The sequence below is a fragment of the Cetorhinus maximus genome, chromosome 14 (genome assembly GCF_964194155.1).
Source record: "Cetorhinus maximus chromosome 14, sCetMax3.hap1.1, whole genome shotgun sequence".
Classification (NCBI taxonomy): Eukaryota; Metazoa; Chordata; class Chondrichthyes; order Lamniformes; family Cetorhinidae; genus Cetorhinus; species Cetorhinus maximus.
In genome coordinates, this window is record NC_135892.1 from 64361351 (window position 1) to 64649708 (window position 288358).

The 288358-nt window shown below is 44.3% G+C and overlaps 1 protein-coding gene and 1 non-coding gene across 7 annotated transcripts; one reads left to right on the forward strand and one right to left on the reverse strand.

The window, feature by feature from the left end:
* The first annotated feature begins 29482 nt into the window (after positions 1 to 29482).
* LOC144689692 (follicle-stimulating hormone receptor-like) lies at positions 29483 to 233465 on the forward strand. 6 transcript variants are annotated; one of them, XM_078556999.1, is made up of 10 exons: positions 29483 to 29743; positions 129307 to 129378; positions 151984 to 152058; positions 174576 to 174650; positions 197194 to 197265; positions 205895 to 205972; positions 206967 to 207035; positions 208386 to 208460; positions 221229 to 221423; positions 230984 to 233465. In XM_078556999.1, the coding sequence occupies exons 1-10, from the start codon at positions 29583 to 29585 to the stop codon at positions 232332 to 232334; spliced, it is 2223 nt and encodes a 740-aa protein (XP_078413125.1). In that variant the 5' UTR covers positions 29483 to 29582; the 3' UTR covers positions 232335 to 233465. The 6 variants fall into 6 exon arrangements, with proteins under 6 accessions (XP_078413125.1, XP_078413130.1, XP_078413126.1 ...); XM_078557004.1 differs by lacking the exon at positions 221229 to 221423; XM_078557000.1 differs by lacking the exon at positions 206967 to 207035.
* On the reverse strand, positions 162257 to 162506 carry LOC144690229 (small nucleolar RNA SNORA53). Its single transcript, XR_013578824.1, has one exon. It is a non-coding gene; the product is annotated as a small nucleolar RNA SNORA53 (small nucleolar RNA).
* Positions 233466 to 288358: the final 54893 nt, after the last annotated feature.

Consider the following 288358-nt stretch of genomic DNA (forward strand, 5'->3'; position numbering starts at 1 on the left):
GGCCATTGACAGGTCAGCGGGCAGACAGCTGATTTCGCTGTCCGCCCGCCTTCCTAAAAATTTAAAGGGACTGAGATGACGTCAGGGATTCCTCCCGACTTCATCCCGCGTCATTTTCCCCTCGGCGAGCGGGCCCCACCCCCAAATCGCCAAGGGGAAAATCCTGGCCCATGTGTGGAGGTTCATACACTTATTCTTTCAAATTCTGCTCCAGATCTATTAATGAGACCAGAGTGCATGAGACCTTGAGGGGCATCTTATGCAAGAACAGCAGAAATTCAAATGCATACATTGTTATTAGATTGTCAAGAATTAGATGGATGCACCCAATATCTTCATAGCAATCTAGCAGATATCACATGGAAAACATTTCCTTAATGACCAAGAAATGAACAGATAAACAAAGCTGCCAATAAATAAATTGATAAAATTTTCTCCAATCATGTAGCATTTAAAAAAGTAGAGATCTGGGGGATTGAGGGAGATTTATATATAAAAAAGGAAAAGAATACAAGGAAAGTGCGAATAAAAGGCATTCAATTCAAGCCACCTATGTCCCATGAAAGAATAAAGGAAAAAAAGATAAAAGCTGCGAAAAGACAATACCAGAGAAAGCTTGTGAGGCAAGACAAATGATTTTTAGAAATATATTGATAGAAAGATGGTGATTACGAGTGGGCCCTTTAATGACAGATGTGGTATGACAAGTGATAATTGTCATTGAAAATCAGGAAATGGCAGATTCACTAAATAGTTATAAAAACAAAAAATGCTGGAAAAACTCAGCAGGCCTGGCAGCATCCGCGGAGAGAGAAACAGAGTTAACGTTTTGCGTCCATATCATTCTTCTTCAGAGCTCTGAGTTTTTCCAGCATTTTCTGTTTGTATTTCAGATTTCTAGCATCCGTATTATTTTGCTTTTATTTTAGTTACTAAATAGTTACTTTGCATCAATCCTCACAGAAAAGGATGAAGATAAAGTAGAAGGGATGCAACGAAAACTAAAAATAAACAAGAGGAGGAACTAACTAGATTTAACTAAAACACGGTGATCGAGAAACTGATGTTATTAAAGATGGACAAATCTCTAGGACCCAATGGTTGCCACCCCAGGGTATTAAAAGAGGGAGGTGACGAAACTGTTGATGTGTTAGACATGATCTTCCAAAACTCATTTCAGGAATTGGCCCCTTTGATTTGAAAATTGCCAATGTCATTCCACTATTGAAGAAGGATAAGAGACATAAACTAAGAAATTATAGGTCTATTAGTCGAAAGACAGTTGTGTGTAAAACTTACAATATCTGTGAAAGGGACAGAGTAATTGAGTGTTTGGATAAATATGAGCTAATCAGAGAGAGACAGCATGGACTTGTAAAGGGTAGGTCATGTGTAATGCACCTAGTAACTTTCTTTGAGGCAATAACTAAGGTGGTAGATAAGGGAGTGTCAATGTACGTTATTTATATGGATTTCCAGAAGGAGTTTAATAAGGTTCCACATAAATGACTTAACAAAAATGAAAGCATAGAATTGGAGGCAACCTAGCTTGGATGGAGAATTGGTTTGAATGTGAGAGACAAAGATTTTAATTGACAGTTGTTAAAATGTGGCGAGTGGTGTCTCTCAAGGATCAGCACAGGGACCTAAGCTTTTCACTACATTTAAAAATAACTGGGAGGAAGGAATGTTGCACTAGATATCTAAGTTTGCTGAATAAACTAAGTTAAACGGCACAGTAAACAGTATAGATCTTAGCAGAAAGTTGCAAAGGGCCATTGATAGATTTAGTGAGCAGATAAAACAGTGGCAGATGGAATTGAATGTGGGAGAGTGTGAGGTGATCTACATTGGAGTTAGGAAAGATAAATTAGGATATTTTCTGAATGCTGAGAAGCTAGGGAACTGTGGATGAGCAGAGAGATTTAGGGGTCTAAATACAAAAATAAACCTGGTGAAGAGGTAAAAAGAAATAATTGAACAGGCTAATGGAATTTTGGACTTTACCTTAAGAGGGCTGAAATACAAATGGGTGGAAATTACATTACAGCTGTTCAGAGCTCAGGGTAGACTATATCTGGGGTAATGGACTCAGTTTTAGGCACCTCAATTCAAGGAGGATTTATTGCTCTTAGAGAAGATAGAGTGCAGGTTCACCAGAATGACACCAGGGAGAAAATGGTTTCATTATGAGATTGCTGTAACCTGTATTCCCATGAGTATAGAAGATTTAGGGGTGGTCTATTTGAGGTGTTTAAAATAATTGAAGGATTTGAAAGGGTGGATAGGGAAGAACTATTTCTCCTGATAGGACAGTCCAGAAGAAAGGGACATTACCTTGAAATTAGTACTAGGCTATTCAGGAGTGAGGTCAGAAAGGACTTCTTCACACAAAGAGTAGTCGAAATAAGGAACTCGCTCCTTCAAAAATAGCAGTTGAGGCTAAGAAAATCCTCAGGTCAGTGTCCTAGGCCCAACCATCTTTGGCTGTTTCATTAATGACCTTTCCTCCATCATAAAGTCAGCAGTGGGGATGTTGGTTGATAATTACACAATATTCAGCATCTTTCACAACTCCTCAAATATTGAAGAAGAGCTTGAAGAAGAGTCATACGGACTCGAAATGTTAACTCTGTTTTTCTCTCCACAGATGCTGTTAGACCTGCTGAATTTTTCCAGCATTTTCTGTTTCCGTTTCAGATTTCCAGCATCCGCAGTGTTTTGATTTTATCCACAAATATTGAAGCAGTCTGTGTCCAAAAGCATCAATACCTGGACAATATTCAAGCATAGGCTGGTAACTGCCAAGTAACATTCCCAACTTACAGGTGCTAGTTATTGACCATCTCCAACAAGAGAGAATCTAACCATCTCCCTTTGATGTCCAATGGCATTACCATCAATGAATCCCTCACCATCAACATCCTGGGGGTTACAATTTAACAGAAACTAAACTGGACTAGCCATATAAATGCTATGGCTACAAGAGCAGGTCAGAGGTTGGGAATTCTACAGTGAGAAACTCACCTCCTGACCCCCCCTAAAGCTTATCCACCACCTAGAAGGCACAAGTCATGAATGTGATGGAATACTCTGCACTTGCCTGGATGAATGTGTATTGTTCAATTGTTCAGCATTTGATTATGTGAGTCTGTTGACTGTTGACTGCTCACTGTGTATGATTAGTTAAGCCTGGGTGAGGCCACTTAGAAAAAGAAACAAAACTGAGACAAATTGCTGTAAACATGAGAGCAGACATTTTAAAACTTTGAATAAAACTCCTGCACACATAGAACCTGGTGTATCATCTCGGAATATCCCCAAAGCATAAAATACAACAACTGGTATTGAGAATGATGGAGAATATTTTAAAATTACTGAAAGTACCTTTCCTTTTTCCCTGGGAGATCCACCCATGCCGTGAGATTGATGGATTTTGGGGTTCAAGACCTACCTGGTCACAACAGGTATGGACGGTCCACAGGTAGGAGCGATCTAAAAGGTAAGGCAGAATGCCAGCAGATATTTGAGCAGCTCATAGAAGACATGTCTACACTTGATACAGTGGGAAGTGCTCAAAAAATACTTCAGGCCAAAGAAAAGTGTGATTATTATTTGGTATACATTCCACTAGAGATGCCAAAGAACCTATCATGGTCAGATACCCTCAAACATGTGCCCAAATTATGGATAATTGATGCATAACTCCATGTCCAACTTGAGGGAAAAAGTGTAACTCATGCTTAAAATGAAATCACTTCACAAAGATGTGCAGGTCGAAGAAGAAGACTTCATCGGTTTGACAGGTGGAGGAGTCTCTTCCTGAGAGTGAAGTATGGCATGTGTATACCATCATGAATGGTAAAGCACCATGTCATTTTAAAGTTTGCTCAGTTGAGATTGTGGGCATCTCAGTGTCACTTCTCATAAATGTTAGTGTGAAAGTATCTATATAGAGTGACAAACTCTACCATAGATATATTTCTCAGACAACTATTATTATGATTCTGGAAACGATTATACTTTCAATGCACTACAAAAACATCATCCTAGACAGATTCATGTTCTACACAGCCAAAGGCCACACCCCCAAAAGAGGGTAAGCCTTTTTGATACACTTGGCTTCAAACTTGAAGACCCCACCAGAGCACACATTAATGTGATTGATGACACAGACTATGCATACCAGTACCCTTCCTTATTTACTGGATTTTGGGACATTAAAGGGTACTTTTGTGCTCCTGACATCAACATGTCAATTTGCCAGTTTCACAAAGGTTGAGACGGTTGCCATTTGCAATCCGTGCTAAAGTGTCACGGGCTGAAAAGATGAGAAGCAGATAGTATCATTGAGCAAATAGACTCATCACCATGGATATCGAACCTAGTCATTGCACGATGCAAAAATGGTGAACTTAGACTATACATGGACCTTAATGCGGTCAACAAAGCAATCATTTCAGACAAGTATCCACGTCTTATGATCCAAAAACTATTGGCAGCGTTTCATGACTCCACAGTCTACACGATGCTCAACATGTGGCAAAGCTATCTCCAGATACCATTAGCAGAGCAAAGCCAATATCTTACAGTTTTTTTAACTCATGAAGGTATGTTTCAGTACCGCAGAATTCCCTCTGGATTAAGCTCAGCACCTGGCGTATTACAGCAAATCATTTCTTCAGTCTCATCTGAACTTGATGTAGTTGTTATCCATTGAAGGGACAAAGCAGAACACAATCAACAGTTATCAGCGGTGCTCACTCAACTCGCACAACACAATTTGATGTTCAACAAGGACAAAGCACATTCGAGGCATCTGAGATTGACTTTCTAGCATATAGAGTGACAGCAGCTGGAGTAAAGCTTACACATGACAATTTCAAAGCCAGTCACACACTTCTGACCCAGTCTAAAGTGTGAGCTGGTATCGTTCCTCGGTAATACCAACCTTCATCAGAAATTTGTTCCAAAGCATACAGAAATCGCGCAGCCTCTTCAGAAGCTGCACAATAGAAATGGACTTTTGCACAGCAAACATGTTTAAAACGTTAAAGGCAAGGTTAGCATCTCAGCCACTCATCACGCATTTCAACCCACATGCAGAAAGGTATGTCACAACAGGTGCATCAGGAAATGCAGTTGAAACTGTAGTTTCACAGTTCATTGAAGGAAGCGAATGACCAATCACTTCTGTGTCATGTGCATTGTCAGAAACTGAATGGAAATGCTTTATTGGAGAGCAGGAAGCACTAGTCTGTATCTATGTTTGTGAACACTGGCACATATATCTCTACAGTAGAGAGTTCACTCTCTACTCTGATCACTAAGCACTGACTACATTGTTAGCCATTTCAGGCTCTGGCCATCAACCTTTATGCATCTACAGATAATCAGATCGTCTTCATCAGTACAACTTCAAGGTCAAATATCTCACAGGCTCATGCTACCGAGTTGATCACGCAGAGCCACAACCTTCAAATTCATCGCAATGCTGTGATCAGAAACCTTTAAATCTCAAAGATTATTTCTGTACTTAGAGAAAACTGCCAAGCTGAATCCTAAGAAATGACCTTATGTACATGTTTGTTATTTGGTTGGGTTAATTTAAAATAGGTCTTTTAGTTTTATGAAGGTGTGGTGTTCAATTGCTTTGTGTTTGATTATGTGAGTCTATCGACTGTTGACTGGTCACTGTGTATGATTTGTTAAGCCTGAGCGTGGTCACTTAGGGCTGAATTTTACACTGATTGGGCGGGCCCACGCCCCACCCAATCGGGCGTGAAATTGTGTGAGATGCCATCAGGCAAGTGCCCGATGTCATCCTATGCTCACGTGATATTTCGCTCGGCAGGCGCGCACAAAAGTCGGAAGTGCGCCCGCCGACAATTAAGAGAGCAATTAAGCCCAATAAAAGCGCAATTGTCTGTCATTTTACCTAGCCCATCCAATCTTACATTTGGCGGGTGAATCGGCCAGGCGGCCTTTGCATTTTTCACTAAACCTCATTCACCAGCGGGACGAGATTTCCATGATGAAGTAAAATGTAAATAAATTTCTGTGGACAGCATTTTCATAAGCTAAATTTTCAGGTGACTGATTATGATGCATGGACACCTTATTTCAGTTTTGAAACCTTTATTTTTGCTGTTTCAGGTCTTCAGCTCCCTGAGGCAGCCCTCTGCCTTCAGGGAGCTTTCTGTCACGCTGGACAGCACCCATGTTGACGTTATCACCCGCCCTCTTCCCGCCCCCACCCTGGCAGCACTGAGCTTTTCAGTGTGCGTTTCATGCTGGCTGGCCATCAATTGGCCAGTCAATGTGAAATCACAGTCAGGGGCCAATTGCGGTTGGCGGCCCGTTTCCCGACTTACCCCGCGCCCGCCAATCCCGCCCACCCGCCCAGCTAAAAATTTAGGCCTTAGAAAAAGAAACAAAACTGAGGCAAACTGCTGTAAGCATGAGAACAGGCATTTTTAAGCATTGAATAAAACTCCATCACACAAATAGAAGCTGGTGTATCATCTCTGCATATCTCTAAGCATTAAACATAACAGAGGGCATTGCCACCAACACTCATGAAACTTGACATCATCCAGGACAAAGCAGCTTGCTTGACTATAGTAAAAAGATAAAATCAAAATACTGCAGATGCTGGAAATCTGAAACAAAAACAAAAATTGCTGGAAAAACTCAGCAGGCCTGACAGCATCTGTGGAGAGGAAGATAGAGTTAATGTTTTGAGTCCGTATGACTCTTCATCCAGCAAAATACTGCGGATGCTGGAAATCTGAAACAAAAATAAAAATTGCTGGAAAAACTGAAATTGCTGAAGATGAAGAGTCATACGGACTCGAAACGTTAACTCTGTCTTCCTCTCCACAGATGCTGTCAGGCCTGCTGAGTTTTTCCAGCAATTTTCATTTTTGTTTTAGCTTGCTTGACTGGTACCCCATCCACCATCTTCAACCTTCATTCCTTCTAACACTGTGCACAGTGGCAGAAGTGTGTACCATATACAAGATACACAGCAGCAGTTCGCCAAGCCTCCTTTAACAGCAGCTTCCAAACCTATAACCTCTACCCCTAGAAGGACACGGACAACAGATATATGAGAACACCACCACCTGCAAGTTCCCTTCCAAGCCGCATAGCATCCTGATTTGGGACTACATCATCATTCCTTCACTGTCGCCAAGTCAAAAACTTGGAACTTTCTTCCCAACAGCACTATGGGTGCAACTTTAACTGATGGACTGCAGTCTTTCAAGATGGCAGTTCACCATGACCTTCTCAAGAGCAATTAGGGATGGGCAACAAATGTTGGCTTTGCCACCAATGTTCACGTTCCATGAAAGAATTTTTTAAAATTAGAATTTCAAAACTGTGATTGATAGATTTTTCTTAGGCAAGGGCATAGATGCAGTTAAGGTGCAGATCAGCCATGGTTTAATTGAATGGCAGAATAAACACAAGGAGCTGAATGGTGCACTCCTGCTCCTATGTTCCTTGAACCAGACAAAAACCTTTGCCACAATAGGAAATAATGTAAGATTAACAGAGGAAGGCAGTTCCTCTATTTGGTTTGATGGAACTAATCATCTGATGTGACTCTAATCTGAATCATTCCAAATCTGTATTCTTAAAAATTAATCCAAATCAGCTTGCTTCAGGCTAGTTCAGATTGGTATTGACAATTGTTGCTGCACTGTGCTGGGAGCATTGTGATAAGCGGGAGTGTCTGTCAGAAAGAGAAACATTGCAATAACTTGTTGCCATGAATCTTGTACTTTCATTGACTTTATGTTGGCAGAGCTAACAAAATGCCTCAAACGAAGACAGAAAGCGCTAAAGGTACACAACAGGTCAGTCAGCATCTGTAATAAGAGAATATTTCATCATGGCTCAGACCTTGACTTTAACTCAATCTGCTGAGCGAGAATAGGGCAGTTCAACAGTTAACATTTTTTAAAAAGTCAACTTGCCGCTCAATTTCCTCCAGAAACTGACTGATCAGCTTCTTAACTCCAGAGCTGAGTAAGATCAGAAGCACACTCACTAGAAATAGGCCTTCTAAAGAACATCAAGTAGTTGTCCAAATACATCATTTCAAACCATTCACCATTTTAACTACAATACGTAGATCTAACCAGCAGCAAATCTAATTTTTTATTCATTCATGGGATGTGGGCACTGCTGGCTAGGTCAAATGTATTGCCCATCCCTAATTACCCTTGAGAAGGCAGTGGTGGGCTGCCTTCTTGAACCATTGAGTTCCCTGTTGTGTAGGTACACCCACAGTTCTGTTAGGAAGGGAGTTCCAGGATTTTGACCCAGTGCCAGTGAAGGAATGGTGATATATTTCCAAGTCAGGATGGCGAGTGACTTGGAGGGGAACTTCCAGGTGGTGGTGTTCCCATCTATCTGCTGCCCTTGTCCTTCTAGGTGGTAGCAGTCGTGGGTCTGGAAAGTGCTGTATCAGGAAACTCGGTGAATTCCTGCAGTGCATCTTGTAGATAGTACACACTGCTGCTACTATGCGTTGGTGGTGGAGGGAATGACTGTTTGTGGAAGGGGTGCCAAACAAGTGGGCTGCTTTGTCCTGGATGATTTCAAGCTTCATGAGTGTTGTTAAAGCTGCACTCATCCAGGCAAGTGGAGAGTATTCTATCACACTCCTGACTTGTGCCTTGTAGATGGTGGACAGGCTTTGAGGAGTCAAGCGATGAGTTACTCACCGCAGGATTCCTAGCTTCTGACCTGTTCTTGTAGCCACAGTATTTATATGGTTAGTCCAGTTCAGCTTCTGGCCATTGGTAACCCCCAGGATGTTGATAGTGGGGGATTCAGTGATGGTAATGCCATTGAATGTCAAGGGGCGATGGTTAGATTCTCTCTTGTTGGAGGTGGCATTGCCTGGCACTTGTGAGGCACGGATGTTACTTACCACTTGTCAGCCCAAGCCCGGCTATTGACCATGTCTTGCTGCCTCTTCAGTATCTGAGCAGTCACGAATGGTGCTGAACATTGTGCAATCATCAACCAACATCCCCACTTCTGACCTTATGATGGAAGGAAGATCATTTAATGAAGCAGCTGAAGAAGATCGGGCCTAGGGCACTATCCTAAGGAACTCCTGCAGTTATGTCCTGCAGCTGAGATGACTGACCTCCAACAACCATCTTCTTTTGTGCTAGGTGTGACTCCAGCCAGAGGAGTGCTTTCCCCCTGATTCCCATTGAATCCAGTTTTGCTAGGGCTCCTTGATGCCACACTGGGTCAAATGTTGCCTTAATATCAAGGGCATTCACCTACTGAGGAAGACCTAGTGACACAAGCTTCACAACCTGATTGACATGACTGAAAGCTGCATTTAAAGGGGCACTCACCTGTTGGTGCTTGGATCATTTTGGTGTTGGGGGCCATAGTGAGCAATGTATTTCCAAGCATGTTCTGAGATTCCAGGTTGCTTTTTCTGATTATTTTCTGCTTACTTATCCTCATTAAACACTCAGTGCTTATGATGGATGCTACTTTTACTTTATTCCTTTGGATGGATGAACAGTTGAAGGAAAAGACGCAGCAGCAAGTGGAAGACAAACAGCAGCTGGGCCCGTTTGAAAACAGCTGGTGAGGTAAGAGCTGTTTGTAGAAGGCCTCACCCAGCCCACAGGGTCCATATGTGAAGAATTACTTCCTGGATATTTCTGAGGAGCAACACAAGAAGAGACCGTTTTACAAGGCAGACTGTCGCTAACCTTTGCAAATTATTGTAGCTGCAACTGCTGGACCAGAGGGCCACACTTTGCCTATGACTGTCAAGTCACTACTGTCCTTAACTTCTTCGCCAAAGGTTACTTCCAGATTGATGCTGGAGAAATCACCCAGTATGCAGTGTACAGCTGCATCAAACAGTGCACCACTGCCCTCCTTACCACAGTAACCCAATACATTACACTTGTAACATACACCAACAGACAGAATGAGAGAGCTCTGGAATTAGTAGAAGGGGTCAACTTCCCTCATGCCCAGAACACAATAGATAGCACTCATGCAATTATCAAGGCACTGGAAGATAAACCAACAGCTTATGTCAACAGGAAGGGTTCCCATTTTGTCAAATATATTCAATTAGTGTGCAATCACTGCAGAAGAATAACGCAAACCTGTATCCATATCACTGGCTGCTGTCATACTGCCCTCATCCTGTGGCACTTATCAACCTCTCACACTTCTTCACCCTTTCAGCCATGTCCAAGGATAGCTGTTTGGGGACAACTGTTCTTGAGGATGTCCTTCCATATCCCCAAAAATTCATATATAAACTTGCCTATGAGGTTTTTGGAATGTCACCAGGGATTCTTCAAGGATAAAAGCAAAATAATGTTGGTTATCTGAAATAAAAACAAAAAATGTTGGAAATACTCAGCTTTCCAAATGGTCATGGATGTGAAATGTTAACTCTGTTTTTCTCTTTCCTGTCCTGGCTAATATTTCCAGCATTTTTCTCTTTAAGGACATCTGGATAGATCGCTCGACATCAAGCGCCAACAGCTGGAGCATGTGCAGCTCTGCCCATTGCTACTTTAAAATTGCATCAGGGTTCTGTTGATATCATAAGTCCTGATTTGCATGACATAATGAGATACCCAGCAGTTTTCTGCAAGTTCTGCTGTTCATTAATGCCACCACTAAAGGACTGAATTTTTAGCCCTGGAGAGGGCAGGAATGGAGGCAGGCATGCAGAGAATTTTGCACCATCGACCAGTGTGCCAGTTCTCTGGCTTTATCCCGCCCCTGAGCTATTTTCCAGGAAGTGGGATGGGGAAGGTAGGAAGGCAATTGAACTGTTTACAGGTCCATTAAAGTCTTTTGTCAGAGGCTAACTGCAATTTTCCAGTTGAACTTCAGGTCCCTTCAGGTGTTGGGAGACAGTTCAGGCCTGGATGCCCTCCCCCAACAATCATGGCTCGGCTGCAAAGACCTTTACTTATTTTAAATTTGTAAAGGTTGGAGAGAGGATACATTGATTTTGGGTTGCCCTCTCCCTCACTTACCTGCAATGGCATCCTGCTGCTACTTCCAAGCTGGAGAGCCTCCCATTGGCCCTCTAGCTTTCAGAGCCTGTTCATCATCCTTAATTGGACAGTAAGCCCACCCCCTGGCCATTAATTGGCCAATTCAGTGTCAAAGGTTATGGGGGGCAGACAGGAATATGGACAGAACAACCAGAACAGTCACCATCTTATTGAATGGCAGAGTAGATTTGAGGGGCCAAAAGGCCTATTCCTGCTCCTATTTCTTACGTTCTTATCTGGGGAAGCTCACAGGTGAATGACTGTTCCTCACACAGTGTGGACTTACAGCCCCCATTTCACCCAGACAGCAGAGTTCTGAAGCCCACAGAGAAAATCCTGCTCAAAGTGTCAACTACCAGAGCAGCAGCGGAAAAGAACCAGTAAATTCTGTGCACCAATTTCCACTGCCCTATTCCAACTGCTCGTCAAGAGAAAAATCTGTCTGATTTTGTCTAAATATCTATCATGGCAAAATTGCCCATTCAAACAATTTAGTCAGTATACTTAAGATTTCCACAGTATAACTGCAAACTAGAGACTCTCTTGAACTTTGTTTTATACATGTTTCAATAAATGGCAGAACTATAGAGATTAGTTTGCATTGAGTTACCAACTGTTCTTCAATGTCTGGATTTAAGCCCAGACAAAAATTATGAAAGTGTTGTTCTGAAAGATATTAAAGCTCCTGAGAGAAACTAATTCAGGTAGTTAGAACTTAGATTCCAACATAAAATCCCCCCAGGTTGACATTAATTAAACAATTTGATTCAAAGAGCCTGAAAGGAGAGCTGAGGTTGGAAATAATGAAACCATAGTGTTCCAATAGGATTATTTCCTTCTCAGGCTAATGATAAGATGGACTTTCAAATTAATGGATAATAGTGCATCAGTGTATTTTTAATTTTCCCTTAAAAGAGTTGAAAATGGACTACATTTTTATTTTAAGTAAAGCTGTTTTTGTTGAGGCTATCACAAAAACACATTACAGTGCAACTAATAATGTTCACATATGACATATAAAGATTTTAGTATATAATTAATGGATATCATACATAACAAGTATAATCTATTTCATAGTATAAGGACAGGTGTAAACAGCCGAACATTTAAGTAAAAAAAAGGTTTGCCTGAGGTAAGAGTCAAATGAATTCATCCTTATATCAGGGACATAATTCATTCCTATTCAAACACTAGGCCAGTGGCACATAGACAGCCAGTGGAGAAGAATTTTTTTACACAAGCATGCACAGTTGCATATAGAGGCGATCTTATCAATTCAGTAATTTCTCACAAAAACTAAATCTCAACCTAATTAGTGGTAGATCTTTGAAAAGCCATGATTAAATTTATTATTTACTATGGAACATTTTTGTCTAAGTGTAAACTTGTCAAGGCACATTTGAGGTTAAAAATTGGCGTTGCTCGCAGAAATGTTGCAGTTTATTTATATATATATTTATATATATATGTTTTTATAAATCACTGAGAAGGTGGTCATGGGCCTAATTGAACTGCTAAAGTCTGTGTGGTGAAAGCACAATAATAGTTCCATTTATCTGTAAGTAAATGCTTGAGTGCGGGGCCAAGACATTCGATTCAAGCTCAAGCCTCTTACATAATTTTAAGTATGTGTTTAATTATCAAATCCTTTGGATTTAACGAGGTTATGTAAATTCTGCTTGGTCCATATCAATATTTCAAAGATATTTTTATTAGCATATTCTTTTTCAACCTCTGAAGAGAGATTGCTTCTGTAGTTCGTGAATAAAGGAAAAAAGAACCTATACACACAAAAATTAATTATCGTATAGTTTAGCATGGAAGTTGCAAATTACTTAAGCTTTTCTATTACAATGAAGACTAGGTAAGCTTAACAATTACTGTAAAAATGTTACTGCTGCTCTTCACTTGTTCTGGTAATATTTAATAGATTTGTTTACGTGTTAAAGGGCAGAATCGTCCCAGATTAGCACAAAGTGTGGTAGCGGGCAGGGAAAAAGCCGTTTTACCAGCCGGCCACAATGGCGGGCTTTCGTGCTGTATCATCCCATTCCCGCCTCATTAATTATGCAGCCACAGGAAACATGCCGTCTCGCTGGTGGGCAACCTCCAATTTGTCCAACACGACGTTACCTCACTGCTTCCTCAGAGCACCATATTTAAACTGCAGCCACATGCACACATCTCAATGCTGACAGCCCAGGACTGCTCCAGTGAAGACATGGCCCCAAAAGCCAAGAAGAGTGCTGCCCCCGGATTCAGTGATACATCCATCGCGATGTCCTCTATCCTTGCTCTGGCCTCAGAAGGCCCATCAGTCTCATCACTTCAGCTTGGGAGGCAGTGGCAGAGGTGGTCAGTACCAATGCTGCAGACAAGAAGTTGGCCATCCAGTGCAGAAAAAGGATGAATGATCTCATCCATGCTGCCAAAGCAAGGCAACCATCTCATCACTAAACTCACACACTCAAGCCCATCACAGATTCACTGGCATGTCACTCACTGCCAAATCAAGGCACCACTCACTCTCTCAAACACACCTTCACATCTCCATCTGGCCTCATCTCCTCTGGAGACTGCATCTTCAGCCCTCACCAACTTGAGGCCACTTGCACAGATCAACATGTGCTCCCACACACATCCTGGGATACCCCACTTCCCCAGTACAGCTCTCACCCTGCAGCATCTTCCCTCACCTGAGGCCACTTCTCCCCCTTCCCCACGCAAGCCCCAGCCCTGCAGCCGTTGGAAAAGCCACCCCTGCCTTACGGCTGTTCTGGTAGGCAAAGACCTGCCCATAGGTCCTCCTAAAACTGATGTGGTGCTGCCTCCGAAGCCTGGCGCTGATGACCATAAGTGCTGCCCGAAGTAAGGTAGGCAAACAAACCTTGAGGTCCCGTGCAGAGTGCAGCTTGCCAGGTGCACGTTGTTTATGTACAGTTGCGAAACATGTCAGCATAATTGCATGCCGAGGTGCCCAGATGATTCAGTGTGGGGGGATGATTCCAGTGAGCAGGGCTTATAATGAGATGCTAATGCATTTAAATTAGGTTCCCGATGCGTGGCGGTGGGAAACGCGGCCTGCAATTGATGGGTGCAGCGGACAATCCCAAACTGGTTTCACAATGGCATGAGACAGATTTTTGGCCATCTCACCATATTGTACCCCACCCACCGCCGCCCATCATGATGCTCGACATCAAAAGGACCAGAAAATTTCAGCCAAACTCTAAATCATATTTTGTCTAGTCTTATATGCTGCCTTCTGAATATAGGGAGAATCCCATAAAAGCAGGAGGTAGAATGAGTTAGAACCTAAAAAAGCTCTTTCTTCATTAACTAAACATGCTGCATGTGTTATCTATGGGCTAAATATTTCTGGCCCATTGGTGACGTTGCTTCTGCATTTTACTTGCAGTGGGAAACATTGAGAATGGGCTTCACACTATGGCACGAGGACATCAATTAAAGTAATTTAGATGCCATTCAACTTGAATTTTATGGTGCATTTGAAATTTTATGAATGGCACACGGGAACCACAAGGCTTCAGAGTACCAACTGGTTAAAGGAAGCGAGAGTTCAGAGTCCCTTTGTTAGCCAGCCATACTGAGAGGCAACGTGCAGTGGAAGGGAGGGTGGGGAATGGAGGTCATGGTGGACAGTGGCAGAATGGGGGTAAAGGTGTCAGTTCTGACAGATGTCGGTGGGGGGGACTATGAAGGTGTCAATGCTAACAAGGGGAAAGGGCATAATGCAAGGTACACAGAACGCCAATCGCACTTCCTCCCAATGGACTAGCAAGGGAAAGGTTTTTGGTGAGGGGACTGCAAAGAACACACAGGGGAGAGGGAGATCCCAGCTGGCACGTGATCGATCCATTCAGTCATCATGGCCCTCTCTCAGGAGGAGGAGCGGCTCAAAGGGATGGAGGACCAGGCACTGGCAAGGACACAGCAGGGGTGCAGGAGCAGTAAGAGAGCCTGCCTCCAGGTGGGCACACTGGAGATAGGCACAGAGGAGCATGCCATTATCCTCCCACACGAGGAAGAGACTATCTCCTGACGAGAGTCTACCGTACGTGTCCCAACCATCTCAAGATTTCCAAATGGCAGTGTCAGACGGAAGCTCTCCAGGGAGGCTGTTACTGATTTATGCACTGTGTTTCAGAACAAGCTGAGACCTTTGGGTTTTGTGGACATCAAATGCCAATGGTCCTGAAAATCACCATGGCTTTTAACTTCCAAGTCTCTGTCTCTTTCCAGGGATCTCCCAGGCTCTGTCCCATTGATCAAGGAGGTGATCAATACTTTGTTCAAAAGGACTGGTGACAAATGTGTGATTCTGGACCAATCCTGATAGTCAGGCAGAGTGACCCATTGGGCTCAGGGCCATTGCTGAATCCCCTTAGGTGCAAGGTGTATGCATGCATGCATATTGCTATCAAGTCTCCCACAGATCAGCCAAGAAACATTCATCAACAGGAAGGGCTTCCATTGCATCAATATACATCTGATCTGTGATCACCAGAAGCAGATCCTTCAGCTGTGTGCACAGTTTCCAGGAAGCAGCCATGATGTGTTCATAGTTTTTGATAGTCCCAGGTGCCGGTCCTCGTGAGCCTTTGGAGATGGATTCTTGGGGATAAAGGCTACCCATTGAAGTCATTAAATAAAAACAGAAAACACTGGAAAACCTCAGCAGGTCTGGCAGCATCTGTGGAGAGAGAAACAGAGTTAACATTTTGAGTTTTGCACTCGAACCGTTAACTCTGTTTCTCTCTCCACAGATGCTGTCAGACCTGCTGAGTTTTTCCAGCATTTTCTGTTTTTATTTCAGATTTCCAGCATCCGCAGTATTTTGCTTTTACCATTGAAGTCATTGCTACTCATCCCTGTGAGGAATCCTCGCACTGCAGCAAAGGAGAGATGCAATATCTGCCCCGAATTACCATCTGGCAGGCCATTGGTTGCTAAAGATGAGATTCAGATGCCCAGACCAATCCAGTGGAGCCCTTCATTTTGCCCCACAGAGTCTTGTGGATTGTGGTGGTCTGCTATGCTCTGCACAACTGAGCACTTCAGAAGTGGGTGCTCTTGAATAATGAGTACATCATGGGTCCCACTCCTCATCCGATGAGGAGGATGTGGAGGAGGGGGCTGATCAGGCAGGTCAGGATGAGGAACCCCTTGCACCTATGGCAAGGAGAAATCAGGGATATGCAAGGGAGGCTCGGAGCAATCTCATAGATAACCTTTTCTTGTGACCTGGATGTCCCTTCACAATCTGTGCAATAAAAAATTATCTTTATGCAGACCTGTTGTTGCCCTCTTCATCTCTCACTCCATCGCTTAGCACCCAGGCTCACCATACACACTATCAAAGTTGAGGAGCTGACAAAACATGGCCTAACTGAACACGAGCAGCCCATAGAGGCAGCAAGGCTGTAGATAACATCTTACAAAGGCAACAAGAAATGAAGGGATGACTAACAACAATAAGTCTAACCTATATTGATTACCTGTGAATCCCAAGTGGGTCTAGGTTCCCTTCTTAACCCACCTACATGTGCTCCTATATAGTGCCACCCCTGTGCTTGCAGCTGAGGTTGAGGCAAGCTGCTGATCAGGATGCCCTGTGGTTTGTGATGACCTCTGTCCTCTGGCTGCCTGAGACCTTGAAAGCTCTGACACGTTGTGGGACTCCCAGACAATTGTGAAACCCTCCTCTAGCATCGTATCCACTGGAGGTGATAAGGTCACTGGCAGAGGGGCTGAGGAGCTGCAGTCCACACTCAGGGCATCTTGAAAGGAACCTCCAGGTGTGGAAGGCAGCCACCCCTTCTCCCTTTCAAGGCAGACTTGCACCTCCCTGTTAACCTGAGAAAGACAGGCACGCAGATCTGTGTACATCTCCAGAATGCACTGACTGTTCTGCTGGATCTGGCTCTTCATGTGGGTTGCCAACCTTTCGATGATGGAGGAAGTTTTAGGCACGTCTGATATATGGCAGAAATCAAGCCTGGATGGACTCCTCTGTCATCTGCGCAGGGTTGCAAATAGACTCAGGCAGTTCTGTTAGATATTCCCTTATCTTTCACTGCAGCTCCAGTAGGTGCCATGTTGCCATAGACTCCAGAGACCCACCATCAGCCTGGGGCCCAGAACGGCCTGGCCTCCCGCTGTAAGTGACCTCGGCTATCATAGCTACTTGGATGCATCGCCAGGTTGTGATCTCAAATCTAATTATGGACACGTACCCGCTGATGTGAGAGTCCCTGCATTAGTGGAGAGTGCTGGGCAATGATGTGACACTGCACCCTCTGAGAATGCCTCCTTCTCCTCAGGGGTGGATGGATTGTCCCTGCCCTCTCCAGCTGTGGGTCCTTCAGGAATTCTGAGATCTGCATGAGAGAACACAGGTATTGAGGGGTTAAGTGCTCTCCTCATCCCAACTTTGCCTGATGTGGGGTTCCACAAGTCCAAGGATGGACACATGAGTGTTGTGCCTCATGTGTCTACCAGATATACCTTTCTGTCCCTGCAGTCATTCACTCACTCCTTTCAACTCTCCAGAGGTGTCCAGCCATCTTGGTTCTCTGTTTATTATTGTGTTCCCATTTCTCTTGAAAGCAGAAGGATAAACATTGATAACCTTCCCACGAGGACTAGCACAACATTTAGCTGGTAGCTGCCCTTTGCCCTGTGATAGGGGCCCCCTCATAGTGTTGTTCTCTAGGGTTGTGGTGGGTGTCAGCAAAGACAGGAAGGTGCCTCTCTCTGACTTGTAGACATGTATCTGACAGGACATGCAGCTGCCACAGTCCCTTGCCACCACCTAGTGCTCACTCCCTCCCCACCTAGTGCATCTTCTCATACTCTGACACACAAGCCTCAAAGAGGAAAGCGATCTGGAGAACTCACCCTGGCAGCTCAAAGGAGGTCATTGGCCCACTGGTGGCACTGCACTGCACCCAGATTCAGGGGGTCACCCCATGGCTGCTGACCTCCTTTGCATTCAATACCCTGGCTTGCTTGGTCAAGTGGGCCAGATTCTTCTTTTGTCCCTTGGAAAGAGGATCTCCCGCCTTGCCCTTGCAGCCTGGAGGAGAACCTGCAAGGAGGCATCACTGAGCCATGGGTCTACCTGGTGCCTTCCGTCTGTCATGATTGCAGCTCTCAGTCAGCTCCTTGGGTCCTCGGTTTTCATGGAGGGGTTCATGGGTCTTCTGTTCTGGTGGCGGAGTGGGGGGGGTCTTCTGCAATGTTGCTGAGGCAAACAATTCTAAGAAAGCAGCCGTGTACGCAAAGCTAGCAGCCCTTATCGATTTCACCCACACCTGCCTTTGAGTCAGCTGACCCTGCCATTGGCACCTCATTGTCTGCCCCTGCTCTTTGATTGGACGGATGCCACGCGTCCAGTTAGTTAATTGTTTGGCTGCCACATGATCACGTTCAGCTAGCCGCATGACACTCGAGAGCGAACTGTGACATCCGAACTTAAATGTAGCCCTTAGTGTTTCAGAACTCTTATTCCTGTGAAACATATAGCCAACTCGCTGATTTAACACAAGTATCCAGTCTTCAGCTCCAAAAATGATGTAAAACCCTGAAATTAGATATTTTCAGAGTAAGGGAGTGTAGAATAAATTGTAAAAAAATATGCACATCAAGAATAGCAGAAAATGAGATTAATGTAAATATCCTCCCCAGATGCAGATGTTTTTTCTATACTTATTGATGGTGAAATGTAATCTTGGCAATGCTTGTCCTGCTATGTATTTCCAATTATTTACTTCCACCACTGAGGGTGAGTGGAGGTAAAGTTTTCACTCCTGCGTGTTAGTCTGTTAGTCTGTAAACAATGGCCCAAATCTTTTGGTCCCCGGATCATTGAAAGATGCACACTAGGAGCCTGTGAAAGTCCTGACATGGGGACATATGGGGGAATTGCTCAGGAAATTTTAAACTTCCAATGAGCAATTCCATGCTGCCCAGGACCCTGTGTGAATGTCTCTGACCCTGAGTGGAGATTTGGGACAAATACACAGAAATTATCTTGATAGTTACTCAAGAAATGTTAGAAGGTTAAAGCCTGGTTTAGCGCCTGAGTAACTTCATAACCGACACCCCCTCAATCACCAGCCTCCAGCCCCGACCACCTGACTTCGCCCAACTCCTCAAATTTCCCTTCAATCACCAGACTACCTCCCTGACCATACCTAACCACCTCCAACCAACTGACTACTCCCCCCAACCATTCCCAAACCACCGAACTACCCCCTACATCTGACCTCACTACTCCGAACCACACAACGACATCCTCGACCACCCAACTACTCAACTAACCGCCTCACCCACTTATCGACCTCACCTGCCCACCTACCCATATCACAGCTACCCACTCATCCACCTACCCACCCACCCACTTAACCACCTCACCCACCCACCATGTCACCCAGCTACCCATTCATCCACCTCGCCCACATATTCACATAGCCACCTACCTACTCTACCACCTACCCATTCACTCACTCACATACTCACCTATCCACCTCACCCACCTACCCACTCAGCCACCTCACCCACCTACCCAACTAATCACCTGCCCACTCACCCATCTAACCACCTCACCCACCTATCCATTCACTCACTCACCCACACACCCATTCATCCACTAACCCATTCACTCATTCATTCACTACTCTGTGCTTATTCAATAAAAGACTAGACCTTTCAATACTTCCTGGAAAATGGCAGCTAGTGCCATTAAAAGGTGGCATGTCCTCTCTTCCCCAACACTACTGCAATGTGTTGAAGTTTCCTGGGAGACACTGTGGTCCATTTCTCTGGCAGCTGGGATCGGAAGATCCCAGAAGAAATGGGTAGTAGCTTCAGGTTGGGAAAGTCTTCATGGGCTGCTGGCCGGAAGTTTCAGACCAATATATCTCAGAAGATAATGGATGGATTTCAATGAAATTTGGTAAACAGATAGAGTATGGACCAAGAAAAAACTGGTTAGTTTTTGGCAAAGATGTAGATCTGGATACGGATAGTGGAATTTTAAAAATGATTCATTAATTTGGGAGATGTGTTGAACTGGCTTTTTAAAAAAATGTTGTGTCTGGCTTTATTTAGAATGTTGAAGATCATCTCAGTTGCTGTGATGGAATTTGTCACAGTTGTCAGAATGTGAGCAGAGTTTTCAGAGCAGGTTGTTGGATATGGACTTGCCTGAAGCTTGCTTAGTGAGATGGAAGCTCTTAATAAAAATATTTTTTTTCCCAGCTTTATAGTTATAGAGCATCAGCCAGGTGGGGACAAGCCTCAAGAAAGCGCTGCATAATTGTAATAACGTTGAATGACACAGCATGGCAGAGGTATGTGCCCTCTTCATTTGGTTTGGTTATGTTTCAGGTTTCCAGTATTTGCTGTCCTTTGCTGTTTATTTGTGATATTGATCAGAGATTAGCAACACACTTTTTTTCTTCACCGTCCAAAACCCCAGATACTCCTTCCAGGCAAAACAGCAAATTACATTGACTAAATTTAGCACATTGAATTCACTGCTCATGGTGTGTTCTTCTATATACTGGGGAGACTAAACAAAGACTGTGCGACCACTTTGAAGAACACCTCTATTCAGTGCACAAGTATGACCTCAAGCTCAGATGAAAGGTCATTGCCCTGAAATGTTAACTCTGTTTCTGTCTCTACACAGATGCTGCCTGACCTGCTGAGTATTTCCAACATTTTCTGTTTTTATTTCACCTTTTTGCTTGACTTTGACCCTGTTACATTGAAAACTAAGACAGGATGTAATCACAACATACTGAAGACAGGGTTATGTTGCTGTGGAAACTGCAAGCAATACTGAAGATGATTAAAGGTAGTCTGCAGACAAGAATCAGAGCAACCTCTGATCAAAATAATGGGTTGAACTGGATGTCCTCTTTTCTGGGTCCTTCATAAGGGAAAGTAAGAAAAAAAAAACAACCTCAGTCAGAATGTTTGAGAAAATAAGACAAAATTAGTATCAAGTATGCTTTCTGGCTGATCAACCCACATCAGTGGAGAGGTCCATTAGCTCTTTTACTGGATGGCTGAACCAGTTGTGTACCAGGTACACACAAGATTGCAATGAAGTGAACATAGAGGCTATACCAAGGGAATAAACCAAGCTGGGAGAGAGTGAAGGTTTTTCTGGAGACAATGGCATCAAAGGTCAACATGGAGCTTTTTGATGAGGTAACAGAGAGGGCTGATGAGGGTAATGCTATTAAGGTGGTGTACATGGACTTCCAAAAGGCATTTAATACAGTGCCATACAACAGGTTTGTGAGAAAAGTTATAGCTCATGGAATAAAAGGGACAGTAGCAACTTGAATACAAAATTGGCTGAGTAATAGGAAACAGTGAGTAATGGTTAATGGATATTTTTCAGGCTGGGGGAATGGAGTTCCCCAGGGGTTGGTACCGGGAAACTTGCTTTTCCTGATATATATTAACAATCTAGATCTTGGTGTGCAGGGGACAATTTCAAAGTTTGCAGATGATACAAAACTTGGAAGCATTGCAAACTGTGAGAAGGACAGTGTAGAATTCCAAAAGGACATAGACAAGTCGATAGAGTTGGCAGATAGGTGGCAGATGAAGTTCAATGCAGAGAAGTGTGATATGATTCATTTGGGTAGGAAGAACATGGAGAGACAATATAAAATAAGGGGTACAACTCTAACGGGTGTGAAGGAGCAGAGGGACCTAGGTGTATATGTGCATAAGTCATTAAAGGTGGCAGGACAGGTGGAGAGAGAGTTAATAAAACATACACTATCCTGGGCTTTATTAATAAGGGCATAAAATACAAGAGCAAGGAGGTTATGCTGAACTTGTATAGAACACTAGTTAGACCTTAGCTGGAGTATCCTGTACAGTTCTGGGCGCCACACTTTAGGGACGATGTGAACACATTGGAGAGAGTGCAGAAGAGGTTCACAAAAATGGTTCCAGGGATGAGAAACTTGAGATATGAAGATAGATTGGAAAAGTTTCGACTGTTCTTGGAGAGGAGAAGGCTAAGAGGAGGTTTGATTGAGGTGTTCAAAATCTTGAGGGGGCTGGACAGAGTAGATAGGGAGAAACTGTCCCCGCTTGTAAAAGGATCAAAAACAAGAGGGCACTGATTTAAAGTGATTTGCAAAAGAAGCAAATGTGATGTGAGAAAAAACTTTTTCACACAGCGAGTGGTTCAAGTCTGGAATGCACTGCCTGGAAGTGTGGAGGAGGCAGTTTCAATCGAGGCAGTCAAGAGGGCATTAGATGATTATTTAAATAAAAACAATGTGCAGTGTTACGGGGAAAAGGCAGGAGAATGGCACTGTGTCAAAATGCTCATTCGGAGAACCAGTGCAGGCATGATGGGCTGAATGGCCTCTTTCTGCACCATAACAATTCTGTGATTCCATGAGGGAGTGGCTAAGCAGACTGCCAGCTGTAGACATATTCTGGCAATGGAAGGGCCAAAAGCACTATTTAGGTAGTGCACTTGTACGTGATTTGAAACAGAGTTTCTTCCAGGAATGGATACAGAAAGAAGGGGCTAGGGAGGTGAGTATAGTGAAGGAAACTCAGAAGTGGCCCAAAGATGATAGAGACCATAAAAGTACAAGTGGCAGTAGTGAGTTGTGTGAATGGGATGGGAAGGAGGTACATAAGATCAGGCCCCAGTGAAGTTCAGCAAAAGAAAAGGGTAGACATTTTGGATTGCCGCTTAGAAGGAGGCAGTGATGGTGCCTTGATGAGGTTTTGGAAAATATTATGAGAAGCTTGAAAGGTCGCTATAGGCTTTTCAAGTTGACTTTAAGCTTGGAACAGAACTGGAGCACAAGAGTAGTAAGGAAGAAGAGTATTAATGGGTTGGGGAGACTGCAGTCAGTTTTCTTGGGTGCATCACAACCAAGCCAGTGGCTGCTAATGTGTATGAATAGTATATCATCAGGCTATATAAAATGTCAGGCTATACTTGGATCCAATGGAACATATATTTTACTTCACTTTGTAGATGTTTGACAGATGTGTTTAGAATGTTTATATATGCCTTTAGAGAAAGAGGGAAGAAAATATTGATTAAATAAGTAGCTAAATAAACATAATAATTCAAACTTAGACTTGAGGCAATTAAATATTATTTGTAATACATTTCCCCAGGTCATTAAAACTGTTTGTATAAATGAAAGTTCAGTGCAGGGTGACTGATTAATTTTAGTGCTGACTATCGATAAATAGGATGCTATGATTGTATACAACATTTGTTTAAACCTAAGCAAATTCTCATGATACTCCACCTATTTAGCAAAACTATTGAGAGTTGATCATTGGCCCAGAAACAGGAAGAAATCTGTTTCAGGAAGAAAAAATTAGCGAAACTCATGTGGCTAGGGTTCTTCTCGCTAGAAAAGAGAAGACTGAGGGTTGACCTGAAACAGATCTTTAGCATTATGAAAGGCGTTGATAGGGAAAATGTTTCCACTTGGGGGAAGTCCAAAAATAAGGGTCATAAATATATCATAGTCTTCAATAAATCCAATAGGGAATTCTGGAGATTTGTTTTTACCCAGAGAGTGGTGAGAATGTGGAATTCACTAAAATAAGTAGGCAAACAGCATAGATGTATTTATGGGAAAGCTTGATAAATGCTTGAGAAAGGGATGGAAGGTCATGCTGATTGGGTGGATGAAAAGGGACGGGAGGAAACGTGTGTGGAGCATATAGGTCATTGAGCTAAATGGCTTGTTTCTGTGATGAAAATTCTATGTGAGTCTAATGTGTTTTATATTCTTTAATTAGTGAGATGGAGCCATTTGCCTGAAAATTGAAAAATGTTTTGAGCACCATGTTTTCTGCAATTTCTGGGGAACAATGTTACACTGCAGGCATGGTGTCTTCCACAGAAGTAGAAGCCAAAGTTATGAACAAAGTGCCACTAAAAATCAATGTTTGCTGAGGAAAAAGTACACCCAGTATTAGTATAACTATGTGCTACAGAAACCTACTTTTAAGAATCCAGCTTCAGCAGATCAGACCAGTGCTGATTGGAGCCTCACAAATATAAAGCTATTTTCTCTTACTAATAAAGATGAACAAATTATATAATGAAATAGTTTGAAAGCTAAATTCATCAGTCCTGCAGCCCAGGCAGAAAGAATTGCTTGGGTCCACAATTGGATTCTTCTTTTTCAAGATTGACCACTAGTAATGTGAGGTTGGTGAATTTACCTGATGGTTCTTACATTCAGTCTGTGATACCTTGATCTGTCTTGAGAATGTACCATCTCTAGCCAAAAGGGCAGACGGTTGGCTTACCCCCATGTCTCTGCCAATCTTTTCTAATGATTGAAATAATTTCAACATAACTCATTGTTTTTGGGAATAGCACATGTTGAGTGAAAACAGCTTTCAGCCCTGTGAACACTGATATTTTGTAAAGAATGAGAAACTGAAAGAATGGAAGGTCAACCTTCCATGTCTTGAGTGTCTGGGAAATGTTTGGTCATTGTTTATTATTAAAAACGTGATTAAAGAGTCAAGTGGACCATATAACCATGGTAACAGAATCATTGGGAGAGATTGGTGAACATGAGCGTATCTCCTTGGCTCTGTTATCTGCCGTCTGCATTGTCTGTCTTTAATGTATTGTAATTTTGTGTTAGTATGCATGGAATGTAGGGATCAATGGTAGAATTGGTATAAGACTTTTGAGCAAATCACTGTTTGATGTAATCAGGCTGGAATCGTAATGCTTGGTACCTGAGTTGTAGTGAATTGTGAACTCAATATTAAAGAAGCATTTAACCAAATAGAATTGTATTGTATGTTTTGACTGAGTACTCCGGTTGGTTTATGTAACATTGGCTTATTAAAGATAAAGATCTGATTCTGCAGGTGTTACAATTGATGCTTGTATTTGAAGCAAAGAAAAAAAATAGAATAGGAAAGCAGTTCAACAAGGTGCACGAGATCAGTGCAGGTACTTTCCTTTCACTGGGTTTTCTTCCCTCGTGAGTGTCTCTTCTTAGTTCATCCTTCTCATGATTTCTCTAACATCAGAAATGTGATAAGGAAACCAAAACTACATTTCAACATGCTATAGAGTAGTACTAGGAATAAAACGAACTGCACGATTGTTCCTTGCTTAACAGAATAACTATAAGTCTGCAACAATATCCATAATCCCTTACAAAAAAGTTATTATATTAGATTCAAGACAGAGTATGATTGACTTTTTTTGTCATCAGTATGGAGGCTCTCAGATTGGATCTTCCTCCTGCTAGGTTCTTAAGTGATATAAATGAGGGTGAAATCTGCATCCTGAAGTGATAATGGCTGGTGGTTTCCTTGACTGTGCAACTCTGTAGTAACTCTCAGGGTGTAACTTAGTCATAACCCACTTTGTTTACAACAGAATCATCTTGGGATATATGATGGTTCCCTGCTGATTTTGTGAGGAAAGATTTTTAAAAAATCAAAATTCTCCTTAAGCTACTTATTTTCTTTTATAAAATGCAGTATAGATTGAACTAAATATAATTCACCAGATTTATCTTTCTATTTAGTGCTACATTAGAAATATTTATTTTAAGTAATACCATTAATATGGGAATATATTAATATTCTTTTGACCAGCCCACAGTTTTAATTAGTTTATAGTTAATTGTCCAAGCAAACACTGTTCAGTTTTCTGTAATGCTTGAAAATATGGAAATTATTTTTACAAGTAGTGGAAAAATCTGCCACTACAAAAAATGTCAATACAATTACTTCGTAGCAACTGTGCATACACTGCATCATGACAGTTTGCCTAGAGAAAATTTCTGATTTGTATAAACCATTTGTTGTAATTTCACATTTACTATCATTTTAAATCTGACAATGGGGCTGCACTGTGCTGTCGTGGTAGGTTTATTAATATATTTAGCAAGAAAAAAAGAACTTGCATTTATCTAGCACCTTTTGCAACCTTGGGGATTCCCAAATTACATACTTGAGAGGTTGTAATGTAGGAAAAACAGCAGCCTGAAATGAAACAATGGTCAGATATTGTGTATTAGTGGTGCTGGTTGAGGATAATATTGGCCAAAATGCCAAGGAGAACCCACTTGCTCTTTTTCAAAATAACACCATAGGGTCTTGTACATTGAGAGTATAGATGCTGCCTTTGTTTTACATCACATGTGAAAGATGTCACATAATCAGTGCAGTATTCCTTCAGTACTACACTGGAGTGCCAGCCTAAATTTTGTGCTCAGGTCTCTAGAGTGGAATTTCCAGTCATAACCCACTACAATGGCACGGAATGCTTCATGTGGGAGATAGCATTGAATGAAAGGTGTTTGAGTACTCATACTACCTAAATATCTCCCACTGCTAAGTGCAAAGAGGTATATGGCTTTCTTGACACTGTGCTTCTGCTATACTGGCCTTAGTTTGAATTCAGGCAGATTAAGACCTGTATCCCTTTACATTTCAAGAGGGGCATTCAGCACAATGAACCTCTATACCAGTTGTTCTTTTAATAACTGAAACCAATGCTATCCCTTCATCACCAGCCCTCAGTGCCTCACCTCGTGATTGCTCATCCTCTACACTATCTACCACAGTAAGTGTATATCTAGTTATGCTTGCTTCACAAGAGTGTGCTGATGGTTGGTATGGCTCTTCAGGTATGATTAGATTCTTCTGGAGCTGTGAAAACAGCAGATTACCACAATTATATAATTATGACATTTGCTATTATCTGCACAATTAAGCAATTTCCATGACCAATGTCCATAGACATGTTACTGTAGTGTACCTTATAAATCATAGAATATCTGATTAACATGGTGCTTTCCAAGGGTTCTTTTTGGTATTCCATTCTCCATAATTTCAATCCCATTATAACTCACCGTGCCAAATAAATCCATAATTGTTTTCTCATATGATGTGAATATCTAGACTTATATAATCTACAATGGAAACACAATGAGATATACGCTGCTTGTAGCCTGTTTTGTGTGAATAACTAATGGAACTCAGACCATGGGAATCTGAACCGAGAGACCTGAGGCTTGTCCTGAACGAGGCCCTCTGGCCTCATTGCAATAACTTGGGTGAGCTGCCAGTGTTTGTGCGCTTCCAGAGGCAGCTCATCCAGTTCAAGGGTATCAATCTCTGAGCTTCTGAATCAGAATCAGTTGCTCCATCTAGTTGGGTCATCAGAAATTTGTATTAAATATCTGACTCCAAATCATTGACGTAAAATGGACATGGGAGCCATTCCAATACCATCTCCTCAGGCACACCACTCCAACATAATCAATAACCAACAAACTCAACACCCAACAAACACTCCAACAAATTTTGAAGCGATCTGAACAATTTATACAACAGGAGCAAAGGGTGCTAATTGGCTGGCAGGTCGATCCTGATAAGCCAAGGTGTTACCATAGAGAAAGCAATGGGCAACTGTAGGCTCCCCAGCTCCTGGGTAATTTTAAAAAGATGCAAGTTTTGAACATATTCCTTTTGTTTGCAGAGAACTGATCCCTGCGTATGAATGTAAATTGCTTCTAGCAAGCATAAATGAGCCACATTATGAGCAGGTCTGATTATCTTAAATTGGTTGTTTGTGTAGCTATTAACACACTCAGGATTGTTCAGAAAGTGCTGCGCAATCACAGAATCACATCCAAAGGCAGATGTCTTGTTTTAGGTTTTGAAAACATGGGCTGGTTCAGTACAGTCTGTTTGTTCAAGCCTTGCAGCTTTTTTGAATTACCCTGGACCTTGGGAAGCCTATAGTTACCCATTGTTTTCTCCATGGCAATGTCTTGGCCAATCAGAGTCAACTTGACAACCAATCAGCACTCTTTTCTCCTGGAGTATAAATTATTGTGATCATTTGAAGTTTGGCATTCTTGTGTTTGACCTACTGAACGCAAGACAAAAAGCTTTGGCAACATGTCTCTATTTTTCAGCAATATTCAAGTAATGGATTCTGCTTCAGCTCCCTCTTCCTGAGGATGACATGATGCTCATGTAGTCCATGGTGAATTCTGTGAGGAAACACTTATTCAGAATAATTACTAGTTTATTCTCCTCAGCTTCAAGCTCATTTTGATTTTTTTATGGTTTCTACCTTCTAATTATATTCTTACATATTCATTCACGGGATGTGGGCACTGCTGGCAAGGTCAGCCATTTATTATCCACCCCTAATTGCCCTTGAGAAGGTGGTGGTAAATGTTGAGTCACTGGCTAAGCCAATGAGGGCAATGAAGAGTCAACCACATTGCTGTGCTCTGGAGTCACATAGAGGCCAGACTGGTTAAGGGTGGCATATTTCCTTCCCTAAAGGACATTAGTGAGCCAAATGTGTTTTTATGACTTCCAGTAGATTCGTCATTACCAACATTTTCTTTTTAAAGATTTCAGGTGTAATTAACTGACTTTAAATTCCCCAGGTGCTCTCTTGGAATTTGAACTCTGTTCTCCAGATAGTGAAGGCCTCAGGATTACTATTCCAGTAACATACCAACTATACTTCCCTACCCTTTTTACTGTTGAAGCTCTGAGATAATTTCTTACTTGCAACTGCAGTTGTGCACCTTTCCTGGTCTCTTATTGATACCCCGCTTGTAGGGTCATTCTGCAGTTACTACATTTACCCCAGGAAACCTCTTCCCCCTCTTTCCCTGGATGATATCATGACGTTACATCCAGGTTATTGGGACGACAATCGGTGACTTAAAATGCTGTACGTTTTGATTTAATAAACAGACTTAAAATAATTTATAAAATGCAACAATTTATGTTTCAAAAATGATAGACCAAGCCATGTGCATTAAGGTTTATCATTCAGTTGAAATGATTTTTTTTTGCCTTCCCAAAAGGAAAAGCCAGTAAAACTTGGAAATGGAGGGTACCAGTAAAACTTGTCTGAACTGGTCTTGTATACCTTAAAATGGGGCCAGTGTTACTGATTTTTGTACTTGAATTTGGCAATTTCGAACTGGTTTTCCCTTCTGGACAAGTTGCAAGTATTGCATTTTATCATGATGTTCCCTCGGAAGGTCTTGAGTGTACTTGCTTTGGCACATGATCATCGTACGTTCGGCAAGAGGAAAGAAATATGTAAAGAATCTGGCAAGTTGTAAGATGTGCGCTGGGAAGTTTTGTTAACCATGCTCTTAGCCTCTTAAAGTGTCCCAGGGGTTCTGAGGTCAATCGAAAACTAAGTGTCAAGGTAATGCTCCAGAATGTGATTGGGTGCACAGTGTGAATGATATTGTTTCCCCTCTTGGTGTTCCCCCTCCTCAAGCTCCGCCTCCGGGATGCCAGTAACCCTGAGGCTCCAGACACGCCTGATAGTGCTACAGGACGGCCAGTTGAACGCGCTACAATTAACTTTATTTTTTAAAAGCCGGGACTTTCTTGGAGCACTCAGAACTATGTAAAGCAAATAAAAAAATGTATTGGCTTTTACTCTTTTTGCTTTGCCTGGCTCGTTATCCTATTTCCTGTGCTAACTGTCCCAAACTTTGCAGCTGTAAATCGGATGATCATATCATTTGTGAAGGCAGGACAGTCGAGCGTATTCCAAAGGGTTTTTCCAGAGGCTACAGCAAGCTGTGAGTACTTAATTCTTTGTTTTATTGAGGCGGGACAGCTTTTGGAATACGTGAAGGTACATGAAACAGAATTGAAACTAAACTGGAATCCTAACACCGACCCTTGACACTGGCTGTAATTTCCACACTAACTGGGATTCTCTTGACTCTGAGCCTGACCAAAGAATCAGTTACTGTGAAAGGGTTCGGGGGCGAGCAGGGCTGCGGTTTACTTTCGTTCATCCAGAATTTGCTATGTACTTTGACAGCTTATTTATTACTTGTAATTTCCCTGCAGCATTCACTTGCCGAAATAATAAACTCAAGGTTGTTCGATAATTCTCCAAATGTTTCAGGTCAAGGCGTCTAGCTTTGTAACCATTTGCAGGTTTTCAATTGTGGTGTGATTTAAAACGCTGAACCTTAAGAACTCTTGCTGAAAAGAACGAACTTGCATTTATTTACCACATTTCAGGATTTCAAGACAAAGGACTTAAGCCAAGGAAGTACTTCTGAAGTGCAGCCACTATTGCAATATAGAACAACTGGGCAGGCAACTTGCACACAGCAACCACCCAAAAACAACAAGGACATAAATGATTCATCATCTGTTTTAATGATGTTTGTTAGGTGATCAATATTGGTCAGCAGGAGAACCCATTTACTCTTGTGGTCTTTTATTTTCATCTGTAATGCCAAAAGGAATCTGGGTCTGACCTCTCATCCAAAGTACCATACATAGAAAACACCTCCAACAGTGTGACATTCCCTTAATTTGTTGATAGGAAAACACATTTTGCCTTACTCTATTGTAATCACAGAATCCATCTTCGATCTGTTGGTCATGGATCTTGGGATATTGATTTTCTGAGTGTTGATTTTTTTCCCCCCAAATTTTGGGGAGAACCGATAAGTAATGCAACTTGCAGCAAAAATGAAAAAAAAAGGCACCTAGGACCACTGAAATGTAGGCCAGAATTTTCCAGCTGGGGACCATGGGGGGGTTCCCCCGTGGCGGGGTCAGCGAATATTGAAATCTCCGTTCACATCAGCGGGACCAGAAGATCCCGCTGGAGTGAGGGGCTGGAAAATACTGGCCGCAATCATTTATTTTTTCTGTCAGTGCTGCACTGAAGTCTTGGGGGGTGGTGGGGGGCGGGGGGGGGGGGAGGGGTGGTGGGGGGGGGCGGGGGGGTGGTGGTTGGGGGGCGGTGGGGGTGGGGGGGCGGGGGGGTGGTTGGGGGGAGGAGGGTGGTGGAGTGGTGGGGGGAGGGGGTGGTGGTTGGGGGGAGGGGGAGTGGGGGGTTGGTGGGGGGTGGGGGTGGGGAGAGGGGGTGGTGGTGGGGGGTGGGGGTGGTGGGTGGGGGTGGTGGTTGGGGGGAGGGGGAGAGGGGGGTGGTGATAGGTGGAGGGTGGGTGGGCGGGTGGTGAGAGCCCTTTTGAGTTGCTGCTTCATTACCATCAGAGTTGGTGCCATCTAATCTTTAGTGGTATGTCTGAAACAAAAACAGAAAATGCTGGAAAAGCTCAGCAGGTCTGGCAGCATCTGTGGAGAGAGGAACAGAGTTAACATTTCGAGTCCGCATGACTTGGTGGATGGAGTTGATGCAAGGAAAAAGCTTGTCTTTTTTCCATTGTAATTTTTTTCCTGGTTCGAAAATATTATTGGCTTTATTTTCTAAAACAATAAAAACATGGCCTGTGTGTAGGAGCAGAATGAATTTGGGCAGGAAGAATACAATAGGCAGTGAATGTACGCTGGACTGGAATTCTGGGAAGACAAAGGGATTCGAAACAACCATGTGGATACTGCAGACATGAGATGGAAGAGCTGGGGCAACTTGTAGAGAAGAGAAAATAAAGATGAGAGCTCATGGCCAGCCTCATTAGAATGACTCACTAAATGAAATGGGCTGTTTAGCTTTTGTAATTGAACTTATGAAACATATGGTTGAGTACATAGATTTTTTGTGCATATGTTTTTCATTAAGGCAGTTTTTTATAAGACTAATTTTCTTCACTTGTGCCATAGTTAAGTTTGGCAGATTATTACTTATAAACAAGTTGTCTAAAATTTTCATACTCCATCATGTATAATTCTGCTTTAATTTAGAAATGAGATGTAAATTTCCCTTTCTGTTTAGTGACCTTTGAAGCATTCTGTTTCAAATGCCACCTGTAAACTACCATTGTCTTGGATTTATAAACTGTCTAATAAACATATTATTTGCCTTGGTGGAAAAATATTCATATACATAAATCTCATTCACACTAGAGCTTAATATTTTGTTCTGCTGTGATGTACACCAAGAGTTATAGGTTTGCAGTCTTTAAACTTTTGTGCATCATCAAAATTCCTAATCTCCATTGTGGAAATTTTATTTTGTAGGATGTACTGTGTTTGCTTACATCCCAGGCAATGCCCTCTTCTTTCTCTCAGAACACTGTGTAACCAGGCTGGCTGAAGTTCTTATCTCAGTGTGATACCAAACTATACAAGAGTTGATTCAGTTACCAATGTAAATAAGACGATGCAGTGCTTTGTTCCATTTCTACTGACAAGCAATACACTTCTTGTTAATTTTAGAATGTAAAAAGTCACTTGCAATGTTTTTATGCTTATCTCCCGCAGTCAGGGCAATTCTTCCCTGGAATATCTGAAGAACAAATGTTAAGAATGTCTCTTTTGTTAACAGGTGTTCTGAGTGATAAGTGCACCAGACGCCAAAACCATAGTGCTTATTTTTAGAATAAAGGAAGTATTTATAAATCATTGTGCTTCTCCCAATGGGCGGGGTAAACTGCATGTATGCAATTATATGCTAAATGGCCAGAATAATCGTTTCTCTGGTAATTTTACCACTTTCATTGCTATGTCTATTTTAGCAGTAATCTATCTTTTACTTCGCGTTTTCCACATTGAACTATAAACAACCATAAGGAGTGACTAAAACATTAAGTGGGCCAGCTGTTGGAGGCAGACCTAACTAAATGATGTTAACCAGCTATTTTCCACATGAAATTATCATTGTATTCCATGGGTGCTGTGAAGCATACTTGTAGGTTTAATTTTGTTGGCACATACATACTCCATTAGCCACATTATCAAATAGCAGTAAATGTGAATGGAGATTTTTTTTTTTGCTGGCGATAGTTTTACAGCATCAGAAAGTGAATAAAGGGGAAGAAGAATGACCATTTGACAAGTCTAGATCCAATTACTTGGTATCGACAGAGTGCAACAGTGCTTGCATGCTTTTAACATCAGTAGAGGTATATTATTGGCTACATGCCACCTTCAAGCCATTCTTTCAGATTGTCACTGTATTTACCCATAATTCTGAAGGTGGCATCATCCATGAATTTCTATACCAGATGCTCCATGCAGATGCCAGAGGCCGATTGTATTGGCTTCTGGCAGTCTTTGACTTCATTTGCATATTGGATCCACTGATGCATTGTTCATAATGAGTTCTAGATTCATCCATTTTCCTAAATCTGGGAAGCAACAGGCTAGCACATTACAATGATAGCGCAATGGCATGTTTTGTTTTAATGAGCTTTGGATGTAACAGATCTCACACGTGTTGAGGTACATCCATCTAACCACAAGACAATAATGCAGATTTTTGCTGTATATGGTGAACAAATGGCAATAACCCATAGGCTTTCTATGGTGTTTTGGATGGCAATTGCTGTCAGCAGGACATCCAAACAGTGTGGTGCCCACAACAGAGCAACTGGGACCTGAATGAACACAACAAACAACCGTGTACCTCCTTAACTAATCAGATTGAGAATCACTAACAAGCAGCACAGTGTCTGAACCAGGAAATGTAAGTTAGAATTGTGAATTCAATGTCAAATCAAGTATAGAAAGCAAAATAAGAGGGAAAAAAATACCAGATTAAGAGAGAAGCTAGCGAAAGAAAAAGTGAAAGAAACTTTATTTTTAAAGAATTGCCAGCGAAGCTTGTAAAAGTAAATTTTCAGTGTCAGCGAACTCTTGATGGTGATATAGATTTGCCAATCTGTTCAAAAGATACTTTAGACTTAGCCCTTACTTGATATGGCCTTATTTAAAATGCTGTGTTCAATTTTATGCCCTCACACGGAGTGTGATTTTGAGGCTTTGGAAAATGTTCAGAGGCAGGTTGCAAGATCGATTCCCAGTTTAAAGCACTTTAACTACACAGATAGGCTTTAAAAGCTGTGTTTATATACTTGATTTGCTTGATCAATGCCTATAAAATAATGATTGTGACAAGGTTGACAAATTGTTTCAGTCAGATCAGTTAGAGACAACCAGAGGTCACGCTTATAAATTGCACAAAGCCAGAGCTGGGTTAGACGTTAAGGAAAAGCAAAATAATGCAGATGCTGGAAACCTGAAATAAAAACTTAAAATGGTAGAAGTACTCAGCACTTCAGGCAGTTTATGTGGAGAGAGAATCAAAGGCCGGGATTTTCTGAGCCCGTTGCGGTCGGGACCTGCTGTGGGCGAGGCGGTGCCCCAGCCAAAAATCCATTGACTTGCAGCGGGACCGGAAGATCCCGGTGGTGGGCGGGTGCAGAAAGTCCTGTCCAAAGTTAACGTTTCAGATCAATGACCTAATGTCATTGTTGACCTGAAACATTGGCCAGAACTTTATGCCCTGCTGTGAGCGGGCTGATAGGTGGGGGCAGTGGAGGCTGTAATATCAGCTGTACCTATCGCCTACCTACTTCCACTGTATTTTACCAGCAGCAGGGTTGGTAGGCTTGCCCACCCTTGGGTCAATTGAGGCTAAAAGTGGCCAATTAATGTCCACTTAAGGGCCTTATCCCACCACCTCTGGTATTTTACCAGCGGTAGGTAGGCTGACACCAATTGGCAAGGCTGCCAGGGTATATCCTGGGGTCTGCTTGTGTGCTCACAGGTGGGGTTCATGCCCCATGGATGCCATACCCCCACCCCCAATGGCAAGGGTCACCTCCATTTGAAGAGCCCCCGGTCTCTCGATCACCCCTGTATCACCCTCCTCGCCAGGGCCTGCCTGACACACCCGAGCAAGTGCTTCCAGCACTGCTGCTCCTCCAAGACCGACTGCAGTCTCAGAAGTGGCCACTGCTCCCTGTGGTGCTGCTGGGGCTAAGAGCTGCCAGCCCTCTTGGCCAACAGCCTTTGGAGGTGTGACATCCTGCCTCAGGTGTGGGGGAGGGGGCTCATCCCACGACTTCAGGCAACTAATTGCCTGAACCATGCAAAATAGCCTTGCGGCTCCTAGGGCTGGCAGAGGTGAACTTATCCCAACTTCCCAGCTGATGGTCAAAGCCACTGCACCGTATTAAACTGGGGCCATTAACTCAGTTTCTGGGACAGTTCAGCAGAGCAGAGTGAGGGTGTGTCAGGGAGCAAGGAAACAAAAGTAAAGAGAGAAAAAATCTAAAATTATCTCAGCATGAGCAGGGGTAAGTATAATAGTAAATGAATTAATAATAGGAGTATTAGCACAGAGCAGGCCTGGAGCCATGAATTAAAATTAATAGTTTAAACAAGTTATTAATCAGATTCTAAAAGAGGGACTAGAGACATTTTAGATCATGAATGTGCAGCTGAGACCTGTTGCTTCATGTGTCATCCTTCCTACCTGCCTTCTCTTATGTCTTTAATACTGACATGTACCACAACTTCTGGCTTGTCTTGAGGGACAACACATGTGGAAAGATTTCCAACTGCTTGAGCTCAATATTTCCAAGCTTGTGGGGCAGCTGGAGTTACTGCGGAGAATCAGGGAGATTGAGGATTTCCTGGATTGAATTGTTTTGGAGGTGGTGACCTCGCAGGCAGTAAGTGTTCCGGATAGTGAGTGGGTGGCCATCTGGAAGACTGTGAAGAGGCAGGAAATGCAGGAATCTTCAGAATGCGTGCCACTCACAAACCCTTACTCAGCTTTGGAGACTGCTAGGAGTGGTGACACCTTGAAGGTGTTCGTTCCAGACCATGGTGCCAATAGACAAGGGACTGCTTAGGAGGGAACAGCAAAGAGTTAGGGGGGCATTCATGCAGTTCTGTAACTGTCATCGTGTCCTATGCCATGTGTTACCTCCTTGTTACGAGGGTAAAGGACACTACGGAGAGGGTGTAGATTATTCTGCAGGGAGAAGGGAGTGAGCCAGAAGTTGTGGTGTATGTTATCACTAAGGACATAAGAGAAGGCAGTTATTGAGGTCCCATGGTCAGATTTTCAGGAACCAGGGAAGAAGTTAAAAAGTAGGACTGCAAAGGTAGTAATCTCTGATTACTCCCAGTCTTGTGTGCTAGCTAAAGTAGAAATAGGAAGATAGAGAGGATCAAAGCGTGGCTTGAGGCATGGTGCAGGAGGGAGAGCTTCAGGTTCTTGGAGAATTGGAACCATTTCCAGGGCAGGAGGCACCATTCAAAAGGGTTTGGTTGCAACTCAACAGGACTGGGGCCAATATCCCCACTGGGAGGTTCACTAGTGTGGTTGGGAAGGGTTTAAATTGGTTGGGGAATGTGCACCAGGAAGTAAAAAAGGGGATTGTGGTGCATAAAGAAGTGAGAGGGTTGGATAGTACTAGAGAAAGAAGTAATAATATATTATAACATATTGGATAGGAGCAGACTAAGGTCTTTGAGGAATAAAAATACAGGATTACAATGTGCGTATGTAAATGCAGCATGTGGTGAATAAGGTTGCTGGGCTACAAGCGCATATACCAGATAGGAATATGATGTAGTGGCAATAACGGAAACGTGGCTTTAAAATGGTGAGGAGAGGGTAATTAATATTCAAAGATAGAGTCTTTGGAAAAGATACGGAAGGCAAAGAGGATGGTGGAGTGACAGTACAGAATATGGAAGACGTTGTAGTGTTGACAAGAGAGGATGTCCTTGAAGGGGCATGGTTAGAGTTGAGAAGCAACAAAGGTACAATCAGGCTATTTGGGGTATTCTATGGCGAGAGAAAGATAGAGGAGCAAATCTGCAGTTAAATCATAGAGATGTGCAAGGACCATAGAGTAGTGATACTGGGGGACTTTAATTGCCTAAACATAATTGGGATAAAGTTAGAGTAAAGGAGAAAGAGGGGGGCAGGAATTTCTGAAATATTCTCAGGAGAACTTCCCAGACCAGTTTCTCAGTCCAACTAGGAAGGATCTGGTGCTGGGGAATGAGGTGGACCAAGTGTTTGTGTGGGGGAGCACTTTGGTAAGGGTGATCATCATATCATAAAGTTTAGATATAATGATGGAGAAGAGCAAGGAACAGTCATAATTGGAAGAAGGCTAACTTCAATGGGATGAGAGAATATCTAGTCAGGTTAAAATGGAACCAAAGACTGACAGTAAAAACTGTAGTGGAATGATATGGTATCTTTAAGTCGGAGATATTTCATGTTATACACATTGCAACAAGAGCGAAAGGTAAGGGAACCAAAGCCAGGGCTCCTTGGATGACAAAAAACATGGAGAAGATAATGAAACAACAAAAGAAGGTATATGATGCATTTCAAGGGAATTCTCCAAGCAAGAACCTGGCCAAATACAGTAAGTTGAAAGGGGAAGTGAAGATGAAAATCAGACTGGCAAATAGAGAATATGAGAATAGAATGGCAGTTAAAATAAAAGGGAAGCCAAAAATCTCTGGCGTGTAAATAGTAAGTGGGTAGTAAAAGGTGGGATGGGTCCTAATAGGGAGAAAAAGGGTGAGCCATAATTAGAGATGCAGGGCATGTCTAGAATACTTAAACAGTCCTTTGTAACAGTGCTTACTACAAAGAGGAATCTGACAAAATATTGGTCAAAGCAGAGATGGGATAGGGTGAAAATTAATAGGCAGGATGTACTGAAAGGCTGGTTTAGAATGGATAGAGTGCCTTGTCTGGATGGCTTGTATCTCAGTTTGTCAAAGGAAGTGGGTGTGGAGATAGCGAAGGACTTGCAATAATATTCTATACTTCTCTAAATAGAGAGGAATTACCAGAGAATTGGAGAGTGGCAAATGTGATACTCTTATTTAAGAAAGGGTATAAGGATATTCCTGGTAACTAAAGGCCAATCAGTTTAATATCAGTGGTGGGTAAGGTTTTAGAAACAAAAATCAACAAGCACTTGGAGAGGTTTGAGTTAATTAAGGAGAGCCGCATTGTTTTGAAAAAGGCAGATTATGTTTGACTAACCTAATACAATTGTTCGATTAAGTAACAGAGAAGCTTGATGAAGGGAATGGGGTGGATGCTGTCTACATGAATTTTAAAAGAGCATTTGACAAAGTGTCACATAAAAGGCTGGTTAACAAAACAGAGCTCAAGGAATATGAGGGTCAGTGTCAGCACGCATAAAAAATTGGCTTAAGGACAGAATGTAGCAAGGTGTGTTAAATGTTTGTTTTAATGGATGGTGGACAGTGGTTTTCCCAAAGGGCCAGCAGTGGATCACTGCTTTTTTGATATACATACTGCAATAAGACATATAGGGCAGAATCTTCCGTTCTCAACGGGTGTCTTGCTCACTGCCTGAAAAACAGCGAGACATCTGTGCTGACTCTGTGGAGGACAGTCCGCCATATTTTCTGCCCATCAGGCACTTAAGTGGACAGCAACGGGCTCCCTTCCAGATTGAGGACCCTGGAAGATGACTTCCCTCCTGGCCAATTAGAGGTCAATGCTCTTGCACTTGGCAGTGTCAGAGAGGCCCATGGCTGGTGCCGGAACAACACCCACCACCGCTCCCTCCTCTCTAACAACCCCAGAGTCCCAGAATTGTGGAGTGACCCAGGAGAAAGGTAAGTGATGTCGAAGGGGAGATCTCGAGGGGTCGGGGTCACAGGGAAAATGCGGGGGTGTGGAGTTTGGCAGCAAGGGCAGGGGCGTGGCTGTTAGCGGCCACACCCCGTCCTATGTCCATGCCTTTGATCACGCATAGATTAGTGCAGATCAAGGGATACCCCATTCCACCACCCACACTCCCCTAGTTGACATGTAGCCTGCACAGTTTTACCAGTTGTGCACATTGGCAGGCCCGCCTGGAGCTAGGAAGATTCCAGTTGAGACGGGAAGAGGCCCTTATGAAGTTGTTAACTGGCCACTTAAGAGACTCAAGTGGAGTTACAAAGACAAAGATGTACAAAGAAAAGTACAGCACAGGAACAGGCCCTTTGGCCCTCCAAGCCTGCGCCGATCATATTGCCCGTCAACTAAAACATTTTGCACTTCCGGGGTCCGTATCCCTCTATTCCCATCCTATTCATGTATTTGTCAAGCTGCCTCTTAAACACCACTATCGTACCTGCTTCCACCACCTCCTCTGGCAGCGAATTCCAGACACTCACTACCCTCTGTATAAAAAACTTGCCTCGCACATCTCTATAGTTTTCTCCTCTCACCTTAAATCTATGTCCCCTAGTAATTGACTCTTCCACCCTGGGAAAAAGCTTCTGACTATCTACTCTGTCCATGCCACTCATAATTTTGTAAACTTCTATCAAGTCGCCCCTCAATCTCCGTCGCTCTACTGAGAACAATCCGAGTTTCTTCAACCTCTCCTCATAGCTAATAACCTCCGGACCAGGCAGCATCCTGGTAAACCTCCTCTGCACCTGCTTCAACGCCTCCATATCCTTCTGGTAATGTGTTGACCAGAATTGCACGCAATATTCCAAGTGTGGCCTAACCAAGGTTCTATACAGCTGCAGCATGACTTCCCAGCTTTTATACTCAATACCCCTGCCAATGAAGGCAAGCATGCCATAAGCCTTCCTGACTAACTTATCCACCTGCGTAGCCACTTTCAGTGACCTGTTGACCTATACACCCAGATCCCTCTGCCCGTCGATGCACTTAAGGGTTCTGCCATTTACTGTAAAATTTCTGCCTGTATTAGACCTTCCAAAATACATTACCTCGCATTTGTCCGGATTAAACTCCATCTGCCATTTCTCCACCCAAGTCTCCAACCGATCTATATCCCGTTGTATCCTTTGACAATCCTCTTCACTATCTGCAACTCCTCCAACCTTAGTGTTGTCTGCAAACTTACTAATTAGCCCAGTTACATTTTCCTCCAAATCATTTATGTATACTACAAACAGCAAAGGATCCTGCAGTTGGGGCAGGAAGGTTGACCATGGGCCTTCCCAGAATAGCAGTGGAAATGGGAAGGCGCCAGGTATTGATCCCGACACCAACTCATCAAATTCTCAGGCCTGTCCACCTTCCTTGCCCCCTGTGGTGGCAGAAGATTCTGGCCACAGTTTAGCAGAATTGGCAGACAAGTGACAGATGGAATTTAACACAGAGAAGTGTGTGACGATGTATTTTGGCAGAAGAGATAGGGAGAGGCAACGTACACTTAATGGCACAGTTCTAAAGAGTCTGCAGGGACAGAGAGATCTGAGGGTTTGGTTCATGTGCATAGATCTTTGAAGGTGGCAGGACATCTTGAGAGTGGAGTTTGCAAAGCTCATGAGATCTGTTGCGTTTTTATAATGATAAAAAGGTACCAATCACCCATAAGGGATTGGGTAAATACGTTGTGTGTTCATTTATTTAAACAGGCACATGAGAACATTTATACAAAGGTAGAAAACTTGAAGACAACAGAAGCCGAGCTGTGTTCTGCTCAGGCAAAAGTGAAACTGCGATTGGATCACATGACACACTTCCCTTCTTGTGATGGCATGCTGCTATCCCTTAAAGGCATATTACAACAGGATCTTGAGCCCATAAACAAAGGTATTGAGTATAAAACCAGGGAAGTTATGATGAGTCTTTGTAAAGCTTTGGTTAGGCTGCAACTGGAGAATTGCATCTAGTTCTGGTCACCACACGTTAGTAAGGATGAGAGTGTCCTTGAGGAGGTGCAGAGGACATTTACCAGAATAGTTCCAGGGATGAGGGATCTTAGTCACAAGGTTAGGTTAGAAAAGTTGGTGTTTTTCTCCTTTGGAGCAAAAAGATTGAGGGGAGATTTGTTAGAGATGTACAAGATTATGACAGGTTTAGAAAAAATAGACAAGGAGAAACTGTTCCCATTGGCTGAAAGTACAAGGACTAGGGACACAGATTTAAGATTTTGGGGAAGAAATGTCAGTAGGCATGGTGGGGGGAGGGGGGTGTATTTGGATATGAGGAAGAACTTGTTTACTAAGTGAGTAGTGATGACCTGGAACTCATCGCCTTTGAGGGTGGTGGGAGTGGAGATAATTAATGATTTCAAAAGGAAATTGGTGGGCACTTGTGGTGCTACAGGGATGGTAGGGGAATGGGTCTGACTGGATTGCTCTACACTGAGCCGGCATGGACTCAATGGGCTGACTAACCTCTGTCACAAAACTATCATATTTTTCATAATATTATTGTAAACTTATGGGTGTGAGTGTGGATGGGTTCTGTCTGTGTGACTAATTTAATTAGATTAGAGCTGCTTAGACTACAGATTGAAATTATCAAAAGAGGTAGATACAAACAGACTTTTGAAATGGAGATGGATAAGCTAGGATGAGTGTTCCACAGATAAGGAATGAAGGGAACTTGCATTTTTAGGTAAGTGTTGTTTGATTTTCAAAGGGATGGTGTAATGTTTACAATTAACAACAGAAGTGAGGCAAAGCAATATGTTTATTTTTCTCTAAAGGTGAAGGCCATATTGACAACATGAAAGATTTTTATGTTATGGTAAAAGTAAATTTCCAAAGACATGCAGAACAATGGGATTTTTATACATTAAAGAGAGAGAAACACATATACAGAAGGATGGAAAGCTATGTGGGGGTGTGGCCATGTAAAATCTGGACAGGTACAGCATGTGAACCAGACTTGGGAATAGCCTCTAGCCACTCTGAAGAAGTGCTGCTCCAGTAACTAAAGTTATGTTAACAGTCTTCGGCATTCAACTGTCAAGTGGGTGATGTGGTAACCTGGCTGGATGCCTATTTAAATTTAAAATCTATTTTGGACTGTTGCCTTAAAGGGGGTGTGTAGTTGGGAGTCTGGCTCACTAGGAATTTTGGGAATTCTTATGTTTTACTATGGGGTCGCTTTGCTCGTGGACTGGTTGCATGCTTATCTGTTGGCAGGCGTGTCAATTACTATATGCTGCAGATGCAGAGACCAATATGAAATGAAGCACATATTATTTATTTACGCAAACAATGGAGCATGATGTGTGCTTCCTCAACCAAACCCTACTGTAGACTAACAGTAACATTGTAGCCTGCGCTACACAGCTATTGGGTCTTACAGTCATGTTGCCAATCTGCTCACAGTCTCTTAAAGGTGTATTACACCTCAGATTATCACAGAAATTGTTATAATATTACGTAACTGTAGTCTTATGTCTGTGTTTAGAATTGTCTTTTGTTAATAAATGTTTTAATTTAATTTTTAAAATCGCTAAAATTGTTAGTGGACTCATTACTTCTGAATTCAGTGCACAAATCTTCTCATAATAAAAACAAATTACAAAACCATTGTAATAGCGTGGCCAAGTTTCCCTTGTGGATTTGGTCCACATATCACCTGCCACATCATGCTGCTTCCTTATGTGCTGGAATGACAAACAACTGTGACTCCACAACCTGTTCGGTATTTCCAGCATTTTCAGTTTTAAGATGTTAGGACATTCTTCTTTTCCCAGAGAACAGTAAACTGGTGAAACAAATTGCTGGCTTGCATAATGAATATTGACTTTTTTCTGTACCTTCAAGAGAGAGCTGTATTAGTTCCTGGTTGGGGCAGCATACAAGAGATAGAGATGAAACAATGTAAGCCGTGGGTCAATGTGGTCTCCTGAACTACTTTAAATGCCTGGAAAAATAAGGGAGAAATTTTCTAGATTTTTCTTCCCTTAATTGACCTTTGGTTTTTCATCCCAGGTGATCACATGGCACCTAGATAATAGGAAGTGTCTTAATTTGCGATGCTTAAAGCATCACAATTATATGGAACAGGCTAAATGGACCTGCTGGTCTTTTCCTGTCTGACATTTATTTCCATATGTTTGTATGTTGTCTCATGAATAATTTAGAATCCAGTGAGGTATTATTTCCCTGTTTCTTATGTAGCAGAGGAACCAGAGTGTTCATACAAGGGGCGGAAGTTATGCTTCAGCTATTCAAAATCCTGTTTAGACCACACCTGGAGTACAGTGAGCAGTTCTGGGCACCACACTTTGGGAAGGATATATTGGCCTTGGAGGGGGTGCAGCATGGCAGGATACCTGGATTCCAAGCATTAAATTATGAGAGGAAATTATGCAAACTAGGTTTGTACTCTTTTGAGTTTAGAAGGTTTCAGGATGGTTTGATTAAAAGTGTAGGTAGAGAAAAACTATTTTCTCTGGCTGGGGATTCTAGAACTCAGGGGCATAATCTAAAAATTAGAGCCAAACCTTTCAAGAGTAAAAGGAGGAAACACTTCTTCACATAGAGAGTACTAGAAGTTTGGAACTCTCTGCCGCAGATGGAAATTGATGCTAGCTCAATTGTTAATCCTAAATCTGAGATTGATAGATTTTTGTTAACCAGAGGTATTAAGTGGAAAGAGGCAAAAGCGAGAGTTAGATCGCAGAACAGCCATGATTTTACTAAATGACGGAACATGCTTGAGGGACCAAATTGGCTACTCTTGTTCCTATATTCATATCAGAACTTTCTTGTCTGGATAATGCTCTGAAAATTTTATCCAGGAATATTTTACTTACAGCTAGAATACAAAATTAGCCTAGAAGTTGAAAGTATAAAAACTAACATATTGTAGCTATCTGCTTTAAAGCCATTTGGGATAAAGAATATGTTCCATTGTTAATCAACTTAATCAATCGTCCAACAAAATCTTTACAATAATTAATACATTCAATATGATTTCAATAAAATTCACTTAGTGACCTCCCATTGTGTGTGCTTGTTAGGTTTGATGGTGCATTAATTATTTTGTTTCTCAATATTCTTAATGGGCTGCATCTTCCGGTTGGCGACCGGGGGGGGCGGGGCCTGCTCACCGACAAGTAAAATGACGCAGGGTGACGACGGGAGTGGGTCCCAATGTCACCCCGCTTCATTTAGATTTTCAGTTTGGCGGGCGCACAGCCAAGGCCATTTTTAAAAAAGCAATTAAACTGATTAATGGACCTGCCCGTCCAACCTTAATGTTGCCCATACGTGCCCGCTCCCACAAAAAACCCCCCCAACTCGGGGGGGAAAATGCTGCCCAATGAAAATTGTATCAAAAACGCACAAGCACACACTATTTTGTGCAATTTTATTGATGCATTGTTCCACCTTGTTTGTCCAGTTTATCTCGAAGTCCATGGCGAGCCTTTTATGGCACCTCCCACCTGGTGGGATATTAACGATCCCACCGAACTGAATGGAGATTTAAATGGCTCACTGCATCTGCCTGGCGGGGAGAGACACTGCAGCAGGCCCATAAAATCCAGGCCCATGTATAGTTAGCTGTTCTGTACCTTTTGTCTTTACTAGTTGTCACATAGCTAAGAGAGAGAGCAAACACATCCATTTCCATTTTGAAAGATTGTAATGTTGGAATGATACATGGCACAGTGCCACAGAGTGTTGCACCTGGGATATCAAGGCCCTTTGCTATCTTGTACGAGAACAAAATGATTTCAATTCTTGCTTCAAAGGATTTGTTTTTGGAATGGTCACTGCCACAGGCATGACCGCTTCCCGATAGATGTTTTCCTGTCTAAGCTGTTCAAAGCTCGCTTGTATCATGGTTTCATGAGCTCACATCTATCTGGCTGAGATAATATCCAAATATTTGATAATCTCACACAGTACAGCCTGTGGAAGAACAGTCACTTTATACAGGGTTTCCCTGATGCGTGGCTGCTCCCATCTCCCTGCCCACCTCGCTCCCCTCCCCGCCCATTATTTTCGCTAAATGAACAAGCATCATTAGCTTTCAGCCACAATAACTTGTGTTGCACTAACAAAGTGGACTGAAGTTCTGCAAATAGCCCATGGCAACAATCTGTGAAAACCAGAATGTCTTTCATGTCCAAACTAAATCTTGTACATCAACTAGCTGACTGTGTAAGATAGAGTGCAAGTCATGCATTTCTGCATTGAAGTCATTCTCTCCAATGTATATGTATGAAATGCTCATTAGTTTGCAGTCCGTGCCCAAGGAGTTTAAAGTTCAGGAGTATTTGGTGGCACTTCCATGCCTCTGCATTGTTTGAGTGGGCAAATAAGCTAAAGGCCAGACTCCAAGCAATGTCAATGTGGCTGTGTCTGAACTGTCTCAGCTGTGGAAGAATTTTCTCTCTATACAGGGTTTCACTAATGCATGGTCGCTTCCCTCCCCCACTATTTTTCTGTTGTAACAGTGGGACGCATTTAGCGTCCATCACTTTCAGACTACAGAAGGTGTACTTGCACCTACTTCCTCCAGTCCATTCGAAACAAAAATAAGCCATTGGCTGGAATTTTCCGCTCCTGTTGGTGTGGGTGGTATGGTGGCATGAGCAGACAATATGATATGAAGGCCAAAAAATTAGTTTTACGCCATCGTGAAACCAGTTTGCAATTGTCTGCTCCGCCATCAATGGCGGGCTGCCTTTCCTGCCATCTAACGTCAGGAACCTAATTTCAATACATTTGCATCTCATCATCTTGCCTGCCCGCCGGAATCATCCCCCACGTCGAATTTACCTCCCGTGTTGACATGGATGCAGAACGATGTACAGCTTTTAAAAGGCGTGCACCTGGCGAGCTGAACTTCATGGGGAACTTGGAGCTGAGTGCACACTAACGTAGTGCAGCGCTCGTGAGGGTCGCCCGTTCAACTTCAAGGAAGAGGCGCCGCGCATTCAAGGCGAGGCCACAGGAAGTCATTTTTTTCCCGGCTGGCTGACAGCGTAGTGCTGGGGCAAGGGCTGCACTGCGGTTGAGGCGAGGTAGGGGGGTGTAAGGCACCATGGTCTGATGGCCGTGCACAAGCACATGCCGGTGGGGTGGGGTGGGGTGGGGGAGGGAAGCGACCGTGCATTGGTGAAACCCTGTATAGAGAGAAAATTCTTCCACAGCTGAGACAGTTCAGACACAGCCACATTGACATTGCTTGGAGTCTGGCCTTTAGCTCATTTGCCCACTCAAACAATGCAGAGGCATGGAAGTGCCACCAAATACTCCTGAACTCTGCACCCTTTAGGCACAGACTGCAAACTAATGAGCGTTTTAGGGGGCTGCAGAACAACTGGATGAATGGGCAAGTTGTACAATCTCCTTGCTAAATATGGGCATGAGCAGCTACTGGTGGAGGTGCTCACAGCCCCTTGCAATGTCTTCATTAAGTTTTGGACCAGTCTTCCCCATGATTCAAGCTAACACTGCAGCCTTGCAGTGTGGGTTAGGAGAATGCCTGCACTTGAGCTGAGAGCACAACATGCAGACCAATGGCCGAAGCTGCCGCCAATTGGTCAAGTGGAGTGGGGCGGAGATAGCTTGGGTTTCAGGCTGCCATGCAGCACACTAATCACTGGCCATCCATCCAAGTGGTGGTCAGCACTCTCCGGCATATGTTAAGCGGCCTGGAGACAGAGACGGAGCCACACATGGAACTATGAGGGGTCCCTAGGAGACCAATGCTAACCCATTCGTGTCTCTATTTCACCCTGCAGGAAGAATATATCTAGAGTACGGAGCCTGGTGAACTAGCTATATGCCTTGTGGATTACAGGGAGAGGAAACGAAGAAGAGAGCGACGGAGGTGCCTGGGTGGGCAGAGGGAGGAGCAGCACCCTCAAGAAGAAGGGGCACCTGGGGCTCCCATGCACACCACTGAAGAGCCACAGCGAGCTGTTGCTGGTCACCACCTAGCTAGACCAAGGGTATACAGACGGCGCTCGTCATTCCTGCAGATGACCAAGAACCAAGGTCACCGAAGACTGCGCATGTCCAGGGAACTGGTCGGTTACAAATGTCACCTGCTATAGGATTTGGCACCATGGGGACTTGGAGGGCATTCAATGCCAGTGGCTTGAAAGTGACCGCGGCGCTCAGTTTCCATGCCGGTGGCTCCTTCCAGGTCTCCACAGGTGACCTCCATGGGGTCTTGCAAGCCTCCACACACAAGTGTATCCAGGAGGTCATGGACGCCATATTCACAAGAGCACACAACTTTGTGCATTTTGCCCGGGATCAGGAAAGCCAGGAAGCCAGATTGCTGGGATTTGCGCAGATCTCAGGTTTCCAACTGGTACAGGGTGCCATCTACTGCACTCGCATGGCATTTAGATCTCCATGGCAACAAGCAGTCAACTACATCAACCACAAGGGCCTCTACTCGCTGAAAGTTCAGCTGATCTGTGAACATCACAAATGCATTCTGCAGGTCTGCGCATGATTCCCCGGGAGTGTCCATGACTCCGACAGATCCCTGACGTGTTCCAGGGTCCACAGAGGCTGCAGGGTTGGCTCCTCGGGGACAAGGGCTACCCACAGAGGATGTGGCTGATGACATCCATGCAGCGGCCTCAGACTATAGCAGAGCAGCGGTATAATGAGGCTCATGCAGCAACACTCACTTTGGTGGAGCAAACAATTGGGATGTTGAAAATGAGGCTCTGGTGCCTGGACCGGTCTGGTGGAGCCCTGCAAAACAGTCCACAGAAAGCGGCAGACATCGTTGTCACCTACTGCACCCTTCACAACCAGGCGCAACAATGGGGAGGAGGAGCTGCCTGAGGAGGAGATCCAGGAGCTGCACATCTCCTGTGATGAGGAAGGCGTCAGCGGGGATGAGGGTGACAGCGATGATGCCATCGCGTTGTCCAGGCAGGGCAAGCGTGCTTGGGAGGCCCTCATAATCACTAGATTTGTGGAGGATGCAGTGAGGAGACACCATAGATCCTCACATTGCATCTGTGAATGTTTGACTCCTGTCTGGCTGATGACAGTGCACATACCCTCTGTGATAAAACCCCTGTCATGGAGATGCAGCGGATGCCCACAGTCCCTACATTCAGGAGGATGATGACAACATGCAGTGGGGACACTCCATAGATCCTCTCATTGCTTGTGAATGTCTGATTCCTGTCTGGCTGGTGGCAGTTCGCTTGCACTCTGTGAGCAGGGTCATGTCATATGGAGATGCAGTGGGGAAACTTTAACTTCTTCTGATCTTATGGCATCCTTAGTGAGATGAATCCTTCAGGACCACACTGTCACCGGACACACGTGCTGATGAGATCGAGGACCAGCCATGTCTCAAAGGTGCTAAGAGCACTCAGAGAAAATTATGGAACCCTGTCCTGCTGGCCCAGGATATTCTGGCAGTGATGATAAGCCCCATCGAGGATGCAGGCATGACTGATGTGTCCAGTGACAGTGAAGGCTGGGAAGGTTGCACAAAGCACGGGGAAGAGGCCCTAACTGAGACGCCTGCCTTTATCTTATGCAGGAACCAAGCTTTCACTTCAGACTGACACGGATACTGCTCATCATAACAAGGAGCCATAGTCAGGGTAACATTGTTGGAACTTTATTTACAACAATCAACGTTATGGACAAGTGATTAACGTCTGTGTCCACATGATGAAACTACATTTTCTTAACCTTTCTAACCCCGCCACTGTGTCTTGCTGCTCCCCCGACATCCACAGCGGAGGTGGAGGCAGCCTGCTAACTTCCATGCCCTGTCCGTGATGCCCTTGATGGGCATCCTCTGGAAGGCCGAGACCTGGAGGGCCCCAGCCTGCTTTCAGAGTGCTGCTGTGTGGCAGTGGCACTCTCCTCGGCCTGAGGAGCTGGAGCTGCTGGGGTCACAGGAAGAGGGGATTCAAATGGGCTGGACACTGGCTTCAGAGTGTGCACCTGCTGATCCTCCTCTTTCCAAGGGTACCGGAGAACCCCTGGCTGACCCCTTGAGGGGAAGATTGAGATGGAGCTGCCCCGTTCCCCCCTCGTGTTGACACTGTTGGAGGCCAACTAGGGCATCAGTGATGGAGTTCAGCCCGTGCAGCAGTGCAGGAGCGACGTCCTGGACCAAGGTTTCCATGGCGGCCACCATCCTACCAGTGTTGACCTCGCTGCGTTGGCATGCCAGCGCTATCACCTCAGACTGAAAGCAGACTTCTCCATCATGCCTTGTAAACTGAGGAGTGCAGCAGACATCCCTTCCTAATGTTCCCGAGCTTGCCTTTGCAGCTCCAGCAATTGGGCTCAGAGGCTCCTCATCTGACTTGGGTGCGGTGGATTTCTGGTCCCCAGCAGTCCTCCGAGTGCCAGAAACCTGGGAAGTCCCTGCACCACCTGGTATGGATCAGACAATGAGATGTACTCACCAGATTGTGACCCCAAGGCTACGCTAGAGCCAGGTCCCACCGAGGTGTGTATCTCTGCACTGGTGGAGAGTGTGGGTGAGCGCTGCGATGGGTCCTCAATGAGGGTGTACTCAGATTATTCTTCCGAGGTGTCATCGGGGCTTGAGTCGAGGCCCGGGATCGTGGACCCCCTTGGCTGCTTCTGTGATGTGCCTGCCAAAGAAGGAGAGATAATTAGTGCATTGCAGGGGATTGTGGAACAGGGGAACTGAGTCACAGCATGTTGGTAGAGCACCGCTGAACTCACTGTCAGCACAGGAATGGTCCAGATCATCTTTGGCCAGCTGAATTACTCTATTTTCAAAGTCTGTTAGGACCTTGATGTCAGGCATTCCTCTACCAGTTTGCAACCTCTCCCTTTTGTTGTGTGCCAGCTTGTCCTGCATGAATACAGATGGAGAAAGTGTAAGCAGGACATCTGCCAGGCCGGATGAGAAGGATGCAAGGCATGTGTGGGTGGTGAGTGGTGCCATGGATAGGATGAGGACACAATATGCAGGGCAGATGAAGGTGCATGTGAGAGAGTTAATTGTGATGTCCCTTGAACTGTCAGTGAGATCCCTGTGAATGTGTGATGAGTTTGTGAGTGTGAGAGTTGAGATGATGGGAAGAGCGACTTACCCTGGCAGAACGGAGGAGATCATTCATCCTCTTTCAGCACATTGGCGCTGACCACTGGGTCGCTTGCTGGAATTGTTACCTCACTTGCTGGTATTCGCGGTATTTGAGGGGGTAGAGGACTTCACGGTGGGCCTCCACCGTGTCCAGTAGGCGCACAAGGAGGCGTTGCTAAATTTGGGGGCAGCACTTTTCCTCCCTTTGCCTGCCATAAGTTTCTACCAGATTCTGATGCCATAGAGAAGCTAGCTCTCTGCAGGGGACCTATGGTGCCCGGATTGCTGAGGCCCTGGGGTGATGGCAGGGTGGGTGAATCAGAGGCTGCCCCACCAGCGACCTGGCGTGTTTCCCGGGAAGGCGTTATTAATGAGGCAGGACACGCTGGGAATGGGACGAAATGGCACGAAAAGCCGCCATTGCGGCCGGCGGGCAAAACGTCCTTTTTCCCGCCCACTTCCACACTTTGTTCAAATCTGGGACGATTTCGCCCGTACCGTTGTTTTCCTGATATTGATATCACCCAAGTAGTAGCTTTGAGGGGTCAAGAGTCATTTGAAAGATAGCACCTCTGACATCTCAATATTCTCTTAGGCCAGAATTTTTGGGTCGGCGGGTGGGGCATAAAATGACGTGCGGTGACAGTAGGCATGTGTCCCGACATCACCGTGCATCACTCAGACCTTGAGTTTGGTGGGTGCGCACCGGAGTCAGCTGTGCGCCTGTCAAGCTGTCAAAGGCCTATTAAGGCCATTTAAATACCAATTAAACTAATTAATGGAGCTGCCTGTCCAACCTTAACGTTGGCGGGCAGGCGAAGAGCTCAGGCGGCCTTCGCATTTATCATGAAGCCTCATCCACGGGCAGAATGAGGTTTCATGAAGGTTTTTAAAGTTTAATAAAAGCTTTTAATAAAATTCATTGACATGTCCCAGCTCATGCGATGCTGCCGCATGAGGGAACATGTCTTAATTTGTTTTTCTTTATTACACTTTTCCAAAATCAAACTAATCTCCCTGAGGCAGCTCCGCGCTTAGGGAGATTTCTGCACTCGTGGGCCTTGACTCAGCGTACTACTCCCGCCCTCACAGGGAACGCACAGCGCTTCCTGGCGGACGTTATGCTGGATCGGCCTTAATTGGCCCGTCCACGTAAAATGGCGATGTGCAGCTGATCGCGGGCGGCGATTAGCTACGCGCCCGTCCGTGCCCGCTCCCTTCCAAACCCCCCCGACGGGGAGAAAATTCTTCCCTTAGTGCCCTACTGAATATTATGGAGCTGATTATACAGTTCTCTTAATCATCCAAATCACAGCAACAGAAAATGAATGGGAAGCCAGGAGAAACAGCATAAACACTGTTTACACCACTTTTCCAGTATTTCCTCAGCTCTTCGAAGGAGGATGATTAAGAGAACCTGTACAGAAATTAATGATCTATATACTTAAATCCTGGGGTGGGGCTTGGATGTAGATCCTCTGGTTCAGAATCAAGCACTAAAATGATATTTTTAAAGATGCATCCACAATGCTTATAAGGAGTTGGCTTTCCTTTGAACATCATGCCTTATAAGTTCTTGAAAATTTTTGCTGTAAAATTTTGCGGTATGCTTCCTATTTTCTGGCAAATTGCCTGACGTTAGGGTACAAAAATCACTAGCTGTAACCACTTTGAAGATGTTGATAAAAATTGCAAGATGTTCTGAAGGCTTCTAGTACAGACTGAATGCAGCACCTGTTTTTCGGGTAGAGTACAGTGATTATATTTTTAGTGTGTATAACAGCGAAGCGGATGCTGCCATATCGACAGAAAGTTAAATATTATGGCAACTTGGAGCTTGTGAAATCAGGTTATCCTTTCTTAAGAAGAACATGTGGAATATTTCAGCCCCAGGAGCATAAATTTCTAACTAGTGTTTAGTAGCATGTTGCGTTGCAATTTCATTTGCTCTAAACGTAAATTTACGAAAGGATTGGTGGTACATTGTTGGCTTCCAATTGAATGACACTTTGTTGACTGTAACTGAAAGAGGGTAGCAAACATAATTATCAGGTATTAAGCATTTGATTGCTTGTGGTTGTAGTGAGATATTTGTTTCAACATTGAAGTACTCAATCCTTGACATTTATTAGTACAAATTAAATAGCAAAGTGAAGTAGAACAAATATTATTGAGTACTTGAAAGCAATTAAAGTCAGAGGACATATATTCACAAAAGGTGACGGGATTGTTTGATGAAAGTATATCTACAAACATACTATTTAAAAATGAGAGAGATTTGAAAGCCAGGAAAGTGCCAGAAGATAACCGCAGGACAGATTGGGCTTTCATTCTTCATGTGTAATAATAGCACGGTTCTCAGTGCTTTGGGTTAAATGTTACATAGTTGTGAGAGATAATTAGGTTTCCCAGTATGATATTCTAAAAGATAGTTGTTTCCATTGACATATCTTTTCACATTATTGTATCTGTGTTCACCAAAGTGTGCTTCTTTCATTCATGGTGATGGGTGGGACATGAGCAGGTCCAGATTAACTTTACGTAGAAAGGAAAACACTTAATACATCCATTGACAAAAAACCCTATATTAGCATTTCTCAACAGACATGTTCCCAGAGGTTACTGGACACACTACTGGCATTGGCACCACTTGCTGCCAAATATGTAGCACCGCTGTCCTGTGGGGAGAGAGACCTGGAGGACCAGGCAGGAAAATCCTTTCACATCCATTTCATACAGGAACACTTCCATCTGCTAGCTATCGAACAGAGGCATTAACATGCGCTCAAAGCAACCAGATTCCTTTGTTATATCAAATTTCCATTGCCAGTCAAAAAATTTGCACTAACATGAGACTTTGCCAGCCAAATACTTGGTCTTCCTACATTTAGCCACTTAGTTTTAAGTAGCTGTCTTGTCCTTAAATGGCAGCCCATTTCCACCCCTGACTGCATGTAGCAAACGTTCAGTGGTAGCAGGACCTTACATCTAATGAGTCACTAAAGAAGAGTCAACATTGCAATGCTTCTATCCACCAATTCTCAGCTTGGTTGGATGGTTTTCAAAAGTACATTTTCTTTCTATTCTGTCACATTTCAATCAACAAATTCTTATTTGGAGCTTTTACTTCACTCCTGTTGTAATGTTTGAGTGGCAACCATCCCTCCCAACACCAACTCTATGTGCCATTGCTGATTTTAGCATTTCTTTCTCTGTGTTTATCTTGCTGAGCTGCCTCCAATTTTAGTTATGACCAAAAGGGAAACAACTATGAACTGAACCACTAGTCAGACATGGCTTGTCAACTTCTTTACCCAGACAGTGTTAAAATGTGGGACTTTCCACTACTAGTTAAGTCAAATTGCATGGATGCTTTTAAGGGGAAGCTGGATAAGTAAATGAATAAGAAAGCAATAGAATTATATGTAGATAGGGTTTGATGAAATGGTGGGAGGAGGCATGCGTGGAGCATAAACACTGACAAAGAACAGTTGGACTGAGTGGCCTTTCCTGTACTGTAATATATGTAATTCTGTGTCATCTGTAAGTGCAAAAGCTAGCCTGTAGTTGTACAGTGATTGCAGAAATAAGGACCTGGACTGAAGCTAGGAGGGATGATTTCCATTTGAACATTGCAACACTGAAAGTACAGAATGGTGCCCTGGGCTGGATTTTCAGTGCAGCGTTGGGAACCTGACACCTGGATGAATTCCGGGTTGCAAGCCCTATTGCGACGCTGTTTTTAAATTTAAATGGGTTAATTGACCAGGAGCTGAGCAAGGCATCCAATTAAAGATGCCGAGCGCCTTCATCAGGCAGGACTGACCTGCCTGGCATCAGTGGCAAAGGCATGCGGAAGCTATATTCGGGGCTTCCGCTGCTTTGCCGATTTTAAGCAGGCAGCTCTTTGGAAGACCATGGAGGTCCAACACCTAGTTGGAAAGCAGCAATAGACCACAAGGTTAGCACCAGCACTAAATCGCCCCACAGATTGGAAATAAAAACACGCCCCAGAGATTTATTTTGGCCACATGGTGAACTCTTTGGACTCGTTAGGAAAAAAATTTGAAAATTCCAAACCTGAAAGGTTAGGCTCCTTAACAAGCTCCTCAGTGAGCTGTTAATTGGAGGCGACTGTGTTTCCCTCTCCCCTTCCCCACCACATGGCCCACTGAAAATACAAAACTGTCCCGAGGCATTAAGCATGAGCCACCTACCTCAGTCGCAAATTTCCAGCCTTCATTTCTAATGACATTTGGCTGGGATTTTGAATGCTAAATCCTGCTGGGATGTGGGGTAGGTTCCTGCCTGATTTGAAGTGCTTAATTTTCACCAGATCACAAAACATCTTCAAACACCATGTTATTTCTGTTGGAGAGATAAATGCATTTGTACTTTTACAAGTATCTTTCATATATTTTGGGAAAAAGACAAAACTGTTGAGTGTGACTGTATTTGTAGTTCTGATAAATTAGTGTTTCAGAATTGCTGCAGGTCCAAATATACTCCTCCACCCCTTTTTCAAACAGAAGTCTGAACAGACGTTTTGTAGGTAAGAAGAGGTCATGTGTGACTTCAAGTTGCTTGCACTGCACATACAGCGAGACATGAAACACCTGGATGGACCTTGTATGGTCCTCAGATGGTATGTGGGACTATTATGCTCATAAACTTACTTCAACTTAGTATTATCCCTGTATCAAAGTTGCTGGCAGACATTATGCTACTTCATAATACAAGCCTATCTAGCAGCTACAGTGGAAGCAAATGAGTCCTGGGCAATTTAGCCCAGATTCTCAGTATAAACCGAGGTCGGTAATAAGAGGCTATTGGAACACTTTGGTGACACTTTATCTGGAATGTGATCAACCTTTTTAGACCTTAATCCTCACAAAGAACACTTTAGGGGACTTTTACCAGGCAAGGGAGTGGCCTTGCATGCATGTGGGGAGTTAAGTGGCCTGAAATTGATGCTGGGTCTGAATCACAACAGCAGCCCGCTCTCTCTGCATTTCTGTGAGATGACGTTGAAGACACACAAGGAACCTCCTTGGTCTGTTGGGTAAGTTATTAAGGGCAATTAAAAAAGCCAATGAAGACTTGTTTAAACGCTCATTTCTGGGGTTCCCAGCCAGGGGAACAGTTTCCTGACCTGTCAGCAACTTGCATGGGCCACCGAGGTGCTTGCACAGCCGGAAGAGTTTCCTCAGTGAATCTGACAGGCTGGAAATGTTTTGATCAGTGAAGTTGAAGAGTTGCAGCCATGGCCAGATAAGAAGCTGTGGTTCAAAGCACTTCTACTCTCAGAGAGTGCTATCACTGCTTGATAGGTGATTGCTGACTGCTTGGAAGTCACTTCATCTGCCAAGCACTTGACTCACCTTCAGCTGCACTTCCCTACTTGTCAGCCTTCACCATGAGATGGGAGCAGCTTGCACAGCTCTACCTCCTACCTCTGCTGAGGCCTAAGGGCAGAAGCCAAACCTCCACCAACAGCTCCAACGACAGCAAGACCAACACCAGCAGGAACATCAGTTGATGTCTCCTCAGTCTCATGCCCCTTCACAAGGCAGAGGGGAAGGACACTGAGTCCCAGTTGGAAGGAGGTAAGAACTCCAAAACAGGGTCTAGAGCAGAGGCTCAGTTCTCTGGACATGTTTGAGCACCAGTTCCTCAGGAGTCTCAAGTTCTCGCAGCAAGCATTGCTGACATCTGCAGCTTCCTGGAACAAGACCTTCTTCCTCATGGAGCAGGTAAACACGAGTTGCCAGTGGCAAGAAAGGTGCCTGTAGGGAAACCACCAACCCCCTCGCTGCCTCCCCCCACCACCCTGCCATCAGTCTTATACTCTCACCTCAGCACATTGTATGCTCTTTTCTCCTGCAAGAAGAGAAAATCAACAGTGTGAGTACTCATAATAGTTTGTGTGGAGAGGAGGGAGTGACAAATGTTTGTGGAGGGAAGCTGTGAGGCGTGAGTGCAAGAAGGCAATAGGTTGAGCGTGAGTGAGAGTGTTGTCTGTGCAATTGGATATGTAGGGTGCCTGCATAGGGAGGAATGAGTGGAGCTTCAAGGTATGTTGACCTGAGGAGTGCTGTGCAGGAGGATGCTGAGCAAGCCAGAGTATGTGGCTTCACATCTGAAAGTGTTATGCCACTTACCTTTCCCACCCTCCTGAGGTCCTGGATTATCTTGTTGCACATTCTCCAGGATGGAGGGATCACACCCCTGCTGCTGACTTCCTCGGTCACTTCCATCAACACCTGGTTAGAGAGATCATTCGCTTCTGCCTGTCCTTGCGAAAACTCATCCCACGGTAGCCCCTCAATTCCCACAGCAGGATATCTAGGTAAGTGTGAGATTCATGAGGAGCAGCATTCCCAGGCTCCCCCTCCATCCCTGAGGTTGCTGCAGCCTGAAAAATCCAAGTGTTGGTAAGCCATGTCCTGGCCCATTTAATTAGAAACCTTTCCTTGGACAGATCCAGTGCATCATTTCACCTGCCCTCCTTAATTGATTGGGAAACCCTGAGGTGGGATGTAAATACCCTGACTGAGTTAAAGACCCACAACTAAGCCAGCATGTTGGGAAATTGGGTGCCCATCCCAAAAATGGTCCCACCGTTCTGGCAGGGACTAATTCCAGAAGATTCCATTCTTTGATTCTGAAGAGGGGAAGGCAACATGGCTGACCCCCACTTAAGTACCTTTTGAAATTAAGATAAACTTTTTGCCTTGGATTTAGATTCGTAGGGACTTAAGACCGGACTCTGATTTAGGTCTTTAAATTATTAAGCACATTGACAGAAGTAGGTACGATTGCTTGATGTGATGGCATCAGGTAGAAGTGGAGCCCACCCATTTAAACGGAGAAAGCAGACAGTGAGATCATAGGCTTGGAGTTTTATTTTTCTCAGAGGGCAATTGAGCTTCTAAGAACATGAGTCATATTTTTGGCAAACAAGAATATTGTAGCAGGATAAATATAAGATTTTGGGTAATAAACAATGGTGAGAGGCTTCCGGGGGCTTCCTGAGCACTTATGTAGAAAATAATTATTGGCAGACATTTCCTATGCTTGGTTACGGTCCTCTGTGTTTGTTTTCCTCTCTCCTGACAGGAGAGGGGAAGCAAGGGTGGAGAGGCAGGGATAAATCTACATTATGTTAAATGAGCACATACAGCCCTCAAGACCTTGGGCGATATTTAATGGGGACTGTAAGAGAAGGAAACCTGGCGAAAGTGAGAGTGACAGAGGAAGGTGGAGTTAGATGGGCTCCAGTTGCAAGGTCAGCATGTTAGTGTCCATCGACATGGCTGCTAAAACTGCTACCTTGCTGGAGCTCAGGTGCTGCTAGAAACTTTTACCTCGTAGGAGATCAGATTGTTGTGGGAAGAGTTCTGGGTATGGCCCATCGGAAGGACAAGCATTCCCACTGGTCAACTGCCGCTGCTCTAAGAATGAAAGTCTTATCAACAGAGGTGCTCATATCTTTGCCTGCCTTCTTTACACAGTCCACTTTGTGGATTTGCAGTGGGTCTCATACACCCAATCTTTTTGTAACCTCGGGCAGTGGAGGAGAGGTTTTAGAGGAGGGCCTTAGTCGCACAGCAACATATTCAGCCAGCACCAGCTGAAGGGGAGTGAGCTCATGAGGAATCCTACCTGGGCTGTCTTCGCCAAAGAGCATTGGCCCAGCAGCGTGTGTTCAGAATGTGTGCTAACTACCTCATGATGTCTGAGAGATAGTTAAAAGATGGCTAAGGCTTTCTCAGGAGGCAGTTACTGAGCTGTATACAATCCTACAACAAGTCCTGCAGCCCCGTGGCTTTGGAGAGAACTCCATGGTAACTGCAGCCCTAAACTTCTACGCCAGCGGCTCATATCAGGGTTCCACAGGGGACATGTGTGGCATTTCCTAGGCTCCAACACATGGGTGGATACAGGAGGTGACCTATGCCCTGTTCAGAAGGGCCAATAAATTCATCAGATTCTCAACAGATGCTGTTAACCAGGCTGCTGGAGCAGTTGGCTTCAGGGCCGTTGCACAGTTCACACGGGTACAGGGTGTAATTGACGGTACACACGTGGCCATTAGAGCTCCCTGGGAACAGGCAGTTTCATTTGTAAATCAGAAGGGGTTTCAGTCGATGAACATTCAAGTTGTCTATGACTATCGGAGAAGAATAATGGAGGCCTTGTGCTTGTTTCCCTGGGAGCATACATCTTAAGGAACTCCCAGTTGCCACAGCTGTTTGAGACCCCTACCCAAGTGCAGTGTTAGATTGTGGGTGACAGGGGTTATCCCCTTAGAATGTGGCTCATAAACCAGTGAGGTGAGAGTGACTGCCCTTAACATCAAGGCAGCATTTGACAGAGTGTGGCATCAAGGCACCCCAGAAAAATTGGATTCATTGGGAATCAGGGGGAAATATCTATGCTGTTTGGAGTCATACCTAGCACAAAGGAAGGTGGTTGTGGTTGTTGGAGGTCAATCATCTCAGCTCCAGGACATCACTGCAGGAATTCTTCAGGGTAGTGTCCTCGGCCCAACCATCTTCAGCTGTTTCATCAATGACCTTCCTTCCACCATAAGGTCAGAAGTGGGGATGTTCGCTGATGATTGCACAATGTTCAGCACCATTCGCAACTCCTCAGATACTGAAGCAGTCCATGTCCAAATGCACCAAGACCTGGTCAATATCCAGGCTTGAGCTAACAAGTAACATTTGCACCACACAAGTGCCAAGCAAATCTAACCATCATCCCTTTACATTCAATGGCACTACTATCGCTGAACCCCCCACTATCAAGATCCTGGGGGTTACCTTTGGCCAGAAACTGAACTGGACTAGCCATATAAATACTGTAGCTACAAAAGCAGATCAGAGGCTAGGAATCCTGCGGTGAGTAACTTACCTCCTGACTCCCCAAAGCCTGTCCACCATCTACAAGGCACAAGTCAGGAGTGCAATGGAATACTCCCCACTTGCCTGGATGAGCGCAGCTCCAATAACACTCAAGAAGCTTCACAGCATCCAGGACAAAGCATTCCGTTTGATTGGCACCACATCCACAAACATTCACTCCCTCCACCACTGATGCACAGTAGCAGCAGTGTGTACCATCTACAAGATGCACTGCAATAATTCACCAAGGGTCCTTATGCAGCATCGTCCAAACCCACGACCACCCCATGTAGATGTACAAGGGCAGCAGGCACATGGGAACACCACCACCTGGAAGTTCCCCTCCAAGCCAATCATCATCCTGACTTGGAAATCTATCACAGTTCCTTCACTGTCACTGGGTCCAAATCCTGGAACTCTCTCTCTAACTGCACTGTGGGTGTACCTACACCACATAGACTGCTGTGGTTCAAGAAGGCAGCTCACAACCACCTTCTCAAGGGTAATTAGGGATGGGAAATAAATGTTGGCCTCACCAAAGATTCCCACACCCCATAAATGAATGAAAAAAAAGTGTCATCCCCACAGCCCTGCCGGTGAGTGTTACAATGCTGCATACAGCTCAACAATGGTAATCACAGAGCAGACCATAGGATTGCTCAAAATGTGCTTCTGATGCCTTGGCCGGTCTGGCAGAGCTTTACAATAAGCGCCAAGAGGGTGTACAGGATTGTCGCCATCTGCTGTGCCTAGCGCAACAAGACATTGCAAAAGGGAAACAAATTGCCATTCGAGGACGTGGAGGAGCTGCTAACCTCCTCAGATAAGGGTAACATGGTGAAATATGAGCTGAAAGCTATCATGGACAACCTCATCTTCAATTGTTTTGACCATGTGTGATGCACCTACCTGACCACTCCCACATCTGTAAACCTTTTCCTGCTGCGATTGTGCGCCCACCTCTGCCACCCTCCATTCGAAGCTACCTCACTACACACATCCTCTACCCCCTAGAAGACTAAAGTGAGTAGATTGTTCTCACACAGTATGAAAAGAGATGACACCTCCTGAGGTTATCAGCTTTGCACTGACACTCAAGTAAATGAAACTATCATGAGTCATCTGTCTGCTCCTTACCCGTTTTGTCAAGGCCATGATTGCGCGAGCAGCACAACTTCTTGTGCTCGTCAGTGACCTTGGCCAAACTCTTTAGTATGTCATTTGTGGGGAGGTCAGCAGGTGCTGCATGTTCAGCCATGTTGCATTACCTTGAGAATACAAATCACGCCATGCGCATTACCATCCAATAAAGACTGACCTCTAACACACAGCCACAATGTTCCCTACAGGGTTGAGATGTCTGTCAGCCCCCTTCAATCAGCAATTACTGTTAAATATGAAGTATGACAGTGCAATATGGCCTCTGAAGAGGGAAGTCCAACAAATGCACATAAGCACACAATGGTCAAGTGAACAAAATATATTGTGATAGCTACATACATGTACATACCATAGCAGTGTCTCAGCAGCTGTGCTACCATTGTGCCCTCAATACTTATTAATTTTTCTTTTATGACCATTACATCTTGTTGCCATTTTAACACTCCACCCTGTTCTCTTGCCCACATGTCTGTCCTTGGCTTGCTGCATTGTTCCAGTGAAGCCCAACGCAAACTGGAGGAACAGCACCTCATCTTCCGACTAGGCACTTTACAGCCTTCTGGGCTGAATATTGAATTCAACAACTTTAGATCTTAAACTCCCTCCCCCATCCCCACCCCGTTTCTTCCCCCTCCCTTTTGTTTTTTTCAATAATTTATATAGATTATATTAAATTTATTTTTAAATCTACAACTAATACCTTGTCAATCTTTCCACCCCACCCCCACTAGAGCTGTACCTTGAGTGTCCTGCCATCCATTCTTAATTAGCACATTCTCTTAGATAATATCACCACCTTCAACACCTCTTTGATCCTTTTGTCTGTGACATCCTTTGATTCTCTGCTCCTATCACTGCTTGCTTATCCCTACAACCACCCCACCCTCAACTTCTCTCCCCCCACCCCACCCCCCACCTTAAACCAGCTTATATTTCACCCCTCTCCTAACTACACTCAGTTCTGTTGAGGGGTCATTGGACTCGAAACGTCAACTCTTCTCTTCTCCACCGATGCTGCCAGACTTGCTGAGTTTTTCCAGGTAATTCTGTTTTTGTTTTTGTTTTGGATTTCCAGCATCCGCAGTAGTTTTTTGTTTTTACATCTTGTTGCGACCCTGACTTCAGCAGCTGATGAGGAAGCAGGCTGCTGAGAGCAATTCCCCGAAGTGTGACTGCACGTGGAACATGTGCTCTCATGCATATTTAAAATTTGCATTGTGAATGTGCGCATGGTGGCTCCCAACACAAGCAGAAGTGGCATCTGCCATTGGGAACCATGCTTGTCTTATTAAATTTCACCCCTTATCTTATCTTGGATAGATAACTTTAACTTATATTGTAATGCTAGCTGGGAATTAGCTGAAAGCATAACAATTATGGGAGGTAGTACACTTGCCAGCCTACCAAGGTTATGTTACCCTCAATTTGCGGTGCTTTTTCTATTGTGCAAATTGCCTGCAGGTGTCCTGGCTGGAGGTAGCAAAATCCTGCAGTTGGCTACATAGTGACCTGGACTGACTGAAGGCATCCGTCCTTGGTTATATGCAGGTATGTGTGCCAAGATCTGCAAATATGGCTTGGTGTCTGCTGATATCCCGAGAATGCTTCCTTTCATCTTTTACTATTTCAATCTTGAAATGGGTTACTTAAAAACAATTTCACTGTCTAGAATAAATTAGAGTTGCCTCTCAAATACATTGCAAAACACATTTCCTTGGTAAAAATAATCCAGAAATATGGAAAATATTAAAATTTAAAAATTCAGTATTATAAACAGCACTGCAGACATTGCAAAAATAAAAAAAAAGCCCCATGGCACTTTAACAACTCATCTGTACATAGTTTCCTTTCTCTCAGTTCAAATAGGAAAACGAGGATAAAGGAGCAGACCCCTGTTTAAAAAAAGTAACAATTTTTCACATCAAATGTGGTGCTTTAATGATGATTAGACATGAAATGGGCGCAAGCATGCTAGTTCCATCAAATCGCAGCATAAAAGCCCACAGACAGTCTGGAGAAGTGTAAGTGTAAATAAACATTGTGCACTGTTCATTTGCTGATGACCACAAAATCTGGGCCAATTTGAAATGTTTCTAGAAGTTTCAATAAGCATAGATTCAAAGGTCATACTAAAGCAAATATTTCAAATTAATTTGCAGAATTCCCTTTATCACAATAAATATAAGCAATGTATCTAGTCCTTTTTGATTCTTTATCCAGTTCCCTTACATTTCCACAATCACACAGTTCCCAAGAAAGATGACCCAATGACCCATTCACCCTTGTACCGAAACGACTAAACAGCTTCACTGATACAAAAAATGCAAATCACAGTACCAAATGAAAAGTTATTCCTGATAAAGTTAAAAACAAATGAATATGAATTATTTATGATGTTTATTAGGTGATATGGTAAAGTATAACTAGAAAGAATTGTAAAAATAGAGATTTACCGAGAATTCAACATTATGATTGTTAGGAAAATATTTAAGCAATCCTGCTTCTTAATGATATTTAATTCAAGTGTTGAAATCCTCTATAAAAGGGACAACGTTCCAGAAGGTGTACTGGCTTCTCAGTATAAAATTTCTATCTATGAAGAACGGGCCCCTCACAATTTCAATTCCACAACTGGATTCAGATCAACTGTTGACCTGAATCACAATTATAAGAGACCAGTGTGGTGAGTTATGAAGGCTTGTGTGCAACTTTCAAGTCATTTTGTACCTTCCTGAAATGTTGTCTTTCAGAAAACAGACACTACATGGACAACTTGTATTGCCAAAGTTGTCTAATAACAACAAATGTACTGTGGATATGGCAAACTTCCACTGATGGGCCACGGAGCTGAAAATTCCCATAGCTGGAGAAAAAAAAATAAAGACCCTGACATTATGTTAACTTTCATGGGAACAGAATAACTGGCCTTGGTGCTTGTTGCAAAAGCTCTAACAATGACACCGGTGAAGGATTGAGTTTTGGTATGTCTCCAACAGAGGACAATGAGTTGGGGGAATATCGGGAGCAATCTGGGAATTGGAGCAGAGCTTCTGGGAAACATAAGCTGTGCTAATGCAATTCAGTGGGTTTTGCCTCTCATCCCCACATGTTATATAGCACATGATTAGATTCAGACATTGCTTCTTGCTTAAATTATGACCGATATTTCCTTCAGTAATGGGATTTTTATCAGCTGTCGAGCTCCATGATCTTTCAATCCCAATAATTCAGGATATATGGCAAATAATGTAGCAGTGACATCGAGATTAATCTATAGGTCTTTAATCACTCTCCTGTGAGAACACTATTTGTGCTTGATAAGACCTCTGAAGTATGAATGTATTAAATGCACAATGACCTTACACTCTCGCAACGGACATAAACAGAATATGTCACAATTGTTAGTGATGCTCATTTTTACCAGCCTCAATAATGTTTAGCTGCATTACAAGCCCGGCAGACGACATACACCACTAACAAACATAAGCTTAATAAAGGATAGGGATTATCAGGCTCAAAAACATAAAGTGCATGTTAGCATTCCTTCATTGTCTACTAACCTGCTATAGCCCATAACAAAGGTACCCAACAGCAAAAGAATGCAAATGGTGCAACAGGGCACAGAGTAGGTGAACAGGAGGAAAGAGGTCCTCTACCTACAGGCGGCCAGGAGGCTCTCTAGACAAATGCTGAGAAGGTAGTGGAAGCAGATAGCCATTGCTGTCAATGCAAGCAACAGAACCATGAAGACCTGGATGTAGTGTAGCAAGAAGTTTAATGATCTCACATGAGTGCTCAAGGTCAGTGAATTCTTCCTCAAATGCCCTATACTTATAATGGAACCACTAGCCTTGCACACTGTTCGATTCACCATATCTCCTCCTCTCACCTACCAGCGATATCTATCAGCCACATCCATGCTTCACCTCCCTGTCACACATTTAGCACTGCTGCAAGCCCCACACTCACATCACACACATACTGCCAGCTATTCAACCATGACAGCCACATCAGCCACACTCGCTGACACACCGTCCTTTGTCTTGCAAGTCAAGGTGGTGCACAACTGCTTAAAGCTTACTGATAAAATTGGTACTATGAAAGATTTTTATTATTAGAAAGGTGAAATCCAAAGACATATTGAAACAATGGGAATTACATTAAAAAAGAAGAAACATGCATAAAGAAGATGAAGTTATGTTATAAGGAGAAGGCATTCAAAGATCTAAAAAGTGTGAAAATCCTCCAGCCTTTATGTACCAAGCTGCTGCTTATAGGAACCGAAGCTAAGAGAATTGACTGTAAATATCCCTGTCCAGGGTATCGTGTGCTTTGCCTGGGTCTGTTAAAATCTATTTTGTTTTTACTGTTGCCTTAATGGGGGTGTAATTCGGAGTCAGATTAATTAGTGGAGCTAGGAGTTATCATTGTAGTAATTTTTAGACCTATGTACATGCTTAAAATTATTTTGTTTATTAATAAATGTTTAGTTTTGTAAAAAAAACCTCTAAGACTTGGTGGACTTATTACTACTGAATTCAAGGCACGCATCTCAAAATAAAGGTCATCTTGCTGCCGTGCATGGTCAGACTGCTGCCCTCATGTCTGTGAATACCAGTGCTTAAAGGGGCTTTTAGGGTCTCACAGAAGTTGAGTAATCTGTCCTCCAACAGTTTGCTGAGGCACTTCCCTGGAAAAGTGGCAGTGACTTTGTGGAGCATTAACCTGTTGTTGTCACTCAGGGATGATAACATTTGCCCTCCCACCACTGCCACTGCAGCAGTGCCCTTGCTACTGATTGTCAGTCGACCAGGCCAAACTGCTGGCACACATGCAGAGATGGTGTAGTTCAAAGTTGGACCATCTGGTACTAACACTGCATGAGGTCATACAGCAAGCAGCCGCCAATCCGTGCCGCACTGAAAGTTAGAAACCTTCTATCATTCATGCTGCAGCCACTGTGGGGTTGCACTGAGTTGAAGCACCAGGGCAGGTAGAGGCAAACAGCAATAAAGGAATGCACAACAGTAATTGGTTGACTTTTGTATGCAATATTGAATGGTTTGTTTGATAGATTTGGTTAGGAATGTTCATTTTACGGCGACTTTCAGCATTGAGACCAGAAGATGTTATGATAGCTCATACTTGACTGAACGTAAGGTGTGGGACTTCTGTTGAATGGGGAATTTGGGTTGTGTTCAATGATACCGCAGTCAGATTCAATCACAGAAAGCCTAGCCAGCAAGAGAATGTGTTGGCTGCTTCCTCCCTTGCTCCTCCTCCTCGTCCTCAGCTTGTCACCATATACTTTGTGGCAAGGGTTGTATCCTTACGATAGTGAGGTTGTATAGAATGAAGCAAATCACAACGAATTGTAACATGCACTCTGCCGAGTACTACAGGGCACCTCCAGGACGGTCCAGACAGAGGAAGCATAATTTAAGCACCCCAGCGGTTTGCTCAGTGACATTTCATGTTATATGCATGCTGCCCATATGCGGGGAGTTGGGCACTGGAGTCATGTGCCAGGAGGTTGCCGGATATGCCTTGTTGCCCAGCAGCCACCCGCTGATCTCTTGTGGTGGTTCAAATGCTGATGGTACAGTGGACTGGTGCAGAATGAAGGCATAGTGACTGCTACCAGGATACCAGGCAATGACAAGCATGATGTCTTGACTACAGTCACAAACAAACTACACATTCGGGGAGTGGATCCCTTTATGCTTGAGCTACATGCCTGAATTTAGATATGGTGCGTACAAAGCAATGTGTTGGCAGTCTATGCAATATGGGGAAGACAGCTATCCTGATGAAGCCACATCGATGCTCCACCTGCTTCTCTCTGGACGGAGAGAATACATTGTATTCCCTCCTCTTTGCATACAGATCGTCAGTCACCTCCCTTATACAACAATGAACAATGAACTGTTAAAGATATCCCCTGCTGCGGCCTAGAAGGAGCTCAACATGAAGAAGTTCATGGCCAATGTCCCCTTCACAGCCAATAGCAAACCTGTTCTCACCTTGCTTTGAGCTGCAGGTCTGCCTGCAAGAGCTGGCAGATTTCAGTGAGCGTTTCTGGCTTAGATTGGGCTAAGAGAATTGCTCCCTGAAAATCCTGATTGGATATGGTCTGCTGCTGAGAGCCCTTCTCCCCCTCTCTTCCTGCCTCGTTGAGCAGCTTGTCCTCCTGTGTATCACCTCTGCTGCTCTTCCTGTCATGCTGCAGGCCAAGGGGGATAGAAACTACCATACTCATGTCTGGGAGCAAGTGGTCGGAGCAGGAGCTTCGAAATTAGAACCAAGGCCTCCGTTATGTGCCGCACTACTTCAGCAGCTTTAAATAACAGTACAACCACCAACTCTTGTAATAACTTAGTAACCAGCTCATAGGAATCAATCAGCAACTCACCTGAAAGTAGCTGATGATCCTTTTAAATAGTGCGGGGTGTTAGGGAGGGGATGGGGCTCATCCCTGTTGCTGAACACAACCTTGCACAGCTAAGCTTAAGAGAAGGTGTTACTGGAGTGTTGAGGCCAAAAATGGCACTGCTTTGGTCAAATCAGAGATACTTTGAATGACATCATAATCTGCCTAATCTGCATACTTCCACTGCATGCACCAGTACTAAAGATCTCACCAGATGTGTGTGTTGCAGGCAACATTTTGTACCAAAAATGGGATCCAGAGCACCAAGATACAGGTGCTACACATCTGAATTTTGCAAGCAAAATTTCCTAAACCTTCATTTTAAATGTAATACATTTTAGCCACCTGAGAACACTTGTCCAACTTTGGAGTAGTAATTCAAAACCACCTTTATTAATGTTCTGTAGTTTTCTTGAGGGAAACACCAAAGGTATAAGCTTTTTGCTCTTTTGCTGATCCCTCATGATTAATATATGGACCAGATTCTTACGCTGATCGGGCGGGCACACGCCCTATCTGAACGCATGTGAAATTGCGTGAAATGACGTCGGGCGTGTGCCCCGACGTCATCGCGCACGGGAGCAATATTGAGGTCAGCTGGCACACGTGGGAGTCTGAGCTGCGCCCGCTGACAAGCAAAGGGCCAATTAAAGCCATTAAAAACCCTATTGTCCATGATTTTATGTTGCCTGTGTGATTTCATGCTCGTAGCATGGGCAAGACGGAGAGGCAGGCAACCAGTTTTTAATGAAACCTCATCCAAGGGCGGGATGAAATATCCGGGGTAAAATATAATTTAAAAAGATGCCCGGTGACTGATTCTTTTTTAGTTCTGCTGTCAGGTGATTGAATGTGCTGCATAGACACAGTTTGCTGCATTTTTTTCTTCTCATTTAATTTGTACTGGTCTGCAGCTCTCTGAGGCAGCTGTCTCCCTTCAGGGAGCTCGTTAGAAGCGCCCACGTGCACCCTCACTTTTGTCGGTGCCCGCTTTCTACCCGCCCCCTGCCCTCGGCAGTACTGAGGCTTTCTCAGTATGCATTTCACGTAGGCTGGCCGTTAATTGGGGGGCCCATCGCAGGCGGAAACGCATTTTGCCTCCGCTTCCGGGCCCTCCGACTTGGCATGCGCGCCAAGCGTGAAATTCAGACCATGATGGTGCTTATCCAACAAACGTGTTTCTGTGTCACTTGTCTGCATGAGGACATGTCAGTCATTTGGTGAGAGATAGTCAGTCACTATTCACAGGTTTATAAAATTTTTCTGGTGAAGTGTGTTTCTAACTAGAGCTGGTGTAGCAACGTTAGGTACACCCAAACAATTCTTCACATGATCAAGGGAGGAGCTATTAGCAGATTCTTGAGCTTTTTTATGAATTTGAAACAATTATTTTTACATGCTATACATAAACAAATATAGGCTTGTGACCTTTCACAGCCAGTAGGTGTGTATTTATTTGAAACAACAACTGTCAAGATATATTGTGACATGGTAAATAATTAATTGTTGCAGATGGCTTTGCTGTAATGCTTACCTCCAAGGTATCTGTTGCTATGCTCTGCACACAAGTTGGACCTGTGAGGCAGGGCTGGTGATCTTAATATGTAAGCACCACATTTACTCCATAAACAATGGTATGTACATCTGAATGTTAGCCTGATCCCTGCATAGCCTGCCCTGAAGCATTTGATGTCAGAAGCCCAGCAGCTAACTTTAAGTTCAAGTTATGCTGGGCTCCTCAGAAGCAATGAGAGCATTTAAACAGTCTCCACCGAGCTTGCTCTGAGCCCTTGAAAGACTTAGTTGCTAAGCACCTTAGCTTTGTTTTGTCATGAATAAAGAGCTGCACAAGATCTTTAGTATCCTAAGAGGTCAGAAGCTGATATTTCAAGAAATCAATGGTCAGCACATATATGAAATATTTGGATAGTATATTTTTGGTAATTGACTTTTGGAAATATTACTTAATTTTTATCGGGATCAGTTTTTATTGTTATGGTCTAGACATGATTATGTACCAGTCATTGATTTGGGGAGAAAGTACTTTCGTTTCCTGTCAATGCTTTATGAATGCAATTACACTGAATGTTTCAAATGTCACATTATAATGTAGATTTCCTTTAAAAAGAAAAAGTGAGTGGGGAAAATGGAGTTAATCAAATATAAACATTAGAACCTAGTTATTAATTAATGAGCAAAGGAAGCACTGTGACCTAGAGTTTTGGCATGTTTTCCATTCAGTTATTAGTGTAGCCTGGCAAAATTGATTGAAACAGTGCAAAATATTGTGGAATTTAAAACTTAGGGCAGGATTTTTAGTTCGGCGGGTGCCCGCGATCAGCGAGCCCGGGAGCGGGACGGACCCCCAACTGCAATTGGCCCTCGACCGCGATTTCATTCTGGTTGGCCAATTAATGGCCAGCCAGCGTAAAACGCGCGCTGAAAGGCTCAGTGCTGCTGGGGTGGAGGTGAGGGCGGGAAGAGGGCAAGTGCTGAAGTCAGCGCAGGCGCAGGGGAGCACAGAATGAAAGCTCCCTGGAGGCAGAGAGATGCCCCCAGGAGCTAAAGAATTTAAATGCAAGACTTTTGATAAGGTCATGGCAAACTGGTCAAGAAAGTAAGAGCCCATGGGATCCAAGGCAAAGGTGCACATTGGCTCCAAAATTGGCTGAGAGGCAGGAAGCAGAGGGTGATGGTAGAGGGATGTTTCTGTGACTGGAAGCCTATTTCCAGTGGGGTTCTGCAAGGCTCAATGCTGGGGCCCTTGCTTTTTGTGGTGTACATAAATGATTTGGACTTAAATGTAGAGGGTATGATCAAGAAGTTTGCGGCTGACACGAAAATTGGTAGGACAGTAAATAGTGAGGAGGATAGCTGTAAACTGCAGGAGGATATCAATGGACAGGTCAGATGGGCAGAGCAGTGGCAAATGGAATTCAACCTGGAAAAGTGTGAGGTAATGCACTTGGGGAGGGTTAACAAGGCAAGGCATTGCACTGTGAATAGTAGGACCCCGGAAAGTATTGAAGATCAGAGGGACCTTGGTGTGCATATCCATAGAACCCTGAAGGTAGCAGGGCAAGTAGATAAGGTATTTACGAAGGCATATGGATACTTGCCTTTATTAGCCGAGGCATAGAATACAAGAGCAGGGAGGTTTTGCTGGAACTGTATAAAACGCTGGTTGGGCCACAACTGGAGTACTGCGTGCAGTTCTGGTCACCACATTATAGGAAGGATGTGATTGCACTGGAGAGGGTGCAGAGGAGATTTACCAGCATGCAGCCTGGGCTGGAGGGTCTGAGCTAGGAGGAAAGATTGGATAAGCTGGGGTTGCTTTCCTTAGAACAGCAAAGGTTGAGAGGGGACCTGATAAAGGTGCATAAGATTATGAGGGGCATAGATAGGGTGGATAGGAAGGCACTTTTTCCATTAGTAGAGGGATCAATAACCAGGGGGCACAGATTTAAGGTAAGAGGTAGAAGGATAAGAGGGGAGTTGAGGAGAAATCTTTTCACCCAGAGGGTGGTGGGAGTCTGGAACTCACTGCCTGAAAGGGTGATTGAGTCAGAAACTCGTAACATTTAAGAAGTATTTAGATATTCACTTGCGTTGCCATAGCCTCCAGGGCTATGAGCCAAGTGCTGGAAAATGGGATTAGTGTAGTCAGATCTTTGCTGACTGGCATGGACACGATGGGCCGAATGGCGGCCTCCTGTGCTGTAAAAGTCTATGAATTGCTGTCAGTATCACAGAGTAAAGATGGTGAATGCTGACAGTTACATCATTATTACAACTGCAAAATACAGGCCATTTTTTGCATAGCCAGGTGGATCATGTGTAAGTATCCTGGCCAGATGTATATTAATGAACAGCAGCTGTCAACACAGACCAGGCCTCCCACTGCAGGTATCAGGCAGCTGGTCTGCACACTCTGCCAGTCAGCCTTGCCCAGAGGGTAAACTATCCCCCTAATATCTGCCAATATTTGTGTATTTATGCACTGCAGACACGTAAGTCAAATTGAAGTAGTGATGTGTCAAGACATGTAATAAAGAGAGAAGCGCACAGACACACTAATAGAAGTACAGAGAGAGAGAGAGTAAGGTAATCGACAAATAGGCAAAGACAGAAAACAGTGAGAAAGTCATATTTCTTGAGTAGATTGCGATCTAGATTTTACTTTTGAGTTCTTTGCAGAAGTGGGATTGGAACAGGTGGGAACTCAGAGTAGTGACGCTGATGCATCAACCAGCTTCATGTACAGAACTGGTTGCTTTTAGCGTTATTCAACTAGAAAATTACAACAGAAATAAGTGAGTTCTCGCATCCAGTCCAGCCAGTCTCTGTCTGGCAATCTGGCTGTAAGGAATATTCTAAATGATCAATCTCCTTGGGCAATTATAACACAAGATGCTACTTGCAAACCACCTGTTTAGAAGCTATAGTGTTAGATTTCAGTGCTCAATTGCTATCATGGACTTGCCACCCGATATAGATGTCAAACGTATGCACACTGGTACTTGAAGTTGATTGTTATTGGTGGAAGCTTAATGCCACAAAACACATTACTTTTAGGAGGAGAGTAAAGAAAAAAACAAAGATCTAATTTTATATAAATTAGCTTCATACATGCCAGCGAATTTCTGTTGCTGTTGTATTCTTCAGCCTGTTGTCTTAACATAGATATTAGCCCATTTAAAGTAAATGGGTTAAAGCCTCTTAAAATTGGTAGGGAGGAATTCATTATGAATGTAGGCATGTTTAACGTTTATATGATAACATCAACAGTGACCACCACGGTTTCAAACATTTTTAGTACTAATGTTATCTGTTATGCAGAGGTGTACATTTTATTCCTTGTCAATAATTATTGCTGAAAAATGAACCTGAATGTTAAACATCTTTGCAAAAAACAGACAGAAAAAATTTCATGCACTTTTGTTATATTTACATTTATTGTATCATTTTTAATGCATATTGTTTAAAGGTTTTTTTATTTTATTAAGACTATTTGAAAACAAAACAAAATAAAAACAGAATTACCTGGAAAAACTCAGCAAGTCTGGCAGCATCGGCGGAGAAGAAATCAGTCAACGTTTCGAGCCCTCATGGCCCTTCAGCAGAACTGAAGCATAGTTTCAACAAGGGAGAAATATAAATTGGTTTAAGGTGGGTGGGGGGGAAGAGACACATTGAGGGTGTGGTGTGAGCAGATAATCAAAAGATGTCAGAGACAAAAGGGTCAAAGAGGTGTTGAAGGTGGTGGTCTTTGTCTGAGAAAAGTGCTAATTAAGAACCACCACCTTCAACACCTCTTTGACCCTTTTGTCTCTGACATCTTTTGATTATCTGCTCACACCACACCCTCAATGTGTCTCTTCCCCCCCACCCACCTTAAACCAATTTATATTTCTCCCTTGTTGAAACTATGCTTCAGTTCTGCTGAAGGGCCATGAGGGCTCGAAACGTTGACTGATTTCTTCTCCGCCGATGCTGCCAGACTTGCTGAGTTTTTCCAGGTAATTCTGTTTTTATTTTGTTTTGGATTTCCAGCATCCGCAGTAGCTTTTAGCTTTTTGTTTTTATCTATTTGAAAACAATGTATTTCTTATTCGTCAGCTAATGGTACTTATGCAAAAGGGTACTGTACATCATCAGTACCTAAAACCTTTCCTGTTCCACAAGTAGAATACAGCAGTTAATGGATTACTATCTTTCTTGGTAAAGTGCCGTCATCTCTCACCAACTGTTGCAAGGTGGCTGAGTTGTGCTATTAATGAGAGAGCTGATCTGCAGACACTTCTTGGGTGGAATCTTTAAGTTTATTTACAATATACTCAGCAGGTAATATACGTGTGCTTTGAACTCCAACTCTATCTGTACACAGATTGCTGAGGTAACCTGCGTTACTCCCCTATTGGTTACTGAAGATCATGTGATCTCTCTTAACAAGTATTATTTTTAAAGGTACATTACACTAAGTAAAACCATAATTAATACATTCCTCCCCCTTTAACTCGGCTGCACATATATTTACAAGGGCATATTTTTCAAGACAACATAATATTTACAATGGCTAAGGAGTTTACAAGTTCAGTCTTTCAGGTGGTTTCCTGGTACGTGTGGAACGTCGCAGCTCCACAACTTCAGATTCTTTGTCAGGGATTCCCTTTTCCAGAGTTGCCTGAATATCAGGTGCTTCAGTGGGCACTGGCAGTTTTGTATCCTCAACTCTTACAGGAACATCAGACATGTCAGTCCTGGGTTGAGTATCCTCAACAATAGGAAACGCAGACCTGGTCATGATCACTGGTGGAACCATATCTTGATGATTTGTCTCTCTCTCCCTTAAATGGTCAGCATGTTTATGAATGATCTGGCCTTCCACCTCCATGTGGTAAGATAGAGGTCCAGTCACCGCACTTACTTTACCCGGTAACCACTTTGGTCCTTCCTCCAAATTTTTCACGTATACTATCTCTCCCACGGTAAATCTCCTCTCGTGACTATGCCAGTCATGTCTGGTTTTCTGGCTTTCCTGGCTCCTTTCCACTTTCCCCTCTAAATTCGGCATTACTAAACTCAATCTCGTCCTGAGACGGCGCTTCAACAATAACTCTGCAGGTGTGACACATGTGTGAGGGGTAATCCTGTAATGAAAAAGAAAGCATGCTAGCTTGGTTGCCAAGGAATCGCCAGTTAGCCTTTTCATGCCCACCTTGAATGTTTGAGCCGCCCTTTCAGCCAGTCCGTTTGAGGAAGGGTGGAAGTGATACCATTGAGACTGATAAACCATTGAAACTCAGGATTCGTAAATGCCGTGCCGTTATCGGAAACAACTACTTCTGGTAGTCCGTGAATGGCAAAACTCTGATGTGGTTTCTCAATTGTAGCGGCTAACATTGGTGACTTCACCTCATATTGAATGAGCATCGACAATGAGCAGAAACATTGTTCCCAGGAAAGGCTAACCGTTGTCAATGTGTAACCGCACCCAGGGTTACCTGGCCACTCCCATGGGTGTAACAGAGCTGTCACTGGCAACTTTTGCAGTTGCTGACATTGCACACAGTGGGCAGAATTTTCTGGTTGACATGCGAGTGGCGGAGCTCGCACGTCAGCGCTTAAAATGTCGGGCGAGCGTCCCGATGTCAGCACACGGCATTGCGATATTGGTGGGCGGGCACGCTATGCAGCACGACGCGCATCCACCATTAATTAAAGGCCTTGTTAAGACTCTTAAGTTGCCAATCAATGAGGATTTTGAGGGGCCCGTGCGAACTTCGGCTCGGTGCACGGGCCCAACGGGCAGGCGGGTAAGTGATTTTTTAATCAAAACTCATGCACTGGCGGGATATGTGGGCTCAGTGGGGTTGTTCATGGTTTTCATGAAGTATTTAATGCAGAAAGTGTTTTAAACTTGCCTGTGTGACTGTTAGCAGTTCAGATCGATTTCCAACAGCTTTCGCTGTACTTTCAAGCTTCAGCTCACCAGTCTGCAGACAGTAATCTTTATCGGGCCTGGAACTTTCCGGAGGCCTCCATTTAGCCTGGATATGGGTTCTGACATCTCCATTTGAGGCAGCTCCTCTGAGAAGGAAGGGAGGGATAGAATAAGGAAGAGGCCAGGAGTGGACAATCAGCCTCCAGAGGTGCCACCTTTGGGAGGCCAGGCACAGGTACAAGGGGCGCAGGGCCAAGAGGTTGTCCAAGGTGGAAGGGGCCACAGAAGATGCCACTATCCTGCTGCCTGAGTATACAGGCGGTGAAGCAGCTACCTCAATATGACGGTGGTGCAGTGCCAAAGGAGGCTCCGTCTCTCAAGGGAGACAGTCAACTATATCTATCAGATGATTGGCCCTGAGATCTCTCCTAACTGTGTGGATGGACACCCCATGCCAGCGACTCTGAAGGTCACAATTGCCCTCAACTTCTATGCCTCTGGCTCCTTCCAGGGCTTGGCGGGTGATCTTTGCGGTGTCTCCCAATCAGCTGTCCAGACTTGTGTCAAGCAGGTTACAGACGCTCTGTTCAGATGGGCATTGACCTTTATCCACTTCCGCTGTGACCAGGCAAGTCAGGCACAGCGAACCAGAGGCTTCGCGGCCATTGCTGGCTTACCCCGTGTCCAGGGTGCTATAGACTGTACACATGTGGCCATCAAGGCGCCAGCAGGTGAGCCCAGTGCCTTCGTCAACAGGAAGGGCTTCCACTCCATGAACGTGCAGATAGTGTGTGATCACAGGATGCAGATTCTACAAGTCTGTGCAAGGTACCCAGGCAACTCCCATGACGCCTACATCCTCAGACACTCCCAGGTGCCAGGGCTCTTCAGTGCTCCGGCTCGGCTGGATGGTTGGCTGCTGGGTGACAAGGGCTATCCCCTGTGAAGGTGGCTCATGATGCCTCTCCGCCATCCAAGAACAGAAGCTGAGCAGTGGTACAGTAGGAGCCACAGCACCACAAGGGCTGTGGTGGAGAGAGCCATCGGTCTTCTCAAGATGCACTTCCTTTGCCTGGACCGCTCAGGGGGCGCACTCCAGTACCCCCCAGATCGAGTACCCCTCTCTGATAGTGGTTGCATGCTGCGCTCTGCATAATCTTACGCTGGAAAGGGAGGACGCAGTTGATGATGAAGACCTTGACGCAGTGGATGAGGCTGCACATGATGAATCCAGCGGTGGCTCAGAGGATGAGGAAGCACAGGACGATGATGAGGAGCAGCACGCCAACCCACTACTACACCAAGGAGGCAGGGACGCCCAGGACAATTTAATCCAGCGAACCTTCAGCTAGCTCCACACACATTGATCAGCAGGACCAGCATTGCCTGGCGCTTCCACACGTGGCACTTAGGTGCTACATCTTCCACCTCATCAGCTTAGTACAGAAACATCAATGTCCACTCAAACGCCCATGAGATGTCTGGGAAACATACAAATGCAGCACAAAGGAAACACCCTCAGCCATTGTCAGAAAACTGGACTTTATTCAGTCCAACGTCAAACACAAACGTCTCTCTTACAAACATGACTATTTGTTCCCTAATCTAGGTCCAACACAAAATCACCAGTGACGTACCCGTGGAGTGCCTAACGTGCCTTATGCTTTCGTTTGCGGGTGCTACGTCTAGGTGCCGCCCCATCGCTTGGAGTGGCTTATGACTCTGCTGTACTGTTGGCGTTGATGACCTTGGCAGGCATCCTCTGACCCGTGGAACCTGTGAGGGCCCCGCCTGGGAGGGTGTGGCCATTTCCAGAACTGGCACCCCCTCAACAGATGCACTGGTCACTGGCTGAGGGGCGGAGGAGTTGCTGCCCTCATCCGGAGTGCCCTGAGAGGAGCTCGCAGCGACGACAGGCAGCTGCTGCGCTGACGTGAGGTCACATTGGACCTCCCTGCTCACCGCAGATGCATGGGCACCGAGTGCCGACATTTGGTGCCCAGAACATCTCCCACATTGGAAATGACCACCCGTGGCCATTACCGCTGTGAGGGCTTGCAGGTCAGAGCGTAACCCAATCAGAAGACTCTCAATCCGATCAAAGCCCCTCTCCATGAGAGTCACCAATCTCTCAGTGGAAGAAGTCTGAAGCTCTGTCCTGAGGTTCATGCCATCACTGACACTCTGCCTGGACTCCTCCACCACAAAGGCCCTTCGCTTGCAGCACTGTATTCCTGTGCGCCGCATATTGTCATGGGTGCTTACTGCCTCGCCCACCTCCTGCCACGCCTGCCTGGTGACGTGAGGGGCCCTCCTCCTCCCATCCTCTGGATACAAAATATACCGACGGTAGGACACCTCTTCAAGGAGGACAGCAAGGCAGGCATCTGAGAAGTGAGGGGCACAGTGGCCTATCCTGCAGTTTGCCCCCCTCCTCCTCCTCCTCCTGTGCCCTGAAAGCAGCATGTCGCTCTGTCAGTGGCCATGGTGCACTGCCTCAATGAGGCTGCCTGGCCACTCTTTATACAGACTGCTGGTTCCCCATTGGAACAGCGGTCTGAACACGCCCGCCTCTGCAGCGATTTTCCCGTTGTACACGGGAGTCGCTAACCCGCTGGGCGGGCCTTAATTGGCCTGCCTGTGCAAAATGGCGGCACGGTCCGTTTCAGTGGCGGCAATTGGCTGCCTGCCCACCGGCGAGTTGGTCGGGCCCACCCGCCCAAGGGCAAAATTCTGCCCAGTACTTTACTAAACTCTCTACTTCACCATCCATCCCAGGCCACCTTAGATAGCTGCGTGCTATGGTCTTCATTCAGGAAATTCCTGGATGGGTACTGTGTAGTTCAATTAAAAGTGGCTCCCTTCCCTTTAGAGGATCTATCACTCGTGCTGCCCACAATAAGATGCCATCCTGGCTGGTTATTTCATGTCTCCTGTTGAAGCACGGTTTCATTTTGTCAGATATGGGCTCCTGAGACCAACCATGTAGCACTTGTTCTCGTACTTGAGATAGGACTGGGTCCCGACTTCCCCAGTCTCTGATCTGTCAAGCACATATTGGTGAGGAGTCTAAGAAATTTAACAGTAAAACAAGTTCCTGTGGAACTGGGACATGCTCATCATTTTCTTGTAAAGGCAAATTACTAAGGGCATTGGTGTTTGCAATTTGATTGCTAGGCCTATGTACAAAAGTGTACTTGTATGCTGCCAGAATTAAAGTCCATACTTGTTTTCTTGCTGAAGCTCTGGGTGTTATAGCCTTGTCATCACTAAACAATCCTAGCTATGGTTTGTGGGTTAAAATGGTAAAATTTCTTGACACCAAAGATGATGGACAGACCTTCTCTTTCTATCTGCAAGTATCCCTTTTCCACTGTGGTGAACGTTCTTGATACATAACCTATTGACCGTTCCGTGCCATCATCCATTCAATGAGAGAGCACTGCTCCCGCTCCATAGGGAGATGTGTCAAATGTCAGCACCAATTCTTTCATCTGGTCATAATGCACTAATAGATTGGATGGATGCAACAATTGTTTCACCTTTATGAAAGCTTCTTACTGGGGCGTCTCCCAAGACCAACGTTGGTTCTTTTTGAGTAGAGAATGCAAGGGGCCAGCACTGTAGACAAATTGGGTAAGAACCACCCATAATAGTTGATCATTCTTAGGAATGATTTGAGCTCTGAGGTGTTCTTTGGCGCAAGTGCCTCTCTTATGGTTCTCACTTTCTCCTAAATCAGAATGAGGCCCTGTGAATCTACCCAGTGACCCAAATAGATTACTTCCCTCGCTTGGAACGTGCACTTTTCTTTTTTTAAACACAGTCCAGCTTGCAAGAAATATTTTAAGACTTCTTCTAAGTTTGCCAAATGCTCTTTTTCAGTCAATCCTGTCACCAATATATTGTCTAAATGGACTACAACCTGAGGCAGTCCCTGCAGTAAGTTTTCCATTGTTCACGGAAAGACGGCACAAGCGGAGGAGACACCGAAAGGCAACCATGCATATTGGTACAACCCTTTGTGGGTATTAATTGTTTATAAATTCCCTGGAGGCATTATCCAACACTAGTTGTTGGTAAGCATGACTCATGTCAAACTTTGTGTACATTGTCCCTCCTGCCAGCTTGGCATACAGGTTTTCGATTTTTGGAATGGGGTGCCTGTCTAGCTTAGCTACTTTATTAATCATCAGTTTGTAGTCTCCACGAATTTGGACGCTTTGGTTGGGTTTAAGGACGGGGACTATGGATGCTGCCTGTTCTGAGAACTGAATGGGTTGTTTAATGCCCAGTTTCCCTAGTCTGCTCAGTTCAATGTTGACTTTTTCTCGCAGGGCATATGGCACCAATCTCACCTTCATCAAGTGAGGGGTTGCTTCCAGATCCACATGAATCTTGGTCGGCAGGCCCTGGATTTTCCCCAGTTTGCCCTTGAAGTCGGTGGTGTACCTTCTCAGTAGCTCTGGTAGCCCACTTGCTCTCAACTGGAAAATTTCAGCCCATTCTAACTTAATTTCCTTTAGCCAATTTCACCCCAGGAGGCTTGGCCCTTCACCTGCTACCACTATCAAGGGTAGCTTTGCCAATTGGCTTCCATAATGGACAGTTACTCTGCTTATGCCTTTTACTGGAATGTCTTCACCAATATATGTTTTGAGCTTGGTGGCTGTTTCTTCTAAACTTAATTGATGGTTACCATTATTCAAATATCTGAAGGTATGTTCCTCAATTACTGTAGTGGAAGCTCCCGTGTCCACTTCCATTCTAACAGGTTTGTCATTTACTTTCACTGTGACAAATATTGGTTCTGTCTTTCTAACTTTCAGATTAAACAATGAGTAAATGTCTGAATTTGTTTTTTCAGGCTCTTCTACATTGTAGATTTCATTGGGCTTCTTTTGTTTACAAGCCTGCTTGAATCTTTCCTTGCACTGCCTCATCATATGCCCATTTCTGTGACAATAGTAGCATTCGATTTTTTTAAACTGCCAATCATTATAAGACTGCTTGTTTCCACCTCCATTAAAATTATTCTTCAATTTCACTGCTAAGTTATTTTTCTTTATTCTTCAGCTAGCGGGGGCTGTTTCCCGCTTCTTGGCAGAGTCTCGCTTTTTCGCGCCTCTTTCGGTTGAGATTTCCCACCCAATGTGGAGGACGGCACCATTTTGTGCACACTGTGTTGCTTTTGAATCTCTTACTGCCCTTTCCATGGCCAGCGCTATCTCTAGCACCTTGAAATCCAGATTCACTTTGGACAATAATCTTTTCTGAATAGTGTCCTCTTTCACACCACATGTTAAACGATCTCTGAGCATGTCGTTCAGAGGTGCACCAAACTCAATGTTGCATTAGCTGTTTCAAATTTGCCACGTAGCACGCAAGTGTCTTGCCTGGGGCCCTATTTCGCAAATTAAACCTAAATCTCTACATTGTGACTGAGGGCTTTGGTTGAAAGTGACCCTTCACGGGGTCCACCAATTCATCAAAATTCTTTGAACTCTGGGGCACTGGGTGCTATTAAATCAAACTGTAGGTTTTGCTCCCATAAATACTCAAGAGGATTGTTCACCTCTTCTCCCGTAATCTCGTTCACTTGAAAAAAGAACGTGAGGTGTTCTATGTACTGAGACCAATCGTCTGTGGATCGTTCAAAGGGTCAATTCTCCCAAATTGTGGCATTTTGAGAGGGGATAACTTATTTAATTCTAATGGAGCTTGCTACTTACAATCACTGGGGGAGGTACCTTGCCAATTTCTTTCTAACTTGATTTCTTCTGTTCAATCATGTTTGATCCTCTTCTCCACTTTGTTGTAAATGGCTGAATTTTGCCATTAATGATAGAGTTGATCAGCAGACACAGGGTGGAAACCTTGGGCAGAATTTTCCAACAGCAGGATTTTACGTTCCCGCTGTTGTCAATGGCATTTATAACGGCCCACCTCATTTTACGGCCCCGCCCCTACCGACACGGGGCCGTAAAATTCTGCCCCTTAAGTTTATTTACAATATACTCAGCAGCAACTACACGTGTGCTTTCAACTCCAACTCTATCTCTTTACTGACTGCTGAGGTAACCCGCGCTACTCCCCTGTTGGGTACCACAGATCATATGATCTTCCTTAACAGATATTAGTTTTAAAGGTACATTGCACACTAAATAGAACCATAATTAGTACACCGACCTCAAGAGAGCTTTAAGGTTTTCTCAGAGGGAATGCACACTGCTGTCACCTTTCCTTTTAGAATTTTTGTAGAATGAGTGACTCTAATGCAGTACTGTATTTAGCTTTGATTGCTGCAGACAATGGCACTAATGCGTTGTGCAAATTGCTATGAGAAATAGGAATCTGCCAAGATCATTAATATTGTTCATAAGATCTGTGGACATTTCTAACATGCCATTAAAGCCAGGACACAGCTGAGACAGTCCCAAGAAAGAAGAAAATGTGTTAAAATACTACATGATATAGAATCTAACTGATACTCAGAGTTTGCATTATATCATTAACCAAGAGATAAATTTTCAATTGCTTTGTAAGCTATCTGAACCCTGAATTGTATTTCAGACACATTCCGAATCATTGGTTGCACTGCCTGGCAGCATTGCATCTTTTTATTAAGTATTAATTGTTGAAGGAAATTTGCTCTCTGCCAGTGTGTACATTGGCTTCTGTGCTATGAGTGCAGTGTAGTGATGCAAATGTAAAAGGGTGCACATTTGCATCAGACTGAATTTCAGAAATGTATTGGTCTTACAAGAAAGTTGAAGTTAAGTGTTCAGATATATCTAGCATTTTCGTTAATTATCTATCAGAAATGTAGTTATTGTTGTGTACTGTGCAGCATTGTCACGTTCAGAGAATGCCCGGCGGGGGTGTGGGGGGTGGGTGGTTGTCAGTCTTCAAGAATGCATTATGATGAAATAATAGGCAGCAGCCCAGTATGAAATGGATGTATGAATGTAATTCATATTGCACATTAAAATAATGCTTGAGTATGCTGCATGAAGGCCAACATGTTGACAGGAGTGCGTACAAAACTGTAGCATGTTGAAGAGATCAGATCATGTTACAGAGAATGAAAATAAACTTTTGCCAACACATTTACACTTTTTGAATGAGTTTTTCTCCCCAAGTAGCCAACATCATGACAAGCTGTTGTAATTAAATCCATGGTTTTGTAAACTCATTCTCAGGAAGTAGCCCTTGCTGGCAAGGCTGGCATTTATTGCCCATCCCTTGTTAGCCTGAGAAGGTGCTGGTCTTCTTCCTGAACTGATAGCAGCTCTGTGATACAACTGAATGGTTTGCCAGGCAATTTCCATTAGGGCTGCCAACCCTCCAGGATTGTCCTGGAGATTTCCAGGAACTAAAGATTAATAACCTCCTGGAAACTGCTGTGAGCAAGCCAGAAGAAACATCATAGGGATGTTAAAAAATTGTACACCTTTTTCATTTCTTTTAATAATTTTCTTTATTAATAGTAGAAAATACTGGAAAGGGGAGGGGGGTGGTGGTGGGGGAAATGGCCATTTGACAAGGAAGGTGGGAGGTCATGTGATGAGACATCCAACCAGAGTTGGCACCCCCTACTTCAGAGGACAGTTAAAAATCAATCACTTTTTGTGAAACTGGGGTTACGTGTAGGTCAGACCCTGAAAGAACAGCAAGCTTCCTCCCTAAAGAATATTATAAACTGGTTGAGTTTTTAATGATAAATCATTTGAATTACAGTGATATTTAGATTAATGCTACCTCATGTGAAGGGAAAAAACATATGCTGTGTTTACTCCAATTGGGGCTTCTAGTATAATTCTTATGAATGAACATTCCAAAATGATTTCTGTAAGTCTTCTGGATTTTCATGATATTTTCTTCCAGATGTGAAACATAGGTATCTTATGTAAATAAGTACACTCTTGAGGCTGAACCTTCGGCTCGGCGAGCAGGGGCGGCCGCGAAAGAGCGCACTCCCGACTCAGGGATCCACCCCCCCTGCCTGGACAGGGAGCGCACTGCACTTCCGGGCACGCATCACGCTAGGCGGACCTTAATTGGTCCGCCCACATAAAATGGCGGCGCGGACCCGATCTGGGGCGCCAATCGGGTCCGCCCCCGCCCCCGCACAACACCCCCGACGGGGGGAAAGTTCTACCCCTGGGGAAGCTTTCTCCTATCTGTTATATGTAGCGAAATCATAAATTTATGCTTTATGAACATAGCACAGAGAGAATTTTGTCCATCTATATTCTCGTGCCTTTCATAGCAAGGAACAATAGCCTAGAAATTCAAAAGCACCAAAAAATAGGCACAGCGCCAAACACATGCCTAAATGATGGCCAGGAAAAATATTCTCAAGCTCTTATTATGCCAGGTTGGTGTAGGTCAAAATAATGTGTGTTGGGCTACACCTAGAGCAAACTTTAAGCTTTTTGCATAAGCAATTAAGTAGACTATCATCTACTTGAAGCCCCCTTTGCAACACTGGGATACCGTGAATGCAGCTGGCACCAGGTTGCCTACATTCAGAGAAATCAGTTTTATATGCAATCTAACCAAGTGCCACCAAAAATTATAAACTTGTAAAATTTACTTGATGAATGTAGAACCAGAAGGAGCAGTGGGCCTAGTCCCCTCAATCACCACCTCAACACTCTTCTTCATCACTGGTTTCCTCCTCCTGCCGATTGCTGCATCAATACCCATTTCAATGTTGTGATCATCTTGTATCCCAATCATCCTTCTCTTACTCATCACCCTCTCTTTAAACATCCTAATATAGATTGGGATTGTAATTGTGTAAAAGGCTGAGAGGGGAAAGAGTTTCTCACATGTGTTCTGGAAACCTTTCTAGATCGCTGTGTATCTGGCCCAATGAAGGTGGATCTGGATCTGGTTCTTGGGAATGAGGTGGGTCAAGTAGATCAAATGTCAGTTGAACTTTTAGCAGACAGTGATCATAGTATCATAAGGTTTAGGTTAGCTATGGAAATGGACAAGGAACAATCCAGAGTAAAAATAATTAATCGGAGGAGGGCCAAGGGTGTGGGGAGAACAGATCTGGCCCAGATAAATTGGCAGACAAAAAAGTAACAGAACAATGGTCTGCCTTTAAAGAGGAGCTAGTCTGGTTCCAGTTGAAATACATTCACATGAGGCAGAAAGGTAGGACAAACAAAGCCAGAGCTCCCTCGATGACGAAAGAAATAGAGTAAGATGAAGCAAAAAAAGGGTGTGCACAACAGATGCCAGGTGGATAATGTAAGTGAAAAGCAGGCTGAGTATAGAAAGTTCAGAGGGGAAGTGAAAAAAGTAATAAGAGAATCAAAAAGGGAGTATGAGAAGAGACTGGCGGCCAACATGAAAGGTAATCCGAAAGTCTTCTATAGGCATATAAGTAGTAGAGTTAATAAAAAGAGGGGCGGGGATAATTAGGAACCAAAAAGGGAATTTACACATGAAGGCAAAAGGTATGGTTGAGGTACTAAATAAGGAGTTTGCCTCTGTTTTTACCAAGGAAAGATGAGGTAATTGAGAGGGATATTGAATTGGCCAAAAAATGATAGAGGCGGTTTTAAGAAGACTGTACTTAAAGTTGATAAGTCCCCAGACTGGATGAGGTGAATCCAAGGATACTGAGGGAAGTAAGGGTGGAAAGCACATAAGCACTGGCAATTATCTCCCAATCCTTTTTAGATACAGGGGTGGTGCCAGAAGACTGGAGAATTGCAAATGTTACACCTTCAAAAAAGGATGTAAGGATAAGCCCAGCAACTACAGGCTAGTCGGTTTAACCTTGGTGGTGGGAAAGCTTTAAGAAATGATGATCTAGGCCAAAATTAACAGGCACTTGGACAAATATGGGTTAATTAAGGAAAGCCAGCATGGATTTGTTAAAGGCAAGTCATGTTTAACAACTCGATTGAGTTTTTGGATTAAGTAGCAGAGAGGGTTGCTGAGGCTAATGCTGTTGGTGTGGTGTACATAGACTTTCAAAAGGAATTTGATAAATGTCACATAATAGACTTGCCAGCACAGTTGAAGCCCATGGAATAAAAGAGACAGTGGTAGCATGGATCCGAAGTTGACCGATTGACAGGAAACAGAGAACAGCAGTAAGCCATTGCATTTAGACTGGAGGAAGGTTTACAGTGAGGTTACTCAGAGATTAGTGCTAGGACCACTGCTTTTCTTGATCTATATTATTGGTCTAGCCTTGGGTGTAAAGGGCACAATTTCAGAAATTGCAGCAAATTGCGAAGAGGGTCATGATAGACTCCAAGAGGACATAGATAGACTGGTGGAATGGGGCAGACATGCGGCAAATTAAATGTAATGCAGAGAAGCATGTAGTAACACATTTTGGTAGGAAGAATGAGGAGAGGTAATATAAAATAAAGGATACAATTCTAGAAGGGGTGCAAGAGCAGAGGGACCTAGTGTGTATATACAAAATTGTTGAAGGTGGCAGGTCAGATTGAGAAAGAGGTTAGAAGGGCTATGGGATCCTGGGCTTTATGAGTAGAGGTATGCAACACAAAACCAAGAAGGTTATTGTGACACTTATTAAAACATTGATTCAGCCTCAACTGGAATATTGCATCTAATCCTTGGCGCCACACTTTTGGGAGGATGTGAAGGTATTAGAGAGAGTGCAGAAAAGATTTATAAGAATGGTTCCAGGGATGAGAGACTTCGGTTATGTAGGTCGATTGGTGAAATAGAGACAGTTCTCCTTAGCAATGAGAAGGCTGAGAGGAGATTTGATAGAGGTGTTCAAAATTGCAAGGAATCGGGACAGAGTAGATAGGGAGCAACTTTTCTCATTGGTGGAAGGGCCGAGAACCAGATTTAAGGTAGTAAACAAAGAACCAAAGGTTTTATGAGGATGTAGTAATTATGATTTTATTTAGTGTGTAATGTACCTTAAAGAATATTACTTGTTAAGGAAGATCACATCATCTGTAATAACCAATAGGAGAGTAGCGCAGGCTACCTCAGCAGTCAGTGTAGAAATAGAGTTGGAGTTGAAAGCACATGTGTAGTTGCTGCTGAGTGTATTGTAAATAAGCTTAATGTTTCCACTTAAGAAGTGTCTGCAGTTCAACTCTATTACTAATAGTACAACTCAGCCACCCTACAACAGAGGAAAAGCATTTTAAGCAGCGAGCATTAGAGTCTAGAATGCACAGCCTGAGTGTGTGATGAAGGCAGATTCAATCATGGCTTTCAAAAGGAAATTGGATAATTATCTGAAGAGAAGGAAAATTGCAGGGCTACATGAAAAGGGCAGGGGAATGAGACTAGCTGAGTTGCTCTTGCAGAGAGCTGGCACAGACACAACAGGCCCCAAATGGTCTTCATCTGTGCTGTAACCATTCTATAGTTCTATAAATCTTTCCTGGTTAAAACCCTTTTCCTGTTGCCGCCCTCCTGATCACCACCCCCCCCGCCCCCCGCCACCTTTAGTGACTTACCAGAGGGCCATTGGCAACACAGTAGCCGGCATTTGAAATCCCTTTGTCGGCGAGCTGCTCAGAAATTTGCAGGCCAATAAATTAACCACACAACTTATCTAGGAAAAAGGATAGAGCAATCTGGTAACTATGTGCTGGGCTGTTAAATACAAAACAATTGAATAGCAATAGATGCAAGAGTGGAATGCACAAAATTATTTCATGTGCTGAATTTTATGTGGGCGGTTGTGTGGGAGGTCCCTGCCCCCTGGTGTAAAAGTCAAGGGTGAGCCCGCCTGTGCTTGGCTGCTTCACCCCACAGCCATTTAACAGCCATTGGGCATTTAATTAGTTTGAGGTGGGCCTCCCTCCCCCATCAAATGTCTGGCAGCACTCTTTTCTCAGCAGTGTCATTGGGAGCAGTGGCCACTGCTAGAACTGCAGGCATCCCCTGAAGAAAAGGAGCCAGGAGCCCAGTTGATGATCGGTCCGGAGTTGCGCAAGGCTGGAAGGGCCCGGTGAAAGGGTTGGGGGTCCTGGGTGGACAAGGTTGAGTGGGGCGGGTGGGGGGATGGAAAACACAGGGAGGAAAATACCTTGGCTGGCCCTCTGATGGGCACAGGTGCCCAAAAAGGAAGCAAGGTCCCTGGCCCAGCCACAAGGCTCACTAGCGTTTACTGGGCACCTGGACACTTCTGTGTCAGTTTTCCCCGCCATGACTCAAACCCCAGCAGCAGGAGGAGGAGGCCCTTAAGTCGCCATTAATTAGCCACAAAGCCTCAATTGGTCCATGAGTGAATGTGTCACCTGATGCCTTCTCCGCTGCTGGTAAAATACTCGCTGGGTAGGCGGGGGGTGGGTATGTGACAGGCAGAGTGCTGCTGCCATGGCACCCAATTTTACACTCCCCCCACCTGCTATCCTGTCTTTGGGGATGGGGGCAGTCTAAAATTCTGGCCTATATTTAGGATTAAGAAATATTTAAAACCAGCTACAGCAGATGTAAATTGAACATTTTCGCTTTTCTTTGTATTTGATGTCAGAAAGTTTGCAAAAAATAGAAAAAGAATAGAAAATGATGAATAGGACTGTTTATTATTTTGTGTTAGTGAACTATGCTTTGGTCATTACTAGGAGAAGGAGAAAGTACAAATAGCCATATGTTTCCTGATGCTGGTGGCATTCTGCATATTGGAGAGGCTGGGGAATCTGTGTGCACCTGCAAATAATCGCAGTTTTCTTCCTCTGAAGCAACTAATGAGTGACTTAATTGCCTGACACTATAAAAAGCCTTTCTGCCAACTGTGCACTGAGGAAATTTTAAGGAAGAGAGAACTTGTATTTATACAGCACCTTATCAGATCTTTTAAAAACATCCCAAAATGTGTCAGGCACAGTGAATTTTAATGCAATCACTCTTGTTATTTAGCAAAGGCAGCAGCTATTTTGCACAGAGAAAAATCCCACACGCAGTAAAGAGATGAGTGACAATTTTGATAGCATTGGTTGAGGAAGGAATCTTGGCAAGGATACCAGGAGAACTCCATGCTCTTTTATAAATACTGCCAGAAGATCTTTACCAGATTAAGATCGTATAAGTGAATGCTGTTGTTATGGAGAAAGACTTTGGATCTAGTGGCCCTGAAACTTCTGGGACTGGATACATCTTTAGTCTCCCCAGGGACAGGCCAGGAACATGAGCTGCGCCCAGCTAACCTGGGGTTCTGCACACTTTGAGCCACATCTTCATATTTCGGGCAGTGGGCCATGGGAATTGATTGCCTGATCATGCTACACAAAAGGAAGTTCATCCTTTTATGCGAGTTGAGGCCTGATGTGAGGTCTTCTGTTGGCCCTTATCCTTTGCTTAAGTAATCATTCAATCCTGAAGACAACACCAGTGGACTTTTTAATTAAAAAAATTATCTATGGTTCATTTAGGCTTTGGGAGGATTCCCCTCAACCTGAGGAGGTTGGACTGACTTGGGCTGGGCAGTCACCACTGATGCATCCTCCCAGTTGTTGGCAGCCTGCTGCGGCTATGCAAATGACCTTGCCCCTGGTGTTTGGAATCGGGGATGCTGGTGTTAGCAGGGTTGAGCAATGGTTCTGCTCTGCTGAAGTTAAAGGAGCAGGACCCCAGGAATTTCCTGGCTACAATTTCACCTCTCGGAATCGATCTTCCCATTGTTGGCCTGCCACCATGTGAAGCTGCTGAACTCTCCTCCTTAAGCACTCAATATTCATGCAGGGCAATTTAAGAATGGTAAAACTGCTCTTTAATTTGGTATTGTCATTGGGAGGGAGCGAAAACGTTGCATGAGGGAGGGGGGTATCAGTTTTTCAGCAGCAGAGATTGTAAAGTACCTGAAGGAGCAGCAGCTTTGGGAAGGAGAGGTCAGCAGAAGGAAGGTGTTTTTGTCTGAAATCAGAGCTAGTGAGAAGGGTTAGCTGCAATAGCACTGAGGGCAGGAAGCCTCTTAAGAGAGTTGGTCAGGCTATGGATGGGTTTGCAGAAGCTGCCAGTGCTACATTTCTCATACCAATAACTGCCACACATTTTAGGACCAGGTTCAGTGATGCCTCAAGATGGCTACACCCTGCACTCACATTACTTACCTCAGTTATGCAAAAAGGAACCATTGAAAACACTCAAGCTTCACAATTGCTGAAGTCTTCAGCCAGCAGTTGGCATATTTCTCCAATAGCCTCCAGGTTGAAGCATAGTCTTCTAAGACACTGATATTCAGAAAATAAGACTTTCTTGATCAGTAAACCCCAGAGAGAGGGAATCTGTTATGGGATGACTCATCCTAAGAGCTCCATTTTAGGCCATCCGGCTCCTCATCCTCCTCATAACAAAGGAATTGTGGAATTCCCATTGGAAAATCCAAAGTTATCCCATTTTCAATGTTGACCAAAAAACATCAGAAGTCATAACAGATCTTCCAAAGTTCCAAACAGTTTGATATGCAGGCAAAGTAACACCAACCTTTTGTAGCAGGAAATAAAATGGCCTCTTCCAAGCAGCATCCACATCAGGGATACGAACATTACTTCTGCCCCTACTGCCATTTATATAGTGATGGTAATGTGGATTCGGTTTGAATCCAGGAGACTTCCAATTAGTACAAGCTAACATATATTTGGAAGTGCCAAACTATATACAATAATTGTATACCGGTGCTACCAATGTTAATTCAAAAATTTTTAATTTTCTTAACTCTACCACTATGTCTAGGTGCATCCCTGACATCCACAGCATAGGTGGAGGCAGCCTGCTGACTACTATGCCCCCTTATCTGTGATGATTTCAGTGGGCGTCTCCTGAAGGTCCAAGGCCTGGTGGGCTCCAGCCTGCTTTGGTTCTTCTGCGCCCTTCTCGCTCAGAGCAGCTGGGGCTCACAGGCAGAGGGGAATTGGGAACTCCCGGACAGCCTTGAAGTGTCCTTGGTGAATGTCCCCAGGGTGTCTGCCTGATGCTCCTCCACCCTTTGGGTGCCCAAGGACCCCTCCCTGACTCCTTGAGGGGAAGGGGCACCTGCAAGGAGGTTGAGGTGCCCCGTCCTCCTCTCACGTAGCCACTGTGAAAGCTCACCCATGGCTACAGTGATGGAGTGCAGGTTTGAGCACATCTCTAGCAGAAACTAAGTGTCCTACTCAGCAAGGTTCTCCATGGAGTCCACCATCCTCCCCATGGAGACTTCCATGCACTTGTGTGTTGGAGCCACGACATCAGAGAGCACATGTGCGCATATCTCCGCCTCTTGTGCCACTCTGTTTGAGGGCGCCTGACACCTCTGCCTGATGTTCCCCTGCGCCTCTTTGATACTCCAGCATCTTTTCCATGGCCATTTCCAGAGGATCATCATCCGACTTTGACTTAGCAGAGGCCTCTTCTCCAGCAGTCCCCCGGGTGCCAGAGATTTTTGCTGTCACTGCCTCCTCTGCCTGTGGACATGTGTCCGTGCGGTGACCACCAGAGTGTGAGTCCAAGCCTAAATTAGATATATGACTGACCGAGGTGTGTATCTCTGGGTTGGTAGAGGGTGCAGGTGAACGCTGTGATGGTTCCACAGATGTGAAGTTGTCCTCATTCTCCTCCGAGGTGTCTTGGGGGCTGGGGCTTACTTCTGTTTTGGGGGCTGGCCTCCCCTCTTCCTGCTGGCACCGAGAATGGAGAGAAGAGAGAATGAGTGACTGCCTAGGCTGGCTTAAACATGGCATTCATCAGTCACCTTGATTTTCCGAGGTTCTCGGGGTTATGCATGCTTCCTCACTAGATGTTTGGGGGAGGCCAACCTCGCCGTCAGCCGAGGTGGTCATGATCCTCTCCTGCCAGCATAGCAGCCAGCTGCTCAACTTGAGTGATGGGCCTGAAGGCATACCCCCTCCTGTCTTCTCTCTCTCCCTCCTGTTGTGAGTTGTCTTCTCCATAAAGACATATAAATTGTTTGTGAGTGCATATGATGAAAGAGCAGGTCGCAGACTGCTAATTCTGTGGCTAATAACTGACCTCATGACTCCCCAAAACCTAACCACCATGTGCATGGCACAAGTCAGGAGTTTGATGGAATACTCCCCACTTGCCTGGATGAGCACAGCTCCAACAACACTCGGGAAGCTGGACAACATCCAGGACAAAACAGCCCGGTTGATTGACATCCCATTCAGCACCCTCAACACTCACTCTCTCCACCACCAAGGTAGAGTGGCAGCGGTATGAATCATGTACAAGATGCACTGCAGCAAGTCATCAAGGCTCCATCAACAATCCTCTCCAACCCCACAAGCTCTACCAGCTAGAAGGGCGATGGTAGCAGAAGCGTGGCAACAGCAGAATCTGCACGTTGGCCTGTACTCCACCCCATGGCTGTGCTTTCACTGTGGCTGGTTGAAAAGCTTGCAGTTGCCTCACTAATAGTACAGCACATGGACTGTAGCGGTTCAATAAGGCAACAGCCCACCACCTTTCCAAGGGCATTTAGGGGTGGGCAACAGAAATGCTGGCCTTGCCAGTGATGCTCATGCCCCATGACAGAAACATAAAATGGGTGGTGATGTGAGTTGAAAGAGTAGAATGTTCACTTACCCTAGTGGCGCAGATGAGATAATAAGTCCGTTTCCTGCACTATAGGGTGGTCCTCCCCTGGACCCCACGGGCGCTGACCACCCTGGTGACCTCTCCCCAGGCCGGCATGGTCAGTCAAGTGGGTGTCCTGTGGCCATCCATGGGGAAGAGGATGTCCCACCTTTCCTGCATAGCCTTGAAGAGATGTTCCAGGGATTCATTGCTGAAGTGGGGAGCTGCAGCTTGGTGCCTTCTCCTGCTCATCCTTCTTCCAGGGTCCTGGTACCATTAATTAAGGCCTGTCCAGGTATCTTTTAAATCTGGAACCCAGACATAATGGCGGGGTGACCGACTTTCTGTCCACCCCTACCTGAGACCCGGCACGTGAATAATTAATGAGGTGGGGAGCACACGATTGCGTGTAAGAGCCTGCCCCATTCTGTAGTGCAATCCACTCTGACTTCCTGATCCCGCCACAGAACTGAGGGCGGGAGGGGACGATTCCGCCCTTAGTGTGGGTTTAGAATAGTAGCTACAAAATTTGCATCCAGAAGTTGTAAAATGAAAAGAAAAGAGAGAAGAAAATATAATTCCAACGCAGCTGGAATATGAGGAGCCTGGGCTTACCTCCTGTTATGCAGAATTGTGGTAGCTGTGCGGCAAAAAGTAATGGAAAATGCAATAGAAAGCTAGCAAAGTAAGTTAATTCAATTTTAAAATGTTGTCCATAAATGTTTATTTGTGTTGATTTTATAATCAGTCTCTATTATCTGCATATTTGCAATAAGATTTAAATGCAATTTTAATTCATCTTACATGACTCCATTATGCAAATAGAAGTGTGTACTAACATTAGTCAACAAAATGGACTGACAGATTCAGATTAATGCTGTAGTAATAAACTACTACTGTTTAATCTCTTGGCTCTGTGCTAAACAAACACCCATGATTAAAAACACTTTGATTTTGCTATAGCTGAAATGTGTGGAACTTTAAATTCTAAAGGCATAAATATTTTTCAATTTTAGTATTTGTGCGTTCACTTTTATTATATTGTACACCAAAATGTGTTTGCAATTATTAGTTCACTGACATTCATGGACATGAACGTGGACATGACCCGATACAGTGACCTACTTAGCAGTCTCTCTTGGTTTTATCCCAGAGGTATTGGCATGAGTCAGAAGAAAGAAAGTAGGGGTTGGGTTATAAATCAGGGCAAGAATAGTATTATTTAGATCACTCTGTTTTTTCAGTAGCTGAAATTAATTATAATTTTGTCTAAAGTTAAAATCTTCCTGTATGAAAAGCTGCAGTTATGAGGCTCCCAAAGAACAACTGGAATGAGTATGTTTGCTCTGAATGCATTAAAAAGTACAGCACATCCTGTGTGTAAACCACAAAGGGGAAAAATTCGATAGACCCTCGAAACAGGCATGGGAATCTTGATGCGTAATTAATCTGCATCCATTAATTACAATGTATGCAGAATACCAACTTCACACTGCCTGATCATTTCAATGATTTCAGTGTTCAGCCAGCACTAAACATGCCACTGATTTGCTTGATGCATCAGCAGGGGGCTGATGTTGTGCGTGGCTAGCACCAGTGAAAGCAAGCCTGCAATTCTTAAAGGAGATGCAAATTGTGACTGGAGCAGGTGCAGGTAGTCACGCAGAAAGTGGATTTGGCCTATGAAACATTGATGGTTAATGGATATTTTTCAGGCTGAAGGAAGATTTGTAGTAGAACCCCCTCCCCGGCATTATTATTGGGACCCTTGTTTTATTTTAATGATCTCGATCTTGATGTGAAAGGGACAATTTCAATGTCTGCAGATCATACAAAACTTGGAAGCATTGTAAACTGAGAGGAGGACAGTGTAGAACTTCAAAAGGACATGGACAAGTTGATGGAGTGGGCAGATAGGCGGCAGATGAAGTTCAATGCAGAGAAGTGTGGTGATTCATTTTGGTAGGAAGAGCATGGGGAGACAATATAAAATATGGGGTATGTATATAAAGGATGTGTAGGAACAAAGAGATCTGGGTGTATGTGTGCATAAGTCATAAAAGGTGGCAAGATAGGTGGAGAGAGCAGTTAATAAAACATTCAGTATCCTAGGCTTTATTAATAGGGGCATTGAGTACAAGGGCAGGGAGGTTATGCTGAACTTGTATAGGACGCTAGTTGGACCTCAATTTGGGCCCTATTAGACCTCAGCTGGAATATTGTGTACAGTTCTGGGCACCACGCTTTTTAGAAAGGATATGAACGAATTGGTGAGAATGCAGAAGAAGTTTACAAAAATGGTACCAGGGATGAGAAAGTTGAGTTATGAAGATAGATTGGAGAAGTTTGGACTGTTCTTGGAAAGGAGAAGGCTAAGAGGAGGTTTGATTGAAGTGTTCAAAACCATGAGGAGGCTGAACAGAATAGATAGGGAGCAACTGTTACTGCTCATAAAATGATTTAGAACAAGAGGGCACAGATTTAAAGTGATTTGTAAAAGAAGCAAATGCAATGTGAGAATAACCTTTTTCACACAATGAGTGGTTTGGGTCTGGAATACACTGCCTGGAAGCCAGTGGAGACAGGTTCAACTGAGGCATTCTATTTTTATTTGATCATGGGATGTGGGCGTCATTGACTAGGCCAGCATTTATTGCCCATCCCTAATTGTTTAGAGTACATTTTTTAAAAAGTCAACCACGTTGTTGTGCAGCCAGTCCCTAAAGGATATTACTGAACCAGCTGGGTTTTTGCAAGAATTGACAATGGTGGTCCAGATTTTTATTGAATTCAAATTCCACCATCTATCATGGCAGGATTCAAACCCGGGTCCCCAGAGCATTACCCTGGGTCTCTGGATTACTAGTCCAGTGACAATACCACTACGCCACCGCCTCCCCTAAAGAGGGCATTAGATGATTATTTAAATAGAAACAATGTGCAGGGTTACAGGGAAAAGGCAGGAGAATGGCACTGGGTCATAATGCTCATTTGGAGAGCCTGTGCAGAAATGATGGGCTGAATGGCCTCCTTCTGCAGCGTAACAATTTTGTGATTCTGTGATGTTTTTTCCTTTCAGATTTCCAAGTAGTGCAACCTGGCCAGGCAGTGAAGGGAACAGCAAGCAGACAATGATAATGAAAACATATCACCACTACTTGATTTCACGCTTGCAGCCATCAGTTCAGATACCAACATTGTACATATTTTAGAAGATAGCATAGGGGAGGGATCTGCAGGCAGTGAGACACGGGACCCGAGTGGATTTCAGTCAGGACAGAAGATAAGTATAACACAGTTGCCAGCTCACAGGAGGGAGGGGTCTCACAGGAGTTCTGCTGCAGAGGAGCTAGATGATAGGAAAACCTGCAAAAAAACACTGATGGGTATGCAAAACAAAATACCCTGTGCATTGGGAAGTCTGCCAAAAGGTTAATGGGCAATGTCAAGGAGCATGGAGGAGTCCAATGCCAATAAGTAAGTGGGGTTGCAGTTACTGGCATCAGAGTTGAATAAGTTGTTCACATAAAGCCTGGGCCGAAAGGGGCTAAACAGGTTGTCTCCCCACTTCCCCTTCTTCTTCCTACTCCATCTCCTCATGTTCCTCCTTCTGGCCCTCAGATGCTCACTGTATAGCTGGTAACAAGCATTGCCCCCTCACAATGGTGAGATTGTGCAGCATTCAGCAGACCACCACGAATCTTGACACCCACTCTGCTGAGTATTGCAGGCCTCCTACAGAGTGGTCCAGGCGGTGGAAGTATTCCTTCAGCATGCCAGTTGTTTGCTCTGTCACATTTCTTGTACTTTGAATGCTACTGCACAGGTGTGCATGCTTTGTGCACCGGAGTCATCATCACCCTTGTCACCCGGTAACCAATTTTGTCATTTGTTTTGGTAGCTCAAATACAGTTGGCATAGCAGGTTCCTGCAGAAAAAAGATTTTTTGCCAGGATACCAGGAATTTACCTACATAATTTGCTGTCTATGGTCAGACACCAGATGAGCATAAACAGAGTGGAATTCCTTTCAGTTCCAGACACTTTTTTCCTATTGCTGAACACGTTTTCAGCTGTGCAAGGTTAACGGAGGGTGTTATATAAAGCATTGAGCTTCAAAATAGCACTGGTGGTGTCAAATCACCATTGTGGGGTGGTGGGGAGCGGGGTGGTGGGAAGCTGGGTGGGGTTGATGTCATGATCTTGCTCTGTATACTTCTGATAGACATCCTGTGTGTGCACTAACACCCTCACCAGTATAATATGGGCAAATATGAAATTATTCAATTTGGCAGGAAGGATAAAAAGGAAGTTTAATGTCTAAATGGTGAGAGATTCAGAGGGATCTGGGTGTCCTAGTACATGAATCAGAAAAGGTTATTATGCAGGTACAGCAGGTAATTAGGAAAGCTAATAGAATGTTATCATTTATTGTGAGGGGACTTGATTACAAAAGTAGGGAGGTTATGCTTCAGTTGTACAGAGCACTAGTGAGGCTACATCTGGAGTACTGTGTACAGTACTGGTCCCCTTATTTAAATTAAGATGTAAATGTGTTGGAAGCAGTTCAGAGAAGGTTTACTAAACTAATACCAGGAACGGGCGGGTTGTCTTATGGGGAAAGGCTGGACAGGTTAGGCTTGTACCCACTGGAATTTAGAAGAGTAAGAGGCAACTTAATTGAAACTTTTAAGATCCTGAGGGGTCTTGACAGGGTGGATGTGGAGAGGATGTTTCCTCTTGTGGGAGAATCTAGAACTTGGGGTCACTATTTAAAAATAAGGGGTTGCTTATTTCAGTCAGTGATGAGGAGAATGTTTTTCTCTCGGAGGGTTGTGAGTCTTTGGAACTCTCTTCCTCAAAAGGCGGTGGAAGCAGAGTCTATGGATATTTTTAAGACAGAGCTAGATAGATTCTTGATTAACAAGGGGGTGAAAGGTTATTGGGGTAGGCAGGAATGTGGGGTTGAGGTTACATTCAGGTTAGCCATGATCTTATTGAAATGCAGAGCAGGCTCAAGGTGGGGGAGTGGCCTACTCCTGCTCCTGATCCGTATATTCATATGTTCATATGTCATACTGTTTGGCCCACAAGTAGTCCTGTGTTGTAGCTTCACCAGGTTGACACCTCATTTTTAGGTATGCCTGGTGCTGCTCCTGGCATGCCCTTCTACACTCTCCATTGAACCATGGTTGATCCCCTGGCTTGGTGGTTTTGGCAAAGTGGGAGATATACCGTACCATGATGTTACAGATTGTTGTTGAATTCAATTCTGCTATTGCTGATGGCCCACAGCACCTCATGGTTGCCCAGATTTAAGTTGCTCGGCTTGTTTGAAATCTATCCCAATTAGCACAGTGGTGGCGTCACACAACCCGATGATGGGCATTCTCAATGTGATGACTAGACTCCATGTCCACAAGGACTGTGGTGGTGGTCACTCCTATCAATGCTGTCATGGGCAGATACATCTGTGGCAGGCAGGTTAGTTAGGGTGAGGTCAAGTATGCTTTTCCCTCATGTTGGTTCCCTCACCACCTGCCCCAGACCCAGTCTAGCAGCTATTTCGTTTTAGAAGTCTCCCACCCAGAGCACAATCTGTGCCTTTGCCACCCTCAGTGCTCCCTCCAAGTGGTGTTCAACATGGAGGAGCACTGATTCATCAGCTGAGGCGAGGGGAGGTGGTGGGGGAGGGGGCGGTTGGGAGGGGCAGGGTTACAGTACGTGGTAACCAGCAGGAAGTTTCCTTGCACATGTTTGACCTGATGCCACGAGACTTCATGGGGTTTGGAGTCGATGTTGAGGACTCTCAGGGCAACTCCATCCCGAATGTATACCACTGTGCCGGGCCGGTCCTGCCGGTGGGACAGGACATACCCAGGGATGATGCTGGTGTCTGGGTCATTGTCTGTAAGGTAAGATTCCGTGACTATGACTATGTCAGGTTGTTGCTTAACTCATCTGTGGGACAGCTCTCCCAATTTGGCACAAGGCTCCCAGATGTTAGTAAGGAGAATTTTGCAGGGTTGACAGGGCTGAGTTTGCCATTGTCGTTTCTGATAGGTCAATGCCGGGTGGTCAGTCTGGTTTCATCCCATTGAGGCTTTTTAGCACTTTGTTACAACTGAGTGGCTTGCTAGGTCATTTCAGAAGGCATTTAAGAGTCAACCACATTGCTGTGGGCCTGGAGTCACATGAAGGCCAGACCAGGTAAGGACAGCAGATTTCCTTCCCTGAAGGACATTAGTGAACCAGATGGATTTTTACGACAATCGACAGTGGTTTCATGGTCACCATTAGACGTTTAATTCCAGATTTTTATTGAATTCAAATTTCACCACCTACCATGGTGGATTCTAACCTTGGTCCCTAGAGAATTACCCTGGATCTCTGGATCACTAGTCTAGTGACAATACAACTATGCCATCGCCTCCTGCTGAACCATTGGAGGCTGGTGAGGACAGGGATAATAGGTGAAGAGGACTTTTTCTGGACAGAATGCACGCAGCCTTGTGTTGCATGATTTGGAGTTTGTGCGCTGGTGGAGCTCAGGAAGCCACTGGTAAGAGCATTGAATAGGGGAAAATCTACAAATGAACATTACATGCAATGTCACACATTGAGAAATTGTGGGTTTTCTGCCCTAGACGTCCCATCTGATAAATAATGGAAAATTATGGGCAGCATACAGTGATTTCCGAATGTGCATGGCTGGTGGGCAATTCTCCTGGCACAGGTACAGATTCAAATCCAGAAGGTAAAATCCTGATTTGTACGTAAACTTCTTTTTCACCAAATTTTGCATGAGGAATCCAAAAGTAAAGAGGATTTGCAGTTACAGGAGTTTGGAGAAATTTCTGCCTTTAATCTTTGAATTTTTTTTTTATTGCCATACAGTTGTAGCTGTGTGAGTTGAGTAGAGATTATATAATGTAGGTGATCATGCACAAAATATTACAGTAATAAGAACTCCTGCCATCATGTGACTGATACTGTTGTTAACAGTGCTATGTTTTTATTCTTAGGAAGATAAGGCAATATATTGTTTATACTGCTGACAATGAGAAAATGTGCTTTTGCGATAATGCAAGTGTAAACTTCTACGTGCACCAGTGTTAATATTACTTTTTATACATTTTACCATAGTACACATGACCTTTCCCAGGTTCATTTGTGTGTACATGGTACAACTCTTCTTTCATGGTGATTCACAAAAACATTAATTATAACTATTGTCAGTCTGTGCATATCCCATAGCATTTCCCTTCAGTTTGATATCAAAATTATAGATGTTGAAAAAGCAGTGTCTTCAGAACTGAAGTTGATAGCCTGCAGCTCCAAACCAGGATGGGAATGCTAGAGCTTTATTCCATTGAAGCAATGAAGGAGGGGAGCAATTTTTAAAATTGTTTTATCTGCTCTAATTAAATGTTTTTTGGCATAACAAACAACGTGTCTGAGAGAATTTGGTAATGAAAGGAAGGAGCTTTGACCTCTGTCAGGAACTGGGGACTGATTTAAAAACACAGACTAAAGGTAGCTGAGCCTGAGTTCATGGGCATTGAAGGTGTCAGCCAAGAGCTGCTCTCACCTATGCAGGGATCTTTCAGGCCCCAGTAGGTGTTATTGTTGGAATCAGTCAGTCAACTGCACTTCGTTTTTATAAGCCATGTGACAGCCACTTTGCTCAGAGTGGCAGTTTAGGTTATCTATTTTGCCAACGACTGTGAAGAACAAAAAACACATTAATATTTTATTGTCATCATTGGTCTTCTCAAAGTGCTTGGAGCAATAAACTACACACAGTTTGAATAATTCCCCAGATTTAATTCCATTCCAAATCTGGAAGGAGTTCTATGACCATCAGTATAATCTGCAATGCACACATCATCAGCCATGTGTTAAATTATCTACAAGATTAGATCACAGCATATTAATCTTGAATCAGTCATCACTTACTTAGAGAGTTGAAAGTTACTGTGCAAATCTGTCACGTGATAATGGACAGTAGGCAGGCAGTAGTGAAAAAATGCTATTCGCCACTCATTACACTGCGAGCTAGCCACAGACTTTGCATGGGCTTTTGAGTGGAGACTTGTGGAGCAGAATTTTATACCTCGGGAGGCAGCTTGAGAGATGGAAGGTGGGTGATGTGGGCAGTAAAATTTTGGGGAGCCTCAACGGGACAGCTGTTCCATTGCTGGGGTATTTTCCCAATGGCGGGACTGGATGTGGATTGGCTATTCACTCCAAGGAGGTGGGAAGCCGCTTGGCATAATTAAAGGCCCAATGAAGGGCCATTTTATGGACCATTGGGCATTTTGCCGACAGTAGAGTGCCCGCTGTGTGAGGAGGCCATTAGCTTAATTGAGGTTGTCTTCCTGCAGCAGTCTGGTGTTGCGGGGGGGCCTTCGGATCTGCAGAAGTGGTCACATTGCAGCTTAGGAGCATGGAGGCAGAAAGGTAATGGGTGATTGCCAGGCAGTGCAAGAGAGCCACGCAGGTTGTGCAGGGATCACCTGAGGCCCCGCTCGCTAATCAGTTTTCCATTTTGGATGCTGCTGAGAGCGATGGTTCCTCGGAGGAGTACAGTCAGAGCTAAGTTCGTGGCACCACAGGCGGCTCAGCTGCACAGGAGGGGAGGAAGAAGAAGGGAAGAGCAGTAGTGATAGGGTGTTCATTAATTAGGGGAACAGACAGGCACTTCTGTAGTCGCAGACGTGATTCCAGGATGGCATGTTACCTCCCTGGTGCAAGGGTCATGGATATCACCGAGTGGCTTCAGAGCATTCTGGAGGGTGAGGGTGCACAGCCAGAGGTCGTGGTTCACATCGGCACCAACAATATAGGTAAAAAAAGGAATGAGATTCTGTAGGATGAGTTTAGGGAGCTAGGAACGAGATTAACGAGCAGGACCTCAAAGATGGTAATCTCCGGATTACTAGTGAGCATGGAAATAGGAAAATACACCAAATGAGTGTGTGGCTGGAGAGATGGTGCAGGAGGGAGGGCTTCAATTTTCTGGAGCAATGGGACTGATTCTGGGGAGGGTGGGATCTGCACAAACTGGACGGTCTATACTTGAACAGGGACGAATATCCTTGCGGCGAGATTTGCTAGTGTTGTTGGGAAGGGTTTAAACTAAATTGGCAGGGGGTGGAACGTGAGGGCAGATTCAGATAGGACAAATTCAGAGCAGGGAATGGGAGGCAGAAAATTAGTGAGTGACTCTGAAAGACAAGAAGCAAAGGTTAAAAAGTGTACAGCATATGCATTTGGCAATGTTAAAAAGTATGAACATAAATGCAAGGAGTATAGCAAATAAAGCTGATGAGCTGAGGGCACACATAGACACATGGCAGCATGATATCATTGCTATAACAGACACTTGGCTGAAAGATGGGCAAAAATGGCAGCTCAAAATCCCTGGATATAGAGTTTCTAGGCAGGATAGAGAGGGGGCTAAAGAAGGTGGGGGTATAGCATTATTGGTTAAAGAATCAACTACAGCTATGAGGAGGAATGATATGCTAAATGAATCATCAGATGAGGCCATACAGGCTAAGCCCAGAAATTAAAAAAGGGGCAGCCACACTGCTGGGAGTGTGAGAAGGAGATAGAAGAGCAAATATATCGGCAAATTTCTGAGCTCAAAAACAACAGGGCAATAATAGTTGGGGACTTCAACTACCCAAATATCAACTGGGATACGAACAGCGTGAAAGGCACAGAGGGCGCAAAATTCTTGAACTGCATCCAAGGGAACTTTTTTTAGCCAGCACGTAACAAACCCAACAAGAATGAGTGCAATTCTAGATTTAGTCTTAGGAAATGAAGCTGGGCAAATGGATGAAGTAGCACTGGGGGGCCATTTTGGAGATAGTGACCACAATACAGTTAGATTTAGCATCATTGTGGAAAAGAATAAAGATAGAACAGGACTGAGTTCTAAACTGGGGGAAGACAAATTTTACGAAGCTGAGAGGTGATCTGGCGAAAGTGGACTGGTTACAGCTACTTGAAGGGAAATCAGTGACAGACCAGTGGGAGGCAATCAAAAGCAAGATTCAACGGGCACAGTGCAGACATGTCCCCACAAAGAAAAAGGTTGGTACTGCCAACTCTAGAGCCCCCTGGTTATCCAGAAACATACAGGGTAAGATAAAGCAGAAAAAGCAAGCTTATGACAGTCACAAAAAACTTAATGCCGTTGAAAGCCAGAGGAGTATAGAAAGTACAGGGGTGAAGTCAAAAAGGAAACTAGGAAAGCAAAGAGCGGCTATGAAAAAATAGTGGCAGGTAAAATCAAGTAAAACTCAAAAATGTTTTATCAGTGCAATAAGAGCAAGAGGATAACTAAGGAAAGAGTAGGGCCTGTCAGAGATGTACAGGGTAGTTTATGCGTCGATGCAGAAGATGTGGGCAATGATCTTAATGAGTACTTTATCTCTGTCTTCACTAAGGAGAGGGATGATGCAGACATTCTAGTTAGAGGAGGAGTGTGAAATATTAGATACAATAAGCATAGTGAGAGAGGAAGTACTGGAGGGACTGACATCCTTGAAGATGGATAAACACCAGGGCTGGATGGACTGCATCCCAGGCTGTTCAAGGAAGCCAGTGAAGAAATAGCAGATGCTCTGAGGATCATTTTTCAAACCCCACTCGATACCGGCAAGATATCAGAGGATTGGAGGTCAGTGAACATTGTACCTTAATTTAAAAAGTGTGTGAGGGATAGGACAAGTAATTATAGGTCAGTCAGTCCGATTTCAGTGGTGGGCAAATTATTGAAATCAATTCTTAGAAACAGGATTAACTGTCACTTAGAAGGGAATGGATTAATCAGGGATAGTCAGCATGGTTTTGTCAGGGGAAGATCATGTCTTACCAATTTAATCGAATTTTTTGAGGAAATAACAAGGAAGATTGATAAGGGTAGCATAGCAGATGTTGTCTACATGGATTTAGTAAGGCATTTGACAAGGTCCCACATAGCAGACTGGTCAGAAAAAGTAAAAGCCCATGGGATGCAGGGGAATGTGGTGAGTTGGATCCAATATTGGCTCAGCAACAGGAAACAAAGGGTAATGGTCAATGGTACAAAAGCAGGGATGTAATGATGGAACTGTATAAAACGCTGGTTAGGCCACAGCTGGAATTTTGTGTACAGTTCTTGTCACCACATTACAGGAAGGACATATTTGCTTTGGAGAGAATACAGAGGAAATTTACAAGAATGTTGCCAGGGCTTGAAACTTGCAGCTATGAGGAAAGATTGGATAGGCTGGGGTTGTTTTCCTTAGAACAGAGGAGGCTGAGGGGTGAATTAATTGATGTGTACAAAATTATGAGGGGCCTAGAAAGGGTAGACAGGAAAGATCTGTTTCCCCTAGTGGAGAGATCAATTCCCAGGGGGCACAGATGACTGGTGGAAGGATTAGAGGAGACATGAGGAAAAACTTCTTTCCCAGATGGTGGTGGGTGTCTGGAATTTGCTGCTCGGTTTGGTAATGGAGGCAGAAACCCTCAACTCATTTAAAAGGGATCTGGATCTGCACCTGAAGTGCTATGAACCAGTTGCTGGAAGGTGGGATCAGAATGGGCGGCTAAATTTGTATTTTTGCTTGTTCAGCCAGCACAGGCATGATGGGCTAAATGTCCACTTTCTGTGTAAATTTTCTTATGGGGCAGAATTTTTCGTTTGACATGCGGGGGGGGCGGTCCCTGCACGTCTGTGCGTAAAATGACATGCGGTAACGTCGGGCGAGCGTCCCGACATCACCGCGTGCCATGGCAATATTTCGCTGGTTGGGCGCGTGATGAAGTCCGATGCGCGCCCGCCATTAATTAACGGGTCACTTAAGGCCCTTTAGTCTTCATTTGACGCCGATTTTTCGGCGCCCGTACGATCTTCGGGTCGGCGCACGGGCGCAACGGGCAGACAGGAGGAGACATTTCTATTAACCTCATCCACGGGCGGGATAAGGGGGCTCAGTGGGGTCGTGAATCTGCTCTGTGAAGTATTTATTGGAGAAAGTTTTTTAAATTTGCCTGTGTGATCTGCAGTACTTCAGAACGCATCCCAGCTGCTTTTTCTGGACTCTTAACCTTCAGGTCAGCACTCTGCAGTGAGGAATCCTTTTCGGGCCTGCAGGTTTCATGAAGCCATCCCTTAGCCTGGGTATGGGGTCTGATCTGTCCACTGGAGGCAGCTCCTCTGAGGAGGAAGGGAGGGCTAGAAGGAGGAGGAGGCCAGGAATGCCCATTCAGCCTCCAGGGGAGCCACCGTTGGGAGGACAGGCGCAGACACAAGTTGCGCAGGACCAAGAGGTAGTCCAAGGTGGAAGGGGCCGCGGAAGATGCCACTATCCTGCTGCTAGAGTATACAGGCGGCGAAGCAGTTACCTCAATATGCCTGAGGTGCAGTGCTGAAGGAGGCTCCGACTGTCAAAGGAGACAGTGAACTATATCTGTCAGATGATTGGGCCAGAGATCTCCACTAACTGTGTGGATGGACACCCCATGCCAGTGGCTCTGAAGGTCACAGCTGCCCTCAACTTCTCTGCCTCTGGCTGCTTCCAGTGGATGATCTTTGTGGTGTCTCCCAATCAACTGTCCACACTTTTGTCAAGTAGGTCACAGACGCTCTGTTCAGATGTGCATTGACCTTCCTGCACTTCCACTGGGACCAGGCAAGCCAGACACAGCGAACCAGAGGCTTTGCAGCCATTGCTGGCTTCCCCCACGTCCAGGGTGCAATAGACTGTTCACATGTGCCATCAAGGCGCCAGCAGGTGACCCCGGTGCCTTCATCAACAGGAAGGGCTTCCACTCCATGAACGTGCAGATAGTGTGTGATCACAGGATGCTGATTCTACAAGTCTGTGCAAGGTACCCAGGCAGCTCCCACGATGCCTACATCCTCAGACACTCCCAGGTGCCTGAGCTCTTCAGTGCCATCTCCGCCATCCAAGAACAGAAGCTGAGCAGCGCTACAATAGGAGCCATGGCACCACAAGGTCTTCTCAAGATGCTCTTACGATGCCTGGACCGCTCAGGGGGCGCACTCTAATACCCCCCCAGATCGTGTGTCTGTGATAGTGGTTGCATGCTGCGCTCTCCACAATCTTGCGTTGGAAAGGGGGGACGCAGTGGACAATGAAGACGTCAATGCAGTGGCTGCGGCTGCACACGATGAGTCCAGCAGTGAGTCCGAGGATGAGCATGCACAGGGAAATGCCAAGGGGGTAGACACTGACCCAGGACTACTCCAAGAGGCAGGGACACCTGGGGGGCTTTAATCCAATGAACCTTCAGTTAGCACAACACAGATGGATCACCAGGGCAAGCCTGGGCTGGTGCCTCGATCCTCAACACCTAAGTGCAAAATCTGCCAGGTCATCAGTACTAAATAAGGGCCTTGTACATAAAGATGAATGTCCAAAAAACGCTCATGACACTTTTCTTAAACATACACATGCAGAAGAAATGAGCCACCCTCAGCCATGGTCGCACATCTGGTATTTAATGTGTGAATCAGAAGTTCTCACAAATATTAAACACTAGTGTAAACAATCCAAAATAAATCATAAGGGCCTAATCTCAGGCCAACCCAAAAGCACCAATGCAAATCCCGTGGTGTGCCTAATGTGTTTTAAGCTTTCATTTCCGGGTGCTACGTCTTGGTGCTGCCCCATCTCTCGGAGTGGCATCTGAGACAGCCTGCTGACTCTGCTGTCCTGTTAGCCTCGATGACCTTGGCAGACGTCCTCTGGCCCGTCAAGCCTGTGCTGACCCCACCTGGGTGTTTGCCTACCGGGGTGGGGGGTTCTATGCAGAGCTTGATGCACCCGCACACAATTGTGCTTATTAGAATGAGGGCGCAGTTGGTATGTTTTCTCCCCCTTTACCTAGAGATTTGTACATTGTGCCCTTGCAGACATGGTTCATTTTGATCTCTAGATAAAGCAGAAGATGAGTGTGATATGGGCCAGACCTGTACCATGTGGAGCATGCCTCACACTTGATGATCTGGTTCTTAGCTGCAATGGAAAGAGAACATTGCTTCCAAATGCCGAGTTTCTATTTCACCATGGTCCTTCCAGTTTTTGGTGCACATCCAGGCCCCTACAAACCAAAACCTCAGCACCTTCAGGACCAAGGGTCAGTCAGTCCAGTTCCCAAAGAACCTGGCCTCACTCAGAGGGGCAAAACTGTTAGGCTTCTTGTAGGGGGGAGGAAGGGTAAGCCCTCCTCTGGAAGTGTTTGGGCCATAGATCCTGCTGGCAGCTGCCTTTTTAGGGCACAGAGCCTCTGGCCCTGATGGCCCTGCCTCAGGGAGTCTCCCTACCTGGAGCTGGCAAAATGCCACCTGTTCTATAAAATTGCCCCTACTTGGGGCATTTGGTATGCAAACTGGTTGCCTGCCTCCGTTCAGTGGGAAGTTGATCCATTTCCCAAGCCATCCCTGGGAAACTTCCCCGGCAGAGGGAATGCCATCCTGACACAGCTACCTCACTATTTTCCCAGCAACCCCCCCTCGACCACCCCCTGCCCCCAAGGACACCACCATGGGGCCAGGAAAATTCACCCCTTATAGTTTCATAAACAAAGGACATATAGGGCTAGATTTTGCTGTCAAAATAACTGAGAATATTGGCAGTCACTATTATTTATGCATCAGTGGAACGGCAGCTATAGGCGAGGAGCTGATGTATGGTTAAACACAAATAACCAGAAATTGCAGCCTGAGTTATAACAGTCTGTTGTTAGCTTCACAGAAACAGGATTTTACTGTTCCGCCTCACCATTTCCATGCATGAAGTTGCTGTGCCTGCGTGGTATGTACAAACTAAACCCACCCGAGACAAGTAATTACAAGCACAAGTAGACTTTAAACAACATGATACGTTTTAATGACTGCCAGTCTACCTTTCAGGCACCTAAAGTGTCCTATTTTAAGTCTCATTCTTCAGGCTGTGAATTGTTTTGTGATATTTCAATAATGTAATTTTTTTTTCTTTTTCTTTCTTCCCCCCTTTTCTCTTTCTCTTAAACCAATCTTTATTTCCCTTTCTGTGCCTGATGTGACGTTGAATTTTATGCATTTAATTCATCCTCCTTGGTCCTTCTACTGTTTATTTCCCAATCCTTGAAGCTCATTAAGATAATACTCTGTTGGTTGCGTTGTTTCCTAAGGTCCCAAATGCCCCGTTCCCCTCACTGCATCGTTATCAGCTTGCATTTTCAGCAACTTTGTGGGAAAAATTTATTAAGCTGAAGGATGCAGAAGCAAGTCTATTAGCTACCCTGCTGGGGCAAAATATGGTCCGTTACTGGCTGCAGGCATGGAGCTGCTCTATGCCTTTATTTGTATATTGTATCAATTCATAATCCTGCCTTCCAATCAAATCCTCATAACACAAACCTTACAAAATAAATGTATCTTCTAAATTGTACAAGAGATGTCCTTTTCCAAGTTGTCAAAGAGTTGTGGTTTTGTAAACAAAGGAGTATATTAGTTGCTGCAACTGTGGAACACTTGGGGCAGATTAGCCTCGTACTTGCCCATTGGCTTCCTGTCGGCCAAGCGTGCAGCATAGCATAAAAACAAAAATCTGCGGATGCTGGAAATCCAAAACAAAAACAGAATTACCTGGAAAAACTCAGCAGGTCTGGCAACATCGGCAGAGAAGAAGAAAGTTGACGTTTCAAGTCCTCATGACCCTTCAACAGAACAGCATCCTCTACAAGGAATCTGGGACTTGCGTGAACAAGGTAAGCAACTGAGTATCTCCTTAACCAATCAAATGAAAGAATTCTTAATGAGCAGCACAGAGTCTGGACCAGTAAGTGTCAGTTGAAATATTGAACTCAAAATCAGGTAAAGAAAACAACATGGCCAGAATCTTCGGGTCGGTGAGTGGGGGCGGGCCCCACTCGCCGATGCGTAAAGTGACGTGCAGTGACATCGAGCATGCGTCCCGACGTCACCGGGCGTCATTCACATCTTCAGTTCGGTGGGCGCACAGCGGAGTCAGCTGCGCGCCTGCTGAACTGTCAAAGGCCTATTAAGGCCATTTAAAAACTAATTAAAATTATTAACTGAGCTGCCTGTCCAACCTTAAGGTTGGCGGGCAGGCACAGAGCCCAGGCGATCTTCGCATTTATCATGAAACCTCATCCACGGGCGGGACCTGACTCCCCCTCCTCCCCCTGCCCGCAGAGGGAGCGCTGAGCGCTTCCGGGTGCGCGTCACGCTGGGCGGGCCTTAATTGGCCCACCCACGCAAAATGGTGGTGCGCAGCCTATCACGGGTGGTGATCAGCTGCGTGCCCACCTGCGCTCGCTCCCGCTCAGCTCCCCCTAACGGGGAGAAAATTCTCCCCCATAAATAAAAAAAAAGCCAACATTAAGACAAAGAAATAAAAGACAGAGAAAGAAAGAGTCAAAAAAAAGTTCTAAATCCCTTATAATAATTAAAACTTGAAGGAATAAAACTCTACATTTCTAAAAAGTTCCAGAGAGATTGTTTGGCAGTGATTTAAGACTTACCACACTGTTTAAAGGATATATAGACTGGAATGGATGAGCCATCACATTGTTTTGGTGAGTTTAGCCCACATCTATGAGGTAAGTCCAGCAACTTGAAGTGCTCGATACATTTGAATGAGCAGGGCAACTCACTTAGTAACTTCCAGATTTCCGAATTTAACTGCGTGTGCGTCATAGAAGGTTGCCGCCTGATTTGCACACAAAAAATGATGAGCACAGTTAGCCTCACCATTGTTGCAGCAAAATCTGACTGCGTGTGTTTGTACATGTGGTATAAAAATTGGATATATTTCCTGTTCCCTCACTGTAGTTGGTGCTTTTTGAACGGAGATTCACATCTCCAAATTTAAAAGCTAAGAGGGGTGGGGTAGACCTGGCATACATACATTCATTTGTATATAAATAAAATTATGCCTCATCTTCCATTTCAATCTTAGCTGGTTTGCAAAAAAAAATTAAACTCACTTATCTCTCAGTTGCCTAATTATGTTACATGTAAGCACTTTAAGTACAGGGGTTTTGCCATTGCAAACATCATTTTATGCCTTTTTCTGTAAAAACATTGTTTTAAAAATGAGGAAGGATTAACTTTTATTTCCAGTTAGCACTGCTGCTCCTTTAATTAAGAATTATTAAACCTTTTTGCCGAACTACCCATGCCTGAACTCCATACCTGCTGACCTTTTGTACATAAGTAATCTTTCCTACATAATTCTGCCAGGATAAAAGCACTCTAATCCACTGATCGTTTGTCTCTTTCTTAGACGTTTAGAAACATTTTAGAAATCAATAACGAGATTAAAACATTGATCCCTTTAAGTTCTATTATTTAGATGATTTTTTGATACAATATTGCCTAATTATTGTTAAATTTTTCTTTTAAAATGACGGCTCAGTACAAATAAATTGATAGTTGCTTTACTTATAAGATACAACAAGTTACAGTTTATTTACATTTACTTCAAGGAGACAAATAGATGGTCAATAATGGTGGATAGAACACCATGAGTAGATTGCCAATTCTCAATGAAATACTAATTGTTTCTGGTTTGTATCAAAATGTACAATTTTTGATGAAGGAATGCTGCCTTCCTGTGAAGCATGGCACCAGGCACACCAATTTGCAAAACCCATCACACATGGCTGTGATTTTCTCTTTTGTCAAAATAAAATCGGAAGAAACCTGTCATTTGACTTTATGAATCCACTAATGAAATCACAGCAACATATGGCTTTGAGACATGCAATGCCTGTGAATGCTGTTTCATTAGGAGTAATGGCAAACTGCCAGCCAATCATGACACGTATGTAGTAATTAACTTCTAATGGTGCTTAAGAGCTAAGGGCGCAACTAACTGGTAAAGATTCCAAGACATTTGTTAATTTGGTTATTCTTGTTTGTCCTTCGAGGTGAAGCTGAGCATGTTCATCATCTGGGTGCTATTTCCGTTATAAAAGTGGTTGAAAGATAATTGGGAAAAAAACATCATACTTGCTGATAAGGGCCAGAATGGTGCTGGTGACTTCTATTATGGGGAACGATAAGCAGTTTTTAGGTGGAAACAACAGGTGTGATAAGTAGAAGAACATGGCTGAAGGTCCAACAGAATTGTCACAAACCAAAGAAGAACAGAAAAGAAAAGCATGAATATTATTCAATATGGAAGCATAAATTACATTCATAATCAAAGAAAAAAATGTTTAAGGTTATGTGCTAATAATGCTGCAGGGACATGGGAAAATGAGGTAGCTTTTTTATTAATTAAAGTAACAGTAATGTGTTGACATTATGTAGCCATGATGAGAAAAAGAATATCATTTATGTAATATTTGCTTTTATATATCACTTTGCACAATTAATTATTCTTTGATGTTTAATAACCATTGTTCTGGAGACAACATAGCAGATATGTTGAACCAGTAAGGTCCCATAAGCAACAATATGAGTTGCGTACTGTTTTGAAGTGATATAGGTTGAAGAACAAATGCTGGATAGAATAGCATGAAAACTTTCTGGGTGGAATTTTCCGTGCCCGCTGGCGTCATGGAGGGAAGGCCAAAAATCAGTTTCATGCTGCCGTGAAGCACATTTGCAACCATCTGTTCCAGAGTCTCATCAACTGACTTGGACTCAGCAGATTTCTGGCCTCCTGCAGTCCTCCAAGTGCCGAAAGTCCCTGCCGCCGCCTGCTGTGGATCAGATAGGGTGACGTGCTCATCTGATTGTGACCCCCGAGGCTACTCTAGAACTAGCTCCCACCGAGGTGCGTGTCTCTGCGCTGGTGGAGGGTGTGGGTGAGCGCTGTGATGGGACTTGGAGTTTCAGCAGCTTGCTCTCCCGAGGTGCCTTCAGGACTTGAGTTGAGGACCTGGGTCGTGGACCCCCTCAGCTGCTTCCCAGATGTGCCTGCGAAAGCAAGGGGAGATAATTAGTGCATGGCAGTGGCCTGTGAAACAGGACACATCACTCACAGCATGGTTATCTGGTGGATATTGCACTGCTGGATCCTCACTTGGTAGAGCACCACCAACCTCACCGTCAGCACAGGAATGATCAAGATCTTTGCCAGCCAGCTGAATGACTTTAATTTCAAAGTCCTTTGGGACCTTGATTTCAGGCGTTCCTCCACCAGTCTGTGACCTCTCCCTCTTGTGTGCCAGCTTCCTGCATGAAGATAGATGAAGAGAGTGTAAGCAGGATGCCTGCCAGGCCAGATGATAAGCATTCCTGGCATGTGTTGGTCGTGAGTGGTCCCATGGATGGGATGAGGACAATGAAGGTGTGTGTGAGAGTGAATGGTGATGTCCCTTGAACTGGCAGTGAGTGAGGGCCAAGTGGATGTGTGATGGGTTTGTGACACTGAGAGTTGAGATGATGAGAAGACTGACTTACCCTGGCAGAATGGAGGAGATCATTCATCCTCTTTCGACACTGGGTGGCTGCCCTCTTTTGCAGGGCAGTGGCACCAATAACTTCTGCCACTGCCTCCCAAGCCGGATTGGTGATGTTGCTGGCTCTCCTGCTATCAGAGTGGGGGTAGAGGACATCATGGTGGGCCTGCACAGCATCCAAAAGGCATTCCAGGGATGTGTCATTGAATCAGGGAGTAGCAGTCCTGGACTGGAAACACAGAGGTGTCCATGCAACTACACTTTAAATATGGTGCCCAGCGTGAGGAAGCAGTGAGGTGACAGTGTGGTGGGTGAACAAGAGCCCGCCCATCATCAAAAGGGCAGGTTTCCCAGGACTGCATAATTAATGAGGTGGGTTTGGGATGATACAGCTTAAAAAGCTGCCATTGCAGCCGGCAGGTAAAACATTCTTTTTCCTGCCTGCTATTGCACTTCATGCAAATCTGGGACAATTCCACCTTCTGTTTATTTTCAGAAGGTAGATTTTTACATCCACCTAAACCACAGCAATGGACAACTGATATTTTGATTTATGGTATCTCTGACAATGCAGCATTCCCACTGCACTGTCCTGGAGTGTCAGCCTGATATGGGACTTGCGCCTATACTCTTCTGATCCGGGAAAAAGCTTGCTACAATGTATAGGAAGAAGGAATTTCATTGTGCCAAATCAGTAGTTTTCCATTCTCTTCGGTCTTATACTTCAAAATAAAATGAAAGGGTATAAAGTGTGGAATAGTTTAACTGCCTAGAACTAATTTGCTCTTTCTGTGAGTGTAAGCAAGATGATTTGCAAAGGTTATTTTGGTATTATCATTTAGCTAGTGTTGACATTTAACAGCATCACCTAATAGGTACTGTCATTTAACAGTGATTTATTTTTCAATAGCCAAATATGTGATAGATAGGGCAAGTTATTGGCACATTATGACAGGCTGCAGTGTTCAGCATTTCCCTTATTTGCCAAACAAGTATTGCTGTTTTGCAAGAAAATATCAGAGACAGTAAAAATACCATTATCTGAACAAATCTGATTATTAAAATATCATTTGCCAATTTGAGCCGCAGGATATCTTCCTGCACTGTTGCTGGGTAAGTGATCACTAAAGATAGGTAATCGCCAAGGAGATTCTTTGTTTCCATTCCTATATCAGTAATTTATACAGGACTGGCTTGGCGTGTCTTGCTGTACAAGAATTGTGATTATTTTAAATGTTGTGATGGATAATGGTAAGAGAATTTTTAAAAAGTAAAAGCCACTTTAGGCTATGGACATAATTTAATGTAGCTGGGCATTGAATGGCATCCATTGTCAGTGACTTGCCCTCGTCTGTTTAATCACCATAATATTTTGCACCCCCCAGTTACTGAAAGTCTGAGTCAATAATGTTACAGTGAAAATAACTAGGTATCTGGGACCTGAGTGAATAGAAAAATCAATGGTGTGCCTTCTTGACCATCAGATTGATTGATTATGAAATTAACGGCACATGGACTGAGAAGGAAGTGTAAATTAGAGTTGGTGAATTAAATTCAAATTAGTTGCAGAAAGTGAAGTAAAGGGAGGGAAAGAAAGATTTCATGAAGAGAGAGGTAAAAGCGAAACAGAAAGGAAAAGTTTTTTAAAAACCCTTAAATTTAAAATGCAGCATTGTTAAAATCTCCAACAATAACTAAAACCTGAAGGAATGAAACTTCACAATGTTCAGTGCAGAGGTTGATTGGAAGATAAGTAACACTTTTCACATTGTTAAAAGGATACTTAGATCAAATGGACAAAATGTAACTTTCTGTTATGAGTTTAGTTTGTGTCTACCTTGCAAGAAGAGCAACTTTGCGGCATTCAATGGTTATGACCGGGGAGCCAAACAGCAAGATGGTGTTATAGATAGAGAAGGCAGCAGTGGAATGGCACAACTCCAACAGCAACTATTGGATTTTTACACTTAATCATGTATTTGCTCCTTCACTGAAGTTGCTGTATCATTTGTGCTTAGTTATGATAAGTTATGATAAGAATGATAAGTTATCTTCACTGTTATTTTGACAACAAATTATTGACCAATGTAAATACAAAATAAATGATATAAACTTTTTTTGCAAAAATATACTTTATCTAAAAGACTTGGCATTGAAATACATGGAACCATGGGCGCGATTTTACGCCAGGGGGATTTTACATTCCGGCCGAAGTCAATGGAGTTTAGAATGGCTCACTGCATTTTACAGCCCCATCCTCACTGAGACGGAGCTGTAAAATCCTAGCCCCTGTATAGTTGTTGCACTTACGTGATGGATACCTATTAAACACACCAGAGAAAGTTAGGGCTTGTCAATTCAATTGTAAGCGAATTTTGAATGAAATGCTAAACCTTAATTAATGTCAAGCAATCTCTCTGACACTGAAAATTAACTATTACAAATGTGGAGTCTCATTCCTTCTGATTTAAATTTGTGTTGGAGATTTAAAATTTAAATACGCCTTTTAAGTTTTTTTTTCTGTCGCTTTTATTTAATCTTTTAATCTAATCTTTTTTTTTTCCGCCTCTCTTCATGATGTTTTCTGAAGCTGATTTGACATTGAATTAAATAGTCTAACAAATTGGTTTAGAATCTGTGTGGGTGATTTTCACCGATTACTTCAGGTGCCGAATGAGGGAAAGGGATCTGAAGGCGAAACTTCAGTTTAATCCATGTTTAGTACAAGATGCCAGCTTGGTGTGGAGTTGAAGCCAGCTATAGGGATGGCCACCAAGAGGATAGTTAAACAGCTGCTTGCCACGTTAAAAGCTTGCTGGTGCTCATTAAAGAGGTTGCATTGCATTTTTGGGCCCAGTGATTCAATCTCCTAACAGCAACCAGTTCTTTTTGAGTAAACACAATAAACTATAGAACCAGAGAAAAATTATGATGCAGAAAGAGGCTATTCAGCCCATTGTATCTGTGCCGGCTATAAAAAGAGAAAAAAGAAGCTAGCCGCTCACTTTTTAATCCCACTTTCCAGCACCTGGTCTGTAGCCTTGCAGGTTACAGCACTTCAGGTGCAGGTCCAGGTACCTTTTAAATGAGTTGAGCGTTTCAGCCTCAACCGCCAATTTAGGCAGTGAATTCCAGACACCCACCACACTCTGGGTGAAAAGGTTTTTCCTCATGTCCCCTCTATTCCTTCTACTAATCACCTCAAATCTACGCCACCTGGTAATTGACCCCTCAGCTATGGGAAACAAGTCTTTCCTGTCTGCTCTATCTAGGTCCCTCATAATTTTGTACATCTCAGTTAGGTCATCCCTTAGCCTCCCCTGTTCTGAGGAAAACAACTCTAGGCTATCCAACCTTTTTTCATGTTGATGTCGATTTCAAGCATTACTTAAGGGGATAAAAACAAAAACAAAAATACCTGGAAAAACTCAGCAGCTCTGGCAGCATCTGCGGAGAGGGATACAGTTGACGTTTCGAGTCCGTATGACCCTTCATTATTAAGGGGATACTCCTGCTCAAAAGGATACTCACCATTTGATAATTGCTGCTGGAGTTGTAAAGAAACCCCTTTGAAACACATGAGGAGACTTTCTGGGATACTTCAAAATGCTTCATCCACACCAGCATTTATCCTGAAGTTCTCTGAGGGCTGCACCTAAAAACAATAAGTGCTGTGCTGCTGCATCTTATTGGAGAGTCACCAGGAGAAAGGCAGTACTTACCATTGGCATATTGCTTGGGGTCCCCTTGGTCTGAATAAAAAAATTGGGAAGAGGACATGAGACCAGCACCAACCACTTGGGAGAGAAGGACAGGAGGCCAAGCAGAGCGAGGTGGCGTACTTTCTGAATACAGGAACAGGATATTTCTCCTGCTCTGGATTTCCTTCACCAGTGCCGCATCCAAGAACTTATCCATGTCCCTGAATCATCCTGCAACATGCTGCTATGTGCCAGCCAGAGTACTCCACACCTTCAATGGAAGTGGGTGAATGAAGCCTATATTTTTTTTTACAAAAAATGCACCTAATCAGAACCTGAGCTCAGTCTGCTGGCTTCTGGTTAGTGCCTGCAGGCATGTTCAAATCATGATAATCATCAGCTAGCCTGAAAATTGTGTACTAAATCCAGAACTTCAAACAGATTTTTCTTATAAGCCTAGCAGTCGTTTAAGTGCCTGTTTTCACCCTTTGGCCAAAATAATGCCCCAGTGTGTTTCAGTAAAGATTCGTCAATCTGATTGGTTAAGGATGCACACCACTCGGTTCTAGATACCCTATCGAATGCAATATGCTGTGTAAGAGTTACAGTGCACATCCTTGATAGCGTCGCGAGAAAATCTGGGCCCCTATAAATTTTTGACAAGTTAATGGTTTAAGTAAGGGTGATTTGTAATTATGACTTGATAAAATAAACAACATGCAACTCTCACAGCTGTTCTTGAAAGTATAATACAGAATGATTGGAATAATTATTGTGCGTTAATTGTAAAGTCTGTGATCTTGATCGTGTGAAATATGTCTAAGGTTAAGCAATAGTATTTAATGAGATGATTTTCAAATAAATTAATAGCCTATCTATAATATTTGATGGAAGTAATGCTAACTGACAAGCCATATTTGTGCAAAATATAAGAGAAGTGACTTCCAATTATACTGAAAAGCACTTCTCAAAGAAGTTTTTGTAAAGGGATCAGGGTTGTACATATATGAGACTATGGGCTGAATTTTGCCGTCGGTGAGCAGGGGGCGGGGCCCGCTCACCGACGCGTAAAATGACGTGGGATGACGGGGGTAACCCCCGACCTCATGCCGCCCCATTTAAATTTTCAGGTAGGCGGGGGCGCAGCAAAGTCAGCTGTGCACCCGCCGACCTGTCAATGGCCAATTGTGGCCATTGACAGGATCATTGAAACAATTAAAGGACCTGCCTGTCCAACCATAAGGTTGGCGGGCAGGCCAGGAGCCCCAGCGGGAACAAGAAAAAACATGAAACCTCATCCACCGGCAGGATAAGGTTTCAAGTAGGGATTTTTAAAGTTTTAGTGTAACTTATGAACATGTCCCATCTCATGTGACATTGTCACATGAGGGGGACATGTTAAGGATTTTTCTTGTTTTATTTTTAATATTTTTAAAAGTGTAAGCGATCTCCCTGAGGCAGCACTTTGTCTCAGGGAGATGTGCGCATGCGCGAAACAGCGCACTCTCGCTTTTGGGGAATCCCCTCGCCCGCACGGGAAGTGCATAGCGCTTCCCGGCGGACATCACACTGGGCGGGCCTTAATTGACCCGCCCACATAAAATGGCGGCGGGGCCCACTCTCTGGCGGGGATCGGCTCCCCGCCCACCGGAGATTGGGTTGGGCCCACCCGCCCGGCAGGCAGAAAATTCTGCCCTATGACTTGTTTCTACCATTTATTTCTAGTGTTTGGAATTTATTTCCTAATATTTTGACATTGAGCACATGCATTGTTATTTACTGTTGGGAATGTTTTGACATAAAATCATAAAGGATTGCAGAATTTCTATTTTCTGATTTTGCTTTCCTGGTGTTGTGGTAGCTGAGCTTTTCAAAAGGATGTGAATATCTGTTAAGTTTGCTTTAGCACAGCTTGAATCTATTTATTGCAAGTCAACTTTCCGTTGACAACTATGTGCTGAAATTGATTTTGGGGAGTTTTTTTTTAAATTGCTGGTGTACAGATAAAGTAGACAAGTCACAGGCCCAATTGATAAGCAGTTACAGCTCTTCATTGAGCAGCAGTTTGCCAATGTGGTGTAGCCATTGATCTTCATCTGAGCAATATCTTTCTAAATATAGTCCGGAAAGGTTACACTTCCAAACATAGTACTACCATCCAAAAAGAGATTAATATCCCTGACAATACCATCAATAAGAATTAGCAAGAGGAGAGAACGAAAAAGTAAATACCTTACCCTTCACCATTAATAAGGCTCACTCTTGACTATTAGTCACTGGTTACTGCCCGATGCTGTTAATCAATGAAGATGGACATCCATCAAAGGAAATGTCCTCTTATAGTGTGGTGCTGCTTTGTTGCTGTCAAACGCAGCCCAGTTTTATCAAGCATCACCATGTGTTCTCGCAAGAATGATATAGTATATATTTCTAATAACAATCCACATGGATCGCAGGTCAATAATGAAGTGGCCCGGTTGACAGTAAAATGAGATTACTGATAGCTGCTTGTATCAGAAGATTATGAGAAGAAGGTGATATTCAGCTATAACTGCGTTATACATGAGTAATGTCAGTAATTATTGAGGTCTGCTCTAGTTAACATTTGCTGCAGTAAGAGAATTATTTCTGTAGAACAAGTTAAGGAATTATTGGTGACTGAATGACATACAAAGATACCCACCTAAACTGCCAATAACTGTTCAAGGTGAAGCCATTCCCTATCAGAAATGTTGCTGTTAATTTTGTGTTCAGTTGCACTCAAAATGATCAGTGCATCATTCAACATCATTTGACATCAAAAGGTGTCATTTGGAAGAGCTTTTGATTGCAGAAACAGTGCTCATTTGTGATCAATAGTGCTCAATTAGCCATCTTTTAGCATCATGAACCTTCTACTTCAGGGCTCATCAAACTGCTCAAAAGTGTTCAAAAGCCATCACAGCTTGTTAAATATGTGGAAGCAATCATTAGTCTTCAAGAGTGATCATTATAGGCATCAAATGATATTATTAGGCATCAAAAGCGACCATGAGGATATCAGTGCAGTTCCTACGTGTTATGAGGAAAAAATAAACAACAAGTCTTACCGCTTATTTTCAAAATTTTTCCCAAGCACATTCCTCGCCCCTTCCATTTCACCTGGCACATTACCCCTTCCATCCAATCATTCTCTTACTGTCTCCTTGCCTCCATTGCTGCTGTTTCTGCCATCTCCACCTCTCCTGCTGTTGCTGGTCTCCTCTGCCGTCACAGCCACTGCGCCTGCCGCCACCGATGCCTCAGCCACCAACTCCAGTGCTCTTTCCACCACCTCTGCCACTGTTGTCATCTCATCCTCTGCCATCACAGCCACTGCCTCCGCCTCCACTGCTGCTCCTGCCTACTCCACCTCTGTTGCTGCCTCCTTCTCTGAAGGCATCGTCACTGCCTCCACTTCCACCGCTGCTTCTGTCACTGTTGCCACCTCCCCATCTGCAGCCACAGCCGCTGCATCCGCCTACACCGCTGTCTTAGCTGCCTCCACCGCTGTTGCCACCTTCTCATCTGCTGCCACAGCTGCTGCCTCCACTTCCATTGCTGCCTCATCCACTGCTTCTGCCACTATTGCTGCCACCTCCTCCGCCACCACTGCTGTTGTTGCTACCTCTTTTGTTGCTGTTTCCACTGCCTCAGCTGCTGTTGCCAACTCCACCACCATTTCCATCGCTGCCACTTCTGCTGCTGTTGTCGACTACACCAGGCTCACTAACTCTGAGGAAAAATAAGGGATGCTTCACCAGCGAAGTGGGTGGAGGGTGCTGGTGTGTCCAGCAGAGTGGTCTGCAGCTCATCCTAGCCCTGAGACTGTGAGGTTGGGTGTAGGCCCGAGACTGGTGGGGGCATGAGTCAGACTGTGAAGCCCCGAGACGGGGGGTTGAGTCAAGCTCTGTCGGCCCAAGACTGGGGGGGTTGGGTGTAGGCCTGAGACTGGTGGTGGGGGGGCGCAATTTTGGGTCAGGCGCCTTGACCCATGCAGGTATATTTCCGGCAGGCCCAAGAGGAAGGGGAGGGTGGCGGTGGGGGGGGAATGGGTGAGACTGGTGGGGGGTGGTTCCCAGGCACCTGCAGGCTGGCTCCGATAACAAGTCACACACTCAAAGGGCCAAAGAAGACTGCAAAAATCCAGGATGTCCTGGTGTGGGACGTGGGACAAGAGCCTATGCACCCCCCTCCCACCCCCTAGACACAGCCGGACTCCCCTTCCCACCCTGGACAGAGCTGGACCCTCCCGCACCACCTCCCACTGCACGTTCCCCCTGCAGAGCAGTTTCCAGCCCCACCCCCAACCCCCCTGAACACCTTGCTGACACAGAGAAAACTACTCTGGGGTGGGGGGAACAAACAGTTTGGGGGGTTGGGTGGGCAGAAAACTGCTCCGGGCGAGGGAGGGGAGTATTGTTCTGGGTGAGAAGAAGCTCCTTATTAGCCTTTGATGTGAGTTGAATGCCCCCTGAACAATTAAATGATGCTGGATTCCTCATGAACAGGCTCCTTGATTGCATTTGATCAGTTGAATGCTTTCTGAGCACTTAAATGATGCTAGATGATCATATATGATGTTGTTTGAGCTATAATTTCATGTCAGCTGATCGCCAGTGATGTCGATTGATCGCTATTTGATGGCAAATGATGACTAAATGGTGGTTTTTGAAAACAGATGATCGCAGATGAGCGCATATGAATGCTGTTGAATGCAAAGTTTTTTGATACGGGTTCCTACCAAAGACCTGATTTTCATGTTTCTACTTTATGGAGGCATTTCAAATATACATTGGGGTAGAATCTGAACCTCTTTGTACCCATTTTATATGCAAAAAACAGGCAAAATGAGACCAATTTCAGAGAACAACATCCTGAAGCCCCAAGGACTCCAAATTTCCCTACCAGAAAATGTTGACACCATTTTGCATTCAAGTGTTCAGAAGCAATTATTATAGTGTTCAGAAACATTCATCTGCCCTCAAAAGTGTTCATTAGCAATCAAAAGCATCTATTAGCCCTGCAGGCTTTCTTCCACTTTGCTGCCCCCTCTCCCCCTTTTCACCACTCATCTACTCCTTTTGCAGCCCTCCTTCCCATTTTCAGCCCCTCACTCCCCTTTTTGCAGCCCCTCTCTCACCCTTGTAGCCCCTTTCTTCACCTTGCAGCCCCTGTCTCATCTCTGGAGACCCCCTCACCCCTTTTACAGTCCCTCTTTCCTGGCCTTACCAGCCTTGCCTCCCCCCAGCCTTGCTTCCCTTGGGCCTTGCTTCCCCACAGCATCACCTCCCCCGGGCCTCGCCTCCCTGTGGTCTTGCTTACCCAGCCCTGCCACCCACTTGGGATCTCGCTTTCCCCCGCCACTGCCACCCCACCCCCAGCCTCGCTCACTCCCCTTTCCACCCCAGCTACACATCTTGCCCAGTCTCACCTCCCGCCCAGTCTCACCTCCCACCCAGCCTTGCTTTACACTGGACTCCTGGCCTCACTTACCCCCGACTTCACTTCACCTGGCCTTGCCAGTCTTGCTTACCCCCGACTTTATCAACCTCATTTTCTCCTGGCCTCACCAACCTCATTTCCCCCTGGCCTCACCAACCTCATTTCCCCCTGGCCTCACCAACCTCATTTTCCCCTGGCCTCACCAACCTCAGTTCCCCCTGGCCTCACCAGCATTGCTTTCCATACAACTTTGCTTCCCGCCCAGTTTCACTTTCCCCCCAGGCTCGGCAGCCCCTCTCTCAGTCGCTTTTCGGGTCTTCAGGCCTCGCTCACCACTGCCACTCACCTTTCCACAGCTTGCCGCTCCTCCAATCACAGGCTGATTTGCTTCTGCATTTGCTGCTGATTGGCTCACTAGCGCGGGAGAGAAACAGCCTGTGATTGGAGGAGCAGCTCTTCACAGATTCTGTCACTTATACTTATGGGAGTGACTTTTCTCTGATTACATCTTGAGATTGAATTTTCCAGGACTTTTGGGGTTTTTTTTTGAACACTGAACCTAACTGCTTGTGAGAAAACACTAAAAATATGGAACATACTTGTAAATTAACTTCAACTGTATAACTATTTTATTTCCAATACATTTTTCTTTGTGTAGCATGGAATGAGGAATAAAAGTTGTGTGCACATGGATGGTCACTCATATGCAGGAATTGGAAAAATGACTTTACACAGTGTGCCATATTTTTACTTCTTAAAAGTGGAGGTATTAATCAGCTCGAAATCCGTCCCATCATGATAATTTTGAAAAAAAAATGTTGAATATGTGTCCCTTCCTTGCACATTAATTATGTCTATAAAGCTTATGCTTACATGTATGTTAGACTCAATGGAACCCTTAGGATTCTAAAAAGGAGGGATGTGAAATGGCTTTGCTGGGAATTCAGTGGGCTACGGCTTGGGAGATGTGATTGGTCAAGGCATCCTCGCGGGTTTGGGGGAGTTTGATGACCCTATGTTAAACAATCTACACAATGCTGCATCAACTGGGGCTTAGAAAATGCATGGCATGATACTATTGATGTCAACTGATGTCTGAAACTTAGTCAAATTTTGTTTTGATAGTCATAACTTAGAATTTTTCTATACAAACAAGCTCTATGATCATTTTTGATGTCAGTTGGCTGCTTCTGAGCACTTTGAAGGTAATTAGATGATTCTAAATAATTGCAAGTAATGTTGCTTGATTGCTGTGCGAATTCATTTGATGTCAGTTGATCACCAATGATGTCAGTTGCTATTTGATTACTTGAGAATCAAATGATGGCTAAATGATCATTCTTGAATGCAGATGATCACAAATGAGTGAATATGATCCCTGTTGAAAGCCATTGAACACAAAATGATGTCAACATTTTCTGGTAGGATTCTTACCAAGATATTCTTAGTGCTTTCCTCAACTAGCCTCTCCACTGAGTAACTTTTCATTCTTGGTGATCTCAACCATCTCAAGACATCTTACTTTCTCTCCTCTGAGTTCACTGCCCTGCTGCCCTCTCCTAATTTCCACATTGCAATAGTGGTTACACTTCCAAAGTACTTCAATTGCTGAAAAGCACTTTGGGGCACCCTGAGGTCATGGAAAGTGCTATATAAATGCGAGTCTTTTTTTCTTTTTTCTTCTTCTTTCTTAACCTTTCCTTCCATATAAACTCTCCTACCCATATTCAAGACCATTCATTGAGCCATATCTTATCAAATAACCTCTCTGTTTCCATTGCTTCAATCACAGCCATGGCTCATTAGGTAGCACTCTCACTTCTGAGTCACAAGGTTCTGGGCTCAAGTCTCACTCCAGGAATTGAGCACACAAATCAAGGTTGGCACTCCAGTGCAGCACTGAGGGAATGCTGCACCGTCAGAGGTGCCATTTTTTGGATAAGATATTAAACCGAGGGCCCATCTTAGATGAACATAAAAGATGCCATAGCACTATTTCGAAGACAAGCATTATCCTTCGTGTCCTAGTCAATATTTATCCCTCAATCAACATTACTAAAACTGATTATCTGGCATCATCACATTGCCATTTTGTGAAATCTTACTGTGCACATATCTGGGAGATGGTGGTGTAGCGATAATATCACCGAGCTGGTAATCCAGAGACTCAAGCTAATGCTCTGGGGACATGAGTTCAAATCCACCATGGTAGCTGGTGGAATCTGAATTCAATTAATAAATCTGGAATATAAATCTAGTTCTCAGTAATGGTGACCATGACAACTATCATTGATTATTGTAAAACCCAACCTGGTTCACAAATACTGTTTAGGGAGGGAAATCTGCCATCCTTACCTGGTCTGGCCTACATGTGATTCCAGACCCACAGCAATGTGGTTGATTCTTAACTGCCCTCTGAAATGGTCTAGCAATCCACTCATTTCAAGGGCAGATAGAGATGGGCAACACATGCTGGCCTTGACAATGACACCCACACCCCATGGAAGAATAGAGAAAATAAAAATCAGCTACTGTGTTATCCTAGACTACAAAGAAGTATTTAATTGGCTGTAAAGTGCTTTGAGTTATCTGGTGGCCATGAAAAGCATTATATAAATGCCAGTCTTTCTCCTTTCAGACAAAGCTATTTCTGACCACTTACGTATCCTTTGCCAATCAAAACTCCATTCCACCTTTCCACTTTCTTCTGTATCTGTCCTGGGAAAACAAAGAACAATATACTTACAGTAGCACTTTCAAACTCACAATTTTCTAGCCTGTGGCCTTTCATGTGAGATGATATGTCTACAGCTACTGATCTGCTCAATCACTCCCATACCTCTGCCTTTGAAACACTTGTCCCCAGTAAAACCATGACTCTTCCCCACCTTAGTCACTTCCTTTAGTATGGTCCCCATCTTCCATCCCTTAAGTCCAAAAGAGGGAGATTTAAATGTATATGGTACACTGCTGGTTTAGTCATGCATTGCCAGATGTGGCTGGACCACATATTCCAACATCAGCTTGGCTGGCCTCTGCCAGAACTGCTCACTATTCCAGGTTCATCCGAGGTTGCAAAGCTAACCCATCCACTGCAAAACATCTCCTTCAACCTATCTCCACTGTCCCCCACCCTTACCCCCAAATGCAAGTTCAGGAACATCGTGGACTTCTTTATCATTAAGATTAAGACCACCCATTGAGCTGCCTCTGCACACAGGACTAAACTTCATTTAAGTTTCCTATCGGCCTGAGCCCTGAACTGGCATTTTTCCCTGGTTTCTTTCTTGGCATTCCTCATAGACTCTCCAAGCTCAGCTGACCCATGAATCCAACTTTCTGCTCCCTCAAACCTATTTCCACTAATATGCTGATCACCCAACTCCCTTGTTCGCCCCCAGGTTAGCCAATATTGTAAACAGAACACTCCTATCAGGCACTGTCTACTTCCTTTTCAAATCTGCCATTATCAGCATCCCCCGCAAAATCATCCTTGACCCTTCTGTACTTGTGAATTGCTTCACTGTCTTTAACCTTCATTTTCTTTCCCGAGTCCTTGAATATGTTCGTGGTTCCCAAATCCATGGGCACCTTTTCCACATCTTCCTGCTTGAATCTTCCCAATCAAATTTCTGCTTCTGCCACAGTCCTAACCAAAGTCTCAAATTATATCCTCTGTGACTGTAACCATGATGCACTATTCTTTCTTACCCTTCATGACCTGTCTGCAATCTTTGACATGGTTAACCACACCAAGCTACTCCAATATCTGTATTCCATTGTCCACCTGGGTGGGACTGCTCTTTCCTGTGCTGCTCTTGTTGTTGTCGCTAGTGAATCTCCTACAATGATTTTTCTTCCTGTCCCATGACCATTACTTCAGGAGCACCCCAACAACAACAATAACTTGCATTTACATACTGCCTTTAACATAACAAAATGCCCTAAGGTGTTTCACAGAAGCATTATGGAACAAAATTTGATACCGAGCCATATAGGCCATTAGGCCAGAGCAGCAAAAACTTGGTCAAAGAGGTGGGTTGTAAAGCACACCTTAAAGGAAGAAAGGAAAAGTGAGAAGCAGTATAATATAGGGAGGAATTTTAAGGCCTAGGCAGCTGGAAACATTGGCCACCAATTGTGGAATGATTAAAATTGGGAATGCTGAAGAGGCTGGCATTGGCAGAGCACAGGAATTTAGGGGGATTATAGGGCTGCAAGTGATTGCAGTGATAGGGAGGCAATGCCAAGGAGTAATTTGAAAACAAAGATGAGAATTTTAAAATCGGGACTTTGCTTGATCAGAAGCTAATGTAATTCCTTGAGCACACATGAGATGGGTTAGTGGGACTCAGTACAAGGTAGGAAATGGGCAACAGAGTTTTGAACGACCTCAAGTTTGTGGAGGTTAGAACAATGGAGAGCAGCCAGGAGTGCATGGAAATAATCACCTAGATGTAGGAAAGGTATCAATTAGTGTTTCATTATCAGATCCCTCCGGGATCTATCCTTGGCCCCTCCTATTTTTCACCTACATCCCTCATTTACATTTTTTGTTTGTATGTTCAAATTCCTTATTGGTTTCACCCGCTCCTATCGCTTTAACTTCATCTCGACCCTTTGTATTCCTTCAATTTTGCCCTTATGCATCCTACACTTCCTCCACTGCACCATTGAGAACCAGGCCTTCAGCCATCAAGACCGGAAGGTCTGCAATTTCACTCTTGAGTCTCTTCACCTCTTTATCTCTTTGCTCTGCTTTAAAAAGCTCCTTTAAGATCTACCTCTTTGACCAAGCTTTTAGTTACATGCCCTAATACCCCTTTCCTTGGGACAGTGTCAATTTTTGCCTGATAAAGCTCCTATGATGTACCTTGGGGCATGTAACTATGTTAATAATGCTATAGAAATTCAATGTTGTGAGGGAGTGTAGGAAGTAACCTTTTACCCTCTACAGGTTATGGACATGAGAATTACGAGAATTAAGGAGACAAAACTCAAATTAAACACTAATATTTTTTCTGGGTTAGTAGGAATACTTGTTAGCAACACCAAGCACCTGTTACAATATACCCATCATCAATATACCCGTTAGTCACAAACTCATTACAAGAAATCATACATACAATCAACAGCAAGCAGACAACCTCCTGTCAATCGTTCCTTCTAGCCGCTGACCAAGCTATGCTGGTTAAGCAGTGGATCACCTTTTTGCAGCAATTTTAATAGCTTTCTTACCAAGCTGAGCAGGATGTTTCATTGACAAGATCATATTGTCCTATCAAAATTGAACTTAGGCTACAATTGTCCAATGAGGCATCCAATTCTTTGTTCAAACCATGATATTAGATACTCCTCTGACAACGTCCATATGTTCAGAACCTCCTTCAGTAAATTCCCATTCTTCATGGCTGTTGCAAGTCTATATCAGTAACATCTTTCCTGGTCCTGATCATATACTATACCACTATGCACTTGTGAAAAGGTTAGCTTGAAGGCTTGGGGCCAGGTTGAGCATTAAAAGCCATATTAGTAATGAACGAAAACATAACATTTATAAGAAAATCTGTCATTCAACTTAATAGCAAATTACTGAGTGAACAGTCAATCAGAGTTAACGACCTAGAAGGAATTTGCAAAGTACAATTAAATAAATGCAATGAATAAATTTTGTACAGTGAAGTATTGCTATTAAAACAGGACTGGGAATTTTAAATTGTCTGGTGCTTGAAACATCATGGAATTAAGAAGGCTTGTTTTAGAAGGTTGACCTTCCCTTTAAATTGAAGCTGCAAAAGAGAAATAGATACATTTTCTCAAAAAAGTGCTTGAGATGATCAAAAACCAAACTGGCTGTAGTAAGTGCTAATTCAAATGCCTGATTTAAACACGGGTTCTCCCTCAATGGTTGAATTGTGAAAGGGGATAGCTAATGCATTGATCTTGATGGACAAGGATGGTTCCAGGATTGAGCCAAATTAACTCTTCATAGCTGGCACAGTAATAGGGAGAATATAATTGCCCTCAACTTTACTGGGCTAGGAGGAGAATACCTAGGGCAAAATGTTTACCTCAGCGGATGGGCGTACATCTGACCCGCTCGGGCATAAAATAGCGTGTGTTGATGTCGGGCAAGCATCCTGATGTCAACGCGCAGTTGCACGATATTTCAGTTGGCCAGCACGCGTCGGAGTCAGCAATGCGCCCGCCGACAATTAAAAGGCCTATTAAGGCCATTAAAGGGACAATGAACTTAAATTTTTCTAGCTTTGGGCTCTTTTCAGGGGGTGGTAGCTGACTTCTGTGAAATCTCACAATCGGCCACTCACAGCTTCATGTCTCAGGTGACAGATGCAGTTCTTGTGAGGGTACCTGACTTTGTCATCTTCAACACAGATGCAGCCAGTCAGGTATAGAGGGCTGTGATTACTTCAATGGTAGGATTCTCTCATATGCAAGGTATGACTATCAAAGTCCCATCATCTCAGACCAGATCATTCATCAACAGGAAGGGTTTCCACTCATTAAATGTGCAGCTGGTGTCTGACCATTGTAAGTGGTTCCTTCAGGTGTGTGCTAGGTTTCCTGGCTGCTATCATGATTCTTTCATCCTGAGGCAGTCACAGGTGCTGCAACTGCTGGTTCCACCACAGACCCTCTATGAATGGCTCCTAGTGGACAAGAGGTACCCAGTAAAGAGAATGCTGCTGACCCCAGTGCAAAACCTCACAACTGAGGCACAGGAGCGATACAACCACTGCCATCTCAGCATAAGAAACCATTGAGCAGGCCATCAGCCTCCTGAAAATGTGATTCTGGTACCTTCTTTGGTTGGATGACACCCTCCACTATGTCCTATCAAATGTTTCCCACACTGTTGTGATCTGCTGCGGACTACACAAATGACCATCCACAGAGGTGTGTACCTGGAGGAGGTCCATGGGGATGGATGCACCTCCTCATTGGAGGATGATGATCTCAAGGTCGATCAGTCGGAAACGCAGCATAGCCATCCAGACATTTGACTCCTGTGGCCGAGGATCCAGAGTCCAACACCACATCCAATTCACATGGGGTTTCGTACTCATGATGCAGCAAGTCATTGCCACATGACACTTTCAAACCTCACCAACAGGCAGGACCTTATGATGAGTTTGCAATTTCCAAAACAAACGACATGACACATGTTACATGTGGACCTTTTCATTACATTAAAACGTACGCACTAAACATAAGCTTTATGACCTGAACGCAGGTGAAATCCAATGTGATGGGACAACTGCTTCTCTGTCTTCTTGTGAGATGTCATGCTCCCCCTGTGGCTCGAGTAGATTTGGAGGCAGGCTGCTTGAATGGGTGACCTCATGGCTGAGATGTCTGCGGTGCTCTTTCTTGGGGTTGTGGTGACCTCACCTGCACCATGACAGGCTGCACCAGCTGTGCTTATAGAGGAAAAGCCTCAGCCATGGGTGCCGAAGACTTACTGTGTGTGAAGTGCAGTCAGAGGGGCGGGAGGGTTGGCTTCAGAAGATGGGTTCCCTTGAATCGTGACACCATCTATATTTCCCCTTCCTGCCTCAACCCTCTCATGGCCCTTTTGCACATCCACAGTTACCAGGTGCTGAAGAACACCTGATTGGGCATGCAGGCATCCATGTGTCATCACTGCAACAGATCGGTCAATGCTGCAGAATGCATCATTCAGTCTGTTCATGCAGACACACTGTTCCTGCACCCATTCAGTAGACTACTGCGTATGACTCGTCGTGAAAGTGACCACTGTTTCAATGGAGGAGCTCATGTCCTCATATGTCTGAGACATTGTGGTGTTCCTGTCATGAATGGATTCCTCCATTTTCTGCACAAGGGAACGTAATGTCTCAGGAAACTCTGACAGATGTCCACACATCTCCCTCTGCTGCTCCACTGGCACCTACTTTGTATATTGTCCTTGAGGCTCAGCATCTCCAGCTGGGTAAGTATGGCTGGAGCTGCCCTCTGTCCTCCAATGGGAGCTGCCCATAGTGGCCTCTGCCTTGATCAGCTGCTCCTGCCATGATGCTCACCCTGTGCCACCTGTTCTAAAGTTATCTGGGGCCCCACCGAGGTGTGTGTAGCTGTACTGGCAGAGGGTGAACTATGACAGTGCTTCCTTAAATTACAAGTTGTCCTCTTAAGTCACTGTGGTTTCCAAACTCGGCTGCTCATCCTCCCCTATTGGCTGTGTAACAGAGAAAACATCAGTTACTTAACCTCCTTCATCTCAGCGGGTGATTCATTAGACATCTGTCAGCACATTAACTGACCTCTACTGAAAGTGACTTCATAAAATTGGAAGCTGCTCCAAGATGCATTCATGGATCAGTCAATAAACTTTCGCCCTCTCTCCACCCACACTAACTCACTGTCACCGCCTGCCTATACTAGGGACACCCAACCAAAATCAAAGGCCTCCTCTTCTATGTACATCAATATTGTCAGGTTGGCCACTTCACCCCTGAATAACTGCTCTCACGGGTATTATCTGACCTTTTCTCCTGCAATGTGAGGATGAAAGGTTCAGCTACAGGTAACCTTCCTATGATCCGCTATTATGAGTAATGATCCCATCATTGCATTGGCCCAGGGCTTAGATTACCATCCTCCCGAGCAAACATAGCTTTGATCCTTGATACTGTGAACACAACTCCTCACTGTACCTACGCACTGCCTGTCTTGAAGACCTTTGGGTGTATCATCTCTTTAAGATACTCATGCCTGTCAGCTTGGCTTTGTATCTTCCTCACCTTAGACCGTAGAAGGTTTCTGAAGCACTTTCTGCACTAGACCCAAGTCCTACTAACCGCAGCAGCTGCTGACCTCTCTGATGACATCCAGCCAGGCCTCCTTAGCTTGTCTGACAACCTCCTCCTGTTGCTCTCAGGAAATGAAATGCACAGATAGGAGTGCCAATGATCTGGTAAAAATCTAGCCCCAAAACTGGAGCAAGGTATATCTACCACTTGGCAGGAATGAGAAAGAAGGCAAAATTCAGCAAAACATCAGAGAGTAAATTTGAGCTTTTTGTAACCAAATTTACATCAATGCTGATTTGAAATGGCTATTCTTTAAAACACTGGTGCCATGGTAGTATTTTATATAGATTTCTTCAGTAAGTAAAAAATAATAATTTTGCACTTGTATAAATAATTATTATCTCAAAACATTCCAAAAGCACTTAATTAAATAAATTATTTTAGGAGTCTGGCAACTACATCAATGCAGCATTCCCTTACAACTGCACTGAATGCGCTGTAAACTTTGACCTCTAAATTTTGCTTTATTATTTTGGCCTAGTAGGCTCACTTTAATCTCAAGCCCAGCTGTGGCCAGTCTTTTCTCTAAACACTGCTAACCCAGTGCCCACATCAGCGTGGATTTCATTCTTTGTCCCTGGGGGCATGAAGAGGAAAAACCAGGTCTCTGTGCTCGCTTCAGTATCCCTGGATTTCCTAGGACTACCAAAAATTGCGTCACTGGGTGTGTGTGTGTGGATTAAATGCAGTGCAGTGAGATGAGAGGGATCTTTTTGGCCCCTTTTGGATTTTGAAATTGGGTAGTGTTTGGAAGATGATAGTAATTCATGAGATGGTGCTCGGAGCATAAGGCATGCTGCGAAAAATCCAAACATCTGGACAATCCTTTAAGGATACTTACAACTCATCTGGTTAAGTTCTGGCTCTGTCTGTGTATTATTGTAGGGGTGCTTCAATGTACAGGGGCCATGAGCCAATGGAGGAATGGGTATCCATTGTCTCTAAAGAGCCATTCTGGCAACTACCTTTGACTAAGGGAATGAGTGGTGATGTGATACAATCCGAGGATAAGAATATCATGGGATGTCTCAGCATTCTTTGCATTTGCTTGCAGGATATGACACCCATGAGTGTACATTCAAGGAATGAAATCCCTTTCTGTTGATGTGAATTTGGCACTGGCAGTCAGGCCACACATAACCACTTGAGTGCTATTGATTGCCCCAAGAAACTTGGGAAATCCAATAACTCTATAGAATGTTATTGCATGCTTGTTCACTTGCCTGGGACCACTGTCAAACTTAATAAATTGTGCAGCACTAATAAACAGGGCATTAGTGATTTGCCTGTTGTTGGTACACACAGCAAATTGACTTATGTGGCACAATTCTCCAGTGGTTTGGGAATGAGTTTGACTCAAAACAGTTTTGAGATTTTGTGATCTCTTCAGCTGTGGGCATCAGCTTTGTTCCTAAGGGCTCTGAAGATTTGGCAGTGGCAGAGAGTAAAATTCTCCAAGGCATTTGAGCTGGAACATGGATTTCTGTCAAACACCCTTCCAATGGCTATGTAAATAAGACGACCCAGGACTCCCTTGTGTAATTATCTCTCCTGACCACCCATGGCCACTAATTTATTTGGTATAGCTGTGTATTTTTAATAAACCCAAGCATCAAATGTTTATCTCGTGTTGCTAACACCTTCTTTTCTTCCAAATCCAGGACATTCAAATACACCAGTCTGAGCGTTATTCCAAGTGGAGCTTTCTCTGGACTCAGCAACTTAACAAGCATGTATGTATTCAACTGATGTGTGTAATGTGTTGGACATTCAGTTGTGGCTCTGCTTGCATCATCTAAAGCAAACTGGAACATAGAGAAATATGGTGGGAAGGATTATACAAATGATAACCCAGGATAAAATTAACAGTCACTTAGACAAATGCAGATGAATTAAGGAAAGCCAGCATGGCAAATGGCAATGGTTAATGGCAAATTGTGTTTAACTAACTTGATTGAATTTTTTGGTAACAGAGAGAGTAGATGAGAGTAATTTGGTTGATGTGGTGTCCATGAATACCCAAAAGATATGAACTGCAGTATTCTTCTTGGGACGAGGTTGGTTATTTCCTAACATTCAGAAGCAGAGAAACATGGGGATTGTGCAGTGCCAGGATTAAAGATTATGGTCATAATCTTCTGGCCATCATCATTATTAGAAAAATGAGTTCTGAGACAACACACAGACCATGGGTAAAAAAATTATTTCTGCTATATTTTAATGGATGAATGATTGTTTATGTGAAAGCAGTTTCAACTCTGAGATGTTCTCCAACACTGGCAGCCACTTCAAGGAAATGATGGGCAAAATATTACGTTTGGCATGCGGGTGCATGCCCAACACGCCCGAGCGTAAAAAGAAGCGTGATAATGTCGGGCGAGCATCCCGACGCCATCGCGCAGTCTCGTGATATTTTGTTTGGTGAGCGCGTGCTGGAGTCGGCTGCACACCTGCCGACAATTAAAAGGCCTTTTAAGGCCATTAACAATCTAATTAAATTCAAATTTACGCTGCCTGTCCAACTTAACGGTTAGCAGGCAGGCAAGGTGGCCAAGTGGCCTTTACAGTTTTTAAGAAACCTCAACCACGGGCGGGATGAGGTTTCCTAAAGCAGATAAACATCAAATAAAAATGTTATTTTTGAATTAAAAACATGTCCCAGCTCATGTGACAGAGTCACATGAGGGGACATGTTTTATGACTATTTTATTTCCTTTTTTAAACAGTGCTTCATCTCCCTGACGCAGCTCCATGCCTCAGGGAGATTGAAGCGCTCTTTTGCGCACATGCGCAAAGATTGCGCTAGGCCCATTCACCCTCCTCCCCCCGCCCGCCCGCACAGGCAGTGCTGAACGCTGCCGCTTGCGTCCAATGTTGGGCAGGCCTTAACTGCCCCGCCAGCGTGAAATCGCGATGCGGAACCTATCACGGTTGGCTTCCTGAGAACCCCTGCCCAGCCCCACTGAGCACCCCCGTAAAGGGCAAAATCCTGCCCGATGTTACTTCAAGATTAAGCATATCCAACTGAGACATTGGAACACTTGTGAACCAGACCATTAGTAGCCGTTGAAACATGTTTAAATTCTTTACCGAAAAGGAGAAAAACTTCAAAACAGAATCGCTGGGACTAAATGTAGATGGCAGAGTTTCCTCTGAATAATGAAGGTGTGACGCAAAAATAAATCCATTATGCCAGATCCCAAACCATTTTTCATTTGACAGATTTTCCCAATGTCACTCTTGTGAAATATTGGAGCACCTGACAAGCTAGGTGATAAAGGCCACGTAAGGTACTGTAAAGACTTGTAAAATCTTTGTTCCTGACAGATTTTTTTGATGTTGACAACAGCTTCACTGTCTTCCTTCATACCTATGACTGTGATCTGATGGTTTTACCATCTCCCCACATTCGAAAGAGGCCCCATTAGGTTTTAATTGAGAATGCTCCTATTTCTATGTTTTTATAGGAAGACTAGAGGGGACAGACTGTTTAGACACTATCTGAAGTATATGGCACTCAAACATCGGTAGCACCAGGTATAGGGACATATAAGTCACAGATGCATGTCACAATGCCTTCAGATTCTAAAGTAGTCCAATGTGCTAAGACTATTTGACCCAGAAAGCCGAGAACCTGAGTAGATATCAATGTAGAGGAATGTAATTATCCAGTTAAAGAATCAGAAAGACATTTAACTGCTTAGATACTGTGAAGCAAGGGTTTTGTTTAATTACTAGAAAATAAATATGTAATTACTGTTTCCCTTACCCAGTACAGCTGCATAAATGACAAAAAAGTATAATCACTGCATAAATATGTTTACAGATAAACAATCATTCTTTTGCAATTCTCCACCTAAAATAAAATCAAACTCAGTGTGATAACAATCAACAAAGTAAACATTAGCTTGAATGTTGCAGTACTGACAGCCACAACATAAGATGGAGGGAGATTGAACAAGTAGAATTCTTTCCTATTAATGTATATATTAGGATTATGAAAGGTGCACCCTATGGCTAACTGGGTGAAATCTAATTCACCTTTACTTTGGCAACAACAATGCAGCTTGTTAAAATTGATTGTCCTGTCATTCTTGGACCTGCTGTGCATGAAAAAGGTGAAAGCTATCCATCTGTATGTCCCTGTGCCTGCCTATTTTAAAATGGTGCTACCAATGCCTTTGTATGAATTATGTTGGTCTCTCACGTTCTCTCTTGTACTCTTTCTCCCTAATGTAAAAAAAAGACTTGATGGCAGATCCAATGTAAAATTTAAAACAAAAAACTGCTAAAATCTGTCTCCCAATGTGCTTTAAAATCATTTGGAGAAACAAACCTCACAAAGAGTATATAGTTTTTTATATAGTGTTGCATAAACAAAATAAAGCAAAAGTCCTCTGATCATCAGCCTCAGTCTTTGCCTGCATATATCTGTAATTCAGAACAGCCTCTCTGTAAAAGAACAAAAATAGTCATTTGAAATTGGTTTCTTGTCAAAATCTATGCAGCAAATGTTCTAAAATCATTGTCCAGTTTGCTTTCAAATCACTTGGGGAAACAAACCCATACATTATAATGCACTGAGGAATGATACCTTACCACATGTTGCAACGAACCATATTGACGCATGCTGGGAGATAGCCACAATGATTCTACTAATTCCCACAATGAATCTTAGAATCATAGAAATTAGAATGGTTACAACACAGAAGGAAACTATTCGTCCTGTTATATCTTTGCCAGTTTTCTGCAAGAACAATTCACCTTGTACCACTCCCTCGCTTTCTCCCCATAGCCCTCCAAATTTTTCCTCTTTTAGATAACGATTCAATTCTCTTTTGAAAGTCACAATTGAATCTGCCTCCACCATAGTCTCAGGCAGTGCATTCCAGATCCAAACTATTTGCAGCATAAAAACATTTTTCCTCATGTCACCATTGCTTCTTTTGCCAATCACCTTAAACGGGTGTCCTCTGGTCTTGATCCTTCCATCAAGGGGAACAGTTTCTTCTCATGTACTCTGTCCAGGCTACTCATGATTTTGAATACCTCTATCAAATGCTCTCTCAGCCTTCTGTTCTCCAAGGAGAACAGTCCCAACTTCTCCAATCTATCTATGTAACTGAAGTTCCTCACCCCTGGAAACCATTCCCTGAACCTTTTATGCACCCTGTCTAATGCCTTCACATCCTTTCTGAAGTGTGATGCTCAGAACTGGTTGCAATACTCCAGTTGAGACTGAGCCAGTGTTTTATACAGCTTTATAATTACTTCCTTGCCTTTGTACTTCATGCCCCTTAATAAAGCCCAGGAACCTGTATGCTATATTAACTGCCCTCTCAACCTGCCCTGCTACCTTCAATGGTTTGTGCACAAATACCACCAGGGCCTTCTGCTTCTACAACCCCTTTAGAATTTACCCTTTATGTTATGTTGCTTCTTCCCATACTTCCTATCAAAATGAATCACTTCTCTGCATTAAATTTCACCTGCCAATTGTGCACCCATTCCACCAATCTGCCTGGCACTAGAGCAGGAAATAGTAAGTTATTTGGTGGATTCAGAGTGAGGGAGAAAATAATAAAGTCTAAATTAGGGCTATTGTGCATTTGGGTGAATGCACAGAATATGGTAAATAAGGTCGGTAAGATACAGGCACAGATTGCCGTGTGGAAATATAACAGAGACTTGGTTTAAAGAAGGCAGGACTGAGCATTAAACATTCCTGGATACAAGGTACTCAGGAAAAATAGGAAAGGAGGAGGGGATGGCAGTATTAATTAAGGAGAGCATTGCAGTACTGGAGAGAGAGGATGCTTCAGAAGGGACAAGGGCAGAATCCATTTAGTTAAAACTAAGGAACATAAAAGGTGCAATTACGTTGCTCAGCGTGGTCTATAGACCGCCAACCAGTGGGAAAGACATAAAGGAACAAATTTGCAAGGAATTTACTGAGAGGTGTAAATATTATAGTGTAGTTATAAGAGGGGACTTTGATTATCCAAGTATGGACCTAACCATGTAAAGTACGGAGAGCAGCAAGAGCTCCTAGAGTGTGGTCAGGAAAATTTTCTAAAGCAGTATGTTTCCAGCCTAATGAAAAAGGAGGCACTGTTAGGCCTGGTTCCGGGGAATGAAGTGGGCCACGTGGACCAAGTGTCAGTAGGGGAACATTTTGGGGATAGTGATCATTGTATCATAAGGTTTAGGCTGGCTACGGAAAAGGACAAGGAAATGTCCAGAGTAAGAATAATTAACTAGGGGAGGGTGAACTTCAATGGGGTAAGAATGGATCTGGACCAGATAAATTGGAAACAAAGGTTGGCTGGCAAAATGGTAACTGAACAATGGACTGCCTTTAAAGAGGAGATAGCTCAGGCACAGTCAAGGTATATTCCCACAAAGGGGAAACACAGGGCAAACAGATCTAGGGCTCCCTGGATGTTGAAAGAGATAGAGAATAAGATAAAGAAGAAAAAGTGTGCTTAAGGCAGATGCCAGGTGGATAATACAACTGAGATCCAGGCTGAATATAAAAGATTCAGAGGTAAGTGAAAAGGCAATTAAGAAAAGCAGAGAGAGTATGAAAAGAGACTGGCAGCTAATATAAAAAGGAACCCTCAAAAGTCTCCCATAGGCATATAACTAGGAAAAGGGTAGTAAAAGGAGTAGGGTCGATTAGGGACCAAAAAGAAGATTTATGCGTCGAGGCACAGAGCATAGCTGAGTATTAAATGAATACTATGCATTTGTCTTTGCCAAGGAAGAAGATGCCATACAGGTCACATTGAGAGAGGAGGTAATTCAGACAATTGAAGGGTTTAAAATTGATAAAGAGGAGGTACTGGATAGGCTATACATAAAGTTGATAAGGCACCAGGACCCGATGGGATGCATCCAACGGTACTGAGGCAAGTGAGAATGGAAATTGTGGTGGCACTGGCCTTAATTTTCCAGTCTTCCTTTGGCTGAGGGGTGATTCCAGAGGACTGGAGAATTACAAATGCAATACCCTTGTTCAAAAAATAGTGTAATGATAAACCCAGCAACTACAGGTCGGTCAGTTTAACCTCAATGGTGGGGAAACTTCTAGAAATGATCATTCTGGACAAAATTAATAGCCACTTGGGCACATGCGGGTTAATTAAGGAAAGCCAGCATGGATTTGTTAAGGGCAAATAGTGTTTAACTATGTCACTGAAGCTTATTGATGAGATAACAGAGAGGATCGAGGCCCTCTTGTGGGGCAATCTGGAACTAGAAAACACAGTTTAACAATGAGGTATCTCCCATTTAAGACTGAGATGAGAATTATTTTTCTCTCAGAATGTTGCTGGTTTGTGGATTTCTGGTCCCCAGAGAGCAGTGGAGGCTGGGTCATTGAGTATATTCAAGGCTGAGTTAGATAGTTTTTTTGACTGACAAAGGAGTCAAGGGTTATGGGCGGAAGGCAGGAAAGTGGAATTGAGGCCATAATCAGATCAGCCATGATCTTATCGAATGGCGGAGCAGGCTCAAGGGGCCTACTGAAGAGCCTGAATTTTTGTCCGGGTGGGAAGGCCACTCACAAGCCTGGACTTAATCAGGGGGGTGTTGGGGAGGTAGCAGTATCTCCACCCCACATCCTTCTGGCGGTCACATAGCACACACCCGTGCCCTCCTGCCCCCACCCCTGCCTCCGAACTCGTGTCTGGGAGAGGCATTAATTTCTGCCCATCGTTTCTAAAAGCCTTTCCACCACTCTGACTAAACTGACTAGCCGGTAGTTGCTGGGCTTATCCTCATACCTTCTTATGACAAGGGTGTAACATTCAAAGTTCTCCAGTCCTCTGGCACCAGACCTGAATCTAAGGAAAATTATGGCCAGCGCTTTCAGAATTTCTACCCTTACTTCCCTCAGTATCCTTAGATGCACCTCATCTGGTCCTGATGACTTACCAACTTTACTTACATCCAGCCTATCTAATGGCTCTTCCTTATCAATTCTAAAACCATCTGGTGTCTCAAATACCTCCTCCTTCACCATGACTTGGGTAGCATCTTCTTCCTTGGTAAAGACATTTGCAAAGTACTCATTTAGTACCTCAGTCATGCTCCTACATCCCTACATAAACACCTTTTTCAGTCCTTAATCGGTCCCATTCCTCCTTTTATCACCCTTTACTATTTACATGTCTACAGAAGACTTTTGGATTTCCTTTTATGTTAGCTGCCAATCTCATCTCATACTTTCTCTTTGCGTCTCTTATTTGCTTTTTAAATTCTCTCTGAACCTTCAAAATTGAGCCTGATTCTCAGTTGTATTATCCACTTAACATCTGTGATATACATCCTTTTTCATCTTCATTTTGCTCTCCATCTCTTTTGTCTTTCCAGGAAATACTGGATTGTTTTTCCTTACCTTTCCCCTTGTAGGAATGTACCTTGACTGTACCCGAACAATCTCCTCTTTAAAGGAAGACCATTGTTCCTTTACAGTTTTGCTTGCCAACCTTTGATTCCAATTTACCCGGGACAGATCAGTTCTCACCCCACTGAAGTTCACCCCCTCGTAATTAATTACTCTTACTTTGGATTGCTCCTCTTTCTTTTCCATAGCCTACCTAAACCTGATGATACAATGATCACTTTTCCCCAAAATGTTCTCCCACTGACACTTGGTCCACTTGGCCCACCTCATTACCAAGAACCAGATTCAGCAATGCCTACTTTCTCATTGGATTGGAAACATACTGCTGTAGAAAATGTTCTGCGCATACTCTATGAATTTGTGTTCCTCTCTGCCCTTTACACAATTACTACCCTAACCTATATTCAAATAATTAAACTCCCCCATTATAACTGTTCTCTAATTCTTTAACCTCTCTGTATTTTCCTTGCAAACTTGTGCCTCCACATCTTTCCTACCTACATGATATATTGAGCATTGTAATGGTGCCCTTATTGTTTCTCAGCTCTAGCCAAATTGATTCTATAATGAACTGCTCTGGGACATCCTCTCTCTCCAGAATTGTAATGTTTTCCTTAATCAACACTGCCACCCCTCCTCCTTTCATTCCTTCCCTATCTTGTGTCCAGAAATATTTAGTACCCAGACATGCACTTCTTTGAGTCAGGCCTCTGTTATTGCCACACATTATATTTCCATGTGGCTGTCTGCACCTGCCGATCAACAATCTTATTTACCACACTCCCCGCATTCACACATGCACAGTAATCCTAATTTAGACTTTATTACATCTCCTCTTACTCTGACTCCACCTACTAGCTTACTGTTCCGTGTTCTAGTGCTATCTGTCTCTCCCAATTGTCTGCGCCACTTGGTTTTCCTTTCTAGTTTTACCTTCTGGTTCCCACACCCCCGCCAAGTTATTTTATCCCCAATACCATTAGCAAATCACTCTGCAAGGAAATTGGCCTGCCCCATACAGGTCCCATCTCCCCCAGAGCTGATCCCAATATCCCAGGAATCTAAAGCCCTCCCACCTGCACAATCTCTCCAGCCTCAAATTTATCTGCTTTATCCTCTTGTTTGTATACCCACTTGCGCGTGGTACCTGGAGTAATCCAGAGATCACCACTGTATATGCTCAACTAATAATTGATCTTGTGTAAAAGTCGACCCCTGGCCTTTGGCCAAAAAATCCGAACTTTTTCTACTTACCACCCACTCACTGCTTCTCCCACAAGCTGATTCTCTGCCTCTCACCAACTCTCCCAGTCGCCGCCTCTCCCACAGGCTGATTCTCTCCCTCTCACTGACTCTCCCAGTCACCGCCTCTCCCACAGGCTGACTCTCTCCCAGTCACCACCTCTCCCACAGGCTGATTCTCTCCCTCTCACAGACTCTCCCAGTCATCGCTTCTCCCACAGGCTGATTCTCTCCCTCTCACTGACTCTCTCAGTCACCACCTCTCCCACAGGCTGACTCTCTCCCTCTCACTGACTCTCCCAGTCACCGCCTCTCCCACAGGCTGATTCTCTCCCAGTCACCGCCTCTCCCACAGGCTGATTCTCTCCCTCTCACTGACTCTCCCAGTCATCGCTTCTCCCACAGGCTGATTCTCTCCCTCTCACTGACTCTCTCAGTCACCACCTCTCCCACAGGCTGACTCTCTCCCTCTCACTGACTCTCCCAATCACCGCCTCTCCCACAGGCTGACTCTCTCCCTCTCACTGACTCTCCCAATCACCGCCTCTCCCACAGGCTGACTCTCTCCCTCTCACTGACTCTCCCAATCACCGCCTCTCCCACAGGCTGATTCTCTCCCAGTCACCGCCTCTCCCACAGGCTGACTCTCTCCCTCTCACTGACTCTCCCAATCACCGCCTCTCCCACAGGCTGATTCTCTCCCTCTCACTGACTCTCCCAATCACCGCCTCTCCCACAGGCTGACTCTCTCCCTCTCACTGACTCTCCCAATCACCGCCTCTCCCACAGGCTGACTCTCTCCCTCTCACTGACTCTCCCAATCACCGCCTCTCCCACAGGCTGATTCTCTCCCAGTCACCACCTCTCCCACAGGCTGACTCTCTCCCTCTCACTGACTCTCCCAATCACCGCCTCTCCCACAGGCTGACTCTCTCCCTCTCACTGACTCTCCCAGTCACTGCCTCTCCCACAGGCTGATTCTCTCCCAGTCACCACCTCTCCCACAGGCTGATTCTCTCCCTCTCACTGACTTTCCCAGTCACCGCCTCTCCCACAGGCTGATTCTCTCCCTCTCACTGACTCTCCCAATCACCGCCTCTCCCACAGGCTGATACTCTCCCTCTCACAGACTCTCCCAGTCACCGCCTCTCCCACAGGCTGATTCTCTCCCTCTCACTGACTCTCCCAGTCATCGCTTCTCCCACAGGCTGATACTCTCCCTCTCACAGACTCTCCCAGTCACCGCCTCTCCCACAGGCTGATTCTCTCCCAGTCACCACCTCTCCCACAGGCTGACTCTCTCCCTCTCACTGACTCTCCCAGTCACTGCCTCTCCCACAGGCTGATTCTCTCCCAGTCACCACCTCTCCCACAGGCTGATTCTCTCCCTCTCACAGACTCTCCCAGTCACCGCCTCTCCCACAGGCTGATTCTCTCCCTCTCACAGACTCTCTCAGTCACCACCTCTCCCACAGGCTGACTCTCTCCCTCTCACTGACTCTCCCAGTCACCGCCTCTCCCACAGGCTGATTCTCTCCCAGTCACCGCCTCTCCCACAGGCTGATTCTCTCCCTCTCACTGACTCTCTCAGTCACCGCCTCTCCCACAGGCTGACTCTCTCCCTCTCACTGACTCTCCCAGTCACCACCTCTCCCACAGGCTGATTCTCTCCCTCTCACTGACTCTCCCAGTCACCGCCTCTCCCACAGGCTGATTCTCTCCCAGTCACCACCTCTCCCACAGGCTGATTCTCTCCCTCTCACAGACTCTCCCAGTCATCGCTTCTCCCACAGGCTGATTCTCTCCCTCTCACTGACTCTCTCAGTCACCACCTCTCCCACAGGCTGACTCTCTCCCTTTCACTGACTCTCCCAGTCACCGCCTCTCCCACAGGCTGATTCTCTCCCTCTCACTGACTCTCCCAGTCACCGCCTCTCCCACAGGCTGATTCTCTCCCTCTCACTGACTCTCCCAGTCACCGCCTCTCCCACAGGCTGATTCTCTCCCTCTCACTGCCTCTCCCACAGGCTGATTCTCTCCCAGTCACTGCCTCTCCCACAGGCTGATTCTCTCCCTCTCACTGACTCTCTCAGTCACCACCTCTCCCACAGGCTGATTCTCTCCCAGTCACCGCCTCTCCCACAGGCTGACTCTCTCCCTCTCACTGACTCTCCCAGTCACCGCCTCTCTCACAGGCTGACTCTCTCCCTCTCACTGACTCTCCCAGTCACCGCCTCTCCCACAGGCTGATTCTCTCTCTCTCACTGACTCTCTCAGTCACCGCCTCTCCCACAGGCTGATTCTCTCCCGATCCTGCTCCTCTCACTCGCTGCTTTCTCTCCCGAGCCCTTGCTATGAGCAACGGCTTAGGGGAGGGGCAACAACAGGGAGGAAGTGAGTGAAAGGAGCTGAGAGTGGGAGAGAGTCTCAGGGGGTGGAACAGGCCACTCCAAAATGGCCTGAGATTGGGTCACACGTGCTCCATCGGCCCCAGAGCAAAAGAGTGGTTAAGCAAAAGTCCCAAAGTCCCATCATCGTACCCAAGAACATGTATGGATTTAAACCCCTATAAAATATTCCTTATGTATAACCGGTCCCCTACTTAAAAATTTGTGCTCAAAATGTTGACTTTTACACAAGTATATGCGGTACTTTTGAGGTACTGCTTGCTAATTTCCTACCTAGCTCTGTAAACTCTGGCTGCAGGGCCACATCCCTCTGCCTCCCTAAGTTGTTAGTGCCGAGGTGGACCACAACTGCTGCCTGTTCATCTTCCCCAGCCCCTGTGCTCTGCAGCCACTCAGTTACATTCTTATCCCTAACACCAGAGGCAACACACCAACCTGGAGTCAAGCCTCTGGCTGCGGAAATGCCTGTCTGTTCCTCTAAATATCAATTCCCTTATCACTATGCTTTTCCAATCTTCCTTGTGCCCTTCCGTACAGTTGAGCCAGCCATAGTGCCATGGACTTGGCTCTGGCTGCACTCTGCAGTGAACCATCACTCTCACCAGTATTCAGAATGGAATACTGGTTGGAGAGTGAGATGCACTCAGGGCACTCCTGCACTACCTGCCTGGTCCTTCTTGACTGTCTGGCTATCATCCATTCCCTCTCTCCCTGCGTAACCTTACTCTCTCGAGTGTCTTCATCTATAAATGTGCTATCCATGAAGCTCTCAACCTTGTGGGTGTACCGCAATGACGGGGTAGTTACTGCTCAAGCTTCAAAACCCAGAGCTCGCACTGCTTCAGTTGACAACACTTCAAGCACATATGGTTATCCAGGACACAAGAAGCAGCCTGGAGTTCCCAAGTGGAACAGGATGCGCACTCCACGGTCTGAGCTGCCCTGTCATTGTTCTATCTAGCACAGAATAAAACTTACTGAATGAATGAAGACTTGCCAGCTACTCAACAATAAGCTGCTTTCCTCCTGCTGATGTCACTTCATTTTATAGGGAGGTTAGATGAAATATTTTACTTATTGCTGAAAAACCTTAGGTTTGAATTTACTGAAAAAAATCTGAACTCTCCAGTGTTACTGTCCCTTTTTATTTAATTATAGCTTTATCCTCTAGATTTGATTAATTTATTGAGCACTGATTGTAATTATATGACAAAGTTGTAAAATTTGCTTTGCTTTTTAGTGTATGCGCTAATTAATCAATCAATAAATTTAGCCTTAATTTATATTTGATTAATTTAGATTAAATTAAGGATTTCCCAGAAAACTCACCCCATGGGAGTCCTTGTCGTGTGACATCAAGTTGCTCCCAGGGCAGCCGGACCTGCATAGCTCTGCCCTTCAGCTCATGCTCTTTTTAAATCTCCACTCTTAGTCCCTGTTCTTTTTAAATCTCCACCCTCAGCTCCCGCTCTTTTTAAATCTCCCCTCTGGATCTCAGCACTTGCTCTTTTTAAAACTCTGATAATTTTTTTAAATTTCCTGGCTCCTGGTTTAGCTTAGCGTCCTGGTTGAGAGAAAGAAAAAGAAAGGCTCACCAGCAAATCACTTACCCGCTTTCCTCTGGTGGCACACTTTGACTTTTATTCTCTTTTTTTCAAACTTGTTCCATTTGACTTCTACTGATTCCTCACCACTGCTTTTAATTATGAGTCTGTTATGCTGTTCCCTCTCAGGTCGACTCTGGGAGGTGTCAGCTGTGGCTCAGTTCATAGCACCCTTGCCTTTGAATCAGAGGGTTGTGGGTTCATGTCCCACTCCCGGAAACCAAGAACTGTGATTGTACTCGAAAGAGTTGCAATCTGTGACTGTTGATAACTCGAAAGAGTTTGAAGTGTATCACTGCTGTAAAGTAAGAAACTCAGGTCGACTCTGACAGAAGTTCCCCATGAACATTAAAATAGAGACCTCTTCCAAATTATTACACAGTACAGAAGCAGTACACTTCAATCTACTCAAAAATGTTTTTATACCAGTCATAAGCTGAATTAAGAGGTAGATGGCAGCCCCCCTATTTCATGCACTCTTGCACCAAGAAGAACAAAAGAACCATCAACTTCAATCTCCCCGTCAAGCCACACAACATCCTGACTTTGAGATACATGGCTTTTCTTTCATCCACACTGGATCACTATCCTTGACTTTCCTACCTGGCACCCTTGTGGGGAGTACCATCACCACAAGTACTGCAACAATTTAACTAAAGAGAAACTTATCACTGACTTCTGAGGCCTTTCAAGTCCCTCCCACAAAAACATACAAAAAGAAATAAAGGTCAAAGTTTGGACAAAACCAGGATAAACTCTAATGTTTACAATATACATCCAGCTTTTAGTAGAAAGGCTGAAAAAATAAATTACTGTCATTGAAACTGGAATTCTTTGCGCTGTGTTAATGTGAGACGATTAAGAAAGGAGAAATGATCTTTCGACCCATTTGCCAGCTTTTTCTACAGACCAGTAATGTGCAATCCATCCCATTGTGGATTCTATGGGTGGAATCATGCCAGATTTGGACAAAGTGCGGTAGCGGGTGGGGAAAAAGGATGTTTTACCACCAGCCATAATGGCGGCTTGTCGTGCCATATTGTCCCATTCCTGCATGTCCCGCCTTATTAATTATGCATTCATGGGGAACACGCCGAATCATTGGCAGGTGGGCTCGGATTTGTCCACCATGCCATGACCTCAGCGCTTTCTCTCTCCGGGCACCTTATTTAAAGCACACCAGAGCGCAGCCTACTTCATGTCTTCAGACCAGGACTGTTCCAGATGATAGATGGCCCCGAAAGCAAAGAAGATGGCAGCTCCCAAATTTAGTGAAGCCTCTCTGGTACACCTGCTGGACGCAGTGGAAAGCTGCTATGATGTCCTCTAACCCATCGCTGGCCACAGGAGGTCCACCAGAGTCACCAATCCGGCCTGGGAGGCTGTGGCAGTGGCGGTCAGCACCACTGGAGCACAGAGGAGGTCAGCCATCCAGTGCAGTAAGAGTATGAATGACCTCCTCCATTCTGCCCGGATAAGTCAGCCACCTCATCACTCTCAACTCACACACTCTCAAACCCTTCACACATCCACAGGGATCTCACACCTCAAGGAACAACGCTACTAACTCTCACACACACCCTCACATCTCCATCAGACTGATATCCTCTGGAGCTTGGGTCCTCATCCCATCCATGGCTCTGCTCACCCCACAAACATTCCGCGCAGTGCCATATGTCCTGCTCACACCCTCTCCATCTGTTTTCATGCCGGAGAAGCCTGCTCACATCAGCAGGGAGAGGTCCCAGACCGGGGGCGGAGTGACCCACATTAGGCCCCTCAATCACTTTGAGGAGTGTGCCATCGCGCTGACTGGTGAGGACATGGACCCTGCCTGCGGCATTGGTGAGGTCGGTGGCGAATACCCTTGTGAGGATCCTGCACCACATCATCACCCTCTCAATGCAACTGTGAGTGCTCTCTCTCCTGCTTTTGACTCTGCTGCCATGCACTAATTATCTCTACTTTGGTTCACAGGGAGCTCTGCCAAGTGATCGACACCCTCAGCCAGCCAGTCCCTCAACTCCATCCAAGTCCTCACTTCCAGCCAAGAGGACACCTCCAATGAAGAGCTGGAAATAAACAGCCTGGAAGACCCATCACAGCGCTTACCCACACCCTCCACCAGAGCAAAGGTACACAGCTCAGTGGGACCTAGATCTAGAGCAGGCTTGGGTTCACAATCTGGTGGTCACCACACGGACACATGTCCACAGCAGGAAGAGGCAGCTTCAGCTGAGCTCCCCGGCACTTGGAGGACGGCTGGGGAAGAGGCATCTGTGAGCTCCGAGTCAGATGGCGAGCCTCTGGATTTGGCCTTCCAACTCATTGTGGAGAGTCAGCAGAAGGCGGGGGAACATCACGTAGAGCTGTTGGAAGCCCTCAACAGAGTGGCACTTGAGTTGGAGGTGTGTGTCTGCCTACTCTCTGATGAAGTGGCTCCCATATGTGCATGTATAGAGGTCTCCATGGGGTGGATAGCAAATGCCATGGGGACCCTGGTCCAGCAAAACGCGGAGATGTGCGCCGACCTGCACTCCATCGCGGTAGCTATGGGTGAGTTGCAGCAAAGGCAATGCGAGAGGGAAACGGGCCACCTCGATGTCCCTCCAGGTGTTCCTTCCCCTCAAGGAGTCAGGCTTGGGGCTCTTGGGCAGCCAAAGTGAAGAAGAGCAGCAGCTGGACATCCCTGGGCCATCCACTCAGGAATCTCGGAGACTGCCTGCTCCATCTGAGTCCCCTTTGCCTGTGACCCCCTCATCCTCGCCCCCTGTTACTGCAGTGGGAGCAGCTGGCCCACAGGAGGACAGCCAAAGCAAGCCAGGACCCTCAAGGCCTCGACCTCTCAGAGGACGTGTGCTAAAGTCATCTGAGGCAACAGGGCCAACCATATCACAGGCTGTCTCCACTCCTCCTGCACATGCCGGGCAGCACCTAGAAGTGGTAGGCCTAGAAAAGTTAAGAAATTCTGATCACAAGTGGTTGCACATCTGAACACATTTTGTCACTTTATAATCTGAAAATTTCTTCACTTTCACTGAATAATGTGCAATGTTGTGTTTCAGTTTCATTTGCCCCCCTGGCATCACCTTCCACCTCTCCACTGTCACCTACCAATCCGGGCCCTTTTCTTTCCAGGATGTCCAAGTGAACGTGCACGTTCCCTACCTTCCCAAGAATCCCATCCCCATCCACATTGATCTCCCCAACCTCCTCCTTCCCATCACCAGAGTCCGTGTCTGGCACTGAATCCCCACCAACCACCCTCACCGTCCCTTCTACCGCTACTATCGCACCACCACCCTTCCGGCTCATTTTGCCCCCTTTCATATTAACCATTTCCTCCTATCACGCCCACCCTCAGTTTGTTCCCGTGGAGGCAGTAATTGACTCCACAGACTCCTCCCTTGCTTGTGCACCTGGACATTTCCCCCTTACTCCGTCCTCCACCCTTGCTCGCTCCTCCACCCTTACTCCCTCCTGTGCCCTTACTCCCTCCCCCCTCTGAACTCCTTCCCACTGCAAACTCCTTCCCCCCCCTCCATACTCCCTTCCCCACTCTGAACTGCTTCCTCTCCCTGAAGTACTTCTCCCCTTTGAACTCCTCCCCCCCCCCCGAACTCCTTCCCTTACACCTACCTTCCTATTTGAATGTACGAAATAGGAACAGAAGTAGGCCATTTAGTCCCTTGAGCCTGCTCCACCATTCATTAAGATAATGGCTGATCTGTTTGTGTTTCGAAGTCCACATCCCATCTACCCCTGTTAACCTTTAATTCCCTTGCCTAACAGGAACCTATCCACCTCCGTCTTAAAAATATTCAGTGACACTATCTCCACCGCCCTCTGAGGCAGAGAGTTCCAAAGTGTGGCATTCTCCCCCATTACACCCTCTTCCACCATCCTCTCTCCACCCCCCTTCCAACCTCACCCCCCAATACCTTGGTCCCTCCCAACCTCACCCCCTGACACCTTTGTTTCCACCCCCCTCACAACCTCAACACCCCCTCACCTGGTGCATCTTCTTCTCTCAGTCAAACCTAGACCTTCCTCTCCCAACCAGCCTCCCCCAACCCCAGTACACCTTCCTCTCCCACTCACAAGTGGACCTTCCTCTTCCCTCCTCGCTGATCATCCATAGCAGCCCATGGTCAAGACTATGATGTTCTGAAGCAGACCCGAGACACCAACAGAGACCTCCCACCTTCCATGAGCTGCTTTGCAGCAGAGCCATATCTATGAGAGTGCACCCAGCGTGCAATGCACGTGTTCATGCAGGGTCTGGCAGCTGTAGCAGGGCTCTAGCACCTTTTGCTCCTCGGATGTCCATGACCTGAGCAACGGGAAGTCCCGACTTCTGCACGTAACACTTGTCCAGACATGTTCTGGATCAGCATGTCTTCCTGCCAGTGTAATGGTGTATCTGGCGTTGGGGGTCGATTCCAGTTGGGCCTTACTTTACATCCCATTAGCAGGATGCAAAGTGGGTTCACGCCTGCCTCCAGCGGGATTGGCGTTCCACCATGGCAGACACCATTGGTTGATCCTGCTGTGCTTTTATGCTGGCATGACAATGCTGTTTGACCTTCTCGCCATATTGTCCCCCTGCCCCCCCCCCACCCCTTTGCCGTGAAGCTCAATACCAACGGGGCCAGTAAATTCTGGCCTATACCATCAATTAAATCTCGCAAGGAAATTCTTCATAGATCCTCCCTAATTTTTTAGGTAATCATGGAATTTTCCACAATAGACATCAGTTCCACTGGTCAACCCACTTTGTTGTCCTCCAAAGAACATCTCCCAATCCTGGCAGCACAGAAACTACCGTGTCTATCTCAGTCTTCAACTTTCCCTGTAACTCCCATTTCTGTTCCAATTTGATTTGTTGCTTAAATCTATTTTCCTACATTCCAAATGCAGATTTTTAAGATTAAGTATAAAATCCTACTCCTTTCGTGAGGCATTGTGAAAAAGACTGCTTAAATAATTTAATCCACTGCAACTAACTTTAGAAGCTATTACAGTGAAGTTTTAGGGTTGTCGTCAGCAGAAATAATGGAAAAAATGCTCCTCTTTCATCAGAATGATACAAAGGCTTTCAAAGATAGAACACCTGGTGCTCTCCAGTCGAGGTCAAATATGTTTGAGGAAAACAAAGTCCTTGGATTTTGCGTTGCCATTATTAACAGTTTATGAGCACAAATAGAGTGTTATTCAAAGACTCTCCACTTTTCTGAACGTAACTTGCCTATTCAAATATCAAAACTCAATGCAATCATATTCTCAACCTGGCAATACTCACAATGAGATGCCATTAAATATACATTTGTAACCAAGAAATTACAAAGAAGCAAGTCACAAGAAGCCATACGCATGCAGCAACACATCTGAAAAAGCAAGATTTTTTTTTACATTTGTCCTTGGCATGTGGGTGTCGCTGGCTAGGGCAGCATTTACTGCCCATCCCTAACTGCCCTTGAGAAGTTGGTGCTCAGCTGCCACCTTGAACTGCTGCAGTCCATGTGGTAGGTTTACCCACAGTGCTGTTAGGGAGGGAGTTCCAGGATTTTAACCCAGCGACAGTGAAGGAACAGCGATATAGTTCCAAGTCAGGATGGTGAGTGACTTGGAGGAGAACTTCCAGGTGGTGATGTTCCCATGCATCTGCTGCCCTTGTCCTTCTAGATGGTAGTGGTCGCAGGTTTGGAAGATGCTGTCGAAGGAGCCTTGGTGAGTTGCTGCAGTGCATCTTGTAGGTGGTACACACTGCTGCTACTGTGCGTTGGTGGTGGAAGGAATGGATGTTGGAGATGGTGGATGGGATGTCAAGATCCTGTCAAGGACAAGTAATAGCGCTTGTAGGTACCTTGATTTTTTAAAAAAGTGAATACATTTTTGTAGCAGTAATTATTCATCAATAATTGTAGTCAAAATATATTTTGATAATTTTTTTCTTTACAAGTGATCTTGACTCGGGCTACCATAATGTTTTGGCAATATAAGCCATGAATAATGTACTTTATGCTTGGCCTATATGAATCTTGGGTAATATCAGGCACGTTGGTAGTACAAGTCCTACAATTGATTTTCAGGTACTTGCGTTACATAGAATTACACACAACTTACAGCATGGAAATTGGCCATTCAATCCAACAGGTTTATGCTCCACACAAGTTGCCTCCCACCCCTGTTCATCTAACCCTGTCAGCATAGCCTGTTATTCCCTTCTCCCACAGGTGCTTATCCAGCTTCCCCTTAAGTGTATCTATGCTGTTCACCTCAACAACTCCCTGTAGGAACAAGTTCCACATCCTAACCACTCGGTGCAAAAAAAGCCTTTATTCCCGATTGGATTTATTAATGACTGTCTTATATTCATGAAATGTAATTTTGATCTCCTCCATGAATGGAAACATTTTCTCTATGTATATACTATCAAACCCTTTCATTATCTTCAAGACTTTATCAGGTCACCGACCCTTCCTCTCTCCCCCTCCTCCCCACCCCACTCCCACCAATCCCCAATGAGTCATGGTAAATGATTGTTTTTCAGGTCTGAGGACAGTAGACAGTAGTGCTCCCCAATGGTCAGTGCTCAGACCATTGTTTTTTATGATACATAAAAATGACGTGAATTTTGAAATACACAGTCAAAATTTGCTGATGATACCAAACTTGGAGCTGTGACAAACAGTGAGGGTGATACCAGTCGACTGTAACAGGACATGTAAATAGGCTCCCAAAATTGGCCACAGAAAAGAATGAGGTGATACATTTTAGCAGAAGGGATAGGGAGAGGCAATATAGGCTCAGTGGCACAGTTCTAAAGAGTATACAGAGACAGAGGAACCGGGGGTAAATGTGCATAGATCTTTGAGGATGGCAGGACATATTGAGAGAACATTTATAAAAGGATTTAGGGCTTCATAAAGAGAGATATTGAGAACAAGAGCAGAGAAGTTACGCTGAACCTGCGTAAAGCTCTGGTTAGGGCACAACTAGAGTTTGGCTTCCAATTCTGGTCATCACACTTTAGAAAGACTGTGAGGGTCCTGGAGGGGGCACAAAGGAGATTTACCAGAATGGTCCCAGGCATGAGGGGTTTTAGCTACAAGGTTAGTTTGGAGAAGCTGGAGTTGTTCTCCTTGGAGCAAAGGAGATTGAGGAAGATTTGTTTAAGATTATGAAAGGTTTAGAAAAGATAGATAAAGAAAAGCTGTTCCAATTAGCTGATGGTACAAGGGACACAGATTTAAGGTTTTGGGCAAGAGCTACAGAGGGAATATAAGGAAGAACGTTTATACACAGCAAGTGTAAATGAGCTGGAGCTCGCTGCTCATGAGAGTGATGGAAGCGGAGATGATGAATAATTTCAAAAGGAAATTTGATGGGCACTTGAGCCAAATAAACTTCCAAGGATACGGGGATAGAGTGGGGAAATAGGCCTGATTGGACTGCTCTACATGGTGATGTTTATTATCCACCCACCTTACTTCATCTCTTATCAATGTATCCTTCTAGCTCTTTCTCCCTCATGTACTTACCTAATTATCTAAATAAGGCCACACATAAAGAATAATGAGATGTCCACGATTCCAGGAGGCACTTTATGCCAACTGAGTAATACACAAGGTCGTGTGAGTCCCTTCAGTAAAGTAATGGAAAAAGAAAATTGACAACAAAAGGAGAGGAAATAAGAAATCATTGCTGAGTTAAATCGAATGATTTTAAAAATATGTACCTCAAAATTCTTTGGTACATGATGCCATCAATTTTGACAAAATTGCACCCGCCAATGGCTTCCAATGCTAACAGACTGGCATTTGGAAGGTTGTTGGGAGGGTACCTAATTTGGAAGGGGCAAGGGGCACAAAAACCACTACAGGCTCATCTTTAGTATCTGCCCATAAACTTTGCCTTTCACCATCCTGGGGATGATGGCGCTATTGCCCAGTTACAGCCATGTTCCTCTCGGGCCACAATGCAAGTATTTTTTTAATTTTATTTCTACAAAAACATTTTTAACAAATGCGTAAATCCAAAGGGATATGATCGAAGAGCACATTGTATGTCTTAAGCATTGTTCTCAGTTTTAGGGGTTGAGATTTTATGGCTGTAGAAGGGATGGAGCTGAGGGATGTTGGAGGTATGGGAGGCAGTGGCATAAAGTCACTCTGACATCAATCCGCCAGCTTCGCATTTTACCAGTGGCAAACAGCAAGTCAAGTGTGAACTGTGCGTGCTTCAAAATTAACAATTGAGAGCTTGTTAAGCTGATTAAGATTCCAATTGACCGAACTATACAAGGCAAGTGGAGGCCATGGGGCGTCAGAGGCCCAGCAGCTATTTAAGGGTGGCAGCTGATGTCATTGCTGCATTCGGCAGCCAGAGGTTCAGCCAGTTCACAGGAAGGCTGGTGCAGCGCGGCCAGAGTGAAAAGCATGAGGGTGGAGAGTTATCGTGCCAGGGATTTTGGGTCAAGCCTCCATCATGTCAACTAGCTCCTGGCCTGGGCATCAATTGAGAGGGGCCTGAGAGGAAAGTGAGGTGGGCAATGTTGAGGAAGCAGCTGGCAAAGTGGCCCTTCAGACTGACTTTGCCCAAGAGCCATGGGCATCATGTACTCAGGAGGCAGCCCTCCAGTAAGGAAGAGAAGCTGAGAGGGAGGGAGGTGTCGGCACACAGTTCTGGACAGCAGCAACCTCATGTGTAACTGCAGGGGCAACCTCGGGATGGAGAAGTGGCTGAAGGGCACAGAGGAGAGCACAAGCAGGCATCAGCGCAAAGAAGATGGTACCCGGCCACAAAGGTATAAAGACAAAGGTTGAACTTGACTCCAGTGAGGAAGCATAGGACAGAGGCAGTGGAGAAATACACTAGCCATGCGGCGATTTGAGTCATCATCGAGCAGACCACCAGTCCCCTGAAGATGAGATTCTGGTGCCTGGATAATTCCAATGTGCCCCAGCAAGAGTTTCCCGGCTCGTGTTGGTCTGCTGCACTTTACACAACCTGACGCTGCAGAGGAGGGGAGGCCCTAGCCACTGAGGGTTTAGTGGAGTCCGAGGCATCCTCAGATGAGAACAATGATGAGGAAGCTGATGACCAGCTGCAGCTGGAGACAGTGCCATATGTAATGTCACCGTATTAGTAACTCAGAGGCCCAGGCTGATGCTCTGGGGACACAGGTTCAAATCCCACCACAGCAGTTGGTGGAGTTTAAATTCAATTAATAAAATCTGGAATTTAAATCTAGTCTCAGTGATGGTGACCATGAAACAATCATCAATTGTTTTGAAAACCCATCTGGTTCACTAACGTCCTTTAGGGGAGGAAATCTGCTTTCCATACCTGGTTTGGCCTACATGTGACTCCAGACCCACAGCAATGTGGTTGCCTCTTAACAGCTCTCTGCAATGGCCTAGCAAGCTATTCAGTTCAAGGGTAATTAGAGATGGGCAACAAATGTAGGCCTTGCCGTTGATGCCCACATCCCATGAAAGAATAAGTTAATGAAGCATCTGGAAAGATTTGAGGGGCCGCATGGAGGGTGCAATGACATGGTGGAAAGGAGGCTTTCGAGGTGCTCATACATACACGATTTGAAGAAGTCTTCCCACAGTACCTGCCTAATAAAGATCTGCCTTCAGTCTTCACTGTTGTCATTCATCTGAATTGCAAACCCAGGTCCCCTCACCCAATGTCACCGAGTTGTTCTGGATGGTCCAAAAGACAATCTAACCGAATGAGCAGATAATTGGCAGATGAAATAGAATACAGCAAGGGGTGAGCTGATACATTTTAGCAGAAGGGATAGGTAGAGGCAATATAGACTTAATGACACAGTTCTAAAGCCTGTGCAGGGACAGATGGACTTGTGAGTGATGTGATCTTTGGCAGGACACATTGAGTTAGCAAAGAATGTGGAATCTCGGGGCTCCTAAATAGAGGCATTGAGAGAAAAAGCCAGGAAGTTATGCTGAACTTATATAAAGCTCTGGTTGGGCCACAACTAGAGCATTGCTTCCACTCTTGTCACCGTACTTTAGGAGAGAAGTGAGGGTCCTTGAGAAGACGCACATGAAATTTACCAGAAAGGTTCCATGGATGAGAGATTTTAGCTGCAAGAATAGGCTGGAGAAGATGGGGTTGTCCTCCTTGGGGCAAAGGAGGTTGAGAGGATATTTGCTAAAGGTATACACAATTATGACAAGTATAGATCAGGTAAAAAGCTGTTCCTATTAGCTTATGGCACTTGGACGAGAGGGCACAGATTTAAGGTTTTGGGCAAGAGATGCAGAGGGAATGTGAGCAACAAAATTTTTGTGCAGCAAGTGGTAATGACCTGGAGCTCTCTGCCTATGAGGGTGATGGAAGCAGGGATGACCAATGATTTCAAAAGGAAATTGGGTTGACACTTGAGAAAAATAAACTGACAGGGCTTCAGGGAAGGAGAAGGTGTATGAGACTAACTGGATTGCTCTATAAAGTGCTGAAATGGGCTCAATGGGTTGAGTAGCCTCCTCCTATGCCATAATTGACTCTTATGATTTCATGTTATACCTATAATAATAATTCTGTAATACCCATAGCATTATGGAAGACAATATTGAAATATCCTTGTGTTATTTTAATTTTTAATCTCATCTTTATTCTGTTTTTTGCATATGGCAGTTGGGTGCTACAGAATGATGTTCTGGAGAACATTGAAGAAAATACCTTTGTCAATCTACCCAATCTTAATGAAATGTAAGTAAATGCACCTTGTAACCAGTTTTTGTTGGAGAATGAAAAAATACAATGTTTGCTTGAAGCTCTTTTTATCACAACATTCAGTGTTAAAGTTTGTTTGTGTTAATATCTATTTGTGTAAAATATATAAGGTGAACAGCTTGTGTAGTAGATAAATGCTGGAGAACTTAGACATATGGGCTGTATATGTCAAATACGTATCAATATTTTCATCGTCATAGGATCCAGTGATCACAAAATAGCCAAATTTGTGCAGTATGACTTTTCTGTCAGATGTTCAATAGGGGTATGTTACAAGATAGCAATAAATTATGTTTTAAATTACTAACTGGTGAGAGCTGAGCCAAAGTAGTTAATGAATAAAATCAGAAGATAGGGATGTATTTGCCTTTCATGTCACATACATGGAATTAATGGGGGTGAAATTGTTCTTTGGCTAAATGCAAAATGGACGATGGCAAATTGGTAGCTTGCTTAACTCTTCAATATAAACCTCAATGGAGGAGAAAATCGGTCAGAATGTAAAATGGCCTGCAATTCACTGACACCCATTGTGCACCATGACCAAAAATCAGCTTTACCCTCCATACAATTTATAGTGAACAATTTCTGTGGTCTCTACTACTTTTCCAACACTGCCAGTCTCAAAGAAGTTCTGGTTTCCCTGTCTTGATTGTCCTTAACCTCTCTGTTCATACTATTTTCCATTCAGAACTGGGTACAATAAGCCCCAACTTCTACCCTTCAATCCTGGATCGTGAATTGTTGATTTGCTCTTCATCCTTTGGTAGCATTGTACACACATCCCATCCTGACCTTATCTAGAATCCACAAGTTGCACTTTTTTAACACAAGTCACAAGCCAGCGCACAAGTCCTGTCCGATATTTCCATTATTACTCCAGTAGTGCTGAGGACCCGTGTTGTACCATGCCATACCATTATTACCATCTGGCTGCCTATAATTAGTTTAGCATAGAATGGGAATCAGCCCTGAGCTGCTGTTGCATATGGCTCAGTACCAAACTGGCTGTACATTTACCAAAACAACAATTGAAGAAATATGCTAACTTAATCTCTGTGCAGGTCTTGAGACTAAGAGCAGGGGAACTGCAAGTTCTGAATTTGGACCATTCTGGCGACTCTGGCCTTTGTCTTTCTCACCTGCTGTCCTATTTATGTTTTGCTTCTCATAACAGCATTTTTCTTTCTGTTTTGTGAATTACAGCTACTAAAAGGAAATGAGCGGCAGCATGTAGAATCTATTTTGTAGGTTTCAGGTCACAGCTTTCATTATCAAGTGATTGATCTAACTGCAGGCAGTTTGTTTTGGCTATAACATAGATTGTAACATTTTCACTCCCAGGCTGGGTGTGTTGATACGGGAGAATTCCTGGCTTTGCAAACCCAAACTTTAAAAATGGCTGCCTGGGCATTGGATTTTCAGTTGGGAGGGGGGTGGGGTGTGGGGCGTGGTGAGCTGGATTAGAGTTCAGGGCGGGCACCCCTAGAAGAACTGAGGAGAATGGTGGGTGTGGAGACCAGTTGGATGGAAGGCCTGCCTCAGGGTTCCTGCACTGCATCCAAAATATTAAAAGAAGAATAAAACATGAAACATCCCTCAGTACTCGGCACACTCCCCATACCCATCTGTGCCAACCCATGCCACCTCATGCTCCCCACCCACCCCCAATGACCCCTCATGCCCTCCATGCTAAGTTAGCCTCTAAACAAGCTTTATGGCCCCTCATACCCCCATGCCAGACTTTCCCCCTGCCCACCCTCCATGCCCCTTTACAGCCCCCACGCCAAGCTATGCCCCCCACCAACCCTCCATGACTGTTTACGGGCCACATGCAAAGCTGTGACATCCACAACCCCCACCCCCCGGCCCTTTATAGCCACTATCCCAACTTAATGCCACTCCATGCCCCCACTAACCATCCTTTTCCCTTATACCTACCATGCCAACTCACCTTGTATCCACCATAGGCAGACTTCAGAGATGAGATAAAATAAAGTTCTATAAAACTTCTAAGTTCCTGTTGCAGACCTTACTATATTGGAAAATGAACACTGTCCTTCATTAAAAACCCACTTACTACATTTACATTCCTTCAACTCAATGAAGCCTTATAACATTCAATGTTTTGTTCAAGTACACAATCCTGCACATCAACAAGCATTGGAATTCATCGTCCTACATCAAAGAGTCTGTAACTACTTGTAGCTGTCAATCAAACTGTTAAATGGCAAGCACCCTACAGTGATAATGGATGGTTGTGAAATCAGTCATAGATGATTAATTAAGTAATGGAAGCCCTCAGGCTCCTGTCAACAGAGAGAGTGAAATAACAAGCAACCATTTTTTTAACCTTCAGACATTTTTCTTTTTTTTTCAAAGATTTAAAGGCAGGACTTTTAAATGCTTTGACAGCTTTATAGCTCCCTTTGACAGCTCCCTTTGACAGTTCACCTTGACAATTTTGACAAGTCCTCTTGACAGGCCCTCTGGACAGTTGCTTCTGACAGATTTGATTTTTACAGATCTGTTGACAGTTCTAATTAGTTTGACAGTGATGCAATTTTTGCACACATTTATGCCCACTTCTAACAATTCTAAAGGGCATCTTAACTTTTTATTTCATTCATTCACAGGATGTGGGCTTCGCTGGCTGGGCCAGCATTTATTGCCCACCCCTAGTAGCCCTTGAGAAGGTGATGATGAGCTGCCTTCTTGAACCACTGCAGTCCCTGTGGCGTAGGTACACCCACAGTGCTGTTAGGAAGGGAGTTCCAGGAGTTTGACCCAGCGACAGTGAAGGAACGGTGATATATTTCCAAGTCCGGATGCTGAGTAACTTGGAGGGGAACTGCCCTTATTCTTCTAGATGGTAGTGGTCGTGGGGTGACCATCAACTTCTAATTTAATGCTCCAATTTTTATTTTATGTTTCGTTAACAACTTCTAAGAAGGTTATTTGTTTTTTCCTATGGCTCTTCCGCTACTTGAATTTTACTTTGTTTTGTTGTAACCTCTTTCTTCCCATGAGTTACAGGAACTTTGGATCTGCAGACTATTTTAAAATGTCCAAACTTCCCACAGTTGTGGCACTCAGCTTCTGCTGCTGCGCATTCTTCCCGCTTGCGTAGGGTTTTCCTGCCACACCAATAGCACCTCAAGGTAACAGTTTGCACGCTTTTTCCCGACTTTGATGGCTTTTGCTTTGTCTGCTTTGTCCAACATATGGAATGGTTTCACCTGTTTTTGTCCAAGGGACACCACTTACCCTGCAAATAACTGCTCTATTTAGCTTCCTGAGCTCAGTCTGTTGTGCTATTTGTACTGTCTTTATGATGAGATACAGAAACAGTATAGAGAAAGCAAGCGTAGGTGGACCAAGGGTAATATTGAATCTGTTCGTGTCCACTCAATTAGTAAATGCTCAACAATTTTTTTATTCATTCATGGGATGTGGGCCTGACTGGCTAGGCCAGCATTTATTGCCCATCCATAATTGCCCTTGAGAAGGTAGTGGTGAGCTGCCTTCTTGAACCACTGCAGTCCATGTGCTGTAGGTACACCTGAGGTGTTGTTAGGGAGGGGGTTCCAGGATTTTGACCCAGCGACAGTGAAGGAACGGTGATATATTTCCAATCCAGGGTGGTGAGTGACTTGGAGGGAAACTTCCAGGTGGTGGTGTTCTCATGCTGCCCTTGTCCTTCTAGATGGCATTTGGCTGTCATTTTTAAAAATTCATTCACGGGATGTGGGCTTCGCTGGCTGAGCCAACATTTATTGCTCATCGCTAGTTGCCCTTGGGAAGGTGGGGGTGAGCTGCCTTCTTGAACCACTGCAGTCCATGCGGTGTCCGCGATGTGGTTCCGCAGGGTAGTGTCCTCAGCCCAACCATCTTCAGTTGCTACATCAAAGGCTTTCCTTCCATCATAAGGTCAGAAGTGGGGATGTTTGCTGATGATTGCACAATGTTCAGCACCATTTGCAACTCCTCAGATACTGAAGCAGTCCATGTCCAAATGCAGCAAGACCTGGACAATATCCAGGTTTGGGCTGACAAGTGGCAAGTAACATTCGTGCCACACAAATGTCAGGCAATGACCATCTCCAACAAGAGAGAGTCTAATCATCGCCCCTTGATGTTCAATGGCATTACCATCACTGAATCCCCCACTATCAACATCCTGGGGGTTACCATTGACCAGAAACTGAACTGGACTAGCCATATAAATACAATGGCTACAAAAGCAGGTCAGGGGCTAGGAATCGTGTGACAAGTAACCCACCACCTGACTCCCCAAACCTTGTCCACCATCTACAAGGAACAAGTCAGGAGTGTGATGGAATACTCCCCACTTGCCTGGATAAGTGCAGCTCCCACAACACTCACGAAGCTTGACACTATCCAGGACAAAGCAGCCCACTTGATTGGCACCACATCCGCAAACATTCACTCCCTCCACCACTGACGCACAGTAGCAGCAGTGTGTACCATCTACAAGATACACTGCAGGGATTCACCAAGGCTCCTGAGACAACACCTTCCAATCTCATGACCACTACCATATAGAAGGACAAGGGCAGCAGATAGATGGGAACACCACCACCTGGGCATTCCCCTCCAAGTCACTCATCATCCGGACTTGGATATATATCGCCGTTCCTTCACTGTCGCTGGGTCAAAGTCCCGGAATTCCCTTTCTAACAGCACTGTGGGTGTACCTACACCACATGGACTGCAGTGGTTCAAGAAGGCAGCTCATCACTAACTTCTCAAGGGCAACTAGGGATGGGCAACAAATGCTAGCCCAGCCAGTGAAGCACACATCCCACAAACGAATAAAAAAAAATTGAGGTGAGTGTGATACACGAAGGATCCACGTGCACTGGGGTGTGCTTACACAAGGCTCCGAAAGGCCCTGCTACACACACACTTCTCCCTCCAGGATCACTGGTTGGCCAGCTGCTCCCTCTCTGGTGACAGACGACGAGGTTGATAGGCTCACAGGCAAAGAGGACTCAGAAGGAGAAGACAACCTCTGAGATTCCCGAGTGGATTACCCAGGGGTGCCCAGCTACTGCTCCTCCCCCCTTTGAGTGCCGGGGACCTGACTCCTTGAGGGGAAGGAGCACCTGGAGGGACATTGAGGTGCCTTGTTTTCCTCTCCCATTGTCTCTGCAGAAGCTCACCCATGGCTCCTGAGATGGAATGCAGATCCACCTCCCACACTGGACTGGTGATGCAGCTGCCCGTCCTGCAGCCAGAGAGGGGGGTGAGGACATCATGGTGGGCCTCCACTGCTTCAAAAGGCGCTCGAGGGATGTTCACTGAAGCAAGGGGCTGAATTCTTTTTGCCTTTCGGGGCCACCCTGTCTTCCGTGCGGCAGTCCTGGGCTGGACGCACTGAGGGATGTGTGCACCACTGCGCTTTATCTGTGGCACCTGGCGTGATAAAGCAGCGAGGTGATGGAGTGGCGGGCGAATGAGAATCCACCCGCCATGGAAATGGCATGTTTCCCAGGAATGCATAATTAATGCGGCGGGTTTGGATGATATGGCGCAAGAAGTCGCCGTTGAGGCTGGCGGATAAAACGCCATTTTCTCCTGCCGGCTACAGCACTTAGTGCAAATCTGGGACAATCCCACCCTTGGCCGCAGTCAATAAAATGGGCGCAAACTGATCTTAAAATTGTGAACAAAAAATCTGCCATGAATGAGTTCAATCGGGCATATTTTTAAAATGTAATCCTTTAAAAAATAATTTTGCATTTAAATTATTCCTGTATGTATGTAAGAGTGGTAACTTTGCACAGTTTGATTAACACAGTTGCAAATTGATTGATTGCAAAAAAATGCACATTTTTAATTTTTATTTTTAAACACAGTGCCAATCCACCAGCTGTGATTGACCCACTTCTAAATAACAGAAGATGACTTTTAAAAAGTACACCAAACTATTTCCTGGTATATAACTAACAGATTCTTTGTTAATCAAAAGAAACATTCAAAAGCTTTTAAAATGTTCCTATTAGTGCCCTTGCACCCAAAAGAATCAGCTTAATTTTTATATACTTCTCAAAGGCTGCAAACAAGCACCGATTAATTCATACTGGGAGTGTGGCCAGTTTCGTAGGCAGGACCTGCTTCTAGCACAATGTTTTGGAAACTAGGGCAAGAGATTGGAGAAACTCGAGTTGTGCTAAACACATTTAGTGTATAAAATTCACCAATCTTTTGTGCCGATTACATTGATTATGACCGAATTACAATGCAAAAATACAGCAAAACAAATGGAAACATCCAGGCCAATATATGCTGCACTGTTGGCAGGTTTAAAGGTGGTGGGGAGTGTATAAAATCCAGCTGGCATCATGCTTGCCACCTACTTGCCTGCTGCTGCCCTCATTGTGCCTAAATGGTGGCGAGGGAGCTGTTAAGCAGCCTTCCCTCCCTTGGGGCTATTTGGGCCTTTGGCCAATTAATCACCACTTAAGGACCTCATCCCGCTGCTGAGGGTATTATACCCATGGCAGGGGGGTGGCTCAGAAAGCCCAGCAGCTTTACTGCGTGGGCTGATATCAGCCAAGGATCGGGAATGTGGGGGGGTGGGCGGGGAGGTGGGGGGGGAGGGGTCCTTGATTCTTGCTCGCTGGTCAGGCCCCACCTTTAATTATCCAATTGAACAGCAGCTCTCTAAGGCAGGACTTGCTCCCTAGAGAGGGGAAGAAGTCCCGCCTTCAGCCAGTTAATGCTGCTCCCAGCATGAAATGGTTGTGGGCAGCCATTGGGATTGTGGACGGACTTTTTAGCCAGGGAGAGCAGAGCCTACGGCACTGTGTTAAATCCAATCTCTGTTGCAATTTATGTCAGCAAATTTTGCAAGTAGGCTCGAGGAAAAACAGAACTTGCAAAAATGTATGAACATAAGTTTGCAAACTGATTTGTATTTGTGCATGCAGTATTGATGACCTGAAGACAATGCTGATATGACTCTTCCTGAATGTTAGCAATAATTATACTGGTTGAGGACGTGATAATGGGTTACAATTATTTAACATGCTTTGATATTTGCAGCATCTTACATTCCACAATGCATTGAGACATAAATCCTCAGAATTAGCAGAACATTGGAGTATTGATATTTATGTCTATACCAATAAGAGGTTGGCCACAACTTATTGAGGCAATAAAAAAAATCAAGCACTAGACTCTCTTTCTCAAGTGATTGAATCTAAATTAGGGATGTTATGCTAAACCTGAATCAAACCTTAGTTAGACCACACTTAGAGCAATATGTGCATTTTCAGTCGCCAAATTATAAAATATATATAGAGACACTGGAGAGGATACATGGATGATTTATAAGGATGTTACCAGAAATGTGTGGGTATACATATCAAGAAAGGATTGACAGGCTAGGTCTCTTTTCTCCTGAAAAAAGAAGGTTGAAGGGTCACTTATTCGAGGTCTTTAAAATTCTGAAAGGTTTGATAGAGTCGATACAGAGAAGATGTTCCCTCTTGTGGGGAAGAGCATAACCAGAGGCCATCAATATAAGATAGTCTCTATGAAATGCGATAGGAAATTCTTTACCAAAGACTGGTAATAATGTGGAACTCACTTCCACAGGGAGTGGTTGAAGTGAATAATTTCTCTTCCCTCTTTAGCAGTCCCTTGAAGTGAGAAGGATTCTTGCCGTAGAGCCCGTGGCAAGAGCTTGCACGTGGAATCCTTTAATGTGGGGAATGCTGCTGCATCGCAGTTACCACACATTTCTGACCAGGAAGCACTCCTGCTCTTACCACCTGCCGTAGGCTTATTGGAAGGATTTACAGGTTGACAATCAGCCTGCTTGGCAACACCATGCATGCACCTTCTGTGGTCATCATGTCACGGAGTGCAGGTTGAAATCAGAGCTTCTGGCTCAGAGGTAGGGATGCTAACCACTGCACCACAAGACTTCATGTAGACACATTTAAGGGGAAGTTAGAAAAGCGGATGAGGAAGAAGGGAATAGAGGGTGATGATGGTAGATTTAGATGAGGAAAGGTGGGAGGAGGCTTGAGTGGAGCATAAACACTGGCATGGACTGGTTGGGCTGAATGGCCTGTTCTGTTGTGTTTTTTCCTAATTCTGCCTTCCATTTACTCAGACTCAGGAGTTTATTTTCTAGTGGCATTTTTAGTTTTGATTTCAGCATAATGCTGAAGGGCAGTGGACTCCTCAATGCCTGTTGCTATCTAATGAAAGTAGAGTGCAGCAATCTCTCATCTTCATAGAATGCTTTTAGAGCAGGGCCCCTGGGATCAGCGTTCCTGCTCTTGTCAGCTAAGCAAGCTGAGCTTGCTGTCCAGGCTTTGGCTCATTCTCTGTCCCTTCCACCTGCTCCTGCTCACTTATGGTCGGTGCGTCATGCTGTACATCTTCCTTGCCTCAGTTTTTCCAATTCCCTTTGGGTGTTTTCAGAGTCAGTGTGAGGAACTGTGTGTTATGAAATATGAGGTTTGTCTACTGCCCCCAGTTGTTCATCTTGTGGTACATCTAGATGAAGGAAAGAGGAACATGTGTTATTCCGGTGGTTTGATGGCAACATTTTAAATGCAGCTCTCTAATGAATGAGTGGCTTGGAATTTCTAGTCAGTGTAAGCATTAGTGCTACTGTGTGATTTCAATTTTTATTTCTGGCACTGGCAAAGCCATATTTATTTTCCCTCCCTACTTGCCCTGAGACGGCGATGGGCCATCTTGAATGGCATTTGTTTGCACAATTGAGGATGTTAGAGCCCTGACTTTACTTGGAGTGGAAGTCAGAGGTGCAGGGACTTTTGTTTACAGCAAACACTGTTGCTCCTCCTTCTGCCATTTGAAGCCCCATCTTGCATCCCAAAGCAATTAACAACATTAGTGCTTCTCCTGGGGCTGCATGACTTGACCCACCTTCGTTGTTTCACAGCCTTGTCTTACCTGGATTGCTTGAGTGTCCCACCCCTTCTAAAATGACAAGCTGTTCCAAAAGAGCAAGCAGCTCATCAGCAGAATGCTAATGAAGTCCAACCATGAAAACAGCTTGGGCCTCTGACTAAAACTGGATGAAACGATGGGCTCACTCTGCACCCCACCCACCCAATATAAGCAGTCACATGCAAAACCAAACCCAATAGGGGTCATTTTCCTGAAACTGTGCTCCTGGCATGCAATCTGCAAGAAACATGAGGCAGTAATTCTGAGCACCATCGATATGCTGAAACCTTTGAGAGCTTGTGCACACTCTGCAAGATGTGATAGCTGGAATGCTGTTTCAGATGCAGTGATTCCATCTGCTATCCCTGCAGTTCACATTAGAATACATGTTCTGTCCACAAAGTTGTGGAATTGTCTGGACAATATCCTGATGTAGGCCTTTCACCAGCTTCATTGTAGACCTGTGTACTGCTTCAACACAGATAACAACTCATGCTCAGGTAGTACAGTGCAATAATGAGGGAGTCCTGCACTGTTGAAGGTGCCTTTTTCTCAGATAAGTCATGAAACAGAGTCCCCATTTGCTCTATCAGATGGATTTAAAATATTCCATGCATTGTTTTGAAGAAGGGCAGGGGAGTTTTCCCAGTGCCCTGATCAATATTGATCCTTCAAACAACATCATTAAAAATATCTAGCCATTATCTCATCACTGTTTGTAGGAGCTTGCTGTGCACAAATAGTCTGTTTTGTTTCCCAAACTACAACAATGACTACACTTCAAGGGTACTTCATTGACTGTAAAGTACTTTGGGACATCCTGAGGTTGTGTACAGCATTATGTAAACACAGCAGAGCATGGCAGCAATCAGCATGGCGAAAAAAGTTGATTCTCCCAGAGCTGGAGACTGATAACATTTCTGTATTTTATGAGTCATTTTAACACCAGTGAGGACAGATGGTGACTGCAGCCTAGTTAAATGTCCCTTTCCTCAACAAGTTCTAACACTGCTCCCAATCAAACATGACTCAAATTATATCACGAAGCAGGAACCAGCATAAATTATCAACCTCGGAAGATAACTGTTATTTTACTGCTCTTATACAATAGCCAATTTTAAAAATATCTTTATGCATAAAGAAAAGCCTTAGACTTCTTTGCAAAAGTTTGAAAATGCAGGAGCAGTCAGGTTTCATTGCAATATTTAAACCAGATGGGCTTTGATAAAGCAAAGTCCTGATATCAGAAACAGCCTGGAAAAACAGGATATTCACATCAGAACAGAGAGGCTACTGTGCAACTAAATTACTTTAACACGCCAATGACTCAAGCACCTTTGACTACAACAACTAAAGTTGAGGAATGTTACCTGCTGGCCCACTGGAGAACCCAACGCCAGGGGTACAAAGAGATTTACCAGCAAGGCAAAACAGATACATCCCAACAGTGGGCTAAAGAGCGAGTGTGTGTATTTTTTAAATAACTGTCTCAAACAAATCTCCAACTACAGCACGCCATCCAGAATTCACTACTTCACAGTAGACTTCAAAATCTTCCCAAAGATACTTGAAAATCAAGAAGTGAAAGAGAGGGAGAAACTTAAAACAATTACCATAACTAGGGAAAAGGTACTAGGGAAAACTCTTAGACCTAAAGGGTGACAAGTTTCCAGGACCTGATGGTCTGCATCCTAGGGTCTTAAAGGAAGTGGCTTCAGAGATACTAGAGGCATTGTTTATAATCTTCTAGAATTCCTTAGATTCTAGAATGGTCCCAGAAAATTGGGAAATAGCAAATGTAGTGTCTTTATTCAAGAAAGGAGGGAAACAGAAAGCGGGAAACTAAAGGCCAGTTAGCCCAACACCTGTCATAGGGAAATTGCTGGAATTCACCATTAAAGAGGTTATAGCATGATACTTAGATAAGCATAATGAGACCAGGCAGAGATAATCTTTTGAGGAAGTAACAAGCAAGTTGGATAAAGGGGAACCTGTAGATGTGGTGAACTTGGATTTCCAAATAGCATTTAATAAGATGCCACATCAAAGGTTTTTTTAAATTCACTCATGGGATGTGAGCGTCGCTGGCTAGGCCAGCATTTATTGCCCATCCCTAATTGCCCTTGAGAACTGAATGCCTTTCAGAAGGCATTTCAGTGTCAACCTGATAGGTTTTTACGATATTCAGCAATGGTTTAATGGTTATCATCCATGGTACCCCAGAGCATTACCCTGGATTACTAGACCAGTGACAACATCCTTACACCACCGCCTCCCCGATGTTACCATATTGGTATAGTGGTATTGCCACTGGACAAGCATTCCAGAGACCCAGGGTAATGTTCTGGGGACCTGGGTTTGAATCCTACCATGGCAGATGGTGAAATTTGAATTCAATAAAAATCTGGAATTAAAAACCTGATAATGATGACCACGGAACCATTGCCAATTGTTGTAAAAACCCATCTGGCTCACTGACATACTTTAGGGAAGGAAATCTGCCATCCTTACCTGGTCTGGCCTACATGTGACTCCAGACCCACAGCAATGTGGTTGACTCTTAAATGCCCTCTGAACAAGGGCAATTAGGGTTGGGCAATAAATGCTGGCCTAGACAGTGACACCCACATCCCGTGAACGAATTTAAAAAAAAAACATAAAATAGAGCTCATTGTGTAAGGGGCAATATATTAACATGAATCAAGGTTGGTAAGCTAACAGGAAGCAGAGAGTAAGAGATAAATGGATATTTTTGGGGTTGGCAAGCTACAACTAGTGGAGTGCCACAGGGATCAGTGCAGGGTCCTCAACTATTTACAATCTATATCAATGACTTGATGAAGGGACCAAATGTATGGTAGATAAATTTGTCGATGAGACCAAGATAGGCAGGACAGTAAGTTGTCATGAGGAGGTAGATAGTTTACAAAGGGATAGAGATAGATTAAGTGAGTGGGCAAAAGTTTGGCAGATGGAGTATAATGTGATAAAATGTGAACTTGTGCACTTTGGCAAGAAGAATAGAAAAACAGTGCACTATTTAAATGCAGAGAGACTGCAGAACTCGGTGGTACAGAGTGCTCTGGCCATCCTGGTACTTGAATCACAAAAAGTTACTATGCAGATAAAGCAAGTAATTAAGAAGGCAAATGGAACGTTGGCATTTATTGCAAGAGGAATATAATATAAAAATAGGGAAGTTTTACTACAACTGTACAGGGCCTTGGCGAGACCACATCTGGAATATTGTGTGCAGCTTTAATCTCTTTATTTGCAAAAGGATATAATTGCATTAGAAGCAGTTAAGATAAGGTTCACTCGACTGATTCCCGGGATGAGGGACTTATTGAACAGGTTGGGCCGATACCCATTAGGCTTTAGAAGAATGAGACAAGATCTTATTGAAACATATGAGATCCTGAGTGGACGTGATAGGATGGATACTGGGAGGATGTTTCCTCTTGTAGGAGAGACTAGAACTAGGTGACACAGTTTAAAAATAAGAGAACTCCAATTTAAGATGGAGATGAGTTTTTTTTCTCTCAGAAGGTTGTTAGTCTGGAATTCTCTTCTCCTGAAAGCGATGGAGGCTGGGTCATTGAATTTACTCAAGACTGAGTTGGATAGATTCTTGATGGACAAGAGAGTCGAGGGTTATGGGGACAGACCGGAAGCTGGAGTCGAGACTGTAATCAGGTCAGCCATGACCTTTTCGAATGGCAGAGCAAGCTTGAAAGGTTGAATAGCCTATTCCTGCTCCTAAGTCCTATGTTACTATGTTCCTATGAATTCCATTTTGCTATTCTTTGTGTAAGTGACCTTTAAGAACCCTGTTATTTTTCTTGATATTGTTTGGTCCTACATGGAGCATTGTCACTGGGTCGTTTGCAGTGCCCTTCATTATCTCTTTGAACCTCTCTTCAATATGTGCTGGTCCAGCTCCCAATAGACAGCTTAACATCTATAGGAATTGTCCTTACAACTGTGCTGGCCCATGTGGTTTTGGGGGGAAAATCCATATTTTATGTTGGGGTGATGGTGCCTTTAAGAACTAGGTTTCTGTAGAAGATGCTTTCTGGTAAAGCACCTTGCTTCCAGTAACTGATCAGTTTCCTGGGAGATAAACAAATAGAAAAACAGTCAACAAGAAGCTAATTATTTTTCTTGATATTGTTTGGTCCTACATGGAGCATTGTCACTGGGTCGTTTGCAGTGCCCTTCATTATCTCTTTGAACCTCTCTTCAATATGTGCTGGTCCAGCTCCCAATAGACAGCTTAACATCTATAGGAATTGTCTTTACAACTGTGCTGGCCCATGTGGTTTTGGGGGGAAAATCCATATTTTATGTTGGGGTGATGGTGCCTTTAAGAACTAGGTTTCTGTAGAAGATGCTTTCTGGTAAAGCACCTTGCTTCCAGTAACTGATCAGTTTCCTGGGAGATAAACAAATAGAAAAACAGTCAACAAGAAGCTAATTATGGGGCTGATTAGGTTGCAGGTGCGGTTCTGTTTCAAGCAGGGTTTTAGTTAAGGATAAGCTTACTGCAGGAAACATCTCTTTCAAGCAGAAATTCTGTGTTGGCTGAAAGAGTTTGAAATTCTTGGTAACTGAAGGACTCCTGAGATGAGCTTCTGAGACAGCCAAGCTCAGAAGAGAAAGAGAGAGATTTAAAGGCAAGACTCATAGGGGAGAACTTTCTCCCCATTGGGCGGGCCGGTCAGGAGCGAGCACGGAGCTGATCGCCACCCGCGATCGGCTGCGCGCCGCCATTTTACGTGGACGGGCCAATTAAGGCCTGACCAGGCATGACACGTGACTGGTAATGTTCAGTGCTACCTGTCTGGGTGGGGAGAGGAGGGAGAGTTGGGGCCTGCGCTCTTTCGCGCATGCATACAAAAGAGCACAGAAATCCCCCTGAGGCACAGAGCTGCCTCAGGGAGATTAAGCCCAGTTTCAAAATTCAAAATAAAAAAGGTAAAAATCATTTACACATGTCCCCTCATGTGACAGCGTCACATGAGCTGGAACATGTTTATCAAATGTTTAAAAATATTTATTAATTTAATAAACTCTTCATGAAACCTCACCCCGCCTGTGGATGAGGTTTCATGAAAAATGCCACCCGGGCTCTTCGCCTGCCCACCAACCTTAAGGTTGGACCGGCAGCCCTGTCAAATTGCTTAATTAGTTTATTAATGGCCTTAACAGGCCTTTGACAGTTCGACAGGCGTGTAGCCGACTCCGGTGCGCACCCACCAAACGAAAGATCGGAATGATGCGTGTTGGCATCAGGAATGCAAGCCTGACGTCACCGCGCGTCATTTTACGCATCAGCGTGTGGGGCCCGCCCCCACAGGCCGAACAGAAAATCCTGGCCATAGTTGAAGAGTAGTAAAATCAGGAGAGTTCTGACACTAGGCAGCTACGCTTAAGGCGACATCCATGTTGAACAGGGAGTCTACAACCATGGAACATTTGGAGGAGAATTAAAGGGACAACCTTGCTGGAAGTAAGCGGAAGGGCCAAGAAACCTCAACCCTTATACGAGTCTTTGAATTCAAAGTGGTCAGTGTCCCACTTTCTGATAAGTGCCTGACTTGCGCTTATTGAGAGCAAGTCAAATGGGTGTAGAAGGAAATTTGAATTAAGAAGTTTGATTTAGAGTAGAAGTAACTGAGTTCTTTGTACTTTTAGTATCGTTAATGTAACTGGTTATTAAAGCTAGAATGTAGTTATTAGCATTCATGTTCTTTGATTTTGGAGTAGTTTTTTTTTGTTTAAAACCATGAACCTTGTAGCTTTACTCCTTTAGTGAATGTCTGGGTTTTCATATTCAAAAAAAGAACTAAACAAGTTACCGGTCTCTATCGAGATCATAACACAATGTATAAGTTGATTTATTTTCCTGAACAAAGAATTTGCTGCAAATGTAATCTGTATGTGAGGGAACAAGAGGGTAAACCCTACTTCATCTTGTCCTCACCAACCTACCAGTCACAGAGACAGGAGTGACCATCACACAGTTCTTGTGGAGACAAAGTCCCAACTTCACATTGAGGATACCCTGTATCATGTTGTGCGGCACTACCACCGTTCTAAATGGGATAGACTCAGAGCAGTTCTAGAACCTCAAAACTGGGCACCCATGAGGCACTGTGGGCCATCAACAGCAGCAGAATTATATTCAACCACAATCTGTAACCTCATGGTCCAGCATATACCTCACTCTACCATTACCATCAAGCCAGGGGATTAACCCTGTTTCAATGAAGAGTGCAGGCGAGCATGCCAGGCGCAACACCAGGCACACCTACAAATTGGATGTCAACTTAATGAAGCTACAACTTGCGTGCCAAACAGCGGAAGCAGCATGTGATAGATTAAGCAATCCCACAACCAATGGGTCAGATCAAGGGTCTGCAGTCCTGGCACATCCAGTCATGAATGGTGGTGGACAATTAAACAACTAACCAGAGAAGAAGGTTCCACAAATATCCCCAACCTCAATAATGGGGAAGCCCAGCATATCAGTGAAAAATACAAGGCTGAAGTATTTGCAGCTGTCTTCAGCCAGAAGTGCCAAGTGGACGATCCTTCTCGGCCTCCTCCTGAGGTCCCCAGCATCACCGATACCAGTCTTCAGCCAATTTGATTCATTGCATGTGATATCAAGAAACGGCTGAAGACTTTGGATACTGCAACGGCTATGGGCCCTGACAGCATTCTGGCAGGATTATTGAAGACTTGTGCTCCAGAACTAGCCTCTCTCCTAGCCAAGCTGTTCCAATGCAGCCACAACACTGGCAGTGTGGGCAATTGCCCAGATATATCCTGTCCACAAAAAGCAGGACAAATACATCAGGCCAATTATCACCTCATTAATCTACTCTCAAAGTAACAGCACCATTTACCAGGTAGATAGTACAAGCCTTCACACAACTTTGCAACCCTGTCTTACCTCACCACCTATACCCATACTCCAGAAGGGTAATTGAAAATCTTGCCCTAACATATCTTCAAACAGCTTTATCATTGTATTACAACCTAACATGATGCATGTTCTGTAACTGGCACATAGGATGGGGCGTAGAGTGACTGACATCATGCATATGATCATTCAACTTACAATATCTTAAGATTATTTATATACCTCCATGACGAGAAAGCATTTATATAATGCCTTTCATGGCCACTGGATTCCCAAAGTGCTTTGTAGTCAATGAAGTACTTTTGAAGTGTGGGGCATAAAAGTGCTAACTTTTTGTCTTTTCCTTCCTTGTGGGTGATGAGTCTCAACCACTGGATGGGCATGTCAGAAATCCTGCCAAGTGCTACACGTGATTAATTGTTTGGTTGCTTTCCTGAATTTAAGATATGTGTTCTCCAGCAGACAAGATTATATGTATATGGAAAGTCAAAAATTACTTCAGGGAACAAACCTGAGCAGGAGGCAGGCTCAGAAATTGCATGCCTTACATTCTTTAGAAAAGGCCCCCCTGAATGAGCTTGTATATAACACTATCAGGTCACAGGCTTACAACTAGCTGAGGGATAGTGCCAACCAACTTTTACATCTGATTCAGAAACAGAAAACGCTGGAAGAATTCAGCTGGTCTGGCAGCATCTGTGGAGAGAGAAACAGAGTTAACGTTTTGAGTCTGTATGGCTCTTCCTTAGAGCTAGAGAAGTAGAAATGTGATGGATTTTATGCCATTTAAGAAGGGGTGGAGCAGGTGGAGCAAAATAGATGGTCAGGGACAGGTGGAAGCTAAGTAGAAATTTGACAAAAATGTCATAGACACAGGACAAAGGGAGTGTTAATGGTAGAATTAAAGACTAAAGAAGGCGCTGATAGTGGCAAAGAGGTAAGATAGCAGAATGTGTTAATGCCAGAACAAGGGTCAGTGCTCTGTGAAAGCAAAACAGAAAAGCAAGTGACAGATGGTCCTGTAGAGTGGTGGGAGGGGCAGGTGGAGCAGTGGTTGGTGTAAAAGATTTTACAAATGAATTTTAAAAAATGAATAAATAAATTTTAAAAATTTAAAATCGGATTGAAAAGGGGTAAAGATGGAGGAGAGAGTTCATGGTCTGAAGTTGTTGAACTCAATGTTAATTCCGGAAGGCTAATTGGGCCCTGGGAGGGAGGGTAAGGGGTGAGGGCAGAGTTGCAGAAGATGGGAAAGACAGAGTTGAGGGACCTGCCAACCACAGTGGGGGGAAACCTCGCTTGAAGAAGAAGGAAGCCATGTCAGAAGCGTCATTTTGGAGGGTAGCATCATCTGAATGAATGCGATGGAGGCAAAGGAACTGAGAGAATGGCATGGAGTTCTTAGAGGAAGCAGAGTGTGAGGAGCTGTATTGAGATTGCTAAGGGAAGCGGTAGGCTTGTGATGAATATTGGTAGACAGTCTATTACTAGAAATGGAGACAGAGGGGTTAAGGAAGGGAAGGGAAGTGTCGGAGGTGGACGATGTGAAGGTGAGAGAGGGGTGAAAATTGGAAGTAAAATCAATAAATTTTTCTAGATCCAAACAAGAGCATGAAGTGGCACCAAAACAGTCACTGTACATCTGATTATTCATCCAACTATCACTGACAGAAGTAGAGCATCATATCAAACAGTTAATATCATGATATGAGCTCTATTAGAAGGTATGTCTTGGAACCAATACTGTTATGATGCTGTTGGGGACCATTAACTTTTAAACAGTTTTTAACAGTCAGTAATTAACCAGAAGAACTACACCACAAGATTCCATGTTTCTTAACAAAACTAAACTTTGTCGTTTATGTAAAGAGAAATTAAATAACGCAAGCAGCATTAAATTCCCCACCCCCACCAACCCCCTCACCAAGAGTCTCCTGATCATTTGAAATCTTGATGGTTCATTCACCTTTCCTGGAACCAACCTAAGAGATATATCACAGGTCTCTGGAATTCACTCTGATTTCTCTTCAGTGTTCCAGCTATTCTCCGAGGTACAAGATTTCATGGGAGTCCTTCCATTAGCTTTTGGCTAAGCGACCCTACAACTTTCCTTTAAAACCTCATGGCCCTAGTTTCCACAGTTCAAGCATGGGCCTCTCTCAACTCCTGTGCAGTGGCTTAAAACATCAGAGATTTCCAGTCGCCCGCTGTTATAGTTTCAAACTGGAAGCCAAGCTGATTACTTCCAGAACTCCAACTGTAACACGGTTAACTCCCTTTCACTGAGTGGATTACTGTAGATTTCTTACTTTAGCTGCCAGTTAAACAAATCTTCCAGTCGTTTTTCCCCTTACCAACTTTGTCTTATACCGAATAACAGCTCCCAATCACAGGTTGTGTCAAGGACGATAGATATAGTGTTTACTCTCCTTAAGGTGTAGGTCTGGCTTTATCTCTCAACTTCCAAGGAGTTACAAACTAGATCCAAAGCTGACACAGTCACTTAACTGCTTTCCAAACATCAAACAGTCTTGTCTGCTGGCTATGCACTAACTGAATTCACAGAAATAAACTCAAAACAAAGAATCTCACTAAGCTCCACCCATCCCCATGGCAATGTGATGCACAGGGTCTGTTCCCAGGTAGAAAGGCAAATTAACTACCTTTTAGTTCCAAAGTTTTCCTTTAAGTCTGGGAAACCACATGAATAACTTATATTTCTAGCAAAGACAGGACAATGCTTCCCAGACTTACTGACACCATTATGAAGCTAAAAGCAAGCTTCCTGCTGTTTTATTATCTTACCTTTCGAGCCCCTAACCTCTTAAGTCAGCATGATCCCAGTCTTTTAAGCGTAATAGACATCAAGCTTGTTTGAATTGCATTTACTTCAGGGTTGCTTACCAGTTTCTTAACCATTTTTCTACAGTTAAAACTTTAATTCCTAAAACTAAAAGTTATATTCTAAAACATATGAATTACGAACTAGACATTTGCAACAATCCTCTAACATTTTATGTTATTGTGGGCCTGGAACAGGAGCTTGCTAGCACAACACAAGACCCAAGACATGGCACCTCACAGCTTTCCTATCACCAATGTTTTCAAGTATCAACACAACTACATATTACCCAGAAGAGGCTGTTTGTGAGCTTGACGGGGTAGCATTGGCTGAGTCATGATGTATAGATGAAGTGATATTGTTAGAGGAGGCACTATAACTGCCATCAATACTGCCATCAGTTGTAGTTTGAGGAATGCAATAGTGTATTGACATAAGGCAGCCAAATTATATTCCTATTGCTATACAGTGGAAAAGAAAATTAAACAGCTAGCTGTACTGACCTATTTATCAGTCACCCATGTAATATATTTGCGGATAGCATGTGGGCTTATACAGTATTACAGTGATTCCCTCACTGGAAGGTGTCAGAGGCAGAAAAATTGTCGGCAATAGTAAAATTGTTTCACACAGACATGGTTATCCATGGTCATTTTCAGTATGCCAGTGCCTGTACTTATGGTTGATGATACCATGGAAATGCAGAGCCTGATTCTAGTCTGACTCTCCTGAGCACATCTCACTTTCCAACCAGTATTCTATTCTGAATAATAATGGGAATGATGGTTCCTCTGGGATGTACAGATAGGGCTTAGCCCAAGGCACCAAGGCTGGTTTAGTTGTATATTGGGGGAAGGAGGAAGATTGGAAAAGCAATCGTGATAGGGCATGTGATAGGGGGTTGTTTCTGCAGCCACAGACATAAATCCAGGATGGCATATTACCTCTATGAGCAGCTACATAACACTCTGACAGGGGAGGATGAACAGCCAGTGTTGGAGGTCCAGATTGGTAACAACGCCATTGATAGAAAGAATGATGAGATCCTGCAGGCAGAGTTTAGGGAGCTAAGGAAGAAACTAGCAAGCAGGACATCAAAGCATTATTTCCAGGACCACATGCTAGAGAGTATAGAAATGGGAGAATAGAGCAGATGAATGTGTGGCTGGAGGGATGGTGCAGGAGGGAAATCTTTAGATTCCTGAGACATTGGGACCATTTTTTCCCCAAACCAACCCCCCTGCCCCCCACAGGGCCATCTGCCACTTGGTTTTATGTTCTGCTTTCACAAAATGTTGACCCTTGCTCTGCTGTTAACACCTTCTGCGATCTTACCCTTATGCCACTATCAGCACCTTGTTTACTTTTTACCACTACCACTGACACTCCCTTTGTCTTGTGTCCATGACATTTTTGTCAGTCACTCCTTGGCTGTCATCTATCCCTGACCTTTAATCTTGTCCCACCTGCTTCACCCCCTCTTAAACAGTATAAAATCCATCACATTTCTACTTCTCTTTAGCTCTGAAGAAGGGTCATATGGACTTGAAACATTAACTCTGTTTCTCTCTCCACAGATGCTGCCAGACCTGCTGAGTTTTTCCAGCATTTTCTACTTTCATTTCAAAAAAGGGCATGTCTGGTTACCAGGATTTTAGGAATTAGAGGGAAGGAAAGAAAGGAGGATGGGTTGCAGCATTGAGTAAGGAGAACATTACAGTTCTGGAGAGAGTGAATGTCCTAGAGAGGCAAGAACAGAATCTATTTGGTGAGAGCTAAGAAACAGTAGAGGTAACATTACATTTCTGGGCATTTTCTACAGGCCACTTTCTGGTGGGAAAGAGATGGAAGAAGACATTTGCAAGGAAATTACAGAGAGGTGAGGTTGTTATACAATTGTTAAAATGGGGCACTTTGATTACCCTATTTTTTTTATTCATTCATGGGATGTGGACGTTGCTGGCTAGGCCAGCATTTATTGCCCATCCCTAATTGCCCTTGAGAAGATGGTGGTGAGCTGCCTTCTTGAACCGCTGCAATTCATGTGGATTAGGAACATCCTAGGGAGGGAGGGAGTTCCAGGATTTTGACTGAGCGACAGTTAAGGAACTGTGTGAAGGCATTAAAGAGGGTGCAGAAAAGATTTACAAGAATGGTTCTACAGACGATGCACTTCAGTTACATGGATGGATTAGAGAAGCTGGGACTGTTCTCCTTGGAGAAGAGAAGATTAAGAAAGCAGATTTGATAGAGATGTTTAAAATCATAAAGGGTCTTGACAGACAGGGAGAAACTGCTCCCATTGGCAAAAAGATCAATAACCAGAGGGTACCATTTTAAGGTGATTGGCAAAAGAGCAACTTTTTTACACAGTGAGTAGTTAGGATTTGCAGTGCACTGCCTGAGAGTATGGTGGAGGCAGATTCAATCTTGGCTTTCAAAAGCAAATTGGGCAATTATCTGAAGAAGAAAAAATTGTGCTGCGGGGAAAAGGCTTGTAGTGAGATTAGGTGGTTGCTCTTCCAGACAGCCGGCAATGGGCCAAATGGCCTCCTTCTGTATTTTAACCATTCTATGATTCTTTGATGCTATTTATAGTCCCTATTCAGTCACCTGACATCACTTCTTTCATTTTGTGCCATTTCAACCATGAAATATTGCAATTGAGGCATTCCAAAACTATCGTTATTTTTAAAGCATCTTGCCATTTACCGCTGATTCTGGTAACAGGCTTGTCAATTTTCTCACTTTTATGTACCTCATTTAAACCTATCTTTCTGACTAACTTTTTTGTCACCCATCCTATTATCTCCATCAGTGGCTCAGTGTCATATTTTTACTTTGGCCTCTGTGAAACACCTTGGTATGTGCTTCCCTGTTGAAGGTGTTATATAAACGCAAGCTGTTGCATGAAGTGGTGGTTGCAGATGCACATCAATGCATAGATATTTATAATTTAAGTATGTGGTCAGCAATTTGGTACGTAATTTCACTTTGCTTTCACCATGGCATTGCAATATTGAAATACGTTTCTACAAAATAAAATGTTATTTTGCATTTACTGATTTTTCAGTCTTGAATTTTTTTGACATATTGCTAATAACATTTTGCACTGGTATTCTCATGTATGCGAAATGCAGAATTTATTCCATGCTAATGAGATAGCAGCCCAGCAGAACTACTTTGTCATGAGCTAGTTATGGTCAAAATTCTTTAAATACCTGTGCATTCAATCTCTGCACAAGTGAAGGATGATTGTAACCATAGCTACTCATACAATTGTTGTATGCATTAACATGGTATCATCCTACGGGATCAAACTCCACCACAGGAATGCAAGTTTATTTTAATATTTGATGAAATATCACATAAGAAAGGTTTATCCCTCCAGTGAAGGAGAACTGCATTAATATTTCACCTGTCGTATTTCTGTCTGATGGTTCAAATTGAGAATCCTGTGCCTGATATAGTAAGTATAATGGTTTAACAGTGCTTCAGGGTTTAAGAAAAATGCCAAATAAAGTAGTAACTCCATAGATTTTTTAACATCTCCACTGTTTAGATTGTAAAATGTGATGCATATAAATAAATGATTTTCTAAACATGCTTTATAATGGCTATAACCAATAGTGCGCTATGCACCAGGATTTACAATATAATCGGTTCCATTTTAACTATGCCATATTAACAGTATATTTATGCTGAGCAGCTTACACAATAGAGCAATAATCAATCACTCTATTCTTTGTTATTGTTTTACAGAATAATTGATAAAGCAAAGCTTCTTGCACATATCGAACAAGGAGCATTCGGAAATCTTCCCCATCTAAGATACATGTAAGAGAAATTCTTCTTTTTTGACAAACTATATACTATGTATATTTGTGTCAGTATGATAAAACAGGCCTTACTGTCGCAATCAATTATCTAGCAAGATAGCTCTCAAAGTTTGTAGCTGAAACTTAAAGGGAAGGGGAAATAAAGCAGATGTTCTATATTTTGTGTTGAACATAAAATCCAATGGCCCTGATAGTTACATGAAAATGGGCAAGATGTGAGTGAAGCCAGAAACTACCGAAGAACCCAGAGTTGGGGACGCAGAGATCCTGCCTTACTGAATGGCAGGACCTCATTGTAAAATTTTTCTTCTGTTTCCCACCCAGCAGCCGACCTATTTGGTATGCTGGCTGGCTGCTGGACAGGTAAACCGGCCCCCTGCTGATTGATTAACTGAGTGAAGGAAGACAGTTTGGAAACTTGTAGTAGGGACCTCCAGACCACATTGCACTACCTGTTTGAATCTCAAGCTAAGCAACTGGAATGGGCCCCACTGGGATGTGTGGGAAGACATAGGGCAGAATTTTATCCTTCTCAGGCAGGCTCGGTGGGGGTGGGCGGGAGTGGTCGGGAAGCTGACCACCGCCTGCGATTGGGCTGCAACTGCGATTTCACCCTGGTGGGCCAATTAAGGCCCGCCCAGCGTGAAACGTAGATGATCTTCCAAGTTTTTCAGTTTTACCCACCCTGGCCTCCTCCTGACCATGGTGGTGGGAGTTAATATTGAATCTAATATATTTATATGTTAAAGATCTTGCATAGAATCTGCAATTCCTATTATTGTCACTTCCTTTCACATTTCAGGCAGCATCCTTTAGTATATGCTCTAACGAACCTTGTGCAGTGCTACTCAAGAACACTTCTGAGACAGAGTTCAGATATCACACAGACACACCTGTAAATTTTATGCCTGTTTCAAAGGAAGCAATACTTTTCAATGTACAGAGAAACATCTCCATCAACAAACTGACCCTCTAATTGATCTCAGTCATCACATTATTAAGAAAAGATCGTGTGGCCTCTTCATTGACTTGAAGAACAGTCTAAGAACAATTAGCCTCAACAGAAGGAAGACACATTGCTGCCTTAAAGAAACGTGTACACCGCGGCACATTGACATCAAAACCATTCATGCAATGCTTTATAATGTATGGCTCTGTTATTATAAAACAGCATATTCTCTGATCAATGATGAGCAGTACCACAGGAAATTAGTATAATTAGAACAATCTAGACCACAGACCAGAACAAAGTGACCAATTGACCTAATTTAGCAAGAATACCCCTCAGAGTAAATACTATTGTTAAAGTTGACCACACTAGTGTCTGGAGATGGAACACATTCAGCTGGTAGCGTGTTTTCCTATGGTCATGTGGTCGTAGATCGGTACTCAGTCTGTTACAACATGTCTTCAATGAGGTTGCGCCAGGCTTCATGGGCCATATGTCCACTGGTGACATGAAAGGGTATGCTGTCAAGGTGGAAACCCAATCTGCTGAGTTTTTGGTGGATTGGCAAATGTATAGTAGATTGAATTATATAAGGCATTGGATTCCCTACTCCCACCCCCACTCTGGCTAGAAAGTCAGGGGAGAATCCAACAGGGGAAACAATGGCTACCCTGCAGCCATTTAACGGCCAATTGGTCATTGATGGACCAGAGATGGGATTCCGCCCTTCTGGATCAGGACGTCCCACCTTATAGCTCTTCAGGATGGAGGCATGTGACATTGGATCAGGATTTTGGTCAGTGTTTGAGGATTTCAGCAGATGCCAAGCTGGCAGGCTCTGGTGAGGGGGAGAAGCGTAGCCTGTCACCCAGGGGGTGCCGTTCACAGTGTCATCACTAATTGTTAGAGCCAGGTTTTTATTTTTCACAATGTAGTTCAAAACAATTTCTGTTAGCAAATTGTTTCATATCATAAAAAGGCAATAAAGCTACCATTAGGCCAAGCTAACATTGTACGTTTGTACTGAGTTTCTCACTTTCTTATGCATCCATTTAGAATGGGAGCAAAGGAACTCTTAACATGACAAAGGCTTTGAAATGCATTTATGATCTTTATGGTGTAGTGTTTTATCACTCACTCATTTCCCATTACTACATTTTTATTGACTCTTTTGGCAAATTTGAAGGATTTTTTTTTAGTCAAGTGGCTGAAATCTGGGATTTCATGGTTGGAGTGAAAACAAGGCTACTCTTGTTGCATTTTTTCTTGGTTTGATGTGTGAAACCTTTAGGAGTTTTGATTGTGGCATGGAAATTGTAAATTTCACATTGCATATGAGTCCTGCTGAAGTATGGAAATATATATAAGGAACAAAGGACAATTTATCCCAGAGGCTTTAGCACATAGTGTAAGCTAACAGCCCAGTTCAGTGCTGAGTGAATGTGGCACTGCCAGAGGTTCCATCTTTTAGATTACAATAGTGTCTACACGTTGAAAGTGCTTAATGTGGAGAGCTAAGGCACCTCTGGAGGACGTGAAAGACGCTTAATAAATGCAGGTTTGTTTTTACTTTCTTTTATGAGGTCATGGCATGGTTGACTAATAAATGTGGAAAAAGATTACCAGCAATTACTCTGCAGCGTATAATCTTGACCTTATTTACCTGATGTGTGGCTCTGTTGGGTGGTCTTCTCTTCAGGTTTATTTCAGTACACTATCTCCTCCCACATCTGTCCCTGGATGTCTAGTATTGAGACTGACCACCACCTATTTACAAGCAGGATGCACTGCCATCTTGTAAGGAGCCTATACTGAATGGGGGGGGGGAGGGAAAGTCAAGAACCCTGGACTAAGATGGCCCTGTAGAAAGCTGTAGAATTAGTCCAGTTCACAATGGCTCATTTTCCCTTTATTATGGACCAGATCTTTCATTTCATCTCCAGCGTCAACAGTGAACAAATTTTCATCTGCCTTTTCAGACATAAAGCCACTGACCATCCGGTCCTACTTTCCCCTTGCATTATAGAATCATAAATATCCTACTGCCCACCACCCAACGCCCTCTCGCATGCACCCAACACCACACCCCCCCACTCACCCACTCCCTGCCCCCTCCAGTATTACTGGTAATGCAGTTACAAAAACACAGGGCCTGGAGCAAACTTTCCACATGTTCTAGTCCCAAACCTTAAAATGCATCTGAGTGTTTGCGCAGCAAGCTTATACAGTTATCTTGTAGAGAGAACAACTCCATGCCCAACAAATGCCATATGCAGCTGGCAGGGCTCCAACAGAGCAATAGAGCTGGCACGAAAGAGGAATTGAGGCCTGAGGCAGATCAGCCATGATTTTATTGAACGGAGGGGCAGGCGCTTGAGAGGCTGAATGGCCTTCTCCTGCTCCTATTTTTTATGTTCTTATAAGTGACCCAGCAAGGGAAAATGTTTGGTCATTCCTTGGTATTCTGAGGTCGCCAAAGAAGGCGTGCTGAAAGAAGAACCAAATCCGATCACAGTGTTACAGAGAGAATTTATTGCATTGTGGAGATTATTGTTTCTGAAGAACACAATTTAAATTTTAAAAGAGGATTATAATGAGCTTCATTGAACTGACTGAATATAGCATTTTATAAACCTTATCAGATCTGCAGGGAATATAAATCAGAATAGGATCTAAATATGCTAATTAATCAGAAATAACCTTTAAAAAGTCGCTTATTTTGAAGAACTAATGGGTAAAATAGGTTTGTAAAAGATTTATTAATACTATTGATATTCGATGAATGAAGTCATTAATTATACCTTTATAGCAGTCATAATTAGGTATATCACAAAAAAATTACAACATTTAATCTTAACGATTCAGCTAATATTTTTCATCAATAGCATCTTAATATATTCAGCTGATTAAGTTGTACATTGCATTCATATTTTATTATTACAGTTGTTACCCATAAAATTTGCATGTTAATGAGAATTAGTCACCATCTGCCACTGAAGCATTATAGTTACTAATCAGCTTGATAGATTTGTTGAGACAATGTTATGCTACACATTTTACATAACCTAATCAGCAGCAGCAAAAATTCCAAGGCCTAAAAGCTCAAGAGCTGAGAATGATTGATTTCTACCCAATTCAGCCCAAGCAAAGCTTGTTTAACTTTTTCAGCTCTGACCAATGCCCATCTTCCCTTTTAAGAACAACGCCCACCATTAGAAATTCTTCGGCATGTCTTGTAGGTCATTGCCACATTTTCCACCACACAAGCACTCTATTACAGTCAATATAATGCAAACTACAGAGAATATTTGCATAGCTTATTACCATGATATATGAGGGCACATTGATCACATGCTAAGAAAGTGAGGCTGGTATGTTGCGAGCTTTGCACTCTCACAGCTGGTGAACATCTGCCAGTGTGGGGGCCATTCACAGCAACCTCCCAGTCCAGATTGTATCTGCAGCTGAGTGTTCACTGAATGCAGGGGTTGGGAAACACTAAAGCATTGCTTCAAGATGCCTTTACAATTTCTGCAAATGGTCTTGGTGGCTGTTGGAATAGCGCCATGGACTAGCGTTACAATTGTTAGTCATGGGGCAGAATTTTCCATGCCCACTGGTGTCGGGTGTGTTTGGCGGAGTGAGCGGACAATATGGTGAGAAGGCCAGAAATCGGTTTCACGACGTCGTGAAACCAATTTGCGATTATCCGCTCAGCCTGTCAATAGAAGGCCACGTTTCCCACCATCGTATGTCGGGAACCTCATTGTAATACATCTGCGTATCATTTTAAGGCCTGCCCTCCTGATAAATCCCTCTGCTGGATCAAATGCCCACATTGGTGGGAAAACATGCCGGTGTAGAACACACCTTGACAACTATGACGTGCAGAAGTTAGGACTTACCGCCAGGGCCTTGCTCATGTTGCAGATATCCGAGGAGCAGAAGATGCTAGAGTCCGACAGCAATGGGACCTTGGAGGAACGTCCATGGCATGCTGGGTGGATTCTCATGGACGTGACTCCACTGCGAAGCAGCTCATGGAAGTTGGAAAGTCACTGTTGAGGGTTATCACACAACGGATGATGGTCATTGGGGTGGAGGGGAAGGTTCCAGCTGTGTTTAGGAGAGGAAAATGTACCGGGGGGTGGGGGAAGAAGGCCTAGGATCGACTAGGAGAGGAAGAGGTGTCGGGGTGGTGGGGTTTGGGAGTTGGGGAGCGAAGGTGTCGAGGTGGGTGAGGTTGGGAGGGGGAGAATGAAGGTTTCGGGAGTAAGGTTGGGAGGCGGGAACAGAAGGTATCGGAGGGAGGTTGGGAGGGGGCGAGGGAATACAAGGGAGGAGGGGTAATGGGGGAGAGTTGGCAACTGAGGAGGTAGGTGTAAGGGGGCTGTAGAAGGTGTAAGGGAAGGAATTTGGAGTGGGGAAGGAGTGCGGAGAGGGGAGGGAATCTGGGAGAGGAAGGAATGTGGTAATGGGAGGGAATAAGGGTGCAGGAAGGAGTGCAGAGAGCGGAGGGAGTCCGGGGGAGGAAGGAGTGCAGAGAGGGGATGGAGTCCAGGGGGAGGCAGGAGTGCCGAAAGGGGAAGGAGTAAGGCTGGAGGAAGAAGGAAGGCTGAAGGAAGAAGTAAACTGGAGAAAAGAGTCCGGAGGGGGGAAGGACTAAGGGTGGCAGAAGAAGTAAGGCTGGAGGAAGGAGCCAGGAATGGGGGAAGGACTAAGCGGAGGGTTAGTCCAGGGTGGGGGTGTGGGGAGAGGACTAAGTGGGGGAGTCCAGGGAGAAGGGGTCCAGAGAGGGGAAGGGGTCCAGAGTGGGGGATGTACAGGTGAACATGCAAGGGAGGGCACTGATGAATCCATGACTGCCTCCTGGGGAGCAAACTGAGGGTGGGCATGGTATGAGAGAATGGTGACAATGACCAAGGGCAGAGTGAGGCAGTAGGGTGGGAAGAGTGACAGTTCGATGGTAGTGGTAGAAGGGACAACAAGAGTGGATGGTGGGGACTTGGAGGCAGACACAGACCCTTGGGGTGGGAAGGAGGAAGTCGGGGAGGTAAATAGGGGTGGGATTTTTGGGAAGGAAGGGAACGTGCACGTTTACCTGGACATCGCTGAAGGAAAGGGCATGTGGCTGGTAGGAGAGGTGGAAGGTGAGGCCAGGAGGTCAACATTGATGAGGGAAAGGAACTGGGTGACTGGGGGAGAGGAAAAGACGGGAGAGCACATGTAAAACTGAATCCAGACCATGCTGTCTAAATCAAAACTGAAACGAGAGTCGTGGTGGCCGAGATCAGGTGCTGCATGGGAGTGAGATCAGTGGGTGGGCGGAGATGCAGGTCAGCTCAGATGGACAACTGAAAGCAAACCCCAGCAGGCAGCATTGAAAATGCTCAGGACATTGAGGTGAGTATGATAAGTGAAGGATGCGCGTGCATGGGAGAGTGCTTGCACAGGGCCCTGAAAGGCCCTGCTACACACACACTTCTCCCTCAATCACTCGTTGGCCAGCTGCTCCCTCTGTGGTGACAGAGGATAAGGTTGAGGGGTTCACAGGGCAAAGGGGACTTGGGGAGAGGACAGCCTCTGAGATTCCAGAGTAGATGACCCAGGGGTGTACAGCTGCTGCTCCTCCTCCCTTTGGGCACCCAGGGGCTCCAGCCTGACTCCCTGAGGGGAAGGAGTACCTGGAGGGCTATTGAGGTGCCCTCTTTCTGCCTTGCATTGCCACTACAATGAACTCACCCATGGCTCCCGCGATGGAGTGCAGATCTGCACACATCCCCATGTTCTGCTGGACCAGGGTCTCCATGGCATCTGCCCTCCTCCCCATGCAGACCTCCGTACACACACGTGGGCACCACTTTATCAGAGAGCAGGTGGACGCACTGCTCCGACTCATGAGCCACTCTGTTGAGGGCTTCCTACAGCTCTGCATGACACTCCCACATCCACAAACTCTCCAGGTTGAAAGGTTAAACACAGCGGTTCATCATCTGACTCGGACCTCACAGATGCCTCTTTCCTAGTAGTTATCCGAGTGCCAGTGAGCTCGGTTGAACCTGCCTCCTCCTGCTGTGGACACGTGTCCATGCAGTGACCACAAGATCGTGAACCTGAGCCTGCTCTAGATCTAGGTACCACCGAGGCATGTGTCTCTACGCTTGTGGAGGGTGTGGGTAAGCGCTGTGATGGGTCTTCCAAGCTGCTTATTTCAAGCTCTTCAGTGTAGGAGGTGTCCTCTTGGCTGGAGATGAGGACCTGGAAGGATTTGAGGGACTGGCTGGCTGAGGGTCTCGGTCACTTGGCAGGATCCCTGTAAGCCAAAGTAGAGATAATTAGTGCATGGTGGCAGAGTCAAAAGCAGGAGAGAGAGCACCCACATTTGCCTTGAGAGAGGGATGATGTGTTGCAGGATCCTCATATGGGTGTTCACTGCTGACCTCACCGTCACCGTAGTCACGACCCATGTCCTCACTAATCAACGCGATGGCACGCTCCTCATAGTGAGTGAGGGGCCTAATGTGGGCCAGTCCACCCCCGGTCTGGGACCTCTCCCTGCTGATGTGAGCCAGCTTCTAAGCATGTAAACAGGTGGAGAGAGTGTGAGCAGGATACATGGCACTGCATGGAATGTTTGTGTGGTGAGTGGAGCCATGGTCAGGATAAGGACGGGAGCTCGAGAGGATATGAGCCTGATGGAGATGTGAGGGTGTGTGTGAGTGTTAGTGGGGGTGTCCCTTGAGGTGTGAGATCCCTGCCGATGTGTAATGGGTTTGTGAGTGTGTGAGTTGAGAGTGATGAGAAGAGTGACTTACCCTGGTGGAACAGATGAGATCATTCATCCTGTTGTGGCACTGGGTGGCTGTCCTCTTTTGCAAGGCATCGGCACTGATCACTGCCTCCCATGCTGGATTGGTGATGTTGCTGCCCCTCCTGTGGTCAGAGAGGGGGTAGAGGCCATCACAGCGGATCTCCACGGTGCACAAAAGGCACTCGAGGGACGCCTCCCTAAACCAGAGGGCTGCAATCCTTTTGCCTTTCAGGGCCATCTGTCTTCTGTGCAGCCTGCCCGCTATTTAAACAGCGAGTTTCCCGGGAATGCATAATTAATCCAGTGGATTTGGGACAATACAGCATGTGAAGCCGCCATTGCAAAATATCATTTTACCCACCCACTACCGCACTTAGTGCAAATCTGGGCCAATTCCACCCATGGTCTGCTGCATAGCAAATTATCTTAAAATGAATGTGTCATTGCTGCCACTTGAGATATAGGCATCAATTGCCATGATTCTGTTTTGCTGCTCATTGATCGCCCGTGCATCGATGGGATGGGACCGTTTGCAGTTCCTGAAAGCCATCGGCTTGTATGTTAGGGCCTGGATAGTCTTCTGGGTGCAGCTGATATAACGCTATAGACTCAGGGAAATGTGTGATGTGGAACAATTGCTGTGTCTTCTCATTCTGCTTCTAGTTTTCCACAGGGTAAATGTCAAAGGTTAGGGCAAACAATGCATCAGCGAGCTACTTGACACATCTGTGCACATGTGGATTGACTGATGGTGTTGCTATGGTTGCTTGAAAGAAACTTGAAGCATAACATTTCAGGCTGTAGGGACATTGATTTCCATTCCTGCAGTGGAGCTATCTACAGGTTTCTATTTGACAAAACAATTCTGTCACTTCCTCTACCTGCAACCATGTGTTCCTGAATTTGTATATGTGACAATGTAGGTGCATATCTTTCTCATATTGCTCCAAAAAAAAACTCAGAGGAAGGAATGCCTAAAGGATTTTTCCTTTCAGACTTTTAACAGTAACAAAAATAAATGCATAGCAAAAATAGAGTAGTAGCTTTAGGAGACTTTAATCACCCTGACAGGGGGCCTTTTAGCTCAGTTGGATGATTAGTGTGTGGTTCAGAATAACGCCAATAGCACGTGGCTCGATCCCTGATCCACTGAGGTAAACGTGGGGCCTGCCCCACAATAAAGTTATGGCAACCCTCGAATAATCCTGGCTTTGACCCAAAGAATGAGAATTACCCTGATATAGACAGGGAAAAGTATATAGGGTAAAATTTTTAGCTCGGCAGGTGGGTGCACCCGCCCTGACTGAACGTAAAATGACGCCCGATGGCGTCGGGCATGCGTCCCGATGTCATCACACACTTGCGCAATATTTTGGTTGGCGGGTGCGCTCCAGAGTCGGCAGCATGCCCGCCAATAATTAAAGCCATTGAAAAGTTAATTCAAAGAAATTTTTCACTACCCGTCCAACCTTACGGTTGGTGGGCAGGCAAAAAGGCCAAGCGGCGTTTGCACTTTTTTGGAAACGGGCGGGTGAGGTTTCCAAATAAAAATCAAATAAAAACTTTATTTTTTCATTAATAACATGTCCCTGCTCATGTGGCAGAGTCACATGAGAGGGTATGTTTCATAACATTTATAATGCCTCAGGGAGATTGCGTACATGAAAGTCGTGCTCGCTCGGCTCACACTCCCCCATCCCCCCCCCCCACCGGCTCACGTTTCACGCTGGGCAGGCCTTAATTGGCCACCAGCATGAAATTGCCTTCCAGGCCCGATCGCGGGCGGCAGTCAGCTTTCTGACCGCCCCCGCCCACTCCCGCCGAGCCCACACGTCAAGGACAAAATTCTGCCCATAGTGCTAAGGGTAGTGATGGAGAGGAATTTCTGCTTTATGTACAGGAGAACTTACTCAACATGTCTCCAGTCCAACAAAGAGAGAACCAGTTTGGATCTGGTACTGGGAGATTAAGTAGGGTAAGTCAAGTATATTCAATAGTAGATCATCTAGCTAACAGTGAACACAACATACTTCAGATTAAGTAAGTATAGAAAGAAGTTTTCGTTTGGAAAGGCATGAGTTAATCAAGGAGAGTCAGCATGGATTTGTTAAAGATAAATAAGGTCTGATTAAAATGATTGAATTCTTTGGTGAGTAGCAGAGAAGGGTGGTTAAGGTAGTGTAGTTGGCTCAGTTGGCTGGATGGCTGGTTTGTGATGCAGCGTGATGCCAACAGCGTGGGTTCAATTCCTGTATTGACTCAGGTCATCCATGAAGCCTTCTCAACCTTGCCTCTTGCCTGAAGTATATTGACCCTCAGGTTAAACTCACCAACAGTTGCCTCTCTCTGGTGAGAGAGCAGCCTATGGTCCTCTGAGACTATGGTGACTTTGAGTAGATGATGTATATATGGACTTCCAGAAGGTGTTCAGCAATTTGCCACACAAAGAGGCTTATTAAGCAGATAGAATTAAGGGGAAAATGGCAGCCTGAACATAAAGTTGACTTAGTCACAGGAAGCAAAGGATAGTTGTGGATCGATTCTTTTGGATTGGGGATGGTTTGCAGTGGTGTTTGCCAAGGTCAGTTTTGAGTCCAGAGTGGAATTTCGTGCTCCTGCCTGGAGGCAGGCTGGGAGGTGGGGGAGGCAGTACAATGGGGCGGGAAAGCATGTGAAGCAGAGCCCCTCACTTTTCCTACTGCCCCCAATTAAGCTTGGGGCAGGAAGAGTCGAGGGCAGCCTTCCCACCCAGAGGCTAATTGAAGCCCTTAAGTGGCCACTTAAGGGCCTTGTCCCTCTGGTGCAGCTGGCATGTAGACAAACAGCCAGGTAAACCCTGGCTGGCAAGCCTGAGGCCTGGTGGGGTTTCATCCTTCTCGGACATTCTGTGCCCAACAGACGGGCACACCAATGGCAAGAAGGGGCCCACAGGAAGCACATCCCTGCCCTTCACAACAGTCCACCTCCACCTTCCTCACCAGGGCCTCCCTGAATGGCCAAATGATCCACCCTGCTTTGTCTGGGGGCTCCAGCAACATACTTGACTTACCCTACTTAATCTCCCAGTACCAGATCCAAACTGGTTCCTTCTTTGTTGGACTGGAGACATGTTGAGTAAGTTCTCTTGTACATAAAGCAGAAATTCCTCTCCATCACTACCCTTAGCACTATGGGCAGAATTTTGCCCTTGACGTGTGGGCTCGGCAGGAGTGGGCGGGGGCGGTCAGAAAGCTGACTGCTGCCCGCGATCGGGCCTGGAAGGCAATTTCAGCCTTGGGCCTAATGCAGTACTAGCAGTGATCACTGCTCCTGGTGACGCTGAGGCCAGCAGCTCTCAGAGGCGGGATATCTGGTAAATGCAGTGGGAAATTTCCACTGGTGGAGCTGGCAACCCCGATGGCAGCCAGCGGGCTGCCTCATTGGGATGTAATCCGGAAAGGGCTCCTGGAAATGGCTGAGGTGGAATGGCCCCACTGCTGTGACCGTTAAATTCCACCCCATCACTTTTTTCTGTGCTTAGGAATGGCTTGGACTCAGATGTAGGGAGCAACATTATAAAGTTTTCAGGTGATAGCTATAGGCTTCATGATGACTGAGAATGGCCAAATGGAGAAAAGTATGGTCGATGGAATTCAACATGGAGAAGCGAGAACTGATGAACTTTGGGAGGATTAATATGGAGAAACACTATACTATAAATACAATGATTTTGAAGAATCTTGGGACTAGATTTTGCCACAGAGGTGCAGGCGGGGTTAGAGGGAGGGTAAGCTGGTAAATTCACGCTGCAGCATGTCAGGCTAGTTGCCCGATACATTGCCACCTCCACACGGTTTTTCCAGAAGCGACTTCGCAGGGAGAATGGCCACCTGCCCAATGGTGGTGGGAAGACAGTCAGTGTGAGGAAGCAGTCACTTGTGAGTTTGTTTGAGACAGTATTTCAGTTTTCTTAAAAGTGCACGGGACCCACACTGTGTCAGCACCTCATCCAAACAGATGAGCCGGCTGCGCAGAGGGAACCCCTTCACTAAAGCGGCAGACATTAAATCCTCTGTATAAAGTCACCATGACTCACCATGGCTTAAGCAGAGCACTAGGATTGGGAGTGTTGATGGAGAGGGTGGGTCTTGTAGAACAGCTTCTTCATCAAAGTGTAAGGGAAATTTGGCAGTGGCCATAGTGACCAAGTCTGTATTTCAATATGGGGGTCACCAGTTCCAATGCCCATTAGAGCAGTGGGGATGGGCAGCATCTTTTAAATGGAACTGCTATATCTATCTCCTGCCTCCTGATCATGCCCACCCTCTGTAATTGGATGAATATTGAAGAGGTGACTTATTGGTCGCCCACCCACAAAATACTGACACGCATCACACTCCGACCTCCAACGGGGTCGGAACCCAAAAATGGTCTTGACGTAAGGGCACTAGGTTGGGGGAGAGAATGGCGGGGGGCAGGTAATCTGTCCCCCTCTAAAGTCCACCCCATTGTGGCCAGTTCTGGGCACTACACATCAAGAGTGTTGTAAAGGCATCAGAAGTGGTTCAGAGCAGGCTTATCATGATGAAGGACTTCAGTTATGAGGAGAGGGTGGAAAAGTTAGCAGCGTTCTCCTTGGAACAAAGAAGATTAAAAGGAGACCTAATAGATTTACACATTTATCAATGCATAATCTTGTTACCTAGGAACTGTTGTTGGTACGCTAAGCAGAGGGAAAAGTTTTTGTAAATAATAAAACTTGCTTGTTATGTACAGTTTAGGACCTGTTATTTAGCCAATGCCAAGGGTACAGGCACATCTCAATGGAACAAAAATTCTGGAATTTCATCCCTGTGCCAGATCTGCACCTGCATCAGACCTTGCACTTATTCTGCATTGGCTGCACAGGAACCTTCCAATGGCCTACAGCACAAACCTCATTCAAACATTTATTAGAGGTATTATGGTGAAGTTTCCAGGCTGCTTCAAGAACTGTCAGTTTGCAGCAGGGGCACCAAACAAAAAGCTGGAGTAGACAGCTCTGGCACCGGTGCAACCCCTGGAACTTTTTAAAGGTGGCCTCATTGTCCCACTGCTTTTTTGTTGTGACGTGTGGGTTTTAGTATTTCTGTGGAGAAGAGCAGCCATTTGGAGATATTCTTTCTAGAACTCCAAACTTTATGCTCATTTTCCAACACTTTCGCCCTATCTGCACTCTCAAGCCAGACCACTAGAAATTGCACTCTTCCCTTATCTTGGTACATTGGAGCATGCACCAGGCTTCAGCACTTATATGTTAATACGTGTGCAACACAGGTGGAGTCCAGTCAGTGTGCTGGCTGAACAAAGTTTCCTTGTGTTGGGGCGCACCAAGCATGTAGTTTAATCCCCTTAGTTGTTTTGTGTCCTGTGAGTAACAAATCCTCTTAAACAGGTTATAGAAGGAAAATAAACTGCATATAGGAGGAAAATACAAATCTGAAGTACCACTGAAAAGAAGTTGCAGGCTAAATAAGAACATAAGAAGTAGGAACAGGAGTAGATCATTCGGCCCCTTGAGCCTGCTCCGCCGTTCAATAAGGTCATGGCTGATCACGCACAATCCATCACCCAAATGGGAATTACTGTCAAAGTGCTGACAACATTCACACATGACTCAATTCATTCAATAAATGTTATGAAGTTGATTTGTATGTTCTGCTGAGGAATTTTTCTCTGTGCAGAATAATAATGGATATTGGTGCTATTGGAGGAGGTGTTAAGGATGGTATTGTGATTTGGGACCTTATTTTTCTGAATGTTGACAGAGGGGTTCCTTAAAGGATCGGGTCAGATATTTAGCAATCAATACCCTGGATTATCGCCTGGCACACCAGTTTTCCAGATGATACTCGTGTTTTTGGAGCTACTTCCTTATATTCACTGCCTTTCTCCTGCACTTTGAGGGCTGGATTTTCACTACTGAGGCGGGTGGCTCAAGCTGGGAAATTTCCCGACTCGGCAGCTCCATCTCGGTTGAAAGTGCCCCGTCAGATTCAATTTTGTTCTGCGATGGCAGGTAGGGTTAGGCCGGCTAGCCCCAGAAGCAGATTGAAAGCATCCACAGGACTGACAAAGGCAGGCTGGTTAACAGGCTTGCCTCAGCTCTCTGGGACTTTGTCTCAGTTGTTTTGTTAAATTTTAGGCCCTCTAGCCCTTACCCCTTGCAACCCATCCACTCCATATCCCTCATACTCTCCACACCAACTCATGACCCCCACCCACTCCCTGGCCTCATATAGCCCCCATTCCAACTCAATGCCAATCTTTGCCAACTCATGCCAACCCACCCAACACCTTTGGCCCTTATATCCTCCATGCTAACTCACCTAGTATTCACCATGGGTAAACCTCAGGAGCCATGTTGAGATGAAATAAAGTAAAGGTCTAGCATTGTACAGTCTTCACTATATTAAGAAAAATCCCATTCTTGAAAGTCCATTCAAAGCTTTTAGATCTCCTCAAGTGGTGAATATCTTATAAAGGCAAACTTTCTATTTATAGCCCCTCATCAAAGACAGATAATCCTTTGATAACCTCTTTGAGCTGTCAATCAAACTGTCAACCTAGAAACCATCCTCCCCCACTCGTTGAGATAATTATAGCTTTTGGAAATCAACCAAGCATTCATAAAGAGCCCTTAGGGAAATGTCAATAAACAACTATTGTAACTGCTAGAACAGAGTATTTTTTACTCTGACTGACACTGGCAGCCTTTTTCTTATTTTTTAAAGTGCTGGGAATTTAAGTAACTTCACATCATGACATATATACAGATCTTATCCACCTTTTATGCCTACTACATAAATTTGTAACTCCCACACTACAGGTTATGGCCCTTGCTACAGCCAAATGGGGTCTGTTTAAACGCAGCACTGAGTTCATATGTCCCAGCTGAGTTTGAGTTTCCTTCACGTGCAACTCACATCCGCCACCTTTCCCCTAATGGCAAAAACGTGATTTGTCAGAAATGGAGGCCAGGCTTCTGCATCCTGGTCCCATCCACTATTCTGGGAGCTGTGCAGAGTCTCCACGACTCTGTGAAAATCCAGGCCATATTCTTCTGGACTCACTTTTCATCTTCCATGAATAAAACATCTTTGCAATATGGAGCTATAAAGCATGTAGCATCTGACAGTGATCCTGGAGACCTGAGCTGTGATGGGGATGGGGTGGAGGATTGTAACAGGACTACATTATAATGCTTTTTCTAATCAGTCCAGACATCTAAAGTACTTCTGCAAGATATCAAATATATGCTCAATAATGATCTTCTGATTATATTGGCAATCAGGATTTGTCTATATTTGCCTCAAAGCTGTCAGTAGCCAAAACTGAATAAGCATTGGTCTTCCAGGAACCATCCTTCCGTTCTACTTTCAACTTCAAACAAAAGCTAAATTAAATGTGTAACACCAAATAAATGCATTGTGAGAGCTGCCAGGAAACCAGGCATAGATTTGCACCATTCAGTTCTGGTGCAAGAAAGAATTTATTTGCATTTATTTAGCATCTTTCATGACCTCAGGCTATCCCAAAGTGCTTTACAGTCAGTGAAGTACTTTTGATGTGTAGTTGCACAGTGAAGGAAATGAGGCCGTCAATTCATACACAGCAAAATCCTACAAAGTTGAATGATGGATAAATATTGCCAGAACAGCAAAGGTAGGGCCTCTGTATTACTTCAGAATAGCGTCATGGGATTTTTTTGTCCACCTTACAGGCAGACAGGGCCTCAAGTTATCACCACACCTGAAAGATGACATCTCTGGCAGTACAGCATTCCCTCACTGCCGCACTAGGTATTTGTGCTCATATCCTGGAGTGGGGCTTGAACCCACAACTTTTTGGCTCAGAAGTGGTCACAGACTAGCTAGATATTGAGAGTATACCTCCTTCTGTTCATGCAAACAGGCTCAAAAGGCTACTTAATTATAATCAAATCACATTCCAATCCTGTGCTCGGGGAAAGCCAGTATTATGGTCAAAGTTTGTAGCCCTTTCCACACTGCTGCTGCTGCTCAATGGAAGATACTATGAGGGTGTTACCCAGCCTGAAAAAAGCAATTGTCAACTCCATGGTACATCTGTAAGTAACAAACTGGGTGATATTACTGTTATGGCATGCTGTGGAAAAACACACTGGACCAAATTTTATGTCAGGGCATTTAACAGTATCTGCCATTAGTTATAAAAACAGAAAATGCTGGAAAAACTCAGTTGGTCTGGCAGCATCTGTGGAGGGAGAAACAGCTGTGAAGAAGAGTCATATCGACTCAAAATGTTAACTCTGTTTCTCTCTCCACAGACTCTGCCATACCTGCTGAGTTTTTCAAGCATTTTCTGTTTTTATTTCAAATTTCCAGTATCTGCAGTAGTTTGGTTTTATCTGCCATTAGTTAGAATACTCTTACCCCACTAACCTCAATAACATTGTGCGCAGTAATTTGCTGAAAGTGCAAGCTAATGATGTTGCAGCCAGAGAAACAGGACAAGCATCTGTATATCCCCTTAACCAATCAGATCAAAGGATTTTGAAATTATCAGCTCAAGGACTAAGGAAGCGTAAATTAGAATGGGTGAATTCAATGTCAAATCAAATACAGGATTAACAATGAGTAAGGAGACAGAAAGGAAAATTAAAATAATGCATTTTTAATTTTAATTTTGACGTTATTTGAACTTCCAACAACAAATAAAACCTGAACGAATGGGACTCTGCATTTGTAATAGTTAATTTTGAATTATAGAGAGATTGATTGGCATTAATTAACAATTATCATATTTTAAAAGGGTACCGGCTGGAATGGGCAAGACTTAACTTTCTATAGCGAGTCTGTATCTACTGTGCAAATACAGTAACATCAAGACATTCAGTGCATTTCAGTGGTGAGTTTGATGATGAAATGTAGACTAATTATGCATGTAGTAGTATCGCTTTACGATATATTCAAGTTTAATATGCACCAGTTTTCCAGAAATTCATGCAAGGTAAAGATCTCAGGATTAGAGGGCTTTCAGGAGTGTATGAAAAAGTACAGCAAGCTGATATTCTGACAAATACAACTCTCTGTGCACCCAGTCAGATACATTTTAAGGTTTAGGAGCCTTGTGCAAACAAGCATTTGATTTAAGACCTGCAGTTCTTAGCCCAGCAGGAGACTTGGCACAGCTACACAAATGGTAGTGTTTTGGAGAGAAGCTGGTATATCCAAACAAACATTCAGACAAGATGGTACACAGAGCCAAGCTTCTGAAGAATCCCTGAAGAGCCATAAATCAGAGATGATTTAAAATGAAATTTTGAACCTCCCTGCTCGGTGCACATTGTGACTTGTAATGATTAGTTTTGAAGAGGATTTTAACCCAACCTGTACAGTGGAAACTGGGTACATGGGCAGTTAAAATTGTCCTGATTACTTACTCACTAGATAGTCACCAAGAGCTTACCATTCCAAATTTAAACCTGCTCTACTCAGCAAGCAGCAAGGACAATGGCCCAAACCAAGCACTCCTTCTAATGCGTATAAGGTCCCTATGATGTTATTGGAACCCAACTGCAATTTTAACTGGTGGTCTGAATGGGGAAGCCACTATAGCTTGCCCTCCAGGGAAAAACAGTAATAGTTTTAACTTATTGGCCAGGGAGCAGGGATGCTTCTCTGGACTCCACAAGGAAAGGTTAGGCCTCTCCTGTTGCCCTTCCAAAAGGGAGACCCCCCCCCCACCCCCCCCACCCCCACATGATAGTTTCCAAAGCTAATCCCACCGCACCGCCTACAGTTGTTGGTGAGCAGTTTCAGGTAAGTGCAGGTTTCAACCACTTTTTTTTATTCATTCATGGGATGTGGGCATCATTGGTCAGGCCAGGTCATTGGGCATTTAAGAGTCAACCACATTGCTGTGGGTCTGGAGTCACATGTAGGCCAGACCAGGTAAGGGCAGCAGATTTCCTTCCCTAAAGGACTTTAGTGTACCAGATGGGTTTTTAATAGCAATTGACAATGGTTTCATCGTCATCATTAGACTTTTAATTCCTGATTTTTATTGAATTCAAATTCCACTATCTGCCGTGGCAGGATTCGAATGCTGGTCCCCAGAACATTACCCTGTGTCTCTGGATTACTAGTCCAGTAACAATAGCACTACGCCATTGCCTCCCCGACCCCCTCATTCTCGGTGGGATATCATCTGGCTGGATTTAATAGAGGCCCAGCCATTGAAGTCAGCTGGTTCTAATTCTGCCAAAGGCAGGTGGGAAGTTAATTCATCAGCGGAATATCCTGCCGTAAACTCGCTGGAAGGTCTTTAAGTTGCAACTCTGAGTCACTGAAGAGAAGAAGCACTAAGAGCTTAAACATGCAGGACAAATTGGCCAAGAAGAAAATTTCTTTTTTGAAGAGAAAATCATCTTCAGAATAGAAGTAAAGCACCAAATGATGGAGTTATGGAGATGCTTGGAAAGCTTTTTTGCCGGAATACATAAACCAAAAGAATGGCCAAGTGGCAAACTTGCAGATTATAAATTAGTGCTACCATATTAAATTCATAAAGATTCCTTTGAAGTGTCAGTGGAGAACTTTCTGGAATGAAACTAGGGAGCACGATCTCTCCTGAAAGTCTTAATTTTGAAGTCACTAATATGATCATTTAGAATATCCTCATCTAGAAGAAAGGGGAATTTCTTAATGCCATAACAGCAGATCATAGCCCCGAATTATTTACGCGCATGTTGAACTTTTTAAAGGCAGATATGTGTTTAAACAAAAATGACATACATGCACGAGCTGGCTGAGAATATAAAGTAACCACTTTCTGGAAAATTCTTATGTTGGTTATACTTAACCGACTAGCCCAAAGAAAACATGGAATGTCGCTCCTAAAAGGGTGTCAAGGCCACTTCAGACAGAGACACTTGAAAGGGAGAGATGCAATGCAAAAGACTGAACTTTACTCTCCTGTGGCTGCAGAGTCAATGAATAATGATTACCACATCTCAGCAGAAACCATCTCCTGTTGAGTTATATCTCAAAATGTGGAAATGGTCTGAGTTGAAAGAAAGCAGATTCTGGATGAAAGACACGTTTATTTTTTTCCCTTCCAGAAATACCCAAGGAAATTGGTTAAAGAGCCAGCTGCAAACTTGGTCTGATGTGCTAGTTCTGGTGTGCTAGTGTGTGCTATGAAGGTCACAGCAGAAGAACATCAACTAGAAATCCCTGCAGCTTGCAGGTAAAAGTGCATCTCTCTCTCTCTCTCTCTCATTGTCTGGCTGGAGGCAAGTCAGCAAAGCCACAGTCAAAGAGGAAACAGGACAAGTCCTTCAGCTAACCTGCAGAACCAAGTGTCCACAAACCAAGTGCTCAACTACTAAAGTCAGCTCTACTGGAATCATCCAACTTTACAGTCACAAAGTTTTGTCATCTACTCCTCACAGACCAAACCAAAGATGATTTGTACATCTTTTTTAACTTTTATTTTTAGACTCAACTTTTCATTTCTGATCTGTGTGTATGTGTGTTGCATTTTTATTATTTCTTTCCCTGGTTTTTAGTAACTAATAAACTTACTCTTTCTTTGACTCAAGAGGGCCTGGTTAAATTGGCTCCTTCTAAAACATAAATACATTTGGGCTGGGAAAAGGAATTCACGAGGGAAGGGATCTCATTTAAATTGCAACTAACTGAGGGAATTGAATAAGGAAGGGGAGCCAGCTCATTCCTTCACACCCGAGAGCATAACAAAATTGGGGTCCCAGTCTGGAAGTTAACAATTAGGGGCACCTCGTCCGGGATCATAACAAATTGGGGGACCTCACCTGGGGACTGGCCGTAACACTTAGCTACACTTCATGTGTGGAGAACATGTGGTAGAAGTGGCAGAACCTATTCTATAAGACAAGATCCTTCTGAAAGACTAACAAAATGACAGGGAATATGGGAAAATACTTTTATAAGGGCCCTTATGGATCATGTGAAAAATATCTTATGACTGGAGTAGGTAAACGGCTGACATGAAGCAAACCTTTGACTTCAATTAAGGTAACAAATGATTCTAAGCTGGAGGCCCATCACAGGAACTTAAATCTGATAATTAATGCATGAAGAATATGTTTCCTCTCAGATGTTCTAGCCACTAAAGAAAGTATATGGCACCAAATTTTGTTTCCCCAAAATATAGGATCCTGAGACAATTGAATATTAAAGTCTAAAATAAATGCAGAAAAAGCTGGAAATATTCAGGAGATCATGCAGCATCTATAGCAAGAGAAACTTGGCTAACGTTTCAGGTCAATGACCTTTCATCAAAAATCTAACCTTAATCAACCATCTGGATAGCTGACTGGCACCAACTTGTTACAAGAAACCAAGCTTCCAGCAACCAGGGGCTGCATCTTCCGGTCGCCAAGCAGGGGGCGGGGCCTGCTCACCGACACGTAAAATGACGTGGGGTGACATCGGGCGTGCGTCTTAAGGTTGGCGGGCAGGCGAAGAGCCCAGGTGGCCTTCAGAAAAGACATGAAACCTCATCCACAGGTGGGATGAGGTTTCATGGTTGATTTAAAATGTGTATGAAATGTTTAAATAAAAGAAATTGACATGCCCCGGCTCATGTGACAGTGTCACGTGAGGGGACATGTCAGGAATTTTTTTTCTACCCTTCCAAAAATGTTTACAACTTCCACCGATATCCGTGAGGTGGCACTTTGCTTCTAGGTGTGCTCTTTCGCACAGAGCGCACTCCCGGCTCAGGGAATCCCCCCCCCCACCCCCCACCCCCACCCCGCACAGGGAGCGCACATCATGCTGGGCAGGCCTTAATTGGCCCACCCACGTAAAATGGCGGCACGCCCCCGAGTGGGGCCGCCGATTGGGAACCTGCCCGCTTGCACCCACTCCCGCACATCCCCCCCCAACGGGGGGAAAATGCTGCTCCAGGAATAAGGATGGCGTTCAAGAAAGAAATAAGAAAATAGTGAAGACGATGCAATAGTTGATGCAGGGGATCTTAAGGAAGAAAAGAAGTGGAGAGCAATTCAACACAGTCAAGGATGCCTGCTTGGGGAATTAATTCAGTTCACACAGAATGAAAAATGCTCAACTCTCACAACTGCTAAGAAAAGCTATTCTTGGCCATCGATTCAATGGCACGCAGTCTGGAATAGAAAAATGAGTCTGACCATGAAAGTGGATCTGTCTTTTGGGTTGCTAGGAATTTTTTGCAACAATCAGCTTTCTCTGGATTTATCTTGCAATGATGGGAAAAAGTTTTGGGTGAAAATTCTGAATATTGAGGTAAAGAAAACTTAGCCAGAATCGGAAATGGAAATGCTGCTGATAATGATTATATTGATTATTACATTTCAAGAAGTACAATTACAGGTATTGGATCAATTGCTTTCAGATAAGTCTTCAGCATGCCTAATATAAGCATGTATTCTGACTAGCTCAAATTTGAGTAATATTCATTTAATGGACATTTGCTATTTTGTTGTATAAAACATCGTTTCCTGTTATATCACTCTGAGTCCTCAAACAATATGTGGCACGTGACTCTTTTCCCAAAACTACACTGTGTAACATAGATTGTTGTCACAAAACTTTTTATTAAATTTTGTGGCAGTCTGTTAAAGTGCATGAACCATATTACCACAATCAAAATAAGCCTGTGAAGAGCTGGTTAAAAATTAAACCTGGTCACTCCAGAGAGCTGCATTTACACTTGTAATGTTGAACGAGCGCCAGATTTTACCCTAGTTTCCAGGAGGCCCACATCCCTGAAAAATTAATTAGCATTTTAGTTATAACCTTGGCGACAGGTGCATTCAGGCAGTAAATTTGTTTTGGGTTGCCTTTTTTATCTAATGTGAGAAGTGTAAGAATTCGGAAATCAATAAAATGAAGTGGTATTGAAAATCCATGGAATGAGATCTGCTGATAATGCTTGGGTTGACCAATCAGTGTTTTCTAGTGTTGACCCTGTTACAGATTGTGGGGTCAAAGGGAGGGCATATCATCTGCATGGGGTGGTCTGATGCAAGAACCACAGAAGGAACATTGTCAATACCGGCCTTCACCATGCCGTCAGCCTGTCTGTCAGTAGGAGTGCCCAGGCCCACTTTAGCCCCTAATGTAGACTTCATCTCACTATACATGGCAGTGTTCTTGTACTAAACTAGGTTCTGAATGTGCCAGGAATTCCTTTTGTAGAGACATTTTCCTTGTAAGGATTGAACATAAGTCCCACATTTTACAAGGTAGCCTAGGCAATCCCAGAAACAAGGGAGACCAATTGCAAGTGCACTCTTGTTATTCTTTACTGGGTTCTGCCAGACTCCTGCCAGAACTGCTATAGAAGGTTGATGGAAGTTCTGCGAATCTTTAGGGCCACAAGATTGAAACATATGAGTAGGTTAATGAATCTACTTGTCTGGTGCACTGATGAGCCAACACAAAGTCCTTTAGAATTTGTCTACATTTTAAATGTCAGTGTTACCATCCAGATTTGCAACAATCTGCAAAAGATTAGTGTGCCATCATGTTAACAAAACTGTCACCTTGTGCTTTAATTGGTTCTATTGGTCCAACTGCAGTTCAGAATCAGCATATAATCACACACAATTCCCTTCCCAAAACTGCGATGAAAGGCACAAGGTTTGTTCTAAATAATTTATCATTCATTCTGTTGCTAATAAGCCATAAACTTTGTTCTACAATGCATGTTTGACTACCATGTTTCATATCTGCTTCTTCATCTCCACAGGACTATTACAAACACTGGCATAAGATTCTTCCCTGATGTCACAAACATATATTCTGAAGACTTTTTGTTTCTGTAAGTCCTTTGAGCTGAGTCTGTTACATTAAGAAGTGTGATTGAATTAAGGCATTTTTCAATAAAGTTTGAAAATGTTTCTTCCTTAGTCGATTTTCTGTTCTCTTTTTTCTAGTTCTGATACTGATCATTTACAGATAAATCAATGCATGTTTTGTTGACTCAGGCTGGTGGGTACTAATTCCAGACAAGTTCTCTACCCTTTAAGGATCTGTTTCTAAAAATATGATTTGTAGCTGAATTTCAATGCGCTTTGAACTAACTTGCACAGAAATAGTTTAGTGTTGTCTGCAGGAGTTGTTATCCTGAAATAAGGAACCTTGAGTCTTAACTGATATGGAATATCTAATTACAGCAACTCTCCAGCTGAATTTTCAAACATTTGTCATAATAGACATCAAATATTTGGTACACAGCTCAAAATCATATTAATTTTAATTTAAACTATCCAAACAACTTGCAAATCTTTCAATATTGTTTGCTGCCTTATATTTTAATACTTATTGTATTAAATTATGCACATGGTGAGATGCCAGAAGGGAAAAAAACAGTTTGGACTAGTACTCTTATTTATCAGTTTTTACTGGTGCTCCATTTTAAAGTATACAGGACCAGTTCAGACCAGTATTCTTATTTCCCAGTTTTTACTGTTTTTCATTCTGGGTATTTACAGGACCAATGTCCAAGGTCATTATTGGGAAAATAGCTTTTATCTGCAAACAGAATACTTGCCTTACTGAGTGAAACTGACATTGCAGGTCATGTGAATCATATAGAATCAAACCTGTTTTTAAAATTCACCTGTCTTTAATTCTGCTCTTCACATACATCTCACAGCCTAATTCACATGCTTGACCTATGGGAACAGATTTTGCTGTTTAGGTCAAGGGGCTATTGGATTGGCTGGATGCCGCGAATACCAAAAAAGTGGGAGGAGAGAAAAGCCATCTGATTTCCCACCCATTCATGTGAATGAAGCCTCCCTTATGGGCATGAACTTCTCTCTGACCAATATTCTTTTATTCACTAGACCCAGATGAATCCCACAGGTAGAAACATGAAAATCTGTCCCATTCAGCCACTGTCATGCCCACTCCAAGTATATTTAGTGTCCCAGTGGAGAGCTTTGTGTGAAAGAAGCACAGGTTGAAGGCAGGGCAGCAACTTCCTCACACCATGGCTGTCTGATCCATGCTTCCTTTGAGTGCCTGGTACACTGGAAACACAGGAGCACTGAATTTGTCCTTATTGTTGCCCAATGTTCAACATATCTCTCTATTCTTATATGCAGTCTATTCACTTCCATGGATCTCCTTTGTTTTCCACTATGAATACACTCTTTCATTGTGATGAATGGAACCCTAAGGATGCAGAAGAAGTAACTCTGTGTATACCTGTTCTCCCAGACAATCCTTTCCCTGGGTGAGATTTCATGCTTCTGTGACGTGTGTGTACCACTAGCTGACCAATAAGTTGTAATTTCATACTTAAACTGATTAATTGCATCCATCACAGATTTATAACAAGACTGTACAGATCTAACGAGCTAAATGCTTATGCCGCTGGGTCCATCCCTCTTTCTGTAGGCAGGTCTACTTGACCTTGAACTGGAATTGTTTTAATCATGTGTGCCACTTCAAAGCTGCACCTTCTGAAACCCTCTGTTTTTCATTCTCGCTTTTCACATACAGCAAAGTGTGTTCTTCCTCCTCTGTGGAACAATATCTGCTTACACTCCTCAGCATTGTGTCACAAGGGCTGGGTCAGGCATATGCAGTGTATACCTTCATGCCCACTTCTAATTTCCTGGCATGCTCCTTGCTCCACCCCTCACTTTTCCTCTTGCGTAGACCTTGCATGGATCAGGAATAAATGCTGCTGTGGACTGACATTCTCACCCATTGTTTTGTGGCATCAACAATCTTGATCTTGCACAGCTATCACAAGAAGCCCCAACCATATCATTCTTCAGAGCAATAGCAGGTAGGAATGGGGAACAACATTGCAAGACAAAGCAAAGTGTTAGTGGGAACTGAGGGACAGCGTGTGGCTGAAAATTTGCCACCCTGAATTAAGAGGAAAGGGAATGGGAGGGTATTGGTATTAACTAAAGGGAGTAAGTGAGATAGGATTGAAGGATGCCAAATTAGCCTAAAGCAAAGAGTGCCAGGAGAGGGAAAGCACCAGCATGAACTGAGGGTGAAGGTGCTGACATAAACTGAAGGGAGACAAGTGTCAACATGGAATGAAGGAAGGGGGAAAAGATTACAATTTTGACTTAAATTGGAGAAGAATAAAAGTGGCAGCATAAACCAAGAATGGATGGATTGTGTATGAAATGTATGCTTGTATGAAATGGAAGGTGAGGGACGAGAAGTGTATCTGCATGTGTAAGCTTACAAACCCATAGACAGGTTTTGAGGGCAAGATATTCCATGTACTGCTCCTTGGCATGCTTTGGGAGCATGTATTACAAACTTCTGCATTCACACTTTGCGATCTTCCATCCATTGTGGAAAATTGTGATTGTCAGTGCTCTTGTCGGTCCTCTTTTTTAATGCTGCTATGTTAACTTGCCTTTCATCTCTTGATTCATTGAGTGTTTCCAGCACTTTTTGTTCTTGTTTAAGATTTCCAGCATTTGCAGTTTTCTGCTTTATGTTTATTCAAAAAGCGACAGGATTTCACACTTAGCTCATTTGTAACATGAAAAATGATGTCTTTGAGATAAAATACTTCTTAGAAATGACATCATTTTATTTGATTAACTTGCAATGAGTAATGTGTATGTACTGAAGAGTACAAATCAAGTCAATTTTAGAACCCGAAGAAACAGCTGCAATATTGTGAAGAAATAACAATAATTGCATAAGTTTTTGGTTCAGATCAAGCCCTCATTAATCACTTGCCCTTGTTTACATAAAATTGTAAACCTCATAATAAGGAGACAGGTTGACAGACGTTCCACTGAATTAAAATTTAGGTTCTATACACCTTGACAAAGATAAACACATAAGAAAATAAGAAATAGGAGCAGGAGTAGGCCCTCTGAGCCTGCTCTGCCATCCAATATGATCATAGCTGATCTTCTGCTTCATCTGCACCTTCTCATCCACTCCTTATGAGACATGGCAGATCAAAAATCTATTTATCCCAACCTTCAGTATACTCAACGATGGAGCATTTACAATCCTGTGAGATAGAGAAATCCCAAGATTCACAACCCTCTGAGTGAAGAAATTTCTTACATCCAGTTTGAAAGGGAGAAGAGTGAGTCTAAGACTAGTGTTTTAAACTTAAATAAGGGCAATTATGTGGACATGAAAGCTGAGCTAGCTAAAGTGAACTGGGATACTAGGCGAGGGAATAGATCAATAGAGCAGCAGTGGCAGACATTTAAGGGGATATTTCAGAAAACGTAGAATAAGTATATTCCTACTATAAAGAAAAGCTCTAACATCTGCGGTTAACTAAAGAAGTTAAGGAAAGCATCAAACTTAAGGAAAAAGCATAAAACTGCACAAAGGTAAGTGGAAGGTCAGATGATTGGTCAGAATATAAAGAATGGCAGAGAATTACTAAAAGGTTAATCAGGAGAAAGAAATTAGAGTATGAGAGAAAGCTAGGTGGAAATGTAAAAACAGATAGCAAGAGCTTCTACAGGGTATTTAAAAAGGAAGAGTAAGTAAAGCGAGTGTTGGTCCTCTGGAGAGTGACAATGGGGAGTTAATAGTTGAGAATAAGGAAATGGCAGATGAAATGAACAAATAATTTGCTGTTGTCTTCACTGTAGAGGATGCAAAAACATTCCAGTAATAACTGTAAATCAGGCGGTGGAAGGAAGAGAGGAACTTGGTGAAATTGCAATCACCAAGGAAATGGTACTGAACAAACTGACAGAGTTGCAGGCTGACAAGTCTCCAGTCCTGATGGACTTCACCTAGGGTCTTAAAAGAGGTGGCTAATGAGGTAGTAGTTGCGTTGGTGTTAATTTTCCAAAATTCCCTAGATTCTGGAAAAGTTCCATCAGACTGGAAAGTAGCAAATATAATCCCTCTATTCAAGCAGGGAGGGAGGCAGAAAACAGGGAACTATAGCCAGGTAGCTTGACATCTGTCGTGGGGAAGTTATTAGAATCGATCATTAAATAGGTTATAGCTGGGCACATAGAAGAGGTCAAGGCAATTGGGAAGAGTCAGCATGGTTTTGTGAAAGGGAAATCATGTTTAACCAATTTATTGTAGTTCTTTGGAGGAGTAACATGTGCTGTGGATAAAGGGGAGCCTGTAGATGTGCTGTACTTGGATTCCCAGAAGGCATTTGATAAGGTGCCACATCCAAGAATATTGCAGAAATTAAAAGCTCATGGTGTACGATGTAACATATTAGCATGGATAGAAGATTGGCTTGCTGGCAGAAAACAGAGAGTATGGGTAAATGGGTCTTTTTCCTATTGGCAGGATGTGATGAGTGGAGCCCCACAGAGGTCTGTGCTGGGCCTCAACCTTTTACAATTTATATCAATGACTTAGATGATGAAGGGAGTGAAGGCATGGTAGCTAAATTTGCACATGACATAAAGATAGATAAGAAAGCATATTGTGAAGACATAGGGAGATTGAAAATGGATATAGATAGTGCGTGTGAAAAAATCTGGCAGATGGAGTATAATGTGGGAAAATGCGAAGTCGTTCACTTTGGCATGAAGAATAAAAAAGCAGAGTATTACTAAATGGAGAATGGCTGCGGAATTCCAAGGTGCAGAAGGATCTAGGTCTTCTAGTGCATGAGTCACAAGAAGTTAGTACCCAGGTACGGCAAGTAATGAAGAAGGCCAATTGGGTGCTATCCTTTATTATGACAGGAATTGAACATAAAAGTAAGGATGTTATGCATCAGATATACAGGGCATTGGTGAGACCGCATCTCAGATACTCTGTTTAGTTTTGGTCCCCTTACTTAAGGAAGGATGCGAATGTGTTGGAGGTGGTTCAGAGGAGGTTTACTAGGTAGATACCTGGAATGAGCAGGTTGTCTTACAAGGAAGGGTTAGGCAGACTGGGCTTGTTTCTACTGGAGTTTAAAAGAGTGAGGGGTGACTTGACTGAAGTATATAAGACCCTGAACGGTATTGACAAGTTGGATGTGGAAAGGATGTTTCCTCTTGTGGGTGAGTCCAGAACTCTGGGGCACTGTTTTAAAATTAGGGGTTGCTTTTTAGGATAGAGATGAGGAAAAATGTTTTCTCTCAGAGGGTTGTGGAACTTTGGAACTCTCTGCCTCAGAAGGCAGTGGAGTTGGGGTCATTGAATATTTTTAAAGCAGAGGTAGATAGATTCTTGTTAGGTAAGGGAATCAAAGTCTATGGGGGTAGATGGGGATGTGGAATTCAAAACACAAACAGATCAGCCATGATCTTATTAAATGTTGGAGCAGGGTCAAAGGGCTGAATAGCCTATTTCTGCTCCTATTTTGAGTGTTTGTATGTTCGTATGTTCTCATCTCAGTCATAAATAATCAATCCTTATCCTGAGACTCTGCCTCATGTTCTAGCTTCCCCAATAAAACAACCCATGTGTCTACAATGTCAAGCCCTTCAGAATCCTCTATGTTGCAATAAGATCACCTCTTATTCTTCTAATTTCAGAGAGTATAGACCCAATTTACTCAGCCTCTCATTACAGGACAACCCTCTCAACCCAGGACCCAATCTAGTGAACCTTTGCTATACCGCCTCTAAGCAAGTATATCCTTCCTTAGGTATGAAAGCCAAGGCAGCGCACAGGAGTCCAGGTGTGGTCTCAACAAAGGCCTATGTATAATTGTGGCAACACTTCCTTGTTCTTGTACTCCAGTGAAGGCCAACATGCTATTTGCCTTGCTAATTGCTTGCTGTTCCTGCATGCTAACTTTCTGTGTTCTTTTTAGGAGCACACCTAAGTCTCTCTGAACATGAACATTTAAAAGTTTCATACCCTTTAAAAAAAACTTGTGCCTTTCTATTTTTACAACCAAAGTCAAAAATCTCACACTTCCCCATATTATACTCCATCTCCCAACTTTTTGCCCATTCACCTGCCTATATCTCTTTGCAGCTTTGTGTCTTTCTCACAGCTTAAATTCACACCTAGCTTTGTATCATCAGCAAACTTAGATCTTTACTCTCAGTCTCTTCATTGAAGTCATTCATATAGGTTGTAAATAGCTGAGGCCCCAGCACTGGTCCTTGCGGCATTCCGCTAGTCACAGCCTGCTAACTTGAAAATGCCCCGCTTATCCCTATTCTCTGCTTCCTGAATATTAACCAATCCTTTATCCATGCTAATATATTATGCCCAACTTCATGAGCCCTTATAAAAAGGCAAAATATTGCGGATGCTAGAAATCTGAAACTAAAACAAAAAATGCTGGGAAAACTCAGCAGGTCTGACAGCATCTGTGGAGAGAGAGACAGAGATAACATTTCGAGTCCGTATGACTCTTCTTCAGATCTAAAGGGAGGTAGAGATGTGGTGAAATATATACAGATTAAGGGGGGTGGAAACGGTGTAACTGGATAGAAGGCCAGCGATAGGTGGAGGCAAAGGAGAGATGGCAAAAGATGTCATAAACAAAAGGTCAAAGAGTTGTTAATGGTGGTTCTACTGGCTAAAGGAGGTGCTAATGGTGACATTAAGGAAGCGAGATATGATAATGGCCGGACCAGGGTAAGCACCCTGGAAAGTGACAGATGGCATCATCGGAACAGATGCGACGGAGGCACTTTCCAAAACAGTGCTTCTCACATGTCATCCTTCTTCCTTAATCGAGGTTTCCCACCCACGGTGGTTGACAGGGCCCTCAACCATGTCTGACCTATCTCCCGCACCTCTGCCCTCACACCTTCCTCTCCCTCCCAGAACCATGATAGGGTCCCCTTTGCCTTCATTTTTCACCCCACCAACCTCCGCATTCAAAGGATCATCCTCTACCATTTCTGCCAACTCCAGCATGATGCCACCACCAAACACATTTTCCCTTCACCCACCCTGTCGGCATTCCATAGGGACCTTTCCCTCCGGGACACCCTGGTCCACTCCTCCATCATGCCCAGCACCTCATCCCCCTTTCACGGTACCTTCCCATGCAATCGCAGAAGGTGCAACACCTGCCCTTTTACTTCCCCCCTCCTCACCGTCCAAGGGCCTAAACACTCCTTTCAAGTGAAGCAGCGCTTCACTTGCACCTCCCTCAATTTAGTCTACTGCATTCGCTGCTCCCAATGCGTTTTCCTCTACATTGGAGACCAAATGCAGACTGGGTGACCGCTTTGCGGAACACCTTCAGTCTGTCCACAAGCATGACCTAGACCTTCCTGTCACTTGCCATTTCAGCACCCCATCCTGTTCTCATGCCCACATGTCCATCCTTGGTCTGCTGCAATGTTCCATTGAAGCCCAGTGCAAACTGGAGGAACAGCACCTCATCTTCCGATTAGGCACTTTACAGCCTTCCGGATTTAACACTGAGTTCAACAACTTCAGACCATGAGCTCTCTCCTCCATCGCCCCCCACCCACCCCACCCAACTTTTCATCCCCTTTTTTTCCATATTCATTTTTATTTTATTTTAATTTTTTTTTTTAATTCTTTTTTTTTCTTTTCCCACTTATTTTCATTATTATTATTATTTTTCACATTTATTTCCATTTTCATTCATTGTTTTATCCCCAGCTTTTAGCCTATTTTCGATCTTTCTTCCCCACCCCACCCCCAATAGGGCCATCAATCACTTTCCAGGGTGCTTACCCTGGTCCGGCCATTATCATATCTCGCTTCCTTAGTGTCACCATTAGCACCTCCTTTAGCCAGTAGAACCACCATTAACAACTCTTTGACCTTTTGTTTATGACACCTTTTGACATCTCTCCTTTGCCTCCACCTATCGCTGGCCTTCTATCCAGCTACACCGGTTCCACCCCCCTTAATCAGTATATATTTCACCACATCTCTACCTCCCTTTAGATCTGAAGAAGAACCATAAGGACTCGAAACGTTATCTCTGACTCTCTCTCCATAGATGCTGTCAGACCTGCTGAGTTTTCCCAGCATTTTTTGTTTTCATTTCATGAGCCCTGATCTTGTTTATTAACTTCTTGTGTGGTGCCTTTATTGAATGCCTTTTGGAAATCCAACTCTATTACATCCACTGGTTCCAAATATCTACCTGACTAGCTACATCCTCAAAAGCCTCTAATAAATTTGTCAAACACAATTTCCCTTTCGCAAAACCATGTTAACTCTGTCATTCTCTCCTTAGCCCTCACCTATCGCTCGCCTTCTATCCAGCTTCACCTGCTCCACCCCCCCACCTTAAACAGTATAAATTTCATCACATTTCTACTTCTCTTTAGCTCTGAAGAAGGGTCATACAGGCTTGAAACGTTAACTCTGTTTCTCCCTCCACAGATGCTGTCAGACCTGCTAAGTTTTTCCAGCATTTTCTGTTTTTATTACCTATGATTTTCTAAGTGCATTGTTAAGACCCCCTTAATAATAGATTCCAGTTTTTTCCTAACAACTGATATCAGACTAGCTGGCCTGGTTTGTCTCCCTCATTTCTTGACTCAAATACTGTCTGTTTCCTTTAGTGAATTTCGAGACAACATACACATGCAAGTTATACCATCTTATGCTTTCCAGGGATTAAGCACTGGAAAGTTAAATATGTAAGTACATATCTACTATTATACCAGTCGGACACTGATAACGAAGTCACTAGCACAGCAACATGATAGCACTCAAGAGTGGAAGCACCTCTGGGAGGGTTGTGAACCTGAGGAGGTAATACTGAGTAAAGCAGACTTCAACAATGTTAAAATTAGCTTTTTCCATTATTGTTGGAGGATGCCCAAACTGACACCATAGCGAAGGTATGCAAATGAACCTTTGTTCCCAGCAATGGAGTCAGTGCCATTTTAGGTGGATATAAAAATGAGAGATTAAATTGGAAATAAATTTCTGTTCATTAAGCCTGGTTGTTAAAATGTCAGTGATCTTGAGTGGACACCCAGGACTGAACTGAGATTCATGCTTCCTTCCCCTCATTATGCAGGTTTCGGTAGTTCTTAGACCACTTAAATAATTCAACACTGCTGCTGTGAAGTATCATGGTGCTCTTTTCCAAAGGAGGAAATACGATTTTAAAAATAACATCTATTTGTAACAGAATGGGCAAGCTGCTTTTGCCCTTGTTTGCCACCAGTTTTTACATTCTCACATCAGGAGCAAATGAGCTCCACATGAAACTTGCCATGAGTTTCTGTCGTTAAAATCGGTGCAGGAACCAGGTAAATTTTGATGTGATTTCTGCATCAGTGTGATTTGAAATTAAAGAACTTAATTTCAGATTTGAAGCATTTACATTTGTTTATTATCAGTTTCTACTTGTGTTGTCATAAACCCTGATAATGGCCAGATGGCAAAACAATGTATCACAATTTGTTGCAGAAACCAGGAATTAGTTGTTTTTTGAAAAAAAATTAAATAGAACTTCTGTTTGCAATAAAATATTGTTTAATTTAGCGTTTTGTTTGTACAATATAGAAATTTTTTTAAAATCATGTGTGCTGTTTTAGGCTCATACAGTGTAAAATCATTTAGCAGCAGAGGCAAAAACCTAACAAATTTTTCATCCCATTTTCCCTTTGTTTATAAACACAGAAAGCTGATTAACAATGGCCTCATAGAAGTACAAAGCCATGCATTTAACGGAACAGATTTAGATCATCTGTAAGTTGACGATTTGGTTTTGTCCAAAAATCATGATTGCAGTTTTTAGGCCGTAACCTCTGAACTCCCCAATGCCGGATTTGGGGGGGTGGGGGTAGCCCAAAGATGCGCTGAGGAATCCCTCTGGGAAGCTCCCAAGTAAGGATTTGCATGGCAATTGCCCAGAAGTGCGCACTTCCTCGGGACAATTGCGCTGCAATGGGAACCATCCAAAAATGCGATTTAAATCACAAACTTCGGATGGTTCTGTCAGGGTTATGTCAATAGTTACCCAGAAAAAGTTAGAAGAATCAAAACCTCTTCTAACTTCTGGGTAACTATTGTAAAGACCCAGACTGATCCCCCCACGGGACTGCCCCCACAGCCCCAAACCTCCCAGGGGACTACCCTAGCACTGACTAACCACCACCCCCCCAACAGTATTCCCCACCCTTCGACCCCCCCCTGGGATTCTCCCCACCCGCACAGCACTCCTCAGCCGACAACCCCACATCTGGGCCTGGCTCTTACCCACCGACCCGGCAACCTGACACCCTACTGCCCCCCCACCAATGTCTGACCCAGACCCCCCGATATTCCAATCCCCCCAGCCCCCTTAACTTTCCAAACCCCCCGCCCCTCCCGATGTCTGAGGCCCCATCCCCCCCAGTTTTTCACCCCCACCGATTGTCCAGCCCGCACCAGCCGTCTCGATGTCTGACACCCCCAACCCCCCTGCCAATGTCCAACCCCCAAAGCCACCCAGTGTCTGGCCTGCTCTACCCCACCCCCCTGATGTCCGACCCCCCCCCACCCCAACCCCAGTCCCCCTGATGTCCGACTCCCCACGCCCCCCTTTGCTCTACCCTCAACCCCGCTGAATGTCCGGCCTGCTGCACCCCCTCCCAATGTCCAGCTCCCACCATACCACCCCCAATGTCTGACCCCATACCCCCATCCCCACTCAACCTCTGAACACCCCCAACCCCCAAATCCTTTTCACTTACCTTAGGCACCTACCTTCTGCCTGGCCTGTCAATTTCAATGGGACCTTTAAAATTACCTGCTTTACGGCAGCTAGTGCCATAAAAAAGGGAGCGTGTCACCCTTCAATTCGACTCTGCTGGTCTTTAGAGACAGCTTCGCTGCCTGGACCTCACCCGGCCAGAATTGGAAGGTCGGGCGAGGCAGGCACAGAAGAAATTGGCATAGCTAAGTGAGCATGGAGTGGCAATCCGATGCTGATTGCCGCTCTGAGGAAGTTACGGCCCTTTGTGTTTGTATTGTTGCAGGAGCACCCAGCACCTGATTATCTCATTGTATGGTGGCTGTTTAGGAACTGAAATGATTTTTGTCTTTCTTCATATACAGCAACCTTACAGGTAACCAGAATCTACAGAAACTACACGATGATGTTTTCATGGGAGCAAAAGGCCCAACTGTTCTGTAAGTGAAATGTCAATACAGCATATAGCACGGGGAAATGAGGCACATTGGTACAACTGACTGGCATTGTCCAACAACATTTTCAAACATAAAAATATAAAACGAAGTGAAATTCATTTTGGTTCAGTGACAGCTGGTAATATTTGTTAGACTGATTGGCCTGATGAACATTCATTTGATAATTCAATGGCCTCTCCCTCAGAAAAGAAATGACATTCTCTTGGTTAAATTTCCATTTTGAACTTAGTTCCATGCAGCTTGAATTGATTCAATCCCATCAATGTGAAGCAGCCCTCTCAATATGTGCTCGTTGCAACTTTATAATCAGCAGTTTAAATCCCTGCCCCTAACCCAATGCCTTCCCTTTGTCGCTAAAGTTTTATATTTGTTAAATGCATCTTTTTGTTTTTATACCTGCCCTATTTCCTTAATTTTCTTTAGACCGTTCTGTGCAGCAAATTATTTCCACAAAGGAGTAGTATTCTTCATAAGTGTCTCTACCCATCATTGTTCAACCAGCCAATAGATGGAAAACGATAGCCTTATACTTTGGGTGGGATTTTACCAGCCCCTTTGGGAGGAGGGGAAAGTATCAGGATTGCAGGGAGGGGGTTTGCTACCACCTTCCTGTCTCCATGCCGTTTTGCCAGTGGTGAGAATGTTGGCAGATTGGCTGTCCACCGGGAGCTCTATTGAGCCACTTAAGTGGCCAATTAAGAGCTACTCTCTGCCTCCGGGGAGGGCAGCGGTCAGGGGTGGGGGTTGGGGGGGGGGGTGGTGGGGGTGGTGGGGTTGGAGCGGAGCGAGGGGTAGGGGGACTGCTGCCACCTCGGACGGCCATCCAGTGAAACTTAGTGGCCTCCCAGCGGACTCCAGGTGGGCCTTCCTTTTTGGGCTCTCCCTGGCCCATGGCGGGGCCCTCTGGTTGCAATAGTTGTGCCCTCGGCAACAGCACCACTGGAACTTATTGGCCACACCCCCCACAATCATGTGGGCCTACCTGCCGGATCCTGGTATTCCCAGCCCCACTTACCCCTCTTCAAGTGTGCTCGACTATTGATACGTCCTCCTCCTGAAGCTGTTGCCTCAGTCATGTCCACCATTGATGGTGGCATTGCTGAGACTGCAGCCCTCTGGGTCAGTAGCACCACCATCCTTATTTGAGATAGTGGCCCCAGTGACAGCAGCTTAATTAGCCACCATCTCAAATATTCCTCCCAGGGTCCCACTGCAGACAAAGCAGGGTCAGCTCCCACATTTGGTTCAGACAGTGGGACTTCTGCCACCTTCAGAAAATCCAGCCCTTTAACTTGGCTTCCATGTTCTCTCCTTTTCGTGGAAAGTTCCTCATCCTTACTAGGCATCTGCTTAAAGAGAATCACTTCATGGACAATTCACACCTAGTTATTTCATGGCTTTGCCCATTGGTACACCAGTTAATATATGAATTGGCAGCCTGTATATTAACAACTGAATTTACTAATCTGACTTTTTAAATCAATTCTGACTGTACTCATTCATTAATTGTTATTTTGCATCTTGTCTCAGTATTGGTAATTATGCATTATGCTTTACAGCACTTCACTTATGCTGATGAGCATCATTATATCAACATTGTTAGCACACAGGGGCTAACTTTGATGTGACCTCTTAAATACAATGACAGTCAGGTGTAGTAAGTCCTGTTGGTCGTCCAGTGAACCTAGTCACAGGCCCAAAGCATCCTGCTGATCGAACTGTATTATTATTTTCATGAAAAGCTCACCGCCATTTGAGAGGGTATGGGGGGGTGTGGGAAATCCGAGCTGACGTGAGTAATGAAAGTTAAAGGAACATGGAGGAAATTCCAAGAAGAACCAAGCATTGGTCAGATCAATTTTTGTGAGACCTAGGGAAGTGTTATTGCTACTCCTGGCCCCATCTTTAGAGCAGCCTCTGGCAATCCCTTTGTTGATATCCGCTCTACATCCTGTACTACTGGGTAGAACATTTACCACCTATCTGAAGACCCATATCAAAAATGATGGCAGATGAAACAACAGCAGAAGCGAGATGACAGGGCTCAGAAGGACTCTGGACCTTTTAAAATAGCAGGCAGGATTTGATTCCTGGATTCCTACCTCCATTCCTGGCACCCACAATTTTCACTGGCACAGGATAAGAGTGTGAATAGCAAGCCTGCACACTGACTCCTGGCCTTGCCGGCTCCATTCTGGTGGGAGACATCTCCTAGCCCCCCACAATTTTCGTGGAGTTGAGCCAGCTTCTCCATGACTCATGATACACGGCCCCTCAGAGAAGTCATGAACCATAGTCTGCATTTGGGAACCTTTTGAAAGGTAACCTCAAAAAGTCTTACCCATGCCCCCTCCATGCTAAGTCAATGTCAGCTCATGCCACTACCTACCCACATGTCCCATTATAGCTCCATGCCAACTCAATAACAACTCATGCTCCCACCTACCCCTAATGGTCCTACCCCTCATACCCTCCATGCCAACTCTTGTCCCTTCTATGCCCATTAACCCAGTATACAGCATGTACAGAACCAATGGACCATAAAATGCCGATGCCCGTGTGAAACTGCTTAGAAAAAAATACCCATTCATATTTTTGGAAAAAAAAAACTGGTGTTTCTACAATCCTATAAAAGTGTCAATCAAACACGCCATTAACGTATCAATAGTAGAATCTTTAGGTACTTGAAACTTCTTAACCTTGTGCAAATAAACATTGAGACATTGGCAAAAGAGATCCCAGAAAAAAATAACTTGTTATAACCGCACAGCGATGTCAGTCAATCAAAGTCAACATTTCTCTGCAGCTGTGTAAAAAAAAATCTCACTCAAGTTATTCTTTTCTGAGATTCTGGGCTTTCAGCCAAGCATGAATAATGAGGTGATGGGGTATGAGCAGTGAAGACTAAAGGGCTTAAAATATAACCAAACAACTGGGACAAAGCCCCTATGTCTGCCTCTGATCTGCTTCCGGGGCAGCAGGCCCGACTCTATCCCGCCCCCTCCTTCCGGAGTGAAAATAGTGCATAAGAGGTACTTTATACCAAGGCGGGTCTGCCGAGTCGGGAAATTTCCCAACTCGAACTACCCACCTCAGTAACGAAAATCCAGCCCAACAAGTTCTGCACTCTGTACTACTGTGCCATTATTGCCCAAAAATGGCAATGAGAGGAAGAGTTACAGTTGGCATTTTGTTCACAAAAACAAAATAGGAAAGGTAGGGCAAATAACTAACACAAACTTAAGTTACAGCATTTCACACCACAGGTTCATGCCATTACTAATCATAGAGGTCTACAGCACAGAAAAAGGCCCCTCGGCCTAATGAGTCTGCACCAGTCAAACAAGTACCTAACTATTCTAATCCCATTTTCCAGCACCAGGCCCATAGCCTTGTATGCCATGGCATTGCAAGTGTAAACCCAAATACTTGTTAAATGTTATAAGGGTTTCTGCCTCTACCACCCTTTCAGGCAGTGTGTTCCAGATTCCCACCACCCTCTGGGTGAAAAACTTCTTCCTCATATCCCCTCTAAACCTCCTGCCCATTACCTTAAATCTATGCCCCCTGGTTATTGATTCCTCCACCAAGGGGGAAAGTTCCTTTCTATCTACCCTATCTATGCCCCTCATAATTTTATACACCTCAATCATGTCCCCCCTCAATCTCCTCTGCTCCAGGGAAAATAACCCCAGTCTATCCAATCTCTCCTCATAACCAAAACTCTCCAGCCCAGGCAACATCCTGTTAAATCTCCTCTGCACTCTCTCTAGTGCAACCACATCCTTCCTATACTGCAGATTCCAGAACTGCACGCAATACTCTAGCTGTGGCCTAACCAGCGTTTTATACAGTTCCAGCATGACCTCACTGCTCTTATATTCTATGCCTCGGCTAATAAAGGCCAAGTATCTCATATGCCTTCTTAGCCACCTTATCTACCTGTCCCGCTACCTTATGCACGCCAAGGTCCCTCTGATCCTTGGTACTTCCCAGGGTCCTATCATTCATCGTGTATTCCTGTGCCTTATTTGTCCTGCTCAAGTGCATCACCTCACACTTACCCGGATTAAATTCCATTTGCCACTGATCAGCCCATCTGACCAGCCTGTCTATATCCTCCTGTAATCTAAGGCTATCCTCCTCACTATTTACCACCCCACCAATTTTTGTGTTATCCGCAAACTTATTGATCAACCCTCCTACATTCAAGCCTAAGTTGTTTATATATACCACAAACAGCAAGGGACCCAACACCAATCCCTGTGGAACCCCACTGGACACAGGCATCCAGTCACAAAAACGCCTCTCGACCATCACCCTCTGCTTCCTGCCACTCAGCCACTTCTGGATCCAATTTGCCAAATTGCCTTGGATCGCATGGGCTCTTACCTTCGATCGCATGGGCTCTTACCTTCGCCATCAGTCTCCCATGCTGGACCTTATCAAAAGCCTTGCTGAAGTCCAAGTAGGCTACGTCAAATGCATTGCCCTCATCTACACACCTGGTCACCTCTTTGAAAAATTCAATCAAATTGGTCAGATATGACCTCCCCTTAACAAAACCATGCTGACTGTCCTTGATTAATCCCTGCCTCTCCAAGTGTAGATTAATTCTGTCCCTCAGAATTACTTCCAATAGTTTCCCCACCACTGAGGTTAGACTGACTGGCCTGTAGTTCCCTGGTTTATCCCTTCCTCCCTTCTTGAATAATGGTACCACATTGGCTGTCCTCCAGTCCTCTGGCACCTCTCCTGTGGCCAGGGAGGTATTGAAAATTATTGCTAGCGCCCCTGCTATCTCCTCCCTTGCCTCACTCAACAGCCTGGGATACATTTCATCCAGGCCTGGAGATTTATCTATTTTTAAGCCTGCCAGACCACTTAGAACCTTCTCCCTTTCTATGCTAATTTCTTTAATTATATCACAGTCCTTCTGCCCAATTTCCATACCCACGCTGTCCCTCTCACTTGTGAACACCGACACAAAGTATTCATTTAGAGCCCTACCGACATCTTCTGGCTCCACACACAAATTACCACTATAGTCCTTAATGGGCCCTACTCTTTCCCTAGTTATCCTCTTACTCTTAATGTACTTGTAAAATAATTTTGGGCTTTCCTTTATTTTACTTTTATTTTGATCAGTTATGTCTCTTTACATTTGCTGTAGTTTCTGGCTGATTTTCCTGCTTTTCTCTATCCTGACACCAGACAGGCCCAGATTCAAGCAGATTCAGTGTAATAAGCCATTAAAATAGTCCAGTTGCACTCCTATTACAGGCCCATCCATCCGGCATGGAGGAGAATCAAACTCAGCTGTGTGCAGGTCATGGAAGCGTAAAAGCACTTATCCAAGAAATAAGGGACTGGGGGGAAATCCTTTATTGTACAAATGAAAGCTCTTCCTGGAGGTGGCTGTTCTAACAGATTTGAGAATAGACTGTGGAGTGGGTGAAAGTTATGTCAAGAACCCAATGAAGCTGGAGAGATGTGAGAAAGAAAATGGCTGATCTCCAGAAAATGTTTAAGGCAAGCTTGAAGTACAGCTTGAAAAGTCTAGTATCCATGACAATATTTATCCTCAGAACTTGTAAAGCATGATGCTGAACCATGGTAACCATGGTTAGCTTGTTCAGTACTGCCATGAGAGGGACAGTGCACTGAATGCATGCTCTGCATGACCGTACCTCATGGGAGAAATATAATGAACTGTATAATCCGAACTGCAAAACATGAAAAGAAAGTCTTAAAGGGGATTCACGAGTTCTTGCCACTCAAGCCAGCTGCATGTTATACATTCTTTTGGTGTCAGACAGAATAGCCTTGAGGATGGGCAGCTGTACTAGACTCTCTGTGCTACATTAACTTGAAACATCTCAAAACTACTTGTTTACTTCCAGGACAAGATTGCGAATAATAAAATGGACTCAGACATAAACTGGAGAATGTCTCAGGCAGATGGCTTTTAACCCCTTTTGGAGCATAGCCCCAACAACCCCTCCCCCCCCCCCCGCAGTCACCATAACACACCGGAGTATCAAGGGAGTAGAGAATGAAGCAGGAGGTTTCCCCAAGCTCAGCTTCCTGTCACAATTTTCTGTTCTACTCAGTCACTGAGACTCAGACACAGTGAGGAAGATTTTCTGGATGGCAGGATTTCCCACCTGGACACCCAAAGAGTCACCGGGGAATGCATCCCCACTGATGCTGGCTGCCCTGCAGCCACTTAAACGCTCCGTGGAGCATTAATTGACTGGAGACGGGACTCACGCCCATCAGTCAGGAAAAATTCCTGTTGGCTGGCAACCCTGCAGTCCCAGCAGCACCAGAAGTGCAGTGGCCAGGTCTGAGACTTCAAGCAGCTCCTAGAGTCTAGAATAAAAACAAAAATAAAAATACCTGGAAAAACCCAGCAGGTCTGACAGCATCTGCAGAGAGGACTAGGGTTAACATTTTGAGTCTGTATGACTCTTCAACAGAAGTGCAGTTGGCCTCACAGCGGGGAGGGGAGGTGGGGCCTGAGAGGGTTGAGGGGAGGGTAGTGGGGGACTTGAAAGAGAGGCCAGCGGTTGAGGGAGCACCCACAGGGGGCAGAGCTTGAGGTGGAGTGTGCCCAATGTGGAAAGGAGGTCATTGAAGGAGCCACTCCCCATTGCCCTTCCTACCAGAGACCCGAGCAGGGTGATTTCCGGCCCTAAACTCCACCCAGCCTGAAAATTGAGGCTGGGCAGGAAATGGCCCTTCAGTGGTCATTAACTGCCCACTTAAGGGCCTCAGTTGAGGCAAGGGTGGCCAGGCCGGCCTTGGCCTCACTTGTCCCACTGTAAACTTGAGGACAGGTCGGGGTGGGCACGAGGATGGAGGAAAGGCCATCTGGGGAATTTTACAGGTCCTCCCCTCCCACCTGCGCACCTATTGGTGGGGGAGCATGGATTTCAACTCATGGTACAGCTTGATCCACATATAGAATCACAGAATCTTAACTGCACAGAAGGAGGCCATTCGGCCCATCATGTCTTCACTGGCTCTCCAAATGAGCATTAGGACCTAGTGCCACGGCCCTGCCTTTTCCCCGAACCCTTGCACATTGTCTCTATTCAAATAATCATTTAATGCCCTCTTGAATGCCTCGATTGAACATCCACCATACTTCCAGGCAGTGTATTCCAGACCCGAACCACTCATTGTGTGAAAAAGTTTTTTCTCACGTCACGTTTGTTTCTTTTGCGAATCACTTTAAACCAGTGCCGTCTTGTTCTCGACCCTTTTATGAGTGGGAACAGCTTCCCCCTGTCTACTCTGTCCAGCCCCCTCATGATTTTGAACATCGCTATCAAATCTCCTCTCAGCCTTCTTCTCTCCAAGGAGAACAATCTCTCCAATCTATCCTCATAGCTGAAACCTCTCATCCCTGGGACCATTCTTGTAAACCTCCTCTGCATTTTCTCCAACGTGTTCACATCCTTCCTATAATGTGGTGCCCATAACTGTACACAATACTCCAGTTGAGGTCTAACCAAGTGTCTTATATACATTTAGCATAGTCTCCCTGCTGTTGTACTTTCTGCCCCTATTAATGAAGCCCAGGATACTATATATTTTATTAACTGCTCTCTCCACTTGTCCTGCCACCTTCAATGATCTATGCACATATACACCCAAGTCTTTCTGCTCCTGCGCCCCCTTCAAAATTTCACCCCTTATTTTATATTGTCTGTCCATGTTCTTCCGACCAAAATTCATCACCTGACACTTCTCCACATTGAACTTCATTTGCCACCTATCTGCCCACTCCACCAACTTGTTTATGTCCTCTTGAAGTTCCACACCATCCTCCTCTCAGTTCATAACACTCCCAAGCTTCATATCATCCACAAAATTTGAAATTGTCCCCTGCACGACAAGATCTAGATCATTAATATATATCAGGAAAAACAAGGGTCCCAATACTGACCCCTGGGGAACTCCATTACAAACCTTCCTCCAGCCTGAAAAATATCCATTGATCATTACTCTCTGCTTCCTAATTTTCAGTCAATTTTGTAAGCACATTGCTACTGCCCCTTTTATTCCATGAGCAATAACTTTTCTCACAAGTCGGTTGTGTGGCACCATATCAAATGCCTTTTGAAAGTCCATGTACACCACATCAACAACATTACGCTCATTGACCTTTTCTGTTACCTCTTCAAAAAACCCCAGCAAGTTAGTTAAACATGATTTCCCCTTTAGAAATCCATGTTGGCCCTTCCTTGTTTCTATGTGACTACTAATTCTATCCCGAATAATTGTTTCTAGAATCTTAAACAAAAACAGAATTACCTGGAAAAACTCAGCAGGTCTGGCAGCATCGGTGGAGAAGAAAAGAGTCGACGTTTCGAGTCCACATGACCCTTCAACAGAACTGGGAATACAGATTCCTGTATTCCAGTTCTGTTGAAGGGTCATGTGGATTCGAAACGTCGACTCTTTTCTTCTCCACCGATGCTGCCAGACCTGCTGAGTTTTTCCAGGTAATTCTGTTTTTGTTTTGGATTTCCAGCATCCGCAGTAGTTTTTTGTTTTTATTTCTAGAATCTTGCCCACCAATGAAGTTAAACTGACTGGTCTGTAATTGCTGGGCTTATCCTTACAACTTTTTTTGAATAAGGGCGTAATGTTTGCAATTCTCCAGTCCTCTGGCATCACCCCTCAGTCTAGGGAAGACTGAAAGACTATGGTCAGTGCCCCTACAATTTCTACTCTCACTTCCTTTAATATCCTTGGACACATCTCATCTGGTCCTGATGCCTTGTCAACTTTAAGTACCGACAGTCTATTCAACACTTTCTCCTTATCAATTTTGAACCCGCCTAGTGACAGAGTTTCCTCGTCTATCACCATGGCCTGGGTAGCATCAACCTCCTTGATAAAGATGGATGCAAAGTATCCATTTAATGGCCCCTTTGTCTATTCGTAAATTCCCTTTTAGATCCCTATTGGCCCTACTCCTCCTTTTACCACCCTTTTATTATTTATATGCCTGTAGAAGACTTTGGGATTCCCCTTTGTTGGCTGTCAGTCTTTTCTCATAATCCCTCTTTGCTTCTCTAATATGCATTTTCACCTCCCTTCTGAACCTTCTGTATTCCTCTTGGTTCTCAATTGTATTTTCTACCTGACACCTGTTTTAAGTGCACTTTTTCTTAATTTCAATCTCCTTTTTCATCCAGGGAGCTCTGGATTTGTCTGTCCTGTCTTTCCTTTTGTATGGAATATACATTGACTGTGCCCGAACCAATTTTTTTTTTTGAAGGTAGCCCATTGTTCAGCTACAGTTTTTCCCGCCAATCTTTCATTCCTGTCTATCTGGCCCAGCTCCGTTCTTGCCCCATTGAAGTCGGTTCTTGTCCAGTTAATCACTCTTACACTGGATTGCCTATCGTCCTTTTCTATCATCAGCCTAAAATGTACAATACAATGATCACTGTCTCCAAAATGTTCCCCCACTGACACTTGATCTACTTGGCCCACCTCATTTCCAAGAACCAGGTCCAATAGTGTGTCTTTTCTTGTTGGATTGGACACATACTGCTGTAGAAAATTCTCCTGAACACAATCCAGGAACTTTTGTCCCTCTCTGCCCTTTACAGTACCGCTTTCCCAGCCTACATTTGGATAATTAAAGCCCCCCATTATAGCTACTGTATAATGCTTGCATCTCTCTCTAACTTACCTGCAGATTTGTTCTTCTACGTCCTTCCCACCAGTTGGTGGTCTATAGACTACACCGAGCAATGTAATTGCACCCTTTTTGTTCCTTAGCTGTAGCCAAATTGATTCTGTCCTTGAACCCTCTGGGACATCCTCTTTCTCCAGCACTGCAATGTTCTCCTTAACCAATACCGCCACCCCTCCTCCTTTCCTTCCTTTCCTATCTCTTCTGAACACTTTGTACCCAGGAACATTTAGGACCCAGTTCTGTCCTTCCTTGAACCAGGTCTCTGTTATCGCCACAACACCATATTTCCATATGGTAATCTGCGCCTGTAACTCCCCAATCTTACTTACTATACTCCGTTGATTCACATACATGCTAAGTAACCCTGATTTAGATTTTGTTACTTTCTCCCTTACCCTGACTTTACCTACCAACTTACTATTCTCTATATTAGTTCTATCTGTCCTTCCCAGCATTTTGTGCACCCTGGTATTCCTCTTTAATATTTTTTCTTGCTTCCCACACCCCTGAGTTTGTTTAAAGCCCTCCCAACAGCACTAGCGAAATGCCCCGCAAGGCACTCAGCCCCGGCTCTGTTCAGGTGCAACCCATCTGGTTTGTTCAGGTGCCATCTCCCCAGAGCAAGTCCCAGTTTCCTAGGAATCTAAAGCCCTCCCTCCTGCACCATCTTTCCAGGCGCACGTTCATCTGCCTTATCCTCCTATTTCTGTACTCACAGGCATGTGGCCCTGGGAGCAATCTGGAGATTACTACACTAGAGGTCCTGCTTGCTAATTTTCTACTTAGCTCCCTAAACTCTGATGGCAGGACCACATCCCCCTTCCTACCTAAGGCATTGGTGCCAATGTGAATCACAACCTCTGGCTGTTCATCCTCCCCCAGAAGAATGTCCTGGAGCCGCTCTGTGACACCCTTAACCCTGACACCAGGAAGACAACATATCATACAATAGGTGGAATTTATTGCAAATGATGCAGGTGCTCAATATTGAGCCTAATTAACATAAGTTTCCCCCATGGGTCCCTTCCAGCCTCCAAGAGGTGTCAGCTGTAGCTCAGTTCATAGCACCCTCGCCTTTGAATCAGAGGGTTGTGGGTTCATGTCCCACTCCCGGAAACCAAGAACTGTGATTGTACTCGAAAGAGTTGCAATCTGTGACTGTTGATAACTCGAAAGAGTTTCCAGCCTCCAACTTTACCGCTGGAGATTTCCCCTCCACTGGGAGACTGACATGCAGCCACTCCCATAATTAGGTCGGCCCAACCACCATGTTCCCCATGCCACAGGCTACATTAAACCCAGCCGAATATGTTGAATTGAAAGCACAACTTGTAGATGCTTAATTGATGTGGCAACAGCTTGCATTTATATAATGCCTTCAGTGTAGTTAATGTCCTAAGGTGCTTCATAGGAGTATTTTCAGACAAAACGAAGCACCTTAACATATATTCTCCTCTTGTTTTTAGACCTGGAATGAAATCTCAGCTGCTGTAATTGTGCAGACCATCATCTCACAGCATCATTCTCACCATCTTCACCAAGGACAGAAACATAGAAATATAGGGCAGAATAGTACAGCGGGGTAGACGGCTTGATAACAAGCCTAATTGACCCTTAATTATTAATTTAAATATGGCAGCCTGCCCGTCCCCCATATGATGGGGGAGAGCTCGGGCGTGTGTGGGAAGGTGCTGGGATGAGTGCCCACCCCATCTTACATGACCCCCAATGGGAAACACACCCGCTGGGGGCACATAAAATTCAGCCCACACAGTGAGTTTGAGCAGTACTAGGTGAGTGACAGTGCAGTGGTGGGAAGAAGCAAGTGGTGATCACGGCAGCTGGAGAGCAAGAATCTGCTGACCAAGGGTTAGCATAGTCCCTGTCTCTTTTGAAATTTCTCTGGACTCAAACCTCACACACCCGGTTTTAAAAAGAGATTAGTGTCTCAGAAGGTCCATCTACAGGAGTTGTCATTGTGGAAAATACTCTGCCAGATCAGGTGAAAAATTTGGAAGAGTCCCCCAGCTTGATCTGCACAGTTACAGATTAAAAGTTATTCGCACTCCAGTCTACCATAGAATGTTGGTGGTATGCAGTGTACTTTGTAATGAAGGTCCCAAGAATGGAGGAATATCATTTATGAATGTTTTGACTGGCTTTAAGGATGCCTTGCTCTCTTGCCTAGCTTCAGCAGGCTGGGTGATTGGATTGAGAGAACTTTGAGGCTGGCACACATGAGCCTGCTGTTCTTTGCATCTTTTCAATAGTTGCTGCACCATCAGTTATGTTTATATGCCACAATTTGTGAAGCACTGTGAAGCATTCCATGTGCTCTTAGTTCCAGCTCTTCTTCATCCTCTGAAACAAGATATCAGAGGTAAAATTGAGTAATGATAAAGGCAACTAATTATTCATTGGTAACTGTAGACCAACAATCCAAATGAGTAGATGAAGGCTAATGTTAGTTTTCGGATGACATATATTAATGTTAATGGAAATGAACTATCTGATGATCATATGCCTTTAGTTACTCACTATTTACTAAGTAGTAGGGTCAGTTGTACAAATCTCTAATGTTTTACTATTGCTTCAGACCCTAGTTATAGTAGAGGGTATTGCAAGTCGTGTTGGAGCCAGGGTTAGACCCTTTCTTTCCCTTTTCCCTTGTTCTCTGTATTTCCACTGCAATTAGGCTCAAGTGATACATGGTGGCTCCAATTTTCTAGTGTTAGCATACGTCTGGTGTGCAACAGATAGTTGCTTCTTCATGCCCTAAATTCTTAATACATCATTAAGCCCAAAGATGAGCACATTCACATTCTCATGCATTCTTATTGGTATTACATTCTTCTTCAAGATGTTTGTAGTATGCTTGAAACAGATAAAAATTCAATTAATACATCTAGATAATTCTTTCCTCAAGCATGAACAAAATTCTAAATGTCTTATGTCAGCAGCAACATCATGGTTTAGTGGGCATAATACTGATAATATGGAAACCAACAGTCTTACTGTTTTAACAGGGACATTTCCAGAACTGGTATCACTGGACTTCCAATTCATGGCTTGAAATCTATTAAGAAGCTCATAGCTCGGTCGACCAATAACTTGAAAAGGTTACCACCTCTGGATAACTTTGTAGAGCTAAGAGAGGCCAGTATGACATATCCGAGCCACTGCTGTGCCTTTGAAAATGAAAATGCTAAGAAGAAAAAGGAGTGAGTATTACTTATTCTTTTACGCATGTAGAATCAATGTAAACACATAAGAGAAAGGGTAGACTTCTGAGAGGCTGTAAATAAAACAGAAAATGCTGGAAATACACAACATAAGAGTCGGCAATTGTAATGTAAAAAGACAGGTTACATCAGAATGAATACTGTATATTTTCAGCAGTTTATTTTTATTTCAGATACCCAGCATTTGCATTTCCTTCCCTTTTGTTGCCCTGAGATTTTGGGTTGTGTCGTTTTAAGAAGACCTTTAATTATGTGGGACAGCCTTCCTTAAGAGTGCCTGTATACTGAAAATGCACATGGGAATATGAACAGTAAAAAAAATTGAATATGACTGCAGATCAACAGATTAATCAATGATGACAGGTTATTTTCTAGGACATACAATAGAACTATTTTTAAGCATGATTTTTTATTCATTCATGGGATGTGAACGTCGCTGGCAAGGCCAGCATTTATTGCCCATCCCTACTTGCACTTGAGAAGGTGGTGAGCTGCCTTCTTGAATCGCTGCAATCTGTGTGGTGCAGGTACACCCACAGAACTGTTAGAGATGAAAGTTCCAGGATTTTGATCTAGCTAGTGAAAAAATGGCAATATAGTTCGAAGTCAGAATGATCTATGACCTGAAGGGGAACTTGCAGGCGGTGATGTTCCCATTCATCTGCTACCCTTGTTCTTCTAGGTGGTAGAGGTCGCTGGTTTGGAACGTGCCATTGAAGGAGCCTTCCTGAAGAAATCTACAGAGGAATTTAGATAGGTTAAGTGAGTGGGCAAAAATTTGGCAGTTGGAGTATAATGTGGGAAAATGTGTACTTGTCCACTTTGACAGGAAGAATAGAAAAGTAGTATATTATTTAAGTGGAGAGAGATTGTAGAATTCTATGGTACAGATTGTACAGTTGCTATACAGGTGCAGCAAGTGATTAGGAAGGCAAATGGAATGTTGGTGTTCATTGCAAAGGGAATAGAAATATAAAAATAGGGAAGTCTTGCTACAGTTGTACAAGGCATTTGTGAGACCACACCTAGAGTACTGTGTACAGTTTTGGTCTCCTTACTTAAGAGAGGATATAATTGCATTATAAGCTGTTCAGAGAAGGTTCACTCGACTGATTCCTGAGATGAAGTGGGTGGCTTATGAGGAAAGGCTGAGCAGGTTGGGCCTATACAATTGGAGTTTGGAAGAATGAGAGGTGAACTTATTGAAACGTATAATGTCCTGAGGGGACTTCGCAAGGGTGGATGCTGAGAAGCTGTTTCCTCTTGTGGGGGAGTCTATAACCAGTTTAAAAATTTAAGACTGGGATAAGGAGATTTTTTTTTCTCTCAGATTGTCATTCATCTCTGCAATTTTCTTCCCCAGAGAGCAGTGGAATCTGAGTCATTGAATATATTCAAGACTGAGTTAGATAGATTTTTGATCGACAAGCGAGTCAAGAGTTATGGGGTCAGACAGGGAAGTAGAGTTGAGATCACAATCAGATCAGCCATGATCTTATTCAATGATGGAGAAGGCTAGAGGGGCCAAACGGCCTACTCCTGCTCTTAATTTGTGTTCTCGGTGAGTTTGTGTTGTACATTTTGTAGATGGTGCACACTCCTGCCATGGTGTGCCAGTGGTGGAGGAAGTGAATGGGGTGCCGATGAAGCAGATACTTTGTCCTGGATGGTGTTCACTTTCTTGAGTGTCGTTGGAGTTGCAGTCATTCAGGCAAGTGGAAAGTATTCCATCACAATCCTGACTTGTGTCTTGTAGATTGTGGACAGGCTTTGGGGAGTCAACAGATGAGTTATCATGAATTCCCAGCCTCTGACCTGCTCTTGTAGCCACAGGATTTATATGGCTAGTCCAGTTCAGTTTCTGGTCAATGGTAAACCCCAGGATATTGATGGTCCGGCATTGAGTGATGGGCAGGCCCTTGATGAAGCAGCTGAAGATGGTTGGGCATAGGACAAGGTCCTAAGGAACTCCTGCAACATTGTTCCAGGACTGAGATGATTGACCTCCAACAAACACAACCGTCTTCCTTTATGCTAGGTATGTCTGCAACCAGTGAAGAGTTCTCCCTTGATTCCCACTGACTTCAGTTTTGCTAGGGCTCCTTGATTGCTATGCTCAGTCAAATGCTGCCAGGATCTCAAGGGCGGTCAATCTCACCTTACCTCATGAATTCAGCTCTTTTGTCTATGTTTGTAACAAGACTGTAATAGGATCTGGAATCTAAGTTGAGTATTGGTGAGCAGCTTATTGTTGAATAAGGGTCACTTGACAGCACTGTCAACAACGCCTTCCATCAGTTTTCTGATGATTGAGGGTAGATTGATGGGGCGTTAAGTGGTCAGATTGTATTTGTCCTGATTTTTGTGGACAGGATATAACTGGACAATTTTCCACATGTTCGGGTAGATGCCAGTGTTGTAGCTACACTGGAACAGCTTGGCTAGGGGCACAGCTATTTCGGGAGCACAAGTCTTCATTACTATAGCCAGGATGTTGTCAGGTCCCATAGCCTTTGCTATATCCACTGCCCTCAGCTGTTTCCTGATATTCCATGGAGTGAATTGTATTGGCTGAAGACTGGCATCTGTGAAGCTGGGGGCCTCAGGAGGCGGCCGAGATGGATCATCCACTCGGCACTTCTGGCTGGAAATTATTGCAAATAATTCAGCCTTGTCTTTTGCATTGACATACTGCGCTGCCCCATCATTGAGAATGCGGATGGTTAGGTGTTTATTTGTTCACCATTGTTCATGATTGGATGTGGCAGGATTGAAGACCTTTGATCCGATCCACAAGTTTTGGGATCATTTATTTCTGTCTATAGCACGCTGCTTCCATTATTTATCATGCATGTAGTCCTGTGTTGTAGTTTCACTAGCTTGGTACCTTTTCTTTAGGTATGTCTGCTGCTGCTCCTGGCATTGCCCTCATTGAATCTAGGTTGGCCCCCTGGCTTGATGGTAATGGCAGAGTGAGGGATGTGCCAGGCCAGAGGTTATAGATGGTGATTAAATATAATTCTGCTGCTGCTGATGGCCTAAAGCACCCCAGGGATGCCCAGTTTTGAGCTGTGGTATCTGTTCTGAATCCATCCCATTTGGCATGATTTACAATGCCGCGCAACATGATAGAGAATGTTCACAGTGTGAAGACTGGATTTCATCTTAGACCATAAGACATAGGAGCAGAAATTAGGCCATTCGGCCCATCAAGTCTGCTCCGCCATTCAATCATGGCTGATAAGTTTCTCAACCCCGTTCTCCCACCTTCTCCCCGTAACCTTTGATCCCCTTACCAATCAAGAACCTATCTATCTCGGTCTTAAATACACTCAAGGACCTGGCCTCCACAGCCTTCTGTGGCAATGAATTCCATAGATTCACCACTCTCTGGCTAAAGAAGTTTCTCCTCATTTCTGTTCTAGAAGGTCTTCCCTTTACTCTGAGGCTGTGCCCTCGGGTCCTAGTCTCTGCTACTAATGGGGAAACATCTTCCCCACGTCCACTCTATCCAGGCCTTTCAGTATTCTGTAAGTTTCAATCAATTCCGTTCTTTGACAGTGGGTCCTCCTCGATTCCCTCCTGAGTCGTGGTGACTGCGACGACTTCTCCCAGAATGCTTCAGTCACTTCTCACCAGCGCCCTCTTTTGGATCTTTGCGGGCTGTGAAGTGATCACTCCTGCCAATACTGTTATGCACAGATGCATCTGCGACAGATAGATTGGTGAGCATGAAGTCAGGCAGGAATTTTCCTCTTGCTGGTTCTCTCACCACCTGGCGCAGGCCCAATCTAGCACCTATGCCCTTCAGGACTCAGCCAGCTCTGTCACTAGTGGTGCTACCGAGCCACTCTTGGTAAGGGACATTATAGTTCCCCAATCCTTCCCCATGCTGTGCCCTTGCTACCCTCAATGTTTTATTCAAGTGGTGTTCAACATGGAGAAGCACTGATTCATCAGCTGAGGGAGGGCAATAGGTAGTAATCGGAAAGAGATTTCCTTACCCATATTTGACCTGATGTCATGAGTCTTCATGGGGTACAGAGTCAGTGCTGAGACTCCCAAAGGCAACTCACTTCTGGCTGTACACCACTGTGCTACACCTCTGGTGGGTCTGTGTTTCTGGTGGCACAGGACACACCTGAAATGGTGATGGAGGAGCTTGGGACATTGACTTTAAGATATGATTCAGTGAATATGACTACGGCCCAAATTCTGGCCATGACAAAGAGCCTCTCCGTCGTGGCGAAAATCTTGGAAATGACTGAAAATTCTAAGTCCTTCCTCTGGACCCGTCTTTGCTGGGGTGGAACTAGAATCGGGCCGGGGTCCGTGCATGAGCAATTCGCGGAGGCAACTGGCCATTTAAATCACCAGCTGCCTCCACTGAAGTGGGATTTTCGAAGAACAGGAGTGTAGAATCTGGAGTATGCAGAATAGAACAGCCAAGGGCAGGTCTGAACTTGGTGCATGTATTTGGATAACCAGGATACCCCTTTGGAGACGTAAGGTAATCCTTTGGTAGGGTCCCAGGACACCTTCGGGAGAAGTGAGACACTCTTTGTGAGAGGTGAGGTACCCCTTTGGATTGTTAAAAGGGAACATGATTATGCAATTTTTCTGCACAAAATCATTGGACCTGTCAAGCTGTCAAAGAGCTGTCCAGCTGTCCAGAAACTGTTAAACAGCTGTTCAGCTGTCAAAGAAATGTCCAGTTGTCAAGGAAATATTATGGAGTATTACAGACCAGAGGGGGATTAAGTTAAACAGCCCTGATTTCTTCTCCCTCTACCCGCCTGTAAACAGAAAGGTGTTTTTGATTTCTGATTTCCCTCCTTTATAAGTGGTGGCATGTTTTCCCCAGCCCTTCATTTTGGAGTGATCCGCTCCTCTATTAATAACCCCACAGAAAACTCGAGTTAAGGTAAAATAAGAGGATTGGTTTATTTTACACACACACACAATGTGGGAAAGGGGTTTCACAATGCTCGCCCCTTTTTGCACTCATACAATAAAAGAGGGATAAGGGAAAGAAAGGGGTACAGGGCAAGACCATGATAAAAATAAGAGTTATGGTTTCAGGCGAGTCTGGAGTCCAGAATCAAACGTCCAGTGGCATATCCCTTCAGAGGTTAGCAGGCTGAAACTATTGCAGAGTGAACCCACTTTCTGAAAGCAAGGACTTCCATGATGGGAGAAGGCACGTAGGGATTAGTTAGTCTTGAAGGCACAGATACAAAAGTTCCAATGTTCCAATAGTTCACAGTGTAAATGAGGGTCAGGCACTCCACCTGGACAGAGCTCTTTCTCCTGCCACCTGTTAGGTCGTAAAATAGTAGACTGCCTGTGTTCAGTCAGTGCCACGTGGCAATATTAAAGGTTCTAGCAGCTTGGAGAGGCAATGTGACATGCTTCTTCTCCTGGGTGTAGGACAAAAAATATATTTTCTTAGATCTGGAATCTCGAGGTGTTTAATAGAGGAGATGTATCATTTCCATTGTCCTTTTCCAATGTACCATTTCCATTGGCTGGAGTTCTGCCTTAGAAATGCAAAGGTAGTTGTTGCATTCCTTTGGAACTTTATTGTCAGCAGTCACAAAGGGCATTAATGCCTCTTTAAAGATAACAAGGTCCCTGTTGGTTTCTGAAGGTTAGAAATTCCTCTGGTATGAGTCATGGCTAGTCAGGGTAAAGTCTTGTCCATTTTAAAAATAAAAATAATAATTGTACAAAGTAACCAGGTTGACGTAGATACATATATATATATATATATATATATATATATGTATATATCTTCCTTTCTGTCTCCTGGCCGGGACATGGAGTTATCCAGCTGTCAAACCTGTCAAAGCTATCCAGAAAGTGTCAAAGCTGTCAAGGAACTGTCCAAGGATACTGGGTCAGTTGGCATGGAGGGCATAAGGGCAAAGGGTGGTGTGTGGGAGGATGGCTTGGCATAAGTTGGCACTAAATTGGCATAGGGGTATAGGGCAATGTGGTGAGTAGAAGGGCATCAAGTTGACATGGGGGTATGGGGCCACGTGGAGGTGGGTGGCGGGACATGGGTTGGCATAAGTTGACCTGGATGGGGCATAGGGATTGTGTGTGGGGGGGTGAGGAGCAAAGGTGGTAGAATGTTTTTTTTGTTTTATTATTATTTTTTCTTTATTTAAACACAGCGCTATGGCATGGAGGCTAGCCTTGTGCCAAGCCCACTTCTGCACCCAGAAGCTTGCACATTTGATCCAGTGTCGCCCGCCCAGACCAAAAATCCAACCCGCGTGCGGATATTTTTAAAGGTTGGGTTCGCTGAGCCAAGAAATCTCCCAACTCAGCAAACCCAACCCAGGGGTAAAAACCTGGGCCTATGTCAGCCTATTGCTGGATTAGTCTATGGGGCAATCTCCCAATTTTTGTACAAGTCTCCAGATGTTAGTTAGGAGGACTTTTCAGGGTCGCTTGAACACGGTGTGCCTTTGCCTTTTCTAGTGCCTAGGTCAGTGCCAAGTGGCTGGTCTGGTTTTAGTCTTATTTAACTTTTCTGTAGTATTTTGTTACAATTGAATGGCTTGCTAGTGTATTTCAGAGGGAAGTTGAGAGTCAACCACATTGCAGTAGGCCTGCAGTCACATGTAGGCCAGACCAAGTCAGGATTTCCTCCATTGAAGGAGATAAGTGAACCAGATGGTGTTTATTATTATTGAGTTTAGATTTTTATTCCAGATTTATTAATTCATTGAACGCGATATTTCAGTTGACGGGCGTGTGCCGGAGTCAGCAGCGCACCCGGCAAGAATTAAAAGCCTATTAAGGCCAGTAAAAGGCTAATTAAAAGAAATTTTTCACTGCCCGTCCAATCTTAGGCAAAAAGGCCAAGCAGCCTTTTCATTTTTTTGGAAACCTCATCAATGGGTGAGATGAGCTTTCCAACGACAAATAAAAGTAAAATTAAAATTTTAAATCTTAATTAATAACATGCCCTGCTCATGTGACAGAGTCACATGACAGAGTCACATGAGGGGACATGTTTCATAACATCTTAGAAAACTTTATTTTCTATTTTGAAAAATATCCATCTCCCCGAGGAAGCTCTGCGCCTCGGAGTTTTTCAAGCGTGCACCCGTGTACATGTGCAAAGTTCGCACTCACCCTCCTCCCTCCACCTCTCCCCAGACTGGCAGCGCTTAGTGCTGCCGCTCGCGTTTCACTCTGAGCAGGCCTTAATTGATCCACCAGTGGGAAATCACTGTCCGGCCCCAATCAACCCTGCCCACCCCCGCCTGACGAGGGACAAATGCTCCCCATAGAGTACAGTTCTGGTTGCATATTGTGAAAGGATAAAGAGGCACTGGAGAGGGTGAAGAAAGAGTTTGCAAAGATGATATCAGAACTGAGAGATTATACCTATTAGGGTAGATTGAACAAGTGAGGATCTTTTTTCTAGAAAGGAGAAGTGTGAATGGTGACCAGATCGGGTCTTTAAGATTATAGAAGGGTTTAATAGGATAGGTGTAGGGGAAACTAGATAAGCACTTGAGGGAGAAAGAAATAAAAGGATATGCTGAAAGAGCAGAATGAAGAAAGACATAAGGAGGCTCATGAGGAACATAAACACTAGCTTGGATCAGTATGACCAGTTTCTGTGCTTACATAATTCTATGTAATGCAGATGGCTTTGAGTTGTTGCTCCTTTTTTGTGGGGGTCTGCCTGAGCTTAACTCAATATATCTGCATCATGGCAAAGCTAACATCAAAACACACCTTCAAAGAAATACGAGGATGGGAATTCTTATGAGCAGAACACGCGTATATGACATTCTCTTGAGCATTAACCTCTTTAAAATGGGTTAGCATCTGCATATACATAACAATGCAGGAACCTAGCCTGTGCACATTAAGCATTCATGTGTGAACTTCACTGCTCATAACTTCTACCATCCGATGCCATGTTTTACCAAACTTTCTGTGAGAAATTAATTTAAAATTCAGTTAGCCCGTTGCCCCCAGTTTAATTCCAGAGCCTTTGTTTAATTCAGAACTGTTGCTCTGGGAGAGGTGCCACATCCGCAGTGTATATTGAAGTGAATGATTATAATTCCAAACTTTTTCTTGAAAAAATTAAGCTGCCATCTGGACAGACGACATAGTTCTGCTTTTCTGCAAAATTTACTGAATTCTCCTCTATTAATTTAAGATAAAGGATCATTTTAGTGCAATCTTTACCAATTAGTACAATTGAATATCCATCTTTGTTCACTAGTCTAAGTGACGAATAATTCTTGCCGTTAAGGAAGGAAGAACTCCAAGTTATATGAGAGGATTCTGCCTTGACCAGGATTTCCCTACTCTGCCCCCTTCCCTGTCAGGACTGCTGCAGACTCCTCTTTCCCTGCCTGGCACATGTTAATAATAGTAAGGGGTGGGATCTGGGCCCTCAGCAGATTTCGCTTCATTCCACTCCACTTCCCACTGCTTCCCACTGTCTGAAAGGATTCTCTGCTCTAGATTAGTGGCACCATCCTAAATGGTGTTCAACCCATCAAGAGTTTACACTTGATCATATGTAATGAGCCACCACCCAGAAAATTGAGACAGGGCGAGGAATCTTGATTTCCTGCTACTCCATTCCTCCAAAACATCTGAATGTTGGCACTGGTTAAAAAAACACACATGTTCATGGCCGATAGTAATGTTAAGGGGGAGACGGTAGTGTAGTGATAATATCGCTGGACTAATAATGCAGAGTCCCAGGCTAATGCTCTGGGGACATATGTTCAAATTTCAGCAGGGCAGTTGGTGGAATATAAAGCTAGTTTCAGAAGTGGTGACTATGAAACTACCACTGATTGTTGTTTAGAAACCCATCTGGTTCACTAATGCCTTTTAGGGAAATAAATCTGCCATCCTTACCCAGTCTGACATACATGTAACTCCAGACCCACAGCAATGTGGTTGACTCTTAATTAACCTCTGCGATGGCCTAGCAAGCCAGTCAGTTGAAAGGGCAGTTAGAGATAGGCAACAAATGCTGTCCTTGCCAGTGACACCCACGTCCCATAATTTTTTTTAAAGCATTAAAAGAGGAAGATATGGATAAGGCAATACTTTAGTTTAAAGTAGTTTTGACAAAGAAAGGAATACATGAAACTGATTTGGAGCAGTCCAACTCCAGAAGAGCTGTTCACCAGCTGAATGTGCAGTAGTGCCTATTCAGTAGGGTGGGCACCAGATTGGTTCCCAGGCCAATCTGATGTTGCAACTTTCATTGAAATGAGTGGAGTGCTCCAGGACTCAGATGTTCTGCTATGTCCGGGGCCTCTCTAGAGTAGCTTTGTGAAGAAAGAAAAACAATGGTATCTTATTAATTGTGAAATGGATTTCTGACTTTTTTTCCACATACTCATTGATTTTATACTTTAAGCCAAAGACACTCTGCCCTAGATGTTCCTTACCCTTTATGTACCCTAAATGTTATTGATTCCAGGTTGCTCAATTCTCAATAGGATTGTTCTAAAAGTTGTAACTTTTCTTTCTTCCAGGTTACAATGGGTTCCCATATGTAACAAGTTCTTTAGCAAGAATTATGATTTCAGCAACACAAGCTCCGAGGCTGAATCTGAGCTCGGTTCCACGCATTTAAAAAGATCTTTGCAGATGATCTCTTCTGTACCTCAGCAATATGCATTCCTTGAAAATGAGGCATCGTTTGAATTAAATGAAGATGAACCATTTTTTGACTATGGTCTCTGCTCAAATGTAGCAGATGTGATTTGTAATCCAAAAGCGGATGACTTCAACCCATGTGAAGATATTGTGGGAAAAGATATTTTAAGAGTCATAATATGGCTAATGAATATTCTTGCTATTATAGGGAATACTGTTGTTCTCATAGTCTTATTAACCAGTCGATATAAACTCACCGTTCCACGATTTCTTATGTGCAATCTTGCTTTTTCTGACTTTTGCATGGGCCTTTATTTGTTGCTTATTGCTTCTGTAGACATCCGAACCAAAGGCCAGTATTATAACTATGCCATAGACTGGCAGACTGGTGCTGGTTGTGCGTCCGCTGGGTTCTTCACTGTTTTTGCCAGTGAGCTCTCAGTGTACACACTTACTGCTATCACCTTGGAAAGGTGGCACACAATTACTTATGCCATGCAGCTGGACAGAAAACTCCATCTGAGGCATGCCATTGTGATTATGTGTGGTGGTTGGGCATTTTCTTTCATTGTTGCAGTACTGCCTCTTGTCGGGATCAGTAACTACAAGAAGGTTAGCATCTGCCTCCCTATGGACATAAACTCCCCAGTTTCTCAGGCTTACATTATTTTCATTTTGCTACTGAACGTTATTGCATTTTTGATCATTTGTTTCTGCTATATTAAAATCTACCTAACAGTTAGAAACCCCAACTTTATCTCTACAAATGGTGATACAAAAATTGCCAAACGCATGGCTGTGCTAATCTTCACAGATTTCGTTTGCATGTCACCAATATCTTTCTTTGCTATTTCAGCAGCTCTAAAGGTCCCTTTTATCACAGTGTCCAGTTCCAAAATACTTCTGGTTTTGTTTTACCCAATCAATTCTTGTGCCAACCCTTTCCTGTATGCATTTTTCACAAAGACTTTTCGCCGAGATTTCTACATTCTTTTAAGTAGGTTTGGTTACTGTGAAATGAAAGCACAGCTTTACAGGACAGAAACAACATCCTCGATTCAGAATTCCAATGTGAGAAATGGTGCTTTGGCCTCTATGCCGCACTTTGGCCAAGGCACGGTATATACAGAGCTTCTGGTAGCCACTCATCGGCAACCATGTGGAGCTCATAACCTCGATTCTCAAGAGTCCCACCAATCGCTTGCAGGAACTTATGCTATTAACTGACAGTGCATAGACTTTCCTAAAGTAAATTTATATTGTTAACCTCGAAGAAAATAGCCTATTTCCTGGAGAATCTCTGATATCTTCCTGTTAAAATACCAAGAAGTTATTATCTATTGTCAAATGTATCAGGATCCCAAGCCTCAGGTTAGCAAAACTCTGATGCATCCTTGCAACTGAGCAGGCACCTTGAATTTATGGCTAATTTTACAGGGAATTAATCAATGGTTGTACAACATGGAATTAGCATGACCTAAGTGCAGGCTACAGATGTATGATTCAAGTAATTTGTAAAGACCCATTTTGTGCAACAAGTTATTACTGTCATACTACAAATGCACTTGAGTTACTTCGTCAACGTAAGACTTGCTCTAAAGTTTACCAAATGTTATTGTTATTTATACAGTTTTAATGTAAAATAGTAATGATATTGTACTCTGGATTTCTTTAATGTGATAGAGACAATTTGCTCCTGTGTTTCCTAGAACTTGAATGTTTAAAACATGTGCAGCAGTAAAATCTGTTGCAATGGCCTCACTTTTTAAAAAAAACTCTAAATAATGACCACTTGATGTTGAGCCAATGCTGAATTAATGATTCATGTTTTACTCTGAAGTAGATAATCACAATAGTGGTCAACATCCTGTTTTATTGTATAAGTCTCAGTACAAAAGTTGTTGCTGTTATTAAAATATTAATATTATTGTGTTATTATTGGTGTTAGGGCATCTGGATGAGAGAGGGGGAAATCAGCAAAGATTCTTGCTCCTGATTCCAATCTAGTAATATCTAGTTGGAAAGATTGCAATCAGGAGTATTCTGGGTGAGGACAGGCAAACAGGTTTGGGTTTTTTTGGGTTTTGTCACAATGTACGCCATCCCCACTAAAGTCAAATAATATTCAGGAGTGTAAGGAAGAAAGTAGAGGAGGAGTGACGAGGCTTATCAGCAATTATCTAACTATAGCTTAAGATTTGTTTTATATGTATTGCCCATATATGCAGGATTGTTAATTGTTGTAAAGATTGGGATTTTTTTCATTACCGAAGAGTCAGGTTTGTACCTGTTGATTGAAAATTTTGCTCAAGCCTATGGATATCGATGGTGATAATAAATAACTGGATCATCTTTGAACGTTATAAGCGAATTATATTATGTGCAGTCAGTTTCTCAGCACCTTCACATGTGGATTTACAGAAAAATGCATTGAACGTGGGGAAGTTGTTGAGTTTGCTGTGGCCATTTGTATTGTGCAGTGAATCATGCATGACAGTCACAGAATCACCAAATTTGATTATCAAGTAATACAAAAGTTCTGTAGCTTAGTAGTGCTTCATTCCTTTCCACTGAGGCAAGTAAACACCAATGTATTGCACCACTACATTGCCCTTTTAATATTATTTATTCATATTTATGGCCTAAGGTGTGAAACTCATAACTGAAGAGTGCTGGATGTCATTATACACTCTATGAACAATTCAGTCTTGGTACTGTGTTGAGATCTCAGGCCATCACCCACCTACCTACCCTGACCCATTCTGTCCTCCGACTGCAAAACTCTTTACCTCCCTCAGTCTTTCCTGCCTACTGCAACATTTAAGGTTTTAAAACCAGATTTTACTGTCAGATAATCACTGCTTCCTGATTTACTTTGTTTTCTTTTTTACCCCTTTTCGTCTTGATGAGGTTTTACATGATGGACCTTGTATTTTAATTCTGAAAACATTGAAATTGAGATAGCAAAGAAGAGAAATCAGGGGAAAAAAAAATTGGGGCGGAAGTTTGCCCTCGTCAGGCGGGCCCAGGAGTGCCGACCACCGCCCACGATCGGGCCCCGACATGGATTTCACGCTGGCTGGCCAATTAATGAACACTGATGTTCACGCGGGTGCGCACAGTAAAAGCTCCCTGAGGCACAGAGCTGCCTCGAGGAGCTGAAGATTTTTATCAATATAAATAAAGAATTTTAAAATAATGAAAACATATCCCCTCATGTGGCTTTGTCACATGAGCAGGGACATGTAAAATATGAGTGCAAAAGGTTTTTTTAAATCACTGGATGAAACCTCATCCTGCCCGTGGATGAGGTTTCACCAAAAATGCTAAGGCCTGGCCTTTTTGCCCGCCCGCCAACCGAACAGTTGGACAGACAGCAAAAAATTCAAGCCAATTAGTTCCTTAAGGGCTTTAATAGGCTGCTTAATTATCGGTGGGCGCGCTGCTGACTCCTACACCTGCCTGCCGACTGAAATAGCGCGCAAGTGTGCGATGACGCCGGGATGCTCGACTGACGCTATCGTGTGTCATTTTACGTTTGTTCGTGTCGGGCACTCGTCCACCCAACGATTGCAATATTCTGCCCTTGAAACATATTCACACCTCATTACTCGTAGCAAACAGGAACCAAATCATCACACCAATCTTTTTGCCAATACAAATTGCTTAGCCTTTGGTGCTCCAGCCAGGATATTGTTGGGTCGCTAGCCTTCCCTCCATCCAGTATGTTCAGCCATTCTTTGATATCAGGTGGAGTGAATTGAATTGGCAGGAGCCTGGCGTCTGTAATGCTAGGAGGCTGAGATAGATAATCCACTTAGCACTTTTGCTGAAGATGGTTGCAAATGATTCAGCCTTGTCTTTTGTACTGACATACTGCGCACCTACATTATTGAGGATGGGTGTGCTAATGGAGCCTCCTCCTCTACCCTCCCCACCCTTTCAGCATTCTGAGGGCACCATTCCCTCCGTGACACCCAGGTCCACTCCTCAGTCACCCCTAACACCCTCTCCCTTCCCTAAATACCTTTCCGTGCAAGCACAAGGATGCAACACCTGCCCTTTCACCTCCTCCCTTCTCACCATCCAAGGTCCAGAACACTCCATCCAAGTGAAGCAGTGTTTTCCATGATGTACCTTTAATTTAGTATCCTGTATTTGCTGCTCACAATGTGGTCTCCCATACACTGGGGAGACTGAATGCAGACCAAGTGCCATTTTGTGGACTGCTTCCATTCAGTCCGTAAGTATGATCCTGAGCTTCCTGTCGCTTGTCATTTTAATTCTCCACCTTGCCTCCAAGGTCTGACCTTTCTGTCCATGGCCTGCTACAATGTTCCAGTGAAGGTCAACGCCAGCTCAAAGAACAACACCTCATCTTTCAACTCGCTACTCTACAGCCTTTTGGACTCAATATTGAGTTCAACTAGATCATAACCTCTGCCTCCATCTTGTTCTATGTGTTTTTTTGCTGGCTTGTTTCTTTCTTTATCCACTCATGTTGCATTCAGATGGTTGCTAAATAACCATTTACACCTCATCTGGACACAATCTTTGTTATTTTTACCATATCCATGACCATTTGGCTTTTGCAGCAAGAAATCTTTTGTTAGTTAATCTCCCCGGCCCTCCGTCCTATCACTACCCTTCCATTTTCTTCTTCCTGCCCCATCCCCCCTTCTACTGGCTAAAAAACTCGTACAATTCTATCTTCCTTAAATTCGGATGAAAGGTTGTCAACCTGAAGTGTTAACTGTTTCTCTCCACACATGCTGCCTGACCTGCTGAGTATTTCCAGCATTTTTTTGTTTTTATAGTAGTTGTTGGAATTTGCTAACTCTAACTTATGATATTTAGATTTGAGTAAGGAGACTGCTGGGTGATCATTGTGTTGGGCCTAAGCCAGGGATCAATCTTTGATTTTTTTCTAGAATATCTCATCTTTACAGTGAGAAGACACAAGTACAATTTGAAAATACTGGGAACTTGATTAGGTCATTTAAGTACTCCTGAAGATCGGAAGTTAAAACTCATTGTGTCAGGCTAAGTATAGAAAGAATAAAGATTATTCACAAATTTCCTTTATCTATGGGTGATGTCCTCTCCTTTATGGTAGATAACCAAGGTTCTGGTGTGACAGGAACTACATCCCAAGAATGGTGTTCATCCAGTCAAAAACTGACTTTCCTAATACTGAACAAATGATTGGTATTGAATGAATGGTGTTGTGCAGATTTGAATTATTCAAAGTCCCATGTTGCAGTCAAAATTCCAATATTAAATATATATGAAATCTGGATCAAGGGGTGGGATCTTATGTTCTGGTGTCTAAGTTTGGTGACAGGCGTGTAAGTGAGAGTGATTTCCAATAGGAAGCACAATGGTTGACCATATGGGATCTTGCGCTGTTCAGCTACATATGCATCTGCGAGGAGCTCGCCAATTCTCGCAGTGGGGGCAGGCAGGAAGCCACCATCCCTGCCATTACTTCATGGGGTCGAAGGTCCAGGAGCCATCATTAAAGAGCACCTGGTCAGCCAGGAGCATCACTGCAGGCCAGGAGCATCAGCCTGGCTGTCATCCAAGACTCTGCCGGGACCACAATGTCACAGAGAAGATAGTGTGTGGCCCCACGGTTCTGTGAAACCTCCCTGCAGACTCTCCTCCAGGCCCTCCGGGGAAGACGGGAGGTGCTGTTTCCTGGAAGGAGGTCGCAGTTAAGTCAGTGCCCCTGGGGCCCACAGGTGATCTGCCCAGCAGTGCAGAAAATTAATGAATGAACTGCTGCACTCTGCCAGGGTAAGTGGCATAGTCTACTCACTGCAAAATGACTCTCGAAAGGGCATCCAAATGGCCCACTCTTCCTATCAGGCAGTGTAAGTGTGTGAGTGCACAGGGATGTCAGACAGGAGTTAGTGTTGCTTGACTCAGCAGCAGATGGAATATGTGCACTGAATGTGTGCCAGTCACTTCAAGCTCTCAATGTTCTATCTGTTGCAGGACATCTTGCTTATTAATCACTGACTGGAGATGAATCAGGAGCTGGCATAGGCATGCATGCCCTAAACTGCTCATACACCCATTGAGATGACACTCAATCCTTCTGTCTTTCTGTAGGTCAAGAACTTGCACAACAGGAGGGAGCAGGCCAGACCAGAGGTGGCCTGTCCGGCATTAGAATCCTCATCTTTTTTGAGGAGGAGGCCGCTGAGCTAGCTGGAGAGGAGTAGGACCTTGCCTGCACTGAAGGCGAGATAGGACTCCCCCAACAATCCAGTAAGAATGCCTCCAGTCTGCAGTTGTCAGATGTGACAACTGAGTGAGACATTGCCTTAGTAAGGCAGCCTGCTCAGGCATCCACTAAATCTTTCTTTTCTCCGTTCCAGGCACCAGCAAGAAAAGCAGGAAGCCCACAAGGGAGACCAGTCACAGGACCAGCCCCAACCCCATCTCTGAAGATGATGCCTCAGAAGATGCACTGTCACAGCATTCACGTGCACGCTCCACCAGCGCAGATAGACTCACCTCAGTGTGTGTGCTTCCTAGAGTAGGCTCAAAGTCGCAATCTAGTGAGCACACCACAGACACGGGTCCACAGCTGATGGAGAAAGTGACAGCCGAGGTCTCTGACACTCAGAGGACTGCTGGAGACCAGGCCCCTACTCAGCCCCATGTAGATGATAAGCCTCTGGACTCAGCCATAAGAGACCTGTTGGAGATGCAGAGACAGGCAGGGAAACTTCAGGCAGAGGCCATACACAGACTGGACCAAAGGCTGGAGGAATCTATTCAAGTTCTGTATGATGTTGTGGCTTCAGCATATGAGAGCTTGGCTGCCTCCATGGAAAAAGTGGCGGCCGCCTTGGAGACCCAGGTCCAACAGAACTCACAGTGGCTGCCGGATAAGCGCTTGGACCTGCACTCTGTCACTTTAACCATGGGTGCAGTGAAGGAGTGGCTAGGTGAGAGGAGGATGGGAAACCTCAACCCTCCTCCAGGTGTCTCTTCTCCTCAAGCAGTTGGGGAGGTGTCATTGGGCACCCACAGGGAGGAGGAAAGCCAGTCAGTCACCCCGGGGGCTTCATCCCAGGACACTACAAGGGTGCTCTGCCATTCCCTCTGCCAGTGACCTCATCGCCTCCAGCAGGTCAGACCAGGAAGGGTACACCTTGAGACACCTAGCAGGCAGGGCCCTCTGAGCCTCGGGCCACGAGAGGATGCTCACCAAATTCTTCACAGTCAACCGGGCATAGCAGTCAGCAGGCTACCTCCACCTCAGATGTGGATGTCAGAGCTGCACCTAGAAGTAATAATAGAAAAAGAAAGATTAAAAAGTTTAGAAGGCACACAAATGACGTGGGTGTGCATCCATTGTATATAGTATTGGCACTTGTAAATATATGTTCACTTTACAGTTTGGAAGCATCCCAGATTCCATCTTGTGGTAGTTACTTTAATTGTCGCCGGCATTTAAGGGTTTGGAATTTGGGCCCCCATCAGAGTCCAATAATGAACTCCTATATATTCAGATCTCTCACATTATTAACATAGTGATTACTCAATAATCCCAAGTGAATGATTAAGGATTGGCCATCATTTGTGAGTGTATGGCTGGACACACATCATGTCAGCCATTACTTTCAGCTCATGTTCCCACCTCTGAAAATGATGTCTGCGCAGAGTGTTCAGCAAGGTCATTGCATCTACTGCTGCTGGTGCCCTGATGTGAGATGTGGATTGATGCAAGGAGTGTTCAAGGGAAACCATACATGCTACGTGAGTGGCAAGGAACACAGCAGACGCAGTGTTCAGGGCTGAGAGAGTGAAGCTCTACACTGTTTTTAAGAATAGAAAACCAGAGGCTTCCCTACATGTCTGGAGAAAACTGTGGTGGGCGTGTCGAATCATTACTGACTGTCCTTGCTGATTTGTTATTTTGAGTTAACATGCAGGTGAAAGCTGCAAGTAAAGAGGCAGCGAGCAAGTTAACCTTCACTGCAAGAGGAATTTGAGAGTAGGATTAAAGAGATGTGTATTCAGTTGACTGAAGCCTTTGTCAGGCCTCACACGGAGGTTTGTTTGGCCTGCTAGTCTCCTTGTCAAGGGCAGCAGTGGACCTCGCATAAAGGGTTTGCAACCAAAGTGCATTGGGCATCATTGAAGGGCCGGGGTATTAGTGAGAGAGAGTAGAGTGGGCCTATGTGCTGGACCATGCTAATGACTGAGATGCTATCCATGTAAAGCATCAGCAGCTCTAAGGGGTCTATGCAGGGACAATGTTTACTTTGTTTAGGGTGTCCAGAATGACGGATCACACTAATGCTAAGGCCATCTAGGGCTGAGACTTGTAGGACTCTCTGCAATTGGAGGGTCCAGAGTGTTTCCTACTCAACAACCCATAGTGCAGGTGAGGCACTCTCAATGACTGAACTCCAAAGTAACCTTGACAGATTTTGGCAGGGTAAAAATGTCGCAGGATATGGATTCACTGTGGGGATGTGGCGATTGTGGGGCAGGAACATGATCTCCCTTGATTGACCTGCATGGAGGAGTGATCTCAAGATGCCAAATGGTGCTCACAGGCTGCTCCTCCCTGTGGACCCATCTATTTGGTTCCACATGAAAGAGTTCTCTGCAAGGTCTGCCCCCGCACTGGGAGCAGGTGTGAGGCTGACATGGGGCAGCATCTTCCGGTCGGCGAGCGGGGGCGGGGCCCACTCGCCAACGTGTAAAATGGCGCGGGGATACGTCGGCCATGTGCCCCGACGTCACCCCGTGTCATTTAGACTTGCAGTTCGGTGGGCACGCAGCCGATCCGGCCTAACTGTCAACGGCTTATTAGGGCCATTAAAAAACTAATTAAGATGATTCATGGACCTGCCCGTCCAACCTGAGAGGAAGAGAGATGGGCGCAGATTGGCACAGGGCTAGAAGGCGCAACTGCCCGAGCAGCAAGAGGCAGCAGGACCTCAAGAAGGCCAGGACGCTGGCGAACGGAGACTAGTGCAATGGTGAGCATTGGTCCGATCATCGGGTATATCGCAGGTGGTACACATATCTACAGATGAGCAAAAGGCAATGCTGGAGGCACTTCAGGATGTCCCAGAATATGGTTGCTTACAACTGCCAACTTCTCCACAAGGGCCTTCCAGCCACACGGACATGGAGAGAATCCCATGCTGGTGGCATTAATGGTCACTGCCACCTATACTTTGCCAGTGGCTCCTTCCAGCACTCCACTGGGCACCTGTACATCTCAGTCAGCACCACACAAGTTCACGTATTTTTAAAATTTTTATTTGGACTCAACTTCTCATTTCTAACCTGTGTGTTTTGTGTTTTCATTATTTTTTTCCTCTGGTTTTTGGTAACTAATAAACTTACTCTTTCTTTCGCTAAAGGAAGCCTGGTTAAATTGGCTCCTTCTAAACCATAAATACATTTGGACCGGGAAAAGGTGCCACGAGGGAAGGTACCTTTTTTTAAATTAAACCTTGTTGTGACCAACTGATAGGGAGTTGAATAAAGAAGGGGAGCCAGCTCATTCCTCCTCATCCGGGGGGCATAACAAAATTGGGGTCCCGTTCAGGAAGTTAACAATTTGGGGTATCTCATCCAGGCTCATAACAAATTGTGGGGGACCTCACCTGGGGGCTGGTCATAACAAATTGGGGGCTCGGTGCCAAGATAGTTCCCACAGATGAAACAAAAGAATTAGAGTGGGAAAAGTAAATTGGTCCTTTGAAATCAATTTTAAAAACTACAAAAAGGCTTCCTTGAGTCTGCACCACTGAAGTGTAAAAATGCCCATATTTGATGCCAGTGCTTTTCTAGGAGAATTATGGGAAGTTACTTTGAGGATTTAAATTTCTTGTGCCTCAAACAGTTAATAGATATAGTGAGGCACTTAGGATTAGAATTTTTCCCAAAAGCCAGAAAACCCAAAATTTTAAAAGGGTCGACGGGTGAAAATTGAGGATGATGAAACAGATGGAGCAGCGGTTGGGAGATTAAAATCGGAGCAGCGGAAATTTGAATTTCAGGAAAGAGAAAAGGAAAGGGGAAGAGAAAGGGGGAAGGGAAAGGGCACGGAGAGAAGAGAAAGAATTTCAGGACAGAGAGAGGGAAAGGGAGTTTAAACTAAAACATCTCGAGCTGAGGGGTAGGAATCCTACTGTTTCCCTTGAAGATGCCACTAGCTCAGAATTAAGGGCTGAGGCAATCCAGTTTGCTCATTTAATCCCTAAGTTTGATGAAGCAGAGATGGAAACCTTCTTTATCTCTTTCAAGCGGTGAGCACAGCAGTTAAAGTGGCCAGTCCAACATTGGTCCCGACTACTGCTAAGTAAGCTTTCAGGAAAAGCTCACGAGGTTTACTCCCTCTTAGGGAAAGTGCCACTGACTATGAGGCAACAAAAAGTCTATTTTAAGTGCATACCAGTTAGTGCCGACAGCGTACCATCAGAAATTCCACACCCTCAGGAAACGGCCTGACCAGACGTACCTGGAATTTGAAAGGCTTAAGCAACTTGCCTTTGACCAGTGGATGTGGGCACTTAAAACAGAAACCAGTTGTGAAAACCTCAATGAAATATTTCTCCTGGAGGAATTTAAAAACTCCGTACCCTTCCCAATAAGAACACACCCAGAGGAACAGAGGATAACAGGAGCCAGGCAGGTAGCCACACTGGTTGATGATTAGGGGCTGATCCACAAACCCTTGTCCCAGAAGAGATCATCCCTTAGTCACCCCCAACCAACTGGAAAGGAGAGACATGGAGAGAGTGATAGGAAACTGAGCACCCATGGGAGAGAAGGAGATACTGGGGGGCCCACCTCAGGATAGAAAGGGTGGTGCTGAGATGAAAAGTGAGGCCATGAAGCCTGTGTGCTTTGACTGCCGAAAGCTAGGGCACCTCCGGGCCAACTGCTGGAGGTTAGGGGGAAAACCAGTGGGATTTATCGGCGAACATACACCCTGTGCAGAGAATGGGAGTCAGCCAGAGGGCATAGCAGACCAGGCTATGGCTCTGACTGCAGCTGCAAATCCCTGTGGATGCACTCCTGAGAGTGCGAGGGAGGTTAAACAAATCCCTGAAAGTTACAAAGGTTTTGTATCTGAAGGAAGTGTGGCCACATTTCCCCAGGGTGAGGCGAGTAAGCATATAGTAATACTGAGGGATACAGGGACCACGCTAACTCTACTGCAGGGAAAAGCATGACATTTCCTTTTCCACCAGAAAGTGCAGTAAGTGCCATGGTGTTGGTAAAGGGGATTGAAGGAAGGTACATGCACATCCCCTTATACTGGAGTATGACCTTGTGTCAAGCCCAGTGACTGTGGCAGTCGTCCCCAGTTTGCCTGGGGTTGACTTGCTCCTCAGCAATTACCTGGCAGGATCAAAGGTCATAGCATCTCCAATGGTCTCAGAGAAGCCATTGAAGTCAGGGAGACAGAAGAGCTGTAGGAGAAAGTGCCTGGCATTTTCCTGTGTGGTAACATGGTCTATGGCAGACAATCTCCATCAGTGGGAGAGGAAGTGGCACTGCAGACAGAAGACCCCACGGTCTGGTTATCTGAAGCGTTTTTGAAGAATCTAGAAGACCCAAATGAGGAAATAAACAGATCTTCCTTGGTTCTGGCCCAGCAAGCTGACCCACTGTTAAAAACATTAGCTCAGACTGCACACACTGAAGCTGAAGCAGAAGTAGCCCCTCAATGTTACTACTTTAAAAATGAGGTGTTGATGAGGAAACGGAGACCCCTTATGGACCTGCGAATGAGGAGTGGGCAGTGATCCACCAGGAAGTCGTGCCACCGAGGACCACAGGGAACTATTACAGCTAGCTCACAAAATTCTGATGGCTGGGCATGTCGGCATACACAAAACCCCAGCCCACATCAGCCAGCATTTTTACTGGCCACATCTCCACAGGGATGCAGTATAGTTTAGCAGAACCTGCCACACCTGTCAGTTTGTTGGTAAACTCCAGCCTGCAATGAAACCTGCACCTATGATTCCCATGCTGGCTTTTGGGGACCCATACAGCAAGGTGTTAGTGGACTGTGTGGGCCCCTGCCCAAAACTAAAGAGGACTACCAGTGTATACTTACCATCATGGATGTGGCTACCCATTTCACTGAGGCTGTTCCCCTGAGATGCATATCTGCCAAAACAGTGGTGAGGGAATTGACCCAATTCTTTACCAGGTATGGGCTGCCCACCAAGATCCAGTTGGATCAGGGCTCAAATTTCATGTCCAAAATATTCCAGGAAGTCATAGGTAGCCTGGGCTTGACCCAGCTAAAGTCTTCAGCATTTCACCCACAGCCGCAGGGAGCACTAGAATGGTACCACTAGACCCTAAAACATTGATCAGGACACACTGCCATGAATACCCCCATAATTGGGATAAAGGACTAGGCCTTCTGCTGTTCACTTCCAGGGACTCACCCAATGAATCCATCGGTTTTACTCCATTTGAATTAGTTTATGGGCAAGTGCCAATGAAACGAATCAAGGAAAGGGTTTTAGAACAGAAGAAGGAAGTCTCCATGTTAGACTACGTAGCAGTATTCCATGAGTGACTCATGGGAGCCAGTGATGTGGCCTGAGAACACTTGAAGATCTCCCAGAGAGCTATGAAGAAACAGGCAGACAAACATGCCAGGGCCCAAAACTTTCAGCCAGGAAGCTATATGTCAGGTTTTTAAAATTCATTTACAGGATGTGGGCATTGCTGGCTAGGCCAGCATTTATTGCCCATCCCTAATTGCCCTTGAGAATGTCATAGTGAGCTTTCTTCTTGAACTGCTGCGGTATCTATGGTGTAGGTACACCCACAGTACTGTTGGGGAGGGAGTTCCAGGATTTTGACCCAGCGACAGTGAAGGAATGGCGATATATTTCCAAGTCAGGATGGTGAGTGTCTTGGAGGGAAACTTCCAGGTGGTAGTGTACCCATGTATCTGCTGCCCTTATCCTCCTAGATGGTAACAGTCATGGGTTTGGAAGGTAGCAGTGGAAATGAATTAGAGGGAGTCATGGGTGAGGCCCACTTTGAACCCCCTACTACCCAGCTAACCAACACAGAGATGCTAGCAAACCTAGACTCCTTATTCCCCCACCTAAGTGCAGAACAGTGAGCAGGCTTGACAAGGCTGCTCACTGCCCTTAAAGGATTATGCATAGACAAGCCAGGCTGCACCACACTAGGTCTACATGATGTGGATGTGGGAGGGGCTCCTTCCATATGGCAACATCCTTATCACCTAGGCCCAGAAAAGGTGGCCCAGGTCCGAGGGGAGATTAACTACATTCTGGAGCCCAACTAATAAAGCTTAATAGCTGGAGCTTCCCAATTGTGCTTGTTCCCAAGTCGGACGGCTCCACAAGGTTCTGCATTGACTACTGAAAAGTTAATGCCATGACCAGAGCCGACTCCTACCCAATATCCCAGCTGGAAAACAGCATAGATAGGGTAGGTAAAGCAGCCTGCTTTATAAAGAAAGATTTACTCAAGGAATACTGGCATACTTAACTGCCCGCGTGAAGGAAATCTCTGTCTTCATAACTCTGGATGGGATATACTAGTGTCGAGTCATGATATGTGGACTCCAAAATGCCCCAGCCACCTTTCAAAGGCTGATGAACCAACTAGTGGCAGGCTTATCCAATTGCATTGTGTACCTAGATGACCTCCTAGTGTTCAGTGACGCCTTGAAACTCACTGAGAACAAACTGGAAGCCCTCTTCTAGAAAGTACAGTCAGCTGACCTAGTGGTCAATCTCACAAAGAGCGAGTTCACTAAGGCTCAAGTGACCTGCCCAGGGCACATAGCGGGCCAAGGTCAAATACTGCCCAGGGCTGCAAAGGTAAAAGCAATAGTACAGTTTCCCATTCCCATAATGAAATGTGAAATCATGAGGTTCTTGGGGATGTGTAGGTTCTATCAAAAATTCGATACAAACTTCAGCATATGAGCTGCTCGGCTAACAGAACTACTACAGAAAAAAGCAAAGGTGCTATGGGCTGAGAAATGCCAGACAGCTTTCGAAAAGCTGAAAGCCATTTTAATTTTAAGCCTGTTCTTGCAACTCTGAACTTTAACCAAGCATTTAAAGTAGCCAGCGATGAGAGTGACATCAGGGTAGGGGCTGACTTCCTCCAGGGCGATGAATCAGGGATAGAGAGACCGATCAGGTACTTCTCCAAAGAACTAAGCATGCATCAGGAACGGTACTCCAATAAAGAGAAGGAAACCCTTGGTTTATTATTGGTTCTTAAACATATTGTGATATATGCCCGAAATGGATAGAGAGAGACCACAGTTTAAACTGACCACAATCCGTTAACCTTTGTGGAAAAGTTTAAGACCCAGATTGCCAGGTTATTCCACTGGAGTTTGTTTCTCCAACCCATAACACCCAAAAATTACGCATATCTCCGGGGAAAAAAAATTGTGATTGCAGGCAGAACTTTTAAGCCCAGAACTTAAAGAGACCCAGTCAGAGATAATATTGGCCAAAGCTAGGAGAACGAATGTGAGTGCTATAGCGTGTTGTTTTATTATTTCCTTTCTCTCTTTGTAATGAAATGAGAATTAGTCTCATTTCATTCGTCGTATGGGGGAAGTGTCATCGCAGCGGAACACAGCCCAAATTACTGATGGGCATATTGAACTTTTTGAGGAAGATGAATTCTTTTAAAAAAGGGCATACAAATTAAAGCTGGCTGAGAATGTAAAGTAACCATTTGCTGGAAAATGCCTATGTGGATTACACTTAATCGACTAGTTCAGAGGCCTTGGAATGTTGCACCTAAAAAGGTGTCAAGGCCCACTTCTGACAGAGACACTTGAAAGGGAGAGATTCAATGCAAAAGACTGAACTTTAATCCCCTATGGTTGCAGAGGCAATAGAGACTGATTGCCATCTCAGCAGAAACCATCTCCTGTTGAGTTATATCTCAGAATGTGGACATGATCTGAGTTGAAAGAAAGCAGATTCTGTGCGAAAGACATGCTTGTTTTTCCCTTCCAGGAATACGCAAGAAAAGGGGTTAAAAAGCCAGCTGCAAACGTGGTCTGGAATGCTAGTTTTGGTGTCCTAGTGTGTGCTGTGAAGGTCACTGCAGAAGAACAGCAACTAGGCATCCCTGCAAGCTTGGTCGTAAAAATCTCTCTCTGTTGCTGGTGGCAAGTTACAAATCAGCAAAGCCACAGTCAAAAAGGAAACAGGACAACTCCTTCAGCTAACCTGTAGGACCAAGTGCCTCCAAAACCACTGCTCAACAGCCAAAGTCAGCTCTACCTAAATCACCCAACTTCATGGCCACAATGTTTCACCATCTACTCCTCACAGATAAGCCAAAGGCTGATTTGTATTTTCTTTTAACTTTTATTTTTGGACTCAACTTTTTATTTCATATCTGTGTGTATGTGTATTATGTTTTTATTATTTTTTCTTGTGTTTTTACTAACTAATAAACTTACTTTTTCTTTGACTCAAGAAAGCCTTATTAAATTGGCTCCAAAATATAAATACATTTGGACTGGGAAAGGTATCCACAAGGGAAGGGATCCTTTATAAATTATCCTTGTTGTGACCAACCAAGGGGGTTGGATAAAGAAAGGGAGCCAGTTCATCCGTCCTGATCCAGGATCATAACAAATTGGGGGGGCCTTGCCCGGGGACCAATCATAACAACATATATGTGGAAGTTGGCATGGCTTCTGAGAATGATGTCACTAAAGGATGGCAAATAAGTGGTGAGGGTGGTAATACAGGGGTGGGAAGAGAAACCTTTGTTGAAGATGCTTTTAAGGAATTAGCCCACTCATGTTCCAGTGCGCTGATACCAATCATGAACATACCAGCTGGCATTGTGACTTTGGCAAGTCTATAAGCAGAGGAGTGAACAACAAACCATATTTGTTAAATTGTTGGCATCACTGTGACAACTGCATGTTGTCATAATACACATAGTAAATATTAATAATTAGCTCCTTATATAAATAATGACTAATCAAACCTGCCAAATGTGAATTCGTCTGCATTTAGTTAGCTGATCTCAACCAGGGAAGATATTGAGTGCCACAATTGGCTTCTGTACCTCTTAGGCTAAGAAAGCAAAATTGCCTTTGGTTTCTCTTTATTCATTTATGGGATGTAGATCGCTGGCAAGGTCAACATTAATTGTTCATCATTGATTCCCCTTGAGAAGGTGGTGGTGAGCCGCCTTTTTATACTGTTGCAGCCCATGTGGTTAAGGCACTCCTATTGTCCTACTACGTAGGGAGTTCCAGGATTTTCCCCCAGTGGTGATAAAAGAACTGTGATAAATTTGCAAGTCAGGTTGAAGTGCAACTTAGAGGGAAACTTGCATGTGGTGCTATTCCTGTGCGCCTGCAGCCCTTGCCCATCTAGGTGCTGAAAGTTGCAGGTTTGGGAACTGCTGCCGAAGAAGCCTTGATGAATTGTTGCAGTACAGCATGTATACAGTACACACTGCAGCCACAGTGTGCCAGTCGTGGAGGGAGTGAGGGTTTAAGGTGGTGGATGGGGCACCGATCAAGTAGGGTGCTTTGACTTGAATGGTTCTTGAACGTTGTTACAGATACGCTCATCCAGACAAATCAAAAGTATTCTAAAGCACTCCTGATGTGTGCCTTGTAGATGGTGAAAAGGTTTTTCAGGAGGTAAACCAGTCACCGCAGAATACCCAGCCACTGATCTGCTCTTGTAGCCACGCTATTTATAGGGTTAGGTCCAGTTAATTTTCTGGTCAATGGTGACCCCCAAAACGTCAATGGTGGGAATTCAACATTGGTAATGCCCTTGAATATCAGGGGGAGTTGGTTAGACTCTCTTAAGTTGGAGAAGGACATTTCTAATGCTTCTGTGGCACATATGCTACTTGCCACTTATCACGCCTGAATGTTGTCCAGGTCTTGCTGCACATGAACATAGACTGCTTCAGTATCTGAGTTACAAATGGTGCTGAACATTGTGCAATTATCACTTCTGGCCTTATGTTGGAGAGAAGGTCACTGATGAAACAGCTGAAGATGTTTAGTCCTAGGGTACTGCCTTGAGGAACTCCAGCAGTGATGACTTGGGCTGAGATGATTAGCCTCCAACAAACACAACGATTTTCCTTTGTGCTAGTATAACTCCAACCAGTGGACATATTTATCCTGATTCACAGTGACTTCAATTTTATTAGGGTTTCTTGGAGCTACGCTAAGTCAAATGCTGCTAGATGTCAGAGGCAGTCACTCTAACCTCACTAGCTCTGAAATTCAGCTCTTTTGTCAATGTTTGTACCAGGATTGTAATAAGGTCTGGGGCTTAGTGTCCTTGGCAGAACCCAAACAAAGCATGTGTGAACTAGTTACTGGTGAGCAAATGCCATTTCAGACCACTGTTGGGGGCCCCTTCCATCACTATGCTGATGGGCATTAATTGGCCAGATTTGGCTTGCCTGGCTTTTACTGGCTAGGGCATAGCTGGACAAAGTTTCACGTTGTAGAATAGATGCCAGTTTTGTAGCTTTACTGCAACAGCTTGGCTGGGACATGGCTAGTTCTGGAGCAAAAGTCTGGAATGTTGCTGGGGCCCATAGCCTTTACTGTATCCAGTGCACTCATCTATTTCTTGCTATCACATGGAGTAAATCAAACTGACTGAAGACTGGCATCTGTGATGGTGGAGACCTCTGGAGGAGGCCAATATGGATCACCCATTTGGCACTTTTGGCTGAAGGTGGTTGTAAATGCTTCAGCCTTGTCTTTTGCACTCTCACGCTGGGCTCTGCCATTATTGATAATGGGAGTGTTGTTACGATCCCCGTAGAGACTGATAACTTTTAAGAAGATATTTGAATTTGCAGTGACTGACTGAAAAGATCACACGACACGATTTTAAGTGTTAAGATATTTACTGCAGCTAACAAGCAAAATAAAAGCAACATTGACTGAACCTATTTTTGTAAGCACCTTAAATCTTAAACTTCAAGAATGAAATTCCTCATTAAGCTTTTAACATGGCTGATAAAATCCTGTTATGGTTAGACTCTATAGTCTCCCTTAAGTGGACATTCCATTCTCCAGAAACCAGTCTCAAGTTATTCACAGCTCCAATGACTTGCTTCCTTTTCCCTTTCCCAGCCAGGTAACTTCTAATCCCAGAACTGACTTTCACTGTGAGGATTACATTTGAGATTTCTTCCCTCTAGCCCAAGTTAGGCGATTCTTCCAGCCTCCTTAAAATTCTCGCAGACTCGGTCTCTTGAACCTGATGGTGAGCTCCCACAGCCAATTTGCATGATGACCAATAGAGTCAGCATTTTCTTTGCTTTAGTGCAGGACTGACTGCCTCTGTCTTTCTGCTCTTTCTTGCTCAGGTTCTAGCAGGTTGATTGTGTCTGTGAGTTTCAGGGATATCATAGAAAATCCACAACCTGAAACTACAATGGCTTTCTATGGCCTGTGCCCCTGACAAAGCCCATCTCCATTACAATGTGAATCGCATGGGCCTTGTATCCAGGCAGAAATGCTATTTAGCTATCTTCTTGACCCCCAACTCCATTCTATCTTGCAATTAAAAAGACAATTTAAAGTATAACTGTTTATAAAGCCTCCTCCTGGCATCCACCAATTTCCCCATGTCACCCTTGACCCACCAAAAATAACCATTCCGCTCCCTCTGACACCCTTGAATCTCTCCCCATTAGTCTTGAACCTATAACTGCCATCCTTCACATGTCTTCTCTCCCCTCTGAGCCTACATCTGTTACCATCCCCATGCCCACCTTGACCCAGATCTCTCCCATAATCAGAGCCACCTGTTCTGTATGCTTATGTAACCCCTGCCCCATGAAACCTTCAGCTACCCAATTATTATCTTGGACCTGTGACTGTTCCCTCCTCAGCCTAGCACCCTCAGTTCAAACCCCAAGACCCCACTGTAAACCACACCGACCTTTGTCATCCAGGGCCATCTCCCTCCCCTGCCCAACCAAAGGACCCCAGAACCAACAAGCAAGACCCTTCCCTCCATTCCACATCCCTACACCCTCGTCACCTCCCTCTCTGCCTCAAACAATCTGTCTTCCTTCCCCAGACATCCTCCCTACCTGCCCCAGATAGCCTGCCTTCCTGCCCTGAACAGTCTGTCTCCCTTCCTTGGACAGCCTCCCACCCTTAGCCTACCTCCCCTGTCCAGCCTGAGCTCTACCCCTCCACCCTTCCCCACTGGTCTTGCCTCCCATGACCAACCTTCAGGCAGCTTGGCCTAACAGTCCTGAACTCAATCAAGAGGCTGACATTTGTGAGTGGTCCCCAAGAAGGCCAAAGCACTGGCTACTCACTTCAAAGACATGGAAGAAGTCAACCTTGCCAGGTACACACCACTTATATGCAGTCGTAAATGTGAACGTTCTAATTGATGACTGGTGGGGAACTTAATTTGGAGGGGCAATTTATTTCAGGTGAGGTGACCTTTTATTGAGCACGCATGGCTTACTAATTGTTCATCGGAAGCTCGGGCCGTCTTTAAAGCCCTGAGAACTTAATTGCAAAAGTTCATTCCACCATCGGAAACTGGTTTTTGGCCTCATGCCAAATTAAGTTCCCCCGCCCAACAAGCTTCCTGCTGCTGACGGGCCTGAAGGATTCTGCCCAAGTTGCAGATTGTTATCCTTTTAGAGTCAACAAACAAGTATGTTTTCATTCTCTTCCACCTAAACTGGGTCTCCAATCCCAAAGTAGCATTCTAATTGATTCACTCTTAATGCTCTGTATTTCAGTTATTCTGATATGTATAGACGTTTGATAGGCAATGCATTAAAAAGCTGATAGATGAATTGCCTAAAGCCCTAAAAGATCCACCCATGAAGATTGACTGATCAGAAAGCTTTGATTGACTTACACCAAATTGGACTGAGCTACTATTCCCAGAGGTAATGTTTTGCCAGTAGAGACAATTCTATGGGAGAATTTTTAATTTCCTTAAAAGAATTTGATGTGCACATGTATTATACCAAATGACTTATTGGGGATGATTGCTGACTTTCTCAGCTTCCTGACATAATCAAAACTAGTTTTACTGTTGTCAATCAACAACATGCAAGTGACAACATCTTTGTTTTGATCAACTTGAGTTTTTTGGTCTATTTCTGCTCATCTATCAAATCTGATGACAAGCTGGTGCATCACCGGTTTATCTTGTCACTAGCTACATATCAGTCCATACAAGCTTATTTGATAAAGTGAAAATGCAGTATAACTGGAAACTAATGTGAGAAATTGTGCAATTATAAAACAATAGCTGATAAACATTTACGTAAATAGCCTCTATTTCCTAATTTTGATGTTAGATACATGATAGAGAAATGAATAGAAGGATATGCCAATATACTTAGATAAAACAAGGTGGAAGAAGACTTGTGCAGTGTAAGTTGAATTATAAGAGCAGAGGAATCTAATTTATGCTTTCCAATTAAAGCTTCCTAATATCCCTTGAAGGATTATTTTCTATGGCAGATCCTTTCTATATTTTACTCACTTTTTGAACAGCACATAGCAAGGACAATACTTTGGAATTCCCTTTCCTGTTCCATCTCTCTTTTCTTCTTCAATTCCCTTCACCCATCTCTCTGATCAAACTTTTGATAACCTCTGTTTATACCTTTTTTTCTTGTCCCAACATCCATTGTTGTCAGATAACATCTTTTAAAGTGCCTTGAAACACAAAGCACCATCTAATTTCAAGGTTATCTTTAGTGGATTTATTTACACAAATACAGAATAATATAATTTAACTAAGTATCCATCCTCAAAGATGTTATCATTCAAAAGCTACAAAGTCTGGAGTGAAACTCAAACTTCTTCAAACTGAATTAACGTGTTGTTAACAAATAAAGTCAATGAACTCTATTGAGAAAAAGAAACATGAATTCACTGATGAATCCTTACAAATGCATTTGCAGCACAAGAGAGCACTCAGTAGAGTGCCTATGTCCACCACACTGTGCTAACTCAACATTATTACAATGATGCAGCTATTCTTGGAGGCTTTTTTCCTGCCCGGTTGATGCTCTTTAACTACAAAGCTGAAAAAATTAAATATTTTTTATTTAGACCTTCCATGTTACTAAGGGGTTTCAGGTCAATCTACATCCAACAACCTGCTCTGAAAACTCTGCTCTCATTTTGACAACTGTGACAAATTCCACCACAGCACGTAAGACAATCCACAACATTCTAAAACAATCAACAGCATTCTAAATGAAGCAACCCACAAAATTCTAAAAAAAACAAAGGTCAATTTGCCCTATCTCCCAAAGTTAATGGACCCTTTATAAAATTCCAGGATTCAGATCCGCATCTTCTCTTAAAAACTAATCAGTTTTCCCTTGGGCTATACCCTATATGTAAACCAAGTTTCGTTGAAATCTGTCCATTAGTTTTTAAGATATACTGTTTATAGTCAAACCGACTGGCAGGGGTGAAAACATTACCTCCACCCACCTTCAGCATTAGAAGTAACAAGAAAATATAACCTTAGAATATCCAGTTGGCTGGGGTTCTTCAGGCTAGCCCTCTACTCATGGTAGCGTCGGATGCCTATGGTCGCATTCAAAATCTCACAAAGAATTGATTTGTTGAGATTTAAATTATTGCAGAATGTGTAGATAATGAAAATTGGATACTGAATAATAATATTTATCAGCATTTACAAGATCGTTAAGTGGTAACACAGCTTTGTTTTTGATGATCAAGTGACAAATATTGCCACAAAGTTAAATCTGCATTCTGATTACTACAGCTAGAAATGTGAAGATGGAGACTCATATTGATTTTGATGGTGTGAAATAAAGTATACTCTGAGGCACACTGGAGCAACAGCCTATTTGCATAAAAAGTGGGCATTCTTTGTGTAGCAGATGACCTGTTTTTATACAATTGCAGTGCACAAACAAACTAATGTCAAGCATTTCATCAGCAGCTCTTGATACATTTTCAGAGATTGGTCCTCTTGGTATGGGGAGCATAAATTTCACAAAAATTACATTGTACTTTACAGATATTTACAGTTGATTCAAAGATTCATGTGGTTCCACACGAGTAAGTACTTAGCTTTTATCAGAGTGCATTGTGTGTTGTGCTGTAGATTCAGCTTATTGTACTGTTTACCAATCCAGCAGGAAATGATTGTTGGTTACATTAGCCATGTGTTAACAGAGAACAAAAGGGTAAGTTTTGCAACCCTTTAAGATAGCTCAACAATATTTGCATTGACAATCCTCATTTTTTTGATTTTCTAACATTCCCTCTGGATTCAGGTTTCATCTTTCTCCTAGGATGGTTCCTTTGCAGCCCCCAGGTTCAGCACTTCAACTGAGTATGCACATTCTCTTTCTGCAACCAAAGGAACTAACTGTAGCTCTCTAATAGTTTTCTGAGCCATTATCATCATTTTAAAGTAGCTTCTTACTGTTCAATTTGTTTTAAATTCAAAATATTTGAATATCCATTTGATATGATAGTCCCTAAAATTGCCACCATAGTTATGATTTTGCAACATCACGCTCCATATCTTCCTCATGCTCAGCATCATTGACCCCTCCTGCAAGTGGACCTTGTGTCCCTTATGATTCAGTGTGCCATTGCCCATCCAATAAGTTAAATGTAGCAAAACCTGGGAGTCAGAAAATCCTTGCCACTGTACTCTGGTTTATTGGAATATATCACCAGTCACCAGATTATTTTAACTTGACAAGATGCAAAATTATGCACACTTATCAGTCCAAGGTCAAGTCTATGTACAACATTATTTTAACATTAAGTAGTTAAATAAACCAAAATCAATAAAAGCAGTATGGCGCTGCAAGTCTGAAGTCATTCCACCAGCCACTGATCAAGAATGTGATTTGGCTCGAACATAAATACTAACACGGGCTAGTTTGATCAAGCTGCCTGTAATTTCTATATAATTCTACATTAGAACTCAACCCACAATATGTTATCACATCTATAAATGTGCAAATCACTGTCCCCATCTTTCACTGAAAATTTCTAATTATCTGAAGCTGTATTGACAGTTCGGTGACTGCCAGACAGAATGGTTTCCATCAACTCAGGCAGGCCTGGCATATTTCCTCACCAGCTCATTATATGCTTTCTAGAACTACTTGTATGCTCACTGAACAGCCTTTCATACCTGATGGAATGTAGGCTGCTCAGTATTACCTCCTGATGTTTAAAGGGGCCCTTTTGTCTCTTTTCAAAGCAGCAAAATGGACATAACTATGAACAGAGAACACAAACTGGCAGAAGACCAGTTAATCTACAATGTCTTAACTGCTACAAGAAGAAAGCCATCCAAATATTTGGGATAGAACTTATTGAGAGAATGGTCAGGGAAGAATTTTGTGACTTTGTACTAGCCCAACTTGGTAAGAGTTGGCTTTAACTTCATCTTCTTGTTAGCATCCAACGCTCAGTTGCTCTGCTGCATGACGCTGTGGAAAACTTGCTATCTTTGTATTGCCATTGGCAACGTACACCATTTTAACATTGATTCTCTTCGACTTTGCATAGGGATCTCCTGGCACCAGAGAAGAGGAAGGGGAAGCAGCCTTTCACTTCAGCATAAATCAACCACCCTAAGTGAAGCAAGCACCTAACTATATGTGTCAACTTTGGGGTAATTTGACAGGAAGGTCAGGAGAGAACATTGGATTTAGCAGAGTTGGGCTGGATTTTATGTACCCTACCAGTGGGTTAGATGGTGGGGAAGCATGTAAAATCCAGTAGGTGGCTTTTCTGCTGCCTAACTGCCCACCACCAATCTGTCAGAAATTTAACGGGGGTCAGGGGAGGCATTAGGTGGCCCGGGCAGCCTTGGACCCACCGAGGCCCTTAGATTGTCAATTAATGGCCATTTTAAGGGGCTCTATCCGCCCCTGCCGGTATTTTACCCGTAGCAGGGAAGGCCAGCAGGAAGCAGGTGTCAGGCAAGAGGGCAGAACCTCCTTTGTGTGTTCCCTTCGTCCAGTGGAGGCAACATCCCCAAGGTCATCTACCCACTTTAGCCCTTCCCCTGGCCTCTTAAACCTGACCATCCCCACTCCCCCTCACAGAGATTCCCCCTCACCCCCATCCCCCGCCCCAATCACCCCCCACCCCACCACCCCTCTCCCCACCCCGATGTCAGACTTAATTAGGCACTTCAGTGTGGTGGGACTGCCTGTAATCCCAGCAGTGGTAACCACTCCTGGCTGGCACTGCTGGGACTACAGAGCTCTACGATAGGCTAGCAGATCCTTAAGGCTGGGCTTCCTGAGCCCTGAGAAAGGGGCAGAAATCTTGCCTTAAAGTAATTAACACTACTCCCAGTGTTAAATTGTTGTGGGGCAGCTGTCAGGGTCATTGGCAGGCCCCTTCTCAGGCTGGGGGTGGTGGGGGGGGGAGGGGTGCAGGGACTACGGTGCCCCATAAAATCCAGCACCATGGAGTTAGTAGAGAGGACAACAGACAATCAGCAACAAGACGAACAAACGTCCACAGCCACCTAGGGTTTATATATAATGAGCTGCATTGATTAATCAGCTCGAGACTTTTCATGAAATCCTGATACAGACATCAGAGCTCAGTTCATGGATAGTTAGTGAATGAATATACAGTAGTCTTGCTCCAACATTTGCGTAGGCATGTAAGAGGGTGACACATCAGTTGACAAATCAGTGCAGTACAGAGAGGGCTGCCCACAGAGGGCCACTGAGAAATTTAAGATATTTTGAAGCTGAGGACTGAGGTTGGACAGTAATGGAGGCTAATGGGGTTCCAGGTCTGGTAGCATTGATTTTTAAAATTCTCAGGAATTTCTGCAAAAAATGGAATTTGGTGTCTAGTGAGCAGTTCTTGGACATCTATCTCTGTACCAAGTTTCCTCCTATTTCCCTCTATCTTGCTGTGTTTCTCTTTCTACCTATTTCTTTCTCTTCCTCTCTGTCTCTTTGTCTGTTTATATCTCTGTTTCTATCTCTTCCCTCATGCGCATGAGCCAGATAGAGGGAAACAGGAGGGATTTAAGCCTACTTGTCTCCACAAACCACCTCCTGCGATTTGAGTCTCCAAAAGAAAAAGAGAAATCAACATGCCCTCATATCCAGATCAAAACTTATTCACTTCTGGTTCTGTTTCTTTCCTGCCCAGTCTGGTTTCTCTCTTGGCTATACTTGGTGTCACACTTGTGCTGTTCAGGGCACTTCATGCCTCCATTCTCCTCCCCATTCCCATCACAGTTCTGCCTCTTAGTCAATATTTGCATAAACCTGCAGGAAGAGGGTCATCACAAATAGACAGAGCAGAACTCCATAAAACATTATTACCCACCGTTCTGAAAAACTGTCCTTAACTTCTTTTCTTCCCTTTCAAAATAATTTGTGTTGTAATATGCCTTTAAGGGATAGCAGCATGCCATCACTAAAAGGGAGGTGTGTCATGTGATCCAGTCTCAGTTTTACTTTTGCCCTGTGGGCAGAACACAGAACACACAGCCCTGCTGCTGTTGTCTTCAAAGCCTTTTTGTGCAGTCACCACACTGTGATTTCAACACCCTCTGATGCTACGGCTTCATTCTGGTCTGACCAAATGTTGAGGGTCATCTCATGCCATGTAACATGATCTGAGGCTATTCACTATGCTGTACCTAGACTTAACCTTGCTATCACACTGTTTAAGCACTGCTGAACACTATGTTGCATTTTTATAATGATATAAATGCACCAATCACTCATAAGGGATTGGGTAACCATGCTGTGGGTTCATTTATTTAGACTTGTGTTGTGATATGGCAGGTGGTATTTGTCAGGATTGACCAAATTCCAAAGGGAAACTTGGCCACGCTATCACAACGATTTTGTAATTTGTATTTATTGCAAGAAGGTTCATGCACTGAAGTCAGAAGTAATGGCCGGGATTTTCCATGTTCACTGGTGTCGGCCGTGTTTGGTGGCGTGAGTGGACAGAATGGCAAGAAGGCCAAAAATCGGTTTCACGATGTCGTGAAACCGGTTTGCGATCATCTGCTCAGCCCGTCGATGGCGGGCTATGTTCCCCGCCATTGAACATTGGGAACTTCATTGTAATACATCAGCATATCATTAGCCAGCCCGCCAGATCATCCCCCTGTTGGATCATCCACCCACGTCAGCAGGAAAGCATGCCGATACAGAACATGTCTTGACAACTGCAACATGGAGAGGTTGGGACTTACTGCCAAGGCCTTGGTCACATCGCGGACATCCGAGGAGCAGAAGATGCTGGAGCCTGACAGCAATGGGATCCTGGGTGGATTCTCATGGACATGGCTCTGCTACAAAGCAGCTCACGGAAGCTGGATGTTCAAGGGGGTGGGAGAGGGAGGTCTCGGATCGACTGGGAGAGGAAGAGGTGTCAGGGGTGAGGTTGGGAGTGGGGGAATGAAGGTGTTGGGGTATGAGTTTGGGAAGGGAGAGGGAACACGGGGAAGGAGGGGTTAAGGGGGAGAAGATGGCAACTGGGATGTAGGTGTAAGGGGGTGTAAGGTGTAAGGGATGGAGCTCAGAGGGGGGAAAGGAGTGCAGAGAGGAGAAGGAGTCCAGGGGGAGGAAGAGGGAGAAAATGTTGTTTTATCCGCCCGCTACCGTCCTTAGTGCATGTCTGGGATGATTCAGCCCACTGAGTCCACTACCGCCTTCAGAGATTTTAAAGATTAAATTGAAACACTTAACAAAAGAAAAGAAAACTTAAACACACAATACTATAGATACACAGTTATATTTAGTTTTATAACAGTTCTCAAAAGATTTCTATTTAACTAGACTCTTAACAGTTCAAATAGATTCTTAATCTATAAAACATCCAACAATATTACCACAATCATCCACTGTTGCAGTAAGGGAGGTATTTCACAGCTTCTTTCTGCCTCTCACTTGACAATCCCAAAGGTTTTTAATACAACCTCGGCTACTGGAACAACAAATTTCTCCAGAGCAGCTAGAGGCTTTTCTACTGGTCTGTTTCACACAGTGCACCTTCCAAGATCTCACACAGCCACTTCTCCATATAGATTTCCATCTTTCTTTAAATATATTTCTCTCTTTTGATCTGTAAATCTCATTGTTTCAACCTTTCTTTGGAAGTTACTTTCCCAGAATATAAAATCTTTCACGTTGTCATTATGGACAGCACTTTCGGGAAAAATATACACATACGAACATGCAAACAAGGTGCAAGAGTAGGCCTTTCAGCTGCTTGAGCCTGTTCCGCCATTTAATAAGATCATGGCTGAACTGATAGTAACCTTAAATCTGCATCCAATCTACCACTGATAACCTATCATCCCCTTGCTTACCAAGAATCTATCCACCTCGACCTTAAAAATATTCAAAGACTCTGCTTCCACCACCTTTTCAGGAAGAGAATTCCAAAGACTCACGACCTTCTGAGTGAAACAATTTCACCTCATCTCTGTTTCAAATGGGTGACCCCTTATTTTTAAACAGTAGCCCCTAGTTCTAGATTTTTCCACAAAAGGAAATATCCTCTCCACATCCACCCTATCAAGACCCCCCAGGATCTTATATGTTTCAATCAAGTCACCTCTTACTCTTCTAAACTCCAGCGGATACAAGCTAGTCTGTCTAACCTTTCCTCATAAGACAACCCACCCATTCCAGGTATTAGTTTGGTAAACCTTCTCTGAACTGCTTCCAACACATTTACGTCCTTCCTTAAATAAGGTGACCAATACTGTACACGGTGCTCCAAATGAGGTTGAACTAGTGTACTGTACAACTGAAGCATTACCTCCCTACTTTTGCATTGAATTCCCATCACAATAAATGATAACAATCTATTAGCTTTCCTAATTACTTGCTGTACTTGCATACTAGCCTTTTGTGATTCATGCACTTGGACACCAAGGTCCCTCTGCACCTTAGAGCCCTGCAATCTCTTACCGTTTTGATAATATGCTTCTCTTTTATTCTTCCTGCCAAAATGGACAATTTCACATTTTCCTACATCATACTCCACTTGCCAGATCTTTGCCCATCCACTTAGCCTATCTATATCTTTTTGTAGCCTCCTTATGTTAACTTCACAACTTACTTTCCTACCTATCCTTGTGTCATCAGCAAATTTGGCAACCATCTCTTCAATACCCTCATCCAAGTCATTTATATAAATTGCAAACAGTTGCGGTCCTAGCACTGATCCATGTGGCACATCACTCATTACATCTGCCCAACCAGAAAAGACCCATTTTACTCTCTGCTTCCTGTTAGCCAGCCAGTCTTTTATCCATGCCAATATGTTACCCCCTATATCATGAGCTATTATTTTCTGCAATAACCTTTGATGTGGCACTTTATCAAATGCCTTCTGGAATCTAAGTACAGTACATCCAACGGTTCCCCATTATCCACAGCACATGTTACTTCCTCAAAGAACTTCAGTAAGTTGGTTAAACACAATTTCCCTTTCACAAAACCATGTTGACTCTGCCTGATGGCCCTGAGCTCATCCAAGTGCCCTGCTATAACTTCTTTAATAATAGCTTCTAACATTTTCCCTAGGACAGATATTAACCTAACTGGCCTGTAGTTTCCTGCTTTCCGTCTCTCTCCCTTTTTGAATAATGGAGTTACATTTGCTATCTTCCAATCTAATGGGACCTTCCCCGAATCTAGAGAGTTTTGGAAAATTAAAACCAATGCATCAGCTATCTCACAAGACACTTCTCTTAAGGCCCTAGGATGAAGTTCATCAGGACCCGGGCTCTTGTCAGCCGGCAGCTCCATCAATGTACTCAGTACCACTTCTCCGGTGATTGTAATTTTCCTGACTTCCTTGACCACTTCCATTTCCTGGTTTATAGCTGCTTCTGGGGTGTTACTTGTATCTTCTACAGTGAAAACTGATGCAAAATACCTGTTCAAAATAAACTTAATAACTTTGCCTTATTTATCATGCCAACTGTAAACATCTTATCATGACCCTTTGAAAATCAAACAACTCTCAACTTATCTAAAAATGCAAATTCCATTCACACTGTATCTGCTGAGACCTCATCCGAGCTTACCCATCTCAATTTCAAATGCCTGCTCTGCACCTAACCCCTTTTGATGATTCAAACATTGCAGTCTGGCTGTCTGCAGTTTAATTAAACTGATTAAATTAAATTAATTAAATTAAATTAAATACACAGTTCCCATAAGACTGCTTTAGTATCCCACAGTAATATTAGGGGAAAATGATATTTCCTCTATACTAGGCATATTAGAACATTTCTACAAGGTAGAAAGCTTGAAGCAGAGCTGTGTGTGCTGTATTCTGCTCACAGGCAAAATTGAAACTGTGGCTGGATCACACGACACACTTCCCTTCGAGTGATGGCATGCTTCTATCTCTTCCTGTGAAATACTATTATCTACTTCCAACCACTCTGAAATATTGTCCTTAACTTCTACTCCATTTCCTCCCTTTCAAAATAATTTGTATTCATAAAAGCTGTGTTTCTTCATTTCCATTAATTTATTGCATTGCTCTTACATATCATATGCTCACTGCCTGTGTTTTTTTAAATTTGCTGTTGCCCATTCTTTTAACCTTTTGATTTGCTTGTGTTAAGTGCTCTATTAATTTATTAATTCACCAGGACTTACTGACCTATTGATGTATTCATTTGCAGGTGGGCTGTATTAAGTTATACTGTATTAATTTATATATTTGTTAATATTCTCACTACTTTTTTTTGATTTGATGGTGGTTGTTGCTTTATTAATTGATTAGCTATGCTGTCCCCACTGCTGTATTAACTTATTAATTTGCTGGACTTTCTGCTCTATAAGTATATTGACTTGCTGATTGCCAGTGCTCTATTAATTCATTAGCTTACTGGCTGCCTGTTTTTATGTTAATTTATTGATTGTCATTCCATTAATATATTCGGTTACTGGTGCCTGCATAGTTGTTCTGCAATCTTCATCAGTAACCAATTTTTTTTTTTTTAAATCCTTCCATGGTCTCACCCTTCCTTATCTTTGCAATCTCCTGCAGCCGCCCCACAACCCTCCGAGATATCTGTGCTCCACCAATCTCAGCCTCTTGAGCATCCCTGATTTTAATCACTCTATCTTTGGTGGCCATGCCTCTGGCTGCCAAGGCCCTAAGCTGTGGAATTTTATGATAAGCATTCTTCATTCATGATATTGCTAATATGAAGCAATCAGAGAAATTTCTCCCAATGGCATTTACTGAGCTTCCTTTGTTGTCAGATCTGCAAAAGTTGAGCTTTAGGCATTCGGTCTTTTCTCTGCAGAAAAAGTTCAGAAAGACTTAGAAATAACTTTAACCAATGTTAGTATTAAATGCAAAATCAATATTGAGCAAAACAAGTCCTATTACTTGAATTTGACTTGCATATTTAACTTATCATTTAGTCTCCTGCTGACTGCAAAATATTTTATGTAACAGGCACAAAATGCAAGTCCATTCTATCACTTATTTGGGAATTGACAATCAGCCAGGATTGTTACTCACCTGAGTATTGACAATTCTTAATAGTTTAGTTCACGCAGTTGCAATTTTTTTCAGAAGGAGGAATATTTGAGTCTTCCTACGTTATTTTATTTTGGCATCAGCATTTTTCATGCTCATTCCCAATAATAGCACTAAACAATTTTTTAAAGTTCTTTTCTCATCAAAGTGAGGATATCATTGCTGGGGAATGAAATTGTTTCCATTTTAGGTTTCCAGTATTGGTATCAAGAACTTTCAGGTCATGTTTAGCATTGCTAGATACAGAATAAAACTCCCTCTACTTTGCCTCACAATGTGATTCAACATCAATGCACAATTTCTTCCTATTTTCCACACCAAAATTATTTTGGATTTGTTTGAGTGACATTGCCAATTAATAAAAATTAGAGGCATTTTATACTGCAGGTCCATGTTCACACTTATTTCATAGAGGACTCTTAATGCAAGCCGGGGGCACTTTCATCAATTTGGACCTGATCTCAGTGCCAACCTAAGAGTAAGAGCATGCTGTAAGTATTGCAGCAATGTGCAAAGCCTAGTAATGTATTCACGAGGTAGTATCAGGGTGTGGCTGTGTGCTCACAGAAAACTATTACCTGTCCACTATAGCCCTGCATCTTTTACTACTCACTACCTAGTCAACAAATTGTTGACAAATGTAATGAGCAGTTATAAAATGGATCACCTGGGTAAAAGTAGTTCATATAACTATCATATTTCAGGATTTCAGACTATGCTGCAATGGAGAAGCCTTTGCCTAATATATTAACAATGGTACACTTGACCTACAGTTAGCTTTAAACTTAGCTGTCAAGGATATAAATTCACAGGACGGTGGCACTGGCAGGTGTAGATGAGTTTTCACACTAGTCATCTGGACCAACACCTTGGACACAAAGAAAGATGGTTTGGCATTGCAGTGAACACTCATAATTGTTCCCATTTGAACTCAGCAGAAGTCATTGCCAACAAAACAGAAAATACTGCAAGTCAGGCAGCTTAACATTTCAGGTGTCGGCCCTTCATCAAAACAGTACAGTCAGCACAAATTTAGGATGGAGGATTCTGCCTTGGATGCTAGTCAGTATTCAGTCTGGCTAAAAGCAGAAGCTGAAGTCAGACAAAAAAAATGATTAAGTACACCAAAGACAAAGAATTGCAGGAAGAGGAAGTTCTTTCCTGGATGTAGGGTGGAATACAAAGAATTTTACCTGTTCATTTCAAGCAAGACAACCTCATGAAATGGGGTAATGTAACATTTTCATTATCTTATATCAACACAGGGAGATTAGCTTACTGAATGAATAAATTGAATATGATCAGAACTGTTTGCTTATGTCACCACCTTACAGGGACCTTAAAGGTGAAGAAGTGCTCCAAAGCCCACGTCACGGCTTCCAATGAAAGCCTCAACCAAAACCAAAATCTCCAGCAAGAAAGTGCTGAGCCAGAATAGCAGAGGGAAGGGACCCCCTTACCCAATTAAGGGGGCTTTGAGGCCAAGACCATCATTTCCTGGGGCATGCTGCCAATTTCCAAGTGATGGCCCTAGGAATTAGTGGTAAGTGGGAGAGGAACAGCCAGCAATGGCACTGGCAAGGCCAGGAGGAGGGAAAACTTCCTCAGGTTATATGGGGTATGCCTCATAGTCCTAAAGCTCTCTCTTTCCTTGTCAAGGTTCCTCACTATTTTGGGCAGGAATGTGGAAAATAATCCAGCCCTTAGTGTTATAAATGTATCCCTTTTAAATTCAAATTGTGCTTATTCAACCACAAAATCATTATTGTGTGCAAACATATTTATAAATTTGGAAAATTGTTTTCCTATCAGCAGTCAAAAGCAGGAGAGAGAGCACTGACATTTGCATTGAGAGGGGGATGATGCAGTGCAGGATCCTCGCGTGGGTGTTTGCTGCCAACCTCACCACTGCTGCAGGCACGATCCACGTCCTCACCATCAGTGCAATGGCATGCTTCTCAAAGTGAATGAGGGGCCTAATGTGGGCCACTCCATCCCCGGTCTGGGACCTCTCCCTGCTGTTGTGAACAGGCTTCTCCTGCATGAAAACAGATGGAGAGAGTGTGAGCAAGATACATGGCACTGCATGGAATGTTTGTGTGGTGAGCAGAGCCATGGACAGGATGAGGGCACGAGCTTCAGAGGATATGAACGTGATGGAGTTCTGAGGGTGTGTGTGAGAGTTAGTGGTGTTGTCCCTTGAGGTGCGAGATCCTTGTGGATATGTGATGGGTATGGGAGTGTGCGAACTGAGAGCGATGAGGTAGTTTACTTACCCTGGAAAAATGGATGAGATCATTCATCCTCTTCCTGCACTGGATGGCTGACCTCTTCTGTGCTCTGGTGGCGCTGACCACTGCTGCCACCCCTCCCAGGCTGAATTGTTGCCTCTGGTGGACCTCCTGCAGCCAAAGCGGAGGTAGAGGACAGTGCGACCACCTTCCACTGTGTCCAGTTGGCACCCAGACAGGTGTCACTAAATTTGGGGGCTTCCACCTTCTTTACTTTCGGGGCCACCTATCACCTGGAACAGTACTGGTCTGGAGATATTGGGCAGAATCCTCTGTTCTGCACACCGGCATATAAAATGATGCATGGTGACATTGGGCATATGTCCCGACATTACCATACGTCATTCCGATCTGCATACCCGCCAAACTGTCAAAGGCCTGTTAAGGCCATTAATAAACCAATTAAAGATATTGACAGGGCTGGCCGTCCAATCTTGAGGTTGGCGGGCAGGGAAGAGGCATCTGTGAGGTCCGAGTCAAATGACAAGCCTCTCAATTCGGCCTTCCAACTCATTGTGGAGAGTCAGTGGAAGGCAGGGGAACATCACGCAGAGCTGTTAGAAGCCCTCAATAGAGTGACATGCGAGTCAGAGGACTGTGTCCGCCTGCTCTCTGATGAAGTGGTGACCACACGTGCGCACATGGAAGTCTCCATGGGAAGGATTGCGGATGCCATGGAGACCCTGGTCCAGCAGAAAGTGGAGAAGCGCGCAGACCTGTACCTGCAGTGGCAATGCGAGAGGGAAACGGGGCACCTGGATGTCCCTCCAAGTGCTCCTTCCCCTCAAGGAATCAGTGAGGGACCCTTGGGCATCCGAAGGGAGGAGGAGCGACAGCTGGACACTCCTGGGTCATCCACTCAGGAATTTCAGAGGCTGTCTTCTCCCTCTGAGTCCCCTTTATCTGTGAGCCCCTCAACCACATCCTCTGTCACTGCAGAGGGAGCAACTGGCTCATAGGAGGACAGCTAAAGCAAGCTGGAGCCCTCAAGGCCTCGGTTCTCCAGAGGATGCACAGCGAAGTCATCTGAGGCAACAGGGCCAACCATTGTGCAGGCCTGCTGCAGATGTCAGGGTAGCAGCTAGAAGTGGTAGACCTAGAAAAGTTAAGAAATTCTGATCACAATTGGTTGCACAGGTGAACACATTTTGTCTCTTCGTAATCTGAAAATATATTTTCTTTCACTGAATAATGTGTAATGTTGTCTTTCAGATTCATTGACAAGCTTCGCGAGTCCTTCCACTGCATTCCCTCTTGCACTAGCAGTTCAGCTGCGTGCAGCTGGACCACGAGTGATTCTGGAGGGAGAAGTGTGTGTGCGTTGCAGGGCCTTACGGAGTCTTGTGCGAGCACTCTCCCACACACACGGAGCCTTCATCCATCGCACTCATCTTCCTGTCCTGAGTATTTTCAATGCTGCCTGCTGGGGTTCTCTTTCAGTTGTCCATCTGAGCTGACCTGCATCTCCGCCCACCCACAGATCACACTCCCATGCAGCACCTGTGCCCGTCCAAAATGATGCTCTGCTCACTTTCGATTTCAACAACCCTGGTCGTAGCGATATATAGAGCTAGCTCCCCCATTCTTTCCCCTCCCTGAGTCACCCATGTCCTTTCCACCATCTCTGTCGAGCTCCCTGGCATCACCTTCCACCTCCCCACCGCCACCTATCAAACCAAATCCTTGTCTTTCCAGGGTTTCCAGGCGAATATGCATGTTCCCTACCTTCCTGAGAATCCCATCCCTATCCACATTGACCTCCCCGACCTCCTCCTTCCTACTTCCAGGGTCCATGTCTGCCTCCTAGTCCTCCTAGCCAATCACACCTGCTGTCCTTACTGTCACTACCGATGCACCCTCACCCTCCCACCCTACCCGCTCCCTTTGCCCCCTCTCATTCTCACCATTCTCTCCTACCGTGCCTGCCCTCAGTTCCCTCCCCAGGAGGCAGTCATTGACTCCAGAAACCCCTGCCTTGCACGTTCATCTGGACATATCCCCCCCCTTCCTCCCTCCTCCCCCTTTACTCCCTCCTCCCCCCTGGACACCTTCCCCCCTTCGAATTCCTTCCTCCCCCCAGACACCTTCCCCCCTCTGAACTCCCTCCCTTACACCTTCCTCCCCTTTTACACCTATCTCTCCACTTGCTGCATTCTTCCCCCATTACACCCTCCTCCTCCTATACCCTCTCCTCTCCCTCCCAACCTCAGCCCCAAGACACCTTTGTCCCCCCCCCAGCCTCATTCCCCCCTGACACCTTCATTCCCCCTCCCCCTCTCAGCCTCATCCACCCCCACCACCATGGTACACCTTCCTCTCCCACTCACAACTGGATCTTCCTCGCCACCCCCCCAACCCCACCCCCTACTTTGCCGATCATCCTTGGCAGCCCGTGGTCGAGACCATGATGTTCCGAAGCAGACCCGAAGCATGAACTGAGACATCCCACCTTCCATGAGCTGCTTTGCAATGGAGCCATGTTCATGAGGATCCATCCAGCATGTGATGCATGTGTTCCTTCAGGTAGCTGCCGGGCTCCAGCATCTTCTGCTCCTTGGGTGTCCGTGATCTGAGCAAGGCCCTAACGCTAAGTCCTGACTTCTGCATGTCACACTTGTCCAGATGTGTTCTGGGCCGGGGTGTTTTGCCGCCGGTGTAACGGTAAATCGGGCATGGGGGACAATTCTGGTTGGGCTTACTTTGCATCTCATTAGAGGGATGCAAATCAGGTTCACATCGGCCTCCAGGCGGGAGTCACATTCCGCCATGGTGGGCACCGTCACATGATCCCGTTGTGCTTTCACGCCAGCGTCAAACTGATTTCTGCCCCTCCCGCTGAACTGTTGCCCCCCAACCCACCCACTGCCACCTGGACTGGACGATTCCACCCTATATCTCCCACTTCACGAAAATCATTTAACGTTTCAACTCAATTCAAAGATACCTTCCCCCAACATATAACATGCTGAAGACAAAATTACTTTGAATTCCCATGAGACAATCCATTCCTTATGAACCTCCATGGCAAAATGTAGATAAAAGCACAAAAAAAAACCCTTCAAGACACATGATAAATACAAATGCAATTGGAAAGCCTGCACAAACAAAGGTAATACTAGAGATAATAGACTATTCTCAGGACAGAAAGTGAAGGCATCACAGCAGCAACAGAACAGTAAAAACGACTACAGAGAATGAACTAATCCATGCAGAGCATCTACCACTGTGCAAACAGGCAGCATGCAGAGAATACTAACACTAGTCAGAGACTATCAGATATAGACTCAACACGGGAACAAAACCTAGACTGGGGAAAGAAAACAATGCAACAATTACAGATTTCAGATAATATCAGACAAATATGTTTCATGATGATAAGTAACCATGACACCTAAAGAATTAGGCAAACATTTTTTTTTAAAGGCAAAATACTGCGGGTGCTGGAAAATCAGAACTAAAAACAGAAAATGCTGAAAAAACTCAGCAGGTCTGACAGCATCTGTGGAGAGAGAAACAGAGTTAACTTTTCGAGTCCGTATGACTCGAAGACTCTGAAGAAGAGTCATACGGACTCGAAACGTTAACTCTGTTTCTCTCTCCACAGATGGAGTCAGACCTGCTGAACTGTTCCAGCATTTTCTGTTTTCATTAAACATTTTAAAAATACTTTTTGGCCTGTCAGCAGAAAGATAAATACAAAATTTGATGCTCAATCAGATGAACCATAGGTGCTTAAAGAATGGGTGTTTTTACATTTGGTAGCAAAGATCCAATATTAATAACAAGGAGAACATCCCAAAAAATAAATTACACAAATGAGTAAAAGGGCATAAACAACATGAGCAGGTAAAGTAATCACAGTAGCTCCAATACTCCTGGAAAAACAATTACCTCATGACTGTTTGCAGCCAGAGCTTTGAATGGCAACAATGTTAAACTTTTGAAACCGCAGACTAGAAATACTTGAGGAAATTAGAAATGGATAAATGTAAATAAGTGTATTTGGAACATAATGCAGAATGATGAACAAAAGAACAAATAACAATGTCCATTCTTGACTGCACCATCCTCTTCCAATTCCTCTGTTGTCAAGTTGGGTGGGGCTAACCTCACCTAGTTCCACTCTTACCTCTATACAACCGTAGCCGGAAAATCCCTTGCAACGGCTGCTCTTCCTACCCCGCAATTTTTTGCCTGAAGTTCCCCCAGGATCTATCCTTGGCCCTTTCCTATTTCTTATCTACATGCTGCCCCTCAGTGACAACTTTTGAACACATGGCATTAAGATCCCCATGTATGCTGATGACACTGAGCTCCATCTCATCACCATCACTCCTAATCCCTCCACTGCCTGTTTTGCCAGACCACTTGTCCAACATCCAGTCTTGGATGAGTCACAATTTTCTCCAATTAAGCATTGGGAACACCAAAGCCATTGTCTTTGGCTGCTATCACAAAATCTGTTCTATCAACATGGTTTCCACCCTTTTCCCTGGCCAGTGTTTCAGGATGACCCAGACTTTTTATATCCTTGGCGTTCTATTTGACCATGAGCTGAGTATCTGATCCCATGTTCCTCTCATCAAAAAGTCCACCAAACTCCACCCCTGCCTTAAAGTACCTGCTGCCAAAACCATTGTCCACTCTTTTGTTACTCTGGCCTCGACTAATCCAATGCTGTCCTGACCAGCCTCCAAACTTCCACCCTCAATAAGCTTAAGGTTATCCAAAACTGCATGTGTCCAAGCTGCACTAAGTCCCATTCACTCTTCACCCTCACTGGCCTACATTGGCTTCCAATCCACCAACACATTGGGCTGAATTATACAGGCGCGTGTTGCTTGCACCCTGGGAAGAAATGTTGGATACCAGCCGAGCTACATTAAACTGCCGAAAATACACCTGGGGACGGGGCTGTAAAATCCAGCCAGTTGATTTTAAACTTATAATCCTTGTCTTCAAATATATAAAAAGAAAGATTTGCATCCATAATGTGCCTTGCATAACTTCAGGATGTCTAAAAGTGCTTTACAGACAATGAAGTACTTTTGAAGTGTAGTTACTATTACAGCACAGCAAATGCAGCAATTTACACCAAAGAGTTCCCACAAATAACAATATGATAATGATCCAATAATCTGTTTTAGTGATGCTGATTGTAGGATAAATATTGGTCTGGGAACTGGGTGTAGCTCCCCTGCTCTTCTTTGAAGTAGCGCCAAAAGATCTGTTACATGCACCTAACAGAGCCTCAATGTAACATCTCATCTGAAAGACATTGGGCTGAATTTTCCATGCTCGCTGGCGTCGGGTATGTTCGGCAGCGTGCACGGACAATATGTGAGAAGGCCAAAAATCGGTTTCACGACATTACGAAACCAGTTTGGGACTGTCCGCTCAGCCCGTTAATGGCAGGTCACGTCTTCTGCCATCGGACGTTGGGAACTTCATTGTAATACATCTGCATATCATTATAAGGCCGGCCCACCAGACTCATCCCCCCACGCTGGATCGCCCACCCAGGTCAGCGTGATAGCACGTCGACATGTTTCACAACAGCACATAAGCGACGTGCACCTGGCGATCTGCACTTCTCTCGGGGCTTTGAGGTTTGTTTGCCTACCTTGCTTCGGGCAGCACTTGCAGTTATCAGCACCAGGCGTCGCAGGCAGCACCACATCACTTGTAGGGGGATGCTCACGGGCAGGTCTCTACTTACCAGACGAGCCATAGGTGAGGGTGGCTTTGTGCGGCTGCAGGGCTAGGGCTTGCTTGAGGAAGGAGGAGAGGTGGCCTCGGGCAAGGGAAGAGGCTGCAGGGCGAGGGCTGTACTGGGGACAGAAGGTATCCCAGGGTCTGTGTGGGGACACAAGTTGATCTGTACAAGAGGCCTCAAGATGGTGAGGGCTGAGGAGACAGTCTCCAGGGCAGATGAGACCAGATGGAGATGTGAGGGCGTGTGTGAAAGAATGAGTGGTGATGTCTCTTGAGCTGGCAATGAGAGAGATACCAGTGCATGTGTGATGTGCTTGAGTGTATGCGTTTAGATTGATGAAATGTTTGCCTTACCCTGATGGCACAGATGAGATCATTTGTCCTCTATCTGCATTGAATGGCTCTTCTGTGCAACATTAGTCCTGATCACCACTGCCATCACCTACCAAGCCGGAGTGGTAATGTTGTTGCCCCTCCTACAGCCAGAGTGGGAATAGACGACATCATGGTGGCCTTCACGCCGTCCAAAAGGCGCTTGAGGGACACGTCACTAAACCTGGAGGCTGCAGTCTTCTTGCTTTTGGGGCCGTATCTTACTTGCTTTTGAAGCACTGAGAGGTGTGCACGCAGCTGTACTTTAAATGTGGCACCTGGCACGGTGAAACAGCAAGGTGACAGTGTGGTGGGCGAATCAGAGCCCGCCCGCCATGGAAATGACGTGTTTCTTGGGAATGCGTAATTAATGTGGCAGGTTTGGGACGATAAGGCGGGAGAAGCTGCCATTGGGGCCGATGGGTAAAATATCATTTTACCTGCCCGCCCGCTTCAGCACTTAGTGTATATCTGGGATGATTCTGCCCATGGCCTCTGTCAGTACAGCACACCCTCGGTGCTGTAGTGGGTTTTTGTATTCAAGTTTCTGGAGTGGGATGTGAAACCACAACTTTCTGACTTAGGGGCAAGAGCTAAAACATGGTTAACACAAATCTCTCTATGGCCTCACCCTTCCTCATTTCTGTGACTTGCTTGCAAAATCTCTACATTCCCCCAACTCTGGCCCCCTCCATTCCCCGCTGCCAACATTCCACCATTGGTTGCTGTGCTTTTAGCCATCTGGCCAAAACTCCAGAATTCCCTCTCAAAGACTTTGCCTCTCCATTTCACTTCCTTTAAGTCACTCTGTAAAACCTATTTCTTTAACCAAGCTCTAATTCACCTAATAATTCTTTATGTCGTTGGTAAATTTTGTCTGACTATGGTTTTAGGAAACAGCTTGGAACATTTTGCTACATTAAATGTACTATGTAAATACAAGTTGTTGTTGTTGTTGTACCTCAAAATGAGCTGAGTTAGGGTTATCCAACCAGCACTTTTGCCTAAAGGAACTTTCAGCACCTCAGTCTTATCTCTTGCACTCCACCTGCTGGGCTACAGAATGTTTGAAAATGGGATTTTTACGGAACCTCTCTTGTTAACGTTATTTTGCCATTTTTATTCCTTCCTGTCCTCATCTCCCCAACCTCCCCCCCATTCTTACATCCTCCCTTTCCTTCATCCCATGTTCTTCTTGCTGCACCTATCTTCATCGTCCCCTGGCCTCTCCACTTCTCTCACCTGTCTCCTTCACCTTCCTCTTCTCCTCTCTTCCTTATTTTACATCTTCTAGCCAGATGCCTTTCCTCCTGCCTCTTCCCTCCTCTGCTATTCTTCAACTTCTCTCCTGCTGTGCTCTCTTCTCCATTTCTCTCCTCCTGTCCTCTGTTAACTTCTCTCTATCCTTTCCCCTCTATTGCCCCTCCCTTCATTCTTATACTTACCCAACCACTCCACCCCTGGCTCCTGCCCTTCTCTATTCCTACTTTCCCACATCCCCTTCCTCCTGGTGCCCACTCATTTTCTTGCTCTTTACCTTGCTTGACCTCAATACTGCACTTGGTCATGACGCACTAGCCTCTAAACTCATTAGTGCTTGAAACTCAGCATGATTTATATTGGATAAAAATCTATGGGCAGAATTTTACGTCCCATGGGTGGGTGCACGCCTGGCCTGATTGGGCGTAAAATTGCACGTGATGATGTCAGGGGAGCATAGCGACATCATCGTGCACTCACGTGATATTTCACTCGCGTGCAAAAATCAGAAGCATGCCTGCCGACAATTAAGAGGGCAATTAAGCCAAGTAACGGCGCAGTTGTCTCGATTTTTTGTGGCCCGTCCAACCTTACGATTGGCAGACAGGCGAATTGGCCAGGCGGCCTTTATATTTTGAATCAAACTTCATCCATGGGTTGGGATGAAATCTCCTTTATGAAATAAAATAAAAATAAATATTTTTATGAGGTAAGCTTTCAGATGCTTGATTGCGATGCATGGACATCCTTTTGCAGATTTCTAAACCCTTATTTAATTATTTGAAGGTTTGCAGCTCCCTGAGGCAGCTGTCTGCCTTTAGGGAGCTCTCTTGCAGAGCTAACCCTCGCCTGCGGTGACACCATCGCCTGCCCTATTCCCGCCCCCACCCCGGCAGTGCTGCGCTTTTCAGTGCGTGTTTCACACTGGCTGGCCAACGGGGGTCCATTTCCCGGATGAATCCCCCCACCGGGCCAGCCAATCGCAAGTGCCCGCCAAGGGGAAAATTGAGGCAGATATTTTTAGATAGATAAATAGTCGGACAGATAGATAACTAAATCTGGATGAGCACTGTAATTTTAGGATTGAAGTTCGTTCATGGATTTTTTCTGAACAGTAGACATGATGGGGTAGCATTTCCATTAGGTTGCGCTGGTATTTACTGCAGAACTCAACCAAACCTGGCCAAACCAGCGCAAAACCATTGAAGAATTTAAAGTGCTAATTACAGTCAGTGCAAATCAAGTCTTCTAGATCTTTTGCGCTGGTTTAGAAAACATTGCTCTTGCAGTTGGCCCAGTCCAGAAAGTTGGTCACATTCTAAGATTGAATTAATCACGGGGCAGAATTTTGCCCTCGTCAGACGGGAGCGGCGGGTGGGCCCGGGAGTGGTCGCGAAGCCAATTAATGGCCAGCCAGCGTGAATCGCACACTGCAATGCTCAGCGCTACCGGGGTGGGGGCAGCAGGAGCACGAACGCTGATGTCCGTGCATGCCTGCGGGTGCGTGCAGTAAAAGCTCCTTGAGGCACACAGCACAACACAAGGTTTTTACCAATATGAATAAAGAATTCTAAAATAATGAAAAAAGTCCCCCTATGTGACTCTGTCACATGAGCAGGGACATGTAAAATACGAATGCAATAAGTTTTTATATGTTTTTGATCACTGGACGAAACCTCATCCCGCCCGTGGATTAGGTTTTGCCAGGAATGGTAAGTCCGCTTGACCTTTTTGGCTGTCCACAACTGAACGGTTGGATGGGCAGCAAAGAATTCAAGTCAGTTAGTTCCTTAAGGGCCTTATTAGAGTGCTTTATTGTCGGAGAGCATGCTGCTGACTCCTGCACACGCCCGCCGACCGAAATATCGCGCGAGTGCGCAATGACACCAGGACGCTCACCCAATGTCATCGTGTATCATTTTATGCTCATTCAGATTGGACGTGCACCCATCTGGCAAGTGCAATATTCTGCCCATGATTACGAGTTTCTGCTAATGAAGCCTTTTTTAGGTGCAAGGACACCTTTTTAAAACTTTTAAACATTTAAGAGTATTTAATTTACTTTAAAATGTTCTCTGTTCACCAATGAAGCTAATAAATGGTTCTGTATGGTTTGTCAGTTATTTCAAACTGGGTTATTCACAGGTGGTGCACTAGACAGTGACTAATGTTGCAATCGCCATAGAGACGGATAATATTTAATAAGAAATTCAAAGAATAGGATGACACCACAAGATTTCACATTTTGAGTTTTTTTACTGTAACTTACGACTAAAAACACAACTAAACACTATTGTTATAGGCAACTTATACTTTAAACTGCAGAAATGTACGGTCCCCATTTATACTTATCACACCTTGCACTCTCCACAGAATTACTGTCATAGCGAACAATACACAGTTGCTCCTAGCTTCCAATGGGTTCACATTTCCCCATTTCGCCAAATCATAACTTCAAGTGATTGTCTCCCAATGCTTCCCTTAGTTGTCAGAGAAGTCGCTAAATCCACCACCAGCAGTAAAGCTGTCCCAATGATTTTTCCCCTCTGGCCATGCCAGGATGAATCTCCCAGAACCTTTAGATGGCTGCAGGGTGCATCGCTTCCACTAGAGACAGCCTCCCTCCCGCATCCAGCTGTGATAGTTCGCAAAGCCAAGCAACCTTTTAAGGACAGGATTACCAGACTTGCTCCGCGGTCAGAGCACTGTTTGTTATGTGGAAACCAGATGGGTGCAATAATTGCTAATTACATCAATACTTGTTAATTGCAGTGATACCGCTGAATTGAATAGGACAATTTACATTGAAATAGAATAATTAACCACAGAAAATTGATCAAAGCCAGACAGGAAATCACAGCTGGACAGGAAGAAGCCCTTATATGGCTAAGCCATTTGGAAGACAGCTTGGCAATACACGAGTGAACCAACAGCCATTCACGCTTCTTCTTCTTACGCTGTCACTCGGGGTCGAGGATGATTTGCTTCTAACTAAGATGACTGAAGAGCTCAATGCGCAGCCTACAGTCTCTGTCACATGTGGGGCAGATGTTGGTAGGGGGGATAAGTGGGCGAGGTGCCTGGGTTGCCATGCGCTCCTTTCGGTGTCGACACCTGTCAACTAGCCCTTGGCGATGAGACTTGAGATGTTCAACTCCTTCCCGGATGCTTTCCCTCCACTTCATGCAGTCTTGGGTGAGGGATTTCCAGATGTCGGTGGGGATGTTGCACTTTTCCAAGGAGGCTTTGAGGGTGTCCTTGAAGCATTTCCTCTGCTCTCCTGGGGCTCACTTGCCGTGTCGAAACTCTGAGTAGAGCGCTTGTTTCAGGAGTCTCATGTCAGGTATGCGGACGATGTGGCCCGCCCAGCGGGGCTGATCAAGCATGGTCAATGCCTTGATGCTGGAGATGCTGGCCTGAGTGGGAACACTGACATTGGTTCGCCTATCCTGCCAACGGGTTTGCAGGATCTTGCAGAGGCAAGTGGTACTTGTCCAGAGTTTTGAGGTGCCTACTATACATAGTCCACGTCCCTGAGCCATATAGGAGGGCGGGTATCAGTACTGCTCTGTAGACCACGAGCTTGGTGCTGGGTTCGAGGTCCTGGTTTTCAAATAACCTCTTCCTCAGGCAGGCGAAGGCTGTGCTGGCACACTGAAGGCAGTGTTGAACGTCATCGTCATTGTCTGCTCTTGTTGACAGTCGGCTCCCAAGGTATGGAAAGTGGTCCATGTTGTCCAAGGCCTCATTATGGATTTTGACAACCTGGGGGGGCGCAGTGCGGTGTGGAAGGGACAGGTTGGTAGAGGACCTTTGTCTTACAGATGTTTAGTGTAAGGACCATGCTCTCATAAGCCTCGGTGAAGGTGTTGTCAATGGCTTGGAACTCGGCCTCCGAGCGTGCGCAGACGCAAGCATCATCTGCATACTGTAGTTCAATGACAGAGGATGGGATAACCTTGGATCCGGCCTGCAGGCAGAGGAGGTTGAACAGGTTCCCACTTGTTCTGTGGTTTAGCTCCACTCCAGCGGGGAGCTTACTGAGGGTGAGATGGAGCATTGCTGCAAGGAAGATTGAGAAGAGCGTCGGTCTGATGGGACAGCCTTGCTTGACCCGGGCCCAGACATGGATTGGGTCTGTGGTGGATCCGTTGGTCAGGATCATGGCTTGTATGTCACTGTGGAGCAGGCAGAGGATGGTGACAAACTTTAGAGAGTGGCCAGAACCGAGGAGGATGCTCCATAAACTCTCACGGTTGCCAGTGTCAAAGGCTTTTGTGACGTCAAAGAAGACCATGGTGCTGTTCCCTGCATTTCCCTTGCAGTTGCCGCGCGGTGAAGATTATGCCCATTGTGCGCCTTAGTGGGTGGAATCCGCATTGCGATTCAGGGAGGAGCTCTTCAGCCATGGGGAGAAGGTGATTGAGGAGGATTCTTGCGATGGCCTTCCCTGTGGCTGACAGCAGGGAGATTCCTCTATAGTTACTGCAGTCAGACTTGTCATCTTTCCTGAAGATGATCATGATTACGGTGTCTCTGAGATCTCCTGGCATGCTATCCGCCTTCCAGATAAGGGAGATGAGGCCATGTATTTGCATCAATAGTGCTTCTCCACCATGCTTTAGTGCTTTGGCAGGGATTCCATCTACTCCTGATGCCTTACAAAGAAAGAAAAGTACAGCACAGGAACAGGCCCTTCGGCCCTCCAAACCTGCACTGATCATATTGCCTGTCAAACTAAAACATTTTGCACTTCCAGGGTCCGTATCCCTCTATTCCCATCCTATTCATGTATTTGTCAAGCTGCCTCTTAAACACCACTATAGTACCTGCTTCCACCACCTCCTCTGGCAGCGAATTCCAGACACTCACTACCCTCTGCATAAAAAACTTGCCCCGCACATCTCCTCTAAAGCTTTCTCCTCTCACCTTAAATCTATGTCCCCTAGTAATTGACTCTTCCACCCTGGGAAAAAGCTTCTGACTATCTACTCTGTCCATGCCACTCATACTTTTGTAAACTTCTATCAAGTCACCTCTCAATCTCCGTCACTCGAGTGAGAACAATCCGAGTTTCTCCAACCTCTCCTCATAGCTAATAACCTCCAGACCAGGCAGCATCCTGGTAAACCTCCTCTGCACCCTCTCCAATGCCTCCATATCCTTCTGGTAATGTGGCGACCAGAATTGCACGCAATATTCCAAGTGTGGCCTAACCAAGGTTCTATACAGCTGCAGCATGACTTCCCAGCTTTTATACTCAATACCCCTGCTGATGAAGGCAAGCATGCCATATGCCTTCCTGTCTACCTTATCCACCTGTGTTGCTACTTTCAGTGACCTGTGGACCTGTACACCCAGATCCTTCTGCCCATCGATGCACTTAAGGGTTCTGCCATTTACTACATAATTCCTACCTGTATTAGACCTTCCAAAATGCATTACCTCGTATTTGTCCAATTAAACTCCATCTGCCATTTCTCCGCCCAAGTCTCCAACTGATCTATATCCCGTTGTATCCTTCCACAATCCTCTTCACTATCTGTAACTCTTCCAACCTTAGTATCGTCTGCAAACTTACTAATTAGCCCAGTTACATTTTCCTCCAAATCATTTACGTATACTACAAACAGCAAAGGTCCCAGCACTGACCCCTGCGGAACTCCACTAGTCACAGCTCTCCATTCAGAAAAGCACCCTTCCACTGCTACCCTCTGTCTTCTATGACCAAGCCAATTCTGTATCCATCTTGCCAGCTCACCTCTGATCCCATGCGACTTTACCTTCTGTACCAGTCTGCCATGAGGGACCTTGTCAAAGGCCTTACTGAAATCCATGTATATAACATCCACTGCCCTTCCATCGTCGATCATCTTTGTCACTTCCTCGAAAAACTTGATCAAGTTAGTGAGTCACGACCTCCCATTCACAAAACCATGATGTCTCTCACTAATACACCCATTTGCTTCCAAATGGTAGTAAATCCTGTCACGAAGGATCTTCTCCAATAATTTCCCTACCATTGACGTAAGGTTCACCGGCCTGTAATTTCCTGGATTATCCCTGCTACCTTTCTTAAACAATGGAACAACATTGGCCATTCTCCAGTCCTCTGGGACCTCAACCGTAGCCAGTGAGGATACAAAGATTTCTGTCAAGGCCCCATCAATCTCCTCCCTTGCCTCCCTCAGTACTCTTGGGTAGATCCCATCTGGCCCTGGGGACTTATCCACCTCAATATTCTTAAAGACGCCTAACACCTCCTCTTTTTTGATCCAGGCTATTTACACAGTCTTCCCTAGACAAATCGATCGCCAAGTCCTCTTTGGTGAATACTGATGAAAAGTACTCATTTAGTATCTCTCCCATTTCTTCTGGCTCCACACACAGATTCCCACCTCCGTCCCTGAGTGGGCCTACCCTTTCCCTGGCTACCCTCTTGCCTGTTACATATGTATAAAAGGCGTTGGAATTTTCCTTAATCCTGGTTGCCAATGACTTTTCATGACCCCTTTTAGCCCTCCTGATTCCTTGCTTAAGTTTCTTCCTACTTTCTTTATATTCTCCACGGGCTTCGTCTGTTCCCAGCCTTCTAGCCCTTATGAATGCTTCCCTTTTCTTTTTGACTAATCTCACAATATCCTTTGTTATCCAAGGTTCCTGAAACGTGCCATACTTATCCTTCATCCTAGCAGGAACATGCCGGTCCTGAATTCTTATCAACTGACATTTGAAAGCCCCCCCACATGTCAGTTGTTGATTTGTCCTCAAACATTCGCCTCCAATCCAGATTCCTCAGTTTTTGCCTAATATTGTTATAATTAGCCTTCCCCCAATTAAGCACCTTAACCCGAGGACTCCTGTTATCCTTATCCACCAGTACCTTGAAACTTACTGAATTATGGTCACTTTTCCTGAAATGCTCTCCTACTGAAACTTCAACCACCTGGCCAGGTTCATTCCCTAATACCAGGTCCAGTATTGCCCCTTCCCTAGTTGGACTATCTACATATTGTCTCAGGAAGCCCTCCTGGATACACCTTACAAATTCTGCACCATCCAAACTTCTAGCACTAAGTGATTCCCAGTCAATATAGGGAAAGCTAAAATCACCCACCACAACAACCCTATTGCTTTTACATCTTTCCAAAATCTGCCTACATAACTGTTACTCAATCTCCCGCTGGCAATTGGGAGGCCTATAATAAACCCCCAACATTGTGACTGCACCCTTCCTATTCCGGAGCTCTACCCATATTGCCTCTCTGCATGAGCCCAACGAGGTGTCTTCCTGTCGTACAGCTGTGATATTCTCCTTAACCAGCAGTGCAACGCCCCCACCTCTTCTACATCCCTCTCTATCCTGCCTGAAACATCGAAATCCTGGAACGTTTATCTGCCAATCCTGTCCATCCTTCAACCAAGTCTCTGTAATAGCAATAACATCATAGTCCCAAGTACTAATCCAAGCTCTAAGCTCATCTGCCTTGCCTGTTATACTTCTTGCATTGAAACAAATGCATTTCAGACCCCCAGTCCCACTGTGTTCAGTAATTTCTCTCTGCCTGCTCTTCCTCTTAGTCCTACTGGCCATATTCACTAGTTCCCAGTCATTTATTTCACCTGCTAACCTATTGCACTGGTTCCCAACCCCCTGACATACTAGTTTAAACCCTCCCGAGTGACACTAGCAAACCTCGCAGCCAGGATATTGGTGCCCCTCCAGTTTAGATGCAACCCATCCTTCTTGTACGGGTCCCACCTGCCCCGGAAGAGATCCCAATGATCCAGATATCGGAAACCCTCCCTCCTACACCATCTGTTCAGCCACTTGTTTAGCTGCACTATCTTGCTGTTTCTAGCCTCACTGGCATGTGGCACAGGGAGTAATCCTGAGATTACAACCCCAGAGGTCCTGTTTTTTAACTTTCTGCCTAACTCCCTGAACTCCCGCTGCAGGACCTCGTCACTCTTCCTGCCTATGTCGTTAGTACCAATGTGTACCACGACCTCTGGCTGTTCTCCCTCCCCCTTCAGAATGTCCCATACCCGATCAGAGACAACCTGGACCCTGGCACCAGGGAGGCAACATATCATCCTGGTGTCTCTGTCACGACCACAGAGGTGCCTATCTGAGCCCCTGACTATATAGTCCCCTATGACAATTGCTCTTCTGTGCTTTGACCTGCCCTGCTGAACAACAGAGCCAGCTGTGGTGCCACTGCTCTGGCTACTGCTGTCGTTTTCACCTGATAGGCCATCCACCCCAGCAGTATCCAAATCGGTATACCTGTTAAAGAGGGGGACAGCCACAGGGGATTTCTGCACTGACTGCCTGTCCCTTCTAGCGGTCACCCATCTATCTGTCTGTACCTTGGTTGTGACCACATCTGCAAAACTCCTGTCTATGACGCTTTCCGCCACCTGAATGCTCCTAAATGCATCCATCTGCTGCTCCAACCGATCCATGCGGTCTGTGAGGAGCTGCAATTGGGTACACTTCCTGCAGATGTAGTTGTCCGGGACACTTGAAGCATCACAGATTTCCCACATCCCACAGGTGAAGCACTTCACCCCAGCAACTGCCATTTCTAGAACTATTTAATAAATTAATTTAAGTCTAATGACTGCTTCTTAACTCCTTATTAACTATATGTTCCCTAGAGCTAGATTTCTACTATAAATGCTAAATTCTAAGAACGGTAATCCCCTGTTTCTGGTCTAGATATCCTCTACTTATTAATTAAGTGATTAATTTATTTAGTTTTAATTAGTTTAACAATGTTTTAGTTTCAAATTCAGTGTAGATTCCCTACCAGCCAATCAGGTCACAGATTTACCGTGACGCCATTTTTAATTTTTTCTTTTAAGACCCGAGGTCCGCCCTCCGACTCTGCTCCCTGGAACTAGGCCGCGAATCCCCGAGGTAAGGTTTTTATACTCACTGCTCTGGAACTCCACCCTCCAACTCTGCTCCCTTGTTGCTCTTTTGCTGCTGAATGGTCTTTTCTACCTCCTGCCGGGTTGGGGTTGTGCTCAGATGGTGGTGGGTACTATGCTGCGGGATGGAGTCAAGGGCACTTGCGTTAAAGACAGAGGATGGGATTTTCTGCACCCGCCCGCCGCTGGGATCATCCGGTCCCATTGCAAATCAATGGACTTCTGGCTGGGTTGCCACCTCGCCTGCAGCAGGTCCCGCCCATGTCGGGGTCGGAAAATCCCGGCCAGAGTCTCTGTTAATATCTTCGAAGTGCTCCTGGCTGCCTCTCTGTCCTAGATGAGTACCTCTCCTTTTTTGGCCAGCAGTGGGGTGGGACCTTGGGTGCTTGGGCCGTAGGTGGTCTTGACTGCGCTAAAGAAACCTCGTATGTCATGGTTGTCGACTAACTGTTGGATCTCCTGCGCTTTCTCCACTCACCATCTGTTCTTTAGTTCATGGGTCTTTTGCTGGACCTCAGTCTTCAGCCGTCTGTAGAGCTGCTTTCTTGCTCTCGTGTTGGGTTGCTGCTTCAGGTTCAGAAATGCCTTGCGCTTGCACATATTAGCTCCTGGATCTCCTGGCCATTCTCATCAAACCAGTCTTGGTGTTTCCTGGTTGAATGACCAAGCGTCTCTTCACAGGTGCTGATTATGGTGGCCTTGAGGGCAGACCAGATGCCGTGGACACTCTTATGTCTCTGGGTGAACAGGAGTCGCCAGGTTGGCCGTGGGGCATTGGCTGAATCAGGCTTTCTTATCAGGGTCCCTGGGTGCCTCAGTGTTGATTTTCCTGCAGCATTGTTTCTGTTGGCATCACTGCTTTGGGGCTACATTGATGTTGATGAGAGCGCGAATTAGGTGGGGGTCCGTCCAGCAGTCGTCGGCTCCTGTCTTGGCACGGGTGAATATGCATGTCCTTGTGGTCCCTTGCTTGGACAATGACGTAGTCAAGCAGGTGCTAGCGCTTGGAGCGAGGGTGTTGCCACGAGGCCTTGTACTTGCCTATCTGATGGAACAAGGTGTTGGTAATGAAAAATCTATGTCCCAGGCATTTTGTCAGGAGCAGGGTACCGTTGGTGTTGGATTTCCCTACCCCCTCTCTGCCGATTACATCTCCCCAGAGGTCTGTGTCCTTCCCAACTCTGGCATCGAAGTCACCAAGGAGGATCAGATTATTGCCTGTTGAGACTCAGGCCAGGGGTTACATATGAACATATGAATTAGGAGCAGGATTAGGCCACTCGGCCCCTCGAGCCTGCTCCGCCATTCAATAAGGCCTTTCTGAATGTAACTCCAACCCCACATTCCTGCCTACCCCCGATAACCTTCCATCCCCTTCTTAATTCAGAATCTATCTAGCTCTGCCTTAAAAATATTCAAAGACTCTGCTTCCACCACCTTTTGAGGAAGAGAGTTCCAAATACTCACAAACTTCGGAGAGAAAAAATTTCTCCTCGTCTCTGTCTTAAATGAGCGACTCCTTATTTTTAAACAGTGACCCCTAGTTCTAGATTCTCCCACAAGACAAAACATGCTCTCCACATCCACTCTGTCAAGAACCCTCAAGATCTTAAAGGTTTCAATTAAGTTGCCTCTTACTCTTCTAAATTCCATTGGATACAAGCCTAACCTGTCCAGCCTTTCCTCATGAGGCATTCCTGGTATTAGTCAAGTCAACCTTCTCTGAACTGCTTCTAACGTATTTACATATTTCTTTAAATAAGGAGACCAGTACTACACGCAATACTCCAGATGTGGTCCCACCAATGCCCCGTACAACTGAAACATAACCTCCTTACTTATGTAATAAATTCCCCCACAATAAATGATAATATTCTATTAACTTTCATAAGGACCTGCTCCACCTACATACTAACCTTCTGTGATTCATGCACTAGGACACCCAGATCCCTCTGAATCTCAGAGCTCTACAACCTCTCACCATTTAGATAATAAGCTTCTTTTTTATTCTTCCTGCCAAAATGAACAATTTCACATTTGCCCACATTACACTCCATTTGCCAGATCTTTGCTCATTCACTTAACCTATCCATGTCACTTTGTAGCCTTCTTACATCCTCTTCGCAATTTACCTTCCTACCTATCTTTGTGTCATTAGAAATTTAGCAACCATTCCTTTAATCCCATCATCCAAGTCATTTATATAAATTGTAAAAAGTTGAGGCCTCAGCACTGATCCCTGTGGCACATCACTCATCACATCCTGCCAACCAGAAAAAGACCCATTCATGCCAACTCTCTGCTTCCTGTTAGCTAGCCAATCTTCTATCCCCTCCAATATGTTACCTCCCACACCATGAGCTTTTATTTTCTGCAATAACCTTTGGTGTGGCACTTTATCAAATGCCTTCTGGAAATCTAAGTACAGTACATCCACGGGTTCCCATTTATCCACAGCATACGTGACTCCTTCAAAGAACTCCAATAATTTGGTTAAACATGATTTCCCTTTTACAAACCATGTTGATTCTGCCTGATTGCCTTGAATTTTTCGAAGTGCCATGATATTACATCTTTAATAATAGCTTTTAACATTTTCCATTTGACAGGTGTTAGGCTAACTGGCCTATAGTTTCTTACTTTCTGTCTCTCTCCCTTTTTGAATATAGGAATTATATTTGCTATTTTCCAATCTAATGGAAACATCCCTGAATCTAGGGAGTTTTGGAAAATTAAAACCAGTGCATCAACTATCTCACTAGCTACTTCTTTCAAGACCTTAGGGTGAAGTCCATCTGGACCTGAGGATTTGTCAGCATGCAGCCCCAACAATTTGCTCAATACCACTTCCCTGGCAATTGTAATTTTCCCAAGTTCCTCCCTCCCTTCCATTTCCAGATTTACTGCTATTTTTGGCATGTTACTTGTATCCTCCATAGTGAAGACCAAAGCAAAGTATCCTGTTTAATTCACCTGCCATCTCCCTACTTTCCATTATCTATTCCCCAGACGCATTCTCTATATGACCAACACTCACTTTATTAACTCTTTTCTTATTTAAGTATCTATAGAAGCTCTTACTACCCGTCTTATTATATACTACTAGCTAGCTTTCTCTTTCATCCTAAATTTTCCCTCCATATTAATCTTTTGTCACTCTTTGCTGTTCTTTATATTCTCTCCAATCTTCTGACCTGCCACCCATCTTTGCCTTTATCATTCATCATTTCAACCCAAACCGCTTCTACATCCTGGTTTCCTGAACTTACGTCATCCCTCTCTAATGTGCTAATACCATAATTAATTAACAGAGTCACCCGTCCATCTTTTCCTAACTTCCTGCCCTTCCTAAATGTCACATACCCTTCAATATTCAGGTCCAAGTCAATGTCATCCAATAGCCATTTCTCTGTAATGGCTATCAGATTGTACTTATTTATTTCTATTTGCGCTATCAATTCATCTGCTATGTTTTGAATGCTTTGTGCGTTTAGATACAGAGCCTTTGGTTTTGTTCTTTTATTATTTTTGTAGCGCCTAGCCTTATCTGCTGATTTACTGTTGGATTTGTACTCTCTGTCCTTTCTTGTCACAGTCTGTTCATCATGTCCCATATTAATACCTGCTTTTTCTTTAAGTTTGATACTGTCTTTAACTTTTTTAGTTAACCACACATGGTGGGCCCTCCCCTTGGAATTTTTCTTTCTCATTGGAATGTATATATTCTGTGTATCTGCCACTGAACTTCTATTGACATATCCCTTAACCTCATTTGGGCAGTTCACTTTAGCTAGCTCTGGTTTCATGCCCTCATAATTGCTCTTATTTAAGTTTAAAATACTAGTCTCAGATCCACTTGTTTCTCCCTCAAAATGAGTGTAAAATTCAGTCATATTATGATCACTGCTACCTAGGGGTGCCTTCACTGGGAAATTATGAATTAATCCTATCTCATTGCTCAATACCAGGTCTGGTATAGCCTGCTCTCTAGTTGGCTCCAGAACATGCTGTTCTAAGAAACTATCCCAAAAACATTCTATGAACTCCTCACCTACGCTACCTTTGCCCATCTGATTTTTCCAGTCTATATGTAGATTGAAATCCCCCATGATTATTGTTGTATCTTCCTGGCTACCTCCCATTATCTCTTTATTTATACTCTGTCCTACTGTGTAGTTACAATTAGGAGGCCTGTACACCACTCCCACAAGTGACTTTTTGCCTTTATCATTCCTCATTTCAACCCAAATCACTTCTACATCCTGGTTTCCTGAACTTATGTCATCCCTCTCTAATGCGCTAATACCATCATTAATTAACAGAGTCACCCGTCCATCTTTTCCTAACTTCCTGCCCTTCCTAAATATTCAGGTCCAAGTCAATGTCATCCAATAGCCATTTCTCTTTAATGGCTTTCAGATTGTACTTATTTATTTCTATTTGCGCTATCAATTCATCTGCTATGTTTTGAATGCTTTGTGCGTTTAGATACAGAGCCTTTGGTTTTGTTCTTTTATTATTTTTGTAGCGCCTAGCCTTATCTGCTGGTTTACTGTTAGATTTGTACTCTCTGTCCTTTCTTGTCACAGTCTGTTCATCATTTCCCATATTAATACCTGCCTCTCCTGCCTTGCTCTGCTCTTTGCTTTATCACATCTTCCCAAATTTGATCCCTTGTCCCCACTATTCAATTTAAAACCCTCTCTACTTCCCTAGTTAGGCGGCTCACAAGGACACCAGCCCCAGCACAGTTCAGGTGTAAACTGTCCCAATGGTACAGACCCCACCTTCCCCATTACTGGTGCCAGTGCCCCACAAACCGGAACCCACTTCTCCCACACCAGTCTTTGAGCCACACATTAATTTCTCTAATCTTTTTTGTCCAATGCCAATTTTCAAGTGGCTCAGGTAATAATCTAGAAATTATTGCCTTTGAGGTTCTGCTTCTTAATTTGGTGCCTAGCTTGTCATACTTGTCAGAGCTTCCTCCTGCCTATGTCGTTAGTACTTACATGGACCACAACCACTGGATTCTCACCCTCCCACTGCAAGTTTCTCTCCAGCCCTAAGAAAATGTCCTGAACCCTGGCACCCGGCAGGCAACAAAGCCGTCTGAAGTCTTGCTGTTTGCTACAGAGAACAGTGCCATTCCCCCTTACTATACTGTACCCTACTACCACTATGTTCCTTTTTGCTTGCCCCACTTGAATGGCCTCCTGAGTCAGTTAGCTCATCCACCCTGCAACCTCACTCTCATCCAAACAAGCTGAGAGAACCTCAAACCTATTGGACAATTACAGAGGCTCACACTCCTGCACTCCTGCCCTCTTGGTCCCCTTACCTGCCTCACTCACAGTCACACCCTCCTCTCCCTGGCAACTGATCAAATCAGAAGATCCTATCCTAACTGCTGTGACTGCCTCCTGGTATAAAGCATCCAGGTAACTTTCGCCCTCTCTGATGAACGCAGGGTCTGCGGCTCAACCTCCAGCTCAATGACTCTGAGCCGAAGTTCCTCAGACTTACTGTAGCCATGTTTGCCCTGGATCACAATGTTAACCAGAAGCTCCCACATGCCACAGCCTTGACACATCACCTGCCTGGCCATCCTTAATACTTTTTTAATAAAATTACTTAATTATATTACTCATTTAATTATGTTGCTTTCTGGTATGTTTTATTAATTTTATCACCAAATTGTGTACTATTTTAAAATTTAGGGAAAGAATAGAACTTACCCACTTACCAGATACTCAGATTGTTCGAGGCTGGAGTAAAATTGCTTCCTGGACTCGTCTGTAGTATCCAGTGTTGGGGCGTATGCGCTGAGGACTGTAGCACATTTGTTCTGGGCTAGGGTGAGCCAAAGGGTCATGAGGCACTTGGTTATGCCACAAGGGGTTTCTTTGAGACGGCCAACTAGTTTGTATTTAATGGCGAAGCCAACCCCGTGGTGGCGGTGATCTTCTACTGATTTACCTTTCCAGAAGAAGGTGTAGCTGCCACCTTGTTCCTTGAGCTGGACTTCCCCTGCCCGCTGGGTCTCATTTCGGGTGGCGATGTCAATGTTGAAACGTCTGAGCTCCGGGCAACGATAGCAGGACGCTGTTCTGGGCTGCCCTTGTTGGGGCTGTCCATGAGGGTCCTGACGTTCCAGATCCTGAACTCCATTTTAAGGGAGTGTAAGATGCCTGTGCATGAGTTCTTTTAATGTGGGTTAGCTGTTGCACACCACACGGGCTTCACGGAGCAAGGCCTTGTTCTAGTAGCAAGCGGGTCCTGGACGACCGGAGATCAGGCTCCCCTCTGTGGGCCTAGGACATACAATCCTTATACTACAGTCTTTTGGATGTGAGGGATGCCGACTCCTCCTTGTAACATCTTGTACAGGTTGCTCTCATAGAGAAGCTGAGGATGCCTCACTGTCTGTGATTCCAATTTCACTGCCACCTCCTCCCCATCGGTGATGTTAATCGCCAGGTAGACGTTGCCAAACGAGCCACCGCCGATTTTCCTGACCAGTTTGTATTTCTGCCGATGATAGATTCTGCTTTGGAACAACTGGCGCTCGCCATCCTCATCGTTATTATATTTTTCTCTCTCTCAGCACAACGACAGGTGGGATGTGGATATATAGAAGCCACCGAGTTATGTTGCTTTCCCCCAGCCCCCTCTCCTGAATTATTCAGATCCATTTCCTACTTCTTTTCCTATTCCTTTCCTTTCCTTCCCTGAACTCTGCCGACTCTCCCTAATGCTCCATCTTCTCCCTCAATCAATGCAGTGATGTGGGGCTAGGGCAGTTGACTGACCCAATGCCAATCATACACCCAACTAAGCAACACACATCAAGAAGAGGAATGTGCATCAGCTCTTTCAAAAGCTGTATTCTGTATGTGAACCCCTGAAAAAGTCCCACATAGCAACATTTAAGAAGGAATATAGAAAATGTATATCAATGGGGAGCACTCGAAGAAAGGAGATCAAAGATACGTATCAGGGGAAGAAGCCCAGTGAACCTAGCAAGAATATCTCAGTCAAAGATCACTCCTAAGAGACCTACAGTCATGTCAGATTGACCACCTAGGGGTAACTGTATAACAGGTATGACAGTTCACAAACTGCGGATCACAACCACCAGTGAGATCGCGGGATGAGCAATTAGGGTCACAAGCTCTGAGCCAGTAATGGCAGCTGTGGAATGGAGTTAGATTTAACAGTCCTGGATTGGCTTGGAAGGCTGTATTAAATATACGGGTGGTTTTTTGCCTGTGAATATGTGGATTTGTGAATAATCCAACAAGCCCTGAAGTCTGATAGCTGACACCAAGAGGCCTGAAAATGGTCAGTATCTTAGCTGGTTTTTGTGCTTCTATCCCTGCTGTTTAACCCCCTCCCCGATCCTGCCCGTACCCCCCGCACCCCCCACTCTCAACAACTAACAACTCTTCCCAATCTTCCACACTTCCACTCCTTCAATCCTTCATCAATTTTCATTCTGGGGTAGCACCAATTATGAAGCATTAAAATGGTATTCAGCAGAAAAAAAGTTTGGGAGGCACTGCTGTATGGCTTAATTGAAACTGTTTTGTTTAAAATTCTCAATAAAGATGTTGTAATTGGTGTGAGATTGTGTAAATTGTAATTATGGTCTCTGAATTTAAGAAACAGGTAAGATCACCTACACTACTGACTATACAACACTGCTATCTGTCAGTGATATTCATTGATGTGTCGGAAGCCTGTAACCTGATCTCAAAAATGTCTTCCTCTGCACTCTTTCTCATGGCAATGTGAAACAAATTAGCCTTGTATCCAGGTAGAAATGCTGATTAGTTATATTTGACTCCAACTACCTTTCATCTTAGAAGTAAATGAACGGTTTATAGCACAAATGTTTACAACCTGATAATTTCAGCAATTTTATGGGACTTTGGGCGACTGAGTCTACTCTGTGAACTCACAAGCTGCTGCCATTGTCTCCAACCGTGAACACCTTACACCATCGACCCAGAAACATAATCTTGTTCTCCCTTTGATCTTTAACTGCCCCAGGC

Bases quoted from the DNA above. Each gene is read 5' to 3' on its own strand.
- LOC144689692 (XM_078556999.1), top strand. From the start codon at position 29,583: ATGTATTGGCTTTTACTCTTTTTGCTTTGCCTGGCTCGTTATCCTATT. The intron at 29,744-129,306 runs GTGAGTACTTAA...TTCCAAATCCAG, and splicing joins TCCAGAGGCTACAGCAAGCT to GACATTCAAATACACCAGTC. The intron at 152,059-174,575 runs GTAAGTAAATGC...ATTGTTTTACAG, and splicing joins CTACCCAATCTTAATGAAAT to AATAATTGATAAAGCAAAGC.